General features: G+C 43.1%; 6 protein-coding genes across 14 annotated transcripts; 4 read left to right on the top strand and 2 right to left on the bottom strand.

The window, feature by feature from the left end:
- Positions 1 to 14,006: 14,006 nt before the first annotated feature.
- Positions 14,007 to 16,215, top strand: rasl11b (RAS-like, family 11, member B). Its single transcript, XM_010731004.3, has 4 exons — positions 14,007 to 14,296; positions 14,398 to 14,454; positions 14,564 to 14,640; positions 15,180 to 16,215. Exons 1-4 carry the CDS (start codon positions 14,182 to 14,184, stop codon positions 15,666 to 15,668), a joined length of 738 nt encoding a protein of 245 aa, XP_010729306.1. The 5' UTR covers positions 14,007 to 14,181; the 3' UTR covers positions 15,669 to 16,215.
- A 1,121-nt stretch (positions 16,216 to 17,336) lies between these two features.
- Positions 17,337 to 102,697, bottom strand: scfd2 (sec1 family domain containing 2). Its single transcript, XM_010731006.3, has 9 exons — positions 101,719 to 102,697; positions 101,064 to 101,232; positions 91,989 to 92,116; positions 86,350 to 86,525; positions 63,438 to 63,720; positions 30,636 to 30,781; positions 25,095 to 25,229; positions 21,535 to 21,654; positions 17,337 to 17,798 (listed from the first exon to the last, which is right to left on the bottom strand). The coding sequence occupies exons 1-9, from the start codon at positions 102,530 to 102,532 to the stop codon at positions 17,706 to 17,708; spliced, it is 2,064 nt and encodes a 687-aa protein (XP_010729308.3). The 5' UTR covers positions 102,533 to 102,697; the 3' UTR covers positions 17,337 to 17,705.
- A 384-nt stretch (positions 102,698 to 103,081) lies between these two features.
- fip1l1a (FIP1 like 1a (S. cerevisiae)) lies at positions 103,082 to 125,300 on the top strand. Of its 3 annotated transcripts, none has more exons than XM_019278289.2 (13): positions 103,082 to 103,217; positions 103,370 to 103,431; positions 105,141 to 105,241; positions 105,652 to 105,789; positions 106,234 to 106,349; positions 106,501 to 106,586; positions 108,680 to 108,773; positions 108,856 to 108,952; positions 112,833 to 112,887; positions 115,635 to 115,687; positions 116,249 to 116,441; positions 124,779 to 124,916; positions 125,019 to 125,300. In XM_019278289.2, exons 4-13 carry the CDS (start codon positions 105,675 to 105,677, stop codon positions 125,179 to 125,181), a joined length of 1,110 nt encoding a protein of 369 aa, XP_019133834.2. In that variant the 5' UTR covers positions 103,082 to 103,217; positions 103,370 to 103,431; positions 105,141 to 105,241; positions 105,652 to 105,674; the 3' UTR covers positions 125,182 to 125,300. The 3 variants fall into 3 exon arrangements, with proteins under 3 accessions (XP_019133834.2, XP_019133833.2, XP_027146163.1); XM_019278288.2 differs by having other exon boundaries at positions 125,016 to 125,300; XM_027290362.1 differs by lacking the exons at positions 124,779 to 124,916; positions 125,019 to 125,300 and adding an exon at positions 116,727 to 116,999 and having other exon boundaries at positions 103,083 to 103,217.
- Positions 125,301 to 125,673: 373 nt separating this feature from the next.
- lnx1 (ligand of numb-protein X 1) lies at positions 125,674 to 157,904 on the bottom strand. Of its 4 annotated transcripts, none has more exons than XM_010731009.3 (11): positions 157,599 to 157,904; positions 153,172 to 153,684; positions 136,622 to 136,875; positions 134,563 to 134,718; positions 132,284 to 132,492; positions 131,768 to 132,196; positions 130,701 to 130,835; positions 128,881 to 129,058; positions 127,477 to 127,723; positions 126,589 to 126,747; positions 125,674 to 126,443 (listed from the first exon to the last, which is right to left on the bottom strand). In XM_010731009.3, exons 2-11 carry the CDS (start codon positions 153,624 to 153,626, stop codon positions 126,308 to 126,310), a joined length of 2,358 nt encoding a protein of 785 aa, XP_010729311.1. In that variant the 5' UTR covers positions 153,627 to 153,684; positions 157,599 to 157,904; the 3' UTR covers positions 125,674 to 126,307. The 4 variants fall into 4 exon arrangements, with proteins under 4 accessions (XP_010729311.1, XP_010729312.1, XP_010729313.1 ...); XM_010731010.3 differs by having other exon boundaries at positions 136,628 to 136,875; XM_010731011.3 differs by lacking the exons at positions 153,172 to 153,684; positions 157,599 to 157,904 and adding an exon at positions 147,327 to 147,517 and having other exon boundaries at positions 125,680 to 126,443.
- Positions 157,905 to 226,998: 69,094 nt separating this feature from the next.
- Positions 226,999 to 228,697, top strand: gsx2 (GS homeobox 2). Its single transcript, XM_019277677.2, has 2 exons — positions 226,999 to 227,690; positions 227,913 to 228,697. Exons 1-2 carry the CDS (start codon positions 227,315 to 227,317, stop codon positions 228,251 to 228,253), a joined length of 717 nt encoding a protein of 238 aa, XP_019133222.1. The 5' UTR covers positions 226,999 to 227,314; the 3' UTR covers positions 228,254 to 228,697.
- A 4,875-nt stretch (positions 228,698 to 233,572) lies between these two features.
- pdgfra (platelet-derived growth factor receptor, alpha polypeptide) lies at positions 233,573 to 250,517 on the top strand. Of its 4 annotated transcripts, none has more exons than XM_010731013.3 (29): positions 233,573 to 233,788; positions 236,028 to 236,103; positions 236,181 to 236,471; positions 237,014 to 237,274; positions 237,673 to 237,812; positions 238,718 to 238,880; positions 239,296 to 239,488; positions 239,880 to 239,995; positions 240,074 to 240,370; positions 240,464 to 240,730; positions 240,816 to 240,946; positions 241,038 to 241,206; positions 241,306 to 241,495; positions 241,648 to 241,763; positions 241,879 to 242,005; positions 242,100 to 242,296; positions 242,859 to 242,953; positions 243,220 to 243,352; positions 243,658 to 243,762; positions 244,244 to 244,354; positions 244,752 to 244,908; positions 245,604 to 245,764; positions 246,050 to 246,165; positions 246,738 to 246,860; positions 246,966 to 247,077; positions 247,167 to 247,266; positions 247,422 to 247,527; positions 248,282 to 248,517; positions 248,605 to 250,517. In XM_010731013.3, the coding sequence occupies exons 2-29, from the start codon at positions 236,046 to 236,048 to the stop codon at positions 248,750 to 248,752; spliced, it is 4,419 nt and encodes a 1,472-aa protein (XP_010729315.3). In that variant the 5' UTR covers positions 233,573 to 233,788; positions 236,028 to 236,045; the 3' UTR covers positions 248,753 to 250,517. The 4 variants fall into 4 exon arrangements, with proteins under 4 accessions (XP_010729315.3, XP_027146143.1, XP_027146142.1 ...); XM_027290342.1 differs by lacking the exon at positions 233,573 to 233,788 and adding an exon at positions 235,649 to 235,740; XM_027290341.1 differs by lacking the exon at positions 233,573 to 233,788 and having other exon boundaries at positions 236,007 to 236,103.
- The last annotated feature ends 6,465 nt before the right edge of the window (positions 250,518 to 256,982 follow it).

Genomic DNA, 256,982 nt, shown 5'->3' with positions numbered 1-256,982 from the left:
CCTGTTCAGATTATATTAAGGCTTAAAGTTATGCATAATTAACAGCATGGTCACTTTGATTGACAGGTGGGTGCTATTACAGATGAGTTGTTTGAGCAACCAGGCTTCATTCAGCACACCTCAGGTCCACAGATGTTCCACATCTTTTCCCAATTTAAGAGGCGAAAGAGGCAGGACTGCACACTCTGAGCTTCACAACTCTTTATAAACCTTTGGGTGACATCACGGATTTATTCTATTTTATTAAAGGTGTCAACAGTCAGCACTAATGCACTGCTTAAAACGACTCACAGTTCATTAACTGATTCATCCATCCGTCTGAAAAACAAAAACAAAAAGCAGTTCAGTTTAATAGACACATAAACAATTTAGTCTTTCATTTGCATAAACATGGGTGAGTCACTAGATCAAAACTGATGTAGCAGAGGCAGAAATATTCTGACTTTTGGGCCGAGCTTCAAAAACCCTGAATCCCACACTTCCCATAATGCAGCTTTGTAGCATTTCTCATGAGACCCTCCACATCCTGATAAACATTCATGTCTTTTAAACTCCATGTCAGCAGCTTGTAATACAGATTTTTCCCCATTTTAACTAATCATTTAATTTGCAGGTATTCTGCACTCAAACCACCAATTAGCTGACCATAATTAAGAGAGAGAGAGAGAGGGGGGCGGGCATTAAAAAGATAAGTGTCCTCTCCCTGTAGCTCCCTGCAGGACCTCCGGGCCCTCAGGACGCCGTCATTCACCACTGGCTTTGTTTGTGCTTTCACAACAATCCCCTGGCAATTATCTCCTTAGCATTTACATGTGAACAAAAAGAAAGGAAAACAACAAATAATGATGCCTCTTCGTGACTTCAAAAGGAATGGGAAAAGGAGAGAGGAATAAAAGTATTCGCAGAAAAACAAATAACAGAATAACCGGTCTGAGCCGTTGGAGGATGGGGATGTTTCATTGTTAATCAGACGTTTGGTATGCACTGTGAGTTTATTGAGAGATATGTTGATTGACGTCTTCTCATGGGTTTATTTATGAATACTTTTGACTGACAGGGAAACAATTACATGTGGTGGTAGCTTGTGGGCTCTTGATACAAAACGTTCCCAGACTGACTTTCTATTTCAGTCCAGTCTGTATTAATAGGATTGCGAGGCGCTGAAGATGCCCTTTTCCTGACTCATACTGCTTTTATTGTGATTATAGCTGCTTTCCATCTGCTTACTGGATATGCGGATATGGATAATGTCCTCGCTGAGAAAAAAAAACATTTCATGCACATGCACTGACATCCTGAAACCAAAGCAGGCATGAAAACAGCTCCTGTTCTGATAATCTACTCCTGGGCCTTGTTGACGAGATAAAATCTTTGTTTTCAAGCTGTGCACGAGGCCTCAGATGAACAGAGAAGGTGGGTGCCTCCTTATGTTTGGATGGAGCTGACAGGACTTTTGTATCCAGGTGAACCTCGGAGGACGTCCTCTGCTCGGCTGGGCTGAGATCAAAAGTAGAGCTGAATGGTGGATTGTTCATGTGGGTGCAAGTGTACTCTACAGACAAACGCCCTGACAGTGAAGAATCTTTTGAGCTTGGAAAATGTTTAATGTTGACCATAAACATATAATATTTAAATGTAAAAAACACACAATAGAGGAGATTTTGAGTTTGAGCAGGGTACCTAGAAAAAAACAGAATATACTTTTGGGAACACGTCACAAAAGGAAGAATACCTCAATGCTCATATCTTGAGCAAAACAAACATGTCTTTGTACGGTTTTGCACCAGAACAGCTTCAATACGCATTGGCACTATTTGATGGCGGAGCATCATTCCTCAAAACGTTTTGGTCAAATCAAATCAAATCAAATCAAGTTTATTTGTGTAGCCCTTTACAATAGCCAAACGGTACCCAAAGTGCTTTACAACAAAGCCATAAAACAATACATAACAGATACATAACAAATAAATACAATTAAAAGTGCTGCACTGCTGCAGGGTATTAAAAACCTTCCAGAAATACATAGAAAGGAGCAGACAGCCCTAGTCAGATTTCTGCACAAGACTGACTGAGGCCAACGTAGAGGGCATTGCAGTAGTCCAGTCTGGAACTGATGAAAGCGTGGATTGCCCTCTCGAGATCCTGCCGACTGAGAAAAGACTTCACTTTGGCCAAAAGACGGAGCAGAAAAAAGCTCGTGCTGACAACAAAGCTAATCTGTTTGTCAAATTTGAGCCTTTTGGTGACCCATTTGGGTTCAGTTGTGTTGAAATGTGGTGACTATGAAGGCCGTAGCATGATTTACACCATTTTCATTCAGTGACCTACCTCATGATGGACAGATGAAACAACAACCTTTAATTTGTTATATCTATACTGGTATTACCAACTTTCATGGACTGTGTTTTGAGGACATGAAAAGTTTGAAATTGTGTCAAGATGTTTGAATAACAGGAAGTGTCTCGGTACAATAAATCATAAAAAAGAGAAGAAACGAGAAACAGCGATGACCTTCGATCGGCTACAAAGAGAGGCACTGAATTATGCATCATATCCGTACCGCCAAAGAAAATAATCCTCCAGTTTAGAAGCTGTGATTCATTACAGCTTTGAAAGGCTGAAACATCAAGGTTAGAAGCAAATTATTAAGATTGTTTTGTAGAAGTTTGCAGGCTACAGAAAGCTTTTCTTTTTCTTTTCTGTCGACCTTGGTGTATGTTCGAGGTGTCCGACTGTGACGGCTGCAAATACAAAAGTGAGTCAGAGCCCAAATCTTAAAATGTTTGACATTTTTAATGATTAAACATTCAAATTTGTATCAAGTTGCTTTATTTTGAAGGCACAGTTGAGACATTACTGCACCATTTTATTCCAAACGTCGTTTTCAATGCTGTTTAATGCAAAACATGTAAACTAATAATTACAGCCCTTATATTTTGTGCATTATTTGAAAATATCTTTCATGTGGGCATAGAAATAACATAGCTCATAGATCAACGTGATCTGATAATTTGTCCACGTAATCCACTGTGAGTACTTTTTATTTTATTTTCTGTGAAGTTATTGATCTCTTTTATAAAAAGCAGTGTCTTTTGATAGAAATATAATATTGTATTTTTTAGAACGCATTAAAGCAGATTTGTCGAGTGTAAAACACTTTCAGAAAAAGTCAGTTCATGTCAGAGTCATTACCACAAACCTTCAGCACACAGATGCTCTGAATAATTAAACTTTATTGCACAAACCTCATGTTACAGTTACTATCCTGGTCAAGTTGCCTCATATTGAACTCATGGGCCTTATCAAACACTAAAACCTAATAGAACAAACATCACCAAGGGAGGTGAGAAGAACAACAATAAGAACTTGGCTGGAACAGAGAGAACGACAGGGAAAACAGGACAAGTGAGTTATTGCGCACACAATCGTTGGTGTGCTCATTGGCTGCTGGTACACGCTGTTCCAGACTCATCTGGATACTAGTTTACATGTTCGGTACCCCCGCTTCTCTAAACACGGGAACAGAGCATGCTGGATACTGGCACTCTGTCCTCTGTGGATGCGTAACAGGCTCACGGCTGTATTGACACATTGGCATGCTGGATGACAGTAAACGTGGAAGACAGAACAATACAAGAAAAAACTGGTACAAGAACACACAGAAGCTAATGTGTGTGTTCATTCGAAAAGTAAAAAAGCTCATAAAATACAAAATTCACCGTCCCTTTTTATGTTTTATTGTCTAATAACATCCATCTAATAATAATTAAACCTTGAATTAGCAGGGATACGTCTATCGGCTTTGTGCATTTGGACTTTTCTATAGACAAAAAAAAGAAAATCTTCACATTTCGTAGGTGGATAGATAACCTATCAAAATCAAAATGGTTGATTAATTTGCATACTCTGCTTAAGATGGCATCGTGCATGGCTGCTTTGCCTCTTCCTCGCTCTCCAGCGCTTTGTAAACTAGTGACAACCTCCGTCGCTGTGAAGTGAAGCTGATGCGATAATGCCAAAAAACTGCAGTTCCTCTAACGTCCACTTGAGGCTGGCTCCAGAAGTGAGTCAGTCTCCATAAGTCCCCATGTTCAAATGTCCAACTTCACAGTGGAAATAAACATGTTTACAGCCTGGTACAAAAAACAGTTTTGGTCTCTGTAGATAATTTCACTGTTCATGACAACTGTACTGAGGGTGAATTTATATACAACTCACCTGTTCACATTATATTAAGGCTTAAAGTTATGCAGAATTAACAGTGTGGACGCTTTGATTGACAGGTGGATGATGATGATGATGTTTAGATAAGCTGGGATGTGAAAGAAGCAGGACGCCACACATACACTGTCCATTCTTTATACTGTCATTGTTTGTAAACGTAAATCCTACATACTGTACATTATTCATATGCACATAAATTAACATATTATATTACCTTAAACCAACTCTTTGCACTCACTTGCACCGTTGCACTACCTCGACCACTGTACACACACTTCTGTTTATTTGTGATATATATGTTCATTCAGGCGATGACCTTGTTTGCAACTTCACCTCAAAACCCAAAATGCACCTGCTCTGCTTCTCCACAAACACTTTCAGTCAGCGAGACGACGACGACAACGGCGGCACAATAGCAGGATTGTTCTCGTGACACAAAGCAGGGAGTGGAAGAGTTCACTGCAGCCATCTAATACAGGGAGGACTGGAAACTATATCTGTACGTGTGCATTGAGTGATTGCACAGCATCACATGGGTGACTCATGATGCAATTAAACACACAATGGCACACAAATGGAAAGCATCAGAAATGATGTTGATTCAAGTGCTGTTGTCAGGGTGTCAGTGGATAACGGGGTTAAGGCTATTTAAAGCGCTGACCTAGTTTTAAAAAAAACTTTTCTCTCAATTAACTCAAGTAGGGCAACATCGCGTCACACGCCTGTTTTACTATCATTTTATGGAAGTTATGGGTGTCCAAAGAGCCCCTGTTACTCTTCTTTATTTGGATCATAAAAGGTGAATGAACTCTTGAGATAATATAATGAAAGACAGGATCTTGTGCGACATGTGTTAGCACAACCCTGTCTCTCTAAGTGGCCTAAAATAGGTTGTGTATCAGAAATATGCACCCCCCCTACCACACACATTTATATGTATGCACCCATATATCATATTTTCCCCCCAGATTCCTGTGCTGCCCTTCTTCTCCTGTGGGAGCTAAGCAGCATCTCGTCCTCATCACGGTCAACAACAATAGATCTGTTTGTATAACTGGATGTCTACAGTGAGCTGAGATGGCTGCAGAAAGCACTGGAGCTTGACCTACTTTCCAGCCCTGTGAACCGCATTAATTCATCCTGCCAGGTGCTTGAGAGCCTGGAGGTCTGCTAAGTGAAACCTTTATCTGCCATTACACTGCACACAGGCTTGAGCTTGAGATTTTGATGTATCAGAGTAAAGAGCCATGACACAGTTTTGATTGTCGAGCTTTGTCTCAGCAGAAAAAAGCACATGTAAAGAGTTGATATGAGTACAGAATCCTGATTTGGAACCACTGTGTTACATGATATTTCTCTATAACTCCAAAGCCACAATTCATATTTAGACACATTTGGAGTTATGTGTGTTTCCCATGAGCATGTATGGTGTGTGTGTGTGTGCTCGACTCCCTAATCTGGTCACAGCCGACCTGAAAACAGACTGACTCAATGTTATCTGGTGGCACAGGAACATGTGTCATCTGTGTGTCTGTGTGTTTTGTATGTCTGTGTGTCTGTGTGTGTGCTTTTATTATATTCCATTTAAAAGTCTATATGTGTCACTCAGAACACTACATATACAGAGGGGGTCCTACAGAAGCTGAACTACAGGAGTTAAGCCTAAGGTTAGGCTTTGTGCTTGTCTTGGCTTGTGTAAATTCAGTAACTTAACTATAATGAAATTATAATATAATATTAGTATAAGATAGAATTAAAAGTAAAAGTATACAGTGAGTATACAGTGTGCGTGGGCGCCAAGTGTGTATGTGTGGTCATGTTAGTTGTCTGATATAGAGATGCATTTACATACGTCATGATGTAAATCATGATGTGACCACTTACAGCACTTCACGTTCACCAGTTCACACATTTATGCACTGATGGCTGTCGTACAAGGTGCCAACATCAGGAGCGATACAGCGTCTGAATGTGAAGCATGTGGGTTAAACTTTTACTTCATGAAGAGATGAAATATTATTCCAGATGAAAACATCATTCTTCTTCTTCTTCTTCTTCTTCTTCTTCTTCTTCTTCTTCTACAACAATTTGGACCCTGACTGGTGCCGCCAGCTGTTTATCATGATGTGGCCAAGTTCTAATATCCTGATAACACACCTGGATGGAAATGCACATTCATTCAAATTTTGTTTTTTGTGGCAATTTTGTCAAAAAAAAATTCTGAATTTGAATGGAAACCCAACTATTGTAGTTTGCAGGCAGCCAGCCTTTCATACTGTATATATTTACTGACCATCAACAGCTATTTTAGGAAGGGTCTTTTTTTAACCGGCTAACTCCAAACAGAGCCAGATTATTTCTGAATGTAGACATGGAGTTAATGGGAATTATCCATGTCACCACACCACCCAATTTCAAATTGTAAACCCTGCATTGCATGCAGCATCACTACCCAAGAGTTGGTCCTTAAATCTCAAATATTTCCTCCTACGTCCTTGCTGATGTTTTGAAACTCAGCTGTGAACTTTGAGGTTTAAAATCACAGAGCTGGGAGGAAATTTGGGTATTTTAGGGGCGCTTTAACAAAAATACCTTTAACCTCATACATTTCAGTGAGCACATTCCTTCTCTGAGGTCTGCAGAAACAGACAAACATTTGTTAAACGTACTGATTCTTTCTCTCTCTAAATATATATATATTTGAATGAAATCTTAGAGCACTGAATTTTTCGAGATGTTGAGCTCCTCTCTGACGCAGCTACATAAAAGTATGTGCAAGTCTTTTTTTATTATCAGCTCGAAGTGAAAACATTCATCTGAAAATAATCACCGCGCTCACCTTGAGTTTCTTTTCTGCGTCACAGATGAGACTGTATACATTGAAAATATTTATATCTATCCTTCAGACTGTGCAACATATAAATGCACGTATGAACTAAATAATGTGTATTGAAGTTTATGAGCTTTTATCAGTAACATTACTAACTTGAAGTGTCATTTTTAGTCAGAGGAAATCTGTCTGCCATGAGTGAATTAGGAAGAGACAGCTGTTTCTGCAGCGGTCTAATGAAGGGGGTTCGAGTGGGACGTGATGCTGTGGTACCCCCCCCCTCCTTCGGGGGTATCTGACGCATGCCTTTTTCTTTTTTTCATTGTTCTTGGTGCCAATTTTCAGGGAGAGTACAGTGTGTACCCTTCAAGAACACTGACACGTATCCTCCATTATTGCCTGGAGCAGTTTGGCCCGGTCTGTTTTCTTTCTCTCACACTGTGGCAACCTAATGGCCCAGCTACACCACAACTCCTCTCTACAGCAGACATAATGTGTTTCTGAAAGCCATGCTGGAGGGGAGAAAGGGAAAAAATCCATGTACCATTTATGGTGGATGCTGGAAGGAAGCAGCAGCACCGTTAACTGCTTTAACAGCACTTTAATGTGTATAATTGTGTTGAATATGTGAGCAATGATCCACGTGATCAGGAGTAAACGTCATGCCATCGGCTACGTCTTTCAGCTCATACTGGATACAGGTGAGGTGAAGAAACATGGCGAGGTTTTTCTTTTCTGCTTCAAACTATCGTTGCACTTCCGCTAGCGCACGCATCGATTTAAACATGCGGCATCTGTTCTTTCACACGGCCTCCTCTTCCTGTGAAGCGCCCTCACAAAGGATGGATGCTGCACAGAGGGGCGACCTTGAGACTTCGTCTCCGTCTGAATCAGCCATACCCACATTCGTGTGGAGATGTTTGGATCTTTGTGCAACGTCTGTGCTGCATAATTACTGAGATTACGCCCAAGCATGTGAGTCTGTGTGGGTGTACATGTGCATATGAATGAAGGCTGCTCACTCAGTCATGAGTGTATACTGTCATTGCCCACTGAGTCTGTCTGCATGTGCAAGCACTGAAGGGGTTTGGAGGACGGTTCTCGTAGCTTTAATGGGAAGAGGAAGAGGAATAACTCACGATAGACTATTCTGTAACCTTCGCCATGAACAAACATCATGACCCGAGCACAGATAAAACAAGGTGCAGGTCAATTGCAGGTTATCGAGTGACAGGCTTGGCAGAATAGCATCAGTGATTAAGTGTGAATCACAGGAAAAAGGTGAAGACACTCAATTACTTCCCTGAGTCAGAGCGCTCACCCGAGGAAGAGAAGACGAGAAGTAATTCATCAAAGGATTAATGAGCCCTTTGACGAAGCACTTCAGGTTCTGTCTCATGAAAACACTTTGTAACCTGGACAAATGGAAAATTGCGAGCAGGTATTAACATTTCCCGGCAGGGCACGGTGGAAAGGTTCTGCCAGGATGTGCCGATTTTCACCTTATTTACTTCACATCGACCTTAAACCACCTCTGCGCACTCTCATCTGTCTGTCGTCAGTATGTCAAGAGAAAGCACTTCAGGTCACGGACTAAAACAGACTGTTGACATCCTAGTGTTGTCATGTTTTCCAGTATTTTCTATTGGTTTAGGGCGCCTATTTTATGCGATCAGATCTGTGTTCACAGGTGCCTAATCTACCTGCATTCAGGTCAATTCTTCCTGTGAGAGGTAGTGACAGGATTGAGCCTGTCTGTCAGTTTGCACACAAAACTTTATTTAGTTTTGAACACACTGGACCGACAGCAGAGCTGCCTCTGGGATGACAGACACGTGGATAAAACAACACAGTAATTAAGGTTAATGATATGGACACACGTGACAGAGTTCTGGCTAAAAACATGATCCTAATAAATATTTGGCAGATTATTTTCCATGTGCAGATACTGATCTGTTTACCTTCATGTATTCTACCCCTCAACCTGAATCAGGCTGCACGTGCACAGCAGCATCTTTATCCTTATTCATCACCGGGCTCTTGTTACGGGTCAACGTGTCCCGCTGAGGACTGTGAAGAGACCAGAGAGGGGAACAGCCATACCAGAGCTGGCATAATTAAAGCCAATACATTTTCCCTTTTTGGTGCACACAGAGATTAAAAAAACAAATTGTTCCATACCCGACATATTATTCAACATAGTGTGAGTCTGCTCAAACTTTCTCATACTGCTTGAATAATTTCCAGGATGTGAAGCACTTCTTGGCAATGGCTTCATTTTGACCACTCAGTAACCACATCCACAGATCAGAGCTCCAGCTCTGGCCCAGAATCAGCCCCCAAGGGAGCTGTCTGTCTGTATTAAACCACCATAGAGGCCCTGCTTCTGCGCCTCCAGCATGGGCTCCAGCTCCGTTCAGTCTGGGCAGTAAAGCAGGCTAGACGGGCAGACAGGGCCTAGGGGGGAAAGTCTAAATTACCGACAGAGGCTGAAAACCATAAATCTTAATCGCTGAACCCCGTGTCCCAACACGATCTGTCCAGAGCAGAGTGTCCCCATCCGTTTGTGTGCCTCTGACACACCGATGATGATTTTATCTCGTTACAGCCTGGTTCCCAACATTTTTTTTTATAGAAATTATATTAGAAATAAATGTGTGTGGTTGGTTGCCATGGATGTCTGAACAATCATAATTCCTGAAGCTGAAATGGTTAGTCAGAAATCTGTCTGATTCATCTAATGATAACTTTCTATTCCCAAACACAACACTGCTTCCCGTACCCACCTTTTTTCTTATCGGTGTCCCACAGGGTTCAATCTTGGGCTCATTACTGTTCCACCTATACATGTGCTGATGACACCATTATTGACTGTATGCACTTGGAAGAGGTGTGGATGATGTTGCCACAAACTTAATAACTGTTATGGAGAAGACAGCTGTTAATTATGTCTGCTTTTCCTTAACCCGTGGACATGTTTTTCTCCATCAGACTGGAAGAAAAATCGTTACGCAGATGTTTTTATAAGAAATAAAAAGCTAAAAACTATCTCACTTCAGCAAAGTACCTTTAAAAAAATGGACAAAACATTAAAATTCCAACATTGTAGAAATATATAAGTTGTTTTGCAAGATTTTAATGGTATTTGACAACAGTTTTCTCCCCCTCACATCAAAACATCCTGTTAATCATCCACTTGACGTGGTCAAAAACAAAACAAATATGCGCTGATCGAGCGTATTTTCGCTCACAGGTTTTGCACATGACAAGAAAAACAACAACTTCTAAATCAGTGAAAACAGGATAATCCCAGAGTTTAAAGTCTTACCTTAAATACATGTCTATGGTCACATGCACTCCAGACGAAAACACCCTGATCCTCTGTTTTTTTTGCTGCAACACCCAGTGCTTTTTTTTTTGTCTGTCTGTCTGTCTCTACATACATGCATGCAGCCACACATGTTGGCACACATAAACAGTTTGGGGATTGACACGTGCATGTCAATCCTCAGTAATGAGAGTGGAAACCAATTACCCAATGCTACGCCAGAGATCAGCGGTGGAATGTAAACACGAGAAGGGGAGCATGAATGAGAGACGGAAAATCCAGATTTAGATTATTTTACATTGTGTTTCTTCAGAAATTGGCCATGACTAACTGGCCTAACTTCAGTGTAAAAACTTGTGCAGGCATTCCTCCAGCGGGAGGAGGGTGTGTGTGTGTGTGTGTGTGATAACTATTGTCATTCAGAACCAATGCCACAGCACACACAACACAACCCCCTTAAAACCACCATTGCCATCCCCCCTTCTACTACTGTTGACATGCACAGGTATGCAAATGGTTGAACATGTTGGAGAGGTTTACATTTCAATAAGAAAAAACAACCTCTCTTCCTTTGTGTGGCTCGAGAGCTGCTTGTGCGGGCAGGCCAATACAATTTCCATTGGTCATTGGAGATGCAAATGTGCTTGTGGATATAAACAAATAAGTGAAGGGATCTATGAAAAGACGTGTGAATGGAGCTGCTTTTCACAATTACCCTTGCGTTTGTACACCATACAGTCCCGCAAAAGACTTGATAATGTGGCCTCTGCATTAAATGATTTCTTAAACTGTCATTTAAGTACAGAACTTTTCTGGAACATTTAAAATGTACAAAGTTTGTTTTGTAGCTTTGAAGTAATCTAAGACCAGAACTCTTGTAAAATAATTGCCTCCTAATAATCACCTTCGCCTGCAATGATTAAAGGCAATGAGAATGATAAGCATCTATCAGATACTGATAAACATATGACCGTGGCTCATGAGGTTTGCCCCTGGGGCAGCTCCAAACTGCCCCAGTTTCTCTGATATCCCAAATGACCATCCTTTCGTGGGATCAGGCCCGAGGGCGGCAAGTGTGTTGCTTCTTCTCAAGCTGCACTGTAAAAAAGAAAAGAAAAAAGAGGTGAGGCCACCTCGGGAAATCAGTCCTCACTTATGTGTCAACAAGGACATCCTTCTGAGAACACCTCCTCCTCCTCCTGATTTCACCTGCCCCTTGTCCCCACCGCCAACCCCCAATTAACTCGACATTCCTCTGTTCGCAGTGAATGCCCTGAATTCTCCCTGATAATTGTCCACACCCCGTAAAAAAAGGGGACTTAAAGATTACCCCCCTGCTTTTACCCTCCCTAACCATCTATTGTCACCAATGTGTGGGGTGACACTCTGATCTCCCAAGTCAGGCCTTCTTCTGCTCTGTTGTAGCTGTAATTGTCAGCTTTGACTCAAAGGTATTTTAATTCACCTCCAGCCCTCCCTCAGGGAAAGTGAAGGCAACACCGGCCTGAAGGCACAGACAGACAGATGAGTTAAGTTACTGTATCGCTGCATGACATGCATCATCACCACATGAACGTTTTATTTTTTCTTTTTGGTGTTGCACTTCAGTTTAAAGCCACCACACTCTGCAGCCTTGGCTTCTGGCGTGAGTCACTCCATCATTTCTAAACACCTCCACAGCATCCTCCCATTATCTGTCATCATTAGCCTTCTCGCCTGGTTGCTAGAGGAGGGAACAACCGCAATGCCTTTTATCTTTCTGTGTCACAAATATGCTGCAGTGTGAGCTTAGGTTACCAAATGATGACACCTCACTCACATCATTCATTTGTACTCAAGAATCTCTAAGGGAATGCACCTTAGATGTCACGAAATGCAGGAATGTACAGTATTTACGCACTATTAGTGCAGAAAACAGGCTCGCCCATCCCGGGGTGGAGTTGTCGCCTGTGATGTGGTTAGAGGGATGGTTTTGTGTGTGCATGTGTACACACCTAGTAACCATGTCTGCTCACGAATCCTCGGCACTAATTTCATATTTCAGCGCAGCCGCCTGTCATCGGCGCTCTTATCAAAAATACATACCAGACCATAATCACACAAGGACTGGATGCCAAAATACCTCAGAGCACATGAGCACAAATGAAAGATGAGAGGGGGGGAGAGGGAGGTGTGCTGGGGGGTTGTGACAGTGAAGGCAAAGAAGAAAATGGGACAAAGAGATGATACAGGTTAAATCGATCGCGGAGAGCAGCTGCTGAACTCGTGTATGATGTGAAATATCCACAAATGTTTGATTATGTTGCAGCACTCCCCCTGACAACACATTTCATTTCACAGCACTGTTACAAATCTCGGTGAACTGGATGAGATATGGTGCCACTTCTGGACATTAAGTGCAGGTTGCTTTCACGTGCACAGCATGAATTCTTGCATGAGTTCTTGTAAGGTATGTCTGAGTGTGTGTGTGTGTGTGTGTGTGTGTAGGGGGGGGTTGTATTTGTATAACATCAGCAGACATTAACCCCCTGTGTGGACGATTCACAAGTGTAGAGGCATGTCTGAACAGGTTACCATCTGCAACACAACACTGGGAGGTTGAGCAGAATCCATCCAGCATCTTGTAATTGCAAACCTGTGATGTTGGCTGAGACACAAAACATGCAGAAAGTATTCCGAGGATGTCACGAATGCTCAAATAATGTTGTGGCAAACTATTTGTAGTTTAGTTATAACGAAGCTGTTTTTGTGGGCGGCGGTGACTCACATTGCAGGGACTTGGCTTGGGGGAACTGGTGGATGGTGGTTCAAGTCCAGCTCCAACTACAGTACGGAGCGTGGACTGGTAGCTGGAGAGGTGCCCGGACATTGCTGAGGTGCCCTTGAGCAAGATACAGCTACACGGTTGCACATCACTCCATATTTGCATATCTATAAGTCCTTTACGTGTGTTTGGAGTTGTATTTCAGACTTATATGTGTAAAACCTGACTGAAAAAAGAATTTACCCTACAATTATTAATATTATCATCTGAATAGTAGATAGATTGAATTATGGCCATATTAAAGATAACCTGCACTGACTATTTCTCCAAATAAGAATGCTTATATACTTATATTACTTACTTGCTTTAAACCAAAACACATAGATTGATACTTTGATTTATCTGAGGGAAATTCTTCACAGTTACATGTACAAACACAAAACAGGTACATGATATATACAAGTAGTATAAATAGAATTAAAACACCATCAGGGAAAGAAGAACATATACATGCAGTGTATACAATGTGATTTATTCTTGATAGATAAAGTGTATCCTCTTTATTGAAATAAATAATAGGAATAAAAAGAGGAATGTGTCTGAAAACAAAATGATTTCAACTTTATGGCCAACAGTGTATCATAAAATATGCAAAAGAGAAATATAAATGAACATGTAAACACATTTCTTCAGCATAAAGCCAGTTCTGTCAGGACTCCCGGAGGTCCCACCTGCTGCAGGAGCGTCGCTCGCTCTCTTGTGTGTGGAGCGCGCACATCCACGTGTAGGCGGGGGGCTCACGAGGCAGAGGAGGGCGGCCAATCAGACGCGAGCACCGTTAGAGAGCTATAAAAGGCCGCGTGCGCCTCTCTGCAGCAGCATTCAGTCCGCGCGCTGCTTCCTCCTCCTCTCTCGTGCGCATCTCTCCTGCTGATTTTCACTTGAAGACGCTCGAGGACTCAGAGGATTTACTTCACCTGTTTGAAACTCTGAACCACTTTGGACGGGATTGACAAAGAAGAGGAGACAAATAAAATGCGTCTTATCCACAACATGACGACCATTGCGGAGTATCCAACACCCGAATACTCGGTGCCAAACCGGGTCATTAAAATGGCTGTGATAGGAGGCGGCGGAGTTGGGAAAACCGGTAAGAAAACGAGCACAGTGTTTGCAAATGTATAGTGATTTATTTGTGTTTTTATTCCGTTAATTAAGCGTCTAATTTAGTTTTTATTTTCTTCATTTCAGCGCTCGTGGTGAGATTCCTAACGAGGCGCTTCATTGGAGACTATGAGAGAAACGCCGGTGAGTTACTGACCCGAGTCTGAGGATGACATGAGCTGATCTGACTCCGTTTTTTTTTAATTGTTGAAATGTGGTTTGTTAAAATCCGTTTTGTTTCCTCTCTGTAAAGGTAATCTGTACTCCAGAGAAGTCCAGGTTGATGGAGAGCAAGTGACCATCCAGGTTCAGGACACTCCTGGTGTGGAGGTAAGAGCCAGTTCTTCCTCCTCAGACTTATTTTCTTTGGGCTGACTGTCAGGACAGAGTTCAACACATGAAAATCAGTTGAGGATAATCCAATACAAAAAAATTATAATCTAATTCACTGTCTGGCTGTTAAGATCATCTAAGCCTCTTGACTGGGCTCCAGTCCAAAAGCAAAGATCTGTATGTGTGTGTGTGTGTGTGTGTGTGTGTTTTTCTCCTGAAGTAGAGCCCTTCAGTCTGGCTGTCTAATCTCCCATTTAGGCTAATGGATGTCTGAGGCCAGGGTAAATGATACCCTGATCCAGATCCAGACTCCTCAATCACCCCACACCTCACTGTTCTCGAGGAGTAACCTTATAGCTCTTGTCTGACTCAGTCAGCATTCCAGTCATGACAAAAGATCAGTTGCAGAAAGTCAGGGAATGTTAAATCTGGCCTGAGTTCTGTTTTATTTGTAACTTAAGGACAGAGAATTATATATTTCCCTCTGAGCAAGTGTCTTGTGTTTTAATCAGTCTGCCCTTTTCTTTCCTTCCCAGATGACCGACAATGGCATCAGTCTACCTGATCATGTGACCTGCTCCATCCAGTGGGCCGACGCCGTGGTGCTGGTGTACTCGGTGACAGACCGCCGCAGCTTCGATTTGATCGATCAGCTGCACCAGCTGGTTGTCCGTGCAGGCGGTGCAAATATGCCCCCGGTAATCCTGCTGGCCAATAAGGCGGATCTGCTCCACCTGAGGCGGGTCGACTCGCAGCAGGGCCCCTTGCTGGCGGGAACACTGGGCTGCTCTTTCTATGAAGTATCAGCCAGCGAGGACTACAGCCAGGTGCACACGGCTTTCCACAGGCTGTGCTGCCAGCTAGCCAAGCAGCCGCCTCCGGCCTCCAACAACTCCGCCAGCACTGCCACGGAGAAGAGGCGCTCCACCCTCATCCCCCGGCCAAAGTCTCCCAACATGCAAGACCTGAAGAGGCGCTTCAAGCAAGCGCTGTCGGCGAAAGTCAGGACTGTCACCTCCGTGTGAAGAGGGAGGCTGGAAATTGAAAAAAGTGGTCCAGAGTGGCAAACGCATTGAAGGTGGAAGAAGACAGAAGATTCATGCCTCTACACTGACATCCTGTATCAGTTTGACTGAAACGGCAGGTGTGAAATAAACAGTGGTAGCCGGAGGCGGCTGAATCTTTACAGAGGTCGTGACCTCTGAATGGGCGGGTTTGTGTCCTGTCAGATACCGTGTGCGAGGAGGGGCAGCGAGGAGGTTCATCTGTCGAGGAGTCGACACAGAAGCAGCAGCGCGAGGCTGACTGAACCTCACTCAGACTCTCTGCATATAAAACTGTAAATCAAGCTGTCCTGGCAACAGCAGCTCTGAAGGACTCTGCTGCTTTATTTTTAGCTGCGCTGCCCATTGTGGCGCTTCTTTATTCAGAACTGCCACTACATAGCACCGCTGAGTGCCGGTATTAGTATAGCAGCTACTTGAGCCAGGGCACTGTGCAGCCGTGTGTTTGTTTGTGTACTCTCATACGTGTGTGACAATAAATGCAGTGTATATATATATTTTTTTGCAGCATCCTGAAACATCATTGTGCATGACAGAGTGATTTTAGATGGAGGTGGGGTGGGTGGGAGTTTTAGAGGGGCAGCAGACACTATGTAGCATGTGGAGTTTATTATCACTGATGCACTTTATAAAAAGGAATAATCCAAAGGGCCTATTGTTATTTATTTGTTACAAGTTCACTTTTTGTTCACAATAAAAATGATGTTGAATTTGACACCGACTCTGGTTTTTCATTTATAAGTCTGCACATGTGCAGACGGCACACTTGACTTTTTGAGTCTACAGTATGTGAAGTCCTTGGCTTTATAAGACAGACGTCTCTGCTATTGTGAAGGGGGGTGACTCACATTAAAAAAAAAAAGTCTGAGAGTCTGACTTATGAACAGACCTGGAAAAAAGATATGCTTTAAAACAGACATTATGAAAAGCATTCTCCAGAAGCTTCTCATGTCTTGAAATGTGTCTCTGAAAACTCAGTCCTTGATCCCCAGAAGTTAAAAACCGCCTGAGCCACAGCGCCGGAAGAGTCTGTGTTTTCATTAGGGACTCTTCTGAGAATCTCCCACATGATGAGGAGAAAATTATATGAAGTACTTCTCCAATAAAACCTGATGTGTGTTATTATATTAGTGATCTGTTTACGTACAATCCATAATCTAATTAGTGAACTCTGAATATCCTGTTCCAATCTCACAGAATCAAAACAGGATTTACCGGATTACTGCACTCTCTCTCTCCCTCTCTCTCTTTCTCTTTCTCTCTCTCTGACAAAATGTGGGAGACTTGTATCCACCATCGATTCAGGTGGGTGAAATTACAGAGCTCTAGCTGAGGTGATTCACGCTGGGGGAGAGTAAAGGGAGCGTAGGAGAAGGAGGAAGGTGTAGGCAAGCTCTTTAAGTGTGAGCCAATTATCGACCTTAGCAGACAGCGTGAAACGACTTGTTAATTATTCTGCTCTTATTTGTCACCATATGATGCGGCGAGCGAGGTGTGAACGGCTGCTAACAGAGAGTGTGTATTCACACCTTCTTTGAGTTCACACGCTTGACCCGCTCTTAACACAGCCTGGTCAAAAACGGCTAACAACTGATCCTGATGGACTGTGAAGAAAGCATCACAACGCCGTGTTTTGAAAAGTCGCTGATTTTATTGTATGAGCGTTTGATGTGCTGTTGTGATTTGACACCATTTTTTTTAGGAAAACAAAGCAGCTTTTAACAGATTTCTGTCCGCCACACACAAAAATGTACATTTCCTTTAGCGCCTCCAAAAAAATAAACTCAATACTTGTTTTTTTAATATAATAACGTGGAATTAAATCCACCAGAATACTCTGACATGAACAGGAATGTTGCTTCGTTTGTGTCATCATCTCTGCTTTCAACAGTGAATGTCATTACTCCGTGCTGTGCTCACACCTGATGAGGTGTTGGGACGCTTGCGGCACACGTGTCCTTTCACGTGTGCGTGCATCCGTTTCAACGTGACGACCTCCTAGACGCCGATATCAGGCAGCAGTCTTTGGGTAGTGAAGAGCAGCTCGGGTATATCCGTCGGCCTCAGTAATCTGGTGGACAGAACCAGCACCTGGAGCAGAACACAACAACATGACGCTCATTAGGAATAGGTCACCGTGTGTAAATCGACACTTTTAAATGAAGCAGACATGAATGTCAGGGGGAGTAATGTGCAAATTGGCAGTCACACAGGTACACGAATCAGGTGCCCTGGGAGCTGGTTTATTTTCTTAATTTGGTTTAATCACTTCCATGAAGGAGGTTATGACGTGAGCCCTGGTTGTTTTGGTTGTTTTTCTGGTGGCTTGTTGATTAAAAGATTTATTTTAGGTAGGTGATACTCTGAGGATGAGCTCGTGTGTCAAGAATGAGACAGGAGATCTGTATTTGCCCAATTATGGGAAGTGTTTTGAACCCTTCTCGAACAGAATATGTAATATTTTTGGATTAATCTGTTAAATTCACAGCTTTTTTTGTCATTCAGACCTCAGCGCCAGATTCATAAATGTCCAGTTCTTCAGACATGGACAGAACCCCAATGCTGGCAATATTTAGCACCTTAGAGGAAGTGCTGTCAATAAACAAAGTAAAAGTAACTTTGCTTATTCAGACATGAGACCAAAGTGTAAGGTTTCCATCACATTTACATAAAAAGGTGCATGTCTGAAAAGGGCTTTGTAACCACTGGGAACTCAAGCTGTGTGGTCTTCCTTCTATGTAAAAAAGAAACTTTTTTACATTCACCTATCAAGTCTACAGGGAGGGGAGAAGGTTTGACACTGAACAAAGATTTTAGGTGGAGTATGACCTTTAATTTGAATGAAAATAAAGTGTAGAGTCCTGCGGTGGCCTGAGGAATGAGTGATTGAAGTTGCTGTGGATACACTGTATGGTACAATCCACATCCAGGAGCTAAAAGCAAAAGTGACATGTGAATTGAGATCTATGGGAAAGATGGGAGCTGTAAATAGAGCCTGTGGTCAGACAGCTCATATTTGATGGCCGTGATGCTCGTGCATTAAGAACAGACTGATGATAATGACATAAAGAGGGATGGAAAATGTGTAAAAAAGGTGACGTGGTCAGATGATTCATCCTTCACCAAAGTCTTAAATGTGGCGCACACCAAAAGAATGGCACAGGCTTGAATGGTTGACCCAGTCAGTGAAGGTATCCGGTATCTGTTCTATTGTGCGGGACATTTTTGTTGGCACGATTTTGATCCACTTTGTCGCCTCAGAGGAAAGACTCGATACAAAGTTGTTGTGAGCGATCACCTTTATCCTCCTACGAAACATCTCTGTCCTGATGGGAGTGGTCTCCTCCAGGACGACAATAGGAGAGACGGTTTAGAAAAGTGACGGCACGCTGAAGTGAGTCATGTCCTGTATCTGTGTCACGTGGGTTCAGTCACTGGTCCTAACCCTTCAGGAGAACAGCAGCAGCAACATTGCGGATGATTTAATCATGCCTCCAATGGAGTTTAGAGATTGGTTGAATCAGCGCTAAGGCACACTGAAGCTGTTCTGGCAACATGTGGTGTGGCTCTGGAGGTACAGCGGGTCGTCCACTAATCAGATGATCGGTGGTTTGATCCCCGGTTCCTCCAGTCTGTATGTCGAAGAACCAAACTGCTCCCTGTAAGTCGCTTTGGATAAAAGCTAAATGACTAAATGTCAATTGAAGTACTTGAACTGAGACAATGCCACTGTGCCGAATTTAGCACACTACGTCAGGAAGTACGTCGTGTACACAGTGCACTGTGCACAAACTGAGATGCAGTGTTTTTGTTGGTTTTTCCTTTAAAGGTGTAGTGTGTCAGATTCAGGGGACTCTATTTACAGAATATGTAACATTCTTGTCAACATGCTGCTGGTCCTCTGTAACGGAGACCACCATGACAAACTAAGATCTTTCTAAATGTTTCCAAATGTATAGTTTCTCCTTCATGCTAGCTACACTAGATAGTCCTACACACCGATCCTGTCTGTATATTCCAAGATGTTCTATCAGTATATTTACAGTTGTCCCTCGCTATAACGCGGTTCACTTTTTTTTGTGTAATTTTGCATGTTTTTTTTTTTTTTTACAGTGTATTGTACAGTATGAACGTGCATTGTGTTCGGCACCGTCAGAGAAACTGTGAAATGAGTTACTGGTAATAATTTCTTATGTGTCAAACCTCGTAGACTGATCATTAAGATTAAATTTGTTAAAAATGTTTGGGCTTGAAAACAGGTTTTGATCTTTGGTTTCATTTACTAATACAGTATTGTACTTATTTTTGTTAAATCTGCGAAAGCATGAACTTTGAGAGTTTAAATAAGAGAGAAATGTGAGAAAATGTTAAACTTTGAGAGTTTAAATAAGAGAGAAATGTGAGAAAATGTTAAAAAAAAATTCTGGAAAAATGTCTGAAATGTCTGAAATGTGAGAAAATGTCAAAAAAATGTTTGAGAAAGGTGTATAAAAGTGTGTGGTTAGGGGTTTTACGGCCTTAAAACATGTATAATAATTGTAAAACTTACTTCGTGGATATCGTTTATTGCGGGTTATTTTTAGAACGTATCCCCCACGATAAACGAGGGACCACTGTATTGTCATGCAGCGTGTAGCTGAAGTCCACCTCCCCCCCTTGAGTTTTGCTTTCTAGTTCGAATAAGAGCCCTGCTGCTCTCGTGTTGTATAACAGAGAAGCTTTGTGTCCCTGCAGCAGTGTTGCTTTAACTCTGGGTCAGCACGTAAAATTGGCAAAGGAGCTGTTTTTAGTGGCAGAGTCGGTACGTTTCAGAGTTTAGCCCAAGTGCAAAACATTGCAGCTTATTTTCAGTGTGTAACTGTTCATTACCGTCTGGCCCACAGCCATCAATTACTAACACTTGCTTGTACACAGTATGTTCTGCACATATGTGCTAAGGCTGGAGTGTATGTGCTGAGGTGGGTATGTGTGTGGGCCAGCACGTTATTGTATAAGCTCGTCTTTATTCGCTTTTCCTGATTACAGACGGAAGGCTTTGATCCTCACCAGGCCTTTCATTGCCTCTGGCCTCCTCCTCGAAGCCTTTTATTAAGACTAACCCACATTACCCGGCCTGATCTCCTTTCCTCTTCTCCTTCCTCGCGCTCCCTCTCACACACAGAGGAAAAAAACGCATTCATCTGCATGTTTTGCATGTCAGTGTGGTCTGCATATGTAATCAGCACTTAAAACCACCCAGACACACAGGCGAACAGACACAACATCTCCTGTACTCGATTACTGTGTTAATGCGTGGAAAGATCAGATGGCGCTCTCACCTGTACACCTGATCTGAGCCACCTGCGAATGTAGGTCAGTGTTTATGTTGGTTCACTCAGCCTGAAATCTGAAGGGGGTCAGTTAAACCTGCCCTCAGAGAGTTACCTAAATGTGCCGGCAAGGTGCCTCCTCATCTTTATCTCTGATTACATCATGTTTTAGGACTAAAGAGTATAACAGAGATTTACGTTTGATATATACGTAAAATCTAGTAACTATGAAGGAACTATTTTTGCATTTGCAGCATTATTTTATGCACATTATGACTCTATTTTCTGTCTTTTAGGCGTTGTTTTAGTCATCACCCTGACTACGCCCTGAAGTCTTGTTCATGTGGAGTTTGATCCCAATTTATAGAAAGACCTAAAACATGAAAGCACAGTCACATCATACATGAATAAATTTATTCTTTTATTCCATTACATCAACCTCGCATTGATTTGCATTGAAGGGGTGAGAGACTATGTGCATGCTGAACAAACTCAGCCACGTTCATGCAGAGACTCACCTGGGTCCCTGGTTTGTGTGCGGCGACAACCTCTTTGATGAGACGGAGCTCTGAGGGTGTGACTCCGCCGACCAGGAAGAGGAAGAGCAGAGGGTTGTCGCTGGGGTGCGGGCGGCTCACCTGGAGTTAGGACGGGAAATTGCGATGGGGGGGGGTCAGTGGATTGTGTTTACCGTTACAGGACGGTCTGTGATAAGCAACCTGCTTTGTTCTGAGAACACTTAATCATTGCCTCCTCATATTATTATCTGAGTCTGTCTTTGTCTCCACACTGAGTCACTGCCCAGCCGGACACCTGAGATACTGTGGTGATACCAATGAGAGTGGACAGTATGCAGGTGGACAAACATGTTGACTTAGCTCACTTTTAGAGGCATTACATAGACCTTTAGACTCTTAAATCTTAATTGCGGTCCCAAAAATCAGCCTTTTCCCAATCTAGCACAACACATGCGGACACACAAACAACACGTTCCTCACAGGGTCAGGCATGCTGCTATGGCAAAATCACTACAAAATCACTTAAACATGAATTCTAACAGCAGGGTAAGGTCTGGTGTGTCTGCTGAGTGCGACTGGCTGCCGGTGGAATAATAGCTTTGTGCTATTGGTTGGCGAGCTGCAGTCAGGTCACATCTGCCGCCTGTGAATGCTAACCAGGCAATCAGAGCCGTAGGGGGGCAGAGCCGAGGAGAGAGTGGCTGTACACGTGAAGCACAGGCATGCTTGGGTGGAGCGTGTCGGGGATGATTCGACATGTGTTTTGGCGAAAAGAAATGTGAGAACAAGTGTTTTCTAGTGTGTATTCTGCTGCGTGTTATATTTTCTGTTTCAAGACAGATTCCGTGGCGCTTCATCACAGACACCCGAGCTCCATGTGCGAGTAGATTACCACATGCATGTTTAATGGATCAGAGGACACGCCGCAGCCGAGAGGGTTTTGAACCATGTGTACTACCATGGGATAAACAAGCAGGAAGTGTGAAGAGAGAAGTGTTATTCTATGTTCTGATGATACGATATCACATGCTGCACGCTCCGTTTTCTTGATTGAATTCTCATGACCTGAAAGCTTTAAATTATCAAGCTGCTGGCAGTGAGCTGCTTTTGTCTCAGGAAACATAATGTACGAGTAGCTCTTAACTGGTCCAGCCTCAGGGTGCTAATTTTCTTTTAGACATCAAATCACACTCCACACATAGATCATTGTAAAACACATTCAGGTGACTTCCATTCATCCATTCTGCCTGTGATGAACTGAAGACTTGTCCAGGGTCTATCTCACCTCTCGCCCAATGTCAGTGGGGATCAGCTCCAACCCCTACGACCCTCATAAGAATAAGCGGTTGTGTGAAATGGACGGATTCTGCCTGTCAGCTGGTTAAAACCCAGGAGCTTTTTGCTGTAAAGAGTCAACAACCAAACAACCGCCATCTTGACGGGCCTCCCAGCGCTTTCAGATGATCCAGAACTCAGCGTGCCCGGTTTTGCAATCAACCCAAAAAGTCACATGTTACCCGGCGATCATTGAGCTCCACTGGCTACCTGTAGCCGCCTGCATTAAATTCAAATTGCTAATGCTGACTACAAAGTAGTCTCCACCTATATATTGCCTCATCCAATGAACGGCGCCTGGCTCTGCCACCCGTACACTCTCTTCTCGTCTGTTGTTCCCCGTTGGTGGAACGTCCTACCAGTTTCTACCAGATCAGGGGCGTCCCTCTCTACCTTCAAAAACCTCCTGAAGACCTCCAGCTCTCCAGAGAATACCTCCTCTCCAACACTACTAACAACTGGACATGTTAAATCTATCCCCCTCTTCAACTGTCACTTGATTCTATGCAAGTAGTGCTAACTTTAAAATAAAAGCACTGCTCTACAAATTTATTTATGATTTTCATGTTTGGAACGCGGGCATGTTTCCAGTGTTGCTCAAGTCAGTGAGTTCTTAATTCCTGATGTCGAACGTCTGATCATTTTCCTAAATTTCATCATCACTCCTAAAGTATGAGACTCCAAAGCGCACTCAGTGCCCTGAACTGTCACGTTCCTGTTGAACACGTGAAAAACCTTCACAAGAGAGTTAGTGCAAGAGTTGGAGAGAAAGTGCTGGGTCCTCACTGAGCAACAGTTTTGTATGCATACAGCAAACTGTGCACTATATATCCTGTGAAGCTTCTTGCTGGTGTTCGTCAGATGGAGGAAGTGCGGCTGAAGCCAGACTTCCAGTACAATTGGGACTCTGTCTAAACAAAGACTAAACATAGAACCTCCAGACACAAACTTGTGCATACACCATTTGGTTAAGATGACAGTCTCAGCGACTGCGCATAAACTCTCACTTGGTCGTAATCCAGACTGTGAGGTCCGGCGTGTTTAATGATACAAGCAGCAGAGTATACAGTGGGCTCTGTGGTTAAAAATAGAAGTTTTATTGGAGCGTTTTATTGCATAAAGGGCGTGCACTGCACTCCTATAGAGTTCAGGTTTATAGGTTGAGTCTGTCTGAGTTGGTGATTCGTGGGCCAACTTTCTTAATTTGTATAAAACCAGGCCACGGTTACACAACGAGTCTAATTCCTCCCCCCGGGTAATCATGAGTTTAAGCAGGCCCAGATGTGGGATAATCAGAATGTGGATAGAGATCAGCTCTGCGGTGGATATACATTACCCACAAGCCCAAAACTACATGTCTGGTGAAGAAAAGCATTTGGCCAAAAATATTAACATAACCCCAAAATTCAGCTCTTTGTGTCTCTCTGAGAAAAACAATAACGAAGTCAATGATTTGAAAGAAGCAAATCCAACTGCATTGTTTTAAATGTTGCATTGTTACACTCCCAGTATGCCAAACCTTTGATAGTTCAGATGATCAGTGTATTTGTCTCTAACCCTGCAGACTCAAACTCGCTTCATCTTCACAGTTCCCGATGAAGGAATGGTCTATATATTTAGCAGTATGGTCCGTGTGCATCGAGGGTGCAAAAGCACCTTGTTTTTGGCGTGTGACTCGTCCTCCACCCAAACCTACAGTTTTGGAGCAACCTTTATGAAACATCCATCAAACAAACAAACCACTCCCGTGAGGTCTATCTGTGACAGGTCATATTTTTGTCACTGCTCTATGGGCTCCCACTATTTTTGAGGGGTGTGGGTCATTCATGTAGGGAAGAAAACTGCGCTTTAAAAAATGTGAAATGAAAAGAAGCAGCTGCTGACTCCATGTGGAGACACGTGGCTGTTTGGCCTATAAAGTGTGATTCTTGTGCAAATGCTCCCCCGCATTGTGTTTTTCCTTCAGCTCCTGGCTGTTAAATTAAATTAATAACTAAAATTACGGGTAAATATAAGTCACATAGTGCTGGTTTAATCGGCCTCCTAGGGTAAACACTGCATATGTGCAGAGAGGCTTACTCAGCAAACTGTCAAATCAAGTTCAAGCAAATGGAAGAAGGCACTTTATTGTCCACAGCAAGTAGTCGGCAAAGAAGACGTGACAGCGCTGAGCACATTATGTAAAAACGTGTGTGTTTGTGTGTGAGCGCATGAGAACGCCTGACCTTCATGAACATGCTGAAGCCGGTCTTGAGCAGGTCCGTGAGTCCTCCGGACATGTGCTCGATGTCGGGACACTCAAGTCTGTCGGGGTGGAAAACTTCCTCCAAGATCTGGCGCAGGAAAGGACGATAGGTCGCCTGGAAAACACAAACAGCAAATAACACACTTGAACACAATAGTTGGACAACCAAAAAAAAACGGAAACACCTACACCGACAACACCGTTTCATTTTATATATACAGATGTGTCAAGTGTGGTTATTCTACAGTGAGCAATCTGTATATGAATATGTGTATAAACGGGATTGAAGGGCTGTTGGCATCTGTGTGTTTATCACAGAGAGCTCTTCTCTGAGCCTCTGCATGTTTGTGTGAATGGACGTGGGTGGGAAAGACAGTGGAGTTATAAACAGCCGTGGTCGACCCAAACAGGCCTCTAACTTATGAGTCACTTCAGGGAGAAGAGCACTGCTGCAATGAGGCTGGATGTGGCTAAAAACAGCAACATGATCCGTTATGAATGAGTTGTCAATACCTGAGCTTCTTAACCCACTTTTTTTCTGGAAAGAGATGCTGCTGAAGTTTCAGCCATGCCAGCACTGTGGCTCTAGGTTTTTGGCAATATCTCGTCCGATATGTCCAGTACGTTCGTCCAGACTCAAATATCTCATGAACAATTTCTTTTGTGAAATGTTTTAACTGGACGGATCACGATGAGAGCTGTTAAACACATTAATAAGCCGCGTTTCTGTCTCTGTTCTAAGACGTGCATGTTGTTTTGTATGTTTCTATCTTTGCACGCTGAGCTGAAGCAAACACTGTCCGCTCTTCGTGTGCAAAGTCTTGAATGACAAAGTTTATCTTGTACTTGTTTTTTTATGGCTGATTAGCAAATGTTACTCATTGCACTCATGGTAGCACAGTGACATGGCATTTTAGCCACTGTAGACTCTTGCTTTTCTAGCGACAGATGACAAAAAGACTGTGTTGATGTTTGAGAAAAACATCGCGTGCTGAAGGTCAACCATATTTTATATCTTATTTTTGATTAAGCTGAGTGTCTCTGTGCTGATGAAAAACAGCTCTATGAACATATTGACACGCTCATATGACATAACCTGCTTCTCCATTACAATCAACAGCACCTGGCACACTTTTCCATAGTCATGAGCTGCCCAGCTTTCACAAAAACAATATTTCATCACCTTTTCTGGTTCATTTTGAAAGTTTAAAAAAAGGCATTTTTAAATAAATTGTCGACGTCCTTCTAGGCAGCTGAACTTCTTCATCTTCAGCTATTAAAAAGTGATCCGTGAAATGAAGAAGAAGAAGAAAAAAAGGGGCTTTTTCTGCTCAGCTACATGGGACAGAATGTACCGTTTGCAAACCTCAAAGCTCGTGGATCAAGAATTCAAGGACTTTTTTTTTTTTCCACAGGAGTGAAGTTTGCTGTCTCAGAGAACAATAAAGACCCAGATAAGACTTGGCAGCGCTACATTTGAGTAACTCTGAACAGTCTTAAAATAGACACGCTGAATATCTTTCGTACTGGATAAATTCCCTCATTTTACATGAGGCTAGAGTTACTGACACATTGAGGCCGTATGCCAACATTTTGCGCAAGTTGGGGAACATAACGTTTCCATTGGGACTTTTGAAAGGAATATCTGAGCACTCAGCAAAGCATCCACCTCCCCATCTGTTGATTAAAGCATTAAGTACACACACCTACACACACACGCACACACACACACAATGTTGTCCAAATGTTAATGCATCCAGGTGTTTCAGCCCACAGGCATCCTCTCACCTTAATATGGACTTATCAGCATGTATCATACTAAACTGACACCTGACAGCCTCCCACTCCTCCAGTCCCAGAGGAGCAGCCAGATTAGGTTTGGGGAAGTCCTGCTGTCCAAATCATGGATTATATAAACTAATATTTACCTCTATCAGCACGATTTTTAGTGCATGGGTCAGCTCGCACAAACTGAGCTCGGGGTAAACACATTAATGATTCACCTCCGGCTAAATAACACGCTCGCGCCCACAATTACACAAGCAACAGCATCTCGGGTATAAACAAACCAATCCAACCCACAGTCACGCACACACTCCATTCTCTATCCAAAAGTAGCTAAAAGCAATCCACAGACACCCACATGATAAAAACAATATTAGAATTAGTCATATGATAATGCCGGCCGCTTAAATATTTGTCTGTACACACACACATACACACACACACCCTCACACGGCAGTATCAGTTTCCCCCACAGGATTTCTTGGCGTAGAGGCGGATGAACAAATTAATGTTGCAAAACAACACGGTGACAACATCGAAAACACACACACAGAACACAGAACACAGAACAGAACAGACTGGAATGTCTTTTGGAAATAATTATAATTAAACACGCCAGATAAATTCTCACGTGCGCTCTGTACTCCTTTTTTTCCCCCATTTTTAAAAAGAAAACAGTGCATATCCTGTGCTCTGTCTTTAAAAGGGTACACTGTGTTCTCCTCCACAGTTAATTGAATATGTTATGTCTCGTTTGTTTAATCCGTACAAAAACCAAAGTGTAAAAAATGACAATTTGTGGTTTGACAGGGAGGTTATGGCCCAAATGTTTCCTTGGCAGGTCACAGTGACTTTCTGAAGTCGCCACTGACTGTCTCACAGCAGTAGATATGTCTCTGGTGTACGAATACCCACCAACTTCATTGAATTTCTTATCTTGTATCCGACCTAAATACAGGCATTGGAAGTGCGCACAACTTCAAAAATCTGCATTTCACTTACTTTGCTTAGTTAACTGGGCTCTGGTTCTCAGGTGTAAATCTATTAGTGAGATAGACAAAGACACTGTGAAGGAGGTGATCTATGTCGCTTAGGCACAGTGGAACATTAAGGCACATGGTTGAGATCAACAAACGAATGAAGTTGGCACATTGTGGTGAAAAATACAATTCGGGAGGAGTGCCCATCAGGCATGCCGGGACAAATCCTGCGTCTGTTGGCTGGTGGACTGGTTAGAAAAAGTCCAGACAGGGCCGGGTGTCTGGCTATGAGAACAGTGTTTTGACGACATTTCTCAGTCTAGAACAGAATGAGTAATTACGTCTACCATCTGATAGTTGCGTCATCTTCATTGTCTGGCAAAGACAGACATCAGATGTTGGTTGTTTCATCCTCAGATGTCCACGTTGTTCAGGAGCCTGGAGGTGGATGGCACGCAGAGTCTCTTTGTTCCACTTCCACTCATGGAACCTGAAGAAGCTCCTGTTCACGATGTTCATAACGTATCGCCCATGTGCCACAATCTGTCAGATGTTACAATGGTTTATTAATAGTTACATAAATCCCGTCACGTTGCTTCACACTGACTGTTTCTCTGACGTGCAAGAAATCAAGCGCCACCCCATCCGGTGAGGTTAATAGATACCTTTAGACTCCAGCTATTATCGGCTCCTTCGCTCATTGATGTATTTTTTGACATAAGGGTGCACGAGTGCTGATCTGATGAATCATGATTGGAATGAACAGAGCGTGATTGGAGCCAACAGAGAAACTATGATCTTTTCATTCATATTAATTCAATTTGATGTCGTCAATATAACCCTCATCTTAAATGAGCAGCGACCCATTGACCCGCTGCGACCTTATTCGAGGCTTTGTGAGAAAAAAAACAACAACTCAAATGACCGACGTTAAAAAAAAGAAAAGAGTAAGAGGTTCTGAACCGTGTCCTAGAGGAGGAGAGCTCTGCACTTCAAGAAAACCTTTAATCAGGGTAGGACATCATGACCGGTAACAGGTTCTGGCATCATTGGTGAAGGAGATGCATGGTGAGAGAGGCTGATGGATTTCTCAAGAACAGCCAGTAGCTGGCAGATCTCACGCTGTTCTACTTTTATATTAAATCATTTTCCTAATTCAGCAGGAACGGGAACACACAGTTCTGTCCTAAAAGAGACACTTTGTTGGTAACATTCATGTACCTGAACTGTCACAGACTAAAATATGTATCATATCTTATGTCATTCAGCTGCACTGAGATTTTTTTTCATGGTTAGAGAGAAATACCGCTCACATTTGGCTTTTGCTTCTAAAACTCATCTGGAAAAAAAAAGACTTTGATGTGTGCACACAGCGATTATGATTTTTTTTTTAAGCTGCACAGAATTAAACATTTGCTGCCCTTGTCTTTGTGCTATAAATATGATGGCTTAACTTTTACAAAGATCCGGAATTCCGGACGTCCCTCTCCCGAGCAACGTGCTCCAGCTTCTCCTGGGTGATCTAGAGGTGTTGCCAGGCCAGATGGGCTATGTAGTCCCTCCAGCGGGTTCCTGGTCTGCCCCGGGGTCTCCTACCAGTTGCACGTGCCCGGAACAACGTACCCAGGATGCATCCTAATCAGATGCCTGAACCTCAGATGGCTCTTTTTGATGATGAAGGAGCAGTGACTCTCGACTCCGCGCTTCCTCCGGATGTCCGAGTTCCTGAGTCCAGGTTATGTGCTGGACTATTTCTTGGTTGGGACCAGTTACCCAGCAACCAGTACACTCCTGAGGAACGTACTGGTCCCAATCTTGGAGCTACGCTAAGCAAAGCTGGCTGGTAAATGTAGCTTTATATTTAGAGTACAAATTAATCAATCTTCTCTCTGGACAAAAAAGCAAATAAACATATTCCCAAGAAGGCGAACTCTTTGTTTAAGGATCACTCTAGATGTGGCTAAAATTGATGAAATACTCCAATTCCTCCAATGAGAATCAGGCTTTTCCACTAATAGCGATATGATTGGATGAATGACTTGTGTAAGAAAATTAGAAGCATTAATCAACACTAAGAAAAAGAGAAACGCATAAAAGCTCCTGCACTTGTAAAGCTTTTGTTCATTCATGTCCATGTATTTAAGGAATAATTACGACCTCTGTTGAAAGTCTTGCGTTGACTAACCTTTTTGCTCCTGACCTATAATTCTCTTACAAGTTACCCAATCACCGTGAAGGACAGCGACAGCGAAGCTGCACTGTTGACTATCCGTAAGAAAAGGTAAGAGCGTCTTCATGAGGACAAAGCTTTTGAGAATCACACAGAGGCCTTTCTGAGTTATATAAGCTGCAAGAAACAGGCGGTTTATGAAGAGGCTCTCACAGTGAACTCCTTCTTCTGTGCTGTGTGCATCTGTGACGCAAGCCGGAGAGGCACAAAAGCAACGAAGGCCAGAGGTCCCTCCGCTAATTTCGTGTGCTTGTGTTACTGCCACAGCGAGAGTGGGAAAAAAATAAGTAAATAAAACGTGTGAAAGAAACCAGCTGTCCGTATGAACGATGTTATCTAAACAGTCTGCCTTTCTTAGGTGTGCTGGGGAATGTTGGTGCAGGCTGCGATGCTGGATTGTAGTCGATGTGTGTGACTGTCTTGGCTGAAAACATCAAAGATGTTGGATCAGTTAAGCGAAAGCACCGTGCAACTCAAAGTGTGTGTGTGTATTGATGTCAACGGTCTGTGTTTGTGTGTCTTAGACCTGGTGAACTCCATCGCTGGCGGTATAGACGGAGCGCAGCTGCTTCAGGTGATCTCTGGTGTTGCTAAGACCTCGGAGGGTCTCGAACATCTCCTCCACGGCAGAGTGTGCTCGCTCTGTGGTCAGCTCCTCTGGGTTTGCACAACCTAACAACACACAGATACATGAGAAAGACATTATATATGAATGCCAAGAGTGTGACAGGGTCACTGTCGTGTGACTTTTTCTGCACACGATTCACATAAAATCAGAAACACCCCACGTTTCTCAAAACTGACCTGAGAAAAGAAAGCTAAACGTGCAAGAAAACATTTGCATCTGCGAAAAATTGCCCGTAAGATGTTGATTTTAGCGAGTAATTTTCTCAGCTGGGTGTGCGCTGAAACCAATTATCAAGATAAACGCATGGCAGCAAGAGGACAAGAGCTCCTTTATTCGAGCAGAAAACGCTGCTGTCTAATCAAAAGCTAATGTTCCCTCCTCTCTAAAGAAGTGCGTAGGGAAGCAAAGACCCCGCTGTGAAACAAACCCAAAATGACAGAGCATAAGATAAAAGGAGAAACAAACAGAGAGGCTATGACAAAAAGAGAGTGGGCGGTTGCAGGAAAAAAAAAAGAGCATAAGTGTGTGAAAGTGAAGTAAACAGAGAAAAGAAAGTGAGAGGATGGAGAGAACGTGAAGGAAGACAGAGGATGGTCGCCAAGCAGGCGGTTTACTGTTGGCAAAGTAGGTCGACTGGCACCTGCACTTCCCCCTCGCTCTGCTCAGGAATGTAGCTGCTTTCTGTTAACAAGACGATCGGCTATAAAAGATATAAAAGCAAACCTGAAATCTGTATCAGCAAAGCTAAAACTGAGAGGCTTGTAACAACTAACAAGAACTCTAACATCGACGCCATAAATTTAAAAGCACATTTATGCTTTTACACAGCACTTTGGAATAAGCTGCACTTCAGAAGAATTATTCCATATTTTCAGACTTTCGTGGACTGGAACGTTAAGCTCCCACTTCCTCCAAGTTAAATGCTGTAAACTGGGTGCTGGGATAAGAAGATTAAGTTACAGGAGCCATTTCACGTCTTCTTTCTCTCAGGGTCGTTGACAGACTCTGTGATACAACGCGCATGTAACACCTCTTAACACTGGCCTATTTGTAAAAGAATTGTGCACAACATTGAACTACATTCAATATGTTGCAGCACAATTATCTCCTCTGCTGTTCTTGGAGGGTCACGATTAAACATGATATAGGTCATGCACAAAAACACGCATTAGTATACTAACATCTGCTCAACAGCGCCACACAAAAAGTGCTGCTGAAGTTGAAATGTCTTCAGTTTTTTCAGGTATTTGGTATTAAAGTCTGTGTAAAGTAAGAATAAATATGCGTTCTGAGACGCGTATTTGAGCCATTTTGAAGCGACTGAAACGTGTCAGATGAGTTCAGAAAATGACATGACGAACTTTGAAACACTGAGAGAGATGAATTCATCCCTATCTCTCTGCTCAGGGTGGCCTCAGCGTGTCATCGAGCCACCCTTTAAGGACCGCCCACAAAATCCTGAGACTGAAAACTGATGAAAAACCTCTAACTCTTTCAGTAATATATTGTTCAAAGTCTTTTCACGTGTTTTCAGCAACTAGTTTCCAACATATTTAATGTTCTATCTCAGACTTGCCTTTACATGGACTTAAAGAAATCTGAATTTGGACCTGGCCTGGTGTTATATAAAAAGTCATCACTGTGTTATTACAATTCATCCTGAGGGCAGACATCAATACCAAATTTCATAGCAAACCATTTAATGAAAAGCTAACAAGACATTTAATGAAAAGACAACTTCAGGGTGGCGCTAAAGGAAAAGCCAGCAAAGTCAGCATGATTCATACTCTGGGGACCATGAATGTCTGGTTCAGATGTCAGTCTGAACCAAAGTAGTGGACCAAGCAACATACCAATATGCCATCCCTAGAGTCATGCTGCTACCACAGTGTTATAAAATGTGGTCTAATTGAGGTCAGATGCCTTTAAATAAAATGTTAAATCGAAGTGATAAAATGCAAAATGCAGAAAACTGGGTCATCCCTATCAGTAACACAAGATACTTTATGCTTTTCTCTTAGTAAAAGGTATCTTAAACTGGCAACCACTCCACCTTTGATTAGATTAATAAGGCTCAAAAGGTTTTGCATGACTTCTGCCATCATGGGATCACAACCAAAAACCCAGAAACTCAATCGAAGCTCTTATTCAAGATTATATAACAACATGTGAGCTCACATAATGTACAGCCCTACTTAGCAAATGAAACTCACACTGCATACGTGAGAAATGAGTTGCAGATAAAATGTGCAGGATATGTATGTCCCTTTATGGACACTGATGGACTGGCTTTGCCTGTAACATAGTGTAACTTGATGTTAGAGAAGCTGATGTTACCCTCTTACTGTAAAGACAAGATATAACTTTCACAAGACTGAAAACTGACCTGCAAAAATACTTTCCTTCAGTTTATTTGGTACATTATACACGCTGAGGAATGCACCAATGTCAGCACTGCCGGATAACGTACACTGAACAGCTTGACTATGTCAAGCTTTAATCTCTGTTATTTGTTCCCTTTTTCCTTCCCTTATAGACGATATCAAATTTAGCACGGCGGGTTTTTGTTTTGAGTTGCCGTCTCGAGGAATGTAAAGCGTCTAGCCTGGTGGTTTGCTCTCCTGTGCTGCTGCTGAGGTAAACTCTCAGGGAAAAACAGCAGGGCCATTTGACGGAGCTGAGCGTGAAGACTCAGTCATATGTGGGTCTTATCTTTCCAGACACCCGCAGAGGAGAAAAGCAAAACAAACTACAACTGATGTTTGTCTCTGAGCATTTATACTGTCAGAGAAGACTATGATGCACTAAAAAATGGTGAAACATGCTGCAAATTCACTAGATCTGACTGTGAGCATCTGGTCAAGCCTACTGCTTAGGTCGTGATCATATTCATGTGTTTGTGGTAGGAGTGGGCTGGTAGGTAGGCCGACATGTGTAAATCTGTTCGCTAGCTCGCGTGTCTGCCGTGACAGAGCTGGTTGACTTGCTGCCAAAGCATACAAGTGCTGGCCCAGGGCTAGGTCTGGGGCTGTGGCAGGCTGTTGGATGCTGGCCACCCCCTCCCCAGAGGCAATCTGTGGTTTAGATGTTGATCGTGGCGCTGCAGATCCCGAGTAGAGGCAGAACCAGGTGCTGATCTGGGAACAACCAACTTGGCCGTGAGGTCTGAACACCTGTGTGTGAATTCGTCTCACGCAACGCTTGCCATGCCACCAAACCATAACGGCACCACAGAGCATTTACAACACCACGCACTCTCTGATGTCTCTCACGCATACATGTGAGGTGAATTCCCGTTTGTTCGAATGGAGTGCATAATAAATTCTTATTTAACAGCCTCCTAACTGTCTTTCAGCACAATTTCTATCTTTCTGTCTTTATATGATTACAGCTTTTGTGAAGCTGATGGGAAAATGATGAGTAAGTCCATGTCATCTGAATAACTCATCTACGTCTAAACACATTTACTTCCCGAAACAACTCAGATTACCAGTCAGCAAGAAAATTGACAGACTGACTCACTGCTGAACTGTTAAAATAGATTATGAAGAGAGAGAGAAAATGTAGTTTGGTCTTCATATGGAGACAAATAGGTTAAGAGGTTGGTTGGTTGATTGAGGGTTTTTAGATTAAATCTAACAGAGCCGGAGGTGAGCAATAGTTACTGAAAGCGTAATCCGTGACGCTCGAAGACAGAAGTGATGCATGCAGAGACGATGTTGTCAATTTAAAACCTACATGTCCATCCTTTAAGTGATATCACTGCCAGGTTGGAGATGATTTGCTCTCAGCAGTACAGCCAAAGTGTGGGAATGTAGCAGTGTGATGCTACTCTACAAATTCTGCACAGACCTGACGTCATTATATTAATATAACAAACGTTCCTGGCCTAAGGCAAACGCTGTTCCCTTGTGCAAAATGCAAACATTATGAGGTCCAAAAAATATAAACTCCCGTAAACATCGTCATGTGAAAAAATAGTTTTTAAGGTTGACTTGAAATGTTCCACAATCAGCATTGTTCAGCGAAGATGAGGGCCGTCTCCTCGTAATCAGTGTTTTGCCTTTAAAGGAAAAAGATTGGTGTCATTCTATATTTTTGTTTGTTAACAAAATCATTGAAAAGATCAAAACCGACAACAGGTTAGTCCATCTCTCAATACTTTCCATCTGTGGCCTTCAGCCTCAAGCAAGTTCCTACTGAAAAATCATTAAATCATTAAAAAATGAATCAAAGGTTTGTACTTTCATTTAAAAAAAAAGGATAAATCATTTCCTAAAACAGCCCGGCACTGGAGTTTTTAAGTAAACAGAAGTGACTGTGCCAGATGTTTAGTTACACAGAACCACCTGGGAAGTCACTGTTGGAAACTGTTTGGCACTCTCAAAAAAATACTCTGCCTGTAACAGACGTTGATCGAAGATTCAGCCAGTCAAACTCCAATCAATCAGATCAATGAACCATACAACGTAGTCAAACTCTTAACATCAGCGCTGTTTTAAAAATACGACGCTTTGCTGACCTCGTCAGCAGCTGCCATTGTTATCAATCACTCCTCACACATGTCATCACGCTGACCAATGCTGTGTCCCAATTTGCATACTTACACTTGCTATTTCGAGTACGTAAGTGTTTTCACACTGTCAATTACGGCAGAATTAAGTGTAATCAATGACTGAGTCAAAAAAGGTTATGTGTGCAACGCTGGACACTTCTTGCCCTCAGTGGTCATTGTGAAAATGGTGGCAGAGGAAGCTGCTGGAGCTGAGGCAGTTGCAGTGAACACTGTGAAGTACAAATGTAAGTTGTACACGTGTTTTATATTTTTTTATTTTGGCAGTCAGGTGTTGGCGTAATGCTCCGCATGGTTGCAATTCGATGAAAAAGAAAAAGCTGTAAAACTTTGAGATTTCCGGTAAGCGCACAACGACCATACTCGAATTGGGACTTGAGAAGTACACGGTGTTATGCACAGACGTGTACTAGAGGAAGTATTCAAACTGAGTGCTAGTGTTTGCCTGTAACTCGTGTTTTAGTTGCCAGTAGTTCCTCATAGTATGCAGATTGGTCTAAACCGCAGTGGTTCAGACACAAGGACATAGTTTGAAGCCTGGAAAGATGGATTCTTGCGTGACCTTATGAGTCCAGTTGAGTCACAGTAGCAGGATGTGTATGTCGATACATCAGGCTTTGGCTGCACATAAAATACTTAGTTATCTTCAAGTGGAAAGAATCAAAGAAATGTGGAAGTAAGAAAGCATTTGTCTCCATGACCACCGCCACGCAGTTGTGCTTACAGGAAATATGGCCTCTGCTAAAGAACACAGGGAACATTAAATTAGAAAAACACACAGTCTGTTTCCTCAACAACCCTCAAAAGACTGCAACAACCTCTATAGCCTGACACCACAATCAGAACTAATCGCTCTGTACTTATCAGTGGAATGTAGACAACGAGACTGCTTATAAATATCCCGGCTTATTTTGAAACCTGATCAAATATTCTATTCTGGTCTGAGAAAAGAATGAGAGTGCGAGGGAGAGAGGGAGGACTTTTAACAAATTCAGCATCAGACGAGGTGATCCTGTGTGGAATGCTGGGAAGGACAGTCTCTCTGCTACTGTATCTCAGGATGAAAGAAGACAGAAAGTGTTTGGCCCTCAGAGCTACATGCTTGCCATGCCTCTCTTTCCTTACATGATGCTCGCCTTCACCGTGGAAACCGCGTCATTTCTAGGTCAGCAACAAGTCGCTCCGGTGTGGTGTAATCATGACACCGGGGAAACAATGCAGATTGAGTAATGCTGATTTTAACTACAGAGGGATGACATAACCTGTTATTAAACAGTTTGCATTACATCATTTGTTCTGCTGCAAAAGTTGCATTTATAAACATTACACAGACTACAGCTGAGCTCCAGCAGGAAAATAATGAGTCATTAGTCTGTGTTTATATTCAACAAAACAGAGTGGAAACACAAAAACACACGCCGCATGCCAAATGATATCATTTTGTAGCTCCTCATCGACGCTGGCATAACACACCCAAATCTACCCGAAGTGTGGGCTTTCATATTGCATTGTGGGTAATGTAGGCACTCGGTTTTTGACAAAGAAGAAACATGTGCAATAAAAAGGAAAACAAGCAGCAGCCTCCGTGACTGTGAAGTGAAACAAAAACTGCAGTTCCTTAAACGTCCACTCGAGGCTGGCTACAGAACGAGTCAGTCTCCATAAGTCCCCATGTTTAAATGTCCAACTTCACAGCAGAAATAAACATGTTTACAGCCTGGTACAAAAAACAGTTTTGGTCTATATAGATAATTTCACCTTTCATGACAACTGTGCTGAGGGTGAATTTATACAACTCACCTGTTCAGATTATATTAAGGCTTGAAGTTATGCAGAATTAACAGTGTGGCTGCTTTGACTGACAGGTAAGTGCCGTTACAGGCGGCTTGTTTGAGCAACCAGGTGTGATTCCAGGCCTCAGATCTGCCGATGATCCACGTCTTTGCCAATTTTTAGATTACCCAGGGTGGACAGCCAATATGGCTGCAGCCAGAGCTGCATATGCTGAGCTTCAGAACAGCTCTTCAGAAACCTGTGGGTGATGTAACACATACGCTGTCCGTTCTTTATACTATCAGTGGTTCTGCTGCATCAATTTAAAACTGTCCATGTTGGGGTCTGACGATGTAAAAGGAAGTGCAATGATGAATTGAGCTGTTTTACCTGACTAGTGCTAAGCTTTGATTTGCGCTGACATTGCCAGAAAAAGTAAGAAAAGGCTTTAAAAGGCCACTGAAGAGGACCAACTAGTGCCAAAGGTTCAAGACGCTGCCAGACACTCACTGCAGGCAAATGGCAGCCAACGGTTCGCTCGCTGTGTCAGCACCCTACAAGTCGGGTCCACGGTTGTCTGAATTCCGGTGTTAAGTCTTAATCCTCTTCAGAGAGGCCTGAGAGAAAACACAAGACCTGTTAATCTGGGCTGCTTCATACAGTCTTACACACACACACACACACACACATACATACATACGGAGCCTGTAATAATCACTTTAAACTCCAACCTCCTTTACGAGGCCCCGCCGTAAGCACATCGTGGGGCCAAGTGTGTTTCATCAGCGAATGAAGACAACACAAAATGTAAAGTGAGACACACACGGTAGCCACAGCATGCCGGCATCTTAAGCTTTCCCTCCTACAGGAGCCTGCGTGTTCGCAGTGGATGTCATTAATCACATGCTGAGGAGGGTGCGGTCTCAGCCCCGCCACTTACGATGAAAACCTTTCATGGTTAGAGCAGACCACAGGCAGCATAACTGTGGAGAACAGAGGGATCTGCATGTAAAACACTGTCCCCTGCGTGCTTTCATGTCAGCTGGGCGGTTGATTTAGTGGATGGGCATGTGGGCAGCACAGTGGCTTGGCAACAAGGCCGTCAGATGTTGTCCTGTCTGCAAACAGGCGTGAGAAGATCAAACAGCAGGCGCGTAGGACTCACCCACTGAAGGGGGAAACACCTTGTCGCTGCCAAAGGGAGTTTCTGCCCGTGTGCGTGGGTATTATAAATGACTAACAAGAATGAGGGTACATGTGTACACAGCTATAAGTGGATCAGGGAGATCTGTGTGTGTGTGTGTGTGTGTGTGTGTGTGTGTGTGCATAAAAAAAGTGGCTGAAATCAGAGGGAAGTGATTGGCTCAATTAGAGAGTGGCAGCCGCTAATTTCCCCGTCTGACTTAAGGTCTTTTAAAGCAGATTAGGCGAAAGTCTCAAACAGACACACACACACACACACACACACACACACACACACACACACACACACACACACACTCATTCAAGCTGCACACCAAAGCTAATCAAAGACTGAGCAAATCTTGACACTTTATTGCGACTTATTTGCACCGATGCTGTCGTATACTTTCTAAAATATGGTTTTCATATTAAGGTTACTACTCACTAAGGACCCTCACCCAGAACACACAGACAAAAGTTGATTCATGCATTATTAGCTGCAGATATGAAAACTTTCATCACCATAAAAGAAACTCGTGTGTCCCGATGCTCACCCGGGGCTCGCTCTTTGATATTGTTCCTCATGATTTGTGTTTCACCTCACTGTCGTCTGCTATTAGCCGGACTATCAGACTCGCTGAATTTCACTTTGATCCTCTGTAATTACAGCGCTGCCTGCTTGTGAGTGTGTATTAATGTGTGTGTGTGTGTGAATGGCGGTGTGTATTATAATCACGGCGGTTACAGTGTTTCAAGCGTGGTTTTGAGGTAAATCAGTGAAATCTGGCAAGGCGCAGAGAATGCCAGCGACTCCAGACGAAGACAAAATTACAACTTTGCACGCAATGCAACATGAGTCCCCTCCTTCTCATGGGACGGTGAGGGGGGGGCAGAGGAGAAGAGTGTGTGTGTGTGTATATGTGTGTGTAAGTGTGTAATGTCGGGATGTTAAACAAACCTCTTTTTCACATCAGTTCTACTGTGGCTGTCTGGCTGACTGGTGTGTTAGCGCTTCTGTCTTATACATTTCCCAGTAGTTGCATAACTAAAAACACCAGGTGCTTATCGACATTCATCAGAAGACTGATTGGATGCAATACACAACTCATGCATACAAATGTTGCACTGAAAAAAAAAATGATGCTCTGAATGTTTGTTACCATGGTGATGCTTTGGGGAGGCATTTCTCGTCAGTGCCTTTGTGTGATCGTGCTATCAATGAAAAACGAGTGTCCGTGGCATCAGCTGAGAGTGACAGCATAACAAGGAAGGCCAACGACCTCAATCACGTTGCCTTCATGAAACGTAGATACTACGAGTTCAAGATCAAAACACTCGTCTAGCAGCTATGGAGCAACAATTTTCAGTGTTCTTTAAGCTCTGCTTTAATTCTGTCCAAAAAAAGATGAGAGTGAGACCAAAACCGTTAAGTTGTAGGCTGGAAAACCAAAACAATGAGCTGAAAGACGCTACAAAGGGAAAGGCAAACTGTTTTCATGAGTGTTCAATCACCTAAAAAATAAGAATCGTCCTTTTATATCTACAGACACCGTGAGTCCACCATGTTGCACTGCCATGTTTCTACAGCCCAGAATGGACAAACCAAAACTCTGGCTTCAGATAGGGCCTTTCTACACCCACTAGATGCCACTGAATCCGACACACTGGTCCTTTAAAATACAGTGAATTTGTATCAATGCAACTAAAATGTAATATGCATAATCTAACGGCACAGATTCAGATTCATGTGCTCTTGTGATCTTAGGGTGTCTGAGTTCACAGACTGTCACGAGGCGCTTATCATGCCAGGATTTATGTTTCTTTGCTTGAGAGCATCGTTGACATGACAACCCAATACCTTCACATACATGGGCTAAAAAGTCCGCTTGCACCGAATATACGCTGTAAAAATCCCAGGGACTCTCTCTTTGTGCGTGCGTACGCTTTAAAGTGTGTCAGTATGTGGAAGACGTGTACACACACGCATGTGTGAGCATCTGGCTTGTTTTGCATTACCAGCGGTGGCTTACTCTGCTATGTGAAATAAGAGAGCTTTAATAAACAGTGAACATTCAGGGAGATTTGATTACATTTGAGAAGCCAAAGGTATTTTATCATGCAATTGGTTGGCATTGAAAACGTTATGTAATAAAAAAAAACAACAACCCTAGCATCTCCTTATACCGCAAACCTTACATAAGTATGAAAGAAGTGAATGATGGCATTGAGTGTGATCTTGTCTGCAAGTGAAACCTCAAAAGAAAACTCATTTTTTATTTCAAATAAAGGAGTCAGTTATAAAACAGCCACAAAGCCACAATGTGAGCAGCATTTTAACAAAATAATATACCTATTCCTGTACTCATACGTTGTAAATATACAAATATATTATGATTTATGGTTATGATAAATACCCAGAAACCACAATAAGCTTGTATTCAGGAAAAATCAGCTCTCTCCAGTAGGTCAGGCACTGAACCCAGCTGAACCTGCAGGTTGTTGCTCCCTCAATCATACCTGCATGTATGTGAAAGAATGTCATTAGCACTGTGATGACTGAGTGTGTGTGTGTGTGTGTGTGTGTGTGTGCCAAGCCAGGACAGAGTGTTTTTTTTTTAATTTGGCAAAATATGCCTGCACCAGTGTGCGCACGCATGATTAAGCGACGTGCACACTGCAACACACAAGTGTGAATGTGTGTGTGTGTGTGTGTCCTAACCCGGTAAAGGACAGTTTTCATCACTCCTCAATTCGAGATCATTCCTGAGGCCGGGGCAGCTGCAGACAACAGGCCTGCAGCCACACAGAAACAGTGCTCACATGCTGAGCTGAGCAGCTCCCTCTGCTATACTCAAAGAAAGGTGGGCCATTCAGAGCTTTTGGCAAACTTAAGCAGACACACTCGGTGAGCCAAAGTAAGGTTATTCTGCCCCCTGAAGGACAACAGTGACAGTGCAGGCAGTGAACCTTCTGCAGAGCACTTAGGCTGGACTAGATGGCAGCTTGTTTTGCAGTCAGAATACAGCTGAATGAACAGTGTGGAGTACAGCTGCAGTCCCTTCAGCAGTGTAAACAGTATAAAACTTTATTACAGTGTATCTGTTATAGGCAAACCTTTATTAGGGTAGAGGGAGGGGGGATGCCTGTGAGACCTGTAAATATTTTTTTTAACTGACACAGAGCCCTCTGTTGGTCGAAGGCAGACAAGCACACAGCAAAGGCTCTGTTTAATCAGCCACTGCACAATGTACGTCTAAACTTAACGGACAATTTAATGAGTTTGGTGCTCAGGCTGTGGAGCCACAGCGCCTTCGGTCCTAATTATTGGTAAAAAAGTAAGTAACACTGGACAAAAGTTGTGTGTCCTTGACGTACTGATGACCTTTAAATTTGTGTACAACAACTGCCTGCTGCTCTAACACAGGTGTTTTTAAGTTGTGATGCATATATATCTTTAATACATGCCTTTTTTAATATAAAGCACAAACTATCACAGAAAACAACTGTCAGAGGTCAGAGGTGCTCGACTGTTCTGCTACTGAAAGTTGTCAGGTTGCAGCTGGTCTCTTTTTTAAAAAAAGATCTACCACACGAGCAGAAACACGCTCGACACGATGTTCTCGTTCACACGATCGACAGAAACACAAGCTGCAGTGACATCATCCTGACGATCTGTCACTGCAGGTGAGAGTTACAACACGCAGAGAGTTACGGAGTTCATCTGAAACAATCAGGAACATTTTAACATCACTGCCGATGCATGACGAGACCTCATGGTAGTGAGAGAGAACAAGAGCTACACTTGAAATAGCTTCATGACTCTGAGGCATAGTTATCTGAGGATCTCTTATGTTTAACATGATTTTCACATCAATGCACTTCTTTTTTGAAGATGATTTCTGTAGATGACGTTATTTTTGATAGTGCACATCGGACGTACGCTCCACCAGATGAGCTACCAGGGCATCCTAATGTCAATACACTTGTATTATTTATCCCACATTATGTACAACCCTGATTCCAAGAAAGTTGGGACACCATGTAAACAGAATGCATCAAATTCAGACAAAAAAACAACAATAAAGCTGAACAGTTCAAACATTAAATATCTATTTAACTAAATATCGGTGGAAGGATTTGCAAGTCACTGCATTCTCTTTCAGTTCATTTACAAAGCGCCCCAGCGTTTTTAAAATCGGAGGTTGTGATCAGTTAAAAAAAAGAAAAGATGTTGAGACACCTGCATGGATATCATGCTGTGTGCACCCTACCCTGTGAAGATGGTTGGTTTGTTTTCTTTCAGACGTCATCTTGAGAAGATGATCTTACAAACAGCCAGTAACAGTTTTTTTCTAATCTGTATCAACATGTAGATGAAAAATCTAAATATCGGACTTAACATGGTGGTAACTGATTGAACATTTCAACAGTTTCCAATGCCACTTCAATAACACACGGGGTCAGAAAACCCAAAGAAAAGGGAGGTCAGGAACAAGGTTAAATCTGAGTAAACAAGGACTTCCTCCCCGAGGGTAAAATCTGCACCTGGACTTCTCATTACTGCTGCGCTCTGAGTCTGCTCAGCACCAAAGAGCACATGTGGCCCAGAGGAAACAAGCTTATAGCACTGCTAGTCTCCAACATTGCATCAAACACACACACACACACACACACAGACTTCTGGGAAAATGTGCCGGCCAATAGGGGTTCAATGGACCACCTCCTCGGTTTTCATGAGTAACCATCGTGCCGTTGTCCTTCTGTTGTAGAGCTGAAAGCGTTAACAAAAATACACACCCAGCTGCACACACACACTCACTCAGAGAGGAGATAGCTGGTTATTTGGTGTTTTCCTGATGCTCGCAGAGCTGTCGCACAGCGCTGTTAGTATCAGTGTACTACACGTCCGCTCCATCTATCCACAGGGAGGGACCAGGATTTATTTACGACTCACTGACACTTTGATCCTCTTCAATTTCACAGCTCCAACAGCTTGTTTGCTTCCCCTCTGCTCCGACTCTGTCACATTCGTCTCTCACTATCAGCTCTGATACAAACGAGTTACATTTCTGTGCCAGCATATACTTTTGCTCCATGTCTTCGGTTCGCCTCGCTTTCATGCGCGAGACTAATGCGTGTGTCAGGTTAAAATAACCCACGTTATCATCATTATAACGCCAAAAGACTAATGTTTGGCATATAACGTGCAAAAAAGCAATCAGGCTAGCACTCTTTCCTCATGCGTTTCTCTTGTTTTTCTCCATTCCTGTCTCCCTGAGGTCTTCACCTGGGGCCCTGCGAGGCCCTGTGGAGCTCTGTCATACACTGTGCGGAGCGAGGCATTAATCAAAGGTGGAGTAGAAGGAGGAGGAGGAGGAGGAGAGGGTGGCAGGGTAGTCAAGCTCTCCCATCATGTTTTCACTAATTCCTCCCTAAAGTTTTCAAGATTTGAAACCTCTCTCCTCCCTTGTGCCCCATGAGACTAATGGATGCCCCAGACACATGCACAAACATGCATGAAAACAGAATGAGGACCAAACTCACAATATATCCAAATTCAGGTAAAACCCCCCCCCCCAAAAAACATCCTGCAAAAAAAGGGCAAGTAGTGATCTGCTTGTGAATAAGAGAGTCACTGTTGGAGGAGAGGTCCAGAGGGGAGGACAAGCTCTTATTTTGACAGTCCCTCTGTCCTGGAGAAAATGGCCTCTGTTGTGTTTGTTTTCCAAGGAGAAACATCTGAACATCTGCGCTGTTCCTCGGAGCAACATGCTGGGCTAGAATTACAAGCTGCACCGGTGCACAAGAACGCATAAACACATGTTCACCGTCGGACACATAAAGATGCAGACCGACAGAAAAACACACACAAAAAACATGAAGATCATATTAATGTGAAGATGATGCACTGCAACTCTGATATCTATTCCTCCCCAAGATCAGAGCCTTTAACATCAGACGGTGGCGTGGAAATACCAGACAGAACAACTTCAAAGGCAGCCTGAGGAATGTCGCCTGACGTCGAGACTGCTGTGGCACTCTCACTTCTGTGACTGGCGTATGGCACCCATGAGTTTGTCTCCAGTCTATAACCTATAGCTGGATTTGAGTTCATTGTCTTCTGGCTGTGACTTGTGACTTTGCGTTGCATTACAACGAACTGAATCGAGAAATCCAAGGCTCAAAAACAACTCTTAAGACAATATTGTGTAAGCGCTAACATATTTTACTTGGCAAGAACATCTGGTCTTTGTCACAGGCAATAAAAAAATAAAAGCTTTGGGCTCTTTTTTTTTGGCCATGAGAAGTAGTTTAACGGAGAACAGCGATGATGGTGCTCGAAGAACTCAGAGGCGAAAATGTTCTCAGAGAAATACTTAGGAGGAGATCTGAGCTCATCTGCAGCCTCCTCAGCTCAACACAGTCTCAAGACGATGCAGCTCTCCACATGGTCGCTAGGGTGCACTGTTACACTGTTACACTGTTCACTACATCAGCCCGCCACTCCGAAACACACCGCTGCCACGACTGAGCTGTTTTCTCTGGTCCTCCTGAGGGAGTATAGCTTTTTTTTTTTTTTGGGTCCAACTTCTCCATCTCAGATAATACAGCGAGGTTGTGGCCCAGATGTGAGGCACCAACTCCAAACCTGCTAAAAAAACACAGTCACTTTCCCCCCTCCTCTAATCCGAATGTTTTTTTTTGCCCATTTTTAAACTTCTACTACTACTACTACTTGTCCTGACCGGTTGGCGGTGGTACTCCTCTGCTGTCTTTTGGAAGCCAAACACAAATTGAAAGAACCACAAAAACAGAAGTTAATTGTTGTGTGGAGTTAAGTACGGATATATTTTAACTTTTGTAGGTTCAAAACAACAGCCCACACACACACACACACACACACACACACACAAACATACAGTATGCAAGTAAGCATCATTTACAATAAATCTGCAACATAAGATCCGAATACATTAAACCATCAACGACAAATCATTTAAGTGTTTCACATTAAAGGCCAGATCACGTTTCAGTTGAAGTCTAGAGCGCAGAGACACTGACACAGAATATATACAACCATTGGCTTTAACCTCCTGAGTCTTCTCTTTTATTACACTTAGTGTGTATATTCAGAAAATTCAAACCCACTACTCGAGGGACAATTAACACCGGACCAATACTTGCAGGGTGTGACATGCAGGGTTGTCAAAGTACAGCGTTCTTCTAACCACATTTTTGGGAGGAGCAGCAGAAATTGTGACCTGTAAACTGACAATGATGGTCGAAAATAGAGGCTTTGCAATAGCACATGCAGCGCTAATAGACTACCATACAGGACACACATTGGGATTTGAGGGAGACGCTGAGGTGCAACAGCTGGACCCAACCCTTTGGGATAAACACAAGGTAGAGGGATTCTTAGAAAAAGATAATGCGAAGGATCAAAGCTGAATATAATGGTGCAACTTAGTGGATCTGTCCACATTTTAGCAAAATACTGCTGCTAGTCAACAAAAATTAGTGAATTAAATATGTCAAGTTATCATATCAGTGCACAGATCCATGCCTGATATCTCTCTGTGACAGACATCTGCAGGAGTATTCAGGTGAGAAGAAAATAAAGCTCAGACTATCTTTCTTAGTACAGAAACTTCTTCTGCAGAGGAGCAGGGAGTTCTGATCACTGACAGGATGCGTGATACAGAAAATGAGACTACTGATGAGACCCTGTGACCACAAGTAGAGCCATGGAGAAATGTTTTCACGAGTGAGTACCTGGATAGTCGACGCGCACATCACATTACATCGCTCACGACGATCAGCGGTTGAAAAGAAACGCAGCAGTGACATATGCAGCGAAGACAGAGAGACCGCAAGCAGGCAAACATGGATGTGAACAATGCGGATTTAAATATACAAATCTGCTTTGCAAATGTTTTATGAGGAAGTAAATGCATTCAAGACGTCGGTCAGGCCTTAAGGACACACACAATGTGTTGCGGTTAAAAAACACACGATCGCACTTGATCTTTGTTCACGAGAAATCTCCATGAGGCACCTTTGAGGGAAGACTCTTATATGGTTTCCTGCTGTGAGTTCGATAAGAAGATTAATACCACGCTCACTTCTGTGCGGCCAGCAGCCGCTTAGCTTAGCATGGTGAAACAGAGAGGGAAACAGCGAGACATGTTGCTCTTTATAAAAATTAAATTCAATTAAACAAACATGGTGCTAATTTGTGAGCTCAGCTGTACTGGCAGAGGCTGCCAGTGTTTGTACCGACCCTAACTTACTGCTAGCTGAAGCTCGCTGCAGAGACACGAGAGTTGGTTTCAATCAAATTCTCAGCGAGAAAAAGTAAAAGTTCCTAAAATGTTGAACTGTTTCTTTACTGTGTTTTAGGAAAATGGCAAAATAATCTAATCAAGTCTATTAATTCACACGTGTACCACCGAGAGACATAATTAAAACATTGCTGCAAAAAATATCCTAATACAACATATGGCTGAGCCGGAGGAGCTGTTTGTGTGTTACAGAAAAGTCGACATAATTTTTATGAGAGAAAATGAGCAGCCACCCACGGGAGAGCAGAGACCGGAGAGAGGGAACACGGTTATGTGCTTCTATAGTTTCTGTTTGGCTTATTTTGTTAAATTGAGTTAGTTACATAAATATACTCTATTAGTCCCCATTAACGTCTTTTTGGTGTCATTTTCTAAAGAAATATTTGTGTCATAATTTGGAAGAGAAACAGCCCCTTAACTCACTGGATTCTGAGTGAGTACTCTAAAAACGCGGAGACAAAACTTCAAACTAATCGACCCACTGTGGCCAACTGACAAGGTGTGACCCTACGTATGACTCTGAAGCATGCTGTCTCCTGTTGTACTTGGCTATTCGCTTGACATGCTTTACAATAAATCTGCCATTTCAAACACTCCAATGAAACTATTCCAACGAAAAGCAGAAAGTGTTTGAATGTCCAACCAGACAGACCGTAAAATATCAAACATAGCGGACTCAAAAGGGAAACACGCTGCTTTACTGATGAAACTGTGATCGCGTAGCTTCCAACGCCATCAAAAGCACCACAAGCTTGTGCTTGGATCAGTGGGTGAAAGTGCTTTTAGGAGCCTGATGGCAAATGTTCAATCCCACACACTAAGAAGCATGATAATGTGATAATGTGCATGGCAGCCCCGACTGCCCTGAGTATAGCCCAGCTGTTCCGAGCCCATGCCACCATGCTAACGAAGAGCTGGATGAGAGGCACGGCTCCAGGCCAACCTCACGGCTGGGGTTATCATTAATGAACTATGGAGCGAGGGTGCCGTAATTCACGGCTGAATATCATTTCCACTGCCAATGCCGCTCGAATTCCCCAGATGAAAATCAGCCAGATGCTCTTGGAAACAAACAGTGCAACAAACGACTGTGGATCAAACTCCATCAATCAAGAATAATCTGGGATAAAATGCATTTAATCGTTGCGCTCAGACTCAAAATTTTTAATGCACTGAAATCAAATCTTGATCACTGTAAAGCACCCTTGATAAATGAACACATCGCACAAATTAAACTGTTAATATACTTTGTTGCACGCTCTCATCTCTTTCCTAAATAATGCATAATTCATTTAATTTGTTTTTACACGCACAGCGCCTGGAGTGCTGATCTGGAAACTCACTCGCGGAGGAATATTTCTAAATATCAACACATGGTTTGAGATGATGAAGATGTTTTGAAAAGGATTGTCACGAGCGAGAACGCGAGAGGCTGACTCATATTCAGAGTTACTGAAGAACAGGAGGACTTTTCAAATGTCAGGCCGTCATTTTCAGCCTCTTATAGCCTTGAAGCATGTGGGCATGAAATATCACACATTGATTTCGTAGACTACATTCCATCACAGCCATTTTGTGCCTCCCCGAAAAAAAACAACAACCTCCATTTGAGGGTGCAGGAGAGGGTTTTCTGTAAATGTACACCTCCTGAATGAATAAGCACTTCCTGTTTCAGACAGGGTTGGGGGTTTCGATTGAAATGCCCCATTCTCTCCCCCCCCTCACTCTTTCTTTCCCAACTCTTAAAAAAAAATACCCAAAGAGTCAAGAGCAGGATTTTCAGTTCACTTGCAGACTCTTAAACACACGGCTAAAATCTCACATACTTATCAAATTATAGAAAGGCTCTATTACACAGACTTTATTGGAGCGTACATCAAATTAATAGCCAATTTTACAACTACAACAGAAACACTCGGTTCCCATTAAATCAGCTAATGTAAACAGAGAAATTTAGTTTCATAAGAAGAAGAAGAAGAAGAAAAACATCCACGAGATGAAGAGAGATAGAAGAAAACAATGGAAGAGGAGGACAGGACTGTTTATTTACCATGTGCAAAAAAAAAAAAAAAAAAAAAATGCTTTCAAAGCGTCAAACTTGTGAGGACAGAAAAGCTCCCACAACCGCAGACAAATGTCTGCTCGTACACATGTGCACACAACTTCTCTCTCACACACACACACACACTTATAAACACAACCATTAGACAGGAGGAGGACAGATAGTGGAGAGGGTGGTGCAGCTGATGAAAAGACATGATTAACCTTTGATCTTAACTCGGTATTACGTGTGTGTGTGTGTGTGTGTGTGTGCACGCAGGCAGGTTTTGGAGGGTATGAGCGAGTGTGTGTGAAGAGAGAAGGGAAAAAGAGAGAGTGTGTGTGTGTCCATGTTTGCTGAGTGATAACTGTGCTATGTGCTTGGCTTCCCCCCCATGGGAGACAGAGATAGATAATGTTGACGCTGTTCAGATCCTTTGATAGTGGCTGCAGGGATGGAGCGAGGAGGGAGGAGGAGGAGGAGGTCGGTGTTGGTGGCTGTGTTATGTGTGTGTTTGATGGGCGGGTGACGTGTTGGTTGGGGTGATTGCGTTGCCTCTAGCCTCTGGTGGTCCCTGGGTGCTGCTGGTCTGAATTACATGCTGATGAGGGGACAGGAGAATTTGTGTTTGACCTCTGGAACCAAGCTGACCCGACACCAAGCATGGGAACGCAGTAACCTTGTATGTCTATGTATGCAGAGTGTGTGTGTGTCAACGATCGTGAGGGGAAGCGGAGAAAGTGTGCGATGATGGGAAGGGAAAAAGACAGACAATGTGAGTGTGTATCTGTGGGAACAGGAGAAACGAGAGATTAGTTTCTATACGTGCTGCACAATGAGTTGTGTATTTGTGTGAACAAGTTCATGCATGACTGTTTATTGACTCTGCGAAGCTCGGGCGGATCACGGGGATACACATGCGATTGTGAAAGAGACTTGCGGGTTTTCATTTGATACCTGAAAGCCAAATAAACAAGTGAGGCCTGCCAGATCTGAACCCAGACCAATAAACTTCACCGATATCTGAGATGCTGGGTCTGTTTACCAGCTCATCAGTCAACACACCACAAGAGCATACACATACACACACATGCATGGACACATCTCGAACCTGAACACTCTTTACTATAGGACACTGTTGCATAAGATGGGATTTTTCTTTTTTATTTGCCGTAGAGATACAGAGAGGACGAACTCTGTGAAATCCAGTAAGGAACGACTTGTTTTCAACCACGAAGATGTCTTCAATGGTCACAAGTCTCTGCGAAGGGTAAAAGAGGGGTGGGACGCAACAGAAAACAGAGATTGAAGCCACATGTTGAGGCGCAGCGCACACACACACACACACACACACACACACACACACACACACACACACACACACACACACAGATTGATTGATTAATCTGGAATGTTTTTTCTTTTCCCTCTAAAAGCACAAAGTTCCACAGCAAAGCCAGAGCAGATGACAATGCACTGCTCATACACTGTGGCACGTTTAGGGGATTCATTTTTACCCCCTTTATCTCTTTTTTTTTTCCCCCTGTGCACACTCATCCACTTCACTGTGACTCACACTCATCTACTCACATAGACATAGACATAGACCATTGTGCCGCGGGATGATTCACATCTTCTCCGGGCAGGAGAAGATGTGATGAGAAACAAAAGACCGACTTCTACAAGGGCGCTGCAGTCGCCACACAGAAAGACTCACAAACTTAACAATTGCTTCTTGGAGTCGAAACAACTTTCTGACGTTGCTCTGAAGTGACAGAAACACAGAGCAGGAGGGACGGGTTGTAACAGAGTGTAATCCCACAGCGAGGAGGAGGATGAGGCTGCGGAGGGATGAGAGTTTTTACTGAGAAATCGAGAGGAAAAATGAAAGATCGGCATCGTGAGGATTAAAAAAAAAACAAAAAAACACAGCATTGGAGGTCACAGTTGTGAAAACAAGACAGCAGACGCTGTCTATTGCTATTTCTTTGTCAGAATGAGGTTCCAATTCAAACTGCTCAGAGAAATGTTTGAAGATCTCCCAGAGAAATTCTGGAAAGAGAAAGGGGCCTCACTTCTCATTTCACTTCACCTTTTTAAACATTTTTTTTATAGGAGATCACAAGTCGTGGTTGGCGAAGGGCATCATGGGAACTAAAAACAGGGAAGTAAAAACACCGTGGCATACTTCCACAGAACACACCGTGAGCAGGGACCATTTCCTCAGCCGAACAGAGTTCCAGTGAAAAATGTTCTGTGGTTTTTGTAGAATAATGTGGAACAGCGTTGAGATTTCTGCTGTAACCTGATTTCTTGAACCTGGATAACCAATTTCTGGGAAATCTGACTTGTGGAGCCAGTTTTCTTGGCCATGTATACATGTGACCAGGTTTCTAGTAGGCTTGTGCACAACTTCGGCAGATTAGTTTCATAACATAGACCCAGGTTACAGAAATTCGATTTCCCCTGATTTCTTGGGGTAACCTGGTTATCTTGACTGTGAAAACATGCTGCGCACCACAAACTAAATTCAATTAACCTTCAGTGTGCTGGGGTGGAGGCAGAGGCCTGCAAAGAAAGTATTTGTACTTTGTAGACTTGGAAATAAACAACTTACGTGACAGAAATAGCTGTTATGTGCGGCAAACTGTGAATGAGAGAGGAGTGGACTGTAAGAGAAGTCATTCAGATAGAGAGGAGTGCAGTGAGATAAGGTGGTGAGTCCCACAGACACAGAGGAAGCCTCCTATCACAGGAAGCTCCCGTTGCAAATGTCAGATCCTCCTAATCGTCCCTCAACTTCCTGTTTCAGTCCCCGGCGCTGGACAACATCACACACACGAGCTCGAGCGAACGATACACACACTGCCGAACGGGATCATACATATACTTACCCGTCCAGGCAGGCATCCTACACAAACATCACATCCTGGTAGGGGTTGAGGTCCACATCAAAGTGGATTATAGGGTGGATGAAGCCAGTGCTACAGTGAGCTCTAGCAGACATACCACTTATTATTTCTGACCTCGATATGTTGACGCCACCCATGGTTTAGGGAACGTCTCCAAACTGTCCGCATGTCCTTTTTTTAAAAAAAAAACTTTTGTTCACAAACACACAAATATGTATTTGTACTGTTAAATGGTTGAATCCCAATTTTCCATTGTCCTAATAATGTGAACCTTAATCGAGGAATGCGTCTCATATTCCTGGTCTGAGGCTGGAGAGCGTACCCACAGAAACCTCTACTGAAAAGATGCACTTCTCACAAAAGTAAATGGGTTTAGCGTAACACAAATAACACACTGCACTCCTCATAACACACACACACTCAATGGTACGCGCTGGCCTTATAGAAACACACAAACTTCATAATCCTGTCGTTCAAAACGCACAACGGGCTAATCCGCTCCCACACATCGCAGCGACGGAGGGCTGTCACAGATCAGGTCAGGAACTGCAGCACAGTGCATCCCGAGTGGAAACATTTGGACTACAAAGCTGGCTGGTTCTAGGAATTATTTAGTTCAAGCTCAAGTGAAAGTGTGAGGCAGCTGCTGATCTGTTTGTGTGTGTGTGTGTGTGCTCAGCCTCTTGACTGGTGCAGTGATGCAAGGAGGCCTACCAGAGGGTGGCTGCTCCCACCTGAGAGACAGATGTTAGTGTTACGGTGCATGTGTGTGTGTGTGTGTGTTTGTGAGTGAGTCCATGTGTCTACATGGACAGACTGTAGAGGCGTGTGTGTTCAACAGCACTTATATGTTGTGATAGAATTACTTGAAGAGAATCCATTCATAATTCTACAGTTAATTCTCCATCACAGCGTGTGATCCATTTCCAAGACCTGAATGAGACGTCGCAGGGCTCATGTAGCACTGTCAACACTCTGCGATACATAAGTGGGTGTCCCATTAAAGCACAGAGGTTGTGTACAACAACGTTGTTGCTCAGGAACTTGCAACACTTCCAGCAGCAATATGTGGGGTGAGTCTAAAAAAGGGGGACAGGGAGGCGTGGAGGAGAGAACAGGAAAGGGAGAAAATTAAAACCATACATCCCCATCCTGGAAATAACACATCCCCTACAGTGGATTTTCTTTGGATTTGCTATCGCTACAGTTCGCTACAGCGGGGGAAATTAAAGCAAGGCCAAAAATAGTCAGTGTTTTCAATGTGGAGACTTGAGCTTGTGTGTTCTGGGTCATGGACGATAGAGAAGGAGCTGGTATACTGGGGGAGTATACAATAGAGGCGGGGGGTTTGCTGGCTTGAGGCGACAGTTATAAGGGGAGGTGTGTGTGTGTATATGTGTGTGTTCTAATGTGTTTATTTTCTGGGGGGACTGAGTTTACACTGGCCTCACTGCAGCAATCTTCGCTGCAGACAGTCATTATCACCGTATATACACCCACGCTGTGTGGATGGCGGTGATAACACCCGGGCCCCGACTGCCCCTCTTCGCCATGAAATGTTTCTCACCATCTGCGAGACCGCTGAGAAAGAAAAGTTATGACAAACGGTTCATTCATCCCTCCATCTCTGCCCATCAGAGAGAGCGAGGGAGACGTTTACCTGGACCGAGAGTGGGCTGAGTCGGATGTGATAGTGCTGAGCTCACAGACAGAGTGCAGACGGCGAGCAGCTGTCAGCATCAAAGAGCGGTGGAGTGTGTGAGTGTGTGTGTGTGTGTGTGAGGCCAAGAAGCAGACAGAACTAAGAGAAGATAAGATGAAATGATGGAGAGGCAGCCAGGAAATGTGATGGCGAAATAGGTTCTTTTGATAGTAGGATTTAAAAGATAGCGACCACGGGTGGACAGACGAACAATAACACCTTACATCGAGGGCCGGGTATCGAACCTCCGTAGGCTGCATTTTGTTTAGGAAACATGCTCTTACGGCTGCTTAGCGTTAAAAGGAAATAAATTACTTGCTAAGAAATCGTAGGGAAGCATGTTTACATTCCTCCAAGTAAAGTACTTGAATTATTTATTATTTTTCTTCTCCCTAACAAACAAAAACCATCATAAAAATGCAAATCGACACATTTGTCTCGGAATTGCCTTGATTGTTTTTTAAAGCTGCGGTTTGTGTAATGAAGTGAAAACATCTTTGTAACTGTGATTTAAAGGACGCTTAATGGACAAAGATCTATTGCAAGTTTCAGGCAAACCAGAACATTAAAATTCACAAAAACTGTATTTATGGGGAGCATTTTGACGTACAAGTCTTCAGGCGTGACAATGGCTTTGTAGCTACTATGCACAGTCACATGTTCCCTGGCGGTACTCTTGTTGTGGTTAGGTGGTTTACATTGAAGGGGGTGTAATTATATGCAGATCAGCAGCAGCAGCAGCGTGAATGAAAATGTAACATTCTCTCCCAGAAAAGAGAGATTAAACCTAAAAACTACATTCATTTTGGATTGATTATTACTTACCAGGAATGACACTGGGGTGTAAAGCGATATTGATGTAGCACCCCGACCTCTGGGATCATCATGTAAACCACAACTTTCCCCCCCCATACACAATCATTGTAAAAGGAGTGGCTGAAAAACAGTGAATATCTGTGTCAGAAATCCCCCAAATCAAACTCTTTTTATTATCAGAGCTTCATCCACTCGGTTCAACAACATTTTTAAAGCCTAGAAGAGCTGTACGATTAAATCATATTATCTCATTCGTGGGTGCGTTGAGCCAACAGGAAGACTGACGCTCAGCCAGAGAAAGTCTTGCACATGATCTCAACAGAGCTCGGGGTGGAGAACGATTGTAGTGTGCCCCAAAACACAGAGGTTTTTTTTTGTTTTTGTTTTTCCGGCGTTTGCGCCAAGCAAGGGTGAAAAATGGGGTGCTGTCTTTCAGCAGTATCCATAGAAGACAGATGGAAGGAAGTTACTCCAAAGCAATGACACATGTAATCTCTATAAACAGATATCTGCATATGAATGCAGAATTTGTAGACACGGGACGAAGATTGGAAGCGCTCAGGTTTCCGGTTCTGGAGTAGTATTGACCAATCGTTTCTGAGCAGCTTTGGTTGCATGCAGGATCTTGGATCTCATCGGCTATTGTCTGACAATGATTGAGCTTTTTATTAGCTTTCGTAAAAATGTATCTGCATTCATATGCAGATATCTGTTTATGGAAGTTAGCCGAAATGTGTCTTTCTCATGATCACAGGTATCAAGTTGCAATACCAAGGAGGAAATCTTGGCCCAGAGGAACTCTTGGCCTGGATATTCACTGGCAGCAATGGAACATTGGCTAAATCGTCGATCTAGCTGTGTGCTTGCTCATCGATTCTGAGATCTACTTTTTATTCTACCGAAGCTGGCACTGGATTTATTGCACTTTAAGGTTTATTTGAGGTATTAAACATTGGGTTCAGCTAGAAGTTATTTTTTCTTAGGTCAGAGAAGAAAGAGATGCTCTCCAAAAACAGCAACAGTTTGGACTGCTTGCAGTCACCAAAATCAAATCACAAATCTGAAAACACAGCAACGGAGAAAACAAAAAAAACTGATGGAATATTATGTTTTCATGCCAAAGCAGTTCTTAGTCTGAGTCCGAGTCTCATACTTGGAGTGTTTTTCATACTTAGCTTAACTGAATTTTCTCTAACTGAATTATTCTTTTTATGCATCAAAACCCAAAACTGGGGGTACATGAGGTAGAACTTGCATGAGTCAAGAACCTCCAAGCATGTAAATGTCTCTCGGGGGAAAAACCACAGCTGAGGCAGCGTTTCACCATCGAACACTGGAGCCGTAGAACGTAAACCATTAAGTGATTAAGAAAAAAACATAGCAGGAGATCTCGGCCCAAGCGGCCTCCAGTTTTTAGGCCTGTCTCTGGTCCTTGTGGAGGTCAGCTGAGCAGGAGGAGCAAGGAGATAAGCCTATCTCCTACTGTGTCCATCACACTACAGGAGACGCTAACAGACACAACTGAAAGTGACCAGACACCAGACTGCAAGTAAAGAAAGACTCCTTTCTCTTCATTCCTTACTATCTCCTTCTATCTATTGGCTGGACCAGCAGTCCTCCATGGGGACACTTTGATAACACAGACCATTAGCTCCCTGTGATTTATGACCACCTAAAGACACTGAATGCAGTATGACATGAACTAAACAAAGAGAGGGGTACGGTATGGAAGACAAAAGAACAGAAACCAAAAGAGGGGAAAATAGGAGGGAGGAGGGAAAAATGTGTATTTCTTAGACTCTCTGCTAGATGATGGGGGTGTAAGAGGAGAGGGGCTGTAAAAAACAGTAAAGGAGGAGGAGGTAGGGGAGTAAGGGGGCGTTCCCTGCTGGCTCAGGCCTTGATTAACACCAGGCCTCCTGACAGGAAATGACCCGGCCAGCTCATAGCGCCAGGAGAGCTTCCATCTGGTGTCGAGGCCGTGGAGGAATTCTCCACCCAGGAGAACTCAGAAGAAGAACTTTGGGTTGAATGAACACTATTTCACTTCCAGGAGCTCTAGATTGGTCCCGCTGCTTGTACAGGAAACTAACAGAGAAAGCATCACTCTGTTCCTGTTGTTGTTTGAGGGCGTAGTCGCCCAAAGCAGTGGTCGAGCTGCAGTCTCCATCAAGACGACGTCACTGGACTTTTACTGACAGTAGATACCGCCAACGGTTTACAGCTGGACGTGCATAGGAGGTGGAAATGAGTTAGAGAGTTCCTCGGATGGAGGAAGTTGCACTGGTCGGGGGTGGGAGGAGGCAGAGAGGGAGCTAGGGGACAGCATGGGGAGGAAAGCGGGTAAATTAGGACAGGTCATCTTTCACTGCTGACTGGAATCCTAAACGTAAACAAGTTCTTCCGCACCAACAGATAAAACACAGATATACTGTAAAACCAATGGCTCTGGTAAAAAACAGACGCGTGCAGTCTACCACACTTATTCATGAATGTTGTTTGAGCTAAGACATTTGTTTCTAGGACCATCAGGCTATTGCAAAAGCGCGCACAGAGACCCATACATGCACACACGCCCGCAAAGACCTACTTTAAATTCTTTGTCTCTTAGTCTGCACAGACTTTAAGCAGAAACGTATGTATGCAGATCAAACCGGGGTGCCTTCCCAGAGGAGCCAAGCAGTGTCCCTGCAGAGGACGGAAAGAGGCGATGTTGGAGTGTGTTGGTCGGACTCCTCCACTGACCCCTCCGTCAAAGGGTCACAGACTGACCCCAAGCCTGCACTGGCACGCGTGCAGGGGCCAGGGGCCGCTGTCTCAGCTAGAGTCCCTCCGGAGCCTGCCCGAATGCGTGTGTCTGGTATATATTTCTGCCTTTGCTTCGTTGAGCCGAGTTGTGCGTGTTTATCTATTTGCAAGTCTGTGTGGGAGCGTGATAGTGTCCCTTTTTCATTCTACGAGCCCAATTCCCAGCGGAGATATAAGTGCTTACGAGCCTTTTATGATGTGCATTTCCTGTCATAAATAAGAAGCAGAGGAATTCTCCGCTGAGCGCTAACACACCATAAAACAAACAGAGGTGTAAACTACACTCTGGACCAGATCTGTGAAATCTACCCAACACACCGTTGCTACTATTGACTGCACTATTTCGACAGATGATGGTTCACTTCTGATTAATAATTCTACAGGTATCACTTTTTGTTACTGCAACAGTCTCATGACAAACTTTAGATGCAAATACAACCCCCATAACTGCACACACTCCCCACACATGAACACACAGTTTGTAATTGTGATTACCACATTGAATTATGGGATTTATGGGAGTTTTATGATGTGGGTGAGAAATATGTGCTGTTTTTTGATAAATTACAGTGTAAACCATCAAATATATACAGTATGTTTCATTAATTTCAAGTTAAAGCTTCTGGAGTTGGATGAATGTATGGCTGAGAGTTCACTTAACTCATTAAATTAAGCTTCAGAACACACATGATCAGTATATTAGCAGACTTGCCAACTGGTAATCATTAAAACTGTGTTAATCACGACAATGGTTAAGATCCTGGTCAGTACCTACATCACTTTGTTTTACAGTGTAATGACGGAGAGCACAACATGATGCAACAGTCTACGACTGTTGTTGTGAAACTCCCTGTCCTCCGTGTAACTCTCCATCACACTACGCTCAAACCTCCAAACTACTTCCAGAACAGGATCTCAGTTGTTAAGAGCAAGTGAATCATCAAGCACGACTGATCTTTGTTTGCACAATACAGCTACTTTATCTGGAAGAGATTGCAAAAATAAATAGGCAGTCCTGATTCATCTTAACTAAAACAATGATTTGCATGTAATACTAATGTTGTAGATGTGGGAAAAGTTTGAAGATGAAATTAAGAGGAGGAGCAGAAAATATCCGACATTATTTCAAAAAGGTTAAGTCTGGGGCAACTGGACTGTTAGTAGATCTGTGAAGATGTTTCGCCTCTCATCCAAGAGGGGTTAAATGTCTTCACAGAACAGTCCAGATGCCCCAGATTTAACCTTTTTGAAGAAAGATGACCCGGATGACTGAGAACCTTCACAGAATATCTGACATTAGTCATTTTCTTCTTACTTAGTAGAGAAATAGTCTTTAATCTCCGACCCTATTATGAGCTAAAACAACTTGAAAAGATAAATTATGCTTCAGTTAAAACATTCATCCCTCTGCATTAAACACATCTGTGATGGAGGGTCACAACTGCAAGTGTTTTTAAGAGCTGACAAGCTAGAAAAGGTGATGAATGGTAGCTGTTACGAGGTGCTAATACTCAGACACCTCTCATATTGACTCCTACACATTCTCCCTCTGCCCTCATCAGAAGGCAGTTTTCCAAATGCATTTACCAGTCTATCTATATTGCCGTGTTGCTCTTCGTACTTTAGAGTTGCAGCCGTTTGTTTCCTCCCCGCCTCTGCCCTGTTATCTGCTAACAAAACCGTCTCATGGATCTCAATCAGTACAACCCAGAGGAGAAGAGCGTGGAAAGTGGGACGGATCCGAGGAAGAAAAGAGCCAGTGTGGAGACCCGACCACAGTGCTGACTTGGAAACAGCCTTGGTGGAGCGCGCGTCTGAGGGTCTGATTGTGACTGTGTGTGTGGCCCTGCCTGTTAAGCAGGCCTGTCTGGCCCCGGCAGTGAGGAGCTGATGAGCCTCTGTTAATTAAAGCCTCAGCTTCATATCATCAGCTTATCTGATGAAGTCAACTGGAGAGAACAACGCCACCGGCTGCTTTGTTCACCCCGGGGTCTATGGTTTTCACCTCAGAGGCCTACATGTACTATATATGTGTGTGTCTGTGTGTGTTTGTGTAACAGAGGAGGAAGTAGACAGAAGAAAGACCACCAATTAAAAATAATTGGGACTAATTTCATAAACACAGTGCAACAGGGGAAATAATATTTAATCATGCGCGATCATTAGGCCAACTTATGCTCCACTTCCCCTTACAACCAGCTTCAGAGAGAGGGAAAAAATACAGGGTGGTAAAAAAAAAAAAGAGGGAGAAATGGAAAAGGAAATAAAAAAAAAACAAAGAGAAGAAAAGTTTAAAAAGTAGGCAGACGGAGAGTTGGTGGCCAGAGTTATGGGTGATCCCTTTCATGTCCCTCGACCGGCCCGTGTTGCCTTGCCAACCCAAACAGCGCCGTTGGGGAGGTCCGACTCTCCCACTGCTCCCCTCTTCATTGCCCCGTGTACACCCCACTGACAGGATGAATAACAAACCCAATGTGTGTCTGAGGCAGAGAGAGAGAGCTGGGAGAGGAACATGACATGAAACCACCGCAAGTCTAGTTAAAATTCACGTCTCTGAAAAGTTATTTTGTGACCTTCTTCCCTTCCTCTGTCACTGTTGCCAGTAAATCATTATCATCACCATCTGGGGACTGGGATTTCACATTCTCACTACTGGAGCTATACACCCACACACTGACATAAGTGCAGACAAACTATGATCCATCAGCTAGCTAGATGTCCTAGAGTGAAGAATTAGGAACATTTGGGTTGGCCTGCTCTCCTTCTTGGCCCACTGTACCCCAATGCTGAGAGAAAGGAAGAAAAAAAATGAGAAAGAAGAGGGAGGAGGTTTGATTCTGCACCAAAAAAGAAAAAGATCCACCAAGGCTGACAGGAATCAAATCCATAAAGACGACAGAGGAACCCTCATTTTCACCCTCGTACCAGCATCAATGTTGTTTTTGCCACAAATGAACGAGGGATTAACAGTAACTGCTTAGAGCTATTTCCAACTTGCACACATCACACACACCACCCATGTACACCACAGACTGTCTGTCAGCAGCCTATCAGACTCCAAGTTTCAGGGGAGCCGTGGGCTCCTTATCCAATCACATTGTTTGTTCTACGTTTGCGGCGTTGCCCGTGACCAATCCGGCTCTTCCCACATGTGGTGTTCGCTGTGGAGCGTTTGGTTTAAGAGCTCATTTCCCAGGCTGCAATAAGCGGAACCATTTTCTTGAATAAATACTGTTAAAGCCTTTAATCGATGCCATACCCTTAGACAGAGGCTCTCAATTATTTCTTCAGTCAAGGACCCGTTACAAGATAAAGAATATACCAGGGGATCCTCTCAAGTATGTCCCCCGGAATAATCTGACATTATTAGCATCCCTGGATCCCCCTCTGAGACCACAGTGCAGATACATGTCACTGCACTGAATAGTAGCAATGTTCATTTCACACACAGTGATGAGAAAGTTGCATCGTCTACAAAAACTCGAATGTACACTTTGTAATATTCAGAGAGTCCGTCCTTCCTCTGGTGTGACACTGCGAGATGAAGCACTGCGGTGAGAGCCGTTATTCTAGATTTTTCTTACGGTCAGCAAATCCCATAAAAACAAACAATGAATTAATCTTAATGCCTGCGGAGCCAAAGTGTGATATAGACACTCCATATAGCTCTATTGGTGTCCAAAAACTAGCTGTTTCAGTGAATAATTCAGCTTGTGTATGGATGTGTATATTACTGTATGTTAGGCTTGGAGCTCAGTGTCATAAAAAAAGGTCACAAAATAGTAAGAGACAGACTAATACATCGTTCGTTTGCGTATTTAATGGGATTTGTTGCCAGCAACTAAAACAGAATATTATAAGTTAGTTGTAATTTATGCATTACTAAAATAAAAGCTTTCGCACCATGGATACAACATGCTTACTGTTACTAAGTAACAACTAACACCTACATATGCCCTATGGTAGGTGTAAAATGTCACAGAATTATACTGACTAAAAGAAAAACATCATCAAACTGTAGCCAATTTTAGCAACACAGTAATCCAGCAGAGACCTCATTTATTGACTGATACGTTTATATATGATTTGTTATTATGCCAGCCATGCAGCAACCACCGTGGGTGTGAAGTGATGCCAATGTGCAAGTGCCAAAAACTGCAGTTCCTCAAACGTCCACTCGAGGCTGGCTACAGAACGAGTCAGTCTCCATAAGCCCCTATGTTAAAATGTCCAACTTCACAGCAGAAATAAACATGTTTACAGCCTGGTACAAAAAATTGTTTTCCCATTTCCAGTTCATGACAACTATACTGAGTCTGAATTTTTATATAACTCACCTAAAGTTCTTTGATTTGACATGTGGGTGCCGTTACAGACGGCTTTTGTTTGAGCATCCAGGCGTCATTCAGCCTGCCTCAGGTCCACCCATGATTTATGTCTCTGCCCATTTTTGGATTAGGTTAGGAAGGTAGTGGAGTCAAAACTAGCCGTTGCCAATTTGGCACCAACTTGGGTGACGTAACATACTGTATACAACACCCATGCTTTATACTGTCTATGCGCACAGTAGCCATGATCATTGATTGTTAGTTAACAGGCTCCTCAGTTTAGCTTGCTTCGCTAACTGGACAGGAACAGTTCACACTGTATTCAAAAGATATATTTGTACCACTGGCACCGGTCTCACAACTGTCTGCAAATCATTTCAGCAAATCATCTCTCTTTTTCTTTTATTCTCTGTGAGTGAATAATATGTCATAGTTTGCTTCATTTGAGACTTTCCAGCTGTCCGTTCCATTAAATGACAGCATTGTCAAGATGACCCCCCTGCCATGAGTAAATCCACTGAGCAGATTGCAGGAATGAACTGATTTTGCCGTGAAATTAAAAGTTTTGAACGCTCATGTGATGGATGGATCATGCCACAGACCAAACTGCCTCTTCAAATGTACATGGAAGTTTTATGCCGCACCACAGAAAACTCAAAGTCTACAAGGGCTGACAGGAAACACAGAGTACATGTCTACAGTGTACAGTAAGGTCTGAGGAACACCATTTCCTGAAGATGCTCTTTAATTAAGTTTCCCAGAAGGAGGTAGTTAGAGGGGTCGAGGTTTGTTGCATTAGCTTGTCCCGGGCCCTGTTCTAAACTCACTTGTCCTTCTTATTTCTCTTTGGTTCTGGCTTTCTGGTGCATGTATATTATTCTTGCGTTTCTGCAGCCTGTTTGTGCATGCACTGTAGCCAAGGAACAAAATAGAAGAATTTGTAAAAACATTGTTCTCATGGCGACCAGGTTTCATTCAACGTCTGGTTTCAATTTGAGTCCTTTAATTGGGGAGAATGTCACAATCAGTGTTTCGCTCTGGATACAGAAAGAAAGACGACCTCCCGCCTCATGTTACTCCAGCCAAAGCACTTCATCGACTGCCATAAAAAACTCTTTCGCAGACGCCTGTGCGTGTGCGTACACACCGTCAAAAAGCGTCGGTGCGCGCTCTGTTGAATTCCTCTCAATGGGCAAGTTTTTTTTTTTCTGTCTAAAACACACCTGGCACACTATGACAGGGTAATTTCCAATGAAGTGTTTATAACAGAGAGTCAGGTTTTTAACATGAGCCACATCTCTCGGGCTGCGTCTGCCAAGAGGCCCCTCGATTCCAAGCTGCACTTAGCCAAGTAGAACAGGAAGAGAGAGAGACAGAGTATGAGAGGGAAAAGAGTGAAAAAGAGCAAGAGGGATCAACAATCTTTATTAGTGCTTTACATAGATTTACAAACCCTATATATACTATATGAGCCTATGTGCGATATGAGATGAAAACCCTAAGAGCCGTGCATTATTTCAGGGTGTGTGCTAAGGTACGGAGCCAGCCAAAACTAAAAGTAGCTCTAATTATGAACTATGTGGCAGGGGAGGAGGCCGTGTGTGTGCACAGGCTCAAGGTTAAAGACGCTATTACTCTGGGAGGTACAGCTGGCTGTGGTGTGGAGGTAGACGGTTAATTCATCTTAAGGGCTGGCCTTGATGTGCTCCACCACACAGTTACCAGCTCAGCTAAACCAGGAGAGTTTCTATTGCTGCACAGAAAGAAACCAGTACACACCGATAACTAATTTTACTACATCCGCGTGCCGTTCAGGTAAATCTCATCTGCATTGCAGTTGGAGCTGTACATGTGAAACTGTAATTTCTCTCTCACACTTACCCATGTTAGTCCAGACATTCCCACACTTCACTGTTTGTGTGGCTGCTGGCCAAACTGACCAGACTGTGTGTGTGCATGTGTGTGTGTGTGTGTGTGTGGAGGTGTGTTTGTATGAAAGAGTGTGATGCAAGGCTGGAAGGAGAGAGATGGGGTGTGAAGACTTTGATAGAAATCTTCCCATTAGCAGCACTGGAGGCAGACAGGAAATAAACAATCAGCTGTTCCCACTCTCCGACTCCAATTTCTCTCCTAGACTTAGAACATCAGCAAAATTCGGTGCACTGGGCAAACTCCTGGAAGTAATCGAGAAGTTGCGGTCACATTAATTCTCTCTCTCACCGGTGAGTTTCTGGAGCAAGGGGCTGAGTTCGGGCTCTCGGGTGATGACCAGGGTCAGCGCTCCCATCAGCTCCCTCTCCAGCTTTTCCACCTCGTCCTCGTCGCTGTCATGCGCCTCGTCAGCCAGAGAGTACAGGTAAACCAGCAGGAGAATCAGCTCATCAGGCCCACATTCATCGTCCTTGGACCTCGACCCCGAAGTCGTGCTGTCCTCGCCTCCACGGGGCTTCATCAAGGGCAGCAGCTGCCTCAGCACGGTGGGGAAATCAGAGTCTCCGAGAGCCTGAGAGAAACAGATGTAGACATACATGGAATCCAGTTAGACAGAAGACAGAAATCTTTGTAGCTTCTAGTGACACGTAAAGGTGTAACAGCTTTTTGTGGCTTCAAAATGAGCTGCGCAAAGTCTGACAAATTATCTTAAAATGTCACCAGAGTCACTCCGACTACAAATTTGACAATGGCAAAAATCCTCATCCCTGCTTGAGGCTTCCAGCTCGACAGCAGCTATGTAGGCTGCTAACAGGAGGTAAGACCTGAATCTCTGACAGAACTGTCAGTGGTTGACCTCTATTGTGGGTAATGTAGATGCCATGTTTTGATGAGGAGGAAGAAGAGTGTGTGGAGTAAAAAATATACCTATGGTTCTGCTGCATCAAGCAGTACAATGCTAAATCTATGGAGTATTCTTTTAAAGCCTGTGCAAAGGCAATTCTGAGATTTCCGTCCAGGATTTTGTGGGCGGTCCTAAAAGGGTGGCTCGATGACACGCTGAGGCCACCATGAGCATATCCCCTAGTAGAGAGATAGAAATTAATTCATCTCCCACAGAGTGTTTCAAAGTCAGTCATGTCATTTTCTGAACTCATCTGACACGTTTCAGTGGCTTCCAAACGGCCGCTTGACTGCTCCCACTAGTGGGCGTGGCTTCATTCAACAGACACGCCCCCACAGTCCTGGAGCTGAGAATTCATTTTTACCTGATTTTCACACCTAATTTCATAAACTTGTCGATATTTTTAATCATTCAGATTTGGCTAAGTGGTTAATAACACTTTCATCTTTGGTTTGATGAACTCAGAACACATATTTATTCTTTCTTTACACAGACTTTAAAGGAATACTTTCACATCTTGGGCTATCTTATTGGATTTCTTGCTTAGCGTTAGATGAGAAGATTGTTTCCACTCTCCTGTCTGTACTCTATATATGAAAGTATCACCAGCTTAGTTTAGCATAATGACTGGAAACAGGAGGACACACACTAATAAAACTTTATACCTTTGCTGGTCGACCAAACCGCAAAAACGACATGTTGACTAATTAGCTGTGTCCCCCTGTATTTACATCATTTGATATTACCTAATTATTGGTCTACATTCTTATTAGTTGGCGTCCTTGTGTCTGTTATAAAAATACTGAGTGTTTAAAATTAAGAACACAGTGTGAGTGAGCTCATCGTTCCATTCACTAATTTTTACAGCTCTGTGAGTTGTTGAATTAACACTTTATTTTGTTTCATTCTTTCGTTGGATTGGCATGAGTACTGAACTTTATTTCTCTCTTTCTCTATTACACGCACACACGCACACAAATCCAACATTTGCAGCAATGCTTAAGTGCAGTGACCTGTTTTCGTGAGCCTGTCTGAGCAGGCCTGAATAGTTCCTCGCGATGGTTGCGCTCTAGTCCAACATGGTGTAGATCACTGAACCGTTTACAGAACACTGGCCATTCTCAAAACAAGAGTGATCTCATGGAGCTATAAAAAAAAAAAAAAAAAAAAGGGTGTGGAGCTAATCTCCGTCCGATGAACAGCATGAAAATCGAATGAAAAATAGGGCTGAAAGGGGGAAACAGAGGCAACGGGGTCACGGAGAGGAGGGAGACCGTGGAAAATACAGCAGGGAAGAAAAGGAAAGATACTGAGACAACAAGAGGAATTAGGTTTGGTGGTATAAAGGGAAAGATTGTTGACGGAGGACAGTATGTTTGTGTCGGATAGAGCAACGAATGCCCCTGTGGATATATTTCATTTTAACGAGGGATTCCTCTGTGAAGAGCTTTGTGTTCCTCTCACCAAGACAAACAGACACTGAGAACGAGGGGCTTTGGATCTTGTGGTGGGCCCACTGGGGGGATCCTGTATCTGACCCAGAAGAACTCTCCGCTGAGCCAAATTCAATCAGACCCGGAGATGGTGAGCCAAAGCCGCAGAACTGACTGACTGTCCCTCATGAAGCCGTGGCCTTGAAGACTTGGAAAATGACTGTCACTCGTGGAAAGCGTTCACAACACGAGGTCGACATCAGCGACTCTGTTGATGTCGTTGATTTTTCTTGATCACGTTACAGCCATTGCTGCATGAACAGACACTGCTGATGGTAACATCTGCATCTGTCACATTCTCCCGATGTCTGAGGTATCAGGAGAACACACTCTCTTGTGAGTGTTTCACTCCAACAACTCCTCCTTGCCTCAGGCCCCAGCCAACCACTTGCCCCTCTGGACCGTTCAAACACAATCTCACCACACATTTTTTTTTCTTAACCGTTGTGAAATCGAATACCTCTCCAAGTTGCACTCATGCAAACTGCCAAACAATGTTTGGGATCCTTCCCTTGCTCATTCTGCTGGTGCGCAGCAGCGAGGAGAGGAAAAACAAAAGGACATTAAGGGTTTCTCGTTGAAATGCAAACGACTAAGCACTTTCTCTTTCATCTCTCACATTACAACTCGATCGATCGCCCACACATCTGCACAGGAGGACATTCATATGATCCCCGCGCTTTCTGAGAAGCGTGCGCACTGTCAGCAAGTTACACTTTCATTTTGACCAGAGCTGGCCTGAGAAGTACCTGCTGCCATGTAACTCTGGCGTCAGGAGCTCCCAGTATGGGTCAGTGGAGAGGAGAGGAGCTGAAAGAGGAGCTCTGGAGGGACTCTGGGCCCCCCACATCATTTGTCAAGAAGAACTTCACTCAAACCTGAACTAGTGTTACCTCCTGGGCCTCTAAGCACACCAACAGTATGTGTTATAAGTTGTAGGCATACAGATTTTTTTGGGTCTTATTCTCCAACATGTGGTCCTAACTACTGCTTGACAGGTTGCAGGTTGGTCAGCGTAGCTGCCAGGCAGTAAAAAGGTTGTTGGTTTGATCAAAGTTACTGTTATGCAGTTTTATCTTGCTGCTACCTCGCATACAAAAAGTTTTGATTAAAAGCAGAAACACGCCTGTAATCATTTACAATCATCACGATAACTGCGGTATTTGAATATTCAGAAAAGGCCTGTTTGAATTACCGCTACAATGAGAGCTGAACAATTGTAACTTATTAAAAATGACTACTTTTTTTTTCTAATTCAGTTGCCTGGAACAGTTGTTCCCAATTCTTTTGGCTTGTGACCCCTTCAAATAAAGCAATCATCCAATGTTGAGGCCATAGTGTGGGCATGAGTTATGAGCATTTTAAACAAAGGGTGAATTTCCTTTCCAAAACAGCTTCATTTGAGGGATTTTTAGAGGGATAAAGACATCCAAGATAGTCAACAGCTGTAAGCTTGTATGGTTGTTTACATTTTTTGTCAACAGAACAGTAAATTTTAGTTCTTCTTTTTTGTCTGGAAGAGTGTCTTATGAAACAACAAAAGAATCTGGAAAACCTCTTTTCATATCTCTCTTTCTGTCCCCAAAATGTCTCGTTTTTTGCTTCATGGCACCTTCGCACAAACACTTTCATCTTTGCACCATAGTATACCTCCCTAAACCATGTGTGCAAACTGTTTAGTATGTATATTACGTGCGACAGGAAGTATGCACTGTAACTGTGTCCCTTCAGGAGATCTATAAAAACCCACTGTCAGCTAGATGCCATGGCGCCAGAGAGCAGGAAATGGAGGTCTTTGGTACAGAACCGAGACAGGACTGAGTGAAGTTGAGTGGGAAGACTGACTAAAGCTCTTTCCAGTACCGAAGCTAAACTCAACAATGCCCGACTCACACCGCTGGCACACAGACTCACTGGAAAGGTAGTGTACACCTCTGGGAACAGAATGGAGCAGAATACAGCATGCTTTCCATTGCACTAAGGATAACACAAATCAGAGTATTGCTCTCAGATATTTTGTCTTTTATTTAATTCATTCGTTGAAGTCGCTTTGAAGAACGCGCATTTGCAAAGAACAGAACCACCAGTGTTGACTGGTTAGACTTTGTGCCATCTGGACCACCTTCAGCATTGGCATACTTTTTTGGTTTGCAGGTTATAGAGGGAGAGGAGAAGGGGTAGGAAATAAAAATACTCTCAAAAACAGACTGAAATAATGCTTCTAAATCTGTGTGGCGTTTAGGGTCCGCTGTGCAGATTTAGGGGGCAGTGCTCATGGCCTGAACTACAGAGTTACTGCAGTAATAACAGGAAGCTAACATTATTATTACACAGCATTACTGAATGCACTGGTCCTGCTGCCCCCTGCTCTAATGTGACTATTACACACAATTATGGAATAACAATGGCATTGCTCTGTCAAAACAATGCTAATTTTAGAGCCCGCAATTACTCAAATGAAGCCATTACTTTAAATTGCTTGAGAGTTTCTTATCATGACACAATATTTCCTAAAGAAAAACCGACTTTGAACAAAAAATGCAGAACATAACGCGTCTTTGTTCTCGGAATAGCCTCCGCAGATCGGATGATGCCTAAATTTGCCGCTGGATTATTAGTACATGACTGAAACATTGCTGGCTTCTTGCTCACGCCTTTGCACCAATCATAAGCTCTCTCTTGCATTATGCTCTGGTTTGAATCGACATGCCAGTGATTGACAGATTACTGCTTGGCAATTCTAACCATCCTGGGGTCCATAAAGGCTCAATCTCACCCAATCACAGAGCCGGGCCAAACTCCGCCCTGCGCAACACAGCCTGAACAGGAAACCAGCTCCAGATGCAAACCCTGGAGGAAGGTGAGTGTTTCAGATGCAGCACAGCGCGTTAACCAGAACCAGGCCTCGCTTGCCTCGCTCGCAGCCTGCACAATGAACCTTTTTCTGGGCCTGAGGGCAGGGGGGAGGGGCAGGTATTGGAGGTGGGGGTCCTTGTGGGAGCATGAACAAAGTTGGCTATAGGTCAGTTGTTCTAGTCAACCAAAGACACCCCGGACAGGAGTCACCTTACATGGATCCCTGACAGCTCATCATTACCATAGCAACTAGAAGAAAAAAAACTCATTTGCATTCTTTTTGGAGATGAACACATGTGCTTCATTTGCAAATGTGTAATCACATCCAATTTGCACTCACAAATAACAACACGCAAAGCTGGAAGGGATACAAGCAGACTTCCAAAAAACAAAATACATAAATCTTGAAGTTAGAAGTTACAGCGAGCTTACTATTGATTTGTAGTAGAACAGCTGGAAAACAAACAAGTATGTCCTCACTCTCAGAGAGACTTGCAGGGTTCTGAACATGTAAACAACACCAAAAGTCAGACCAAACAAATGCTCCGACAGACATTTTGCGGAGGAGTGTGCCTTATCTGAGCCCACCAGTGCGCTCGCATGCAGAAGAGTACCTCAGCAGGGACATATGCTCATTGTAACCTGTGGTGATGACAATGATGAATCCGAGAACAGGTTCACCGGAAAATTCTGTTTATTAAAAGACGGAAATTTGCCTCAAGTCGAGCGGGAATGGAAAAGTAAAGTTTATCCCTGGCTCTCTTTTTACAACCATTATTCTGTCTTGTGTGAAAGGTGTGGACAACGGCTCAGGTCTTAACAAGTAGAGCGGAAATGTGACTCTAAACACAAAGAGGAGCAGGTCCGCGCAGAGGATCATACATATACTGAACAGCGGAAGATCACCAGTTAATCAAATCCCTCAACTTTGCGCACCACCAGCTTGAATTTCATCCCTTTATATCCGCATTTCTTGTGGTCTCCTTCGTCTTTTCTGTTGTTGACCAAGTCAAACAGCAGAACTGCATTCGTATCTGTCAATATTTCCACATTATCTGAGACAACTGAGACTTTTCTGAGGCTCAGATACAAGGGGAGAGATTTGAAACGACAACATGTCGGTGGTTACCTGCCCACTCTAATTTCCTGTGGTGCGTTCTCAGCTTTAAAATTATAATGCTTCATGAAATCGAACCTCATTTGAGATGCTATTTATGGCTTGAAATTCGTGATTATGGTCTCTAAATGAACAGAACTCCCTGTGCGCATCCAATGATAGCAGTCAGGTGCTGGTAGGTTGCAGGAACACCTGGGGCCAGGATCAAAATTAACCACCATACTAAAATGACTTTACAGTTATTAATAAGGTTAATTTTTGACCCTTAGTTTTCAAATTAATTGAAATTCTGTAATTACATTATTATATATTATCTTCTTGTTAGTGGCGGTGTCCGCCACTCCCATGCTGGATTGAAATATCCTGAATACATATGAAGGATCCACAGGAAACAATGCGAGCCTGTAATCCAGGGTCACTGTTTCTATTATGTATAATAATGAAACCATAATGTATTATGATCAGCCTCGCTGTTCCCCATGGCTGTTGCTTCACTTTGAAAAGCTGCTGAAACGTGGTTTCTATTGTGAAGCAGTCACAGAAAACGCAATCTAGTTGTCACTGAGGTTAGTGCTGACTGAAATCGTTCAACAAAAAACTGCAGGACGAGAGCTAATTTCGACATTTTCTGACAGTGAATCTGTTTTAAATGTTGCATTGAGTAAGAAGGGTAAGAGGGGGCAGCCGCAGTGAGTTGTTATTGCTCCAACTCCTCTGCAAGGTAACCAGCTTTACTCTGCCCTGCTGTTGTGTACAGCATGTGACTGCAGTCAGTTTAACTGTTCAGGGAGTGTTACCACAGGTAACTGCTGGCATAGCCAAATACATCAGGTCTTCAACTTTCTCCTCTACAGAATGATCATCGTCCAGATGTTCTGATGAATAAGCAAAACGCTGCTTGAATGCAAAAGGAAAACAAACCAGGATTTTCTTTACAACAAATCTATTAATACTCAGTAAACTATGGAATGTACTGAATGGACTCGACAACCTTAACAACAACTTACTCTGTGGTTTGTCCATTAGTCGTTTAACTCTCGCATGTCTCCGCTGACAGAAAACACACATACAAACATAGTTGGAGGAGCCAAGTTGGACGAAAACACAGAGAGAGAGAGAGAGAGAAAAAAAAAGAAATTGTAAAAGATAAGACAATGTCATTGATTGATTGGACGGGTTGTTGTAAAGTCAGAGATAGAATGATGGACGGCGCAGTGGATGGAAAAGCTCTTAAAGGTAAGGTGACCCCTGGTCTGGCTCCATCAGCCTGATGCGTGTTATGTTTGTGGGAACACCGAGACATAAATCTTTGGCTTTAAATGAGGCCTGAATTACCACACAGACTGTGAGGTGAGTCTGTTTTGTTTCTGCCCAGCCAAGCAGCCTGGTTGCAGATCTGCATGCCGGACCGGTGGGTGGGGAAATCAATGGGACTCCTGCACATGGAGACACACAGCTGAAGGTCAGCTCGCTGGAGGTGGGGATGGACGGGCAGCTGCCTCTCTGTCAATACGGGCAAAAGCTCTCAATGGCTTTCACCTTTTATCCTCTTTAAGCCACTGTCTCCACATGCGTCTCTTTCATCTGTATTTTTTTTTTCTCTTCAACTCTGTGTGTCAAAGATTGGCTGGGCTCAAAGCTTGAGGGCTGTAATTTAGAGGAGACGTGGGATCCAATCACAGACACAAACACACAGTCCCCGCACGCCGCCCCTGTCACCGCCAGTCAGCCACATGCTGGTCACTGCGGCTGGACTCTGTCTGCCCGGCACACGACACCCTGCCTTCTTATCACACTGGGGGGAAAAACCTGCGATAGACATCCTGCGTGGCTTTTAATGTGAAATAGCGCATCGAGGCAGTATACTCTGTCTGTTTAGAAACATAAGGGAATTAATGAGGCTTTATTTTTGCCACATAGGCTGCAACAGATTATGGCGTAATTCACCAGATGAGAGTTGCTCTGCAGCCGCAAACCCCAGGGCCATGTTAAACCCCCCGCACTTTTCTCACACTGCGAGAAACTGAATCATACGCATTCATGAGTAGACACACGCACGCGCACACACACACACACACACATCCCCCTAATACTGCCAAGGACAGTACATTACATCCACTACTAATTGACCAAGGAGGCTCCAGCAGGGAGAAAACATCCTGAGGTAAACAGACGGTTTCTAGACGAAGCAGAATGAAACAACCACAATTTATCCGATGGGATTCAAAGCAAAACAACTGGCTTCGACATTTCGCAGTTGCTCGTCCTCATTTTTCCACTGCAGTCATTCAGAAACATGATACGACACGTCACTTTTCTCTCCCTCCTCTTGTATCTTGTTTTTTTTTATTTTTATTTTAATGAAGAAAGTGTAGTGTGAAAGATTAAAGCAGCCCATCTGATTCCAGTTTCAGCCTCACACATGGAGAGGAGGTCGCAGAGGTGGTGGTGGTGGAGGGGGTGGGCTGAATAAGTTTCACCAGAATAAAAAGGAGGCTATTTCAAAATAAGAGTTGGCTGGAAATAAGTTGACTGCAAATTTGTAAAAGTGTAGTGGCAACTTAGTGTGATCCCCCTTTTTCTAATTTTGAGCTTAAATTTAGGTGAACACATTTTTAAGTTCAAATGAGCATGTTTGCATAAGAAGGGGGATAAAGAAGTGCTGCTGCTCCGGGGAGAGGGGGCAGACATCAGGGGGCACTGTTGCACCACGGCGAGCCCAGCAGAAAGGCTTGATCTCATCATGCAAGGATTGAACCGGGTCTGCTTGTTTCTTTTCCCTCCATCCCTCCGTCTCAGAGAAGTCTTCAACAGGCAGGAAATGGACCGGAGTCAAAGCGTTGGATATTTTTAACCTATTAGCTGAGTGTTAGGTGGATCACGGCTCTATTCTTCATCGCTGACCTCAGCTCTGTCCATGCCGTCATTTCTAACCTGACTAGTGCATGCAGAGCTCAGTCATGGGTAGAGAAGTTTGAATAAAACATGGAATTCATCATGAATAACCCGAGAGCTGTGTCACTGACTAGTGCACTGTGATGTGAGTCATTTCTCTGGGGTACAGCTGGGGCGATCTCTGTTTCTTATAAGGAGGACATGTACCGTATGTGCATATAAAAGGGGGGGGCCAGACTTCTTTTACTGAACCCCACATGAACACAGAGGTCACAGGGGGTAACTGTACTAAACCTCAGTGTGTATTCAGAAGCACATGTGTGAGTGTTTGTGTGTTTTATGTAAATACGCTCTACGTCATAATCTGGATCGTCCCGCCAACCTGCGCTTATCTCTATCATAGACACTGACAAACACGCCTACACAACTGCTGCTCTTCCCCAAACATTTATAGAAACACTCATTACAGACACGGGAAATGGAAAACAACTAATCTCCTCCTCCTTTTTTTCCTGCAAACACACACTTGTACACACACCTGGGAGGATGTAGAGATGAATTATGCTCAAAATAAGACTGGAACATTTTAACTAACATTTCATAAACAAACAAAAAGAAAAAAAAAAGATAAGAGAGAGGAAAGATGGGAATATAAAGTTTGGGATGATGAGAAGGAAATGTAGTTAGATTACGTAACACTCCCTGATGGGCGCACGTATGAAGTGACTCAGACCAATGCTGTGTTTACCAGTTAATTATAATCAAGACAATTATTTACTGTCTGTCTAACGGACACACAAAAAGGATTAAGCGTGGATTTGTAGCACACACACACACATATAAATGCACATACACAATGAAGTAAAGGCCTCATTGGTTAACGGCTGTGCCATAAACAGTTGCAGACATATTCTGGCCTCCGTGTTTTACTGGAAACCCTTTCTTCACACAAAAAAGAGAGAGAAAATAGAATTAGGAAATATGGGTAGTCACAGTAAGGGGTAGTTGTGGCACGGGGAGGAACATTTCAAAATAAAAGTTCAGAGGAGATAATAACAATTCTCCATCTCCCAGTTTTATTCATCACAGATGAGATTTGAACCTTTTCAATGGTTTTTTAAAAAGCTTGCAGCAAGATTAAATGTATTATTCTAACACAGTGACTCGTCCCGCAGTGTATCAGAGCAGTGGGCCGTGAAGAAAATGCCCTTTCTGTGAGTAATCTAAGACGTGAGACAGGGTGGCAGTGTGCACACACTGCAGTCCTCTGTCACATACTTACATACTAACGTGCCACTGTTTTAACAGGTTGTATGGAAGCACGCTGGTCCGCAACGAAACACTAAGAACCCAGTCTGACTGGAGCACACACACACACACACACAGGCAACAGGAGGTATACGTGTTATGCTTGTGTTTACTGAAGTGTCATGGGGAGGGCTGGACACAACACACAAGCTAGAATGAAAGAGAGCACAGACGTACAGCGATCCTTCTGCAGACTACATGTCTGCGCACTAACACCCATCGCCCTGCATGAATTCCATCTGTTAATACACTTTGCTCCTTTCATGAAATCTGGGTTGATGCTCAAATGAACTGCCATGCAGAGTGCCTGATTCTGAGATTCAAAGACCAACAGATGTAAACAAGGACAGGACAGAGAGGGGGGTGGAGTTAGGATTTGGGGTCTGGTTGGAGACAGACGGAGTGATGAGTGGATGGCTGATTTCTCTTTATGTGTGTGTGTGTGTGTGTGTGTGTGTGTGAAAACAAAACACAGTCCTGGTCTGCTGACACTGGTTTGACACACAGGCTGAAATAGAACAATACAAATAAAATCACCCAGGGTTTGTACTGCACAAACATTCCCAGAGCGTTAAGCTCACAGCTCAGCTAAAAACACGACCAGGAGGGGCAATGAGACAAACTCAGACCATTGATATGACCCTAACACCCCTGTTTTTTAGTTTTCTATTGACTTTGTCTCAGACTAAATACATAATTCTCTCTATTATTTCCTCCCTTTTTTCCCAGATTTCTTCACCCATTCCCCAGCGTACCCCTCTCTCTTGCTCTCATTGCCTCGCTTGTAAAAAAAAACAACAAAAAACAACAACCCTGCTCTGGCCAAATCACACAGACTCTTAAATTCTCCTGATGTAATACCCAATACTATCATAACTTACATCTTTCACAAAATCAAAACTGCTAGAACTCAAAAGTACGATAACATATCAAATCGAGTAACAGCTCCACTGAGGTTTTTCGCAAAACTTGGGGGGAGGGGGGTTAGAGAGAGCCAGAGTAAACTCAATTTCGCTACCTTATCCCATCCCTGCTACAGTCCTTACCTTATTTACCTTCCCTACTGTAGGTCTCTATCACATCCCAGAATTCCCGGGTCACAAACTGTGTTCCCCTCTCACATTATCCTTCTCAACGGCCGCACTTTCTCGACTGTTTGCATGGATAATGGGCTCCAAGACTGCGCCTAATGTGTGAAGGGAAAATTCTGGGTGTTATATTTTCGGTCAGGAGGTGGTGTCTAAATGTTGCCAGCTGTGATTATTTCCCTGTCACCTTTGGGGTCCATATCCCAGGTGGCTCTTGTATTATAAAGAACACCCCTGGCCTGTCTTCCAAGTTTAGGATGACAGTGTGCCACAGCGTGTACACCACTGTTTCTCTGATAAATAATGGTTGATGTCTGGCAGTAAATCCACAGACGGCCCCCACCACCCTTGCCTTCGTACACCGTGAAAATGTCTCTCTCTTCCTTATCCTCTCCCATCATGTCTGTCCCTTCCTGAACAGATGGTAAACACATCACTAATGCCTTGTCTGTCTGTTTGTCTATCCTGTGATGCAGCGCAGAGCCTCGCTGCGAAACAAGGACTAAACACATCACACTGGCAAAGAGGCGCTGCTTCTCCAAACACCACTAAGACCATGAGAATTACGATGTCACTGTGTGCTTGGTGGACTAAGTGCTCAAGTATCCGAAGTATACCACTTAGCCTAATATTACCCATGTTTTTTTTTAGCTTCACCTGGGCCACTGGTTGATTAGGACTTCATTTTCCCACCATACAACTGACTGTAGCAGTCTCACACTGACAGCAGTGATGGAAAGTAATAAGTACACTTACTCAAGTACTGTATTTAAGTATAATTTTGACGTACTTGTACTTTACTTACATTTAGTCTTTTGTCTGATGCTTTTATCCAAAGCGACTCACAAAAAAAGGGAAATAAACAAGCTACGGCGCTACAAGATGATTTTAGTGCAGCAGTAACATACGCCTGTATAAGTATTTCCATTTCTAAACACCTTATTCTTCCACTCTGCTATATTTTTTAGAGGGAAATATTGCACTTTTTACTCCTTTACATTTATCCGACAGCCATACTTACTAGTTCCTTTACAAATTAAGTACAAAACATAAAGAACTTACAAAATATGATGCATTGTAAAAACTTAAACCAGTATAGAATTTGTACTAAATAATAAGCTGAGTAATTAAATAGTCAATTTCAATTATAATAAAATGAGTCAGCGACTGTTTGGAGAACTTGTTTAGATCACTTTTCATGCTGAACGTTATAATGTTTTATGGTTCAAGCTTCTCAAATGGAAGTAAACTGAATAATTTTTGATGTTTGGGCTGTTGGTTGGACAAAACAAGGCTTTGGGTAATTATGATTGGGATTTCACACCTCATTTATTAAGTTTTACCAACCAAACAATTAAAAAAGAAGAAGATGGGATCAATCCACATCCATCCATTATCTGTAAGCGCTTGTACTCATCATGGCGGGGCTGGGGCCTATCCCAGCTGACTTGGGGCGACAGGCGGGGTACAACCTGGACAAGTCGCCAGTTCATCACAGGGCACACTGAGACAAACATTCACACTCACATTCACACAATTTAACGTCACCAACTAACCTATTCAGTGCATGTCTTTGGACTGTCGGTGGAAGCTGGAGAGAACCCACGAAAAACCCCAGCCGAGGTTTGCTGTGAGGTGACAGTGCTAACCACTGTACCAACTGACGCATGAGTAATAATGATTGAATGATATCATGTATAATAATCTAACGACCACAAGGGCTTACTTTTGATGCTGTGTGGTATTAAAGTCTGTGGTTTACTTTTACTTTTTGGTGAATTAAAAAAAAAAAGAAAAAGATTCTAAACAATGCCACATTTGTGAAACGCTTTCAGTAGTTCGATGGTTGATTGATGTTGTCAGTTTAAAGAAACATTGATGGTTTTGTAATTATTAAAACCGATATGATTTACTGACTTTCAGAGAAGTCCACTGAGAAGGATTTGGCATAATGAGCAAAAGTCTCGACTCTAAAAACTCGGCGTTTGTAACAGTTTGGCCACCTTCGCTGACATTAATTATAGTGGACAAACACATTGCAAACAGCCTTCACTGTAATTTAATGCAGTCTGACATATTCGCGCGCTGCAGCCTTCAAAATGACCAGAGAGCTGAGTCAGCGCCTCTCAACACAAACTGAATATGATGAGCTTCATAAATGTAAGATTTGTTGCAGGCCTTCTGGGCTTCATAACACTCTAGCTTAAGGATCTGGGGCTTATTATAATCAGTTGTGTGCAAAATTGTTTCATGTGCTAATATAGTTGAACAAAACAAAGTTTTTTTTTTGTTTTCTATAAAGAACTGAAAAAATAACAGTCAGCCAAGTGCAGGCTGCAGTAAAGCAAACTTGCAAAAATAAAAAATTTGATTCTGCAGTTTAACCTCTGTATTGTTATGCTTGAGACAGGATGTGGAGCAGCGGTTGGTGCAGTGTGACTGAGGACATCTGAACTTATGATCCTCACAACCAGATGTTCAGTACGCGTTTAATGTGTAATCTGATTCGTTTTGTCTCGTCAACAAACTCCTAATAACCACAATAAGCATCTGAAAATTACTTGAAAGCTTATGAACACAAGCTGAACACAAACATGACCACCAAAGGTGAACACACATTTATGAAATCATACAATTTATTACGCCTCTCAAACGCACAATACAAAGCATGTAAAGGAGCCATAAACCTTGTCGCCGTCGAGGGCGACCTCCCCCGCGCCTGATGTTATGAGAGGAGAAGAGCAGATATCTGTGATGTTTAGACACACGGCGCTCAGAACACAGAAACGTCACAGCTACAAACATGAAAGAGGAGAACACACAGCATCTTAAATAACTCAGAACAGAAGAAAAGAAAACAGTGGGGTGGAGGAGATGGAGCGCTAAAGGAGCAGGAGATGGAGAGGAGGGGGTCGAAGGGGCACATGGCGGGCGTATGAGGAAACCAGTCTCCTCCTTCTTCTTCTCCTTCTCCTCCACCACCACCAGCCCCCTCCATCCCTCCTCGCGCTCATAATTAGCGGTTCGGCGTCGGTGCTCGTTTTGGGTTACTTTCATTCCTTTTCCCATTTCCATGAAAACAACAGAGGGACAAACAGGCCCACATGTGTCTCCGAGTACACCAAGCTTAGAACAATGGAAGAAGAAAAGTGGGGCATGTGAGTTCGCCCTAGATGAAAGCTAGAGCGGGAAAACACAGGAATTAGTGAGGTTTTCCCTCACATGTTTTCAAATCGAGTTTTCCTATTGGATAAAAACGCAGCGTGGAAGGCTGGAACAGCTTAGTTTTGGCTTCAACTGGTACACACCATGAAAGGCAGGCCAGGCAGGCAGTGGAAACTTTTCAACAAAACTCTGGAGACCTATAGACATTCGCTCTTGTACTAGCCCATATGTTTGAGTTATTTCAACGCGTTCTACGTATATATATGTCATGTGTGGCTCATTGAGAGTGCGTCTTTCGGTGTGCTGTATCTTGCAAACATGTGGGCAATCGTTCTCTGTTTGTCATAATTGCACTAAACACATCCAGTTATCTGGCATCTGTTCTGAGGCATTTCTAAATCCATTTACAAATATTTTGTCGATGTGTACATGTTCGCATCGGCCGCTCTGGTTTCGGGTCTCTTTCAGGATGTTTCAAGCATGTGGCTACAGTCATTCACACCGCTGTACCAGATACACCCTTCTGCCCCTAATAAAGAATACGCAGATATAATGAGACACGTTTCAATGAATCAGCCCAAAACCAATCATATTAATAATGAAACATAAAAGGGTTAGACTAGGAGACTTAGGCAATAACGGGAAGAGAATAATGTGGAATGAGAAGATGACAGAAGGACACTTAACTATCTCCAGACCCCAGCAGAGAGCCTCGGGGGCATCTCCCTATCCTCTGCGCCCTGATGTCAATCACGTTAAGAGGAGAGTGAAGTGGTGCGCTCTCCAAAAATCCCTCAACAGATGACTTTCATTTCTAGGTCATACAAGATGATTCCAAGAACAACAAAACGCTATCTTGCCAAACACAGAAAAAAAAGCAGAAGAAGGGAAGCAGTATGCATTTTTTTTTCATCCACATAGCTCCTAACAAATGCAAATACCAGCTCAAGTTGAAAGCTGAGCTCAAAACCAGACACGGCTAATGTTGTCACGACCTATAAACATCGCTCTGGGTGCTGGGATCAAACACTGAGATGCTGCACGGCTTGTCTTAGATTGCTCTGCTGTGAACTTTTCAAAACATTTAATCGAATAACTGCTTTAGAGTCAAAGGTCTTTATAACACCCCGCACGGGTCGTAGGAAAGATTTGAGTTATTATTGCCGACATGACATATCAATTTGACACACGCTGTCGGAGGTTGGCACACTCACTTAACTGCTAATAGAGACCACACTGACCATGTCATAGATACACATATGAAACAAATGGTGCGCTCCACCTGATCGTACACTCAAACCACTTAGATCAGAGCTGCTTAGCTATGTGGTTACACATGGAGCGCTGCCCCGGGGAACTATGGGTAATTAATGACAGAACAAGGGTGGCAAGAATCTGTCTCTGATTGACCTGCTTTGACCCTCAGTGCTTAGTTGCCATAGTGATTGGTCAGCCTCGTTCCCTTTGGGTGACTGGTCGAATCCCTGGGGCGACAAGGTGGTCTGTAGGGTGGGCATGAGTGAACAGAGGGGAGGGGGTAGAGCAGAGAAGGAGGTGTGGACTGGGGTTTCAGATGGGTACAATTACACGTTACAGCAAAGAGGAGTCCTTGTCCCACCTTTGCTCCACGACCTGAGGGTGGGGGTCACTCCTACTTCCCCCACCTTATCCCAGTCATCTCTGTTTACAGAATGCAAGTCTTGGCCCATCCTTGGCAGTAGGGGGCACTACTAATCTACTGTGCCCCAAACCATATAGGTCAGCAGAAAACTGGCCAGGCAAGTTCTGAGAGATTACTGTCCACTGGCTCACAAGGATGCGCATTCATCATCAGCCAACCCAGCATAGAGAAGCTGGACTGTCATTGCTCTGTCGGCGGTGCTAAAAACATGGTAATTCTGCGAGGGCAGCAGAGTTTCTCATCTGTTTAACCCTTAACTGATCAATCACAATGAAATCTTCAATCTGGCTAGAAAATCTGTAATCTGGCTCTAAGGGGTGATTCAGTATCTGAAGAAGACATCCAAAGGTCCTGGAATGTTTCTCCGTCTTCATTTCAGATCAGACATACAGACACAAAGACACGTGCTGTGGGCCGTGACCCTTCCCTGGCCTGTGCTCAGCAGGTAGTGACAAATGACCTGATAGTTAATCCGTCCTGAGGTGGAGCTTTTCTACGGGGAACAGAGAGCCTTGTTTGTGACAACAGGAAGTTTAGACACTGTTACCAGAATAAGCACATTAAAGGATGCACATGCATGAACGCATGCGTGCACACACGGACGCACACACACTTACTTGCAAGCACATCTGGCTATAGTTTTAGATGCAGTTCATCGTGGAAAAAAATCCAAACAATGAGCGGTGACACGTTAAAATGGAGGGGTCGTATGCCAGTCAGAGGAACATAAAGGTATGAGGTGGTTCTTTGGTCAGCTCCGTCTGGGACACTGGGTCATTGTTGGGTCTCTTACAACCCCCGCCATCTTCCCGAATGGTCAGCTTTTTCTACGACCTTCTTTATTAACAATCCAAGGGTGAATGCTGGGCATTGTGGGATTTTCCCCAGTCTGTGGTGTCTTATTGGAGCATGCTCATGAAGTCTGACGCCAAGAGGCCAAGTCAGCAGACCACACTGACCTGATTCACCAGGGATGGAGAGTGTTAGTGGGAGCTCTAAGAGCCCCCCTCTGATCATGTTCCCTAGACCACCTCAACCAAACACTACAAGATGACAATGCAGCTCAGTACAACAGAGTCCTGAACTGTGAAAAGAGTTGTGTGAGTGGTTTGAGTGGCATGGACGATCTCCAACAAAGATCAACCGTTTCGTTCTACAAGTTTGGGCTGAGCAAGTGTGAGAAAAACTTCTGGCCAAGGCTGTGAAAAACATTCAGTTGAAATTCTGCAGAACCCCAACCCCCCCCCCCCCTCTAAAACACACATTTGTGTGGAGAAAAAAATTCAGGCCACATGAAAAATCCTCCTGACGTGAAGGGTTTTGACTCCACAGTTAAAGAGCCGCAGTAAACAATAGAAAACCAGTACAAAAAAATATCCGCAGATGCACACATGCAACGAACGCAAGTCTGGCTAGAGACAGAACAACGCTAGAAGAAAAAGGCCGCTTTAAAATAAAAGAGAAAATGTTTAGTGTGTTAAACCCTTATGAGCCTGTCTTACTCCCTCAGGTTTAACATTCACAGAGCTGTGGCTCTATACTTCGACAGCTATTAACACCAAAGCAATTCCTATAAAGTTTCAGTTCAATGGGCTGAGATATAGATTTGGTATAAAGATGCTTAGTGGAACATTTAAAATGCAGCACATGCAAATTACTATTGAGCTGAGAAGTGGACCCACTGAGGTTTTAATATAAGGCGACCTGATGGAGCCGTCTCGTGTTCCTCGACAGTCTGAGCACAATCACAGCCAGAAGGATGGCGAGGCCGTCGGGGATAAGTAATGCAGAAAGCGGAGAGAAGCCAAGCACCTATCTGTCTGAGAGAAGAGAGGTAATGATAACAGGAAGTGAGATGAGTTGGTCTTGCCCTCTGGCCTACCAGCCCATCACCTCTGTTAAAAAGGTCCCTCTCTATAAACAGGCCTCTCTCTGCCTATTAAACAGATAGTACATTAGGCTTGAGCCGTGCAGAACAGTGTAAACACAGCCGTCTGACGGAGGTGGGGGGCTATTCCTGGGTCTTCCCAGGGAAAGAACTCCATCACTGCTCTTCTCTCCCACTGTAATCCTCTCCAGCTAAACACAGGAAGGAAGAGATAGGTAAATAACTCAATCTTCTGATAAACCCAACTGTGTTCCAGTTTGAGAAGGCTTGTTATGCTTCCAAAAGACGGTGGACATTAGCAGAGCACAGAAATTCATGTTGTACACATGTGTGTATGTCACAGAGATACACAGTAAATATGACATATTTAAAGGGAGGTGTATGATGAAGTGTGGTTTTTGAGGGGAAAATGACGAACAGAAGGCGATAGGCGAGAGCCAAGGAGGCTTTGTCAAGAAACAGACAGGAGTTGATCCTCAACCTCCTGCGGCTCATTCTGTGAGCGGATTTGTGTTGCTCCAGGGTTTTAGGGCTTGAGACAGGATACGCAGAGGCTGGGATGAGAGAGAACGTGTTACTGAAAGTGGATGGATGGGGAGACGGTCAGTCCAGGTCAGTCCAGATGTGAGGCTGTTAAACAGTAGGGAACTGGAGAAGGTCAGTGCTGGACATCTCAGGGCAGTGCCCCGGAGTCATTCACACCCCTTTGTTACAATCTCTGGTAAAACACAGCAAAGCCACCCCCAGTGGGGGCAACAGGGACACAGCAGAGATGGGGAATAAGGGGAATGTCTGGGATGTGGGGACAGGCTCCATACCCCGGGGGAAGGCCAATTACAGGCTTAAAGCCCCCTGTCTGTGGCATGCAGCTCAGATAAAATGAAACTTTCTTGGGACCAATATCAACATTTTTCCTTCTGTCGCCGTAAGAAAAGATAAAATCCAGATGTTACGTATATATAACTGCATGTTAAGTATTCTGGGGATTGGTGTGCATTCTTATGGCTTTACATAACAGGAAGATGACACAGATTTTATTGTCAGGTCACTGACGTACTGCAGACCCGAAGGTTTAAGCTTCTACAGGTCAGTGTATGTCCCGGAGAGGTCAAGGGATAGAGGTGAAGGGTCATGCACACACTGACACTGTACTAGGGGGGGGTTAATGGAGTATGTGAGTCACCAGGCTCCAACCTGGCTATATACTCACAGAAAACAACAGACACGTACACACAAAAAAGGACTAAGGACTCATGTTGAAGAATTACATATGACACAGCCAACATAAACTTCACAGAGTTGGACTTGATTCAAAATGAACCCCGAACCTGTGCCTCTAAGAGACAGATCCAAAAGGAATCCAAAGATAGTCAGACCCCATCTGAGTAGATCTGGAGATAATTAGGCCTGAATCAATATCTGTTCAACCGAAAAAGACCCAAATACAGAGAGAACACCAACACTGGCAGCGGCAGCATGATGTTCCACCTATTAATGAGCAGCTGCAGTTGAAAGCAGTAGCATTAGATGTGATTTTTTTTATGAACTCGACAGTTGTCGCCCTCTGATTTGTGTCAAAAAATACACTTCTCTCCTGTGTGAGAAGAAAAAAAAAACTATTGGCTGATATATTCCTATCACATCACAAAACTTTGATATTATTTATGGCCCTCAAAACTCTAGTAGACAATACAGCCAACCTGATTAGTCACTTGGATACAGCTGTCTCAGATTTGTTGTTGCCTCCTCTTTCATAAGAAACAAGTGGACCTGTGAAGACTCTAATCGTTTATCCTGGTGAACTCTTTTTATATTCCAGTAGATTTCCAGAATAACTCAAACATTTTTTTTTATCTTGTCTGAAGTTAACTAATGAGGGCAAAAGACCAGTTTTCATTGTATATATAATCTTTTTTTCAACTCTGCAGTTGCACTTCTGTAAATTTATGTCACATCACTTTAGCCGGATTTCAGACTAAAACACAAACATACAGCAGAGACAGAGCAGAGATAAGCAGTCTGAGTGACACATGCGTACGAGGACGGGACACGCAGCCCAGTGCAGCTTTCTGTCTGAGCAGCGCTGTGACCAGTAATAACTCTGAGCTTGAATGTTTGCAGAGGCATGCCCTAGTAATCCCAGCAGAGTAAAGCAACAGGCCGGGGTGAGAGAGGTTAGCTCCTCTCTACTGCACTGCTGTCATCACTAACATGTCCAGTGATGTGACAGACTAATCAGTAGTAGGCCACAAAGCAAACTCAATAACAATACTAGCTTTAAAAAGTCTGTTATTGCATTACATTAAAAAAAATGGAGCTTGCAGCTTGTCCCACGTCAGCCCTCTCTGGGAGGGTCGTACAGTAGTAGTGTACATGTTTAGTTTGGTGAGGTAGAGGCTCTGGCTGGGTCGTTGATGGGAAGCTAGTGTGCCTGTGATGTTCTGGGAAGTGGTGAAAGAGTGAGTCTGTTGAGTTTTGCCTTGGCCGCACCACCCCTGTCCAGCAGTGAAACACGTCTAGCATACACATTCTGTAACTGCGGGCTGGAGCCGGACCAAGCCTGCTCAATATGAGCCATTCAGGCCAAAAAACCCAATTACATGCCAGACAGCCAGGGCCCAGGGCCGTAAGGGAGGGGAGGTATAGGTTCAGGGCCTGGGTGGCAGTGCCAGCCAAGAAGATATCTGGCCATCTCACACAAATATAAGCACTATATTGGGGAGGTAATAAATCTAACAGTCTCCGTAAAGGCAGTGTAAATTTAAGTATTGCACTAACCACATTTATATCAAAGTCCAACTAATATGTCAACCTACATAACCACATCTGTGTCCCAATCTTATTAACCTCTCGAGTGCAAGCCCTCGTAGGTATATTGCCTTTCAAGTAAGGACTAGAAAAAGAAAAAGAAAAAGAAACATCTGCAAAAGCAGAGTTTCGTTCTGAAGCAGCATATTTAAGCATTACCTCATGAGCAAAACACCACGCTGCTGCTTAGGAAAAGTCGTCCAGGAGGTCGCAAAGTAGCTATTACACAGTATTTTATATAGAAGAAGTGTGTGCGTAACTGTTGGGAAAGGCATGAACTAGGCTAGGCCCTGAACTCAATGGCCCTTTGCCTCAGAATGGCTGCTGCCCGCACTAAGGCTTCAGTACACAGACGGAAGAGTTGGCCTGAATGAACTCGCACTGTCCACCGGCGATGGAGTGTCCAGCCCTGTCCAGTCGAACCCACAGCAGCCCTCACACACTCAGTCAGAGCAAACACAGCCCGACCACCAGGCAGAGCCGAAAGGCATTTCACCCCGCCATTTTGTAATGTAACTGTTCTCCGTCCACGTCGAGCCAAAGCAAAAAACCTCACATGGAAATTAAATAAACAGAGGGGGGGGGCACAGAGGACACACAACTCATTTCCCTTAATACCTCAATAAAACTGAGGCCCGTTTTGATTGCAAACGCCGACTCTCACATCATGCTCAAGGCTTGATTGTGAGATTTGATTCTTGAAGAATGTAACTTTGAACCTGGGTCTAGTTCTATAAATATATGTACAATCATGATGCTACAAACAACCACAGCCTGTTATTAACAAAGTCCTCATCAGTTTAATGAGGCCCGGCTCCACCTGTGGACACAGTCACCTAAAAGGCTGGTAGTTATGAGACTGAAACTAAAAAAAAAGCGAGAGAGTGGTGAGAAAGTCGTACTTTGAACTATCCAGGTATAGCAGACAACCATGGGGGAGCGGATCAAAGTGAAGTCATGAAGCAAATGGATACTGGAACTATAAGCCCTAAAATCTTCTTCCCTTATTTAATAAAGCAGCGATGGCCCCAGCTGAGGACCAAGGTTTATGAGGTTGTTTTCAAATTCCAATTTGGCATGGGGCACGGCTGCAAGCTTGTTTTATTTTTCCGTGATTTAGTTTAATAAGTTCCTAAATACTCTGCTGTCCTACTGCTTGCTTTACAGCTTCAGGAATATAAAAGAGACTCAATGAAAATAGCAAGGTAAGAGAAGGAGGAAATGGATTTAGCATTAGTAGGCTTCCCAATATGGCAGCGTTCAGCTCGGTTAGAAATCTCCCAAAATGTTAGTTGACTGCTAAAAAGCTGACTTGAACAACGGATTTGTTGCTCTTCTTCCCTCCGTCGCTGTATCTCCATCAGACATGCCCTCTGACCTTTCCGCAGTCAAACACACGTGTGCATCCGCCTCTGTCCGCCCCCTGTAAACTAAACTTCTTCCTCCTCTGGACTAAAAACCCTCTAAACAACATGATGGAAATCTGGCATTTACGCGGTGTTTACTGGATCCAAATGTTTTCCCTACAAACACAACTGACCTTGTTCATGGAGGAGAGGAATCTGCATTTTTTTTTTTTTCCCCCAGTCTCTGTCAGTTTAACACAACATTCTGGCCACCATCTAGCGAACCACAAGCACCCACTTACCTGCTGAGCGTCGGTAATAAAATATTTACCCGAAGGGAAAGATGTGAAAGGATAATCACAGAGTTAATTACAAATTGCAGTGAATGTGCTGTTTTTCTACTCAACTCTGTCAATGAAACATTGTGAGGATGTGATATAAAAAAAGCATGTGTGCAATCTTAAAGTTATTCGACCCACATTCCTCAATATTAGGAAAGAGCATTGCTTGCAACTGAAATATTATTTTGTTGCTAAATGGCTCAAAACTGATGTTCTCTCAGAGCCGCCACCACATTCTGAAAGGACACATTTCACTTTTCATCGCCTGTAACGCATATGGATAATAGGTTAATGTAAGATGAGTATGGACCTGCAGCAGCAGCCTCTCGAAGGCCAGGCAGGCGTCCCAACGGGTCAGGCCGGGGTGGCGGAGCGTCTGGGCCGTAGCCAGGCCCAGCTGGAGCACCCCGCAGTGGCTCTCTAGCGCCCCCCAACTACTCCGGAACAGCTGCATGTAGGAGCACAGCTGCTCGGGGGTCACGCGGCCTGAGAGGAGGAAAGAGGATACTGTTATTATCTGGGGAGAGATTCGGAGCCATCGCAAATTCATCAATTAATATTGGTCATCATATATCATACATCATACAGTACACTCTCCACAACTGTACTCTGACTGGTGGTCTAATGGTCTTCTGTGTGCCATATGTCACAAACAAATAAAAATGTATACGGTTTCATGGGACACACACGCAGACACATAGTTATTCCTCCTGATGGGAAGAGCAGAGCGTGGAAACTGAATAAATAGACAACCTTTTTCCAAGCATAACAACCTTTTTAATAACTATCATGCACTCGGCTTAGGGCAGAGGGGAAGGACTTATACCAAAAACAGACCATAATATTATCTTAATGAGCAAAAAGTCCACAGGCCGGGAGGACGTGTGTGTTTGTGTGTGTGTGTGTGTGTGTGTGTGTGTGGCTGTGCCAGTTAGAACGCAATATTCTTTATAAGCGCAGACTTCAGGTGGAGATTTACTGTCAGAGTTTTCAGTGATCTGTTTACATGAGTCATGAGAGTGTGCATGTCACCCGCACCTCTCCTACATGTCGACATGTAGGAGAGGTGCAGGAACAGTGATAAGAGATCTTGGGAGATCGTCTTGTGTGTGACTAATAAGTGTAAATCAGAGTTTTCTATGAACATTTAGAGGCCGAACACAGAGACTAGACTCGTCACACATTTTAGGACCCTCTGATTCAGCCCACAATCCCCTCCTGCGAAGATTCACTGAGACACAGGAAGGAGCATAAAGGGTGTAAAAGGCTAGAAGGGGGGTGCACAGAGTGGCCTGGAGGTAGGTGGGGCTGTGGCAGGGGCTGGGATAGAGAGGGGGCACACATTAACTCCCCATAAAGCCTACTTCTTCATGTTGATGTTCTGAACCAGCACCAGATGTGGGAGTATTTCCTGTTGGACTACATGGCCAATGTTTTCTTTAGCGGGGCCAAACACATAACTAGAAGAGAAACAGACAGGCAGCATAAAACATGGAGCAGAAAGCTCCATTTAATACAAGATACAATATGGAGTCATAACAAATGTAAAGACAACCCCTTTTTTTTCTGACTTTGTTAAACTGTCAAAATCGATTGGATGGAAATATTTTCAGACGGACGATTGGAAGGAATCACCCAGGGAAGCTAGTCAGAAAAAAAATCATTTCATGGCAGTTGATAAGTAAACCTGACAGCAAAATAGATTTCTGCAAGTCCGCCTGTTGGGACACATACTTTCCACGCTGAACTGAAAGAAGCAGTGTGTTGTGTTGTGTGGCATTTACTGTACGGGCATTACAGAGCAAGTGCGTACAAAAGGGAATTTAATTTATTGCTGAAATTAAGTTCATTTTTTTTGTATAATCTGCAGTCCAGACATATTTAAAATGCTGAAAAGCTCTATTGTGAACATATCCATCCATAAAGTCCTGGCACTATAACCAAGGTTGATGTGCCAACCATAATTCAGCACAGAACCAGGAAATACATCCAAAGTCAGGGCCAAGCAAAATTTTTACCCAAGAATAGGCAACCAAAGGAACCAAAGAATGGTACACTGTAGGCCAAATATAATCACACTTTACAGCTCGGCTAGATCATATGAGACTTAGTGAGAAAATGTAAGACACTGGGACAAAAAAAAAACAGGGGAAAAAAAGTACTTAAGAGAAGAAAGCCGCACAAAAGCCTGTTCTCCATTACACAATCAAACAGTGCTGGCTGAGCCTTAGCTCTTATCTATGCCACTAAACTTCCCTCAAAACAGCTCTGTGATTCCTCAAGCATCTTGTTGCCAGATGCAAAATGAATCGAGATGATCTGTCAGCTGAGCTACGGCTTCAAACTGGGCAGTTTCTGAAAGAATAGCAGCGCTATAAAAGGTTCTTGTTTTCAGCCTCTAATAAATAACACTGCACATGTAAGATGACACTGTACTTGTTCTTCGAATTGACTTTCCCATGTCAGCTTCATCATTAGTTTTTATTGGGCAAATTAACCATTGTAGGCCTATTGTGATTTTCATGTAATTTCATTGCCTTGAAAGATGAACCGCTTGAAAACAGTTCAAACTGCAGTCAAGTTGGTCAGCATGTCTGTTCTATGCCCAAAGGTTTCCAGCACAATACTCCAATTTGTGTTACTCTTTGGATATTACCTAAGATGGTAGAAGAAACCTGAACCTTTTGGTCATTTTAATGTTCGTCTGGCTGAATTTATTGCAGGACCAGCCATAAAACAAATCACATTTTCAGTCTCATGCTATAAACAGTTTGAGTTGCGACCCATTTTAGCCTGATGTGCAGAAGTGGCAATTGAGGCTCGGGCAATGATCAAAGTCCAGAACAATGCAAAAAAAAAAGGGGGGCAACAATGATTTAATCCTGTTCCTGGAAGATGACTTGCATTCTAGGTGCACAGAGTTACTCAGAGGCTAAGTGATGTCTGATGTCAGCTCAGAGCTGAGTGCTTGCCGGCCTCAGCAGCTGGACAGCCTCATAAGTAATTTTACATGAATGGGGGACACAGGAAGGCTGGGAGATTTTTATTTATGCACTCCAAGAGGAGGAAAGTCCTGGATCTTTTATTTGTGGATGCATATTGGGGCCCCCTTTCAAAACTTTACTGTACAGGAATGGTGAGCGCAGGCTAGGGCAGGGCAGCTCCACCGCTACATTCCTTCTTTAATGTTTGCATCATAGAAAAGTTTTTATCTGTGGTTCCTCTTCAGTAAAGAAAAAATATCTGTCAGCAGTTTGCAATTCAAAACGGTACCTTGTCTCCAGTCACTGGACTTAATTTTGTTAATCACAAATAAAATCTGATCTTATTCGGGACATGTTTTTGTATTTATGCTGTTTTTGTTTTGTGTACTCTAACAAGAATGTGCAGCCTTGCTAGTGCCTCCTTAAAGCTGCACTGAAGCAGTGCTGTTTTGAGCGTTTGCATTCTTGGCAATCCATCCAATAGTTGACACATTTCAGCCAAAATCACAAATATGAACCTCAGGGTGGTGCTAGAAGAAAAGTTAGGGGATCACCAAAGTTATTAGGATTCATCCTCTGGGGACCATGACGGGAACACATGCACAAAATTACATGGTGGTCAAATAAATCAAGATATTTCCGTCTGGACTAAAGTAGTGACAAACATACCCAAAGACACAAACATCCCCGAAGCCACGGCGGCAGTATGGTTAAAAATCATACATCACGTTTGTGTATGAGTCGTGTGCTCATGACACAATTTAGAATAACATGACAGCACATAACGTCGGATTAGGGAGCTGTTCTTCTATCTATGCTGTTGTTTTGTTTTATAGTGATGATGCATGATCCAACTAAGACACATTTAATAAGACAGAAGTAAGAAGTAAATATTGCAGTGAAATAAATGGCCGTTCATTGTGACATATGGAGTTTTCATTTCATTTGCTTGCATTACAAAGTTGAGATAACCCCCAAAATATGAATTTCTTTTGTCCTAATAAATTCCAGTTATATTCATTAACTCAATGAAAGCCATAAATCAATTATTAGATGAAGCCTTTTTGCCAATGGATTGCAATATTCATTTAAATTAAGATTTAAAAAAAAGCAGCGATAATACTGTGAATCTGAAACTATAATGATATTACACTCATCACTGCTGGAAATGATGAATGCAATCAATTGTCTGCTCGGGTCTCGCCCCTCTCTGCTGTTAAAAAAAAAAACCCCAAACTGCACTGCAGGAAATAAGGCCCTGTCAACACATCTCATTTACACACTGCAGTATCAGTGCACACAAGATATACACAAATGTGACGCACACATATGCATGCATACATACACACGCGTAGATGGACAGATAAACTCAGGTTTACGGACGATGAAACCGAAGCTGTCTAACTAATTCCCTGCTAAGACCGAAAACACCCAAGATAAACACCGGACTGCACAACCACATACACGTCTACACACACACACACACACACACACACACACACACACACACACACATAGAGCGAGGGAATTTCATCATCCCATTGTGCTATGAGAAACCTGACGGGTCATACTCAGGCTCTGAGAAATGGATTATTTTCTCTGTCTCTCTCTGGATGATCTTATCCTGTTGAGATGAAAAGAAGCCAAGTTGGCCTGATACAGTATTTTATCCACTGATCTGCATAAATCCGACCAGAGTGAGAATGCGTTGGGGTGCGAGTGCAAACATTTTCTTTTACTCTCCTAGCGAGTGAGTGGGCACCGAGGGAGCAAGATAATCATTAATGTGTTTTATGTTACCGGGTTTAACTTTGTCTCATATGAGCAGAGCATGATGGATTGAGAACACTGCTGGTGGTGTTGGTGGGCAGGATGGGAACTATGTGGGGGTGCGTTAGAGAGCTCAGGGGGCTTCGTGGAATCTGGTCCTCTGCCAGCGCGGTATAAAGATTCAGTGTGTGTGGAGTTTGCCCCCTTCTCTCCCCACTTTTCTCTTATTCTGTCTCTCAGGGAAGACATTAAGTCAACAGAATGTCTGTCAGCAAGAGGGAGCAGCTTTAACACTACACCTTCTTCACACTTTTACTTTCGCAGTCTTGTCACTGTCCCTCCCGATCTCTTTGTTCCTCCTGTGTCTGCAGCTTGTTGTTGGTGCATTTGTGTAAATAAATCCACAATGGAGCAGACATCCAAAATTAGAAGGGCTGCTGTTTAGCACAAATGTGTGAAAGGAAACCACTATGTGTACGCAGATGCTTGGCAGAATGCGTGGGGTTGTGTGTGTGTGTGTCTGTGACCTCCAACGTATTACAACCTGCTTGTTACGAGAGACGAGACCTTCTTTACCTCACAGATTATAGGAGCCGAGGGACCACGCTGCCCCTCCCTTTTAACCCCATTCTGCCAGATGCTAACATGCATATTAGCTGTATGTGTGTGTGTGTGTGTGAGAGTTGGGAGGTAGCATAAAGGTGAACGTGCACGAGTACGGCACTGTATAGTTGTGCATGTAATGACTTGATTTTTGCGTGCCTACACATATTTTTATCCCTCACTTCAGCCCCCTTTTGCTTCATTAACAAACAACAAAAGTTTTCAAAAGCAGCGTGTGTGCGAGCTGAGATGTGTGTGTGAGTGTGTGTGTGTGTGTGTGTGTGTGAGTGTGTGTCATAGAGCCAACATGTGGTTCAGATTTCCTCTGTGGCCACATGGGCAAATACACGTGAAGGCAGAGAAGTTGGATCTCAGTAGGAGGCGCTATGGTTCTGTTCCAACACACTAACACACACACACTTCTCTCTAAGAATATCGATCTTTAGTCGTGATGGTTTTATTTCATGTGAAAGCTCATGTTTATTTTTTTTTCCTGGATTTGGTGTGAATTTGTGCATGTGTGTGTGTTTTTTTTATTTTCATGGGAAACCAGATGTGCACTTTGCTCCATCTGTGGCATCTTGTTTCTCACCCATGCTCATCTTGATTGGCAGCTTCTCCTTGCTGGCTGTTTCCACTAGTTGCCGACGGACCTCCATCACCGCCTCTTTGTGTTTACTGGTCAGCATGGCCTCCCACAGTGACTGTGCTGCAGGTGATCTGTTTTACGTAAAAAAACAACCAAGTAGAACAATTAGTTACAAGGAGGGGGGGAAAAAACCCACTGTAGTACTAACAAGCTGCCCCTGCTAGCTCCAGACCATGTAGGAAACACAAAAGCACAACGTGGACGTGATTGAGTGCTCATCTCAACGATAGAGAGCCTGACGGTTGGGGAGTGGTGACTCCCCTGCGGGACCCCTCACAGGAAAAAGCTGAAATTAGTGGAGGGAACATCAGGAATGTTCTCAATCTTCAAACGTCCGTATGCCAACATTCATCTGGACTGAGCAGTGCTGTCCTTACATCAGTAGCAAAACAACAGAGTCTGGAGACTCGTCCTGATACCATCTCGGCCCCTTGTCTCATTATCAGCGAGGTAATAAAACACACTGATCCACATCTCTAATGGGAGACTGAGGACAAGGCATGTGTGTAAGACTATTACCATCTGCCCACAAGCAGTGGAGACAGCTTCGAGTCTTTCAATGAAAGAATGTCACAGGGGGTGTCACAGAGTGACACTTTCTCTTTTGAAACGGGTTCCGATATCTGAATCGAAGCTGCGAAAATGTTTTATATTTCTGTCTCCATTGGTCTCCGCTCAGACGGCCCTGTTAAAAAGGCACTGACACTTCGTGGCTGGAAAAAAGGACATCAACAGTCTACATATCTGTCTGTGCCTCTGACAGTTAAACTGTCACGAGTGGATCTTCTCTGTTCCTCTCAGGAGTGACCAGAAACTGAAGTGAGTCAGAGACAAAGAGGGAAAAAGGGGGCTAAGGATGGAGAGAGGGAGCACGTTGACAAATCCACTCTGTTTTTCTTTTCTTTCTCTTTTTTCTCTCTTCGTACTTTTTTCTTCTCTCGCCTTTTCTCCTTTCTAACTGCTGCCATGTGTTTAATATCAGATGTAATCTGTTCCAGACCTTGGGCTGGGGCTAGATGGGGAGGAGAGGGGCTCACACTGGGACAGCCGCCATCTTCACACTAGAACCAGACACAAAGACCGGCAAAACACGACTCAGCCCAGGGCAAAAGTCTAATGTAGAAACTGATAGGAAAACAATAATAACAATAATAAAATAAATAAAAAATTGGTATTTAATTAAAAACTTCTGCTGAAGTTTCGATTAAGACACGGAGGAGTGTGTTGGAGTTATTGGTCAAGACTTGTGACGTGGTTCGTTTTCTGGAAAACATTCGATTTTTCATAAAAACACCAGCACGGCTACGATTACGCAAACTGTGAAGACCCGCATACTTCTCATGGCTGAAATACCAATACTGTGACTTGACCGTGCCATATGTGAGCAGCCGTGTGTGTGTTTTTGTTGTGTTCATGCATATGTTTGCACACAAACCCGCAATACATCCGCGTGCGTGTGTGTATGTGTGTGTTCTTGGACGACACAAGGCCTCGGTAGAGTGCGGATGAAATATGGTTCTAATTTGGCTCTTTGCCCAAAAGGCCCTGCTCTCCTCCTCCTCCTCCTCCTCCCCCTGCCACCCCCCTGCTGTCGGCCAACTCCCCCTGATGCTTTCCCTCGGCCATTTGGTCAGACGAGCTGGGCTGAGAGGTGGGGGGTTAGGTTTATATTGGCAGGGTGTGAGACAGGCTCCATAACCAGCCAGGAACCTTGTTGAGTAACTACTCTACTATGGAGGAGAGGGAGGGCAGGGGGGCTGGGTACATGGGGTGCGTGTGCTCGGCCATCTGCGAGCGTTAAGTGCAGCGTGGCTCTGTCTGTTTGGAAAGGATGCTCCGGCACAGACTGAAGGGGGCACTCTTGCACTTGACTTGTGTACGCACACAGTGGATGTCCTCTCTGGACTGCTTGGACAGGCTGAGTGGGTGTGTTTGGAGTGTGTGGGTGTTTGTGCCCAGATCTAAATTCCACTAGATGAGTGTAATGAGTGCCGTACCGTTAAAAAGCAGTTAAGCATCAAATACTGTGACTTAAAGAAAGACGCGTGTACGCCGCTAAAGAATTAACCCTTTAAAAGTGATGAAATACCTCTGACCATGTCCAAGTCATTAACGGCAGTGGGGGTGAGGAGGGGGATAGTTTTCCTGGAAGTGTGTGATGCAGCAGAAAAGAATGGCTCTAACTGTTCTGACTCAGGATTTCTTAAATTTACTCCCCATCCTGTGGGCCCCTCATCACTGGGGCGAACCTGCTGCGTGTATGTGCGCACACGTATTTCAGTGTTTATTTCTCTTTACTCTGACTCCCACTCACGTTTACCACACATTTAAGTAAGCATGATATGATTCAGAAGTGAGTTACACATAACTGATGAAATGTCAGGAGGTCAGAAAAGGTCAGTTCACCTAATTTACAAAAAAAAAGAAAAAAAAGAAAAAAGTCTTTCATTATTTCATCTCCCCTGTAGCCTTTATGTCCCTGAAATCTCTGCTGTCGCTGCAACACAACAGGAGGGAAACAAAATCGTGTTTGCGGCGCTCAAAGCGCTGAAAAATAACATTAAACAAACTCGGCAGCAACACCTCTCTCTAGAAGTTCGCCATCACTCTGCGTGATCTACTTCAAATGCTTTCAGCAGCTTTCATGAGGAATAATTCTAGTGATGAAAGACAACGACAATTAAAACAGAATTTTATAGAAGTAACCGCAACTGTCATGTTGTTTATTTAAAGGAAAATTAGTGCCGAATTTCATAAAAGTCATTTTCAAATGTTCCCAGCACCTCAAATGAAATGAAACTGAAGTGGACTGTATTGCAGTGGTGGCAGACATCTCAAATCTCTGCAAATAAAAGCAAAATGTTCTGCATGGCTACATACCACGAGGGAGAAAAGCAAATCTGGTTGCCTTTAACTTAACAGTTCTCCACTTAAGACAGCTGCTGAACTCCATACTACTGATCACAGCTCATAAATTTTGGACTTCTTGGAGTTTTGACAGCGTCTGTACAACAAGTACATCCACAAACTTTAGTACTCTCCGGTGTATATTGATGTAACTATACTTGTGATCAAGAGCATTGAAGCTTCACACTCAGCAGACTGATCTGTTTCCCAGCGCAGATGATTCAGATGATCTGTGTACTTCCCAACAGGTCTTCATGCAACGGATCCAGCCTAATAGAATTGTGCAAGGTCAGCTCCGTTCCTCTGCGAGTTCATTTATGGAGTGTTTTTTTAAATGGGGTAAAACACACTGTCGGTTTCCTGTAAACATCCCTCATGTACATGAGTAGACGAGAAAAAGGGAAAGAGATGGACTAAAACCAGACCCCGGCCTTGAGTGTCTTTGTGTCCTGGCAAGAGGGACAGATGACCCAGCGGATTTATGGACAGGAAAAAAAAAAGAGGGAGAGGAGTTCGGCAGGAAGCACGGAGAGGAGGGGAGATGCTCGCTAAGAATTAAACACACCGCCGCAGAAGAACAAGGAGCTCTCATTAGCCGGTTTCATTCAGTGATGACTCAACGTACTTCTAATAGCTACAAAAGAACAGAAAAACACATTCAATGCGATTCCAATTCATGTTTTTGAATGAAAGGAATCTGTTATTACCAACGACGTTTCCTTTAATGTACACTAGAGGTAGAAGTATATGTTTCATTTATGCAGTAGAACTTTGTATATTTATAGTAACTTCAATCAACGTCTGTAAAAATTCATTCAGAAACTTTCTTCTCTGGGAGCAGGCCAGAGAGGCCTGATGAGGATCCGTACAGGGGGTGATGCAGGAGTCTCTTCTTCCCCTCGTGTCTCTTGGCTAAGTTTACCATTTCAAATGAAAGCCAGCAGCAGGGGCTCTTTGAAGAAGAGGGGCTGGAGGATGTAAAGTGCCATCTTTTGGGGGGTGTTTTATCGTCTTACTGAATAAATTCATGTGCACTCGTTTTCCAAAGAAAAAGTCTGCCCTGTAGTGAAAATCAAATGTTAAACGTAGAAGACGGCATACGAGACGGAATGGGTTTTGTTATCTCAGTCGTGATGGGAACACGGAGTACAAGTTGTTCAGGTGAAAGTAATCTATGTGATTGATGTATTGTGGGTTTCAGGATGAGATGCCTTCTCCTGCTAGGAGAGGGAAAGAGAATTAAGGAGTAGAAGAAACAGAGACACGTCTGAAACGGTCCGGGGGACATGTCAGCTCGCTGATATGGCTAAATCCTCGCATCTCCAAAACATGACTACCAAAAAAATAAATAAAAGAAAATTGACAGATATGAACTGAATTTTACAAACAAACCAAGTTATCAGTGACCTTTAGGGGAGTCTTGATCAAATCAGTGTGATAAAAGATGAAAGCAGCCAAACTGTGTTGCTCGGATATGGCTCAGAGGGAGAATTGGTTCGGTTCTTTTAAGTGGTCCGACAAGGCTTCGAAATATTAAATTGAAACTATTTTAGTTTGATCTTCAGTCTGTGTTGCGGTAATGAAAACTACAAGTCGCAGATTGGTTCTCGCACGGGTACGGCTTCGATTACAATGCAAAGTTTTATTCTAGAGAAGACAAAGCACTTTTCCGTGTCCGTGACTACATCCTGCGCTGCAATTTATATCCCCACATACTCACATTTATCATCAGCTGCAGAGGATCAATGGTGAGAGTGGAACATGAAAGGCTGTTACTACACGAATAATGTTTTTAACAAGGTACAACATAAGGAGTCTGTTTTTTGACTGGAATCAATATCCTGTGTACCAGCTGTCAAACGGACCTTGTAATCCTCTAAACATACTCGGCTTGTATGGAAACTCATGCTAGACTGTGAGCAATGGTGGTGTAGTTTGTTGTTTAGTCTATAAATCACTTAAGAGACAAGTATAAGTATGTAAGTATAGAACAGCAAAACAATCTTTCCCCTGTAGGAACCACTATAGGATGAATGTGGCCAGTCTTCATAGCCCTCCTTTATTCTTGGTGGGGTAAAAACAGGGTTAGCTGCGCTCAGCTGTCTGTCATTTTCTCTCTCGTCTCCACACTCCACTATCTCTGCCATATTTTCTTTTTTGTTTCTTTTCCCATACAGCCCGTGCTCAAATAAGCGTGCATGGCTTTTTTTTTTTTTTATTCATGCTCACATTTCCCAGCTGGGACAGAAATAGGTGTTTTCCCTTCCATCCTGGTGGTACGCATGCAGGAGCTGCTGGGCAGATTTGAGGAGATGGCAGCCTCGCAGTGTTTTCTCATGGCAGGGTGCGGTCGGTTACTCTGCCTGGCTCGAGCTCAGCAGCTCCCGAGGCAGGCCCATAGCACCTTGGCCACCCGTACTCGGGTCTGCCCACATGCACACACTCCCACCACAGGATCAAGGTCGAAGGCGGCCAGATGATGGAGGTGCAAGGGTTCAGTCTGAGACTGAGAGGAAACTTGGTGCCCTGTGCCAGTGGGGTTCATATGTTCTACTCCGGATCACAAGGGCTGTGCAGCCAAGCACAGCAAATTACACAGACTGGGCTGGAAGGTACCTGACCACAAACACACACACACACACACACACACACACAGGCACACTAAACAGCACACCCACTGCCACTTTCACTCAACATCCTTCTATATACAGCAAACTGTGCATCCTGGCTCTATTTAATGGCTGAAAAAGAATGCCATAGTACAAGAATGACAGAGTAACAAAAAACAGAACAGGCAAAGGAAATGTGTGAGTGTGTGTGTGTGTGTGTGTGAGTGAGTGGACACACCCACACAAAGTATACTTTCTCTCTGGCATAACTACTAGAACCACAAAGTGAAAGTCAGGTTGCAGGATAAGGAAAATTCACACCAGGTTATGAAAGACAATACGGCAGTAATTGCAAAGTAAGTGTGGGGTCTTGCCAGGAGAGCTAGAATCAACAACCACCCACAGAATGTTTAAGACACGGTAATCTATAAAAATATCCTGGAATTACCGAGGGAAATATCATACAAAAGGTCCAAATTAGGTCCGCACCTAATATTTAAAGGCTTCAGCCGGTCTACACAACAAAACCAATCAAAACACGCTGTGGTCTGTGCTAAATATAGCTCAACAAATCATAGGTGTATAAACATACAGTAGGAGGGATCTTATTATATAGACAATCAAACCACACAGGGCCAGTAGGGTCTAGTGCTTTGCACAGTTCACATCATGCAAAGAAAACAATCAGTTTTAGAAGCGTGTGCTTTTGCAGACTTCGGAGAGATTAAGGTTTAACAGCAGTACAGGTCTAAAAACATGCATTTTGCAGAGCCCTGTTCTGTACATACTCGACTGAACTCCGCCTATGGTGAGCCGCGCACTTGAAGGCAGTTAAATAAAGTGGGAACTCTAGGCTTCTTTCTTGCTGTGCCTCGGCAGCACTTCAATCTCCTAAACATCTGTGATAAGGCTCAACTGGGCCATCTGCTCAGAGATAGCGCAGGCAATAACACTCCTGCTGATCCTGCTGGCCCCGATCAGACACGTACTCCATACAGGCACAGCCTCCGCTGCATTACTTATCACTGTCAGCCTCACTTCTTCATCTGCCTGTTTGTGTCCCGGCACCTTCTGGAACTTGTATGTGCGCAATATCTGAATCTGTCATCTATTAGAAGTTGATAAAGATGTTCGGCCGCAGCTCACATTTGATGAAAAGATCAGGAGAAAGGATTGCAGACATTGGTGCTCGGGCGTCGTCCTCTGCACAGCCACCTTGGGGTGATCCGTCGTCATTCACTTAACCCTTTCTCATAGAAAGACAAACATGAGAGGGTCAGCTTGTTACTGCAGCATCGAGCATACGATATGAAACATTTAATCACTCTGCTCAGGTTGCACCAAGGTATTTGGAACAACTATAGTGACTACAGTGATGCATTTGTGGGTGTATTGTTGGTATCTGGTTGACGTTTGCCCCAGATCAGAGCCCTGCATCTGAGGGTCGGTGCAACCTGCCCCCTGCTGTGTGCTTGCATTATCTCCTACAGTACAGCCTGTCTAAACAACACTGACAGGGAAAGATCTAAGACTTAGTTCCATTACAACAAAACCTCCCACATAGCTCATTGCATTCAGTCCATGTGTAAGCCCTGTTCATGAATACGGTCAGACATTCTGCATGACAGCTCCAGCCACAAAACTCTTCTTCTCAGTCAAAGCCTTTTCCTCCTGCAACCACATGAAGGGTCAAAGCGGGAGTGGAACACATGATGTAGGACTAATCCCTGCCATGTACAACAGCCCCACCGCAGGCGCCTAACACGTGCATCTGCACAGCCAAAGACAAGAGGCCAAGCAAGCTTCACTGAGCAACTGGCACCCAGTGCTGGTCATGTGCCACTCAGCTCGCTCAGCGGGGGCTGGCTCTAGGCTGGTGACGGTGTGTTTGCACATATGTGTGTTTGGGCAGGTGGGAAAGGTAAAAACGTATAATGTGAGTCTGCCGTAGGTGTCGTTCCAACAGGCGGTTCCATTTTGGATCTGGTGGCACGTTGGTAAAATAACTCTGACACTGAGTGAAATCATAACGGTATTTTTTTCATACTCAGATTCAGGTCAAACCCCATCCACCTATTCTGTGAGCAAGAATTAATTCCATAAGGATATGATAAATATTCCATGGATAGATAGTAACAAAATAAGTACCATACAGGGGCGGTCGGTGGCGTAGTGGGTTAAGCGGCCGCCCCGTGTGTGGAGGCTATAGTCCTTGCTGTAGCTGGCCCCGGTTCGAATCCCGCATCAGATGGCTAATTTACTGCGTGTCACTCCCCCTGCTTCCTGTCTATCTTCAGCTGTACTATCAATAAAGGCATAAAAAGGCCAAAAAAAAAAATCTTGAAAAAAAAAAAAAAGTACCATACTCATCCATAAATCATCATTCTGGACATCATTTTAACCACAACACATACAGCCAGACAACCGTTTCCACTCACATTCACACCTAGAGTCTTCAGTTAACCTATATTTGGGAAGACATTGGAGCGCACACAGAGAACGAGAACACTCAAACCCCACAAAGAAGGACCACATCAGGCTGTCAGGATGAAACACTGGACCTGCTCTGCTTCTGCTCAAGTGATGTACACGTTTTCCACTACACATGAAAATCAGCCACAAGAAGTCACTCGCCAGACAGAATGCTTACCTGTAGCTGATGCAACAGCGCCACATCTGACGAGCTTGTGCTCTCTCTCTGGGTAATGAAACATACACTTTTGAAATAGAAGCTAAAACTTTGGAAGGATTCATGAATATGCTGAAAAACACTGCGTGATTGTGACTGAGATTATAACTGGTGTAGAGAGTAAGGCTGTCTATCAGTTAAGCCCAGAGTAACGTCGTCAGTGTCTTGCGTTGCATGGCCAACAGTCCAAAAGCCCAATAAATGCAATTTACTCTAATGTTAAGCAGCAATTTGTCACATTTCAGAAGTTGGAACCATGAAATATTTGAGCATTTCTGCTTGAATATTAACTTGACTGAATGATTAATTACTTGTCAAAATAGTTGCAGATAAAGTTTCTGTTGATAATATACTGGGTGCAGCAGTAGAGGGACAGAAATCACACATTTCTATGCAGGGAATAAAATCTCTCATCGGTATATGTCATATCACACACACAAATTGGCTTATGTTTGCAAAATATGAGGCTGCAAGACAGATAACCTTAAATTTTGTCCTTTGAGCATCTGTTACATTACAGATTGGGTCTTGGACTTAACACTGGAAAGTATTTTAGTTGAGATCTATAGACAAAGATGCAGCATGTCTAGGTGTAAAACAAATATTTCCCTATTCAGCCCTTGAACATTTGTTGTCAACACAATAACTCCTGATTACTTTCTAAAATGTGTCAAGTGATGCGATGAATGATCAGTAGTAATAAAAGTAATTTCAAGCCAAGTCTCTCGAGTATGTGATAATAACAGCTGTGTGTACGTAGAACACCGAATAACAAGAAAATGCTTTTCAAAACGATATCAGAGATGCACTCACTGGGTCTGTGCGAGACAGCCGGGCACCAGGGTGCTCTTGGAGTGAGGGGTTCGCTGCAGACTCGTGAGCTCCAGCATGTCCACTTGTACGTCCGTCACGTGACCAGGTAAAGGTTCGAGCACAGTCAGAATCTTCTCCACCAGATTGTCGCCATGGTGACCAACGGCTCCTGAGGATAGTAACAATGAAACATCAACATGTGGATAATATAAGGAATATCAGACAGGATGAAACTAATTTCGAGGACTGCTTTCTTCCACAAAATCAGACGCATCGTGTCTCAGGCGGATACAGAAAAACTAGTCCACGCATTTGTTACTTCTAGGCTGGACTATTGTAACTCTTCGTTATCAGGCTGCTCCAATAAGTCTCTTAATGACTTTGCAGCTAATTCAGAATGCTGCTGCACGTTTTCAGACAGGAACCAAGATCAGAGATCACATCTCTACCAGTTTGGCTTCCTTGCATTGGCTACCTGTAGAGTTTAAAATTCTTCTCCTCACTTACAAAGCTCTTCGTGGTCATGGACGGGGGACTTCTCTCCCTCCCTCCCTCTCTAATATTATAAAGACTTTGGTCTAGACCTGCTCTGTATGAAAATAATAATTGTGATGATGATTGATGCCACATGGCCCACAAAGGAGGACGATTTCACCTGTAAGATCCATTGTCCGGTCCACGAAAATGATGGACGCCTTATTGGGAGCTGTCTTTCTTCGGTTTTTGGCTTGAGGGTGATTGGCCAGTTCCCCCGCGATGATGCGGCTCATGGGACCCACAGCGAAACTCTCTTCCCTGGTGCCTGTGGCATCGAACACTGAGTTCAACACCGACGCCAAGGATTTGATTTCAAGCTGCAGTTCAACGGGGAGAGAGTGCACGTCCACATCAGCCAGGCTTCCAAATCTCTTCTTCTCTGGACGTTTGGCGTTGATGAGCTGCAGGTCAGGTGAGAGCAGGGGGAACAGGTGTGCAAACATGGGTGTGAGGAGCAGCTGCTGGGACACGGGGGCAAAGACCACGGGGGCGTGCATGACTTCAGCCGTGTAGTTCATGTTCCCCATCCACTCGCACAGCTTCTCCTCAAACTGCTCGAACACGGGCGTGCCTTCCAGCTCCGCCGTGACATTGTTGGCGAGCAGGTGCACGGAGTGAGCGACGGTGGTGACCACGACGCAGTACTGGAAGTGACTGAGGGATATGACGTCTTTAATGATGTCGACGGTTCTCCCCTTCAGCAAGGTGCTCACCACAAACACCGCTTTCGGTTCATTGGCCCCGCAGGCTTCGAAGCTTGAGAACTCCTTCAGGTTTCTGGCCCCTGCCTCCAACAAGGCGGCGGCACCTCCGCTCCAGTGCAGAGCCTCGGCACACCTGTCATCCATGAAAACAACAGCTTTCTTCACCTTGGACAGCACCTTCTCCCACATCCGGAGCGGGAACTGTGTGAAGTCCTCCGTCGTCAACATGTTGCCGGTTGTCGGTGTCAGCTAAATGCGACCGAACAACGGCAAACACGCACGTGAGAGATGATGAAGCAGCAGAAAAAAAACCAAAACAAACACACGAGTCTCTCAGAGGTGACGTGGCGAAGCGAGCGTCGCGGTATAAAAACGTCACACACACACACACACACACACACACACACACACACACACACACACACACACACACACACACACACACACACAAGCTTGAAGCGTTGTCATGGCAACGAGCACCAACTGTCAGAAGTTGCGGTCGGAGTGTTAATTTAAAGACTTATCGATTAATTTTTCGGGATTTAATATTGTTATGTAGCGATTTCCGACCATAATTCAAAGGTTAAAAAATAATTGCCATTAAATTAAATAAAATTTAAAAAATAAAATTAATAAATGTTGATATCAGCGGTTAAGTTAGCCGTTAATTACAGTTGGTTAACCCAGCGCGAGACGACTTCATTCCATAAATGGTCACTTCCTTTAATCGTTTCCATAGAAACGTATTCAGCTGTCAGGCTGCATTATCCCAAATTTCTGTTTACAGCGTTAGTTCAAGTGTTTGTTTTTAAATCTGAAACGACTTTTTATTTTATTTTTTATATTAAAATGTCCTCACCGGAGTCGGATTCTAAAGCTGAGGCCGAAGATGAGGATGATCTATTATATTTAAGTAAGTTTAAACTGCATATGAATGCATCTGTTCATCTTTCTTTTAAGCTAGAGTATCACAGCTAATGTCACTGTAGCACAACATGCTGAATCCAAAGTGTGAAAATAGGCCTCAAAGTTTGTCTTGTGTGTGTTGTGTGGCTTGTGTTTCAGTGATTTATGACATGAAAACATATGAAAAGGAGCTAAAAGAGACCGTTGAGAGGCCCACAGAGGTGTGTATACTGTTTGTCATACGTGGTTATAGCTTTTACTGGTAATATGAATACCTGTTATTACATGTTATGTTACATGTGTATCACTACATTTATAATAATAATAAGTAAATAATAATAATAATAATAATAATAATACATTTTATTTCATAGGCACCTTTCTGTCACCCAAGGACACCTTACAATAAATAAAAGTAGACAGCAAATAACAGAAACAAACAAAAATAACCATAAAAGTATACCAAATTACAAGAATAAAACATTAAAAACAGGTTAAAATAGGACAATGCAATGGAATCAGATGGAAAAGGCTATTTTAAACATTAGGGTTTTAAGTGATTTGATTACAACCATTATTTTTGCTTACTATTATAACAGTTATGTCACTTTTCACGCTTATTTCTCCAATACCTCTCTGACTATAAACTAAGGTCAAAACACACAGGTTAGACACGCCAGCAGTGACAGTGAGTGTTGAATAAATTCGCAGTGAACTGCATGTTCATTTCCAATTAGAACTGACTGCATTACAGTAATTCACAGTACGATAATGACACTGATCTTTATAGTTGCACAATACGTGTGTGACCGCACCTCTCCTTAAATGTGCAGCCAGTCATGCGGGACATTAAGAGGTATTTTGATGCTCATTAAATCTGCTGCCAGGCAAGCAGTGTTTATTCGTGAGCTGGGAAATGTGGATGTAAGCAATCACACAACTGGAGCACTGACAATATCTGCGGTATGAATTCTCCAGCCTCTTTGCCTCAAAGTAAATGTGGCATAACCTGCCAATTACAGTAAGTTACGGTAACATGCACCAAAGCTTCAACAATAGTGTTGTTTTTGTGTGTGTGTGAGCTTTGTCCTCTTTTGCATTTGTGACTTAAATTGAATGTGTCAGCTATCCAGAGGATTACAGCCTGATGGTTAGAATGACTCACCTTAAAAATCTGAACAAAACTAGAGCAGTCAATAATTTTGTATTTGAAAAGCTAAAATTAAAATTGATCAGTCTTTTCCAACAGAACATAAGCCGTCTCTATAAATAAGGTGTGCCTCTTTTCAGATGGCTTTTATTTATTGTCTTTGTAACTGGCCGTGGAACTGATATTCCTTTTATAATAAAGTAATATCACTCCCTAAAGAATCTGTGAAGGTGGGCACTTAGCCTGTGATTGGTCTCGACAAGAGTAGTTTAAGTGAAGCACTCAACTAAAAATAGCTGCACTACACTCTCCAGCTCTCATTATTATGTACTATATTTTTGTTTCAGCACCTGCCCAATAAACTGCATTTTAAAAATGCAAGTGGATATTATTTTATTGTGTTTCTTTTGTTGTATGAGGCCATTTGTCTGTCCAAGATGATGAAGACAGTGCTGATGACTACAATGATTTCTGAGCATGAGAGTGTAAATGTTTACTATCCATCTTCTGAGAAAATAATGTTGAATTTTTCAGGCATTTATTGTGTTTGTTTGCCTGTTGGGCATAACATGAATGTGCATTATTTGTCAGGAGCCCACTGCTGTCAAAATGTAGCATTGAGATGTTTTCTTTTTTCTTTTTTAGTTTTACATGCGGAGGTGCTGTTTAAACTTAGGTCAGCGCTCAATACAGACAGAAGTATTTCTCAATGTTCAAGTTAATGTCTTCATGATGGTGATAACTGTGTTGATAATGTGCGTACCCCTTGTTTTTTTGCAGTGGTAGGGAGAGACCGAGACCTGAGCCTCTGATAATTGACGCTGAAAGTGATGACTCAGAAGATGAGACGACACAAGCACAAAGACAGAAAGACCAGGAAGGTCTTTACGTTTCATCAGATTTTATATTTGTAATTCGTTAAATAAAAAAACTGATTGTCATTCAGCCTAAAAAATATTGTTAAAAGGGCCAAGGATCATACTTTTAGCCTCTTCATAATACAGCCTAATTTCAATATAGCTCAGCAAGTTGACTGCTCAGACAACCCAGGGAATATTTGACCTTAAAAAAGTGGACGTTTTGCATATTCCTAACATCATCATCATCGGCTTCATTACTGCACTTCAGCTCAGTTTAATTATGTCTTTATGCTAAAAAAAATGTCCCATGGCCTTATTAAAAATGAATAAATAATACTCTTCTACATTAAAGTTCTTGGCTAATACGCCTGTCACGATTGTGAGGTGTCTTGAGCTGTGTTTCCAGCCACCTTGAATCAAATATTTTACAGTTGATAATACGGAGAGACCAGACATGGATACACTGGACAGTATCCAAAGAACCCCAGTGAGGAAGGCGAAGGCGAAGGCGAGGGCAAAGAGAAAGGCAAGGGCAAAGGCGAAAGATAAAAAGCCATGGAGGAAATCTGGTAAGTAGACTTTGAATGGTAAATGGCGCCTTTCTGCTCTTCCAACCACTCAAAGCTCTAAACACTACATTCACATTCACCCATTCCCACACATTCATACACTGATGGCAGAGGCTGCCATGTTAGGTGCCAACTGCTCATCAGAAAATAACTAATCATTCACACACACATACACACACGCGCACACACACACTGATGGCACAGCCTTCAGGAGCAATTTGGGCTTCATTATCTTGCCCAATGGCACTTGAACGTGTAGACTGGAGGGAGCCAAACTGCCAATCGCCTGATTATTGGACGATCTGCTCTACCTCGTCTGCACGTAGATTATTGGCAATTTTCTCCATGGTGTCCTCTGAATGTAAACTAATTCATTGCAACTGGGTAGTCAATAATCATATCGCAATTTGTTAATTGCTGCTGTATCTGTGTGTGTGCTTTCAGGTGCTGACATCACAGATTACTTTAACTATGGTTTTGATGAAGAAAGCTGGGACGCCTACTGTAAGCGACAGTTACAGAGCCGTGCCACTAATACAAAGCTATGGAATAATATCATGGTAAGATGAAGTGATTTAGTCAAAATGAACATAATCTGAAAACATGAATCACAACAGACACTACTGCTCTTGATTCTATTTGAATTATGAATGAGTTTTGAATAGATTTAAGAGCAGTGGAAGAATGTGAAGTTGTTGTTATTCCACTCAGGCCCAGAGGGGGCACACTAGCCATGAAGAAAAGAAGACTCGTTCTGCACCTCCCTTCTCAGGCAGCCAACCCACACTCGCTTCCAGGTTGGTAACATGTCTTCTACCTATTGTCTGTGTGCTCAGTGCTCCACCCCATATCTCACTCCTCCCTACTCTGAGCTCAGAGCCTGCTGGAAAAGTTGGCAGCTGGTTGTTTCTGTTTGTGACACAACAACTATCAGTCTGGTGCCATCTGTTTTCTGTGATCCTAAGTTGGGCTCAGCATATTAGGGTTGTTTTGGCAAGGGATCCAGTGTGTGTGTTGAGGTAAACAGAGACTAATGTTCATCTGTTTAAGGCTGAAGTGAAATATCATAGAAGGTATGCATACACAGACACAGAGTAATATAAAGAGATCTGTCTACATTGATTGATTTAGAGCTTCATGATGAACAATATTTGACAGTTAATATTTCAGACTTTAAGACAGCAGTTTTTTTTTAACATCTCGCCATTACTATGGACCATGAAATTTAATGCAGTAAGTACAGTTTTCATGTACTTATACTGACAGTAACTTAGATATTTACATTTTATGCTACATTATACTTCTACTCTGCTTCCATGCAGAGGAAAATATTGCAGAATAGATATAGAAAGTTAATATTAGCTGTACCAACTGCAACATGACAACCCAAAATGCTGCTCACATGTTGATGCATCAGTAATACTAATCCATATACAATATAAAACTTGGACAGGTCTAATGAGTACTTTTACTTTGGATACTTGGTACATTTTGCTCTTAATACTTCTTACTGTAAGTAAACATATGCGGAACTTGAATGAGTATTTCTGAATTATTGGATTGCTACTTTTATTTAAGAAAAATATCCTAATACTTAATACCAGTATAATGCCAACTACTGTACTGAATTTATTTACATGTACTGGAATAATCACACAGTTTTAGAAAAAAAGAAAAATCAAACGCGTCTGAATTAAAGGGGTCAGTTTTGTGTTAAATCGTTCCGTTCCTGCTTCGCTGTGCGTACAGTCCCCTTCACACTAATGTGAAGCTTTGAGCACCAGAGCTGACTGAAGCCCGTGTTGACTACGCCCATGGAGCTTTACAGCTCATTTATGGTCCCCAGTCATTTATGTATACACTCATGAGGAGCAGATGCTTGTCATGTTAGTAAATAACATCCAGTCCCAGCATGCATTTTGCTTTTATTTATGGGCCAGGTGCTGTATGCCTATAAGAGCTTTTGCTCATACACAGCAGCATCTTTCCCCCAACTCTCTCCCATTCAGTTGAATGGTTGTCAAGGAAGCTGACTGGCAGTACTGGCCGCTTAATTAAAGAATTGTCCTTTGATTATGTTCTCGTCCGACTGCAAGGTTACCCCTCGGGGGAGGTCATGTGGGTCTGGCATCAAACATCTTTGTGTTTCTCAGTGACAGCGCTGGACCAGAGGGGAACCAGGAAGTCATACTGTAGCATGCCAGAGACAAATACACACACTCTATTATGCAGTGGATGATGTGTTCAATGAGGCTTTGATACAGCAGCCGTCTCATTCTCTGAGAGTCTGAAACTGTGATGCTTGCCTAACGAGGGTCTGGCTGTGTTTGCGTGTGATGTATTCGCGCTGGTGTTGCCTACCACGCGATACAGCATTTCAATTTTAAATGATGCCGTATCAGAATGTAAAAAGAATCCGTGTTCTCTCACAGCAGAGCTATTTTTATTTGTTGTGTATTTTATAGCTGAATCAAGCAGAAGAGACATTAAAGACCTCCAAGCACTTTCCTATTGTGTTGCCATCAGATGTAGTTGTTATTCCTTTTTCTGTATGTTTTCCTCGACCGTTGATTAAGTCTTAGTGACAGAAAGAGGTTAGTGTCCCATGTGTCAGTGTGTGTGTGTGCATGCTTGAGGGATATTGGTGGTGGGGGTGGTTTGTTATGGGGGGGTTAGGACTGTAAATTGCTATTTTGTTTTGTGAAGAAGGCGAGATGACCCAGATAAAGAGGTTTAATGTGTTAATGGACCTGCAGGGGGTTGTAGTAGCAGCATGAGGGGTGAGACTGGGACAGGGTAGTATCCTGATTTTAAAAATGTTATTTAAATACACTTATCTTTAACACTCTTTAACACATTTCGCCTGGTTTTGATGTGACCTGATCGACAGAGAGTCAAGTCCTACCTCTGATTTTATTGGAGGACAATCCAGCGGCAGAAAGAAACAGCGTCAGTGTCTCAATGTTGAAGGAAACAATACTCAGGTAATGTGTGTGTGTGTGTGTGTGTGATAATGAGACATAGTCACAATCACTGAAGCTATTAATACACATGTTTACATTGCAGGAGGATACCAAGATGTCCCCAGAGGAGGATCCAATTACTTTTAATGATCTGCCCGCTCCATCCAATGTCAATATGAAGAAGTTTCTCCCTCCACGATGTAAGTCACCCCACCGATGGGAAAAAGCAGCACACTTACTTATATACAGGCTCACTTAATAGATGATTCTAATGCTAAAATTATGAACAAAGGAGTTGTTTTAAGAGGCTGGGGGAGTACAATTAAGTGAAATATGGAGATTTCAGGTGGAAAGGGCCCCATCATTACTCCCTGTGGACTCACATCGCTCATCATGCAGCTGTACAAATGACTAATGGCAATCTGACCACATGTGTGTGTGTGTGTGTTTGTGAAGCTGCAACACGTGTCATAATAAATAATCCTGTGGAGTTGAAGGACAGAGGTGAACACTGGTAAGGGTGTGTACGTGCACAGATGCGTTTGAAAACACTGAATGGATAAATGTCTTCCAGGCAGGTGTCTGCAGGGCCATCCAGGTGCTGTCAGTCTTTATATTTCCTCTTGGTCTTTGTAGTGAATCAGATAGAAATCCAGGAAGACTTCCTGGCCTGAGCACACAGCTGAGCACAAGCCATATCTTCATCTTCAAAGGTTCCAAAATAGATGTGCTGATCTATGCCCCCTTCTTACCCCTCACACAACCCCTGTGAGTCCCATACTGCCTTGGTGCAACCTGTGCCAGAGCTGCTAATACAACCAAAATATCAAACATCCTGCCGACGGCAGCTTTGAACATTCAAATCCAGCTTTGATGTGTATTTGTGTAGCTTTTTATCCAGGCCACTCCCCTTTCTTTAAGGTATAGGCCCGGCCTCCTTTTGTGATGCAAATGTGTAACATGATAAAAATAGCCCTTGGTTTAAAAAAAAAAAAAAAAAAGAAGTGCTGGGCCAGCACAATGTGGCATGAGAAATGTGCTGAACAGACCGACCAGAGGGAAAAGAAGAGGTTGTTTGTTTGTTTTTTTCTTTAATTTTTCATTTGTTTTTTCATTCAGGTCACATTAGATGCCGAGTGTGTTTGATAGGTGCAGATTTTGGAGTGGAGCTGTGTCATTGCAGGGTTGTTCTTGTGTTATCTATCAGTGCAGCACAGTGCACAGCCAAGGTTAGGCTGTCTGCTGCTCTGCTCTGCGGCTAATGCTTTCCACAACCGGTTAGTGGGTCACTACAGTCAGTAGTGTAGCAACACAGCTTGTACGTGAATGTCCTTCCATTTGGCATTGATACATTGACCGAAGATCATAGCCAAGCAGATGTTCAGTTCTTTCTCAACAGACCCTTAGCAGATCAGGGTTATTGAGAACCACTGAGCTCTATAGCTTTATCACTGAAGGGATCTTTTGAAACAAGGAATATCAGCAGTCACATCATTTGTTATGTTGAAAAAGATTTAGAAGACAGTTAACGAGCTATTTTGTGTTTAGGTTTCTTTCCAAAAAACCCCCCAAAATTTAAGTGCAGCAGTTTCTTCTTTGATCGATTAAATCAAAAGTATAATTTTTCAGGTTCAGAGTTGAGAAAGCCAGCCTTTTTTATTTTTTCAGGAAGCATTTGAGCAGCAGCTAATGGCTGTGCTCTTTACAGACAGGAGGGCGATGTCAGGACGCTGTCACGGCAAGAGGAATCGTGCATCTCTCCGTGCAGATAGCATCGAAGGGTGCAGGAGACGGTAGCTTTTACCTAAGCAAAGAAAACTAAGACCTCTGTAGTGCAGAACAGGCCGTGCATGTGGTTCGATGTGAAATCTCAACTCCATCTAAAACCCTCCAGCCTGTGGCTCTGTGAAACATTAGCATGAGAGAGAAAGCCACGCAAGCACAATCGATGGCAATTAGCCCTCAGCCATTAGCTCTCTCATATGCTGCCAAGCATGGAACTCCAGCCCTCATCAAACACTCATTCGAGATCACCACAGGTAGAAGCAATTACTCACTCACGCTAACATTCGTGGCATGTGTGTGTGGACAAGCTGGTGATTACTGCGAGCGCATGTGTGTCTGTGTATGCAGTACGCACTATGCAGCATTTCTTGAGCATAATTGCTGTGGGAAGAAGAAGTTCCAGTTTTAATCACTTATTAACGTATACTTGTATTATTTTCTACACAGTAATGGATTGTATAAACTCTTGGTGTTGTCTCTTGTATTTATTTGTTGTAATGAATCTCTCCAAGGTGTTTGTTTGCTTGCAGCACACTTCATGTCCTTGATGAATCACATCATTGTCATTTGGTTTGTCTTCTTCAAAGGCATTGCCTGAGGTCGGCCCTCAGCACTACACTTCAGGCCTTTCTTTCTCAGTCTGTTGGATGTTCATGTTTGTGTGTGTGTGTGTGTCTTCCCTTGGGCGTCCAGGTGTCTGAGGTATCAAAGCCTTGCTTGGTCAGTCTTCCATAGTGAACAGTTCAGACCCTCTCAACTCTGTGGGACTTGTATATGAAAGGGAAGGAAGATGTTCTACATTTCACGTACCAAACAGGGGAGCCCTGTGCCTTTTTTTTTCATATTCAAGCTTGAGCTTCCAACAGCTCTTATTTTTCTTCCTCCTGTTTCAATCTTTTTGTGTGTGTGTTCTTTATGTCGTTGAATACTGCTCCTAGCCACTCTCACGTTAGGGGTCTTAATGGAAGAAAGAAGGGGATGGTATCCAGATGTGAATGTGTGTTTTTGCCTTGGCTCTTCAAAGGAACCTCTATATGTGTGTGTATGTGTGTGTACTCAGCACAGCCTAAGTGTGTGATTTAGAACTGATTGTGATGCTTGGTCACGTAAAAATTTGAGCATTATAACGAGTGGGGCCATTAAATGTGCACCCAAGCGTTTGACTCGTTCTCTTATTGATGGAGCGAAAGGCAAGGAGGACTTGCCACATTTTGTTACTCTGACATTTTGAGGCTGATCTAATTTCTCTACCTTAGAACAAGTAACACCATAAATCATTAGGTTATGTTTTTGGTAATGGGTGATGTTTTTGAATTCATGGCTTGTGTTCCTGGACTTTGTTCTGCTTATTAATGCTGACACATTGATCTTCCCACTTAATGTGCCTTTAGTAATATTTCCACATCCATCCAACTGAAATATCTGCTCTGTGTTGAACAAGAATCAATCCAATTTTATTTATATTGTGCCAAATCATGACAACTCATAACACTTTCCATGTAAAACAAGTCTAGACTCTTTATAATATTATTTGCTTAACTTTTGCCTTCAGCTCTGTAGTGGCTTTTATCTGTTATGTCTCATGTTAACTGTGTTTTACTCTAATAAATGTCATTTCAAAAGACACAGTTTAGTAGTAGTTTAGAGGTCTTAAGTATTTAACATATGTTTTAAATTTGTGACTAGGCTTTGTTGTTTTAGCAATTTTGCAGATCTTGCCCAAAGTCAGCGTGACCCTGATGAGGACAAGAGGTTGCAGAAAATTGATGGATGGATGGAATTAAAGTGTTTTTTTGATAGTAATTCAGTAATTTGAGCACAAATGACTTGACATAACCAAATATTAAACCCTGACTCTGTACTGCTGTGCCAACACCTGGAATTCTGGTCAAAATTTTCCAACTTGTGAGGCAAACTTATCTTCAGCCGAGGCAGACATCCAGTGAAAAGAGAAGATGAATAATACCAAACTGATGTTGTGTGTTGTTGATGTGTCTCCTCCCTCCCCAGGCTACAGTGGAGTTGGCAGTATAAATGACTCCATTGCATTGGGAATTGGGTATTACAAATTGAGGGGGAACCCTGGGGAAGAAGAAAAAACATTGCCATGAGTCTACACACTGCTTCATTGTGTTTGCATTGTAGTAAAAACAAACACATGTTTAAATTCTACATCAATTCTTTTATCCGTTTTCCATTTTTAGGTCAGGTTTAGTCACGCTATCTGAAATCAAAATTATATGCAAACCTGGAACCTGATTCAATAGTCATGACCTTGTCTTTTCATCCATGCAGCTTACCCATACCGAAAAGGACCCCCTCCTCCCTCTCCCCTTGGTGCTTTGTACAGGTGAGTCTATGCATTTCCCATTATGTATGTATGGCACCACATGCAGTAGGTGCATATATAGTGGCTGCAGTATAGGAACAGGAAGAAATCGCAGGTGGGATGGAGATAGTGTCAGGGAAACAGTACACTGATCTCTATTCAGGGAGGTTTGACTCAGGTGCAGGCACAGGTAAGAAACAAATTCAGCAAAAATGTGGGAAGAAGGGAAGAAAGCCATTAGTCAGAGATTGGACTAGATATCATTAATAAAATGTGCATTAGTGCTGAAAATTTAAAACAAAATAATCGCTGCTGGAAGCAGTTTCCTAATTTCTCAAGCAGACCTGGTGTCTCTTATTTGACACCAAAGGACAAATTTCTACTTTCCATTGGAGCTGGATCAGTTTTATCGCCACGCTGGTGATCATGCTGCTGGACCAATGGCCAAATAAGGTAGAAAGCAAGACAGCAACCTTGTTTGTGCCTGTTTATCAGTATCTAAGGCATTCTCCACTCCCCTCTTCCGATCTATGTTACAGTCTGCAAACTCCCACATTTCAGCTCTAATTTATACTACTTAGATCACAAGTGGGCCATGTTGTACCCTAGGCGCTCCTGCATTTTCTTACAGGACCCTAAACACAGCTTCACTCCAGTTTTGTTTGCAGCATAGCTTGTTTTACTTGGATGTTTTCTACACCCCGTCTGTCTGATTCCATCTCTCCGCTTGCCTGTCTCTCTAGCTTCCTGTCCCTTCATCTTTTCTGTCGTTTCTCAATCCCTCTCTTTCCCTTTCTCCCAATTTGCCGTGTCTACGTGTGCCTGAATTCACTCTGTACTCGGTCCTAAAAGATGTTTTCCCTCACATCTCAGTCCATCTGCCAAATCCTCACATCCTTTAGGGACTCACTGTTCCTATGAACTCTGCCAACCATCTCCCATACGCTTTATGAATCATTTCCTTTTTAACTTTTCTCTAACACACACATGTGTAGTGTCTACGCAGATAGTCCCTGCCTCGCTGTTGGTGCTCAGTCTTACGCTTGGGGATATTAGCAACAGCAGGTATATTTGGCATGATCTGGGCCCTGGCTTCTCATGCTATGTGGAGGGCCAAGGGCCTAAAGGGCTTCCAATGTCCATATTTAGTTTTTGAATAAGAGTTGTGTTAATTTCCAAATGATATGCTGATGATGGTATTTACATGGAGATTAGTAGAGTCATGCTGTTTCTGAGCATTCATGTTTTTCAGTCGTTTACGCTCTTGCATTCAGCCTGAATTATATTTGCTGAATGAAAAGAAAAAGAGTACGATCATCACTGGGGAAAGCACTGATGAGCAAGTCAAACCAGAAGAAACACTAGATGTTAACATGCTGTCTAATCCAAACCCAACACTACTGTACCTGTAGATGGGTTTCACAGAAAAAGCTTCCCAGTAAAAAATAATAAACACGGCTTTTACTGTGGTTAGATGAAGAGCTCCAGACACATCGTCCAAATGTGATGATAACACGTAGGTTAATAAGAAGCTTCTCATATTCTAAAAACGATGCCAAAACACACACTCACTCAACAGTCTAATATTACAGTTCAATGTTGGAAACAAAGACAAACCAGAAACATATTGAAATTCATCTTGAGCTGATTTTAATAACTCTCCTCCAGTTATGTGATTTGACTGTTTTATTGAAAGGTTGCTCGAAATGGTCAACACTGGGTCCTGTATATGGCAATTTCAATTTATTTCACAGTACAATTGTTTCATGAAAAATGGAAGGTAGTAGCAACTAGGGCAATATATATAAGTACTCATATTATTTCATTGATATTTTACTCTCCTGTGATGCACCAACAAGGCCATGCTCCTCTCTTTGGCAGATAATGTACGAAGATGAAATTTCCACCTGTGTTTATGGTGATGAAACGCAGAGGCCACAAAGTGAGAGGTGTAAGCGCTGAGCAGTGCAGAGTGCTTTGATGAACCATTACGCACACAGTTATTATCCCCTTGTTAGGGTCCTGCCAGCAGCCACATGCTCACTCAGCCAGACTCTCCTCCATTCACTCATTCTGTCTCCATTCACAAGCGAGCCTCTCTCCATCTCCACGTCTCTGTTACACTGATATAAAAATTCTAGAGAGAGAAACCTGGACAGGCCATTGCTGACGTAGCAAACGGAATAGTGGATGTGAGTATTATAGGATTTATGACACAGTGTATTTGAACTCACACCTGGTGACAAGCAATTCCATTGGATGAAAATTCATACACACTTTCTTCAGCACACTAGGAAGTTTTCAACTGGAAGCGGGTGTGGGTCGGTGCCACGTTGATGGGGCAGACGATCCAGATAGTATCAGTTACATGCCCTCCATCCGTTCCTCATTGGCTCGCGAGCACACACTGCGCCTTGACAATGAGCCAGTCACTTCAAACACTTGGAAAGCTCAGTCGTGCATTTGGAAAAAGTTCTTTGATCATGTAGCGAACCCATGTGCATCTTTTTCTATTCATTGATTCATTCCGTAAATGTATTTTCTTTTGTTCTTCTGCAGTTTTAGAATGAATTACCTGAAATATTATCTCAGGCTGAATAATTAATAGCAATACATGTCTGGCAGGAATAGATAGTTAGAGATAATCAACAAGGATGTTGAATAATATAATAAAATGTTGAGTTCAGATGTTACCACAAAAAGAAAAAAAAGCTTTGAAACTTTGTTGCAAACTAGGATGTGGAGTCACTTTTTGTTTTTACTTTCAGACTCGATAAAGGCTCTGATGACCTCTCAACTTCAGTGTCTCCATGTTCGTCAGGTACTTACTTCTTCTGTAAAGGCCCAGTGTGTAAAGTGTTTCATAAGAATGACTTCAGCTTATGTTCTGTGATTTTACATGTCGCCTATCAACCAAAACTGAAGATGAGTGTTGCATCTGGGTATTCTGCTTGTACCTGTTCCTTTGAATACTGAGACATCAGGACATCAGGGCAATGAAAATACATTCATTTCAGCCCTGGAGCCTTTAAAACAGATCATTGTATTCTGATTGTTTTCAGCACAGCTTTTTATGTATTTTCTTTTTATTTCCTATAGCAAACACTTTTAGTACCTGTCTTATATATTCTGTTTGAACGTGTAGGTGCTAAAAATGCTCTTTGAAAGAATGTTACTGTTGAAGTATTTGCCTCAGAAGTTACATTGATCATACATAAGTACAGTTTTTGAAGGACATCAACTGAAAATGACTGTAACGGTTTGACAGTTGCTGTTTACTAGTTTATACACTGAGCAAATGAAAACAGATGCATTTAAAAGCTGCTGCTGTTCATGATGCTCTCCAGTCAGCTGCCTGGCATGGCTCTGTTCTTTCTCTTAGGTGTATCATCCGTAATCCCCGGGAACATGACCTCCAGAGTTGGATGGATCGAAGCTGCCACGGCCTGGGAACGCTTCATACGTCAAGAAATGTGTGAACAGGACTGTGACAGATTCAGACAGCGTTGCCTTGGTAAAGACAGCAAAAGAGGCAGCGACAGAGATAGGGAGAGGACTTCCTCTTCGCACAGCAGGTGGGTGTCAGTGACTTGAAGTTATAAATATTCAGTTTATTTAATGCATGTCATTCTCAAGTCTGTTTCCCTTTTGTATATAATGTTGATCAAGCACAAGACAAAGTGTGGCCTCAACCTTCACATGTGCCTCTCTCCACTTTTGGGTGCCTCCGTAGTAGATGAATGCAAATATCTGCTGTGCAGCTGTGGCCTCGTGGATTGGGCAACACATACCGGTTTCTGGTCCAGATATTCGGTTCTGTTTTAGGCTCCTTCAATATGTGTGCTCTCTCTCTCACACAGTCACGTACATATGTGTACAGCAAGCAAGACCTGCTGTAGAGTGACTGACAAAGAAGGAAAGACAAAAACAGAACAAAGAATGAGGAGGAGGAGGAGTAAGAGGAGGAGGGGGAGGAAGAGGAAACAGTCTGTTCGCCAGGTGTGACAGGAGATGAGTGCAGACGATGGTGTTGGCATCAGGGCTGGGTAATAATTCAGCATAAAAATAAAGTAGTATATTCTACAGCAGAGCCTGTGTTACACACTGAATTAAAGGATGGTGAAATATTTGGCTTTTTGTGTCGTCTTGTACTAACTGTATAGTTCCCAGAGTGTCTCTTAACTTGCTTTGTGGCGTAATTTTGTGTGACACTGTAGGGTCAGAGTATGCTCTTAGTGTCCATTGTTTTGGGGGAAGTTGCTTCTGGGATTGTGCTCAGAGTCTGTGAGTGGTTTCTCTCTCATAACCAGCTATGACTGTTGTGAGAAAATGCACACGATTGCAAAAGAGCAAAGACTATTGTGACAGAAATCAAGACTATTGCAAGGCCAGGAAAAAATATTGCCAGCATATGCAAAACTAGTTGGGGTTTTTCTTTTTTTTTTGTGTTCTGGTGCAGTGAGACAGGCCAGAGCGCAGTCTAGATGAGGGAATAACTCGCTGTATTCGCCAGCTACTGCCAGGATATAATTGAGTGTATGCTCCTCTGCGTGGTGCTTGAGCCCTTCCTCCCTGCGCCTCACAGATGATAAGAGCCAATCTGATTTCCCACAAATTTCGCATAGTGCCCTACTACCCTACAGTCTGACAGCCAGAGTGCTGCCGCATGTGTACTCAAACACTCATGCTCACACGCGTGCAAGAGCCAAATCCTGCCCTACATTTTTTCTCTGCACACTCAGTGTTGACCGATAGCCAGATGTCTATTTAATTATTATCAACTCTGGCAGCTGCCAACTGTAATACATGCAGGCACATCTTCCCTCCTTCTCTGATACTCCCTCAGACAACCTCAGGCTCATACTGCATGAAAGGATGAGTGTAAGATTTAGCTATGACATTGAATTCCTCCCTGAAACACTTAAACGTTAGGATTCAGGGACACTTTTGACCGAGGCGCTGACCTGAGATCTGGAGTTGTGACTCAGACAAAGTTTTCAGTCTGTGTCTGTGTGCGTGTGTGTGTGTGTTACTGCAAAAGCTGTAACAATGAATTCCTATGTCAGCAAGCATTTGAACTTTACTGTTAATGAGTCCAAATGACAAACTGGTGTATTTCTGTCCTGCACTCTGTTCTTCTACTTAAAGTCGTGAGCTTTTGCTGAAGCATCTGTGTGCTTTAGATGCCTGGATACGGGTTTTGTATAAAAAGCTCAGTCTTGTGGGTCAAATAAGGGAACTGGGACATGGGGACAGCTGGGAAGCTGTAGGCTAACTGCAGAAGAGAGCAAGTATGTGAATCACATGTGCGTGACAGACACACACCGAGGGAATGCACAGGAGATTTGGGTATTTACACCATAAGATTTGCTCTAATATCACAGTCACAGAGGACTATTCCTGTGGCCCAGAGTCCAATGTGTGCCTCTCACGCCTTCTGGGCTCGCTTGATGTGTTTGCCCTACATTCTGGTCACATGATCAGGCTTCACACTGCGCGTGTCACACACACGCTCATATGTACAGGTTATGTGTTTTCAGTTACATTGATTTATGACTGTGCTCTAAGCTATTTTTAGACTGGAACCGGAGGGATTCATTGTTAGTGTGTGTGTCTGTGTGTGTGTGTGTGTGTGTAGGGAAGAGAAACAGATGGAGCCTTCCATAGCTTTGCTGCTATAGAGCCACCCTTATTGTTCATTTGTGAGGTTAGCGTGAGTGGTACGTTGTGCATTTGTGCTGCTGATGCAGGAGCTGTGCTCGGTAGCCCACATGTCCTGTGCTGAGTCACACGCACAGGCAAAGTGTGGCAGGGCATCAGCTACTGGTTATCAGCTGTGGTTGTGACCGCATGCCTCGGATTTACCACCACCACTAATAGATTCCATGAGCTTAACACTGACATTTTCACCCATGCGTCTATGAAGTGAGTGTTTCTGTGCGTCGCCTTCTCTCTGATACCACTCTAACTTTTCACCAAAGGGTTTAGGCAGAGGAGCTGATTTGACCATTTGGTCAACACCGTGACTGCAAATCACATCTCTAGATGATTAATGTGGCTCTCATCTTTCCAGCTGGTACTGCCCCAGACTCTGTCGTCACTTCTTTCATGTACACATATGCACACACTCGCACAAGACAATGGCAACGCGCTCTCATCTCGTTTTTTTTTGTCTTGGTCCATTTCTTACATGTGGCATCAGTTAACACGTTCAAAGAAAAAGTAAATCTAATTTAAATACCGACTTCGGCTTGTTTGATCATTTGTTGACAGATTGAGCTTGCACGCATAATCCAGTAAATTCGGTGGGTAATAACTGAGTAGAGAAGTCCCAGTGTGATGGGGAAATTAAAATGATTATTGTCCCCCAGCTTAAACTTGCACTAAAAGCTTCATTAGAAAATGCTGTAAGGCTAGCTTCAGTGTTAACAATGGGTCTAGCTGACTTCGAATATGGAACAGGAACTGATAATTGAAAAAAGGCAGCTGTAACTCAACGCATTGAAACCAAATTAGGGCATCGCTAATTCGGAACAGCCAACGCATGGCAATAACATTTTACAGCTTTAAAACAAATTTGCACCTGTCAACAATAATAGCCTCATTCAGTTTGCATCAATGCACAATAGAGTGATTTCCTTTCTCAGCTGAAAACATTTTCAGTTACATTTCAGTTTCACAAGTTTCACAAGTCTTGCCTGTAGATCCCCTCGATTCAACTTTGATGGCAGCCTTGTGATTTGGAGGAAGAGCCCTGTCTGCCTTCCAGGTTTTTGGTTTAGATTTAGGAGGCAGAGCAAAATCCCAAATTGCCTCTTTCCTTTAACTGTAGGCAGAGAGGATACAGTGAAAACCTGTCTTTTGCTTGATTTTCCTCAGCTGCTTTTTGTGCCTGATGCCACGTTTATCCTCGCTTTGGGGTCTTTCTTGGAGCCTGTATATTCTTCCTCCTACATCTGTTTTTATTTTTCCACTACCCAACTTACTTAGCCCTCAATGTGACGTACTTTTTGTCTTTATGACTCAACTTCATGCGTGACGCTCGTATTTTTCCATAGCTGGTCCCAGGAGTCTGTGCCTAATCAATTTAATGAAATTCCTTTTTACTGTGTTGGCATTTCTGTCTTTATTCATGAAACATATAGCATCACTCCCTGGCTTAGCTTTACATAAAGTACATAGCTGCCATACATTTCTCTTCATTTGCTCCTTCCTTTCCTTACCACTAACAGCCAACAATGCCTGCTTGCTTTCTGTGGGTTAAAGCTCTCTTCCCAGGGGCGCTGTGCAGTGGTTATCTCTTACAAAACATGTTTGTTTCTCACAGGCTCGGCTGCAGTTTGCACTTTTCTTTTGTTGGTTTAAATTGACCTAGGGCCCCCAATTTGGTTCGATTTTACACTCACTCTCCTACGGAAATATTGGATTCTAAGTACTATCTTTGTTCTGTCTGGAGCAAAATGACTGTCATTGGTGTGTTTACACAACCATTGTTCCCTCAATATCCTAAATCAATGGTGGTCCATTTGGCCAAATCAAACAATCTGAAGAAAGAAAACAAGTAAAACACTGTATTAGAAGAATATTGAGATTAAAAAAACAAAACAGCAGTAGTTCTTTTATAAACCCTGTGGGTTGTAAAATGTAATACACCATTTTAGTTTCACAAAATTACATTTTTATATGGTCAACCATCCAGTTTGAATGATTTTATCACTTCATTGATTTGTATGCTGACACCACACAAAGTGAGATCAGTGGGTTAGCCATCTTTCAGCTTAGCTCAGCTCAGCTCAGCTCAACCACTGACCAATCAGATCACTGGAAAAGTGTTCAATTATTACATAAACAGCATCCTGACATGGACATAAGATGTCATGACTTTACAGTTAAAGGATGAGCATTAGATGTTTTTATAGATCCGTCAAAATCATTTTGCTGTTTTAAGACAGAGCTTCTTTTCAACTCTTTAAATAGATTATAGCTGCATCTTAATTGCACAAAGTTTTCTGATGGAAAGTGTTTTGAAAGTGTTGATTCATGTTAGATTGTCCATTATCAGACAAGAAAGCGAATATACTTGTTCTATTTTAATAGCTTCTTATTCTGTTCTAGTTATGTGTATTTCATCTATGGTTCTGATTCTGCTGTTTGTAAATAACAACTCTTTCACATGAACATGCTCGTAGCCGAATCACTAAATCGAGAGTCAACTGAACCAGTGGACAACCTCCATCATGATACCGACAGGGGTTAAATTGGGATTTGTTACGTGGGGGGGGATTTGTGGTTTCAGGGTTGCCAAATTCATGTGTGTGTACAAAATCTGATTGATATCTTCTGACAAACTGTAATTAAAATATAACAAAGTGAGACAACCCTCTGCTCTGAACACTGAACTGTTAATCAAAGACATTCTAGATCCTGAGCCTCCAGTGCATAAAACTACAGCTGATGACAGTAAAATCTTTGTGTAAGTGCATTCTCTTGTATAGCTTTGGCTCTGCTGTCTGGTAATTAGTCCAGTCCTCACAATTTTATCCATTTTCAAATATTAAATACTCTTTATACTGTGGTTTGACTGAATACTTACTGAGAGATGTGTACAGTAATTTGCATGGCCCTACGCAAGTTGTGATCAATGGGTCGATGACAGCATGATGATGTGGGGCTTATGTGGCCTGGACATCCCCGGCCCAATTTAATCAGTTAAACAGACCACAAATGTTCAGTGCTCAGTACAGATAGGTAATCCAATGCTAGTCAGACTAAGATGGAATCATTTCATGCTGACCGCTAATTATCAAAACTAGTTATTAGTCACCCTGAGTCATGCAGTAAATAATGATTAATCCTTAGATCAGACGTTATGTTGAGACTTATTTACTGGAACACATTAAACTAACAATCATTCTTGTGTTTTTACCACATTGACCTCATCATGACAAATCAATAATTTACCACAATCCTGTCACTGTCTGAAGATCTAAAAAAATGTGGCGTTTGGAAGATAGAAAAGTACCAATATGTCACCGTCCCCAGTGAGACCAGGAGCAGATGAGGGATCCTGTTTGTGACACTAAAATAAAGTTTTAGCTTTTATTCAAATATGCCGTGTTTGTATTTGGTCTCTTCAGTAAACAGCAGTGTCTTTGCGTACCTCTTAACCTCTGATGAAAATTTAAGAGAAAGACAAACAAGGCGAGAGGCTGAAATTTCTCTAAGTGGGATTGACTGCAGACAAATAATACCATGGGATGTGCCAGAGTTACCAAATAAGGTCACATTAGTAGAATCTGCATATTATTTTTCCTAATATGTAAATATCAAGCATGATTATCATAGAATAAAACTGTACGTGGGAGCAGGAGAAATGAGAGATAGAGGAGAGACGGCCAAGTAAGGCTGCATTAAAGTTGTTTGGGTTGCATTTTTGTCTTAAAAAAAAGACATATTAGACTTATTATATAAACTTTGTGAGGACAAGCACTTGCCTTTACAGTAAAGCTGTCTTATTGCTGACCTCAAAGTACTGGCACCGTCGCATTTCTTTTGGCGACCGAGTTCTCCACCATCACGTAGCTGAAATAACAACATCTCTTTCTCCATGACTCATTAGATGTTATATTCTATCCCTGCACTCGCAGCTGCTGTTTATTTTTGTGGATATTACTTTCAAGTTAATTGTGTCAATCATAAATTGTGTCTAATATCTGCAGTGTGGCTCACTGAATCATCTGGGTTTCGCAGTGAAATGACTGCAGAGATGGAGCGGACAAAATTACACCACATCAGGCTCCGTCTTCTTATGAATGAATGTATGATACTGGCTGCCCTGACAGGCCTGGGCACTGGTAATGAATAAAATCATAAAATGTGAAAACAAATCTTGAGGCTTCTATGCTGCGATTTACGCTTTTTAGCACTGTCTCCTTGGGAACTGTTTGACTGTATTCTTGGTGTTATGTGAGGTGCTGAGTTTCTGTGTTAAAGCTAATGGCTCTGAGCAAAAACAAATGTGGGCCTTGGGTCCTAGAAGCGCTGTCTCCAAATATTGAATATTTTTAGCTATGTACTTCCAGCAACTCTGTCCCTTAAGGCTCTCTTTTTTTCTGCGCAAGTGAATGGTAATAATTACTCCGGGCCACGTGTGAGCTTCTTGCTTTTGCAGTGCAGTATGTGTACTTTTCCTTTTTCAAGCAAGACGTTATTACTTCTTTGGCGTCTGAGAGAAATGCCATCCAGGTGATGATTCTTAAAGGTCAGGTTGATTATTCTAAAAGTGCAAATTGCAGTCTGTCGAGGTGAGGGAGTGTGAGATACAGATTCCTGCTTAAAGTTTTCTCTTTAATCTAGCAGACACTCTACAGAATCATCTGTATTCAGTGTGTTCTATGTAGGCCTTTAACAGCTCTCTTCCATAACTGGAGAACCTCCCACTTATTTCGACCATCCTGTCTGAGTTAGCCTCACTTCTCCCGCAGATGCGTGTGCTGTGTAGTGTAGTCCTGCATGTTGACAAGCAGCATAGGAGAGACTATTAACAGCTCAAATTACCTTTGATAAAACAGGGTTAACAACACTGCTGTAGCTCTTGAAGAGGAAAATGTTCTCTCTGAAAAGTAAGCGCAATTAACATGATGACAGAACATTATCTGGATTATGTTTTTTTTTTTTTTTAAGAAACCAGTTGTCATGGCTACTGTGGATAGTTAGCTCTAATACACTTTATGTAGAAACAGGCAGAGTGGAGCTGACATTGTCATCTTTCCTTTCCTTATATCTTATATATTTTTTTGCCTTATATACAAACTGTGAAAGCGTTTACATGGCTGATTAACTAAAACGTAATAAAGTGAGTGTCTGGTAGTGGAAACGTGTAATTACGTTAGGGTGGATCTCATTCTCGGGAGGAGAGTGTGTTTCAGCCAGGCAGCCTCTGATTACCGGAGACACCCTCTGAAGGTCACGCTGTAATAGACTGCATCCTTCAAAGGTGGCAACAATTGAAATAGGACAATAGGACAGTCGGTCCCTAACATTTTGAAATCATGGCATCTCTTCATAGTGATTTATCACAGTGAACGGCACTCTTAATGTACTTCAAAAGTAAAATCAGCTTACATTTCAGGTTTTTTAAGATGTCTCGTGATCATATTTTTATGATGCATTTGATAGTTTTTTTCTGCAGAGGAGGCATTCCAATGTGGCCCTAAGATTTCAATGTTTGCTCCGTACTTATTACTTACTATTATGCTTGATTACGTAGTATAAAATGTTCTTTTATGTGCTGAAACTTCTTTATAAATGTGCATTAAAGAGGCTAGGAATTAGTCTTGGGGCAGCACTGTAGTCTTTAGCTGAAAATGGATGGTCGCAGTTGTTGGTATCAGTGATCAGTCCCTCCTCTGTGTGTTAAAGATGTGGATGTATTGGAACCAGCATATTCTCTCCACTGTCACTATAGGGCCCTTTGCATGAACATGTTTTGGATTGTGTGTTTTCAGAGCCCATATGTGGGGAGTGCAAAGGAATGATCAGTCTTGTATTCTCACAGGACCGCAGGTCCTTCAATGATTAATATACAGTATATACTTTAGCTTAGAGGATACTGCAGCATGGCTGCTTGGCTTTAATGTAAAGGGCATGCTGTGACACTGGTGTTAGGCTCTTTGTTACTCAAAGTCTTGGCCAAGGGGGGGAAGTTGCAGGCAGGCAGCAGGCACTGTGGTTAAGGTTTTGGTCCCTTGAGTTATGACTTGTCTTTCTCCCAGTGGAGAAGGGAGACAGAGGTCAGCAGTATCATTCCTGTGGGGCATGAACTCTTTATATTATTTCCCAAAGAGAAAAAAATAATCCAGTTTCATCAATAGCAAATGGAGATAAATACAATGCATACATGTATTTTTCAGTAAGGAAGAGCGCACAAGGCATAGGGAGACTGTGGAGAGAGACCACAACCGCCACAGATTCAGTGGAGAAAAAGAAGGACGGCGCCGAGAGAGGAGGCATGGAGACACAGGCGAAGGATGTCAAAAATCATCATGCAGGTCCAACAGACACACACACACACACACACATACTCCTAATGGAAAAAAAAAGAATGCAAGACGACAGCATTGTAATGTGATTGTCATCTATGTCCTCAGCAGCAGCAGCGGTAGAAGCAGCAGTATCAGCGGCATGAGTAGAAGGGGCAGTGGTGAGGGCAGAGACAGTCAGAGTAGACTCAAACACAAAAAGGCCAAAAGAAATAGGAAGGACAAGGACACCGAGATGTTCCGCGACCAAGAGAGGAAATTAAAATCTGACTGACTTTCAGTCCCCAATTTTTCTTTTTAATGAGAAGAGCTGCCCTGTGGCTTCTTCCTGTATCTTTCATCAGAAAATGTGAGTTTAATTAGAATTTCACGAGACAAACTTTTAGACCATTTTATGTGTGTATTGTATACAAAATGTTTATGTTGCATCAGCTTTTAGTGGTGTTTTTCTGTTGAGCTGAAATAAGTACGAGTTTTCCCACACAACTCTTTTTTTAAATGACTTTATTGATCATTTAACCAAATGTACCATCAGATATACTACACAGGCCGAAGCGTGACAGACATATTCACAGTAGACGGGCCCCAGTCCGTCCACTGATACACAGAAACAAAGTCAGTTTTTTTTTCTCTTAAAAGTAAGAAAATTAGTAAGGCCTCCACAATGTCACCTAATTAAATATTATTTTTTAACATGTTATGAACACACTGATCCTTTTTCTTTTTTTAATATATATATATATATCTATATATTTCTTTTTTATTGCCAGTGGTTTGATAATTTAGCCATAGCTTCTGAAATAAAAGAAAAGAACCTCAACACAGACTACTACTTGACAATGTGTCCTCAGGTCAACAGATGAAGATGACAACCACTGTCAGTACAAACAGAATGGAGCCTATATTTAAAGGCCATACCACAAACAAACAAAAGAAACGTATTACAAGTGCTTGGATCAGTACTTTTTTTAGACACCCAACATTTACAGTAAAGAAATGTGAGTCCAACTTAACACATACCCTAATATATAACTACTGGAATTGGCAACGTGTTGTGTCTCCACTCGATCCACCCACCCCACTCACTGGGTGCAGTGCCAGAGAATGACCGTGTCCTCTAAACCGATAACGTCCGTCATCATAGTTAGAAGTGGCTCAGTCCTGGATCCTCCAAGTTCAGCGTTCTTGTAGGGGCAAGTTAACCTCTGGTAACAATCCAGTCTCATGTTTGTCCTTCTCTAAACTCCTGGCAAAGTCTCAGTTGTCCATCAGAAGTGAGATATCCATACAGCTACAGCACTATTCTAAGCTTCTTCCACACAGCAAGCTTAGGGTGGTCAGCCAGTCTAAAGCTCTGCCTTCCACATTCCTTAGTCAGTGCCACTGAAGCTGGAGCACTTCTACAGCAGGCTGCCCGGCCACGAGACGATGGTCAGGGTGATTCTGCCCCGAAGCTCCTTTAGAAGGCGCACCAACGCTGTGTGGGTCATCCCCCATGTGCTCTTCCCATTCACCTCGAGCAAGATGTCCCCACACCTACGCAGAACAAGAAGTTAATCGACGGATATAAACCGCAACAAAAAAAAAAGGAAAGGACAAGATTTTGCATGCGCAGCTGGTCTAAAACATTTTCTCATTTTCTTCTTCAGGCAGTAATAAGTGATATACATAGGCTGAATACCTTATCCTGCCATCGTTGTAGGCTGGCGTCCCCTCCACGATGGAGCGGATAAAAAAGGATTGATTGCAGTTGACCTCTTCCTGACCTCCCACGATACTGAAGCCCAGGCTGCCCGAAGTGCTCCGCCGCAGGACGATGTCTTTGCAGCAGTAGAGATGCCTGCATGAGCCAAGAGAGGGATTAAAAACACTAATCTCTCAACTGCATCTTTAATTTATACATACACATGTATATTTATATATATACACTCTATATCCATTCAATGCGTGCAGTAGATAGATAGCTGAAAGCAGCCCCGCTCAGAAGACAAAGGCCTGGCTTGCTCTTTGAATGAAGATGGGATGTGAAACAATGAGAATAGCTGGACTCCTATATCAGTCACATTAAGATAGCCCAGAGCTGAGTGAACATTATATTCAAATCCTTTTAGATGCACCGCTGGTCCAGACTACATTCCCATGGAGACTCAGTGCTGCATTTTGAGTCTTTATCAATTCACTCTTTGAAGGAAAAACACATTTTTATTTAACTTGAAGCAGCAGCAGCAGTTGTTTGTTGCTGTGACATTGCACCACTGTCTTCCTGACAACACATTATAGTAAGATAAATTCATATGTTGCAATCCGAGGGAAAGTTTTTCATTCTCAAAAGTCTGACTGATATAATAGTGGTGGATATGTAAGCTAAAAAGTTAGTTTGAAAGTATAATGAGCACTCTCTCTCTCTCTCTCTTTCTCTATCTCCAGCTGGCTCTGTCAGAATTTCAGCTGGCACCAGCTGGCATAGGTCACCAGGACCAGTGTGTATGTGCGTGTGGGGTGTAAATTATACTGGACTCAGAAAAAGAAAGGAGTGGAGAAAGTAGGGACATGTATATGGAGTGCTCACCTGGGTAGCTGCAGCCATGACACCCACACTGGGGAGTAATCGTCATTGGGCAACGGGCTCTTGGTGCTGTCTGTGGGTGAGGGTGTGAGACAGGGCGGCAATGCGCACTCTTGCAGGCTTTCCTCCGGAGGACGCATCTCCAAGACCTTGAGCACCACGGGAGAGGAGGTGTTCTTCAGGTTGGCTACGGCTTCACCTCGCGTCACCCCCGTCAAGTCCACGCCGTTCACGTTTAGCAGGATGTCACCTGTGAGGGGAGGAAGAGGACAGCACGGCTCATCCTCTGCTCACGGTCGCTGCTCTGCATTGCTTTTTCAAAAAGGACCTCACAGGACAGGGACTCATCATCTGTCTGTTTAATATTCAACAACCTTCCCTGCTACAACACAAAGGGATGGAAATCAGGCGCCACCTGTGCTTTAAAAAGCCTTGCAGTGATGAAAGTGGTGCAAAGAAAAACAGACGGCACGGTCCAGCTTGCTAGTAAGCAACTGAAAGGACACGTTTGCCCCCGCGCGAATATGCAAATGCAAATGAATAGTTTAATACACAACACACAAACATGTTTCATAACCGCGCAAACAAGGACAGCTGCTGCTGCTGCTACGTCCCATATGAATATAGTAATGTGCACTTTGAACCATGCACAAGACAAACAGACTGAATTTACTTTAGTTTTTATGAAGTCTCTATGCTACTGTTATTATCCGTTGCAGCATTTCTCTCATTCCTCTCATAAGCAGAGCCTCAGGCAGGCGGTATTGAGTTTAATGACAGGCTTAATATGTTCATGTTGTAAGATGGATATGCTGGAATCAGCATCCGGGCTGAAATCTGTCTCTCCCCTGCCTTCAGCTGCATCATAGGCTATAGACTGCTGCTGTTACATCCATTTATTTGTGTGCCGCTCCGTGTTTTGCTCTATTTCAGAGCTGACTGACTTCATATAATGAAATAATGAAGTACTCCACAAATGCTCCTCTGGAACGCAATAAGTCCTTAGTACTGCTGTGCTAATGTTTGTTTGTGTTTTTGTTTAAGTGTGTTAGAGCCAATTTGCAGAGCAGTGAACCACGACAGCGGCAGCGCTGAGTTTTTCTGCTGTATGAATGAACTTCATAATGAAACACGAGTCTTAAGTGTTCATCAATCACTCTGTCTGTTATATACAGAGTATTCATCATCAAAGCCAAAGCCATGACAGTCTGCCTGCCATAAGCGTGAGACAAACCTCACGGAATAAATACTCACTCCACTAAATGAGTAATTATTTGCACAAAAGCGCCGAACATAATATTCCTTTGCAATAAAACATGTGAGTAATAGTCGGATAATTAGAAGACTGAGTGTGCAGGTAAGTAATGGGAAGAGACATCCAGGGATTCATTAGCGGTTCTTTATTACCTTTGCGGATGGAGCCCTCCTGTCCCACCACTCCGTCCGAGTCCACGTTTGTGACATAAATGGGCAGGTCCCACCCTCGGCTGGACATGCCGCCCGCCACCGTCATACCCAGAGAGTCGTACGGCTCCTTACTCAGACTAACTGTCTTCTCGTAGCATGCAGGCTTCTGACAAGAGTCCTTCAGACAGAAGACAGACAGAGAGAGGTTACAGCAGAGGGTAAATTAATAATAGAGAAGCAACAGTGCTGTTTTTTTTGCCCCAATACCATGTACTTATTTATGTTACATCATAATTGACGTTGTCACGGAGGCGTCTTTCTTTGTGTATTCACATTCTCCTAAACATAATAACTCAAGACCAAACATGATATGAACTTAATTGTTACACCAAGGGCACCTTCCATACACTACATAATCTAATTGGATTCTGGAGCTGCACATTTGCATATTAATAAGGACTGTTTTCTTCCCTGGGACTTGCGATAGCCCCTTAATGGTAGGAGAAGTCATATAAACACTGCCCATGCTGTGCAATGGGAACAAGAGTCCAATGCTATAGTTGCTAATTAATGAATGACCTCATTAGTATAACTGGTAATGTATAATGTATGCTGGTTATTAAGATCGGGTGCCTATTCACTGTGTCCGCGTTGGAATGCGGAGGAACTGATTTATTCTTCGACGTCGTGATGTGCGATTTGGTCGGGTGATCGAGGCTGCGTGTGGGATAACGCGCATGAGGTTTTATTTATGGCGAGCGTGTTTGTGTGTCAGATGGGAGAGGGCGAGGAAGAGCGGAGTAGTAATGAATAACACGCAGACACATTGAGGTTGATGGGACGGAGCTCGCGCTGCTTCGCTAATGTGCTGCATTCACACATTTCTGCTGCGCTCACGAGAGATCACTTGCGGTCACATGACTGACCCCAGGACGAGGCACTGACTATAGCCGTGTAAACACTGTGCACACTTGCTGCCTCCCAACACAGAATATACAGAATATTTAAAGGAATAGACAGGTCATAGGTCCCAATTGAACACATTGCCCAAGAATTAATGATACATTTGTGTGTTCGTGGGTTGTGTACTGGATTGTTTTTCCCTACAGTGACTTTTAATTGTTATTTGGTAAGGTTTAGAGGTGCTGGTAGGATTGTGTCCCCTTAGGACAGAGCCTGCTAGCTCTGTCTCTTTATGCTGAGCTAAACTAACTGGCTGCCGGCTGTAGCATCATATTTACTGTCTGAGAGAGACGTGAGAGAGGTATCAATCTGCTCTAATATTCAGCCAGAAAGACGTGAATGAGTGTGTTTTCCAAAACATCAAAATATTTCTCTCCTGATATTTAGCCCAAATATATGATGTTTGAAAGGAGGGATGTTTTTTTAAAGGAAAGTGATTTACAGAAGCTCTTAAACCAAATTTTAAATCATACATTTTCAGCTTGAGAAAGTGATTCGAAAGAAATTTATCCCGCAAGGTGTAGCTGGTAAATGGATCATTATGAGAACAAGAAAGTTTTTACCAGGTTCAGTAAAGAACTGGGTTTAATCTTTCAGGGAAGCAAAGCAGAAGATACTTTAAATACGTTTTCCGTGCGGTGAAAAAAAAAGATGTGGATGCGAGAGGAAGACTGCCTGCTGCACTGCTTGAATGACACGCTCAGCTTTGATGGGAAAATAACACCTCCATGGATCATTTGCACCTTAAAGGGAATATTTATCATGGGAAGGGGGAGACGGGGGAACAAAGCTCCTTTCTGTGTTATTCGTACTGTTCTTATCTCGTGCGCGTGCGTGCATGTGCGCGTGCTGCTCACCAGTAGTGTTTGTTCTATATCGACAGGGGAATATGGTGGGGGACCGTCCATGCCCCACGGAGCTTCTTGTAAGATGTCTGGGGTAGGCAGGCAGATCTGACGAGACACTATGAAATGGACACCCTCCTCGCTTGCCTGTGGAACATCGAGAGACAAAGTTTAGACGAGAGCTGCAAAAGATGCTAAAGCAACACACATTGCTTCAAGAAAGATTGATAAAACTGATTGTTGCTTTATCTTCAATGCATAAACATGAGAGCGCTATCAGTCTTTTTATCTGACTCTAATTTTATTCATGATGCTCACTGCAATGGAATATTACAATACAGTGAGCTTCATGAACCCAATTTCATATTTTGCTGGCATCTATTAGTAATCTATTCCTCTCTCTGTGATTCAGACTCTTATTGAAATGCCACTCCAGCTACATTCATTTGCAAATTCACATGCAAGTGGTCCAACAGTCACACAGACTGGCCGGCTGCCCCACCCCATCCTCCACTCTGTTTCCTCTGCTCTCTGCAGCATAGAGCTGACTCCTGAATTAGCCAGTCCAGCCCATTATCGCCTTAATTGGGCTAATTTAATTTCTTCCCTGCCAGTTCTTAATCTCTGACAGAAACTCGCCCGCTCTGAGAGGCCATGTTGGCTCCACAGAGACCCCAGAAGAGCCAGTCAGACTGCTCAGACAGGAACTTCGGGCCCAGAGACCCTGCACAGACAGCCACAAACACACTGCAATTAACCGGGATTAACCACAAGCACACCATCGTTGACTGGCATCAACCAGGAACCAGAGGCAGCCGCATGGCCCGGTCCATCAGGGAACACCACAATTAAACACTATTAACTGCAGTGAGTGCAGACACAACAGCACAGCGCAACACAATTACCCTGAATCACCACAATTATCTTTAATACTTCGGGGACCCGGGGTAAGAACAGAACACAGTTGTTTATGGTCTATAACAAGACGTGGGCTCATTTGTCAGTCACATCTATGGGCTTTCTATAAAATGCTTAGACCTGCTGTCACAGTTCGTTTAAGTAACGACCTGTTGACTGACCTGGATAAGCAGAGCAGCGTGTTCCGGTGCTCCGTAACGTAGATCGTGCCCATTAATGGCCAGCACGCGGTCGCCAACACACAACTGTCCGTCGCGCGCTGCCAGGCCACCTTCCAGCAGGTGAAAGATATAAACTCCGTGCTCCTCCGGCCGCCTCACTAGCTTAATGCCCAGCTGTTCATCTGGAGTGGTTTTATTCAGGACGACATGGATGCTATCGTCCCTCAGGGGATGGTGGGGTAGGCCGTGAGACGGGTGGCCCCCGGCGACGTCGTGCCCGTGCCCGTGGCCGTGCAGGTGGCTGTGCGAATGCGAGCGGTAGCGATGGCGCTGTTCTCTGAGCACGGTTAGCCGGAGGAGTTGGCAAGGCTGTTTGAGGGTTGCCACGGCGTAGCAGTGGGGTACGTTGCTGATGTCAATGCCATTTACCTGACAGGGCAACAGAGATGCAGTTTTCAACTGGGACTTGGGATTGAGTTGTACTGATTTGTGAAACGAATTCTTGACTTGTGTTACCTTCAGGATCATGTCCCCAGGTAGCAAGCGTCCATCTCGTGCAATCACACCCTCTCTGTAGATATCCTGGATGAGGATGCGAACCAAGGGAGTCTCATTGCCGCCGACGATGCTGATGGCCAGCGGTTCCGAGGGATCCACCCGTGTGATCTTAATGCTGGTAAGTTCACCGTCGGGGATCAGGTGATGCAGCTGAGGAAGAGCCAGCACTGAGAGAGAGAGAGAGAGAGGGTGCAGAGAAAAAAAAAGGGCTGAGGTTAGCTCTGTCTTTTACTGTGCAACGACGAGAAGAAGAAGAAGAAAAAAAATAATCTGACAAGCCGCCAAATAAAACGAGAGGAAGTGGGAGAACGAGACACACATCGAGGGAGAAAGAGTGGAAGGCTGTGGTGGTGAGGTTCAGCAGTGGAACCAGCTGTCTCTACTCCCTCAGGTTACTAAAACAAACTTGTACAAGCCAAGAGGGAAAATTGACTTGGCTGATCATCCCGCTCGATGTTTGTATCATTAGTCACATACATCTGTAGCAAGTATGCTTGGGAAAACCCTCGATTTCAAATTTCCACAAACTTGGGCGGGGAAGCGAGTACAGTTAGAATACGGGCAAAAAATATTCACATATTTCAACCATTGCGCAGTGAAAATGTTCATCATATATCATACAGACTTTCTAAGGAATCTGTCCAAGCTTTGCACAAAGAACGACTCCTCGTTTTGCTTTTTTTTCACCTCAAGAGTACAAAACTATTATACAGAATTCTGACATAACAATAAATGCAGGACTTTACTTGCCAGATTTTAAGATTTATATGCCTATGAACCTCATTTAACTTTTTTTTTTCTCATTCAGTTGTGCAAGCTCTCTTCCCCTCATGCCCAGTTCTGAATTACACTTAGCAGCCAGATGACACATCCTGGACCGGACCATGTGGAGGTGGGTGGGGATATTTCGTGACCATTTTGGCCAACAGCCTTGGCCAATAAATGACAGACAAGATGCATTCCTCATCTATTTCTTTTTCTTTTCTTTGGTTATGATTATGAAAATCTCTCTCTTTCTCTCTCCTGATCCCTCACTGGGCTGTCTCTCCCTCTGTGCTCCGTATTCTCAGTCGTTTTCGTTCTCCTCACGCTGCACTTTCTCCATTCCAAAGTCAATATTTTGTCGTTATCGCAGCAGATTGCTTCCAGGGTGGAGACCACATTAACACAGAGACCTGCGGCTATTATGTAACCCTTCTTTCTTTCCATCACTCGCCGTTTCAACCTCTTCCTTCATCCTGTCATTTCCCTTGTTTTTTCATCCATTCCTCCATCCATGGGGACATTCCTATGTCTTTATTTCTTTCCTTATCTCCATTACCTTTTCCTCAATCCTCTCTTCCCTCCATTTGTTCTGTATGGATCTGTCTCTACTTAGTCTTCCATCCTCTCCGTCTATCTTTGTCTCTCCAGCGGCAAGCAATGAATATTTAATCTATTCTCTCAGCCTCCTCTGTGATGGCCTCAGAGAATAATCTAGTCCCTGATCATTCGTCATCCTTCTTTCTTACGCAATACCACATTCGTTCTCCTCTCCCCATCATGCTGCAGTTCTGCTTCAACATTATGCTCCCTTATGGTTGACCATATTTCCTCCACTTAACTATCATGACGTTGGAGCCGTGGATATCACAATAAAAATATCTCTAGAGCACAGTTTCTTTGCAACATAAACATCTCGTGGATCTACCATGCCGAGAGCACTGCTCTCCCCGGGGACTACTCCATCAAACCAGTGCAAATCTGTTGACCCTGGCTGTGTTGCAGGGAGAAGAACAGGAGGAGGGGCATGTAGGCTTAGTGGAGAAGGAGATGAGGAGATGAAGAAGGACAAGAAGGTGGAGAAAGGAGGGGGAGACGTCAGCAGCTTCGTCTCCAGCGACCTCCACGATCCCACTCCTGTCCAAAGTGCCTCGGGCTACCACTCTCCCTCCTGATACGATACGATGCACCAGTGGACTTATGCAATCTGCAGCTGAATTATTAAAGAAACATATGCTAGTGTTACACTGTGGGCTCCCAACCGTGTCACCCTCCTCGTACAGCTGAGGGAACATCGCAAACACACACACATTTGGAAACGAGCACACAAGTTGAGCCTCCTCTCTCTGGAACCCTCTTCAGGGAATCATGAAGTGCAAATGCAGCAGTGACATCACAAGCGAGACACAACACAAAATGCACAATACAAGCACAAAAACACATACACGACAAGATATGCACACCCTGATCCGTACCTTCCTGCGGCACGCTGGAATTCCTGGCATTGTCTCTCTCCTCAGACGTCTCATTGCTCACCGCGTTGCCACTTTTGGTCCGCCGCAGGACACTGAACGCCCGGTTCAACCTCCTGAAGGAACGACTCCTCACTGAAGAACGGTCAAAGTTTCTGACTGCAGAGGAGACAGGAGAGAAAGAGAGGCACAACTAAAAATTACATCACCCTCAACATGCCCGGACATGTCTGAATCTGCCTCCTTGCAGCCAATCAAATGCCTCCTTGTGGCTTAGTGACTGTTTGAGATCAGTGTTGGCGTGTTGCCACAGGGACTGGTGAGAAGATGAAATACCAGGAGGTCCAGTTTGTACTAACGGTGAGTTTCGAGGCTTACCAGATGACACAACAATGCACAGTTCTTTACAATACTGTGTAATGAGATTTTACAACTGTTTGCTCAGTGCATTGTTTGATGAAATCGCCAAGTATCCTTTAGAGATTTTGATCTCTAGAAGCGGCATAGAGTAATGTTTGTGGGTTTCTGTCGTGCACAGAAACAAGGAGGAGGTGCAATTGCAATGGGTTTCACTTTCCTGCTGCCAGTTTCAGGTTTTCCTGATTATGATTCTGATATCTAAAGTCAGTATATCTGCAGATAACAAGCGCCGATATCAGACTGAAACGCATTAAAACCAGTTTAAGTCTTCAGCCAATGGCGATACCATAGCCGATACCCAAACTACTTAATGAGGTCAGTATCTGCACTGATACAAATGTTTTTATGAAGAAGTAAATGCATGTTTTAGACCTTCAGGTCATACACAGGGCGAAGTTTGGTGGTTGAAACACTGGATGACTTTCTCTGCAAGAAAAGTGCACAGTGCACCATTAAGGCAAAAGCTGAACCAGGCAACCTTGTCTTTGTTTCTGGAGTCCTCTGCACTGGGACACCCGCTGTGTCACTGCAGTGGTCTCACTAAAAAGGAATAAAGAGACTTTTTTTTTTTTTTTTTTGCCTCTGCTCCATCTTTTTCTTCAGAGGTTTGTTAAGCTACTTCCTACAAGTTCAAATATGATAGAGGAGCCACTTTCAACTAGTGGTTAGTTACATTGTAGCGTAACTACAGCAGTGATGTAACCCACAGTGGACCCCAGAGGCCACATCTAAAAAGAGATCCTGCCGGAGAGAGCGGCGTCTTGGTACTTTGCTTTTCATAGAAAAAGACAGGCTGCAGGAGGCTGCAGGGGAGAGGCAGCAGGCCCAGCCCGGCTGCACCGAGCACAGGGCGGCGAGCCTCTGCAGCGCCCCTCCCCTCTGCGGGCTCGGGGAGATGCGAGGGCTCCTGACAGCCACATTATTCTTTAAAAGCGCCAGCCGCTTCCTGAGCTGACAGCTTGTTCAGCAGTAGTGGCGCTCGCGGTGGTGGGAGCTCAGCCGGCCGGGGCCCTAAAGTGCTGGTGCAGCGTCATTTGGTGTCCCCACTGCCTGACTGTGTACACTCGCGTTAGAGGGTGGAGGGGAACACTCGTGACTGCTTCCTGGTTTCACAGGTGGGAGAAACGGAGTGAGAGGTGTGTTCACGTCATTGGGCATTAACACACACTTGCATCAGCTATATTTAACCTAGCTCTCCTTCCATTTCTCCTTGAATGCATAATGTACCTGCCCGCTCAGTGACTTTCTCTCTCTCTGTTTTTCGGCTGTTTTCCACAAAGAGAGATTTTATGGATTGGTTGGGGAAAAAAACAAGGCAGTGCAGCTAATTGGCTAATAGGATTTCTATCAGAGACCATTAAGGAGAACAAAGACTGTATTCGAAGGTTGAGCGAGTGCCTTGATCATACGTTTTAAGTCTGCAGGTGTAAATGTATTTGAACGTAGATCACTGGCATCTGGTTTTGACTTGGAGACTATGTAACTGTGACTAGAAAGCTCTCTACTCTCTATTGATTTTCAGTCTGTCATCCTGGCAAACACTCCCTCGAGCTCCCTCTCCCTCGTCAGCTAACTTCGGGGTAACGTCATGCAGGACCGAACATGACCGCACACAAACACAAACTTCCATTCGCCCACTCACACTCACTCTTCTTGCTGCTGCTGCGGGCAGCCAGGCTGGTCGTGCTGCCCGACTGACTGTTGTCCTCCATGCTGGGGTCGAAGGCGGGGTTAACCAGACCGGGCTCGTCTGACAGGAGGGCCACGGCGGCGGAGGTGGGGCCGTCATTCGGCAGCGTGGCGATGGTGAGTTCGGACGTGCTGTCGGTGCATTCGCCCTCCTGCGAGCGTCGCTTCCTGTCTGCTGAGAGCCCATAGTGAGAGGCTCCTTTACACCTGCACACGGGGAGTCAAAAGGTCAGTCTCGAACTCGGATTACACAGCACGGTACGGCACGGTGCAATCAATACTGGACATGCTGATGAAATGATGATCTGACAAGGGAGTGTTCTGTAATGAGATGAAGCAATAAACAGCATCGCTTATCACAGTGGAGTGAAAAGTTAAATTCATGTTAACATCTCACACAGAAAGGTCACATTCCCAAGACTGTGACTAGACTAATGTGAGATCTTAGCATCTCCCACAGCCTGAGGCTTTCTGCCCGCTGACCTCTATCTTCTGCTTTGGGACTGCTTTACAAAAAGACTGCTTATCTGACCTCCACACTCAAACAGCCACCTCTCTGGGATACAGTACCAGTCAGCCTGCACAATAAGCCACAACAACAACACGTATTGTGTGCAGAATATATTTCCCGGTGTTCTCGATAACAATTTATGCAACACCTCTCTCTGAGATTGTACCAGAAATGTCATATTTGCTCTCTCGTCTTTGTGACAGTATGCGTAATCACATGTAGGGTGGGTGGTTTTCTCTTTTCGAGCATCCCTGACAGATGACTGAATACAAATGTAAGAAAACATCCATTAGCGAGGAGAGATGGTGGGTAAGTGACACAACATTTGAATATAAAACAGAAATGTGTCTTGTGTTGTTTTTCCTCAGAAAAAAACTAATTCCTAAGTTCCAGATGTCTCCTCCCTGTCAACAACAACACAACCACACAACAACACTCTCTCAGACGCACATACACACTCACGTTCATATTATGCCACACTCCATAAACAGACATTATTACATATGACATTATTAGATTGGAAATGTTTGCGTGTGAATTAAAGATATATCCCTACAGAGTATGATGTTGTGTTGTTGGAGAATTTCCCTCCATCTGTGAGCCATGAAGGCTTTGAGCTGACGCTTCATCAGAGGCAGGAATAACACAGGCTTGTCTCTCTCCGGCTGTCTCTGCGGAGCCATCAGCACAAACATTAACTGGATTTTAATGAGCTGGATCAAACCCAGGCTCCACTTCAACGGTAGCTCAGAAAAAGAAGAGGAGCGGCATCTTTTCTCCTGTGCTGGTTACACACACACACACATAGGATATTAAGCCAAAAAAAAAAGGAGGGCAAGGTAAAATGGTGGCCATCATTGCAGAGTCACAAAAGAAACAAGATTACATGCTGGTGAGCCATTTGAGCCCGGGGAGAACATTGCACCCCTCGGGGCGCCACATCACTAGAAGCAGCATTTTGTCTCAATAACCGAGCTGTCAGAGTGGGTCATGCACTCTGTCCATATTTCACAGGGAAAATCATTTCATCCTGAAGTGGGTTCTATATCTTACTTGTAGCCACAAGACTCACAGTTAGGTACAGCATTACACAAAGCTGAAGTACCTATTGATCCCACTTCTCTGTGTGACATAACGCTGTGATACACTGCATGCGTGCGCACATGTGTGTGTATGCCTGTATACCTGCGCGTGGGTCTCAGTGCCGTCGTGAGTTATTCTTGTTCATTCGGTTAGTAAATTGAACGCTATCAAGCATGTCCGTGCAGCAACATACCACTTAACTGAGTGAAGTGGTTGAATAGAGCAATATTTCAATCAACAGCAGAGGAGAGGGCAGTGCTGCAGTCCTGAGGGGGCAGACGGCTTCCTCGTGTCACTCTCTATCAATTAGAAGAATTAAAGCTGCAAGGAGCTGGAAAACACTACCTGTGCTCACATAACTGTTTTGCAGATAAGAACAGTAGCTGCCAAAACAAATCCCTGTGTAGCCAACATGGACAGTATGAAGAATGGACGGTGTGTCCATGTTGTTACCCGTTTCTGAAGAGTGTGGCGGCTCTGCTATCTTGGCAGTCCTGCTGGCTAATCTAAAACTTGGCAAAGACGTGGATCGTTGGTGGATCTGACGCAGGCTGAATGACACCTGGGTGCTCAGACAAGCCATCTGTAACAGCACACACCTGTTAATCAAAGAGGCCACACTCTTATTCTGCAGAACTTTAAGCTTTATATAATTTTAACAGATGAGTTCTACAAAAATTCACCCTCAGTACAGTTGTCATGGACGAGGAAATTATCTATAGAGACCAAAACTGTTTTTTGTACCAGGCTGTAAACATGTTTATTTCTGCTGTGAAGTTGGACATTTGAACATGGGGACTTATGGAGACTGACTCGTTTTGGAGCCAGCCTCAAGTGGACGTTTGAGGAACTGCAGTTTTTGGCACTTCTGCATTGGCTTCACTTTACAGTCACTGAGGGTGCCGCTTGGTGGCCAAGTATTAAAAGGCAAATTACAAACCATGTAGATTCAGAAACAAAGAGCAATGATCAATCAGGAAAAGATTCTAACTGAGCTGCCTTAGCCTGTATTGACTATTGGATGAATTGCCATAAAATATGCTAAACATATTTCCCATAGTTCCTAAGAATAGAGGACTCCCTACTACATATATTGTATAAAACTGTGTTGATATTGATATTAAACGGCAGCTTAGGGTGACTATATTGCTACATAGCTCATATGACTGGATGATTCATGGGTATTCAGTGTAATTTATTATTATTATGGTACAATTAAGCTGATTTATTTAATATGTTAGATTCATATTAATGTGGATTTTAATAAAAAGTTACATTTGGGTTGAAACACACAAACAAAACGATGAATCAGGAATGATGAATGAATTTGGCCGACCCCCTACTGACTGACCACTTTATGTTTAGTGGCAATTAGCACCGATGTTAGCACGCCAATGGGCTAAAACTAAGATGCAGAACATGGTAATTACACATCCTGAACATTAGCGTCGCCATAGTGACGTCAGCACTGAACTCAAACCACCGCTGTAGCTGGAGTACAGCTGTAGCCTCTTAACCCTGTGAATGTTTCACCACACTACAACTTACAGATAGGAAAGAAAACAAACTAAGAAAAACATTCCGGCTTTAATTGTCTCTGCTGTTACACAACTTACAACTGCTGCGACCGTTCCTGTGAAACAGCGTCCTCGTTAACTTTAATTTCTCCCGGCTGGTGTCAATATCGTCTTCTATATATAGATTCGCTGCCTAACGAAGTCTTACTGTTGCAGCACTGACTACATGTGCTTTACTGAACATTCGCTTCCTCTTTTGCACACACACTCACACACACACACCTTTGATTGGCCCGCTTGTATAGGAGTTCAGGTTCAAGCTGACTTTATGGAATTGAAGCCTTGGACAACATTCCCCTGTTTCAGCACACGGGTTGTGGAAAATGGAAAAACCACAGTCAGTCAGTGGAGATGGGGCAAATACCGTTGAATACAGGTTCATTCAGTTACATAAATCTTACAGACCACCCAAAATTTTTTAGCGAAACGTCCGTCCAAGTATTAATGAATGCACACTGCACACAAAATCTGAGGGAGGACGATCTTAAGTGGTTCATTTCTAGAACATGCACTGCGATTGTAGAGCTCAGACACAGAGGATTAAAAACCAAAGGGAAATATATTTAGAGCTGTCGCAGGGAACAACAGATACAAGCTGTAGCCTCTGATGAGCCCCAGAAATGTAGAGGCCATCAGCACAGCGCCTCCGAGACAGCAGCACACAGCCATTGTTTAGTGTGCGACTGGTTTATTAAAGGCTTTGTCTCCCCTTAATTAAAATCTCCTTCCTCCGGGGCTTAAGAGTTGCCTTAAAAGCGTAGCCACATCTCAGCTGCTTAGAGTTTGAACGTTAAAGGCCACGGTGTGTACGGTCTGAGGTTAAAGGCAGGGACACATGACAGAAACCCCTTGTATCTCTCACCAGGGTGGTCTTGAAGTTTCAGAGCCAAGGTAAGCGAGCCAATTAAGTCTGCACACCGGTGAGGCATCGAGGGAGGTATGCTTACAAAGACATCCATGTCCGCGCGCTTTCCCTTCTTTTCTTTCTCTTGTAAACAAACATCCTTTTTGTGCCTAATGATGGAACTTTGAGTGCTCGTGAGACACTACCCCTTTTCCGTATAGAGCATCATTTTTCAGGGGGAGTGATCGCTGGGCTTAGAGGATGCTCATTAGCGTTGCAGTATCCGTGTCTCGGTCAGCACAGCCTCAGTTATCACATCATCTCTTAAACCCCGGGATCTGTGGCAAGATAAGGAGTGAAGACACCAAAACATTCTCAGCACTCGCTTATCCTCCACCTCCTACTTCCCCTTTTCTTCCTCCACTCTCCCCATCACATGAACAGTTACCAACGATGCTTTCAGCGACGCGGTGGTCGTGCCGAAGCTCCCTGCCTGTGACACAAACAGCCCTCGTTCTTGTTATGCGAAATAAACACCGGCTCACAACTCATCAAAGCCTGTGAGATTCTCCAATCCTCTTTAGGGGTGTGTGGATTATCCTTCCTAACCCAAATACTCTCTCTGCTCCCCGACTGACACGGACAATAGTGTCGGGCCACACTCCACATACAGCCCTAAATTACCTCCGCCGAGGTGACAATTTGAGGTCAGAGAGTCGGATGCAGAAACCGGGATGAGTCTCGGTGCACATTTTCACACGCTGCAGGCATGTAATCATGCAAATGGTTTGAAGTCTTACTCATTGTTTAATCATAAACTCTACATCTGCGGGAGTGCAGCCAGCTGACCTGCGTGTGACCCACAACTTTAACTAACTCTGCTCGAGTTGAGCTCTTCCTCTTCCCCCTGCTCCCTTGTTAATCTGAAAGCAGCGGGAGGCAGATTCTCCTGACGGGCGCCGACTCCGCCAGCCAACTTTCTGACACTCTTGAAAATACACCAGCGACACCTGACATGCAAAAACCCCCCGAGAGGAAAGCAAAGAATCTCTAGTTGCACCGTGAGCCTGGAGGTAGCCTGCAGGTTTCTCTCACTGAAGAATGTGTGGAATACAACAATCACTGTGCATGTGTGATATGTGAGAGGTTTTCTTGCAGGAAAGAGAATGTGAGAGAATCTTAAAAGTGACAGTGTGTGTGTGTGTGTGAGTTTATTTTTGGAGCACTAATGAATATGGGAAGACACATAGGCTGTTCACGCAATATTCAGCTACTTCTTAGCACCACTGGTGTATCAGTTTATAGCACAGAAACATAATCGAGCTTAAAGAGAACATTCATTTTCTTTAATCAACTGCCTGCAGACAAAGAATAAACAAAACATACCCCCCCAAAAAAAATCAAAAGCCAGGGAGGCATGCCGCCCCCATCACCACCAAAAATTTCCATTTTTCCGCTTTCTTATAAAAGCAAACAGTGCAAGAAAACAATCTTTAAAATCCATAAATGTTTTATGGATTTATGCTTTGCTCAACATCCACACTGCAGCTGATTCAGGGACAGCACTCCTGAGAGAATACTGTCTGACCATAACAGCTGTTGACTAAGACTCATCAAGGAGTAATTCGCTTTAGACCAGACTGAGAAGGAAAAAATAAAAAAAATTCAAAATACAGTGACTTGGGGATGCACCTGTAACACACACACACACACACACACACACACACACACACACACACAAAGTAGCCAAAGTGGCGACTAGTTGAATTTATGCAGACCCGGGCTTGAATTAAACATTTTTCCTTGATTAGATTAATATATCAATTAGTCCTTTATCACACACTCAGGCCAAATGCCAAACACATAAAGTAAAGTTTGATCGGTGGGGGATAGACAGAGTGATAGAGAGATATATAGAGAGAGAAAGAGAGGAGAGAGAGAGACATAAAGACAGACAGAGTAATCCAGTTAATGACGAACTAGAGGAGTGTTAATCAGAGGATGCGCTGGTGTGTTGATTGGATCCGCCTGCTGTGAGGGGTAATCCCATCTGCTCTGCGGGGAGGGGGTGAGGGGAACAGTCACTGCTGACTTTTTGGTAAGCTCGTTTCCAAAGACAGATCTGCTAAATCTGTAAGTAGGAGGTGAGGTTTTTAAAGCTTGGGTGTGACTTCTCACAGCCCGTGAAGATGAATGCATACAAAAATCCGAAAAAGTGAACGCGCACAACAGCCCACACAGCAAATAAATCCTGCCTTTGCGTTTCAACTTTCCCTTGTGAAGGAGCAGCCCGGCAGGTTCGGCATGCTTATTCCGTCTGGGTGTTTTACAGTCGCAAAGGCCTCCGACAGCCAGTGTCATGCCGGTTGAGTCAGCCTGTTAGTAGCGTCCCAAAACTCTTGAGTCATACATTTTTCAGCCAGTCAATATGCGCGATCATCAGTAGTGCCCTGACCTCATTATCAGGGTGGAAGGACATTTATGAAGCATTCATCGTGTCGGTATCTGTTTCCAACCAAGAGGTCACTCTGTTTGTCAGAACTGATTTGTTCTCCATCCGCTGGCTGAGCCGGATCTCAGCTTACTAATACACCTCACATATGTGCTGCTAAAATACACACATGTATACATTTCTCTCTCCAAAGAGCATTTAACTCCGACTGTATTCCCTCCACACTACAGTACATGATCATAGAGAATCCCCACTAGGCTGCTGTCCCACATCGCTCTTGGCACCCTTTAGCCTATATTTCTCGCTCTATGCCACACCAGCCCTTGGCAGTGTCCTGTTTTCTCTACCTCCACGTGCCATGGTACAACTTCCTGAAACACGGCCAGCACTGATCGGCCCAACCCAAAGCCCTGGCACTCTGCGGGGGGGTACAGTTCACGTGAGAGATTACATCCACACTGCTCTTCTCTCTGCTGTCAGTTCGCACTCTCCTGTAACCCCCCTCCCCGCCCTACAGATTAACCGGTCACAGACAGGAGACTGTAGGAAATATTCCATGCAACACGTCACACCTCAAAGACCCGAAAGACCAGACTTTGAGCCAGCCAGAGGCAAAGGTTAACACAGTCACTACATCTTCAGTGATGTGGCTGAAGAAAGTAGGACACTTGATGTAAATGATTCAGCACAGATATGAAAGTGCACTGCATTGCGGAAACAAATATCATATATTTAGGTGCTTTCTTATAGAAAAAAAAAACACAGCACACCTCTCTGCATGCTGACACTAATACCTGTTCACCTTGCTGCTGTGCTGTATTTCTGCTCCAAGACACACATCTGACAGGAAGTCTCTGCTAAAGTAAACAGGATGACCTGCTACTCACCGTTCTCTTCATGAATAAATGAACACATCCATAATTCATGTGTTTTTTTTTCTGTTTTCTTCTGACTGTGTATTTACACGTGCACTGCGCACGCTTCAATTATACATGGTCAGATGTAATGTGCTGTTTGCTGTGTGTACTTTCATGCACCTTTCTTTTACGTGATATATAAGATTCATGCATTTGTTTGTTTGTGAACAACTTCAGCGTGTCCTCTACATGTGTCCTTGCCCCATGTTTCCTTTCATATCTGATTGCAGCTTGTAGGCTTTGTCTACCCATGCATATAAAAGCTCCCACGATGGCTTCGTATTGTAAATCTAAAAATAATTAAGCTGATTTAATGTTATCTCCTTTTCAGAGTGCTGTGCAAGTTGTTCAGGAGGGTAGGAAACGAGCTGTTAGTATGATTTTTATCGATCAACCAACCTCCCACCGGCCTTTTGCTGTATATCTGGTCTACTAGATACAATGAGACAGGGAGAGCTGCCTCACTACAGATCAGGGATTAATATTTAATCCAAACAAAAGTCTAATTAGCCAAGCTCTCCTCACACTCCAAGCAGCCACGGAGCCAAAGAGTGCACACAGCGTTGCCTTTGACTCGAGATGGACCTTGTATAAACAAATAACTGAGTCAGACGGCAGGCCCGGGTGGCTAATCCTGTTAGAAAGCGTCCATGCCGAAGATGTCCGGAACACTGGGAAGTGTGCGCAGCTCTCGGTGATCAAACACCTCCTAGATGAGGGCTGAAAGGACGGAAGCTAAGCTAATCATAGTGTTTAAGACGTCTCAGCGCAGGCCCAGAAATGAACATAGATTAATCATTAATGCTCTACGGCACTGCACTGTGATTATCAGGGGAAGCCATGTGGGCTGGGGTGGGAGGAAGGTCTAATGGTGTGTGTGTGTGTGTGTGTGTGTGTGTGTGTGTGTGTGTGTGGAAGTAAAAAATCACAATCTAGGTGCTCCCCAGTGTGTGTCAGTGCTGTTTTTATCACAATCTAGGTGCTCCCCAGTGTGTGTCAGTGCTGTTTTTTTATTGGCTGGTGCTGACTGAGTCAAACGGCAGTAACCATATTAAGCATTTCATCACAATGAAACATTTACTCCCCCTCCCCCTGCATTGTTAGCTCCATCTACACCCTGCGTATAGCCCCAATATAATCTGTATACAAGCCTGTGTATGCACGTTTATGTGCGAGTAAGACAGATTGCAGCCACTCTCCGTTTTTGCCCCCACGCGATGTAAACTCACTCCGGTGATCGCGCAAATTGAAAGAAATCAGAAGCGATGGAGGGGAGGGCGGAGGGGATGGACAGGGTGGAGGAAAGAACAGAGGCCGGCTGAGACGGTGGTCACAAAGGTGGGGTGTGTGTGTGTGTGTGTGTGTGTGTGTGTGTGTGGAGGGGGGGGAGCTGCAGGCTGCTCCTGTCAACAGTATGGATAAAGACAAATGGTGTGCCACTGCTCTCTAGCCAGGCAGAAAAACACCACGTCCGCGTTTGTCTGCTCCTGCTTTCTCTCCCTGTCATGTCATAATCAGCAAAATCCTCCCTGTCACAAGCACAGAAACACACACACACACACACACACACACACACACACACACACACACACACACTCTGACTGACTGGCTGTATATACCTCAGAGCGAAAATCTGATTATTATATTTACAAACAACCCCTCGCTCATGTGACCCACATACCATCACCATGGCAGCCGTATGTATGGCCAGATGGAAGGCAGGCACAGGGAGTGACCTTACACCCTCCCGTCTCCTCTCCTCTCCACTGCACTTCCCTGATCCACTCATCCTCTTCATTCCCATTCTTATCGCGTCCTTCTCCTCCTCCTATTCTCTTCTGCACATAATCAAATGTAAGGATTTCAATCCAACACATTTGCCTACACTCTCCCTTCTCTCTCTCCTCTCCTCTTTGGCATCCACTGCTTCCCAATATGGGCTCGTGGCGTCTGCAGGAGCTAAAGCCCCGCTCAGTGGAGAGAGCATACAATGAAATAAGGGGATTTGCGGGGAGCTTCATTGTTCCACGTATTCGCGCAGCATAATTGGACATTTCCGTCAGCGGTAGAGTCCAGCTTTGGGATCAGAGAGCCCTCGGCTTCACACGGAGATGCCGAATATAGTGAACATTAACTCCCACACAAAGAGAGTCTGAGGGGCCAACACAGAGCAGAGCGTGACGTAGAGCGTAGTGTCATATTTTGCCTGCTGTGTTGTCGACTTCTGCTGGAAGGATCAGTCACTATACGATGACAACTCAATTATTCATTTCAGTCAACTTCCAAGCAGAAAAAGCCAGAGTCCAAGCTTCTAAAATTCATCATCGTATTTGGGTTTTGGACTGTCAGTCAGACAAGACAGGCGATATAAAGATGTTGCTGTGAGCTCTGTCAGATTATGATGGGTATTCCTCACGATTTTCGACATCCTTTTAAACTAAACGATTAATATTAATTACCAAAAATAGCTGAGAGATCAGTCAATAATGAAAGCGATCTGTCGTCGCAGCCCTGATGTTGACACACATGATAAGAGGTTTCAGTGGTGTCGAAATTCAATAACAGTAGCCGGCGTGCTGCCATCTGTGTGTTTATGGTGATGAAATATTAATTCAAAGGAAAGGTTGCACCGACAAGTGTTATGTGTTGTGTTTATGCACTGACCTGTTGGGTCTGTTTATTTTAAACACAGTAAGGATTACGTGTAAATATATTCTGTACATAAAAAACAGATGCAACACGAGAGTAGCCAGCTATGAATTTTTAATGCTGAGGTGAAGGTCTGATCCACAAACACAAACACACTGTAGTTACAACCATCCATATGCTCACAGCGCATGCTGACATTTTGCTCAAATCAATAAGGTGGTCAGAGACACAATCACACATGTCAGTGAAGAGAGAGAGAGAGAGAGAGAGAGATACACCATGCTGCAGTGCCGTAGCATCTAAACTGTCCTGGACAGCACAAAGCCGCAGGTACTGCTGGCTCTACTGCAACCAGTGACCAGAGTAATGCAAAAACAACTCTTATGATTTCCACACAGGAGAAGCAGCAGTGAACTCTCAGAGAGGTAAACATCAGAAGTTGCGCACGGACGCTCTTGCACAAACGCGCAAACTGACAAAAGTGCACAACAACACATGAACGGCTCGCCATGGACCGTTGGGATGGATGGAGAGGGGAGAGATGGGGTGATGCTGGTGAAAGGATGCAGAAGAGGGGGAGGCGGAGGCGGGGAGGGAGGTGAGGCTGAGTGTCATGAGTACTCACAGCTCAGAATAGAGGATGTGCAGGTTGCCCAAATTGTCTGTGTAGTTGGCCGGGCTGAGCCAGGGCAGGACCAGCAGCAACAGAGCCTTCATGGTCAACGCTCGGCTCTTTCTCCTCTCTTTCCCCCTTCCTTCTCTCCTCTCTGCACTGAAGCTCTCTCCTCTTCTAGTCCCCCCTCTTCCCCCTCCGCCTCCTCCTCCTCCTCCTCCACCACCACCTCCAATTCTCCGAACCTGGCCGTGCTGACCCCCCCACCCCCCTTCCTCGCCTGCCTTCCTTCTCCAGAGGCGCTCTCTCTCTCAGATCAGGATGAATCCTCCACTTCCTACCTTATCAGCCCTCTTTCCTTTCACCCCTCTCTCTTTCTACCTCTGTTGTCTGTTGTCTGTGTGAGCTTGGCAGTTTCTTTCCTCCTCGCCTCAGGCTGACTGCCTGGTCATCTCAGCTGCAGAGGCAAACGGGCCAGTTGCCAGAGGTTGAAGACGGAGCGGAGGAGGAGGAGGAGGAAGAAGAAGCAGCAGCAGCAGCAGCAGCAGAAGCAGGTGCAGTGGAGAAGTCCGGTTCAGGAGGAAGAGGAGAAAGTGCAAGAAGAAGAGGAAGGAGACCCATGCAAAGGTGGCACATTTGGAAGACAATTTGAGATGTGCAGCCCATTAATCTGCTCTGGGCACTGGCGAGTTGTAAGAGGATTTGCTCTCGTATGCGTGTGTGTGCATGTCCGTCTCCCCTCGGTGTGTGTGTGCGTGTGCGCGCGAGTGTATGTCAGAGAGAACAGCGCAGGCTGTGACTTATACTGCAGCAGAAACCACTGAGGGGGGGAGATGGAGCAGACCAAACAAAGACAGGATGGAGGGGGGGGTGAGGTACCTGGTGCTGCTCTGATTGGCTCCTTCCCTCTTCACACACACGTACACACACACACACACGCACGCAAACATTCACACATCCACACGCACGCACAACCTCTGCATTCACCTCCCCCCACCTTCCCGCCTGCACATATGTTGGTCCATGAAGGGGAGGATAGAGATGAAGGAGTCAGTGTGTTGCCTCCGAACCTTCACCCCTCCTCTCCAAACGGTGGACTGCTCCCTGTGCAGCAGATTGGTCTGATCGCTCAAAAGAATCTGCCTACATGTGTGGAGAGGGAAAAAAAAAAAAGAAAAGAAAAAGGCAGAGCATGACCAAAACACACCGGCAAATCAATATTCTCTGCAGTGATGGGAGCTTGTTATTCTGAGTGACGTGAAAGAGAAAGACGGGAGTGGAAAAATAAGGAAGATAACTGCTGCCCAGGTGCACATCTCATTCATGCATTTGAGAATATACAACGAGAGAGTGGAGGATACAGGCAGGAAATACACAACAACAAAGGTTAACCCTGTCTGTCATCACTATCTGCTCTGATAGGATGTGCAGGGATCTTGGGAGGCACTCAGAGCTGTGGGAGAGGTGCGTGTTGATGGACTGTGTTACGTGTTGCTGGAAGTGAGATACATTCAAAGGCAGCTTGAGTATTTCTTTCCTCTATCGGCCCTTTCTGTTTCTTTCATCTCTCCTTTTCTCTCACGCCGTCTCCTTTCTCTTGTAAACAAAAAGCAAAAGGGAGAGACGGCGGACGATGAGAAATGGATGGAAACTCTTTTTCAGTGTTATTTATTTGGCGATTTAATTACAGTGTTATTTAAGTACAGTCATGGCAGTTTTATTCATCATTATTCTGCTTTATACTGACATTTATCTTCATCTTTTCCATTCCCTTCCCTCCAATTTTTCCTTGTTTTCCATCTTCCTACCTCTTTTCCCCCCACTCTTGACCGATTTTCATAATGCTGAGCTGTCGGCTACCCTCGAGAAAGACACTTAACTGGTGTAAATACCCTGTCTGAATGAATATTTCATGGATGGAGGTAGTGTGGTTACAGGCTGAATTTGTTCGTGTGTGTGCGTCTGTTTGGGTCTGTGTGTGTGTGTGTGTGTGTGTGTGTGTTAATGCATGCATGCGTGCATACTGAGGCACAAGTTATCCTGCGGTATTTGAACGGTACGCACAGCAACAAGACCACAGGGCACGCAGGAAATGGAAATGTAATTGGATTGTGACAGGATGCAGTTTGTGAACAGAAACCAGTCTGCCCCACAGGAGTCGTTTCATACACTAGCACATTAACTCGCTCTCGCAAAAAACGCCATCATAACATGCACATGCACATACACATACACTCCCCCCCATTATTCCTTTTCATTGCCCACTCGCCGCAGCCAATTTCTCTTACTGATGTGAAGTCGAAGTGGGTATTTTCAAACTTACAGTATATTTTGGCCTCACAAAGACAACCTAGGCTTTATCAGTATAAATCAAGGGACCATCTGTACGTTCATGTGATATTGAGTAAAGAAGAGGAAGCTACTTATGCTTTGGAAATGACCAGATGGCAAAAAATAATATATATAATGGTTACGCAGCATCTGTGAGAGTTAGTGGTACGCTACAAGTGTCTGTTCTGACGCAGTAACAACCTGTAGCACCTTGAATCATCAATGGGAAATAAGTTCTGACGGTACAACGGCAACAAACGCAGAAGACATAAGAGGAGCCACTTCAGAAACTCACTCCCGAGGGAAAACAGTGACATGAAATCCACCTTTCGTCTGTTTCATCATGAGCCTCTGAGATAATGCGGCTCAGCCTTCTACTACAGAGAGACGGACGTTGGCTAAAAACTTTTAAAAGTCTGACACCCTCTCACATCGTTAGACAGTGAGTCGAAGACTTGCAAGGTCACTATTTACAAGATTCATATTTAGAAAAGCAGCTTTTGCCTACAGCTGTCTTTTCGAGAGCTGTAGTGATTTCTGTCCAGTTTTTCCCCTTCTCCAAAAACTCTGCCAACTACTCCTAAAAAGAGGAGTAGCTGGCAGAGTCCAAGAAAACCTAGACTTCTTGTTCTTTGCATCCCCAAAGTGCCCTCCATGTTTAATACTGCGTAGCCAGTATAGCCTGCATCCCGATGATGCTCAAGATCTATTGGTTGTCGACACTGTTTGCATGATTGAACGTCACTGCCGAGACTAAAAACCTCTTATGATATGAAACACGTTTGATTTAATCAGAAAGTCACGATGAGAAAAAGACCAACTTGAGACATCTCAGTCCAAGTTTTAGGACCACCTCACACCAAATGATTGAGATGATGGGAACGCGCTGCAACTCGAACTAAACTTTTAGGATTTTATAACTAAATTGGAAATTTGTCTGTAACAGTGAAATTGTTTAAAACTTGGTGTAAGGTCAGCATGAGTTGAAGGATAAGTGGCATTGTCTGCATATTTAGCTACTTACTGCCACAGACGGTACTGAACAATCTGAAAAGGTCTGTGGTACTTCAGATGTTTGATATGTTTTGTTAAGAACCAAGTGAGTTCTTTTGGATTTGTCCTTTTTTTTTTGGCAGGCTGTTAAAAGTGAAATATTGCTGACAAGTAAAATCCCTTTTTGATTTCAGTTTATGTTCGACAAACTCTTCTTTAAGCCACAAATTTAGTTTACATTGATGGTTGGCGCAGCCACCAACAGCGCAACCTATTCTGCAACTTTGCAGGCCAACATTTTAGCTAATTTAGTTTGTTATTGCTATGTGAGGCCACTTCCCAAGGTTGTCCTGACACCCTTTGGTAGTAGAAAGAAGAGGTATGATCATATTTTTTTATGCTGCTTATAGCTGGCTTTAGCTATAAGATGGCCTTATGTCTTTCTCTCTCTCACAGTCTCTTTCTGTATGTCTCTTCCACAGTCACATACTAAAAATTAATGGCACACTAAATATACAGAATAAAATTATAGAAACAGGAATTCTCATTTCTTTCTCAAATATTCACACAAGCTGTTAAGAATCCCTCTGTGGATTTTGTACTTGAAAATAAGTAGGCTGCATTTTCCCAAACAAAGAGGAAGGGAAAAAAAACAAACACAGTCATGCCCGAGGGACACAATCAGCAAAATATACACATGAAACTAAATTCACTTGGTTAATACAAAAGATATGTGAGTGTGTGAGTGGGAGATAAAAACATGTTTTAAGCATCGCTGGCAGTAAATGCACATGTAGCTACATGTAACCGTAACTAACTACAAAAACAAGAAAATACCTGAGTGGGTGGGGGAGGCACTTTCTGCCTGAATTCTGTGCAAGCCCTGACAGCATTAACAAGCCATACCATGGATCAAATTATTAAGATTTTACTCCTGATTGCACTGGTTGTGTGCAGAATGAACAATTTCTCTAACCAAAGGCCAATAAAGGTCATGAATGATTAGATGAGTATGAAATCAGCTCTGACCAGATGGCGTGGCTGTCTCAGTCATTACGACTCCTGACCCTCTGCCAGATTCTGGGGTATGGCCAGAGACAGTGTATTCTGCCGTCATAGACAAGGTACAAGATACCTAAATAAAGATATTGTCAGGGAAGAATGCAACCTCCTCACACCGCAGCCTTTGTTTCTGTGTAACGCCACACTACATTCTCCTTTGCTCCAGACAGACGAGAATCATGATTACTATGGTCGCTGGAGTACTCTGTCATTTGAACATAAACACGTGTTATTTCTTGTCACTGATGTTGTGGTTCTTGTTGGGAGGACAGTCTCTAGTCACCAGATCTGAGGCCAGTTGAAAACCAATGGAACCAACAACCCAACCAACCAACCAACCATCCAACCAACCAACCAACCAACCAACCAACCAACCAACCAACCAACCAACAACCCAACCAACCAACCAACCAACCAACCATCCAACCAACAACCCAACCAACCAACCATCCAACCAACCAAACCAACCAACCAACCAACCATAATTGCCAAATGAGGGATTATCTGGCTCATGGTGGCCAAATAACATTTGTTGGGTTTCCCTGAAGTTTTCTCACCTTTCTGCACATGTTGAAACTCAACAAACACTATAATAACCACCTTTCTTAAACAAAAACTGTTCAGCAAAAGACATTTAATCCACTGTAACCCCAATCACTGCCCCACAGGAAAGTGAACAGAACAGAAATGTTGATATGGGTCTTTGGATAAAACGTTTTCATGTGTAAAGTCGTCCCTCTGGACGTGGACTCTCACCTTCACAGATAACACCTTCTAACTATGGGAGAGCTGCTGAATCCTTCTGGGAGTCGGCCTCAGCGCTCCACACCTCATTATGACATTCACACCAGACGGAGCAAAAGACTGGGAAACAATGGAGCAATGTGGAGAAAAAGATAGAGGGAGGAGGATGGAGTAGAAAGAGAGGTGTGAAAAGAGAAGAAGAAACAGAGGAAATTGGTTGTATGTGGAGGCGGTGGATAGTAGGATGCGGGAAATGAGACAGAAAGGGCAGAAAAAAGGACATTTTGAGGATTTATAGAGTTTTATACAACTTGAGAAAGAGCAAATGAATGGGAAACACGCTGCTGCTTGTCTGTGATGTATGGCAAGTTACACTAATTATCCCAGAGGCCTTTGGGTTAGGGAAGTGTTAATGAGCATCAATGAAAACATATCCAGACTGCGAGAAACCAAAGTACTCTCTTTTAATGACATAACCAGAGGAGCTGGGCCTGTTTAGATGAAAGCTTTAGAACTCTCCTTTTTGAAAATGGAGCTGCGGGTTAAGGACGATGGGCAGAGGAGGGTGGGAAACTTAGAGTGTGTGTTTACTGCAGGTCATTGAAGTTTTTAAAGTACAGTGCTACTGATAGCACTGATTATGTCTTTGATATAAAAAACAGAGTAATGGGCTCACAAATGCTTCAAGATACAAACTTGCTTTTAGGCTGTGCTTCTTCCGTCCTACCTGATCTTGATGTGGTCTTCCAGTTCACCACGGGGCACAGTTTCAGTGCAATGGTCAGTAAAGGGGCAAGCCACAGTCAGCTTGTCCAGCAGCTTGTGCACCAGCAGGCTGGGCTTCCTGCAGCTCTGCAGCATGAGGGGCGTGCGGCACACGGGGCAGAAGTCGCTCTCCAGAAGGAAGCTGGTGAGGCACTCTCGGCAGTAGGTGTGTCCGCATGGCGTATCCAGGGGCCTGATGAGTGGCTGCAGACAGATGTGACAGACCAGGTCGTCGTCCACCTCGTCCATGTAATCGTACTCGTGGTTCTCCTCCAGCTGGTGAACGTGGCCACATGACGCACACAGGTCGGGAGGTGGAGACAACAGCCCATAGTCAGAGGGGGAAAGAGGTGGAGCCGATGCTTCAGCCATCGCTGTGGCACCTTCAGGGTGTGCACTCTCGTCCTGCATGCTCATTTGAAGGGCAGGCCCCAGGATGGCTGTTTAATCCGCTGAGGTCATTAGCAGCAGAGGCCTGTGGGAAACAATGTTGTACAAGGTTCCTTTAGTCAAGTAAATGTACAAACACAACAGCGTCCATTGCAAGCAAAATCTAGAAAGTATCAACGCAAAAGCACTGGTTGTGCAGTAAAATATCTCCTTTATTATTATATATGACATTATTAATTGTCACAAACAAAGTTCTGATCTAATTTTTGGACATTTGACATTTTATTTGTGGAATATTGGATCATTTTTTTCACCTCTTTGGTCTTGAAATGAAACAATATGAAAAATGTAAGAGGAAAATATTTCTTTAGTAGAGCAGCAAACAACTGGTAACTTCACAAGCAGCCCCAAATAGACAGAGAGTGTTTATTGTAAGAGAGAATAAGCCAAAAAGATTGGGTGAATGAGTGTGAAATATAAATATATATATACATATATAAAACACTAAAAACTGCAATATTTATAAATAAAAAGTAGCTTCAAATGGAAATACTAAAGTCATGTTATCATGTCAAGTAAAGTAAGTATGTGTGTGTGTTCCCAGAGCAGTGAATTGCCTCCTTCTCATGAACAACAGCACCACATGTGTGATGGTGTGTGTGTGTGTGTGTGCGGCACTCCCACCAACAAACCGTCCTTCTCTCAGTTTGTTTCTATTCCTTCGCTGGCGCAGAAAAGTGAAAGCGAACTACTAAGATTTCATCTCTGAGTTGCAGGGACATCGATACCGCTCATCTCAGCAGTGAGTGCACAGAGAGATAGAAGCAGATAACCGCATGACAAACGCACATCACCGCTACACCGGTTTTCATTGTGCTCCACGTTGTGAGCTTGCCAGCGTACACGTCATACCCAAAACAGGCAGGCTCCTCGAGCACATGGACACTAGCAGATGGGCTCAGTCAGACACACGTCACCTTGGCAACAGCCATCTTGTTGGCGCTCCACTAGCTTTATTTCTGGACCCACTGTTGGGTCTTGGCTGTTTAATGAGACACAAGATCTTGTTAAAAAAAAAAAAATACCAACAACAACAACAACAACAGGAACAGAACTTGTGTTTGGAGTCTACAAAATGGTGCTAGATCTATTTTTGTTGGACACTTTCCCACGCTCTTGTGCTAAACAGTTTGATGTGCGACTTAATATTCTAATGTGGGCAAGTAAGATGTATAAGTACATAGAAATCTGTAGGGTAACCACCAAGTTGTCAAAACAAACAGGCCTCTTCAATTCCTCTTTACATAAGCAGTATGAAGATAGCGCGGGGCAAGTTATGACAGCCATAAAAGCTCAGTGTCTTTGGTGTGTCTAGGAGCTAATAAGAAGAGGCTGAGCAGTCTTAACAAAGATGAACTTTCCCACTGAGAGCTTGCGGTAACATGGCTGATTCATCACACACTGAGGCACCTGCTGTGTCTGAGGCCTGGCCTGATCTATGGAGCAGAACACTTTCATTACAGCACGGGGAAAAACGAAGAGGCGGAGAAGGATGAGGAGAAATAACTGAAGAAAAAAGAAAAGTAATTCGAAGGTGGTTTGATATTTCCTCCATCTCCTGATCTGAACAGGATAACATAATCTCCTTCAAGTCTGTCCTCTTTGCTCTTTTTGGGAAACTTTAAAAAAGAACTACAGACAGACAATCAGAATATACTGAATGGGTCAGAATGGACTCCCGTTTAGTCTGAAACAAAAAATGATTGACATCTTCTGATATTCACAGCCTTGACTGAAACCCGTTAGCCATCTTAATCCGTGTTTGGAATGAAGATAACCCAGTAACAACGCTTTTTCCTGCACACAGATATGTGCAACTACATGCAGAGACACGCATTTAGACACACACACACAGATGCCTCTACACACCCACTTATACAGCCGGGCACACCTGTGCCTGAGGAGCATCGTCGCTCTCTCTCTCTCTGATCCCTGAACTGTTGGTATGTTGGCCTTTGCTCTAGAGAGTACATACATTAACAAAGAGCTGAAAGGCTGAACCATAACTGCATAATCACGTTTCATTACTATAATAACTACACCTCCAAGCAAGCACGCTGCATTCATCCCACGTTTTCTACTTCCCTTTTGATCAAAAGTGAAAGAAAAATCAATGTTTAGACTGTGAATTCAACTCCAAGGTTAAAAGCGTTTTCGTTTGAACTGAAGCCATGTCAAGCTTCGGCTCAATAGGCTGTCCGTTTTCAACGATTGAGAGCTGGGAGAGTTTGTTTGTTTAAGATAGCTTCTACCTCCTCCCTCACACATTGCACAGTTTATGCAAATAGAGCTGTTGATTCACTCTCGGGTTACTCTCCTGTGATCTGAAATGACTTGACGAGTTAATAATGATACAAGTCCTCGCAGAGTCAGCGCCTTTTTCCTTAACGATTGAGTGTGAAAAACAACCCAATGACAAGGTAACTGTGTCCGCGTCAGCACTCTGGCTTTCCACTCCAAAGTAGCATGTCGCTACGTACATATCCACCCTCTTGTATGCAGTTCTGGACAAATCAGATCATATCTGTACCGATCAAACATTCACACCCTGGGGCACAGGCACAGTCAGCCAAATCAGACAAAGCTAGTGCTTGCATATACCACTCTGGATGCAACACGTCATTCTTTAGTTTGTTGAACAATGCAGGTTTAATTTTTAAGTGCTACAATGCTTTTTGTAGTTGGAGCAGGGGTGGTCACACATTGTCAAGACCACAAACCGCTCCGTGATTCATGTCGAACAGAAACTCAATCACGGAGCCCACTCTCATCAAAACAATTACAGCACAGAGTGGGAGTGATGAACAACAAATTGCTCATAAACATGCCAGCTCATTAGATCATGAAAAAAATCCCAATAGCGTGCTGATACTAGATCGACACCGCAGCTCCGAGGAACCCGATAAACAGGGAGCACAAATGAACATGAGGCATCATGGAGTTACAGGCGCACAGTCTGCTGTGTTCAGACATGCCCCCGAATCACACAGAAAATTCCACTAAGTCATTATTTTTTTTTGTACTTTCTGCAGACATCTGCTCCATAACCACAAGTTTGGAAAACAATGGAAAAACTGGAACATCAAGCTTTATTTCTACAGTATATAACTGGAAACAAATAAATAACTCAAACTTCTTTGCAGTGTACAGATACTGTAAGCAGGACTTGTCACGATACACACCCAAGTCATGAGTCATTTAGTCATATCGCTGCTACTATCTACTGAAGGAATCTCCCTACTTGATGACGGTAATGGTGGACATGTGACATAAACAAAAATATGGAAACATTATTATCTTTGTTTCATTTAAATTTAGAAATCACAGATAATATTACATAACATGATATTTTAGCAGCTCTCAAATCCGGCACATCTCTATCTATTTCGAATGAAACATATGAGATGTGGAGCAACAGAGCAATGTAATTCCTGCCCTTTCAACAACCTCTACATAAAGCTCTTGTGTGTGTGTGTGTGTGTGTGTGTGTGTGTGTGTGTGTGTGTTTGTGTATGCCGGTCGCCCCCTGAGCTCCACAGTGCATCTGAGCCAGATCTGACACCTCAGTCTGGGAGAACAGCTGCAGGCAGATGTGAAGCTTTGCAAAGTGTCTCTAATATCAGAAAGGCTGGATCAGCACAGACTGTACTGAACACCAACTGAGACGGTAAGATTGGCAGTAACACACACAGGTATCAGTAAATCTGCTCACAGTATAATTATAGGCACTGTATCGTCTACGGGCATGCAAAGTGAAGGTGAAAACACGCTCACGCTGGGATTCAGTGCAAATTAATTTCATGTGAGTAACACAAACCTGTAACAGGCCTGGGAACAGTGTCTTCTAAACTAGTGACACAGCTATTAAAGCTTTTTATGACAACACACAACCACACTTCTAAAAAAATAAACAGCTCTGTGTGGGGAAAGTGTACTTACATGACTCCAAGAGCGACGTTCACTTTCAGCAATGCAGTTCACCTGAACAGGTAAAGCCTCGCACAGGGTGTAACATTAAACCATTCAGAGAGGAGGTGGAGGGGAGGGCAAAGGAGAGTTAAATGACTCAGTAAAGAGGACTTTGTCCCAGTCACGGAGCCGGACGATTGGCTGCCAGTCCTCAAGTGGAGAAATCTTATCCGACTGCCGGTCTTGAGGGAATTCTGTAACCCAAAGTGAGGAATACTGTTCCTGTGTGAGCTCAGAACCTGCTCACCTCTAGCAGGCCAAGGTGATCAGGAAGTGGTAGAGCAGGGGGGCGGAGCCAAAGAAGAAAAAAAAAGGTAAACAAGAGTACTGCCCAAACCTGCTCTGGGAGTAGTTGGAGAAGTTGGAATTTCCTATAAAGTGGAGTGGACATGGGAAACAGACGAATGGAGGGTTATGAAAAGCAGTCGAGACATTCTTCAAAAATTGCACCAGTTCCACTAAAAAACATTTATTTATTTTTTTTTTGGTAATGAAATAAAAATATTGAAAAGGGCACCAACAGCTTGAGCTACAAGTTTTGACAGGACCTCTTCTATAAAATTGAATAACCCACAAAACATTTTATGTGCCCACATGATTTATTTTTCTGCGGACAATTTGCGTAAACAGAAGGGCTGCGCTGTGCTCTTTAAACAGGAAGCCCATAATCTGAGTAAATGACAGCATGTCTCAGGCTTAGGTAATGCTACCATGTACTGCAAATATTTCAAGCCCGTGTACAATACAGACACTTATAATACTTGATGCTTGTATGGGGCCTTCTTTTTTTTGTTGTGGGTTTGTCATCTCTAGGACAATAGCTGCTTTTGTTAAGCCATGCGTGTGACTCCGGCTTTGTGCAAAAACAGTTGTTATCCTCGTTTTCAGATGTGGTTTTCCTCACGGCTTTTCCTACCTCACGCTGCTCTTTAAAGCCGGAGACTGCGAGCCACAGGTGCTCCAGACAAACACGACTGCAGACACAAAATGACGGCTCTTCATGAGTCACTCCTTGACGCAAGCGGAGCTGAATCATTAGTTATCCTGAAATGTGGAGACATATCATGATTAACTATTATGTACACTACCTTTCTTGCTTTTTGTCATCATCAGTAATTGTGTCATGTTGCACAGAGTGGCGTATGAGTTACTCTGACTCAAGTAATACATGAGTTGTGGGTTCACTGCTTCCTAAATGCATGTGTAAGTGTTTGATACAATATTATACAATATATTGTGAGTCTGTCAGGTCAACCACTTTGACCAGACTGAAATATCCCAACAACTTCTGGACGTTTGCCAAGAAATCTTGCACCATCACCGGGTCAAAAATGTCAATTTGTTCCCATTAATCTCACCTGTACTTTGTGCTGGCGCGCTCACACGCTAAACTAAGATGGTGATTAGACATACTACGTAAATAAGACATCAGCATGTTGGGATTGTCATTGAGAGCATGCTGACATTAGCATTTAGCTCCTGGCACCACCGTGCCTCTGTACAGCCTCACAGAGCTCTGCAAAGCATTGCTGTAGACTCCCATTAAAAAAAAAACCCAAACATCTATCAGATTAGTAAAAACATTTTCAACTTCCTCCATTTTCACACATTTCAGCACATTTTACACTTTTAAAAAAGTGGAAAGACAAGCAACTCCTCCCATGGAGAAAAAAAACATCATGAAATTCAAGGAGATCGCTCTGGACAGAGGAGCACGAGCTTTTTGCTGAGGTGGGGGATGAAAATTACTCAGCTACGTGATAAAGTTACTGACTGTAGACACTGAATGTTAAAATGATCCCATCTCCCATAGAGAAATATATTCAGCCTGAATTTTATTTGATCCACATGAAGAGAAGTTGCATTTTAAAAAATGGGTAAAAACCTGTCAGGGATGGCAAATCATTTTATTTGCACGTGATTTACATTCATCACATGTTCATAACACATGCAGGTTTATAAGAATTGTTGAAAGATCTTTCCACAGTGGACCCTCTTCCATGCTTCTAGCTCATAACTAAAAACTGTTTCTTATTAGGGCGTTTCATGTTTTCCTTGTAGTTTCTTCTTCATGCTTGGAGCAGGAGGGTGAGACACACTCATGTTTTCATGTGTCTGATTTCTCTGTAAATCATATTTCAGTTTCAGTTCACACATGACTCACAACGCTTTTCCGACAAGTGTGTCATTTACGGGAAGACAAACTGTTGATTGTCTTTGCGATACTTGGTATCACCTTTAAAGGTATTTGTCATATTTCTTCTTCACGCCCACTGAACAATCAGGCCGAGTAGAGTCTCTTCACTGGATGAGTGATGGTCGATGAACAAGAAACTGTGGAGCAGTTTGTGGTGACCTTTACAGCTGTCATATCTCTCCTACTTCCTTTCCGCATGACCACTCCTCTCTCCTTCTTCCTCTTCTCTTCTCTTCTCTAGATGTGCCAATTGAGAGGAAATGCCCATGCACTACTTCTCTGGCTAAATAATGCAATGTGTTTTTTTTACAATGATTCGAAAGATTTTGAGTTTCTTGAACTCTTAAGTTCTCTTTGAAGTGCTGAGTTGAACCTGCATCCTGTTTCATTTCTGCTGAGTCCTCAGCTCCCTGCTGCTGGAGTTTATCTAAACACTGTGGTGCAGGTGAAACCAATCTCCCCCTGTCTCTCTAGGACACTTTCTCGCCATTCTCTTGTTTCTCTCTCGCTCTTCCTCTGACACACTTTCCTCTATGTCCCCAGCAGTGATTTGAATTCAGATGGATGATGAGAATGTAAAAGAACCGGCTGATACAAAGACGGGGGAATATTTCTCCCTTTTAACTCAAATTTTCAAGCGCCCTTCATCAGTTTCTCTTTGTATCCATTCTCATGTGGCACTGAAAGGTCGATTGTCTCTCTTCCTTCCACACAGCATCCATATTTCATGGTACCAATGCAAATGCTCTTCGTAGCATGAATATAGAAGAGGGAAACAGGAGACAGAAGGTCATCAAATAGAAGCTATCGAGCCATGGAGACGGCCGCTTTCTTGCCCTAATGCGGTCATTCAACACATACTGTGTTTGGGTGCAGGTGTGAGTCTATGCAGATGGATGTGCTTTGGTGTTGTGAGTGTACACTTTGGGGGTCAATCCAAGAGAAATGCAAGGTTTGTCAAACACAAAAGAACTACATGCTCAGCTTTCAGCCTTCGTCTGTTTAAAAAGGGCAATCATTTAGCTTCAGCTGACCCTCGCCAACGGTACTTAGATAAAACACTACCTTGAGACCTTTCTACACTCAGTAATCATATTGAACTATAGAGTATAAATGTAGCTACTGCATTTAGAATATATTTATACTCCTCTACCTACATTAGGTTGTGATACTTGACTGCACTCTACTGCAGATTTGTTGACATGATTACGTGGTTCGTAGTCAGTCTGAATTTACATCAAAAACAAGAGGCCGCAAGGATTTTTTGCGATTCAGAATTAAAGGATTAATGTTACATTAATGTTTAATGCTACATTAAAGGAGCCTCCCGTTCCAAGCATGGCCGCTTAACGCACAAAAAAAAAAAAAAAAACGCCTGATCTAGAGCCAGTGTTTAAATGTGCAACTTCAGTTTCTGCCATATTCTGTAAATAGAGCAACCTAAATTTTTAACAAATTGGACTTTTTAAAGGGAAATTGCAGTATCTGACAACCTGGGAGATATCTCATGTTTTTGTACACTATAACAATTTATTCACCCCTTTAAAAAAGAGATTTGGGAAAGCAGACTGCAAAATGACAAGCAATGATCAAGGTGAGTCTTTCTGAAAAAGAACAACACAAAACATTTCTCTGTGACAGAAGCATATTTCAACCAGTTCTGTGCAGACTGCATAGCAAAGCATTCACTTCTTAGTCATCTTACAGTTTGTTTGGTTTATTAGTGCGAGGGTGTGGCTCATTTCTTAACATTGTTCCATCTACCACTTTAGTCCAAAGCAAACAGAAATATTTTTGTACAGACAGTCATCAATCAAATCAGACTTTATCTGTATGGCACTTTTCATACAAACATAAGATGTAATGCAAACACAATAACTACCCACAAACAAACAGAGGGAACAACTACCAAGGATAGGATTGCAAAATGGTGCCCAGAGGATAAATCCTAATGATGACTCACTTCACTTTTCGATCATACAGTAGCCTCGGCTGTACTTCATGCTTAGACTGATTAGCTCACCTACAAACTAAGATACCTGCATCACGTGTAGCATGCTCAGACATTTAGTCAGAGCACATCTTTGCCTACAAGCCTCACTAGCATGGCTGAATCTTACTGTTTACTTAAGGCCTGACTGAAACATGATTTCCATCCAGGACAACAAATACCAGACTTTCTCTTTCCCAGACTTCTACAGGGACTATTTTTAGGTTTGGTTTGTTATTGAGTTTTATCCCAACCGGGTGAGTAGTAGGAAAACAAAAATAATGCTTTTAGACTTGAGCCCCTGAGTAATTATTCAACAACCTGAATGAAAAACACTCAGCACTTCATTCTCTTTGCGCTGCAGGCAAATGACGCACATTCATACATGGCTCAAAAAAGAAACAGACACGCCACTTCTCCATCTATCCTGTTTACCCTCAGAATCACGCTTTCCTCTCTCTTTCTATTGAACGTTCTTTTCATTTTATCCAATCTCAGGAATAAAAGTGATGCCATTTCCCCTTAGCCAGGTGTCGCTACCTTTTTATCCCCCCCCTCATGAATACATTTTCTGACAAACACTTTCAGTTTTCTCCCGGTAATCTCCAGCTACCTAATTCGAGGCGGCATCCGAAATACATGAGCGCTGCTGTCTCACATTGTTTCCCTTGTTCTTTCACTCACTACGGTAATAAAATGTGGCTTTCCATCACTCCCAGAGCCACATATACAAACCTGTGCGCTTCAAACGCACAAGCAAACGCCACATGTCAGTTAGAAGCTCATCCATTACTGTCTGCCTTGACACCACTGGCCCACTGCCACCTACCCGAAGCCCACTCGTGTCTAACACACTTCAGCTGCAATCAGAAAGGCAGGAGTTTTTGCAGGACTGTAAGTGCAAGTGTTGCACTCTTTTATCACTGCCTGTCTGATTTGCACAAAAAGGCAGGCTTGGTGATAAAGTAGGGCAGTCGATTTTTAATTTTCCCAGCTCTGACACAATAATATGAGGAAATAATGACGTATTCAATAAGTCATTAGTCTAGTGTCAAAAGGCGCTGTGCTCTTGACATAGGGAAAAGCGCATTGTACAGGTGCAGAACATACACGACTGTGTGCTGGTGCAGATCTGACAGTTGCTCTATAAGCAGTAATCAGTGGTGTGAACATCATCATTCAAAGCGCACGGGGTGGATAGTGTTATTTGTTATGCTATTTGTCAAATGTCACGGTGACACCGAGCCAGATTGTAAGAAAAAAAAGGGAGACATTTGTACATGCGGGACAAGAGGGACAGATGCTGAGCAGACTACAGAATGAGGAGCGAGTGAGAGACAAATGAAAGAGGGCACACACAGAGAGAGATATGAAGCGAGTGGTGTGTCTGGCTCAGTTTTCAGTGTTGAATCGGTGGTCTGAGTCTCAGGGGAGAAGCAGAGCGTTGCTGTTCCAAGCAGGTAACGCCAGCCAGCAAATGAAGATGAATTCACTTAATCTCTCTGCTGCCAAAACTACACCCTAACATTGAGACACACACTCGCACGCAGACACCTAAAAGGCCCTCACACACACACACACACACACACACTCTAACCATCACTCTAATACAGGTTTCGCTGCTGAAATGTTTACATTTCACATTTATTTCAATATTTCTGCCACTGAGTGAATCACATTTTGTCACTGCTTATAAAAGCCTGAACGTGTGTGTGTGTGTGTGTGTGTGTGTGTACTGAAGTGTGTGTCGAAGGAAAACTAGAGCAGGGCCACAGATGCTTGACAGCGGGACAGTCTCATTATCCTGGTCCAGTGTGAGAGGCTAACAGCGACCCCTGCCAACCCCGTATGTCACTCAGAAGTTGCCTTTGGTAACAACGGATTAGCCTGATTGGCTGCGGCTGCTGCTGCGACAGGAGAAGGCTGATTAAAATGTCTTATAGTGTGAGGAATAACATGGAGGACGTGTGCAATTGGGCAACGCTGTGTAACCTTTCTATAGATATATGTCTCTGTAACTCCCACGCTGCGCCCCATACGTCTGTTTCTTCGCTCTGTAACTTTGTACTTTGTAGAAGTACGTAACAGTCGAGGGCACTAAGTCGTACATCACCAACTGTTTCACTGTTTTTTCACTGTCTGGGCATTTTGGACCTCCAGGAAGAGGAGCTTGTCGGCCATTGAGTTGTGAGCTCTGCCGGTGTTGTGCCAGAACAGGAGCTGGGCAAGCAGGCAATGTAAACCAAGCTCTGCAGCCCTTATGGACATAATGACAGAAGCAAAAAGACTGAAGAGGATGTTGATGGAGGAAGCTAAGAAAGAGAGAGGAGACGGCATCATACAAGAGTAAATCTACTTTTAGTGGGGCGGTCGGTAGCATAGTGGGTTAAGCCGCCGCCCCGGGTGTAGAGGCTACAGTCCTCGCTGCAGCTGGCCCCGGTTCGAATTCTGCATCTGACGGCCATTTACTGTGTGTCATTCCCCCTCTCTCTGCTTCCTGTCTATCTTCAGCTGTCCTATTATAAAAAGGCCCAAAGAAAAAATCGACTTTTAGTCGTCGTTGCGAGCTAACGGATGCCGAGGTGGTTGGACTAGTAAGTAACATTAGATTGCTGCTATGTCTGCACCTGCTTGATGTTTGGCTGTTAGCAAAGTTTCCATATTTCCCACAGTGGTGTTCCACATCTAACTAAATCACAATAAAAATACCAAGTTCTACACAGTCGACACAAAAGGTTTAAATTGTATCTAGAAGCAACAACGTGCTAATGACTGAGCATATGTGGATGAACAGTTCAGTACCGTCTTTGATCTTCCCAGGGTTTTTAACAACGGCAGATAAACTGCACAGATCAGTCCCTTTATTTGTTGAATCCCCCCGTAACCCGTGCTCAAATCCATGTCCCTGATGAGTCCTCAATCTCCCAGCAGGACCTATGAGCTGTGAAAACACACTCAGTCCACTGAGAATAGATGGCAAGCGGTGAGCCTCCACAGTCTAATTTTCCATGACATTTGCATCAGGATATGTGTGGAGAGTGCTTCCCCGTATCACCTTAACGTCGCTTCCTATCAGCAAAGGTTCACCTGAAAAATGTCATTTCATCCCCTCCAATTCCCATCCTGTCCATCTTTCATAATGTTAGTAATGGTTATGTAAAAGTCGGGTCATGTCGTAGCATACAGTAAAAAGAGGCCTGTTAGAGCGCGTTGGTCTTGCTCCAATCATTTATTTCGGAGTGATTAAATTGGGCTTATGATGCAACAGTCCAGATGACCAGGACTTACAAGAATGTGAACAGACGGAGTCATTCATCACAGCCGTAATCCTCTCATCCTTTTATTAGACAGTCATTCCACTCTGCTGCCATGAAACCCTCAATCCACATGCGTGAACGCTGAACATGGAAACAACACACAGTCAGGGATGATGCAAGATGATGCAGAAATGGTACGAAAGCGGTGAAGATGCTCGCCCGAGAGCTTGTTTCTGTTTAGTGTTTCTGAAAGCGGACATCATTTTGGGGAAGGAACGTTGAGCGCTGAATGAATTAAGCTTTATAAATATTCACAAACCTCTCCTCCTTCCCGCTCTACCCTACTGCGATCGCTTAGCTTGCACGTCCAAGAAGCCTTAGATCTTTGCAGGCGCTCACTTCCAAAGGGGCTCTAAAAACTTATTAGTACAGTGAAAACTCAACATGTTTATTTGTCGAGAAAAAACAATATTCATTTATTCAGAATTAGACGCGAAACCTCGCGGAGAACATGCTGCGCCAAATCACATTAAATTGAAATCGCAAATTATGAGATCGATGTAATTGTTCTGACATCCATTTGTGATGGTCATTATTTCTATCTGCCCGTCTGTTGCCATGGAAATAGGTTTTTATAATTTCATACAGCTCGACACAATCTCCGTGCTTGAAACCTGCTGCAGGTTTTGTTTTGTTTGTCTGTGAAGCCTCTTGCTTCAACATTTCTGTGTTCTATTGATTCTCACTGTATACTGCTTGTCTCTTTGTGTTGCTGTAGTGGAGTCTGATGTGCTGCTCTGGCCATTGTCCTTACTGCTCCAGTCACAGCAGCTGCTCTGCTTTTAAGCCGGCCACCAGTGGGAAACTCAGTCTTTGATGTGAAGCATGTTGATGGCTCTCATTCAGCCCCAGACCTGAGCTTTATGGCTTCACATTGACCCGGACAACAACCATGTCAAAGAAATGCTGCAGCGAGAAAGAAATCATACCTGTGTGTAGGACGGCGTGTACACTGCAGCATCTATACCTCTATTACTACACCACAGCTGCCTTTAATAGTGCCATTACTTCTCCTATGAACTGCCATCAGTATGAGGAGTAATGGGCAGCCCCCCTAAGGAGCGGTTGGGGGGGATCAGTGCCTTGCTCAAGGAGGTGAACTGGCACCTCTCCAGCTACCAGAACACCATCCATATTTTTGTTCCATGTGGGACTTGAACCGGCCACCCTCCGGTTCCCAAGTCCCTATGGACTGAACTACTGCCGCCCAAGGTTGGGGGGTCTGGTGAATATGCTCATTCATCAAACGCTTATTTGCTTTCTTGCTGCAAGTTATCTGAGAATAATGGCACCAATCCAGCAATTATGTGTCACTGCTTAGCTTGGTTAAATAAACTGGGTTAAGGGCTAAGCCAGGTGACAAAATCCACCTTCTGAAACTCTGAAACTCTGAAACTTTCTTGGGGCTGGACAGGTAGCGGACAAGCTGTGACCTGAAGTGAAGCCAAAAACTACAGTTCCTCAAACGTTTGGTCTCTGTAGCTAATTTCCCCGTTCATGACAACTGTACTCTGTGTCTCTGGTTTTGTCACTACAAGCAACTCCATGTGTAAATATTGATTATAGCAGCTTTAATACGTATTATTTTATGGTTGTAGTTGTTTGGGATGGGGCTAGACTTGTAGCCTACTTAAGTATTTGAGTAATTAGTTACTTTCCTCTTATGCATTTTTGAGGTTGTAGTTTGTAGACTGGATTGCATTCACTGGAGGACATTTGCTTTACGTGCCATGCTATGATACTATGAAACTGTGAAGGTCCTCGTGATATTGTATCAAGCCTCGAGCACACACAGGCTCATCACATTAGACCCATCTGAAGATCATTTATAAACTACAATAAATTATATCCAGAGTCCATGTGAAAATCTTGCCCTCTTTTCTTTCAGGGTACAATGTGAGGCTTTTCCAACAATGTGTCTTTGTCTTCTTGTGTGTCCCATACAGTGTGTGCACTGTTACCAATATCTGCAAGACACACACACACACACACACACACAGTGGATACAGTTTTCATAACCTAAGGGTGACATAAGATATTCAAGCCCAAGCTTCTGAGAAAGGCTTAGCAGAAACAGGGTCAGAGGCAGATAAAAAAAATAACAGTATTTGAATCTGAACTTATCACGATGCGTGGGGAGACCGAGGAGGAGCGCTGCTGTGTTAAAGCAAAAGGAGAGCTTTCACATCTCGAAGCGTAAAGAGAAAGCCGACATTGCTAATAAAGCGAGGCGGAGGTGATGGCAGCAGGAGACTGAAGGCTTTTAAGCTAAATGACTGGTTCATGGAAGAGAAGAAGGAGATGGTCAGATGGACGTGAGGAAATCAGAGCCAGAGATTAATGGTGTAAAATGGGACTCTTACACCAGCAGGAGAAGGCCAGGAGTGACACTTAGATCACACTTGGAGCTTTGCCTGTCTCTCTCTCTCTGTCTCCTCCCTCTCCGGTGCTCTTTCCAACACCAGCTCCTTTCATCCCTCCCTCCTTCCCTCCTTCCCTCCCTCCCTCGACCTCCCCTGCGGCTGTCCTGTGACGTTGAGCAGACGTGGAGGTTAGCATCATTGAGAGGATGGAGAGGGGGAAAGACGCAAAAGGGGGGCTTTTGGTGGGGAGGGGGCTTGGACATAAATAGACTCTGACCTATCATGAACACACCCTGGCAGTTACCGAACATTAACACGCGGGCAGATGGAATTTAATAAACATAAAATCAAGGCAATCTCATTTCTGTGTATTTTGTAGGAGGATTAAAATAAAAATGCCAACAACTGTAAGCCTAACAGAGTATGATGTCCCCGGGGATTCAGGGAACTAATGTCCTCCCCTCAGATGACTATAATCTCTTGCCTGTCTCTGTCTCTCTCTCTCTTTGACAAGCAGAGGTGTAATCAAACATCTGAGGTTTGCAGAGCACGGCTGTACTCTGCTTTATCTGCGCTGTGACAGAGGAAGATCGGTACAGAATAAAACCATTTAGCCGCTGGCAGACGAGACAAAAAAGGACACACATACACTCATATGGACCGAAGAGACTGCACGCTTTTTGTATGTTTTAAACCACCCCCGTGGTGAAATTTAAAGTGGTTTATTAATGTCGGAGGAGGTGAAAGAATGAATAACAAAAGGGTCCTTGGACTGCTGGTAATCCCATTTAGGTGGCTCCTAATCCTGTGGTATAGATGGACTGAGCTGGGTTAGACTGTACCAGAGGCTAACGACGAAGTGCATTGACTGCGGCGAAGGCCTATTTTTAAACCGAAATTGTTACATAATTAAGAGCAGATCGATAAGTCAATTGAAGGAGAAAGAGGAACAGTGACATAGCTCACATATAAACACGTTAACAACCCCCGAGGGAGCTGTGTGCATGTACTCTTTTCATCACCATAAAGACACTTTCACCCTCTCTCTCTCTCTCACACACACAGATATACGCACATGAAAACAAACTCCCTGCTTATTAGTATTATGCAGTGAGCAGCCAGAAATGAAGGGTAGTGTTAATTTGCTTGCCGGCTGCTCATAGCAACACAAGAAGGAGCGGTGAAGTGGCTTCAGACCAATAAAAGGGGAGCAGTGAACTGGTGAGGCAGGAAATTATGTACAGATTGAATTCGCTTCAATCTCTTTTGTCATTTTTATTAGAAGGAGAAAAAAAAAACATCTGTGTTTAGTCGTTATGCACATTATGCTAAATTATTCAAATGTAATGCGTTTGTAGCGTGTAGTACTCCGTCTCACTCATTTGAGAATGAAGTGTTATTGACAGCATTGTTGCAGTAAAACTGTGATAGCAAAATCATTATGTAAGAGCGGCTGTGGCGGTAACACACATCACAGACAGCCGTAACACAGCATGCGGTTAGTTAGAGGTGCACAGCCTCATGTCTTTCTATTGATCCGAGCTGCACTGCTGTAAGCAAAGCTCCGTTGAGTTTTCTGGTGCTTTATGCATGCAGTAAAAATGGATTTGAGTTCCTGTGAGCCTAATAATACAGCCTGAATGTCACTGCATCGATATCTGTTTAGCTAATAACTGCATGGCCTTTACCGTATTTACCTCAAGTGGAAAAGTTGAATTTTTTTTGTTTAAAACTTAGATTAGCACAAAGACTTGACTCGTCCAAGAGGTGACAAAACCTGCAGCATGACCTTGCATGGCCTGGAGTCTCCACTAGGTTGCTTGGCAACTGCCCAGAGCGAATTAGTATTCCCGCACACGATCTCACATAAAATGACAAATTGCTTCTTTTACACTTTTGTACGAGTTTTAAACAAATGAAATATGAAGTGTTAATTGGTTTCCAGTCTTTGTGCTAAGCTCAGCTCACAGGCTGCTGTAGCCATAATGAACAGACAGAAAATGGGAATGTTAACGATCTCCTCTAACTCTCCACCGGAAAATAAGTAAGAGCTAATTCAAGCGACTTCATTTTGCCATACTGACGTGATTTCAGGTGAATGGTGTCTCTGTCATTCCCACTCTCCGCCCTGAACCTCTGTTCTCACACTATGTAACTTTGTGCCCCGGGTACGATCACCCGCGAGAATTACGTAATGCTTTAAAGTCACACACCGCAGACTTTTTCACTGATTTTGGTGAAACTGGATCATATTTTATAGAGAAAATGTTTTCTGGTTCTCAGACAGATGACGTTGGTTTATTGCTTTTTTATTATAAAGACACGGTGTAGAAAAACGTTGGCGTATGAGACGTCCAGTCCTCCAGTTACGCTTCTTACCATCTCCTGTCTTTCTCTGCTCAGACTGTTCTCCCAGGTCCAGCATGCTACTGTTTTAAAAAGGGAGAGCTAACTAGATACAGGTGTGCCAATCACTCTCACCTCTCCCCTGCAGGTGATGCACCACGCCTCCTTCACAAGGAGGTTTTCAGCTGAGGGGAATTGGGGAATGCAATGGACATAATGGCAGAGGAGAAGCAAATGAGAGAGTGACCGAGCAAGAAGCCGTTGGTTAGAGCTTCGTTAAATAAAATGCTGAAACTGGGGCGATAAATCACAAAAATAGCACTTGCTCTGCAAGTACGAAATGTTTTCATTTTATCTAGAAGGAGCAATGCCCCGATGACTGAGCACATGTGGATGAACCTCGCAATTCAATATTTTATTGCACTTTGAAACTGGGGGAACCGAACCGCAAAAAATACCAATTTCTATACAATGTTGCTTTAAGCATGCATTTCCATATTCATACATGCAATGGCATACATGCTGAGCTCACATGTGGTGTTTAGACTGTGTAGAAATATTAGCTGCATAGTCTTCAAACCTCAGTAAAGACAGAGCTGTGTGGTTGATGCTGGCCATATATATTTAATATCTAAAACAAATAGACATGTTAGATAACCCAGCTGGGTTTCTTTGGAGTATGTAGTCAGTTTGAGTTACAAAATGCACTTTTGTTTGTTTGAAGCAGCCGTATCAGTCAGATGCTTGCAATAGCTTCACGGAGCTCGGACAGAGTGATAGTGTTACTGCTGCTCGAGTCATCAGGATGCAACTTCAGCCAGCGCGCAGTATTTAGCTCTAATGAGCCTCTGACTTTGAGGAACATCAATGAGGCGCCTCATTCATAATAAAGAGCTTCAGTCCCGCAGGCAGCAGCTAAATGAAGTGGGACAGAATGCAGGCAAACAGTTTAGCCTGCTCCCTCAGCTCTTCGAGCGTCGGCTGTGATAATTAACCACACGGCTAAAAATCAGAGAGGTATGATCATGCTGCAGGTAGCTTAGTGGATTACACATGAGCTGACAGTGTTTGAACATCAGATTAGGTTAGGAGATGACAATCTTGTCCATCTGCAACTATGACCGGCCTGTGAGTCAAAGTGGGACAGAGAGAGTTCAGTTAAAAGAAAAACAACCTTCCCTTCCTGTTGTGCTTGTGAGTAAGAAACAGCTGATTACATCTCGCCCTCACGCCGAGGATTCAACCCTCCAGGCCCAGCAAATAATAATTTAAAAGAAGACTTGTGGGAGACGAAGTCAGGATTAATCAGACATGCAGCAATTAAAAAATATATATACATATTACACAACAGACAAGTTATATACAATGCCCCACGGATCCCAAAATAAATTCAGTGTCGCACACACTCTCTCCAAATCCCCTGCGAAATGATCAATGGATCAGCTCTGCAATTCTAATACCCAGAACAAAGCACACAGGGGGATTAGCAGTGTTTATCATCATTATCCTAACAGTCCTCATCCAAATGAAATGAATTCCAAGAACTCGTTTCTGCCTCCCAGTGTTTGAACGTGGGCACACGGGACCGAAGCGGCCATCACCGAGGCCTCAGAAGCAGCCGTGATGGATGGCATACAAACAGGTCAGTGCTGACGCTGATTGATCAGCGCCTGAGGCCAACGATCCGAGTCACAGCCAATCTGACAGAGATGAGGGGAACAGCCAGAGAGGTGCGTGGCAGAGCATTCATCACACATGTAACAGTCAGATGGAAATGTAATGCCGTGTTTATTCCTCCCTCCTTCATGTCTATTCTGGTTCTGTGTTTGTGTTCTGGTTGTGTAACACAATCACAGCCAGAACTGAAAATGAGGTTTCAATTGCAGGAAATCATCCAGATTAGAAGGTCAAATTAGATAATTGAATAAATGCACGATAACAAAAAAGCTGTCTCGATGACTCTGCTTACAGTCTTCCTAAGCAGACCTCTGCTAGCCTTCTTTTTAAAGTATACCTCATTGCAAAGACGTTACTTACCTCTTTTGTATGCTGGCCTGTTAAGGAGATATTTTACAGCATCCATGACTGGCCAGTGCAGATTGTTTTGCTCCAGGGCTGCATAGCTGCTGAATAAACCACCACCAATATGTTACTATATCACAGTCACAGAGTTGCAGAAACAAGCACATGCTGCCTCCATGAATGTGACTTGGTGACTGTATCCAAACGTGCATCATGTCGGCGGCCTTGACTTCTGTTGACAGCAGTTTAAAGGAAAGGATCTACAGTAATGTTAGTTTATGTGGGATTAATGTTAATATCAAGGACACATCCTCAAAAGTTCTACTCTTTAAGATTTTCATGAAATCATAACCCAGTTGTGTTGTTGCTGGATCCCCGTGCTGCATAGTTTACTAGTTTATTTTAAAACAGAAGTTGAATATGCAAGGGCAGGTGGAGATCCAGGTGAGAGGAGGAACCCGGTGGCTGGTGACTACGTGGCAAGGACCAGAATGGAAACAAAGACAAGACAGAGCTGAGTGTGGCAGGTAGAAGACAGGGCGATGTTCAGGAGTGCAGGCAGAGCAAAAATTAGCAACAAGCTGACAAAAAAGTTCAGAAAAATTCTCTGAGTTTGGCCGAAGCGTGTGTTACCGAGGCGGTTACTAAAGTATCTGGCAGGATCAGGTTGATTAGATAATGAGCAATAGGTGGTGAAGTGATCACACACGTAGAAACTGAAAAGTAAGAGAAAACAGGGAGAGAAGACAAAAGACAGACAGACAAGGAAAGGGAGAAACTGGTAACTAGGAGGCAGACATCCTCATCATAACAGAAACAGAGCTGGATCAGGTTACTGCTGAACTGAACCAAACATTTCTTACATGCACCGCTTATATCGTGAAGCAATCATAGAAAATGCAGAAGATTCGTGACCGAGGTTAGCGCTGACCGCGTTCCTTCATCTGGAATGTATCTGCACAACAAGACAGCAATCGACTTTCAACATTTTTTTTGACAGTTCCTAACGCCGCCAGGTGTAATGTAACAAGGAGGAACAGTCAGCGAGCTGTTACAGCAGACAAGCAGCTGCAGTTGACAGACTGCACACCTCCAACTTCTCAGCAACTTAACAAACTTTACTGTGCCCTGCTGTCGTGTAGATGCCGTGTGCAGCATGAAATCAGATGATTTCAGTGAGTGTTAATGGACTTCTGTTACATCTTTTTGAGTTTGGCTGTAAGCTGTAAGCAAACTGAGTGTTTACTGCCCTCAGAATTCTAAGATTTGGAGCTTAAAGTTTAATTTCAGGAGCTGGACCACATCTCAACCACCCGTCAGGGGGGGTCCATCATGCGGATTCCCTACCGAAGCTTCCCCACACCGCAGCATCAGACCAAAGAATTGGATTTAGTGCATGCGATCTACAGACATTATATACTGCACATAATACTATAACTTAAAAAGTTGTGTTGTGTAACTGTACGTGTTCGGAACATTGCATAAGCAATCAAGACTTTCTTCACTTTCTCTACTCTTTTTATTCTCGCCCACACAAGCTTTTAAAGGACCTGAAAGTCTCTGCCTACCATGACCACACCGTGGCATTTATGGAAGTAGGATAAAATTGCTCCATTAACAGTTCTAGAAATGGCAGCCCTGCTGTGGTTACTGTTATTATGTCAAATGCTCTCGCAATTTAATGTTCAAAGGTTCTTTTTATGGGAACGTCTTGATGTGAGTAACTCATGAATCATAAATCTGAACAAGTTGTTCATTTAACTGCATTATTTCAGTGATTTACAGAATTAGTTTTAGCACAAAGAAACTAGAGAGACAGTGACTCTAACACAGAACGAAAGGTTATTAAGGTTTAAATTACAATTAATACAATATAGATCCCACCAAAAGTTAGTTAGTAATCAGATGTGAATTTATCTAAGAATATCCACAACATGAGCTACAAGACACCTAAAGTTAAGTTGGCTCTATAGCTGACAAGATGTAATGCTCGCATTAAAGAAAATCAAACTCAGAGACGGATGAAAGTTGAGGTTCAGCATCAGATTTTACTCTAGGTGGAATCAACGTTATCGTTCTGTGAGCATGGAAGCTAAGAGATGGGTATTTTGAGGATGAGGGTGGTGTAAGAAGAAATGTGAAGTAATGTGCGATTTAATATCATATGTAGTGTTATGTGTGAAGATGTGAAAGTGGTCCATTTATTTGAATAACATCTGAGTTTTCATCGATCTTTAACACTGTTCTCATGTTAGTTTTTGCATGCTCACATAATGGCAAAATACAGTTGAGGCTGATTTAAAAAGTCAAAGGTAGTATGATTAATCATCTGGACATCGTGAATGCGTGTACCAAACCTTATTGGTACAATCCACCAATGCAGTCAGTGCACCCATTAGATGTTGAGCTATTTTAGTCTTGGCCAATGTGCCGTGCCAAGCTTATTTTTACCAAAATAGCACAAAATAATGGCCAATCAGTGAACCTGGGCCCAGAGCAGCTGTCAGTTTTGTCCCTATGTGCCTTATAACTCAGATGACTCCAGAAATCTCAATCAACTCACTTACTATTATCATAATTACTGATGTTACCTTCAGAAAAAATGCACGCAGTCACCCAGGTGCTGTGACCCAGTACACTACTGTTCTGGTCTTGTAAACATCCTCTGTCAGGATGATCTAGAACATTGGGGACATAACTGTTTTCAAAATCCCTGTCCAGAGGCTGAGAGATTCAGGTCATGCCTGCAGACAGAACAAGGAGGTCTGAATCTGAAACACACTGGCACCAAAGAACAGAAAGAGACACACACACAGGTTGTGCTCTCCTGAAATAAACCAGTCAAGTCATCCTCACTGCAAAAAAACCTGCAAGCATCTTTTATTCCAGCACTGATTTCCACACAAATTACATATCTTCCTCACACCGTACACCTTGTGATGCCTCACACGCGTGACATGTGCACACGTGAGCTCCTCCTACTTCCTCTGCTTGACTGCACCAGCGATCTGTTATCGTATAATTATCATGACGTTTAAGCTGAAGCACAAAAGGCCTCTCTCTGCTTTAGCGTAATAAATATCAGTTAAACGTATTACTGTAATAACTCTATGCATGGATGAGACAGCCTCCATGTATTTTTCTTCACTCTCTCTGTCTCCATCTCTTCGTCCTCCAACGCAAACACAGCAACAATGTTTGATTCACTTGATTAACCCTGAGTGGAGGACACTGTGCCTTCACAGGGGGGGTGGTTCAAATAAATATAGACTTATACGAAGACAATGCACATTCACAGTCAGGTCTCTGTGGCCACTTAGGCCTGAAATAGCACGAGCTAGGCAGCAGTGGGAGATTTATGGAGTCCAGAGTCTTCCCTTTCCTCCGGGCTGGGAGCACAGAGTGAGTCCCAGATGAAGGGCTCGTCACTGGGATGACGCTCGCTCAGGCCCGAGGGAGAATTAAACATCAACAGTAATACCGGACAACAGTGGTTTCTTCAGGCTGTAGGCAGTTATTATCACTTATACATATATATGTGTTTCTGTATATGTAAATCCTCATCCAGCCAGACACTCACTAGGATCTGTGGTGCAGAGGGGGATGTGCACACTTGTCCCTAAAGCTGTGTTTTGCCAAACAAAGTGTGTGCCACTTTGCTATCTTTTTGAAAATCAAGTTCGTGCTGCCCCACAGTATGAATAATTCTATTTCTATTTATTCGTCTGGCTTTTATCTCAGTTAGACACATGAATCACCCTGGGCTTGTGTCCCCAAGCGAGCGTGTTTTTATCTTGCCATTATCCGTACTTTTCCTAAATTTCTTCTTCTCTCATCCGCGTTCTCGTTCTCTTTTTTTCCTCCCAGTCATATCCACCCCCCCTTAAGTCAGAGCACCGCTGGTAGCAGTAGGTATTTCGGGGACCGTCTCTCTCTTTCTCTCTCTCTCCCCCCCCTTCCTTCTTCAAATGTCATCCTGTCATGTTGTCACGTGGCATTTGAAGCGAGTCCTCCAGGGGCCAGGATGTTTGAAGTATTGATTGGAGTGCCCTCGTCCCCTGAGTGGCATTACGTAACAGAGATGCAAAAATCCACAAAGTCACTGAGAGGGAGGGACAGAGAGAGCATAAAGAGATAGAGGAAAAGCTCTGAGGGAAGGAGAAACTGTAAAGGAGCACAGAAGAGATGAACGGACGAGAATGAGGGGAAAGAAATGAAATGAGGAGGGGTAAAGAAATGTCAACTGTGGACGGGAGGAAGGCAATATCTGAATCCGTGTCTCATCCATCAGAAAATGGTAGAAAGCTGTACAACTGCAAACGAGTGTCATAGATCAAGCAGCTGAAAATAGGGCGCTGAAGGAAGGTCTTTACTCCATCATTATTGTTGTGCGTTATCATGGGATCATGTTGTGCTGCACGGAGGAGAAGGAGACGAGGAAAAGGAAAGTGTGCTGAGGCACTCAGAGGAATAAAAAAGCTTTTTATTTACCACGAGTGCAACAGAGTACGAGAGAAAGAATCAATAATTTGACGGCTGAGAGTTTATTGTTTCAAACAGTGAGTGGTGACGACTGCACAATGCAAGCTCCTCCAAACTTACGCACCTATAGGAAGCTGCTCGCGAGAGTATAAAGACAGATATTATGAAATATATATATCAAGGACAAATAGTTTTTGTGTTAAATAGGTGATGTAAGTATTTTATTCATGCTCATGGCTACAGTGGATATAGCAGCATTACTGTTGATGTACAACTCTATCATCCATGGTTATCAGACTAGTGATTGGTGTGGAGAAAATCTAATTTTCAGTTAAAACCTGCAAAGATTTGATCTGGTTTCCATCCAATGCATCCAGTTTTACAATTCTTGCTTTCTACGATATCTGGAGTTAATGTTAGGCAAGGTTAAGGTATAGTTAGGTAACTAACACACTTGGTTAATAGAAAGATTGTTAGTGAAGTCAATTATGATGCACAAAGCAGAATCAAATTAAAAACAAAAACAAGATGAATGATCATACATCAGCCCAAGATGTTTTTCACGATTAAACCTATTTCTAAAGCACAAATATGCACATCTATCTCCTCTTTTACCTTTTTTAAGCTTTATTTTGATAGAGACAGCTGAAGAGTGACAGGAAATGTGGGGAGAGAAAGAGACGGGGAATGACATGCGGGAAAGAGCCACAGGTCGGATTCGAACGCTGGTCTTCCGCAGCAAGGACTGGGCCTGAGCTAAACACCACCACATTTCACTGAACCTTTTAAGGATGCAAACATGATGGTGTGCAACAGACACAAACACTTATGAAACGTTTTATTTAGGAGCATGAGGAGAGACAAAAAAAACACCCGTACCATGGTGAAATGATCCAGGATGTGGGAAGGAGATTGAGGATGCTGATGTCCACCCCCTCACACATAAACAGACATAAACAGGAAGGATGGTCCTTGTTACACAAGGTCTTCGTTTGACACGCAGGACTCCCCACCATGATATACGACTCTTCTTCAAAGGTGTCAGAGATGAACGTCGCTGCGAGGACAGACTCAATATGTGACCTCTGATCCAAGTCAGACCCTTGAACTGCAGATTATTCTCCTGGTGCTTCAGGACTGGCGTACATGTGTGTGAATGTGTGAGAGTTCTTGTGAATATGTGCTGATGTTCACTGAACACTTTCAAATTTCTACCACAGGCCTCTTTAGCATAAACATACTTTTTTTCTTGAAGAAGAAGCTGAATATAAAATCATTCAGTGCTCGATTGCTCATTCTTTATCTTTTTCCACTCATGAATCATTCAGATTTGTCTTATTATACAAAAGTTTTAGTTTTGTCCTGTTAACAATTTGTTACCGGAGCAATGCATATTTGTGTTTTTGAAGATTTGCGCCTCTATCATCACTTTTTTCCCCCAATATCAGGACATGTTGTCCTGCCTTTGAATAAAAGACATATGTATATTCTCAGTATTGACCAACATTTTTGGTCTCTGGCAAAGTTTTTATCAGTATTGACCAACATTTTTGGTCTCTGGCAAAGTTTTTATGAAAGCAAACTTTGTTTTTGATACTATTCATGGCATTAATTCTGCAGTACGCATTCATATTCAGTCATTTAATTCAATTTAATTTAAAGTTTTGCCTTTTTTTATTTTGGCAGTGGCGGAGTCCGCCATTCCCCTGCTGGATGCAGATTGTTTACCCCCGCTTGAGGAGTTTACAGGGAAATGCACACTCTCTGTGCTGAGTCAAACGGGGCATACTGCTTTAGTTTGGAAGAATTCAACTACAGAATAATGTAGCTTTTGTCGTGAAGCAGCCATAGGAAACATGTCTGTCACAAACCGCAACCATTCATCGAAAGTGTGTCGACAGAACAAGACGTTAAACTGTACAACCCGACTGTGCGCCCGGCGAGTAGTATTGACACTTAATTGGCCGTCAGATGAGAGAAAAAATCTAATTTACTTGAGTCAGTCAGTTGTATTTTTTCTCTCTCTCTCTGCACTTTGCTTCATCCAAAGACTTTTCTTTTTTTTTTTTTTGCTCAGCACGATATTTCAGTTCTGGCTCCTCTTACAGTGAGTCTTTGATTGTTTCTGCTACACTGCGGGTTGGGAAAAAAAAGAAACATCTCTGTTCTGTCTGCTTGTCTCTCTGTCTAGTTTTATGCCTGCTCTTTTCCCCATGCTTTTATCTTAACAATGTCTTGTTGGCCTGCTGTCTCTCCTCCAAACACAGTACAGACCTTTTTCATAATTAACTCCAGTGACTTTCTCCAAAACTGAACCACTCCTCTGCCAGCCAGGAGACGAGGACCGAGGGTAGCTTTGATTTCATGAGCCAGTCCTCTGAAAGGCATTTGTAAGTTGAAGTCGAAACATAATGTGCAGTACACAGAGAGCAAAGCTAAGATCACTGTAGCTAAAAAGTATCTCAGTGAGCTCCTGCAAACCGATGGCTGCACGACAGAAAGCCGTCAATGAGAGTTTGTTAAAAGGCCCCTGTGAAAGCCTTTTCACTGGCAGTAAAACCGATTCATCTGCTTTCTCTGTTTGACTGTGTGACTTTCTCTCTGGAGGAAGAACAAAAGGACTGCTTCCATTTATAGGGCTTTTAGAGCAGCCTACTGCCTAATTTTACCTCTGAAAATATCAGCAATTACCTAGACGCCCTTCATGATGAAAGGTGGACTCCTCTGAGTTTTTGGGGGGCATTGTTTTTTCCGCAAAGTTGCAATCAAGCGGTCCTGTGACGACTGCAGCCACTGGTGTGGGTGTTGTCGGTGACGGATTTTTAAAAGGGCAGCCACACACACACACACATACATGCCCCGTTGCTTTCTCTTCATGAAAGTGTTATTAATGAACCATAGCACCATCTCTATCATGTGAGACATTTCTGGGCCCAGGAGCAGCTGTTCCTCTACCTGGCTGCAGCTGTAAAATCATAGACTCGATCTGCATTAAGTCTGCCTAATAATGTAATAATCACCGGGTATTACCCCGGATTAAACTTCTCCCTTTGAACTCCTCTTCATCATCTCTGTATCAACGTATCTTTAAGCAACCTCCTGCTGATTCCAGAGATAGGACATATTAGCCAGCTCGTGCATCGCTCATCTATCACAGAACACTTACGTAACTCCCCCCGCCCCGTATGTACAATATATATGCGTGCATGCTTGTGACAGAAGGGGGATGAAAGGTGTCAGGGCTGACGCCGAGGGACGTTCTCATGAGTGTAAAGACTCACTTTGAAGATTAAGATTTGAGATATCATCGCGGTGCCATGCACATAGAGCGGGGGCCGCTGCAGTGCGGCTCCGCGGGAGGAACAGCTGAATAATTAGAACACATAGAGACAAACATGACTGTTTGTTCATAAATGAATATTAACAAGTTTTGCCCTGGTTAAAGTCCAAAATCAACATTAAAAATAATGCAGAGGCTGTATGCAGTCTCTGCTTGTTGCTAAGCAATACCCACCTGACACCTGCAGACCGAAGCTTTCAATCCACCCGTCCATCATTCGGCCCAAACAAAAGTCTCAAAGCTGCTTATTTAAAAAGGAGTAACGTGAAGCATTGAGACTCATCCGTACGTGCACATAAACACGCCAGTGTGAGGTCAGCTGGTTGACTCCGTATGGGTGCTGACTCGCCTGACCTCCCGGCTCATGGGCTACCATCCATCACAGTCCATCCTGCCCAAGGTGAGTGTTTGTGATCAGTCGGCCCGCAGCGCCGCTGAGACAGCCAACCGTAGAGAGCCTCAGCAGTGAGGTCAGGGGTCAGAGGTCACGCCTGTTCCCACAGTAGCAGAGGGGGTTTGTCTCTGTTCACTGTCACCTCATCAACATACTCGTGGCGTTTGACCCCCCGTGAACGACTGAGATTGTGTAAACCTTGTTTCAGTAAAAACAAATCTAAGCAGATTAGTTTGAATTTGAGAGTGTGGCAGCTCTGTAAACCTACATGACTTACTGAAGTCACCCAAAGTGCAAATTATTTTTAGTTTGAGGATGACACTGTTTCAGTCTCTGACACCATTGAATCTAATAAGTCACTGTAATGCCTGAGTGGCTAATTAGTTGCCTAATTGTCTGAATTATCAAAACTTTGTGTAACTGGGCTTTTCTGCTGTTCTGAGTGTAGACCAAAGAAGACACTGTCAATGCTCCTGGTCCAGTTCTAAGTCTAGACCAGCACCTGGGAATTGTGATGTGAGAATGATAGACTCTGACACATGTTTGCAGTAAGTTGGGACCCCAGTAAATGTTTTAAATACTCCAGAGTAGAGAAAGCTGCTGCTGTCGACTAGGGGGAGAGCAGCAGTCACTGTCTCGTGGGAGAGTCTGGGGGGCTAAGCAATAGAAAGTGTCAGAGCCAATGTTGAAGGAAACCAATCTAAAAGACAGAGGTGTAAAAGAGGATGGGACCTGCTGTAAAAGCGGTTTTTACCTTTCTTTTCTTTCTGAGCTCGTCTTCACAGTTTAGCAAAAAAAGAGAGTCAATCTTTTGGTAAAAAATCACTGTTTATTCAATATGTTTTAATAATAATTTTAACAAACCCAATTTCCCATAAGTCTAAATGTGTGTTCGTACAGACTGTTGAGCGAATTTTAGGGGTGGCATCATTGCACGCAAAGTCAACCGAAAGACAAGAAAGTTATTGCGAATTCACCTGAGCACATTGATGCAAATTTGCACCTATCGCAGGGCTGGTGAGTTCATCTAGAGGCTGAGCTAAACACAGAGAGGCAATGCAAGACAAATAAATACAAAGGGTGCAGCGGTGAGACATTTAGCTTTGATTATTGAACACAAATTCGTGTTGGGTGTATGCATGCTGTAAAAACAAGTTAAAGCTAATATGGATGAAACTAAGTTACCCATCCTAGTTTTCTAAACGTTGCTCTGTTGAAATCATAATTTAAAAGTTTTGAACTTATATTGCAATACATGGCAATTTATCAGGTGTGACTTCAAAAAGACCAATGAAAGAAATGCTAACTGGAGATTGCATTGACTCACAGTAGCCAGTGAAGCCCGGGGATGACTTCAGGAGCTCACTATAGCATCTGAATTATAATTCTCCCTTTTAAAAGGAGCAGTCAACATTGGAGAAACGTTTGAAACCTGCGCTGTATGATAAATGAACAGCTCATTTACTTCAGTCCTATCACAGCACCACCAAGTCATTTCTCTTAGGAAATTGTTCCTTTTTGAATTAAATGCTATTCTTGTCTTCAGTAATGAGTCTTCACACATCTTTATAGTATTACAGTGATGTATTGCATTGCATCAATGTGACCATGAAATCCCATTTCACATTATCAGGCTGTTGTGTCAATTTCTTTGTTTGCACAAAATGATTTTTTAATAGTATTTGGGACTTTTTTTTTTGGAGGGGTCCGTACATGCAGTAAGCTGGATTGTGGATCAGAAAGAAAACAACGGCTAAACTGGACATGGGCAGATAAGAACATTGGCTCCAGGGACGACGCTGCCTCATCCACGACCCAGACGCTATTTCAATGCGGACAGCTCATCAAGATGAGTGACAAGTGTTGGAGCAGAACTCAAACTACCTCAGTCTGGAAGGGCACTGCTAACAATACACTCCCTGCCTCAAGAGCAGAAGTTTCCTTTTGTTCATTTAAGTATTTCTTTGAGGTGCATATTTCTTTTTTCCCCCTTCTTCGTCCTGATCTCCTGCTTTCGCCCTCTCTTCCACATACAAACTCTCCCTCTGCGTACAAACTCTAGGTGCAGCTAAGGGGAGAGAATCTATCTTTCCCATCAGCTGAGAGAACTCCAGGAGTGTTATTACTTTGAGCCAAGCCATTAAGCCTTTACCCCAGAGCGATCGATGGCGGATGCTGGAGGGGTTGTTTATCTTTTGTCTTCTTATCAGAGCGGCAAGGAGAGGTGGGTGCAGAGAGAGAGAGACGGGGAGAGAGGGGTGAGGGAGAGAGATACAGGAAGAAAGGAACCGGACTGACAGGAAACAGGGGGGGAAAAAAGGGAAGGGGAGAACACCTTGTTCTAGTAGAAGCGACAACTTTTACTTAGAATTCAACACACAGTCTCTGCCTTTTGATTTGCCAGAATTCATGTGAGCAGCTTGACACTTCTGATGTCGGATTAGACAAGGTTATGTGAAAGGCTCGCAGCCTACAGGGGGATGAGTCAGTATGATAATCAGATGATCTAAAAGCTCTGCTTCGTATCATTAAGTTTGCCAACATAACAGGTCAGCCACATTAATGCAACACTCAAAGTGTACCTGTGTGTTTTTGATTTAATATTTCATCTGAACCTGAATCTGTCATTACGGCAGCTCTCTGGTGTCTGAGTCATGTCAGCTGGCTCAAATGCAATAAGAGTGACAGCTAGAAGGTGACTTACGAAAAGGTGGAGACACACACACACACATGCAAGCATACACACAGTAGAGAGTGCTTTTCTAAACTCGGAGACGTGTGAGAAATCCTGATGAAAGCAGCGCGAGTCGCCACTAACGAGGAAGATGGACCGAGCGTGAAGCAGAACGATGAAAAACAGCTGTTACCCTCCTTCTCTTTCTTCCTCCATCTCAGTCCGTCTCTCGTCTCCGTCTCATAAACACACTCGGACACACACATACACAATCTTTTCTCCCCCCCCTTTCATCAACACTTACTTCAAAGCCCTCTTGTTAGAAAATGTGTTAATTTCTCCTCATAAATAAAATAAAAACACATCTTCGGGATTATGAGCTGTGGTTTTCCTTTACTTTCTAAATCCATTTATTCATCTACCTCTATCCCCCTTAGTGCCGGCTCTCAATTAATGCTCTTATTCATCCTCTATTCCTTTGCGTCCTTTGCCTTATTTTTAACTCGGCGCTAACTTCATTATGATTACCCAGATGATTCTTCATACAGGTATGAGCAGAGATGAATTTCAAAGGAGATTGTGTATGTGAGAAGTGTGTTTTACTCTGTGTTTGTTTATCTGACACAGTAAATCCTCATCTTACAGGACGGATGCAGATGGCACAGTCATATAAACTTTAAATAAATTAATCATACAGAATCAGAATCCTTCTTTTGTTATTATTATGAATTCTTAATGCATCCAGTAAAACAATGTATGTGCAGATACATCAGACTTGGTGACTGGATGTTGTGTTTACAGAGTTGAGAATGTACATTTTGGTTTGTGGGAGGTGTGACTCACGTTCTGTTTACGTGACATGAACAGGGCCGGTGTGTGTCTGTTGAAAGGGCCCATTGATAGGCCCGAAGCCTGGGCATTTCCTGCCGAGCGGCTGCTGACAGCACTAACGGCGCTCAGGGGAGCCGCCTGTCAGCAGCTTCCACTCTCCATAAACCAGCAGCTTCAAGTATCAACAGCTTTCCGAGGTGAACAGAGGTCAGTGTGAAGGTGAGGAGGGACCAGTGTCCTTCCACCGGAGCATGGATTTTCTCAAGTATTTTTCCACTCTGTAGTCTGAGCACAGGTCTGGAAAGTCAGGTGTCTAGCTCTCCACAGTACTTCCAGGTTTTGATATCAGGACATGTTGAGTGCTATGTCACGGCGCCTTACGGCAAGAAAAAGAAAGGAGCTGCATGCTTTGTGTTATGTGATTGTATTGGACTCCTGCCAGCCAATCAGAAATGAATAAGTATTAAAAGTACCAATTAGACTATGAATGAAGTGGGAATTATTATATAGGCCATTTTAAGTATGGTCAAAATGTTTAGGAGTATAGAGAGTAAGCAGAATGAATGGATCATCCCTTAACTGTGGTTAATTGTGCATAATTAATGTGCCACTTCAATCACTGTTAATTAGTCTGTTTGTGTCTTAAACTGGCTAAAAAATTAGAAGCAAGCTCAATTTTTAGCCAATCAAATACATGCAAGAACTCATTCCTTGTGGATTTGTAACATTTCTACAGTTTACCTTCCAACTGCCAAGATGAAAGATAAATTAATTACCGCCTCAGAGTATTATAAATCTTTAAATGCAGTGGCTTTGTAAAGAAATTCATGAATCTGTTACTCAAACAGGGTTGTATCTCATGTCTCATGTCTCATTTTCAAGCACCATGTTTCCAGCTACACAGTCTGAAAGCCGGGTTACTCTTCATTATGTGTCACTTTGTCATGTCAAGGTCCAGTCTGAATGATGACTCATTATTTCCATTGAGATGATCGATCAGTAGTACCATGATGATGTGATGAACTAAACCTGCTCCCGGACAACAAATGTTACCATGGTGATTGACACCCTGTTGAAATGGGCCATTTTTGTAACCCAAGGATAGCCACAGATCGCTGGTTTTGTCATACCGCCACCTGAAGAAACAAACATGCATTATACATAACTTTAAGCCTTAATATAATTTAAACAGGTGAGTTATATGAAGATTCAGCCTCAGTACAGTTGTCATGAACGGGGAAATTATCTATAGAGACCAAAACAGTTTTTTGTACCAGGCTGTAAACATGTTTATTTCTGCTGTGAAGTTGGACATTTGAACATGGGGACTTATGGAGACTGACTCATTCTGGAGCCAGCCTCAAGTGGACGTTTGAGGAACTGCAGTTTTTAGCACTTCCACATTGGCTTTACTTTTCACAACTGCAGGGGTTGACTGGGACACTTGAATACAACAGATCCATCATACCTGTGCTTCTCCTGCTACGAAAGGTCAAAAATGTCTGCAGTGAACAGTTTATTGTCGTTTGCACAAAGGCTTATGGGACACTAACAGCTTCAAAAGATTCACAGTGTGTGTGTCTTCAGCAAGGCTCCATTCATTCTCCTCTGAAGACTCAGACCCTGTATTGTGACGCTTCTGTGTGTTTCCTATTATTTCTCAGACTCAGTCATGCCATACCTGCCCAGTAGGCATTGTCAGAAGTTCCCTGCCTCTGTTAAATCACCTGACTGCTCTTGTGATCAGCCACCTGCCTGCACAGCTGCTGCTGCTCATTTGCTCATTAGCTCCCCAGGATATATAGAGGGCGGTTAGCATTGAGGTTTGCCAGATTGTTTATGTTGCGTGGCTGCTGTAGGGTTTGAGCCGTACCTGTTGCCTGTTCTGACTACCTGTTGCCAGTGATGTCCGTTTGGATTTCTGAGTTCTTTGCCATAATCCTGTCACACCTCCCTTACCGACTGTAAGCCTTACATTTTGCAGAGTAAATAACATTTTGATCACGTCTAAGTCTAAGTTCACACAGAACTAATACACACAGGGTCCACTGCTTATTGAGGTTCTCCTCTAGAGCCTAATAAAATCACACCAGTGGAAGAAAACCTTGTTAAGGGGCCTCCGGTTGGATCCATTTGCCAGGATGGTGGATTGCTAAATAAAATAGAGCTCTTTTCGCTGTCCTCAAGTACAGAAAACCAAAAAAGCGGTGACAGGATGTCGGCGCTACTTTGGACACCACCACTGAAAATATTTAAAACAAAGAATCAATACATCTTTGAAAGCAACAATGAGATGTAAAGGACTGTATGTACAGTAACAGTTCCCAGCTTGTTACACCCTCATTCCTTAACTTCTTGTTCCCTCACACCTACATATGTGTGTGTATATATATAGTACACACTGTACTGGTACACTGTTAGTACAACTAATTACACTGTAATTTGGGAATAATTACGCTGTGCATCGCGAGCTGTATTGTAAAGTGTTACCACATTTTTTTCTCTAAAGCGGTTGGTGTGTACTGACTCCAGTATCTTCAAGAGAGGGGAAAGAAAATGCAGAGGAGTGGAGGAGTAGCTGGCAGTGTGTCGAGAGAGCTGATTAGGTTTTCAAAAGCTTCAGTATTCTAACTAGAAACTAAAACAGACATATAGAGGCCCACAGAGAGAGAGTGGGAGTGATGTGAAACAAAGTGCAATAAAGGTCTCAAACCTGCAATGAAGAGTGGAGAGTGGAGTCATGGTGGAGGGAGGGGAGGTCAGTGTGCAGCTGAGGCTCTTCCACATAATAACCTGTATGACTGCTGTTATGATCTCTGAGTGTTTAGATGATTGAATCCAGTTTAAATAGAGCTTTCACACACACTTTGAACTAAATATAGTGTACACACACTCAAGAGTGAGCTAGGTGCATGCACTTACGTATCAAAGTAACTTTGTTTTTAATTTTTACTATTTTATTTAAAATTTTCTGATTCCTATACTTACTTCTTGGCTTGCAGCATATTTTCTATATTACAGTATTACTGTTTAAATGTCAGTATATTGTCAAATTGGGCTGTTCAAGTTTTATTTTATCACACTGAAAAATATAAAGCAGTTTTTCTTATCACCACTTCTTAACACCAGATTAGTTATCCAAAGACTTTGATGATTCTCATCGCCACGATGGTTTCATCATAATCAGTTGGACTGACACAGGCTGTTGCTGATGCCGTGAGCTTGAGTGACCTCTCTGCGAAAGAATGATGGGAAAGTGAATAAAGTTTCAAACTTTCTGCAAGTTGAAGCATTCCCCGTGGCACTCGGGCACTTTATCGAGCAAAGTGATGACAAGAACATTGGACGTCAGCGGTGCTTTGTTCATCATTTGCGCAGAGGCACACAGGTAATGTACTTTAACTATCCCGATTTTTGGAGGGAAGAGATGATGCAACCTGATGCAATGGCAATGTGCAACACAGAAGTAAGATTTTTACGTCAGGACTGAAGGAGAAGATTTAAAGATTGTGCCTGTCAGTGAATAGTAACTGAGGTTATATTGCTTTTGCGATGAGTGACAAAAAAGAAAATACATATTTATGAGAGAAGGAATACTTTGACATTTGGCGAGCTTATTAATTTTCTCGCTGGGAGTTAGCTGAAAGGATTGATACCGCTCTCATGTCTTTATGGTAAATATGCAGCTCTGAGCAACAGCCAATAGCTTAATATAAAGATTGGAAACTCCTGCAACAGTTGAATTTATTGTTTTTATACTTCAGTTTTTGTACGATTTGTATGATTTGAAGCCAATGCAGAAGCTGCAGTTCCTCAAATGTCCACTTGAGTCAGTCTCCATAAGTCCCCATGTTCAAATGTTCAACTTCACAGCAGAAATAAACATGTTTACAGCCTGGTACAAAAAACAGTTTTGGTCTCTATAGCTAATTTCCCTGTTCATGACAACTGTACTGAGGGTGAATTTTTATAGAACTCACCTGTTCAGATTATATTAAAGCTTAAAGTTAGGCAGAATTAAAAGTGCCTTGATTTACAGGTGAGTGTTTTTACAGGTGGCTTGTTTGAGCAACCAGGCTTCATTCGCCCCGCCTCATGCCAATGTCTTTGCCAGTTTTTGTATTAGACGGGAGGCGGCAGTGTTCCACAACTACGTCACAGAGACTACATCCATATTTTATTCTGTGTATGGATATAACATGGTTGATTGGTTAGCTTAAGATGTCCCCCCTGACTCTAATTTAATGTTTCATGTGTCACTCATGTCAGGGGATGAACCATTCCCCGTGTCTTGTTTCAGCAGGACTGTAGTTAGTCCACAGTTTGCATGGTATTGCCACAGCCTGCCACCTTTTAGTTGCTCTTTCAGGAGCAGCTGTGCCCCGAGTGCCACATAACCCAGAGTTCACCCTGCCTGGCCACTGACACACTCCCGCTGGCTGTCCAACCTGTCACTCGCCATGACCCTCATCACCATACACACACAGAAACACATAAACACTTCAAACACTTACACAGATGGTCTCTCTGAGGACCACATGCGTACTTGTATAAACTCAGCCAGTCACACACATATTCACACTTTCTCTGACTTATAATTCACGTTGGATGATGCTCTTTGGTCACACCGGTGTTTACCCGACCATTCAGCATCTGCGCTTATTTTCACGGTATTAAATGGCAGCGAGGGCGGCTACGAATGCTTCCTGGCTTAATCATTCAGAATGTGCAGGTGAATACATTGAAGCGATTAGACTTAATATGGGGTTGTGCTCTGCATCACTCGGCTGTCCGATAATGGGAGACCTGCATTCAGAGCATCCTCATCTCCTAAAAGGATCAAGATTTTGATCCGTCATGGTACCTCTGCCTGCTCATTTGCTCATTATTCCATGCAGGGTGATGCAGGGTGGAGGATGTTTGTGGGTGTGTGAGTCTGTGTGAGTGTGCTCTGTGTTTTCTGCAATGTTGTTAATAAGCTAATTACTACAACCCATAGACCTGCGAGATGTTTTAACCCGTTAACCTGTAATGTTGTGATTATTTTAATCCATTGTAGTGCATTTTTACCAATATAGACTGATGTTGCATTCATTGGGGTTAGTTACTGTAATTACTAGTTGTAATTGCAACTGAGAAAAGTCCCTGAAATCATTGTTATTCTGGTTTATATACCTTTTATATATAGGTTCCATAAATTACCACTCTTTGTCCTAGAAAGGTGTTATGTTTTATTTTATTTTTTAAGATTATTTTTTTGGCCTTTTTATGCCTTTAATGATAGGACAGCTGAAGACAGACAGGAAGCAGAGAGAGGGGGAATGACAAATGGCTGTGACTGTAGCCTCCACACACGGGGCGGCCGCTTAACCCACTACCCACTGGATATAAACGTTGCCGAATTTAAAAGTTTGTTAACTGTTAAGACCCCAAAGATACACACAGTGCATAGTGAGGACTAACGCTGAATATTTGCAATTAATTACTTCTTGTTGTTTCCGAGAAAACTCTCCATCCTTAGGTAACTTAAACCTAATGCTAACCATACTGCATCATCTATATTTCAGAAATAAATCAGCTTTACTGATACTACGATTTAAAAACCTTCCAATTTCGCCCCAAAATGACTCTCCAGTGACACACTCACATGTAACAGTGTATGCATATGTTCCAACACACTCCTGTTTGTTGTGGACTAGTCTTGTCCGTAGTGCTGGTGGGCTTTAGATAAGAATGTCAGTAATCTCAGCTCTTCTTATCATGCTGGTACAGTAACATGACCCTAATCCTACAGCACACTGCAGTTAATACACTCTTTATAAAATATAAATATAGGTTTATCTGTGAACCATCAAGTTCTCTTATCACATAATATTTGTCCTATGAGGACTTCAGTGTCCTGTCTTTTTTTTGTTGTTGTTGTGCAGAACCTGTGTTGTCACTGTGTCATCCTCTGCCTCCGGGCATTGCTATAGGCATGGCAGTCTTATCTGACATTTTGTCATCCCGTCAGTTGTTCCTGCTACCTTCGCCCGATTCACTCACTCGTGTTACAAGGAAATAAGTAGAGCTCTGAACATTTCTGAGATCAGAAGACAGTTTGAAGCTCTGCACTGTGGGTCAGGCTCTCGGCTCTCCCTTCATCCTGTGAATGTATACATCTGAGATGCTGAAAGGATTCCTGGCAGCGAGTTAACACCTATTTTGCATTTGAAAGATGACCTGCCGTCTGGTCAGTTATAGATTCTGCTCTATTCTGCTCCCTCCTTCTCAGTTTTGTTCCTTCTCCACTCGCTCTCTCCAGCCTTTCTTTCCTCTCAGATGTGTGCTTCAAAGTGCGTCACAGCTCCGGCTGTTTATTCCCAGCCTTCCTCCAGGCGTCTCTCCTCCTGAGCATCACTTTCATTTGCCACAGCGGCTCTGATAGCCTGTCAACTCTGACACACACATGTCCTGTATGTGCACAGTAGTAGACATGCAAAAAGGGCTGTGTCAATACATCAGCACATGCACTCACCTTCTACTGTATATATATATAGTATACTCCTGTACTAGCAATGCACACACATGCAGACTGTGCAAGATAAGGGAGGAGGGGTGTGACAGAGAAAAACTGAACACACAAAAAAAAATGTGCTCACATCTGCAGATGCACTTATCCCAGCTTTAAAGCAGCCTTTGCAATTTGCTTGTTCTGTTCGGCAGTGTGCCCCGGGCACAGCTGAATACATTAATTACATATACACCGCTATAGATCCACTGTCTAACCCCACTGATTACCTTCACCTACTACATGTCAGACCTAATTGCAAGTGTTAACCTTAAAGTTGCTCTCATAAATGAAATTGACAACCTGTCAAAATCGATTAACTTGTGGTAATAGGCTGGATTGTGTAATTTCCTTTTATACCTTAGCACACCTTCCACATTGCATCGACAGCGCGCACACAATCCATTTAACAATTAATAATTTTGACTTTTTCCCCAAGTTAAGCCGAGCAGGAAAGCTGAGACAGCAGAGTGTAAAAGTCCTCAGCTTAAAGTTTCTCTCTTCCCTGAATGATGTTTTGTGACCAGCAGCTCTCGATGTCTGAATATAGCATCAGTAATCTCGGGATGCTGCATTGCATAATAAGATCCAGAGATGTAATCACGTTCGTGGTTTAATAATTGATGATCAAATGTTACACAACACGCAGAAAGTCTCATGTGGCGAGTTCATATAGAGTCACACACATGTCGAGGCTTTAATAGTTTAGATGTGTTCAAACTTTCACACTTATTTCTTCGCTTAATGAGGAAAAGAATCAGTATTGTATAACATGCGACTAGTACAGGGAGGCTCATGTTGCTCCCACAAGTAGATCCAGTGTATGAGAAAGAATCTGGATTGATGGAGCTCCATGTTCTGCAGCACATCCTTGCTCTCGGCAACATATGAATAATATAAAATATTATGCATCAACATGGTTCAAAATGCAGATCAATTTCAGCGTAACTCGGAGGGAAATCACTTCAATCAATGGAGAGGAGAAAGAGAGAGAGCACAGCTCTGGCATTCTCATAATTTGTCACAAAAATTGTCTCTCTCTCTCTCTCACTGGCTCACTCTTTATCCGACCCGCTATGTCACTCTGACACTGGGCTCAGACAGGCGATGGAGATATTGAGGCTTGTTGGTATAAAAAGGCTCAGTGTTAAAAAATGTAAAAACAGGAAGGAACCCCTCAGGGCTGAAGACAGACATGAACATCTTACTCAAAGTCTTGGCCAAAGCTGACAGAATAGTAGGACACCCGATATGATGTACAGCGCATGACAAAAAGACTAACTAGTGACATGAAATATGGGAGTCTGGGCGGCATACCAGACGTTACTGCTGCAGCTTCATATGGACAAACGACTGATGGCATGCGTCTGATTAAACTCCTTATAAAATACATATTTTATAGACACCGTAAGGAGATTAATAACGGAGACTTCAATGAAGAATACTACCATCACTTAAAGTCGAAGTCCTTTTACGGCTTCACATTTCTGACTATTATGGTGTATTCCATAAGTAATTAGATTTGTGGACATTAACTTATTTTTTGTCATTTTTAAGGCACAAAATTTATGGTGGTAAACCAAGCTTGAAATTAACTGCTGTTCTGCTCACAAAAACCCCTCTAAATAAAAAGACATGATAGAGATGATAGTTTGTGAGGCAACATATTTTTGGAGGAATTATATTCTGGCAGAACTTTCTTTTTTTTTTTCCTGAGGGTGTCAGGTAACTGACAATAGCCAGACTGATATAAAGAGCAGACTGATGTGAAAATACTCAAACCCAGAGAAAGAAAATATTGGTATGAGAGACATTTTGACACGACCAAATTCACAACTACATTGCCGCTGTGACAGATTATCCATCTTTTCAAGCCATTTTCAAGGTGGTGGAATTTGATTTTCATAATGTACCAAAAAAAAAACGGCTGCTTCTTTTGGACGGAAAATGAGTTTTAATATCTCCAGTTATGCTTGTGGCAAGTGCAGGACAAGTCTGTCTCGTGTTTTTATAAAGGCATGTCTTAAGGAGAATTTAATTTCAGTCCTTCAGAGTTAAGTGACAAGTCTAAAGAAATGAATTGCAAATCAAGAACAAGTTGTTCAGATCACTGAATGCTGACAATCAACATGACAAAGTATTATTTAAACATGTTCCTCTTAGAGACGTTTCATGATTTATTCAAATGGTGATTAATTGCTCATTGAAAAGTAACTATGGTACTTAACAAAAAAAAAGCAATTAGTTTCATTGTTCATTACTTTTGTGACTCAGCACGGCTAACTCTGTTAAAGGTGCCTTTGAAAAGCTCTGATGAAAGTAAAAATATAAAACTTAACATTGTGATTTCACAAGCAGGACTGCTACATTTTGAACGTGTGTACTGACTATTTACTTCAGTTTGATGTTAGCCCTGGTGTCCAAACGTGAATGTAGACTCACCAGTAACTAATCCAGCACTAACTTTGGACTTTCACATTTCTCCTGTTTTCCCAAGACCTCCAGACTAAGATCGGTCTGTCAACTAAACACGAGATAGCAGCAGCGTTAACCTACATCCAGGCGGGAGCTCTGCTTTTAAAAAACACAGTCTGGTGATACGGCATGGGTGCTAACACGGGGGGTTGAACCGGGCTTAAGTTTTGTTGCAACACACCATAATGTCTTCCGGCAAGGCTCCACTCATTCCTGGTGGATTACTTTGTAATCGGCGTAAACAGCATATTTCATGCATGATAACTTCGGCATCGGAGAGGCCTTTAATCTCACTGGACTTCCTGGAGCATATATTTCTTTGTCTTACCAGTAACACAAACCCACAACACACAGAGGTCTCACAGAGGTTTATTTCTGGTCAAAATTCAGCCTCACTGAGATTAGTACTTAATGTAGTGACTTTGAATTCCTTGCACTAGTTGTTACAGAAGAAAACAATCACACTGTACGCTTTACAAAGTAATGTGCTGTCAATGTCAGGTCAAAATAAGACTTTTATTTTTGTGTGTGGCGTCTCAAGTCCTTATTTTTCTTCTCAAGTCTGGCACAAACTTTAGTATCCACTGATGCACACACAAAATAATCCAACACCCCTAATGACAGAAAGCAGAAACATCTACCCACACATTCAGCTCTACCTCAAACTGTAATGCATCTCTGAGCGCTGTCGTCAAAACACTCTGTGTTAACAGCGAGACCTGCGCAATGGGCCAAGAGGTAGACCGAGCCCGCGGCGTCTGTCTCATCCGGGCGGTGTCGTCTTTGGAGACAGAGAGGAGCACGCTCAGTCAGCCGTGGCCTGAAAACAGACTCTGAGGTTGTGATGTGCCGAGAGTGTTGTACTGTTACAGCGACCGGCCGAACCCTGAGGTTCCCATCTATCTCACTTCTTACATCTACAAGAGATATACAACAGTGTTTTAACTGAAAAAAAAAAAAGATATCAGACTTCTGTTTAATACTCATGCAGGCTTACTTTATTAGTCAGATGAGTGCACAAATCCACTGATGAAGAATAACCTTGGTGATAACCCCAGGATTGATGATTAGTCATCTCTCTGTTATTGGAAACACATCTAAGGGAACATTGATATTAATGGGCAACCATCCTAGTTAGCTACTAATGCATATCACATGGACCATACTGCAGCGCATGCTTCCTGCGCTAATGGCTCACAGGACTCTTTTATCTCAGCTGTGGCCCTGATCCAGATGATGTAACAGCTCAAATGAAATATCATCACGGGAGAATGCCAAGCATCGAAAAAACAAGGAGCGTCATCCCCAAAACAAAGCTTAAATATTCATATCAGTGATGCTACTTACGTAAGCCTGAGCACCAGTGGGAAGGAGGCTGACACGTGTGCAGAGAGCAGGAGACATTTGATTCTGACAAGAGCTGTTATATATTCTCTTGTGGTATGAATGTCTGAGTCATAAGGATGTGTGTGTGAGTGCCAAATCGCTCCAATTCATCCTTCTACTTCACTTTCTGACTTTCCCATGGTTATTATTACAGCGTATTTTTTAAGGGGGGAGACAGCAAATGACAATTTCATTCAACAATCTCAAAGAAATTCAGGTTCATAAATTTAGGAATTAGACAAGGGCTAGCAGATATACAGTGCAGAGATAACGATAGCACAGGAAAGGTGAGTGCAGAGTACGTATCTCAGGAAACAGTAAATCTTTCTCATGACAGAAAAGGTTACCCAGAATCTGCAGATGTCTCAAATATTTACATAAGGTGCGCGTAGACATTCAATCTCTCTTTGCTCCGCGCTTCCTCTCATTCTCGCGCTGTGAAATAGTTTACGTCCTTCCTCTGAGGTGAAACACTGGGGAAACATTCTAAACAGTTTTATTAGATGTATCAGGGAACCTAAATATTTGTGTAAGGGGATGGGCGAGAGGCCGATTTATCTTTCTAGGAAGAAACCTGTGGAGGGCACAAAAATGAAATTCACTATACCAACATTTTTACTGTTACTCTTTCTTTACTGATATCCTCTGCTATTTAAAACACTTGTAATAACATATTTTTAGCCATGTTAGTGACATGGCTCTGTGGATGGTAATGTGGGTTTGTCCACCCTGCCCGTCCAGACTGAAATATCTCAACAACTATTAAATGCTGTGGATTTTTTTTTACAGGCATTCATGGTTCCCAGAGGATGAATCTCAAATAAAAGTTGACATTCATAGGCAACATTCATTTCTGTAGTAAAATGTCTCAACAACTATTCGATGGATTGCAACAACTTGGGTAGTTTGTCCAATACTTTGGTTGATCGCCAATTGCCTGCAGAACTACAGATATTCCCACCAGCTCACCAGCCCAGTTAATGGCAGTAATGTGCTTAAAAGCTTTCTTTCTTGCGGCAGCTGTGGCTCAGGCATATTGAAGTGTCCTTGGGCAAGATACTGAACCCCGAATTGCTCCCAAAGGCTATGCCATCAGTGTGTGAATGACTGAGCTCCTATCTGATCAGCAGTTGGCCTTCCATGTATGTGTATGAATGGGTGAATTTAATGTATGTATATGTAAATGTGCATTGTATGCAAGTCCATTTTCCATTTACCAGTCTTTTAGGACAGACAATAATGAACAGACGGTTTCAGTTTACACGTTGGATTCAGCGTAAAACCAATAACTTGATTTAATTGGTTTAAAGCAATGTTGTGTAACTTTTCTACCATTAAAATAAAAGGAAGATGAGGTTTTCAGGCCTGTGGCATAAGTGGATGCTGACGACGAGCTAGTGTCGTGCCAGAACCGGAGCTCAGCAGTGTCTATGGACATAATGATAGAGGAGAAGAAACCAAAGACAACAGTGACAGAGGAAGCGAAGAAAAAACAAAGAGAGAGTGACTGAGCATGAAGCCGCCAGACAAGAGTAAATCTGGGACTGACTTTTAGTTGTTGGCGAGAGCTTGGTGAGAGAAAAGGGCACTGTGGCAGCTGTGCTGTGGCACACAAGTTGGCACTGGACTACCTCCTGCTAACAACAAAATGATGCAGAAAATCTGTCTTGCCTTCCTTCAGTGTTTTAAATACCTCTATAGTGATCTTATTTAATCAGCCACTGATTATTCTATCATCACTGTTTAACATACTACCTCCTACACGAAGCAAATCAAAGGAAATTGGGAATCTAAAGGTAACAGCAGTCTGCGTTTACCAGCTCAGCTGTAGTAATGGATACACTGCCATCTGCACCTCGGGGATAATTTGATTTGCCCTGACATGGTAAATTATCTTGGTACAGCCTGTCCATTTTATTTGCTAATTCAATTCAGTGTCACTTAACACCCAGAGCCCTGCCTTCGACAGGGCCCCAGAGGCACAGGGAACCTGCTTTACTGTAGTGTGTGTGAAGGCCAGTGGTGGCCGGCCTCTGAACTTTACAAACACTCTGACCAATGTGACTTTGACACGCGGGAAAACAAAATCTGCCACAACGGCAAAAATACATGCTGACTTCATCTGTGGTGTTAAAGGCCGTTGAACTTGGTTGGCCACAGTTCCCAACCTCACACATAAACACACAAATTCACATGTAGATGAACATGTGCGCACATGCATATACTCACAACTTCTTGTGATATAGTTTATGATACTTGCTGGGTTAAAGGAATGAAGCTTCTTTCACTGCCTCACCCTCGTTTTTCAGTGGTGTTATGAAACTTGACAGACAGCAGGATGACAAAAGATTTCTATATACCATTCAACTCCTCTGTGAGTATACATATTCCCAAGGAAGTGATCTAAGATAACTCTCCATTTATATTTTCCATGGGGTTGATTAAAATAAAGATGTTCTCTCACTGGCTGCTGACCATGTTTTTCCCACCACAAATTATACTTCATGAACTGACTTTGTCATTTTTGGTTCCTCTGCATGAATATGTAGAGAAACAGTTCTGCTTAGAAACATTATTTTCTCTCCAAACATCCATGCTGAGAAATTTCTTTTACAGTTTATATATTTTGATCTAAGAATCTGAACCAAGTGACTAAGATTCTCCGACCAAAAGTTCCTTAATCAAGTATCGTGTTCTCTTTTCCTTCTCACCAAATTTTTGTGTTATGTGTCTTATTGTTGATGTTTTCAAACCCAAAGCCCACTCCTCTGAGCTTTCCAGTAGACTAATATTTGTCTTTCCACCTCCTCCCTCTCTCCGAACATCTGGACTGGAGCTTTGCAGGAACACAAACTTCCCTGGCGAGCCTTCGTATCTTTTGATGATTGCATACATAACCATCGATAGTTTACCGTGACCATAAACATTCCCCTCAGGCCACCAACACATGGCCGCTCAGCTGACTGGTGATTTTCGTCAACTACAATATTTAGCAGAGGGAAATGGGGCACTCTTGCTGTTGTGGTGCGGCATGTATTTATAGCGGACATTTCACAAGTCAAACAATATGACAAAGATCATTAACAAGGCAACAACAGTGGTCAGGCATGGTAATTATCATGAATTTGCAGTTTGGGCTGGAAGAATCAGAGAAACATTTGCAGGGTTGGGTGCAATTTCAGCCGAGAAAGGTTTGATTGCATGCAATTGCCAGTTATCAGGTAAATCAACGATTAAAAGGTTTGCTTTGCTGTTGGAAGCCTCATCCCTTGATTTTTCAAAGGACAGTCTGCAGGAGGTTGCTCCTTGGGAATAATCAAATTGGTGTGGGGAATTAATTGCACACCTGAGCTTTATTTTGTAGCATCTTTTTTCCTGCTCTACTGCTCCTGTAGCTGAGTTAGTTATAAGAAAGATGAAGAGGGAGAGCAGAAAAGAGTGTGAGTTGGTTGTGAACGTGCTTGTACTGTCAATCCGCATGTACGCCCTTGCGTACCTGTCTGAATGTCTGTACCGCTGTGTGTTTCTACATGTGTGCGAAGTCAAGCAGCCTGAAGTTCGGTCCAATTTTCTCCATGTGATGGAAGTCATTTCAGCTCTGGCTCGCTGCTCTGATTGAAGTCTTTTAGTCACAATGGGCTGGTGACTTCGTCTGAGGCAGGGTCAGCGGAAGCCAACTCAGTAATCAGGTGGGATTCGGGAGGAAAGATGTGTTCAATCAGGCACATTCCAGATACACTCTGCAGGTCATGAGACTCTGAATTTCATGAGCAGCTCCATATATGATTGCTAGTGTCAATCACAGACACCATGCACACATGGAGTACAGGTATAAATCACTGCATAGTACACAAAAAAACATCACATAGGAAATTAGTGGGGTCAACAAATCTTTTATTATTAACCTAATGTGAATTAAAATCACAGTTATGTTAATTGAACTTAAAATTTCTAGTTTAATTTATTTTATTATTAGCAGACTTTCCATCAGGCATTATCTGAGAGTTAAACCTCTCCAGAGACCTAAAGAAAACACATCTAAAGGAAGCTTGTTGTGTGTCTAACATGTTAACCATGATGACGGTGAAGCTCGATGAGACATTATTGAACTTTTATGTAAAAGTGTCTCCAACAGTAGTGGCTTTATACTCTAAGAATAAACAAGAGTGACATAATAGTTATTGATTCAATTTAAAATCTCAAGTTTATTGAACTTGTTTCTTCAAGTTCAGCGAACTTAATTAAATTGGTTTTACATTTTTCGCGACTCAAAAACCACTTTGAACCAATTATTCAACCTAAATTTGAAATTTATAAGCTTGAACTGTTTTATGAATAAAAAATTACAGTCACAAAGGGAGAGAGAGAGAGAGAGAGAGACTGTGCCTTCCCAGAGTGATGCTGCAGGAAATAGCTGTGTGTTTCTGTAGATGGCAGTGTAGCACAGATTTACTGCAGTCTCTCTCTCTCTGTGCTCCTACATTTTCAAGCCCCTGATAATCAGGATAAATCCTTTTAATGGAACAATTCCACATATTCCCGAAATAGTAGCGCTCCATCTTATCGCCACCGTATTTATCTCACTTTCACGTAAATGCACAAATGCAGAACGCTCACACAAATACATCACCCGATTTGATTTCCGTCCTTGCAAACTGAATTCTTCTCTTCGGGTTAAGAGCTTAGGTATAAATATAGAAGAAATACGGAAGCATTTGTGACGTATGGTGTTTTAGAAAACGCTTGATGGAAACTGCAGATTTCTCCTCATCCTGCTACACAGGGCTGTCAGGAAAACAAGCCAGCTCTTTGAGCAAGAATAAACCCAAGTCCTGCATTCATTTGCATTCATGTTTCCAGTAAATATATTCCTCTGTATTCCACAGACAGAGACATCACTGTGAGGAAGTATGAAGTATGCTCAAGAGTGGCCACAAGCAAAGAGAAGGGTGCAGGAAAGGGATGAAACAGAATAAAGGACCAGATTAGAACAGAATTGGCAACGGAAATAGTAAATTTAGCAGATATGTTATTGATAAGAGAGAGAGGAGGTTGGATGTGAGGAATGCTGCCGGGAAGGGCTTTGACACATATCGTACTGTTGCAAAGGGAGAGGAGGAAAGAGAGAAATGACTTTATGTTGAAAGAAGGAGACGGATGTGACCCGGCAGTTAGTCACGTCCCCTGTGGGGGTCTGAGGGGCCAGCAGCGTCTCTCGCTTGCTCTTTCCTCCTCGTCCTCTCCTCTCTCTGTCAGGCCTCTTGCACTCTTGTCCTCTGCTCTCCTTCAACATCTGGAGTCTGTTTAGCATCATCAACGCCAGAGCCCCCCGCCATGACACCTCTCTTAAAAATGCCTAGGATCAGGACTTTTTCAGTTCCAACGACAGGGTCTGTTTGAAAGTGTTTTCTTGCAGCGTGTAGCATCTAAAACTCTCCTCTCGTGTGGTTTCACACTAAGTCTCCATTTGTCCTCGTTGTATTTATTATAAATCAGCCCTAACCTCAAACTCCTAAATCACTTCTGACTAAATGCTTTGACATTTTAACAAGAAGAAAATCTATTGCTTTAATGAAAAACACTTCCAGTTAGGTACAGCTCACTGTCGGATGCTCTGTGATGCTTTTTGGTCAATTAACTACAAGATTTCATTGTTTACAGATGCAGCGATATTAAAGCTAAACTACAGCATGTTGTCTCTAGTCTGGTTGACAACATTGTAAGTGAGTCATGTTTAATTAGGAGGTTTTTTATATAAGCCACAGCTTTTTTGTAGGTATGCATGTGTCTGTGTGAGAGTGTGTGTGTGTGTGTGTGTGTGTGTGTGTGTGTGTGTGTGTGTGTGTGTGTTTGTGTGTGTGTGTGTGTGTGTGTGTTAGGTGTTTACATGGAGCTGTCGCTGTTCCGCCCGTGGCCAAAGGATTAGGGGTTAGCAAACACCCCTGTGAAAGTGGTTGACATCAGGGCCGCGATGACGGATTTTCACGCTGGTCAGTCAGCAGATGAGCACACACCATTCATTTTCTGTTGTCAGAGAGGTGACCTCTGTGGTCATCCCCTATATGCCGGATCGTGGTAAAAAACACTGAGGTCTCGGGGTCTGGAGGAGTCTGTGTTCTGGCCAACAGCTCAAGGCAGAGATGCTGTAAAAACAGGGGCGTGGGGTGGCTGGGAGGGGATACAGAATGGGTTGTAGCTTTTGGGTTTGGGGGCCGCTGACAACTGTAAAATGTATTATTGAATTCAGATGAGGCATACGTGTGCCATGTGTACCAAAATGCCTGATGTGTTATGCTTCGAGTTGAGATTTCATGTCAGCTTATGCAATTTAAAATATGGGTGTGCAGTCTACTAAGTACCTCTTTGGTGAGCATGAAAAATGTGTGTGTGTATCTGTGTGTGTGTGTCTGTGTGTAGAAACTGAGGCTTGGCTGTGGGGGTCCACATGGGAGAGGGCGGGAGATCCTGGGCACCAGGCCTTTAACAGTAAAACATTTCAGAGGCTGTCCGTCACAAACCTAATGACTTCAGCAGACAGCGCCTGGATTTTGGCTTTTCCCCACCGCCGACACCAACAGCCATAAAACACTGCATGTTTGGAATGCAGAACATGGATCTTGTGGACGAGAACAGCAACACAGACGATCACACGAGACACAAAAACACCGCGGCTCAACCAACAAGGTGCTCAAAGCTGTTTCAAAAGTTTGAAGTGCTGCTATTTCGAGCAGCGGACTGTGACAGTTGTTTGCGCGCACTCAGAATACAGACTCATGTTCATGAATACACATTACATTTGTTTAGTCATGATGCAGAGTGATGTGCATCCAGCTCCAGACGGTCAGGATGCTGAATGATTCATAGAGGTCTTTAAATGATGGTGTTTACAGGAGGTCATACCAACAGACCAGTCCTCCTGACCTTTAACCCCTAACCCACGGAGGCTAAAGGACGGGTTAGTTTACAAAAAATGAGGAGACAGAGAACAACTTGTGGGCTGAGCATCAGTAACACTTCATTGAGCTGAGATGTTAGTAGATGAGAGTGGATTAAGGTGGCAAGAAAAGGCTAAAGAAAGGCAAATAGCAAGATAAAGACACGAGAAACAGATATATAATGGAGAAAGGATGAGAAAACAGGAAGTTACAAGGTTCACAGAGGCAGAAAATACATTGCCGTGGATAATGTTAGACCCCCAACACATCAAGTCAAATTCCCCAGCATGTGTCCATTAAAGTTCCTTATCTTGGCCCGCCTCCTTCACATAGGGTAGGAGGTGGAGTTAGGTTACTAAGCTGACCCCCCACATGGAGCCAGCATACAGCAGAGACTGTGTTTACAGCGAGAAATGTTACACGTTAATCCCCAAATCTTCCCCTGCAGGACACGGCGGCTAGAAGGAGCTCTGCAATTATGCAACTCGAAGCTGACTTTTATAATTTGATAATCTCGACAGAGCATGTTATCTGAAACTCTCTCGCTTCTGTACCAGGAGAAAAAGAAAAAGGCATGAAGAAGTCATTACACACTCGAGATGAGTTTTTTCTCGAGAGTGATGGTTTTAATCTCGCCGCAGGCCCGAACGACAGGTCAGGCTGATCGAAGGAATGACAGAGATTATACTGAGTGCCGCAGAGGTCGCCGTCATTTGTAGCTGGTCCCCATCCGCTGTAATAGGTCAGATCCCCAGGAGCCACCACAGGCACACAGCCCAACGCTGTCTCCATGGAAACCAGACGGCAGCGGAGGTGGATTAGGCGGGATGAGCTGACACGTCTGAAATGAATACGATGGTTATATGAAAGTGGACTGTCACTGGTATGGGAAAATGGCTGTCAGGGGGGCCAGGTGAGAAGAAGTCTTATTAGGAGTGAGCGTGCGTTTGTTCCTGCATGTGTGTCTTTAGGATTTATGATTACCGTGTAATAACTCAAGTTTTGAAAGTAAACTATCTCAATTTCATGTCAAAATTGTGACACATTTTAAATAGGTCGTACCACACACTCACTACACACAAACTTGGCAATGGACTCTGAACACTCTGGTGTAATAGAGACTACAGATAGTTTTATGTATTCCATGATCTTTTCACATTTTAATTAACGTGTGACATTCACAAGCAACTCCCAGATCACTCAAACCTCTCGTGACGCCATATAATGGAAATTAAATGTTACATTTTGATCATTTCATTTAATTTGCTAGTATTAAACTCATTCATAAACACCCAATAAAATGAACAGACACAGTTGTACCTTCCAGGGTTTTGGGCTCAGCAACGAAGGGTGTGTCTACATGGTGACCTTTAGTCAATCCTGCTGTGGATCTTTCTCTGGATGGAGAATAATACACCATGGCTGTGACCCACAGGTCTTATTTCACACAAAAAAATATTCAAAAAGAAGCAAATCAAGTGGACATCTTCCATTGTTCTTCCCCAGACAGTCTTTCCCTGCTGAGCTGGGGTGGACAGATAGTAACATGAGTGAGTGTTAGAGGACTACTTGATTTGGACAGCCGAAGCTTCAGTTTCACATAAACTTTTGAAAATAGAGAGAGGACTCTGGACTTTGTCATCTACTGCCTGTATTGAAAATCCATTAGGAATGGATCTTAAATTAAAAAGCTATTTTAATGTTCATATATCTGCTCAAATATATATGTATAAAAATGTAAATAAGGTAATATTTAAGGTGATGAAGAGTAGGATTTAATGACGAACTACCACTGGTGCAAGAATACAAATACCTAGGTGTCATTCTGGATTTGACTCTGTCTTTTAGGAGCCACATCAAAAAAATATCAAACACAATTAAATTTAACCTGAGTAACTTTAGACAGATAAGGCCATCTCTGAATGGTAGTGCCGCTTTAATGTTCCTTCACTCAATGATATTTTCACACATAGATTACTGTATAACAAGTTGGTCTTTTTCTGGAGCCACTGCACTCAAACCAATTGAATCCTTATATTAAAAAAGCAGTTAAAATCTTAGACAAAAAGCTATTCTCTTATCACTACTGTAGCATTCTCCCAAAGTATAAATTACTAAGTTTTGAAAATTTTAAGAAATCTAAAATAGCTTTTCTGATGTTTAAAGTCCTTCATGGACTGGCACCACCGCCATTAAATGATAATAATAAACTGAGGGTAGTCAGCCACTCCACTACTCGAGTCACCCAAGCCTCTGCCAGAGGTGACTGTGAGGTTCCTCTTCCATGAACCACATTTGGCCAAAATGTCCTATCATATAGAGGTAGTATACTGTGGAACAGCCTACCCACCTCAATTTGAGAGAGTCCCAGTATATTAACATTCAAGGGACATTTGAAGGTGTGGCTTTGATCTAATCAGATTTGTGATTATAACTCACTGTAATCAGTATACGATCACATCGTGGGGTTTTGTGAAACTTTTATTACTTACAATTTTTTATACAATTCGGGGTTAATGTGCAATGTCCCTGTTTGTAGTAATGTGTCTCTGTTGTAAGCCTTTTTTTTTTCTCCCGTCTCGTCTCTCGTGTTTTCTTTTGCTGAGTTTTTTCTGTCCTCCTTTTCCTCTTTTTTAACATCAACCTGCCAAGGGACTACGGTTGGAAATTAGCCTGTGGCTATAAACCGGCATATTTACATGTAAATGTTTATTAATTTTGCACTGTCCCTTTTAAATAAATAAATAAATAAATAAAAATAAATAAATAAAAATAATAGTTATGTATAATTCATACTTCCATTCATGCTTAACAGTGCTTCTAGGAAGTTTGCCAGTTGCCACCAAAACAGCATTAACGAAGAAAAAGCTTTAACTTGCTTTACTCTGAAGGCCTTCTTTTCTTTTTTTTGTTTTTTTAAACTTAAGGCAACATAGTGACATCCTCAGTGAGATCCTGAATCTGATACCCTTCCTCCCTCTTGCCTAGCGGACACGTCGAATGTTTTGTTTCCATAAGTACTTACTGAAAAATGTTTGTTTTGCCTACAAAAACCTCACTAATAAAACCGAGCGTGTGAGAACGCAATGCGGCGCTGACATGCAGATCAGGATGACAGTGTCACAATGGCTGTTTTCTTAGTGGGAGACTCGCTGAATGAAGAGAGAGAGGTACAACCTCCACCTCCTCCCCCAAGGTTAAAAAAAGACATCACATTGTCATCGGACTGGTAAATGAAATTCTATTGGTTCCCTCTGAGAAACAATTTATCGATTCACCGACCACACTCCTCAATGAGTCAACAAAAGCACTGCAGCTTAAGTCTCTCAGCTATAAACAACCATGCAAAAACTCCATCATAACAAAGAAAATCACAAACATCACCGAAGGCCAAATACAATCATTGCCAGTCATTTCAGGCCATGGGTGACAGTTGGGGGGTACATCATATTGTTTTATAGATACTACAAAGTGAAGGAGAAGCATATTTGGGTGCTTCCACATGACAGAGATAGAGGGCAGTGTTTGTCCTTTCAAGTAGAGTTGGTCTCAGAGGAAGCAGATAAGCTTCCTGTGGATGAACGGGGATCACTGAGATGGTCAATGAATCAGTTTTATAGCATCAGATAAAGATAATAAACATTTAAAATATTCCCACAAGTGCATTGACTTTAATATGGCCCAAAAAAGGAGCATTCAAACTTTATTAAATCCTACAACAACACACATTTAATACCACCCAAGCCTGTATTCATCTCCTCTGTGTGCTGCACAGTGCTGGGTGGAGTATCTAACTATTATCTTATTGCAGTTTGCATCTCTACAGTACTTTGTTGACTCTAAGAATGATTACTTACCGTAATTGGCACTCTTATACTTTTGTCCCCTTTGAAGAGACGCGCTGAGAGCGTCTTAAGAATAGTCTCGAGTGCATCTGTCTCTCTTGAGGAGTTAAGAGTGGTGTGGTTTTTGTGAGCCGCTTCATTTATCCTGAGAGTGCGCGTCTCCAGCGAAGCTCTCTGCTTGTGCTTCAACCCATCAAGAACAATGCCCAACTCTGGACTTTGATCTGAAACTAACATAGGAAAAAAATCAACGGTTTGACCAAAAGAAAGGATTTTTCCACTTTAAATGTTGGTTAGACTGTCACTGCTGTCGTGTTCTGGTCCGGATCAGATGTGGCTTTAATTTGGATAAATCTGCTGCTTTGTTATTTATGTTGGACCTTTGTTCAAAAGTATCACAGATCAATGACATAATGTTTTGTTTTGTTGTTTATTTGCAAGCACATGATGAGCTATGTACTGCTGTTCTGAAGGTTTAAACTCATCTCCCGGGTTCGGTAAAGCGTAGGTAACCGGGCTCAGGGTTGGGTCAGGCAAATGCACGATGGGTTTCACCTAAAAATGACCTCAACTGACGACCAAATCCTCTGACTGCTTCCCAGCGAACGGATTAGCAGTCAAATCCCCCTCTGTGTGCCGCCTTGCCTCTTTCTCAGACAAATGTGTGAGCAATGTCTCTGAGTGTATAAAGTCAGTGTGTGTGTGTGTGTGTTCCTACTAGAGGTGGGTAAGATTACTGCTCATGTCTTGATTGGATAGAGTTTGCTAGAGTCTTTTGACGTGTCAGCCGGACGTTAAGAAGAACTCCACCGAGTGATTGATGAAGGTACTGGAACACACACACATGCACATACACACACACACTTTGACTCCCTGCAGAGAGGCACAGTAGTAGACAGGACGCGAGCCAGGCCTGTGTTGTCGGATGGTGCAGACTAAACAGTAAACAGACACCTCACTGGGCAGAGTCAGAGTTTACATAATTGGCCTATGTGAAACGGCCTAAGACTGGAGCAAAACAAACAAAATCTCACATCTGTTCCGCATGCGATATGATGACAATCCGTCATATTCAAAGAGCATATTCCACTTTGAAATGCGTTCCCATTGTTATTTATAAACATGCGAGCTGTTTGGACTGTGGCTGTAATTACAGAGAAATGTGTCACACTGGAGTAATGTCAGAAAACTGAACGGCACATCGACACAATCTATAAGCTCTGAGTGTAGATCATATTTAATTGTGCTCGGTGTATCTGTGTGATTCTTGTGTGTGATGTCTGTCAGTGGAGTCTTTGTGGTGTTGGCTGTATAATAGGGCCCTCTCTATGGGCCCTGGCTCGCTGCCAGCAACCCCAAATGCCTCTTACTGGCTGTTGGTTTAGCCGTTGATCCCTGGAAGTGGCGGTGGAGCATCGTGGACGTATTGGTGCTCATATAAATCACAGGATATGGTTTTACTGCGGTTGTTTTTTTTTTTCCATCTTTACAATGGGCTAAGGCTCTCTAACAAAGCTGAGAGACTTTTTACCCATGCTCAAAATAGTCTTCTGTCTTCAGATAGGCCTGTAAGGCAGCAGACCACAACACAGATCCGCATCTTTAATGTTTCTCTCACGTCTTTAATGTTTGTTAGTTTCAGCGGAGTATATAACAGTACCCCCCTAAACAAAGTCCCCTCCAGTATCCCTCTTATCCATTCATGCACTAACCTCCTACACTCAGTCACAGACAGACAGGCGGGCACAGGCACAGAGGAGCTGAGATTATAGCTGTTGGGGCTCGATGCTCTCTAATCAGAAGCAGAAGTGAAGATGTTAGCTGCAGCCAAGGAAAGCTTATGTGACATTTGCTGGTACGCAGAACATGGAAAATGTTTTGTGTTTATAGATTGCTTCCTTTTTGTTGGAGAATTTATGTTTTTCACAGGGTGTGCTGTTTTTTTTTTCAAGGTCGACATGTTTTATTGCTAAAACCACACTGGTAGTCAGAGGATTTTTCGAATGTCCATTGAAGGAGTTAACACCAGAGTTGTGTTCGACCCCTGACCATTGACTCATTATAACAGTAAACGTCCTGCGTGTTACGCATTCATTTATTCGTTTCTCATAACCGCTTGTCCTTATCAGAGGGGCTGGAGTCGATCCCAGCTGACATTGGACGGGACACGGAAAGGACGCCAGTTCATCACAGGGCTGACACACAGAGAAAGACAACAATTCACACTCACATTCACACTTATGGACCCATTTCTAGTCTCTAGTTAAACCTCCATGTCTTTGGGCTGTGGGTGCCAGAAAACCCACGCAGAAAGGGAGAACATGGACAACTCCCCACAGAAAGGGAGAAAGGTCCCAGCTCCAGCTGAGGGATTCAAACCCAGAATCTTCTTGCTTCTTGCTGTGAGTACACACACAGTAGATACAGCTTTCAAGGGATCACCAGTTATTACAAATCTTTCCAATACTTGTTGACGCAAAATATAAACCTCATGGGGTCACCAAATTTGTTGAGATAATCAAATCAGGACCAAATTGGTGAAGAATCCATAGAGTCATGACACGTGGGATGCTAAAAAGTGCTTAAAAGGTCATTCAAAAATAGTGCCATCATTACATAATTTGCCCATTAGAGTCATTTCTCTCCCTGACGCACAGGTTGGGTTTGACCTCTGACTCTAAATTAACTTTAAATGTCTTGCTTCAATGTGTCTTTGTCAAAGCTATGACTAATACCCAGTGTGAGACATCCCTGATAAAAATAAGTATATTTCTATATATATATTTTAGAGAAACTTCCGAACCTATTGTCTGCAGCCTGAGGCACATGAGCTCAATCTTCAATTTCCATACTTGGGAAAATAAATAATTAAAAAAAAAACTTCAACAATGAAAAATGGTGGCAGAGGTTCACGGATAAAATGGGAGATATCATCCCATCTCCTCTTGTTGGGCCCGCAGGCTTATCCCCGCTTGTAGAGCTGTTTTTCGCTGTGTGAGGGCGGCAGATACACCACCCACAGCCCCACCCTCGCTGTAATGAAAAGTGTTATGAATGTATGTGTCTTAATTCTCTTCTACTAATGTCTGTGGGTGGCAAAATTAGGGTGGGCTGTGCTGGGGCCACTTAAATAGAAAACCGTGTCCAGTTTAACCGAGCTGCTCTAAGCCGATTTTTTAAGGTCACATTGGCACCAATGGGGGATTAGTTTGGTTCAGATCAATGTCTGATTGGGATCTTTCTCTCTGCCATTGCCTCCCTCTGTCCTGGGAGAATGCAGCCAAAGTCTTGCGATTTGTACTTGGGGAGAAGAAAGGCTCTCCCCTCCCATGGAGGACAAAGACACACATTAGCTCAGTTTTGCTGTTTTTTCTCCTCCAGCAGTAAAGCTCCCGGCCAAAAGGATCAAACGTATGAAGACATGACCAGTGATGGCACCCCGCTGCAGCTGTTGTAGCTACTGTTGCGCTGGATATATGTGTGTGTGTGCGCGTGTCCGATATGTGTGCACTTTCTCGTGTGTGTTAACTAGAGGAAAAGAAGAAAAACAGGTGGCCTCAGCAGCCAGTGCATGCATGTGTTGTGAATGTATGACTGTAAACATTTTTGGCCTTGTGAATTTTGTCTCTGTGAGGAATTACCCCTGAACAAGTGGCGTCCACGTTACTGAAATGTTTGTCATGTTTCCCACAGGACTTAACGATAACCTTTGCTTCAGTCAACACCCACTCATCTACCCATGACACCTGCACTGATTTACACAGTCAGTGATGTTAAACTAGACACCAGCTGATTTATGAGTTATTTAAAATACTTGTGATGAAATGTCACTTTATTATTACAACTTGTTGAATACCAGGAAAACATTTTATTATGCAGGTCATCATCGATTAGAAGTGATCCCAAAATTGCATTTATTATGCGTTTGCTGTATTTTTTGATTTGGCCTGGACCATAACTGTCATTTAAAGTCCATTTAAAGAGACGAAGCAGTTCAATGGACCACCAACCTCTGCAAAGTTTGGAAAGGAAAAAGAGAGAACATGCTATAAGTTCTAACATCACACTGCTATTTAGTTTCACCTTCTTTTACAGGTGAATCGTCAGATAAAGATTGAACTGATCTTCTGATTTGTGAGGAAATGCCACATTAGTTAGATCATTTGTTGACTGGACAAGATTTTATACTTCAGGTCTTCATGGATTAGAAGCGATCACAAAATTCCCATATGATTCCATCAACATCAGTGGGTAAAGCACAGTTTTCATGATGTATTTTGCTTGCTGTTTTTTGTTATTTGGCCTTGGACCATAATTGGCAATTTTAAAAGGAAACCAAATTGCACCAACTGAATACAATGGGGATAAATAATAAAGTATCCAAATGAACTCAAAAATTATCTAGGAGGTGAAGGACAGGCAGACAAAAGATCTTTATATGTGAAATATTATTACTGTTTTTATGATTTTGAAGGGATTACATGAATACAATAAAAAATATATATGAGAAGCTTTCTTGAGCTTTTACTAACAATGTTTTGATCCAACAAAGCTCTTCTGTGGGAAAATACTTGGATGTGCCCAAGGCTACTGAAGCCTATGGTGAGATTACATCACAGCGAGAAATGTTGAAATTCATAACATCACATCTGATGCATAGTTGTGAGAGCTTCTCTGAAATTTCACTAAACCCATATTGGCTCAGACAAAAGGTTACAGTTCATCGGCGGGAACGGATCATGGCGAGATAATTGCTGGTGTACATGCAGAGCGAAATGTTTCTTTGTTCATCTATATCTCTCGTTACAGCTCAGCATATCATTATCCAATCAAAGAGGAGACCAACTAAACAAACAGGGCAGACCATAATTGACAATGGAGCTGCATGGTAATCTGTAATTCCGTCCGTTATCCCACCAAAACCAGCGTCGTTATTCAAATAAAAGAGCGAATCAGAAATGTGTCAGGTGATTTGTCTCTTTCTTTTCTTTGTACACACATTATGTGATTTATGCTGACACAACCGGCCAGGCATAAATAAACGGGTTTACACAGAGAGGTTCCCAGCAAAGACTGAAAATAAACACAGAAGGAAGCGCAAGCATCAAAGAACGTCAACATAAAGATTGTTGTTTTTCTTTTGGAACCTGAATAAATTTTACATTTCCACTCTGAAACTATTGAAATGAATTTTACTCTTCTTTACTCTCAAACGACGGCTAAATCAGGATCATCATTTTCACTTGAAAAACACAGAGAGTGCACATTGTTCATGCACATTTTAATTATTATCTGCTGACACAACAGTCTCAAGTGACTTCCTACAAGTGTACTACAAGAATCTTGAGTCTACTTGGACCGCTGCTACAGAATAGACTCTCCTCCCCTTTAGTTAAAGGCCATTGAGAGCCTCGGCAGCTGGGAGTGTTTGTCTCCTTGTAGTACACTGGTGAGGTTTAGTTAAATTAGGGTCGCAGGTCAGAGGTCAACCCTGGCTATAGTGTAGAATAGGTTTAATTGACACAGACCCAACCAGCTTGTAACATTAGGCTTGTACGACAAGACTAACAATACAAGACGTACAGTAAAGAGTATGTATCTAACCAACTACTTTACTTTATTCAAACATTGTTTGCTGATATAAGTGTTTGTTCCACTTCACTTACAAACTGAATCAAAACTTGCTTTGTTTGGCCATTTTTGGGTGAAGAGCAAAGCTGCAAACACAACACTGACATATTCTCAGACTGATATGGCAAGAGTCAACATGAAAAGTACAAAGTTGTTATGCCTCAAACTGCACAAATCACAAAAGCAGTTTCATAATTCCTGGAAGGTGCAAGGTGGTGAATGTCTACAGAATCTGGTGAGATAATACATGTTATAAATGTCCTTAAAATAAGAAGCACAGTGATGTTCAAAAGTGTAAGACTAGTCAAAAAAAATGTGCATTTGTTTTGATTGTAATACTATTTTATCATTATAATACTGTTAGCTTAACAATTTGAGGGAAAAGTTGAATCTTTGATGTCATATTTTTCAAGTCCTAGTCAAGTGTAAAGTCTTTGAGCATTCCCTATTCATTCAACTTAGTGTCACTTCATATTTTTACCCTGGTCATCCTGCTCTAGGCTCCACAGTTTGAGAACCACTGGAACAGACCAAGTATTGTAGATGAACTAACCTGTTTTTCATTAACAGAGTACAACTGTACTGTATAATTTCACTACAGTCTCCAAATGGAGTCTCCTACTAATTCTAAGTTAACACGGTCTTAGCCAGCAAGATGTGGACAATTAAGTTACCTGATCATTTTTATGGTCATGTGAACAAGTGTAGCAAGCAAACAAACACTTACTCATCTTTTCATTCAGTGAACGTCAGTGTAATCAAATTAACCTCCCTTAGCTTCAAAGCTAGTAGAAAGTTACCATTAAACAGCTGATGATGAGATCAACATGTTCGCCAACTGTCTAAGTGACTCACCGATCCGGGTGCATTTGATGTGGCTGATCCAGCATCCTTTATTTTGATAGCTTAGTTATCAGTGGTTGCCTGCACCAGATGTGTATAATTACACAAGATGATAAAATAATGAATGACATTCAGCTCGCCAGTTTCAAATCTCTTGAGTCTCAAGTCAAGTCTCGTGTCACTGTGGATGCAACTTACATGCTGCGCAAGTTCATGTCGCAGAGTTGAGTCTCCATCTCTGGCACATCTCCACAAGCTTGTGTAAAACCTGATGACCCATATTGTCCCAGCAGGATTTGACAATGTTCCAAAGAGCTTCTTGTGAAGAAGAGCGCACAGATCATTAGTCAGGACACACTGGTCTTCTTTTGTCTTCAAGTAGTTCTTGCAAAGCATTGAGTTGGGTCATCATGCTGCTGTAGTATGATTTGGGGATCAGTATCTTTCTCAAGGACACTTCAACAGGAGTTGTAGGGAGACAGGAATCGAACCAACAACCCTCCAATTACTAGACGACCTGCTATCTCTCAGGAAACTAAGCTTGATGAACTCATTTGTTGACGGCGCGGTGGCCGATTGCACTTTGGACACAAATGTTTGTCGTTCATTCTACTGGTCGATGTTTTTGGACACTCAGTTCTCACTGAGTTAATATAGCCTCATTAGCATTAACACTACCACTAGGTGCTTTGCACTGGATTTCCACGTGTCCTGTTAGCAAGTCAAGGCTGAACGGCTCAGACAGATGTGTGCTAAAAGCGTCGCATACAAATGAAGTGTGTTCGGACTGGTTTCCAGCTGGTTTCGTTTTAAAAAACACTGGACTGCAATACTGCATTTCCATAATTAAGCAAGCATGACACTGGTTTTCCACCCCTGTGCAGTGCGTCCATCCCTGGATTGTTTGTACTGCAAATGAGAAACACTCTTTATTTACACATTCCAGCAGAGCAACACTAGCTTTCATTTGGAGTTGTGTTTGTGTTCACCTGGCAAACAGAAGTTCAACATTCACATTCCTTTGAGATGTTTGGTCTCCGGTATGAAATCCTTTTAGCTAAAATGCTGCACAGTGTTTACTAACACACCATCTTCATGATGCATCAGACCTGTGTGGTGGTTTATCATTTCAGTTTTCCAGACGCACATAAACTCTGTTGCAACAAACTAGACAGCTGAAATAGTCGGTTATCGTGCAGATTTGTGTCACTTCCTTTTTGAAATAAACAATAGACACAGCAGCCTTCCACAATGGTAGTCAACGGAGAAAGTCCATGAGGATAAATGGCATATAATTTGGGTTAAGTGTTGTAGTTTCCGCTGGTAACTCTGTGTTTGCTTCTGTAATGTTGCACCGAGCCCCGCTAAAGAAGGCACAACAAATAATATGCACAGCTGCTAGAGGTCTGCTGGAGGCAAATCTCTGATTGTCTAATTATGTTGAGCGCAGATGTAGATGAAATGGTCTGAGAGGTCATTATGAGGGGATACTTCTCACACAGCTGCAGGGGAGGGGACAGATGTGTTTGTGCTTCTGTGGGTGAAAGTGAGAGAAAGTTACAGAGAGGAAGAGATGAGTAAGCAAACGATATGGTTTAATAGAGCCACAACAGTCAGTGACTGAAGCCTCGAGAATAAGTGCCACACAACAAGTTCTACAAACTTAATAGAAAAATACATGCCCTGTCATTGTCTTGCAAAATTACCCATAGGAGCAATTTGGCATCCCTATTGCCAGGAAGACATTGTTTGTCAGCATATAATCATTAAAAATTTTAATATTTTAGTGTTTCTGATCTGACACCTGAACAGATTTTGTTTTATTAAAGTCTCCATGAAGTCTAAACTGATTTTTAAGTGTTTTTATCACATATATCAAGCACTATGTGTCACCTATACACCGGTATCTGGCCCAACAATGACAAAAAAATGGATTTTGGGGTATTCTTAATGCTATTTTAGAGTTTGTCATTTCCTTATTAATGATAAAAAGCTGTTGATGACTCATCCTGCACTCGGAGACGTGTACTAATTTTGCATCCAATGAAATGCTTTCTTGCTTATGATGCTGCCGGAGCAGAGTGATCCCCGTTTGCTACAGTCTGTGAGTGATTCATGCAGTTATGGCCAGGCCTCGCTGTACAGAAGCACAACTTTAAAACTTTTTTTCACTGATTTTGGTAAAAATGTGTGTGGTAATGGTGAAAAGAACCCAACGTCAACCGAACCACAGTCCCTGGTATCGGGGCAAGATGCTACTTCACCCAAGCCATTCTGGGCAGGAACATGGCCAATGCATAACAGCAATGAGCAGAGAGTCAAATGTCTTTTTTAATGAAAAGAGATTTAATCTTTGGTTTTCTCGCTGCACCACAAACCTACTGAACTGTGACCCCACCAAACCACAACTTGTATCGAACCATGAATTAATGCAAACTGTTCTGCACCTCATTTGCGATGCAGCTCTGCCGGACACATTTTCTCACTGGGGGGAAAAATATGTTTGTTTTACTCATGGGTTAGATTTGGGGTTTGAAAAGGAAAGATTGACAGTGCACCTGTGGGCTGCCAATGAAGGAGTGATCCTGAAAAAGAGAGTGGGAAGAAGAGGGGGAGTGGCTGCCCGAGAGGTTCCTCGGCTCTGCAAACCACTTCAGTTCTCACTTGAGTGCCTCTCTTTGGGCCTTAACCCACACAGACCCCCACCTAACCGCTTCAGATTGAAATTCCTCCACTTTGCAAGACCCTGTGCTCCCCTCCTCCCCCAGCGCTCGGCACACACCAAGGGGCATTCAAAACGCATTAACACCAAATCAATGGGAAACAGTGAAAAAAGCAAAAAAGAAAAAGAAAGAGAAAAATCTCCTTAGCAACATAATCTAGACGGCCTGACGAGAGGAGAAGTGAAAAGAAAAGAAAAAGAGAGGGGTGGTGGTGCCGTTTAGGGAGGGAGGAAGAATTGGACACAAAGGCTGGGCACACAGACAGCAACAAAATTGAAAATTAACACAGAAGAAACAGTTCCTTTTTTCATGGGAGCACAATCAGCTACATTAAACCCGAGCCAGGCCCCTCCTCCTCGCCTGGCCTTCCCTCGCTTGTGTACGGAGGCTCCTACAGGACTTTGCCATCTTTCAGAGAACTGTGGAAGTTTGAAACCAGAGACAAATGTTTGCAACACACATGGTTACCATTAAAGATGTTTAAAATTTAAATTTCTCCTTTAAAGGAAGGGGTTAAATTTTTCTTTTATGATAACATTTCCATGTTTTGATCCACATAGAAACCTGTTTCCATATCTGTAATTATCTCCTAACGTGAATGTGAATGTGTCTCCTGAGTCCGCCTGAAAACTGTGTGTGTGTTTGCAGACCTTATCTGCATGTCCACAAACACTTGTTGGGGATTTAAGGTCTCTCGTCTAGCCTTTAGACAAACACTCAGTCTGGCTTAATGAACTCAGGCTCGACGTCTGTGGCAGGACAATGCAAAAGTCCCTCAGAGAGGCGGCCGGTCTCTGTGTGCACTGAGAGAAGAGAGAGCGGCTGATGAATTCTTAATTATCTCATTCTGACTGAACTGAAACAACGACACGAACATAAAAGACAAAAAAAAATAAAAGGTGTCAATATGAAAAAAAAAGTATTTTCTGCTCACGCTACGAGGAAACACACACACACACACACACACTGTTAACGTTCACCTGCCAGAATTATGACGTGTTCATTTGTGTATATTGGAGGGCAATTAGCATGGAGCAGGAACTGCGGCCACCAGCAGCCCTGTAAATGACCTCTGACCTCCACTACATGATCAGCCCATTGAGAGGAGGGCCTGCTTTAATTAGGAGGTCATTAAGAGCCAACCTCAACACACCATGGGACCACATAAAGCCAGCACTCACTCCCACCTGCGATCACAAAATCTGCACCGCAGCTTTCATTCAAGCACAGCCGACGACTCCAAACTGTGTATGTCTTGTATATATTCAAAGTTGTTTTATGGATGCAACTACCTAAAATTGATCAGTTTGTGGTTTGTTAAAAGAAAAACGTGCAAGTCTTTTTTTCTCAGGCTACGAATAAAAATGTTATATTTGAGGAGTCTGGGTAAAAATCTAGACAAAAAAGCAGCTACACATACATTTTTCACTTTGGGCATTACATCATATGTGATTGGCTGAAAGGTTAAAAAGAACCTTCATGCTTTGTATGATGAAATATGGAGGAAATGAAAATAAAAAAAAAACTATGAAAGGCGGGTGATCATCAGAGAGTCTAAAGAGGTGAAACAAAAAAGTCAGATAGAGTATAAAGGTGAGAGAAAATAGATGACAAGAGAAAGAGTGATTCCAGAGCCCTTTTATTCAAGCCTCTGATTTCACACTCGCACAAAGAGCTTTGGGGACGTTTCATCCTTTTCACATTTCTTCTGCGTTTAGTCAGTGTTATTCTGCAGTGCAGTGTCTCCTATATGGGAGAGGGAGCAATGCCCGGAGAGGAGTCAGCTCCATTCACAGCTTTATAAATCACCTCAGCATGCGCAGACCGTGGCCAATCGGCCAATTACACCCCCCTGACACACCGGGGCTGATAAAGAAGGCCCCGGACAATGGGATCACAGGCCAGATAAACGACCCTTTAATGAAGTCGCCCACAAAACAGGCCAAAACCGCGCGCCCCACTTACGTATTCCATCATGCCGTTGCCCTCACATTTCCTCTTGCTCAGCCGCCACGGCAGGCACAGCTGGGGAGAGGGAGACACAGAGAAAGAGAGGCAGAGTGAGAGAAAAAGGAGAGAAAAATGACTCTGTGCTCTGACACTGGCTAAGCCCCCCACCCAAGGCCCCTTTCAGACTTTTGGCCGAACAAAAGCATCTGTTGCCATACTGTGCCGCTCAAACCCCCCCACCACCACCTTCCCTTAACACACACACATACTCAACCCGGGTGAGGAGCCTCGCAGCAAAAAAAAAAAAAGGCAGCACTGGGCCGTATGCAGCTGAGGCTGCTCACCTTGTGGCACAACCTATTGTGCGCCCCATTCCAGGAGCTTCTCCATCCATCTTTGTGTCTCAGGGACAAATAGAGAAAGAGAGAGTGAAAGAGAGAAAGAGAGAGAGAGAGAGTGAGAGAGTAGGAGAAACTTTGTATGACAGAGTGAGAGAGAGGGGCACAAGACTGCAGCTGCAGGATGAATAGGAGAGGGAATGAAGGGATGAGGTGGGAGTGAGAGAGCGAGCGAGAGAGAGAGAGAGAGAGAAGGGGGCAGCTGCAGGGTGGTCCCACCCCTCCGTCCCTCCACCTCTAGAGTGTTGTTTGGCTTCTCTTAGGATTCAGAACACAAACAACTTCATGCTACGCGCTACAAGAGCAGACTGTTCCTGTAACACCGTGGAAAGAGCAGACAGGGGTGAAAGAATGTGCACAGAGAGGAGCAGCGGTGTCGACGTTTCACATGTAAACCACCAGGACGGGAGAAGGAGAGACTGTCGGTTATTAAAACCCCTGAACATCCAGCTTCCCTCCTTTATTTCCCCTTAGGAAAATGACGGCATCACACTTTGACAGAGTCCTTGAAGACTTTGTATCCACCACATGAAATATTTTACATGTCTTGTGCACCCTTAAATTCAGCATATTGTTTTGTGCCTTTAGAAAGTTTAAGATTTCCGCTAGAATTTAAAATGAAGCTCTGTGTGTTTGAACAATGTTTGGCTGCGTGGTATGAGTTTGTATTTACTGATCCAGCAGAAACAGACAGATCAATAAAGGTGAGCTGGAGACGTGCAAACAGAAAATAATGCAGGATAAGGCATTAATAATTAAGATAAAGAAAATATCACTACAAAGATTTAATCATTTATTTTATAACTGTGCCAGGATATAATGTTTTACAGTAGAAAAAAAAATCATAAGTTGTAGTATTTAATTTGTTAAATATAAGCAGCTCTATAGTTTCACTGCATGATGCTTAATTAGGACCAGTAATAACTGCAGTGAGTTCTGGCTTCTGATTGGTTAAAATGTGCTTGTTCTTTTAATATAGATGACACTGTGGAGACTGTAGAGCTCTACTCTTTCTTTCAGTACATGTTTAAAACATAAAACTCACATGCAAAATCACATGCTGGATGTTTAAATGTGTATTTAGAATTTGTAGGCAAAGGACAATATTTTGGTATCGGAAGTGTTTTGATGTGTATCGATCAGTCACATCTGAGCAGGCTTTGGCTGCATGCAGGTAAACAGTTCGTGTAGAGTGCACTGTCCGAAATAAAAAATCTCATAATCCATCTGCTATAGTCTGATGTGATGATTTAGCTTTTTACAAATGTGTCTGCATTCATGTGCAGATATCTATTTATAGAGATTAGCCAACCTGCGTCGTCTTTGTCATTCTCACGTCACAAACTGCTCATCGCACTGCAGGGGAAGCTTTGGCCCAAATATCAGTTATCTGTTATCTGGATATCTGCTGGCTGCGGCCACCGAGCCCAGAGGCTGAATCATCATCAGACCTAATGGGTTCTATAAGATTGCCGTGGAATATTTATCTCCAATGAATATTTTCAAGGAATAAATGGAGCCCAAAAATGTTGCTGTTGAAATTGTTTTTAATTTAACTTTGTAATCATTTTTGGAGGATGTAGTTTGTCGTGCTGTTGAACTGTATTCCACAGAGAGGTGTTTCTGTTGTTTAGAATTTGATATAAATGGGCTGGCAGTATAATGTAATACAATATCAACGGCATTACAGCCACTTGATACCTCTAACTGTGGCAAAAAAAACAAAAAAACATGAACATTATGACCTTCATGAAGGTAGAATTGCCTTTTTTAGCACATTATTTTGGATTTATAGAAGTTCAGACTTTGTAAGGGAGGACATAATCCATAGCTGTGTACATCTTTAAAAAAAATTTAACTGTTCAGATTAAATGAGACTTTTTTTGTTGATAAAAAAAAATGTATTGTTCAAAAGCCCAACATAAAGCTCTTTAACTTATTTCATGAAAGGTTGGAGATACAGAACGTTATGGTAAACAAAACAATGAAGAAATATTCCATGTTAGTTTCTTTAGCAACTTACAGTTTAAATCGTTAATTTGAAGTTTGAAAAGAGTAGAAGCCACTGAAACGGAGAGTTACGGCCGTTTGGTGGAGGAATACGCTGATTACCACAGCTGCAGGTGCAGAAAGAGTGTCACCAAGTTCAAATCCCTCCACCCGTCCCTCCACCCGTCCCTCCCCTCGCCCTCAGCAGTCACCTCCCTGGAGGAGAGTCACAGTGTCCAGCCTCCATCATCAAACTCAGCAGGCCAAAGCTCCAGCCTCCTCACCCCCTGCCCACTTCTTCGTACTTTGTATATGTAACCTTGCTCCTGAAGAAAACTTATTATGGATTAAACAAAAATACTCCTTCACCGAGATTTACTTCTTTGTGATAAAGTACCTCTAAAATCCTCTCCGTTATTGTCATGAGGCTTTTTGAAGAAGATCCTCCACCGACGTCTGTGTGTGTTTTTCTGATTTATATGCAGATCAGGTCTCATCCAAAGATGCTCCTACAGTACCTTCACTGCAGAGATATCTTTTCTCCATCCACACAAACATCCCTCACTCACACTTAAAACAAATTTACTCTCTTGGGCATTGTCATGCTTCAGAATGAGACTTTTAAGAGTGTGTTTAGCATTCAGGTTTAGTCATTCATTCCCCCTGTCTCCGCCAAGAAATCTTTGTTTGGCCGCTCCTCTTCAAACCTTGGAGTGTCAGGAGGGGCGGGGGGATCGATTTGATTCTAATCGGACCATGAAAAGAACATGATCTAACTACTTTCAGACCGGAGTATATTTAGGCCCACTCCTCTTTACACTCTCCCTCTCTCCGTCCCCCCCCTCGCCCTCCTCACTTTAGTGCAGGCACAATGAAGCTGGCCAATTTAAAAAGCTTTGAATGTCTTGTCAATGACTTTGTGAATACAAGAGAGAGAGATTTGGAGAGGAGGAGAGGGAGCGAGGGAGTGAGGAAAGCAGGGAAACGGAGGAAAAAAAGGCCAGGGAGCAGACATAAAAATTCCAAGAGTTGTTTAAGCGTGGGTGGGTTCATTTGCATGACAGCGCCATGTGAATAAGCCTGACCTCTTGGACCGCCCCAGTGCTAGGCCGAGCTGCAGCCTGACGTGCAGGCTTTGACCCAGCTCATTGACTCTGAATGGATACTCTGTCAAAGGGAGGGACCTTGCAGCTCTCAGCCGGACAGGCATCTGCAGACCTCCTGTTTGACACCCAGCTACTTCGATTTCCATCCCTACTGCTATCACAGAGAGCCGTGCACGCACACACACACTCACACACACACACACAAACATTTACTGAACCCAACAGGCCGATCTCCAAAACTCTCATCACCGACCACCAGGCCTGCAGGAAGAATCGCACACAGCGAGAAGATGGAGTAAACATTGGTAGAAACATAAAATATTCAATGAGACCTTTCTTCACGCTCTTCAGAACAAACGCACACACATGCACACGCGCACACACAAGACACGACAGGTGCAGCAAAGCCCTTGCACGTGCAGGCCCATCAACACGCTTCACTTGATAGCTCTATGATTTACTGCAACAGGCAGGTGAGAGGACATAGAGTGGACCAGGGGGGTGGCTCAACGATGTAGTCTGCATACAAATCTTAGTAGCTGCCCCGAGCTCCCCCTCAACCCCATACAAAGTTGTGACTCTGTGCAAACACAAAGCTCAGCCAGCTTACAAACACACTCTCCATTTATCTGGTCTGGCACAGAGCTGGGACGATGCAGACAGGAGCTCCTGGCCCTGACCTCCACCGTCTAGATACGTTGAAAGGGAAGCCCGCTGCACTTGGAAATGCAAACAGCATGAAGCAAAAACACTTGTTAAATTTCTATGAATTAACCAACTCTCAAAGACAAAAACAACAGTATCCTGCGATGAATGGCTGGTAATGAAAAGGCTGGAGCAGAGACTTATTTTACAAAAATCTACATATGAGTGCAAACATACAAAACACTCACCTCCAAATCACAAATATGTTTCTCACAGCGTTCAGATCATCCAGCCAAATATCTTATGTTCACTTTTTTTAAAGTTTGTTTCATCACCTAAAACATATATTTCATGTCAATCATACAGCTGTTTATAACCACACTATATACAGTAAATCACTGAGGTCATGAACGGTGATGAAGGGCTTTTAATTACTTCAGAACTTTAAAATAATTTTTACTGATGCGTGGCAACTTTCTGCTTCTTTGTGTTTTTATTATAAAATACTACGATGTCAGGCTGAGATTATAAACAGTTACTGTGTGCTCAATATTCATCTCTAGTAATATGTAATCATTTTTTAGTGGTAAAAATACAGTCCAGCTATATGAGTAAAGACACCACACAGGTTAAACACAGTGGTGGGAGAAGTACTGAGCATTTTTACTTAAGTAGTGGTGTAGTATAAGTAATAAGTAGGTACTCGTGGTCCCTTTTTATAGTGTTCTATTTATCATACATGGGCTGTTATTAAAATATCCTTACAGATACATCCATGTGTTTTTAATGTTTTTCAAAGTGGAGTTTTTAACTACTTTGAATTTTATAGTTAGGTCGTTTTATCAACAGCAATGCATAATTTTTTTATAATAACAAACTATAGCTGACAAATTAGAGTCAAATTACAGTGTTTTCCTCTGAAATGTAGTGAAGAAGAAGTCAGAGTACTGTAGCATAAAATGAAGGTACCTCGTACAAATTAAAGTTCTGGAGTGAATATACTTCATTACACTCCACTACCAGTAAAATATCTATAAGGCTCCCTGCTGTAGTTTGTATGTTTTATTTTTATTTTAGAGATTTTCTAAAATTCCTTTGTGAAAAATAAATATAAATCTTTTTTACAGCGTCATAAAATTCACAGGTGTTACTAATAACATTAACGATGGCTCTGCTGTAAGTCATGGCAGCGTGACAGTGATTAATATTTACACCTGTGCTTTTCTTACTGTGACTATGCCAAACTGACTCAGCAAAAAAAAAAAAAAAGTCTTAAATTATATTTTGTGCATGATTACATCACATTGACAAAAATGCTGACTTGGTTTTCAAGATTTTGATTAAATTAAATTAAATTGGATTGATTTATTGATTGATTATGTTTCTATTATTCTAGAAAAAAATGAACTACCAAATTAGACAAGTCTCAACTAACAGTGACATTTATTTATTTGGGACTGTATCGACAGTAAGTATTAATAAATATAGAACACAACAAACAAACAAATAAAAAAAGAAAAATGATCTAAAAACAACTCCAATCTACACTGAGCAATCTGTTTTCAGACTGTGTGAGCCATCATCACTTTTTTATTATTTTTTATTAATTATTTATGTATTTATTTTATTTAATGGATGTCATTTTCTTTCTTTCTTTCTTTCTTTCTTTCTTTCTTTCTTTCTTTCTTTCTTTCTTTCTTTCTTTCTTTCTTTTTTAAAGAAATGAAAGTCACTTTCACTTTCCATCCCTGAAACCTAAACAGGGGGAGCATTTGTTTAGATTTAACTAATATGACTAATATTCCACTTCCTAATTCATTTGGCAGTACTACTGTAACTTATCAAACAGTTTTAGAATTGTGAAAATTAAAAAATGTCTTGAAGTGGTATTTTCCACATTTTCACATTTAAACTGAATCACATGAACGGTGTAAAAATCTTCACACAAAACAAACCAGACCTCGGGGTTGTGTTCCTGTGGAGGGCGTCTCTGTGCTGCTGCTACGCCTGCTGACTCACTGAGCTGGAGGTTGGATGCAGCTGCCCACCAAACTCCAGCCAGTTCATGTGATGCCCCAAACTACCCACCGCACAATTAGCTGCCTGTTGTATAATAAGCTCTGCTGGGCTTACAGCACTTTATGAGTTTCTCCGTTATTAAACCTTGTGATGTCCTTTATAGACGCCTGCTGTAGAAAACAGTTGCGTTTACTTTGAAATGCTTGCATCCCGTTTAATCTTTACTTAAACTGGATCGTCAACATTCCTGAATATTTCTTCCTGCGGGTTTCAAAAAGCTTTGTTTCAGCTCTGAGAATTACACAAAAACACTGACGGTAAATGACTGTCTGCGGCTGCCAATTAACATACATAAATCTGATAATCCTCTCATAAAAACAACCACATGCCCTCGCGGGAAGGAACACATTCATGAGAAATACAAGGAGGATTTCAATTACATTGGCTTGTGTTTTAGGAGAACAGTGGAACGAATATAAATGCACGCTGAAACGCCAACAGCTGTAACGATGATGAAAACAAAAGCAAAAAATCAGCTCAACGCCTTCTTCATTGTCCAAATGAGCTGAATAAGGCAGAGTCTCGAGTGCGGCTGGATCCTGACAGCTCACTCTCTACCTCCCTTTAAACTTCTGAACATCTTCCAATAAATCACATTAGAGGAACACCACATCCACGATAATGGATGGAGAAATGTGGGCATCGTCTCATTTAAGGAACGTGTAGGCTTTCCTATTGGACTTCAAACTGAGGATGAAGTTTAGAGCGACACGCTGCCTGAGAGACACTAACAGGCAACAATGAAAATCAACATAATGGCAAACTCTACCCAACGTGACACTTTTCCAAATCAATATTAAATCCGAATGCATCAGAAATATTATTTACTTCAAAATAAGGTCCCTGCAGAAGCAGCGTTGCAGTACAGCACAGAGGATGCTACTCGGTTCCTGGATTTGTTTCCTACTTGCTGATTGGATTAAAAGATGTAATTCAGGGGAAGTTATCCCAACAGAAAAAGTTCAAACATCCAATCCAAGGTGATTGACACGTAGAAGGTGCCGGTAACATGCGGATGAAACATTTTGGTTTGTTTGCTTCTTCACAGTCTGATAAACAGAGGACAGAGGGATTGCGGCCCATGTCTATTCACGTCCCCGGTTGGTGACAAAAGACACGGCCCGGACACACATTCCAGTCTGCTTCCGCTCCAGCACACAAGCTCAATCCCAGGGATTTCCCTTTTCAAAAGGGAGAAAAAAGGGCTACAATATCACCTCCTTTAGACTAAGGGAGAGACTGGTCGGGGTAACCCGGGTGGAGGGACTCCTGTCATTCACTCTTTGAAACATTTCCTGATTTAGGTTTCACGGGAAGTCAGGGTCTCTGTTGTGAGCAGAGGAGGGGTGAGAACCTTTCAGGTTTGGTTTAGGGTGTTCAGGGAGGGAGGTGATTGGTTTCCATCCCTAAGTACAGCTGTTTTTAATCAGTGATTAAAATTTGACTGAAGACATTTTGCCAGTGGTGTAGCACGAGCACATTTTTACACAAAGCCTAAAAAAATCACCACTCTGAACCCAAACAGCTCCGGTAAAAGGCCAATCATTAACGAAGATAAAACAGCATCTTGATCTTGGAGCACAATAACGAGCTCGTGCGGCTGATAACTCGTGCACTACAGTGTGACCAACAATGAAATAGCTTCCTATTACAAAAAAGACGGAATCTCAGGACTATTTGACAACTCAAGCAAGAAAAGATTGAAATAAGGGCTGCTCTGTGCTTGTCTCTGTAATGGCATTTGCTTAGTCTTTTGGAAACAACAGAGGAGGCCGAGGGACAAATCAGGCCTCGAACAATAAGCTTTAATAAAGACATTTCTCTGGGAGCTTAACCGTGATCGGCGTCACTATCAGTCGGTGTTTATCTCATTTTCGAGGCTCGTTAATTGTGCGCGGCATAAAGCGCGGACACATACAAATGCTGCGTTTGAGTGAGGACATCCAGACGCACTCGTTGGCACAGGGGCACACTTCAGTCTGGAGTGTCTGGTCTGAGCAGCTCTGTGAGACTGAGAAGCGTCTCTCTAATTAGAGGGGAGCCTGGTGCAGGACATCTCTATAGGCCATCAACAGGACCCTCGCTGGCTTTGTTCAACAGCCTCTTCTTACACTGAGCCTGTCACTTTACTTTTCTATAGGACTGAGGTCTGTGCTCCCTAACAGTGCTTTCTGTTCCCAATCACAGAAACAGAGCTGCGACACAACAGCCCCGTACTAAAAAAGAGAAGTTGTTTCCTGATACATTTTTGCACTAAACTTTAAAAACGTCCGTTATTGATCTCGACCAGTGAATTGAAAAAGCTCATAAACTCCTGGTGCGAGACATTAAGAGGGACTGCTTCTCTTTGTCTATCGGGCTAAGTTGTCACGGCGTTTTAAAATGTAATTATTTCCAATTCATTTTTGCATAGAAACCTAATTATTCACCGAGATATAAATTAGATTCCACATTCATGGAGACCATGAACCCCTCTAAACTCCTGCAGGATGCCATTCACAGGCAAGCCTCTTTCTCTCCCCGCTCCCCTTTTCTCTGCAAACCATGAGATGGAGAGTAGCCACTGCAGCTGCTATTCACATCAACCAGATAATTGTTAATGAAAAGTCATTGCGTGGCATTATGTTGTCCACAGGATCATTGTTCATTTTCCCCCATCGCCATTGAGATCTATATGGAGGACCAGAGTGTTTCCTTTGAGTTTTGGTATTCAGGATCTGTTGCCTGGTAACTAATAAAGGGGCAAATCATCCACTGTATTGGCCAAGATGGGCCGCAGACTGGCCCTGCACAACAATGCAAGGTTTGTAAAAAGGCGTTGATACAAGTTAATGACGCTTGTTCAACAAAACATTAATGGACTTCTTCACGGTATAATATGGCATGGGATGCGATGTGAATGAGAGGGGGGAACTTTAGCACTGCACTTTAACAAGTTTCTGTGTTTTTTACTACTGGGAGGAGCTGGATACACACACACACACACACACACACACACACACACACACACACACACACACACACACACACACACACACACACACCTTTTCCCCCTCTTCTTTGATGCACTTGCAGGGACTCTCATACTCATACTAGAAATGTTGTTTACCACTGAGGAGCATCAACTCAGACTAAGCAAACCTCCGAAGAGAGTTTTCTGTTTAAATTTAATCTTCATGTCCTTGAATAGGCCGGTGATTAATTGCCCATCAGCGTGATTTGAAGAGGGGGTGAATGGTTGGAGGGTAACCGCTGCACTATAAAGTAAAAAGGCGCACAACACTGAAGAGAAAGAAGTGAGAGGTGGGGCCCTGGGAGCTTTGCACATTTCTCAAATTCTTCTTCTTCTTCTTTTTAATCTAACAGTGAGTGATATTGCACCAGGCCCCATTTGTTGCACTGGCTTCTTAACTGAAGCAGACAAAAAAACTGCAGCCCTGCCACCCCGAGCAGAATAAAGGGAATCAAAGGATTTTTCCCTTAAATGGACTAATTTTCTCCTTGAATTATGAAAGTAATGGCTAGGTAACAGCCTGTGCTCAGTACCCGACGGCTTAATGCTTCCTAAATCCTTCCACGTGGCTCCACTAGTCCTGGCAATTAGGCCTCATTATAGCCTCATAAAGGATCTCATTTGTGGGATTACTTAATAGACAATGAAATTTTATCGTGCAGAATTATGGAAAAATAATATTAGAGCTCGCATGGTGTGATGAGGGCGCGCGCCACGCATCATTCCGCTTGGTTTGCTCTCTCTCTCTCTCTCTCTCTCTCCATCCTCTCTCACTCTCTCTCTCCATCCTCCCTCTCTCTTGTTTCAGACTGTTATCTGTGCCACAACAACTCTGCGCGTCTTCCTTGTCAAACGCTGGATTCACTTTGTTATAGCAATTACCGTCCGTGTGACAGACATGTTTGCTTTCATCATTACCGTGGTTGGATTTTAAAGACTTTCTAATTCTTTCAAAGAATGCGCACAGATCACTTCAGCTGCATCAGCTGCCTGTAAATCTCACCTTTAAAGAAAAAAAGAGAGGTGCAAAACAAACAAAACGTGACCACCTTGTGTTTCTTGGGTTGGATATGGACCCACTGACGGTTCGCCTCTGTCTGAAGGTCCGAGGCGTTACTTGGCAGATGAAAGCAGAAGCTAAACCTACCGGTCGGTGACCCGCCTGGGGATCAAACTCGCTAATTATTGTCACAAGATGAGGGATTAACGCATTTCTGAAATAGCTGCCTGTTTACCCGCGCACAGGCCGGCCATTATAAACACTTTCTAATTGAGTCCTAATCGCCATCAAATAACCGCAGTCCAGACTCGCCATCAGTTCATAATATTTTAATTGCTGGAAGTGAAACCTGGACCAACCGGATTCAAAGTATGATCAGGGCTGCAGAGAAATGGACGCGTGCAAAAGTCTTTAAATCACATTTGGGGAAAAAATAAATAAAGATGAAACAATAAAGAAAGTAAAGTAGATCTGGATGAAGTCCATGATATAGATTTATTTCAAAGATTGAATTTTAATTGATTAAATTGAGAAAATAAGAATAAGTTATAATCTCTTATGTCTGCACCTGTTCTCAGCTGCTTCCTGGTCATCTGGTGTATATTTTATTTTCTAAGTGTCACTTGGTGATCAGAGTTTATAAAAATAAAATAAAAATAATCCTATTTCAATCTGATCTGTCCCTAAATGAACACTATAAATCCATATTAGAAACCAGAAATGCAAATTTCTGCAGCATGTTTGTGAAAATGTATTTTCAAAGTTTATTTTTATTTGTTTCATCTTTAAAAATTATGTAACAAGTTATTCAATAGTTGGAGTCTGATTAAGAAAATCTTGTGTGGCACTTGTACTTCACGAAAATTATATAAATGTCTGTTTTTTTTATTAGGTGTTCAAGACTTTTCTAAATTCGGGGATAGAAAGAGTAAATCTGCAAGTTGTGATTGGAGGCCCACTGAGACATCACGTGGTTTGGGTCGTTGACAGTATAAACCCTTGGAGACGGGTGCGCACGTGGGTGACGCTGCAGGGCCAACCCTCTTCGGGGTCCCTTTTGTTGAACCATCAAACATAAGCACCTTTGGAGATCCCGAGGGGTTCAGATGAGAAACAGCTATCATCTTGTTACACGGAGCGACCACTTATCAGCAGCACAGCCATGTCGAGGTCTTTTTACGTCGATTCTTTGATAATCAAGGATACGGTGCGACCTGGACCGGTTGAGCATCCAGGACAAGACTTCCTTATTCCCATCAGCATGCACTCTCCGAGCGTAATGACGGTCACCGCTCCGGTGTGTCCGTCCAGGAAAAACGGGACTTTCTGTGTTTGCCCGCTGTGCGTCACGTCCCACATCCACTCTTCCCGCAGCGGCATCCCCATGCTGAAGAGTCAGTTTCCAGGAGCGGAGGCGCAGTACTGTCAGAGAATAGCGCATCAGCAGTCTCCGGCTCTGGCGCACCCGGGACATACACCTGTCTGCACGCCCACCTTCAGCGTCACAGATCCCAGGAGATACCACTGTCTCTCTATTGGTAAGCCACCTGTTTGCTACAGTCTCAACTATGTTCGGCACTTGTTTGATAGTCTTCCTACACTTCATGATGCACTTCCAGGTTATTAAATGAATAACTCTCGGCTTTTACGCACAAAGATTTACGCGCGACGTTTTGTGCCAAATGCAACTTTGATTCAGTTTAGACTTCTGTACCAAAAAAGTCTGACTTACGAATGTTTTGTTTTTTTTCCTCCAACAGGCGCCTCTGAGAACAGCCACATACAGAACGGCAAGAGGATGCGCACGGCTTTCACAAGCACGCAACTCCTGGAACTTGAAAGGGAGTTTTCCACGAACATGTATCTGTCGAGACTCAGAAGGATCGAAATCGCCACGTATTTGAACCTGTCAGAGAAACAGGTGAAAATCTGGTTTCAGAACCGCAGAGTGAAGCACAAGAAGGAGGGCAAAGCCACCCAGAGGAGCGCGCACAGCGGTTGCAAGTGCACAACCGGTCACACAGACTATTCAAGGTCAGAGGACGAGGAGTCTCTATCTCCGGCCTCTGCTGAAGAGGAGAAAGAGGTGTCACCCATCTGAGAGAGACGCGACTCCCTTAATTCCAACTGCTGGCACTTCCTCTGTCCTGCTCCAGTTATGGGTTAAGGCATCACAGCAACCTCTGGGCCAAAACATTTTTTTATTTTTTTTAAATCTCCTGCATGAAAATCTGAGAAGAAGTGTTGAAAATGTTTATCCTACTTTTAAAGTGAAGTATGTGAATACACGTTTTAACACTGCCCTGAAATATTGTGCAACTTTGACCTCCTGTGTGCCGTAACAGAGTGACGTATCTTCACCTCACCTCACACACCCAGGGCATGTTAACTGTCCCCAAGTCAGTGTGTTCAATTACCGATATCCCATCACTGTCAGCGAGGCTGTGTGTCGATGAAAGCCTTTAGAAATAGCTTCTAAGCCTAACCTGTGTGGAACAATTTGTAAACTATGTATATCTGTATTTATTGTAATAAACATGACGAGTTGACCTAAGAAGTTGTCAGTGTGTTGGCCTACTGTGGTGGAAGATGATAGAAAAATCAGGAACAAAGATTCTTCTTTTTATTATTATTATTGATAAGAATTTCAAAATATATTTTTGCATCATTGCAATTTGAAAAATGAGCAACATAATTTATTTTATTTTATTTAATATTCAATTTCAAAATGCTTAAAATATACTACATTGATTATAATTATATTATTAAAGAATTAAATGATTATATTGAGATAATAATTACCAGCAAGTTTGATCATAGTTGCAGTGACATAAAAAAATAAAAAAATAATTATCTCCTGTTTAATTTTTATGCACAATAGAACTTTCTCATTCAGATACATTACACAGATGCACATATGAGTGGACGGAATATTTGAAAGACCTTTTAATATACTGAAATCCAGTAAAACACAAACACTGACTCCACATTTGAAAGAATAACAAAAACACAAACAGTCTCAGCTAAAAATTGAAATCTCACAGAGGGACCTTTGTGTTGGATTTCACTGCAGGTGTTCATATTTTTCTGGTCACCTTCAACTGCAGCTATTAAAACATATCCTATATATTGACAGCTATTATTATAAAGCTGTCATTACCGTGTTGTGCGCTTTTTTTTGTATTTAAAAACATTATATAGCGGAGATCCATTTACATGATATAAGCCATTTAATTCAAAATGGATGGAGTGAGCTATATGAAAGTGTAGCTGTAATTTCTCCTTAGATCTGACCACAAAAGGGTACCCGATAACGCCCCTGGGGAGCAGCCAATAGTCCATTAATGTTCGCTTTTCAAAAGATTTTGGTTGTCCAAAGCGAGTTTAATTGCGTTTTCGGTCCCACGTTGGTTGATTATGCTGCTATTGCTTGAAACCCCAGAACAAGGATATATAGAAGTGGGCAAAGGCTTTGACAGGTTAGATTGTCCTGCCTTGGGACTCGCATTTAGCCGGAGACCCCCGACGGCTGTGTGCTCAGAGATCTTTGAGAGACAGCTACAGGGTTCCTCCGAGCGACAGAGAACGATTTAGTCACTGTTTCATTAGGCACTATTTGAACCTTTCAACTTATGGTGAATTAAAGGGGGCACGCTCAAATGGAAAGACTGAGGGGGGATTACGTGGGAGGGGCCACTGGAAATTAGCTGACGCCTAATTTAACTCGTTTCTGTCAGAGTTTGGGATACATTCCTAATTGAGAGGGGAAGCAGGTGAAGTTTTGGTCCCACGCAGACCCATTCAGAGCGGGAATAAATGGTCCCCTTTCACATCTCACTGATGATCATATATTATTGGGGGGAAAGCCACCTAATGAATATATATTGAAGTTCCTATTAATCGAATTAGAGTTCCCTTGCAGGTGTGAAAGACCAATGCAGCATTTAAAGCGTTTAACAATGGAATAACCCACAGTTTGGAGAAAGACTCCCCCCTTTTCAGCCCCACAGGACGTGACCTCAGACTGTATAAGGCCGCTATAGAGAGGGGGCCGAAGCTCATTTTGAGAGTCGATGTATTTGTCCAGTTCAGACGGATCTCTCTCTCCAAACTGTCACAGCTCCTGATCACACCGCTTTATCAAACAAAATATAAAATAACGCGAGGCAGAGCGTGCGGAATGTAAATGTGAGATGAAAGGAGCCCATACCTACTAATGCACAGACAAACGAGAGCACTCCAAAAGACGTCAGGCCTCGGCCACCATTGAAAGTGTGGCAATTACGCATGACAAAAGACAATTAATAAGAGCGCTTTTCAGCCGGCTGCAGCTGCTGTCTCATGCGGAGAGATAGAGGCGAGAAGAAGCTGAAGTGCCGGTGTGGAAAAGAGAGAGATCTTTAGAGAGATATCCACTTTACTAATGAATCAGCCGTGCAATATTTTATCCCGCAGAAATGTGCTCTGTATTACCCATCTAAAACCCATCACAGGGTGAAGAGCCCTGGGAAGAGATCTTCAATCATCGCTGCTGCGGAATCAGCTCTCTGCGAGGCTTGTTTGTGCCCCACATTTTCACAAACTTCTAAATGTGAATCTTAAACGAGGATGATGGTTTGTTGTTGTGTCAAGCACCGGGGACCAGACTAAAATGGGGAAAGTTCTAATATTTAGGCTGTTGGAGCTGACATTTTGGTGAATAATTGGAGAGCTAATTTGCAAAACATCCCGTCATGGCGCTCAAGAGCCAATCTGTCTGGGAGATGGGGTGATTAGTTAATCATGATGATGACCTTGTAAAAGTAAAAGTCAAGTGGGTAAATCCATCTTTGCATAAACAAGGTCAGGTACTCCCACACACACACACAGAGAGAGAGAGAGAGAGAGAGAGAGAGAGAGAGAGAGAGAGAGAGACTGTAGAGAGTTAAATTTTGCTTTCTAAGCTCAGCCAAGAAATGTGATCTTTGGCATTAGAATAACTTGAGCTGTTATTTTATGTCTGTTTAGCACTCAGCTGAAAAGTGAATTTTTAGGCTGGACCACTGAATACTGAGTGAAAATAAAATGAATACGCGCCAGGGCACAGCTCATCCTGTTATTAATTAATTTAATAATTGGATAAGTAAGATTTACCTCGTTAATTAAAACTCACCATCCTGATGCGCATGACCTCTCCACGTGGCCTTTGGGTGACTCTCCAGTCCACTTCAGGGAGGTCCACGTTCTTGAAAAATAAAAACGAAAGGACAGATGGACTGATGATAAATGTATAGATAGACAGACTGACAGGTGAATGGGTGGACAGAGTCGGGACTTTGGCTGAGGGACAAACGCTGCCGACCCTGTTAAAGACACACTTCAGCACGCTGGACAGCTCCTTCAGGGACCTCCGCCCCAAGGCCACAGACAGACAGACAGACAGACAGACAGACAGACAGACAGACAGACAGACAGACAGACAGACAGACAGACAGACAGACAGACAGAACTTGTATGTGTCTACAAGACGAGCTGTTGTATGTCCAACACGTGTACTTAGGTCTGTTATATTCCAGGTACTCTTAATCATAAAGTCAGACGTTGGAAAAATCGTTGACATGACACATTAACAACCTTTAGACAGCATTAGAGAACATTATATTAAAACAGGCTGAACACCAAACGTTTATTTTATTTGTATTATTTAAAAAGTTGACAGAGAAACGTAAACTGACGTTTTTTAGACGCTGTGTCACGTCAGGTTGTTGTTATTCTCGGGTGTACGGCCTTGTTTAGACAAAGGGCGGAAACGTGTCGAAGTGATGTGCAATGGATGTATGTTGGATTTTATTTAAAGCTCATCATAATTCATATTTGATTAGTCCACCTTTAACGTAGATGATTACATTAGTCACTCATGTTTGACACATTGTTTTTCCAAAGCCCTCTGGTGGACAGATGGAGGCAGTACAGGGCGAGTGACCTCAGAGAAGACGAGTCCCAGTTTGAGCGATGATGTACAGACATGCTGAACGTGATCCATCCAGTTTACAGAGTCCGACCAGCATACAGCACCAACATGTGATGGCAGAGTGGGGAATTATTAATATTATTATTATTTTATTTTTCTTTTCTTTTTTTTAAGTGCCTCCTCATGTTGTCAGTTGTCATGACTCAGCAAATTTTGGAGACAGACCTGACTGGAGACTTGTTTGTAACTTATGTCCAAGAGTAGCCCTGGAGGTAGTTCTTAGTTTTCGTGTTTTGTCTTTAATCATTTTGTATTTATTTAAATAAAAGAATAAAACATATATATTCAAGCAAATGCTGGCCTCTGGACTTTACCTGTAAGTCTCTGTATAAATGAGATGAAGTGTCAGAAGAAAAAGCCCACAGAAGTGAGAACCTCAAACCGGTTTGAGTTTGGCTTTACTAAGTCGAGATCCTTTGTTTGGAGAACAAGGACACTGTTCTTTTCGGCAACATGTGGAAGTAATTGCGCCAAGCGGCTGTAAGCTGGAAGGGGGTGAAGGGAAGGAGAGGAGGGGAGAGGGGGGAAAAGGGGGTTGATCGTCGAGCCCCCGGGGCCCTGCTCCATGCAGAGACACCGGTCTGATGCCCCCTCTTCTTCTTCTGTGTGCCCAGAGATAGGTGATTCATAGGGGCCCATTATTCTTATGTTGCCCGTCAGGAGAGCCCGAGGGTACCAACAAAAAAAAAATAAACGGCAGAGCTTCAGGACTCGGTAAACAGCTGACGCATGTGTGCCAGTTAAGAGGCGCCCCCATTAGTCAGATTTCTGTGGAACAGAAAAGAAAAACTACTCTGATGGTGTGATGGTGGAGTTTCTTTGTATCCTTTCAAAACATACACAAGTGTGTGTGTGTGTGTGTGTGTGTGTGTGTGTGTGTGTGCGTAAAGAGGAAAAGATGCTCTGTGATATGACGGTGTTGGAGCGCCCTCTATGAGTTACGCGCTCCATTGCGCTCCAACTTTCTGACTTTTCTTGCACAAAAACCGTGTCCATTCACTGAGCTGCCGTGCATCATGCAAAGAGCAGTAATAAGTGCACATGTGTGTTGCATTGTTTTAACACCTGGTGAGAGGAAATGCCAACAATTTGTGCGACAACAATGAAAGACAGAAACAGCAACAGATGCAACAGAAGTTACTCAAAAACACATGGGACCTACTTCTGTCCTCCAAAAGGTTCTTTTAACCCCATGGAAATGTCACCCTCCTCTCATTGCAGCGGGAATATTCGTCTGCAACCCCCTAAAAAAAGAGACTCTTACTTTGAAAAGAGGTCCAGCGCTTGAAGGGAGGAGAGGAGAGAGAGAGAGAAAAAGAGAGAGGGAGAGAGGGGAGGGGTGGGGGTTGGTGTCATTTCCTGAGAGTTATTTACTTTGAGCCAGATGATTTTTTCGGAGGGGGCGGAGGGCGGACTGTAACATTGAATCAGTTACAGGTCGCTTAGCTGGAGCGCAGTTGTGAGGACGGTCGCGGATGCGGACAGAGGGTCGCACATATGCTCTCACAGCGCAGGATCTCTGAGGATTACAGCCGCTGCAAAGGACCCTTACTGCGCCTTTTGGAGCGACCAATTCACTGTGGATATACGTACACCAAAGGAATATAAAGAGGGGATTACTAAAAGGTAATTGAAAGGTTGTTGGAAACCAAAAAGAAAATGATTGAAACACATTTTTTTGTGTGTTTTAAAAAAGTTTTTTTAATCGAATAAGTCGTGGGGATCTGAAACTAATTCTGAAGGGTCATTAGGAGTTTAATTGCACACTTAATTAGTTTATCCAATTATGAGAGCATCTAGAAAAGTTTCTAGAAAAGTTTTATTCTCTATTAAGAGATGCTACCCTGCAAAAGTTGCACTCAACTTCTGCATTAGACAATGCATTCGACTTTTTTTTTTTTTTAAGATGAAGTTTCTGTTCCCTGTGCACCATATGGTCTCACCGCTGGACGCCGAGCAGGGGAGATGTCGCTGCTGACTCTGCTGGATAAAAAGTGCTCGGTTTCGGCCTCACAGCTGGAGGTGTCACCTCCGAAGACTGAAGGCACCATTGTGGGATGGCCGTCTGGCATTAAATGGGAAACACATTTTTTTTGGAAATTGTACATCACTTTGTTTTCTCGTCTGGTCGTGGAATGTGAGGAATTAAAAAAATGGGGAGAAAGAAAAAGAAAAGAAGAAGAAGAAAAAAAAACGGCACCGGGAATGAGTCCGTGTGTGTGAGGCTTCAAGAGCTGCGGCAGCTGAGTGGATTCAAAAAAGAGGGGGGAGAGAAGAGTGCTGGAGCCACGACGCATTCTTCATTAACCTCCTACCTTGCTGTATCACCAAGGGATTTTGCACAGGAATACTGCTCCAATATTTAGACCAAAAGATTGAGGACTTAAAAAAAAAGTGCACTCATGCACAATTGTCCTATTTAAATCCTCTTTCCAAACCAATTTCCACGGAAATCACTTTTTTTTTGGACTCAGAACTGAACTGAGCCACATCTCCATCCGTGGGAGGCAGCAAGAAGATACAAGCTTTATCAGCTGTTGCTCAAAGACGCGTTTGCTATGTGCACATTTGGTCGCAAAGCAGGACATGATGAGAGCAGCCCGGGCTCACACTTCTTTAGATTTACGCGCAGTGGCCGCAGGATCCCCGCCAAGCCGAGGCCAAAAAAACAAAAAAACAAAAAAAAATCCCTTATTGAAATTGTTGGGATCAAGGCGTGTGCACAAACACGTCAAAACGGATTAGACATGTTGTCAGTCCAATCCCACTCGAATATGTACTTTTGTGTGGACTGGGCCCACTAATTATAGATCTAAACAAACCCGGGTTACCCATGGATAATTTAGCCCGTTTCGGGTGAGCCAGAGCGCACAGCCACAGGAAGGTTTGCAAGGACCAGAAAGTTGCATTGTTTAGGGAAGATACAGAAGAAATCCACAGAGAGAACGATTAAAAAACCTTAGGGTGTGAAATTTAAGACTATTTTAAGTTAAAGAGGTTCTGAAGGAGATATAATTTGGATGATAGGAGAGTTATGATTTATGGAAATTCAAATGTTTTCTTTGACTTGAGCGTCTCTCAAACTGTGTGGCCCCCCTGATGAAAACCCTGATCCAGCATGAGACAGACACTTAGACAGACAGACACTTAGACAGACAGACCAGGGGAATGTCCGCTGCAGAGCTCCGTGACAAAACTAAACCTGACCAGGATTCCTGATGAGTTGTGAGGAGTCAAGCTTGCGCACGTCTTAATTAAGCGTCCTTTGGACATTTTGTTTGTTTGAAACAAACAAAGAAAAAAGTTTTTTTTAAAAGGAAATATCATTTTTAATGAAAGCAACGAAAAGTGGACATTTTCTTCAAATCAAACTAAGAGAAAAAAACTTCAGAAAAAAACCGAGTGGGCAAACTGGAGACGACCAAAGCCAGGGGAGAGTTATTAGTGCGCACAAAAGCTGGACTGTGTCGCCCTCTACTGACTGTCTTCATGTTCACACGGAGCCCTGTCTGGTCCCCCCCATCCTGCGGATTCTTCTAGCGCACTGGGATTAACAGTCTTACCGTCTCAACCCTCAAGTTACGAAATATAATTCGTGTAATCCTGTCATAAATCTCAGGAGTGATGTGGGAACCGCAAAGTTCTCCAGATCCCTGTAGAAGTCTTTGTGGGCTTGTTGTAGGAAAAAAAAAAACATGTCAGTCTGTGTAACTGGGTTTGACTGATATTTAGAAGTCAGTAGAGAATCGATGTGTTGATTAAATCGTTATCAAAGTGGATGCAACTGCAGAGACAGTGCTATCATATCTAATCATGTGTTTGCTTTTACTTGTTGACTAAATAACTCACCTTTCTGTCTTCACAGGTCAGAACATCCATAGTCATGGATGAGCTGAAGACGTATGTCGTCTTTGGAGTTCTCTTGGTGGCGCTGGTTTCGGGTAAATATACATTTTTACGCACAATATTTTTGTTTTTCCGACTATTTCCTCTGATGTTTTCCAAACATATCTTTCAGTTACCTCCGGGCTGTCGCCACCAACCATCGTGTCCAACGAAGAGGAGTTCATCCTCAAGCCTAACTCCATGTTCAACATAAGCTGTACCGGTAAAAGGAACGTGATCTGGGCTGACCCCCTGCCCAAAAACACCTTAGTTTACACAGGATACTACACGGCGACGCTTTTCATCTCCAACGCGACTGTGGAGAACACCGGCTACTACATGTGCGTCTATGACAGCCAGGAAGGTGAACTGCAGGACGACCCGGATGACGACAACGAGGCGGGAATATATGTGTTTGTCCCAGGTGAATACGGTTTGTCACGTGGTGTCAACACTCATGGACATTTAGAGAGGCCATGCGTAAAACTAGAGAACTGAGTCATACACAGCTTCATCCAAAGTTCTCTAACATTAGTCACCGGTCATACCAGACCAAGAGAGCCCTGCTTAAATTGAGCAAAGGTGTGTTGAGTTATGGGGCCTCACAGCAAGAAGGTTGTTGGTTTTAAACCCCAGCTGTGAGGACTGTGTCTGCATGGGTTCTCTCCGGTTACTCCAGCTTCCACCCACAGTCCAAAGACTTGCATGTTAACAGGTTAACTGGTGACCCGTAGGTGTGAATGCGAGTCCTGTGATGAACTGGCAACTTGTTCAGGATGTATCCAATGTACCAATGAAGCCAAGCGGTTATGGAAAATGGAGTTACTATTTGACTTTAAAGGAATGTAGAGTAAATATATACATCATAATTATAAAATGAAGTGTGAACTATAAGTACATTTGATCTCAATAATGCCAAATCCCATCACACAGTCTGATCTAATTCCTTTCTTTGCTCGCTCCTAGATGCCCAGGCTCCATTTGTCCCTGAGACACCCGATAACCTGATAGTCCCCATGGAACCAAGCGGAGTCCCCATCTCCTGCCGTGTGTCGAACCCCAACTCTCACGTCATCCTGAGGAGTGTTTCCAGTGGAGAGGAGATGTCTGCCCTCTACGACAACAAGATGGGCTTCTTTGGAAACCTCTCGCCCGGGCAGTACCAGTGTGAAACCACTCTGAACGGCCAGACGTTCACAAGTCTCGTTTACACCGTGGAGACGGAGGGTGAGTTAAGACGGATATGCAGTGTTGAAAAGATTTCATAGATTTGGTTATGTCTTCACCTCATGTGATAAATAATGATCTTAGAATGACTAAGAGTTTAGAAAAAAAACATGCAAAACGTGCACAGCTGGAAACACTCCACATGTCTGTTTACCATGAGAGGGCTGCAGGGTGATCTCACTGCATGAGAGCCATGATATTATGTCATTATCACAGGGGGGAGATGACTTAACATGGCTGTTTTCACTCTGTGTGTGTGTTTGTTTGTGAGTGAGTCAGTAATGACGACCTACTGAGCCACCACTCTGTGATAAATGAGCTCATGGTAATCAAGTTGTCACTATGTTGGGACCCGTGTGATGACAGTGCTCATATCTGCTCTCTGGTGGTCCCTCTAGACCTCTCTGAGATTGAGGATTTTGACGTGGAAGTAAGAGCCAGCGAGGAGACGGTGAGAGCCGGGCAGCCTTTTAACATCACCTGTGTCACTCCAACCGGTCTGGGCTTCCTGCAGCAGTGGCTCCATCCTAAAAAACAGGCAAGATGCAACCCTTTCCCTTTCTGTGAAATTTTAAATGAGTCTTCGTCTATATGGCTTCAAAGTTAATCAGCTTCAGCTTTTCGGGCCTTCTTTTCTTATTTTCTTCATCCTCATGTCACAGTTCCATGTTGTTTCCTACCCAGCAGCACTGAGCCTTAAATTAGCAAATAATGGTTTTGGACCTAAACCTAGCAGCGGTGGAAGTGGAATATAACTCTGAGGACGGCCCTTAGTGGTTACAAAGTATGTGTTAGGAAAGCAGCAGACTGAATGTTGTGTCTTCATTATGAGAATGTCAGCCAAACAGCTCTCGGTGCAGTTAACCCCATGTAAAAGACGCTGACGGGAAAGTTAAAGTTAAGGACAAATGGCTCGAGGCGAGTAGGCAGTTCAAAAGAAGGAAAGAGAAAAGGATAGTAAATTCTTTGACCCCTGGGACTTTGAGACGTGTAGGACAGATGCTGTCTGCACATGACAGCCAACTAAACTTTTAATGCTTTTGAAGGCTCTGAAAGAGCTCCATGTGCAATTTATGTCTGTTTATATTTATTTTCAGATTTTTTAATCTATACAGCACGTTGTCTCTTTTTCTGCATGGGATTCCTCTAAGTCCTTTTCCAGAGATGGCGAGGGTAGGAACTCAGCAGTTTTGACTCCTGGTTTTGGTCTCAGTTGCAATTACAGGCTTTTAAAAAGACTCTGTGATCCTGATTTATCTCCTGTGGCCCAGCAAGTGTTTTAAACATTAGCCTTCAGCAGTCCGACACAGCGGCTCTTATACATTGTACCTGTAAATTGGAAAAACACTGAGTTAAAACATTCAAATATCTTATTACAAATATTTTATCTTTTTATTCCGGTGAGTAGGATCTCAACCCCTTGTTATTCTTCTCTTCCTATAGGCTGTGGGTGCAGTTCAGCTGAAACAGACTTTCCCAGACTGGGTCATCTACACCCTGAGTATCCCACATGCCACCTCTCAGGACAGCGGCACGTACGAGTGCTCCGTAACGCACGAGTTCAGCAGAGAAGTCAGAGTCAGCAGTGTGTCGGTCACCGTCTTCGGTAGGTCTTCTGGAAACCTTTTTAATGAGTTCTTGGCAGAACTGCAACAATGTGAATACACGCTCACACCGCTGATTTATACCCACTTAATCCAAATTTATTATTCTCATCATCATTCAGCTAAAAATGTCATGGTTTCACATATGTGCACAAGGTGCTTCGAGCGGTGTGTTGAAGTCATTTTCTACCATCCGACTGTAAAACTTCACCTCTGCTTTCAACATCAGCTACTGTGTTTTATGGGATGGCTTCAGCAGATGTGTGTCAGGCCTTCACTTCACCTCAAGCCCTCAGTGTCAATCTGCGCCTCGCTCTAATGTCCGTCTGTTTTTACTCGCCTGATCCATTTCTTTAACTGTTTTCATCCATAGTGACCTGCGTATTCTTTTCTTCTTCTCTTCTTCCTCCACTTCAGAAGAGAGTTCCTTTGTGGCGCTGGACCACAGTGGGATTTTAGCTACGGAGTCGGTCAACCTTTTAGAGGAGACAGAGTTTACCATCCTCATTAATGCCTACCCGCCCCCCAAAGTGATGTGGCTGAAAGACGGCAAAGCCATACCAGAGAGCTACTTCGTCCTCACAAAAACCAGCCACCTCGAAGGGAATCGGTGAGAATAAAGACTGAATTCAAATGGAATAGTTTGACATTTCGTACGCTGCTTTGCTCTGTTGCGAAGAGTTAGATGAGGTGATCGATACCAATCTCATGTCTGTACAGTAAATATGAAGCTGGAGCCAGGAGATGGTTAACTTAGCATAAAGACTTAAAGCATCAATAACATCAGTAAGCTTTAGAGGTGCTTGTAGGTGTATGTGTGTTCCCCCCGTTTCCAGTCTTTATGCTGAGCATCTGCTGGCTCCAGCTTCATATTTACTGTACAGGTGTGAAAGGTGTGGCATCGATTCTCTCATGTCACTGTCTTCTAAAACAGACAAACATAGAGACCAAACTGTCAACTGTTTCTTTAAGTAACAAAAAATATTCTGTCTTCATCGCAGGTATCAAAGCATTCTGACGTTACGAGAGGCTCTGGTGAAAGACAACGGGGAGTATACCATCACAGCCACCAGCGGCTCTCGCACTGCTCAGTTCTCCTTCAACCTCCAAGTGAAAGGTATCTATAGATAGATAGATAGATAGATAGATAGATAGATAGATAGATGACTGAACGCCGTACGTCTCTTTCTTTCAGCCCCCACCGCAATGATGTTCCCACCATCCTCAGCCCCTCAGCTGCTGCCAAATGTGGAGGAGATGGTGGTGCCCCTCCACACTTCTTTCACCTTGACCTGTCGGGGAGAGGCAAAACTAGCCTGGGAGACGCCGTTTGAAATGCCGGAGAAAACACAGGAGGACAACAGCGGCCTGTTTGTCACCACCATCACTGTGGACAATGCCACTGCAATGCACACTGGCTACTACATATGCTTCTACAGTAGAAATACCACTGATGACACAGAAGACAGCAGCATCTACATCTATGTGCCAGGTATGGCGTGCACAGCAGCTTTGTGCTTTTGTGTTTTTTATTTTTTGACTTCGTTATCGGGTCTGAGAAACTTCTTTTCTTTTCCAAACTCAGATCCAGATGCTCCCTTTGTGCCATCGCCGGTGCCTTTTGGCAACCACGTCCTGTCCGACCACGAGGAGATGGAGATCCAGTGTCGAGTGTCTGATCCCAGTGCTAACGTGACCCTGGTTAACGTTGACACCCAGCAGCCTGTGCCGAGTGTCTATGACAGCAAGAGGGGCGCTTTGGGAGTATTCACCGCTGGAACCTACGTCTGTAAGGCTCTCATAAACGGAGAGGAACACTACAGCGGGGAATACATCGTCCACGGCTGGACAGGTGTGTGTTTGTGAACATGGTGATCAGCCAGCCCTATGATTTCTTTGATGGACTTTTTTTGACCTTCTCGATTGTTGTATCTCAGGCGACGCTGCGCTGCACGTCGAGCTGACGGCCAAGCGGACCGCTCTGCTGGTGGGAGACACCATCACAGTCACCTGTCTGGCTCGTGGATCTGAGATTCTGGAAGACCACTGGAAATACCCTGGCAAAGTGGTGAGGGCGCAAGTCATCTGGTCTGATCAATGCAGCACAAAATATGATTAGTATCTGTACCTGATTTCTTTTCCTTTCTTTTGTTTGACAGGCTAATCGGGCTGTCAAAACAGTGCATGAGAACAAGAGGGACCAGGAGATCCTTTACACCCTGACGATCCCACAAGCCTCAACCAAGGACAGCGGCATCTACTCTTGCTCCATCACTGATATTATCAGTAATGAGAGCCAGACAAAGCAACTAGCTATTCAAGTTTTTGGTACGTAAGCTTAATATATGTTTATTTCATGAATTCTTCTCTTCCCTGAAGTGACGAATGATCGCTGACTCTCTGCCGACCTCTCCTCTTCTCCAACAGGAAGTGAGTTTTTGACCATCTGGCCCAAGTTCGGAGAATATGAATCAGCTGAACTGGATGAGGTGCGGGAGTTCAAGGCCGAAATCAGCTCCTTCCCCAGCGCTCATGTTACTTGGCTCAAAGACGGCATCCCACTCAGCGACGTGACAGCGGAGATCTCCACCAGCCTCCGGCAAGTCAGCGAGACCAGGTGAGGCTCCCATAACAGGTCAACTAATGACAGCTGGGCTAATGACAAGCTCAGAGTTAACATTAGCCGGGCCTGTCATTAGGTTTTAGTGCGATTTTAAACGTCTATGACCGTGCGCTTATTGCAGTTTCTTCTTTTGTTACTCTGCGCAGCTACATGAGTGTTCTTACGCTGATCCGAGCCAAGGAGGAGGACAGCGGGAACTACACCATGCGAGTGGAGAATGGAGACCAAAGACGCAATGTTGGATTGATGCTGGAAGTCAAAGGTCAGCGAGAGGAATACCCCGAGCCGCTCATTACTTTTATTTCCCTTTAGCCTCAGTTACAGTCTGTTTCTTTTTCTCACATATTTACACACACTTTGCTATGCTTATGTTACAGTGCCTGCAGTCATTGTGGACCTGATGGACATCCACCATGGCTCGGCAACAGGCCAGTCTGTGGTTTGCATTACAAGAGGGCAGCCCACTCCTGTGGTGGAGTGGTTCGTCTGCAAGAACATCAAACAGTGAGTTCAGTTCTTCTTTGGTACAACATGTATGTTAACAGGAATGCTTCCAGACTTCTCAGTCTATACATCCTCTTCTTTTATTCCCAATAAGTTGTGCCAATGACTCGTCCTCCTGGGTGCCTCTCCCCGCCAACTCCACGGAGATCTCAATGGACTCACACTTTGACGAAGAAAATAACCTGGAGAGCCAAGTCATGTTTGGTCATCTGGAAAACACACTGGCAGTGCGCTGCCTGGCCAGGAATGAAATGGCCGCTGTCAGCAGGGAGGTCAAGCTGGTGTCTAATGGTAAGAACACACACACACACACACTCACACACATTTCATCCATGTTTGTTTCCTCCCAGCTTTTAAATGGACATTTGATGTTGTTGTTTCCACCTTGCGTCCTCTGAAGTTGCTTCCATCTCTGACACTCGGGGTGTGACAGGCTTTGTAAGTGACTGTGTTCAGGGCTGAGATAGCGCTGTCTGTGTCGCAGCAGCTGTCAGGTGATGAGTTTGTGGCGAGACAGCTGATAGGAGGCTGTGCCAGGAAGGGGCTCTCATTCTGACAGGACGGCAAGAGATCACTAGGCCATTTGCTCCTTCCAGAGGAGCTCTACACCCCCATCCTCACCCCTTAAACCAGCGCCTGGACCCCTCCCCCATCACCCACTTCCCTGTTATCTTCCCAGCATACCTTTTGGTCTTAGTAATCTGGACACCCTGCAGATTCTCGCTTCTCGTAGGCCCCGGCAGAAGACATAAAGATTGCATTTCATTTTGCATTGCAACAGACACATGTTGACACATGTGATCGATGTGCTCTCCATCTAACATGTGTGACCCCTGGTTCTCCTCCTGAACAGGCCCTCACCCAGAGCTGACTGTAGCTGCTGCTGTGTTGGTGCTGCTGGTCATTGTCATCATCTCACTCATTGTCTTGGTTGTTATCTGGAAACAGGTATTGCTGCCATCATTCTACATTCATTCTCACACATTCATGTTTATGTATTTGGAAAACATTTCCTGATTCATGCTGCAAAGTTTTAAAATTAATATTTGTGGTTTACCGTCATTATTTCAGGACCTAACGCAGTGACATATTCTGAATTTCAATTATCCATGAGTGTGGTCAAAGTACCCCAAAAGCTAATTAATGAAATGAGCAATTCCCAGGCTCGACTTGACAAAAATAATTAATTAGCTCGTCTGTGTTTTGTCTTCCAGAAACCACGGTATGAGATCCGCTGGAGGGTCATAGAGTCTGTGAGCCCAGACGGCCATGAGTACATCTACGTGGATCCGATGCAGCTTCCCTACGACTCCAGATGGGAGTTCCCCCGCGACAGGCTGGTGCTCGGTGAGTCGACTGTCATTTTCAAATGTGCTAAAGCTGTAGATTTGTGCCAGCGGCTCTGCAGCCTCCCTGCAGGGATGTCCCAGTCAAGTTGTCTCACTCTGACTCTTTGAAGTGAGGCTGTTATAAGATAATCTGGCTTGGGCAGTAGGGGTTTGGTGGCTGGGGTTTGATTTGACTCAGTGATCAAGGAGACAGTCAGACACTGAAGGAGTCACAGATGAGAAAGCAGAGACATCCAGAGCGCGTGCCTGTGTTTGTGCAGGTTCTTTGTTGATGGTTAATCCTATGTTGTTGCTTTTTCTCAGGTCGTATCCTCGGCTCTGGAGCCTTTGGGAAAGTGGTAGAGGGCACCGCCTATGGACTCAGCCGCTCCCAACCTGTCATGAAGGTGGCAGTGAAGATGCTCAAACGTGAGTGTGACAGATTACAATTAAATTACAACAACAAGACATTACATCTGCGTCTCTCCCAGACATCTGATAAGTTTCTTTACACACAGTGAAGCTCATTAGTTATAGGGACTAACGATGGGGGGTGTGGAGGGAGAGATGTGAGACAGAGATACTGTTTGAGGTGAAAGAAGCAGGTGCATGCAAGGATTTTAAAAGCAACAGGTAGATAGTTATTGCAGTTTGGCCTTCTGATTTGGACAAAAAGCCATAACACAATGCAATAAGTGGCATGTAAGTGTAGCAACACCTCACATGATGACTCATTTTATTCAACCTGTGCTGAACTTTGTCCGTGTGAGGGCAAACAAGTGTTTAAAAAAAAACAAAAAACAAGATGGAGCTGATTATATATGAAATATCATGAGATCGGTGTGGGCGGCTGAACGCTTGCTTGGTTGGCCTGTATCAAAGGTGTGATGGTCATGGTTGCTTCTTTCAGCCACGGCACGTTCCAGTGAAAAACAAGCCCTGATGTCAGAACTGAAGATCATGACTCATCTTGGACCTCATCTCAACATAGTTAACCTCCTGGGAGCGTGCACCAAGTCAGGTGAGATATAAGAGATATAAAGAGCCGCGCATTCACAGGCACACACTATATAATAACAGTTTGGCCTTAACCATTGTTACCTCTCCCTTGCAATTTAGTCACCACTTTACAAAGACACGCACACAGTAACTCCCATGTTCATGCTGCCAAAACACGCACGCACACACACAGACTCACTCAGATTTGGCAGTTGTACACATTCACAGCTCTAACGGTCAAAAAAGATTGACAGCCCTGCCTCTGCTCTCGGTGGGTGTGGTATTTTAACAGGCTTTTTATGGGAAAATGGAGGCTTGCTTGCCCTCTTGACTGTGCTTTTAGCCTTTACGAGCCCCTGATAAGATTAGCCTGCAGACTGACGCCGACGCATGACTTTATCTGCTGTGCTGTTTCTCAGGCCCTATCTACATTATTACGGAGTACTGCTTCTACGGGGACCTGGTCAACTACCTGCACAAGAACAGGGAGAACTTCCTCAGCCTGAATCCAGAGAAGAATAATAAGAAAGAGCTGGACATCTTTGGAATCAACCCTGCAGACGAGAGCAGCAGGAGGTAACAAATACATGTTTTCTGACCTTCACGTGCATTTCTTTTTTTTATCCTGTGTTATTCTTGTGAATGCATTTGGGGAAATGTTCAAGGAAAGGAAAAAAACACACACGTTTAAATACACTTCAGTTCACTCTCTCCTTTTTGCCACTCCCAAATATTGCAGCCATTGTTACAACAATTTGCACAATTGTTTCACTCACATTCTCTCCTGCTGCCTAATCGGTAACTCTATCGCCATTTTCTCCATGGTTGTCTGGCGTCTTCGCCTAATCAAATCGCAGTCTGAAGTGGTCTCAGCTTTCAACCTAATTTCATTGTATTGGAGGTACCTGTTAATTCTGTCCGCCCAGCCGTCCGTGGTGAAACAGCAGCCCTCTCTCTCTCTCTCTCTCCCTTTCCCTCTGAGACTCATTTGCGTTGATGGATGACTCACTGTGACCACACCTCGAATTTGACCATAACATGATTTAATCTTGGCTACCATGTTAGCCTCAACCACATCTTCCTCTAACCCCAGCCAGACGGACTGAGAGGATTTAAGGACACACAACAGTGGACTGAATAAGATAAAAAAAAAAAAAACACATAATATTTGATCACCATAAGTGTTTTTATATGGCTCAATATCCCCACGACCTGTCCTCACCTCATCACTAACAGCATTACTCCTTTGTGCCTCTCATGTCTTCGTGCAGCTATGTCATCTTGTCCTTCGAGAGCAAAGGAGACTACATGGATATGAAGCAGGCTGACAACACTCAGTATGTGCCCATGCTGGAGATGAGCAACACCTCTAAGTACTCAGACATCCAGGGGTCTAACTATGACCACCCACCCTCTCAGAAAGGATCAAACGGTACAGTTTCTTCCCTCTGTGCTTCCTTTTTTTGCTTGCTTAGCTACAGCGCTGTGTTTGAGTCAGTGCTGGTTGAGGGGTCCACCCTTGTCAGAATTTAGGTCTGGCACAGCCCTGTAATTACATGGAGAGGATAATTGTAGCACAAGCATAATAATGCCCAGTTTCTCCCTACCATTAGTAAAAGCCAGGTCGGAGCAGCCAGTACTATATTTACAATACATGATGAACATATACTCGTGGACTGCCTCATGATGTTTTCTGTGTGTGTCCTTTCTAAACCAGAGGGCGAGATGGACGACCTGCTGTCGGACGACATGAACGAGGGCCTCACCACCACCGACCTGCTCAGTTTTACCTACCAGGTGGCCAAAGGCATGGAGTTCCTGGCTTCCAAGAATGTAAGTGTAGTCCATAAAGGGACAATGGATGAATGAATGTCTATATCTTTTGTCCACAGACGTATTTGTAGGGCTGAGGTTTGCATACCGTATAGATCCTGCAGCCCTCACATTCCCCTGCTTCCCACTGGCTGTGGATTTTGCACCGTGTGTCCCATATGATGACAGCTGTGTCGGCCAAAGGGGACTGAGGAAATCAGCAGTTGTGTGATAAGCAGTCCCGTGAAGGCTGCTGAGCCCACTCAGGAGACAGGCCAACGGGCTGAATATAGTAGCAGCACAGGCAGGGCTAGAATTACCAGGCAGGGACACGCTGCAGCCAGAGGCTACTCATTCAGCTTCATAGTTATTATCCCTAAATATCCAGTGGTCACAGCCATTCCTCCAACTGGCATGTTTACACAAAGACCATGCTTTATAAAGCAGTACGGAACTGCATTATAAATGAACTCGGCTGAAATGAAACATACAGAAATAGTTGAAGAAATGTGTTGGTTTGGGAACGGATGGAACTTGGAGTTGAAAATAATTGCGTATGATGCTAATCATCTTTGCCTGCGCTGTTTTTGCAGTGTGTGCATCGGGATCTCGCCGCCAGGAACGTCCTCCTCTCTCAGGGCAAGATAGTGAAGATCTGTGACTTCGGACTGGCCCGAGACATCATGCACGACAACAACTACGTCTCCAAAGGAAGTGTAAGTCTTCGTTCATCCACGACTTATCACTTTAAGCCTTATTCTTCTTCTCCATAATCCTTTTTCGCACGTGTGATTGAACATTTCCTCTTTGTCGTCACGCAGACTTTCCTGCCAGTAAAGTGGATGGCACCGGAGAGTATTTTTGACAACCTGTACACCACTCTTAGTGATGTTTGGTCCTACGGCATCCTGCTCTGGGAGATATTCTCCTTAGGTGAGCCCCTGCAAACATCTGTTAGAGCAAAGAATCCTGTGAGGATGCTTTAGGTTGATAAACTCATAAGAATCTGTTCCCATCTGAAGGTGGCACCCCGTACCCCGGGATGGTCGTGGATTCGAGCTTCTACAACAAGATCAAGAGCGGATACAGGATGTCCAAACCGGAGCACGCGCCACATGACGTGTACGTGAGACGTTACTGTGCACGGCGTTGACCGATGAGGCTCAGAACTGTGATATACAGCGGCTGACATGAATCATAGCCAAAAATTGCAAGGTGCAGGACAGGTAGTACTGATCTCCATGGTAACAACGCCTGCTGTTGTTTTGTTCTTTTAGGTATGAGATGATGATGAAGTGCTGGAACAGCGAACCGGAGAAGAGGCCTTCTTTCCTGGGTCTGAGTGACACCGTTGCTTCTTTGCTGCCCTCCAGCTACAAGAGAGTAAGTCTCCTGGTGACCTCTCACATCCGTAGACCTCTTCGGGGTTCTCAACACCTGTTTTCTACCCCGTGGTTGGACCAGTACATTCTGTTCCTCTCTTTCTTCTCGTTGTATTTTTAGATCATCAAAATGCCCCCCTCACATGCAACAACCTGTACTTTTTTTTTTTCCTCAAGCAAAGTAAAGGTTGAGAATAATTTAAATACACTCTTAAAGTAGTAGGCTGTTCATTTAAAACCCTTTCTGCTTCCTCTGAGAGTGCGTTCGAAGTGTTTTCTGCGGCCTGTCTGTGTTTCTGTAAAATAGAAACAAGTGATTAGGGTGCAAATGCAGCAGCTGGATGTCAGAGCGGCTGGCCTCAGTCTGGGTAATGACGCAGCCTCAGTTCTCGCCTCCACCACCCAACCTTAATTACCCCATTAAACTCCACGCCACACATGGCACATCAAAACAGCGTCACCTCGGCCTCCTTCACAGAGTTTTAAATGGCTGGGGGCAGAGGAGGAACTGACTCTTGTTTTAGCACCTTTGGGTCTCGTGTGATTTTCAGTTTGGGTCTCGCCATCCAGTTGGCAACACAACCAGTGATCACACTCATGCCACAGCTCTCCTGCAGCTTTGCAGAGCCGTATTAATTCTGCGCTCACACTTTGTACACTGTATCGTGTCAGCGTGATTTCTGTGTGGCGAACACACGTCGCATCTCCCGCGTTCCCGCCATCTAACAGCCGTTTTATCCGTGTATCTCGCGCAGCATTACGAGAGGGTGAACCACGAGTTCCTGAAGAGCGACCACCCAGCCGTGACTCGAGTGTGCATGGAAAACAACGACGCCTACATCGGCATCACCTACAAGAACCAGGGCAAGCTGAAGGACAGGGAAAGTGGCTTCGACGAGCAGCGGCTGAGCTCTGACAGCGGTTACATCATCCCCCTCCCTGACCTGGACCCCATATCTGATGATGAATATGGAAAGAGGAACAGACACGGGTGAGTGGAACAGAACATTTACTACTCTATACTGTCTGTGTCGCTCTGCAGATGGCGCTGACCTGTGTTGTTCATGTCCCCCCGCAGCTCTCAGACATCGGAGGAGAGCGCCATCGAGACGGGCTCCAGCAGCTCCACTTTTGCTAAGCGGGAAGGTGAGACTCTGGAGGACATCACGCTGCTGGACGAGATGTGTCTGGACTGTAGTGACCTGGTGGAAGACAGCTTTCTGTGACAACTACCGAGCCTGTAGAGCAGAAGCAGCAAAGAAAAGAAAAAAAAGGGGTGCAAGGACACGGGAAACTGGAGAAAGACTTCAACCAAAGACTCTGCTGTATACCCTCTAGCCACTCCATCCCTCCTCCCTCACCGCCCCTTCATGAGAGGACAGAACAAAACCACTTCGCTGTCTGGATGAGTCTGCGGTGACAGCACGGTACGCCCTTCACTTCTCCCTGGACACTGCCCCACGTCGGGCTGGAGGAGTGAGCGAGCATGAATGAAAAATGTGACGTCAAGGACTCAGAGAACCACCGAGCCTGCGTGTCGGACCTATCGAGATAAAAACAGATAAACGAGATTTGTCTTTAAAATTTGCAGAGCTTTATTCTATCGGGCATTCTTTTAACAGCAATATAAGCAAGGAAGGGACGAACTCAACATGTCAGTCAGCAACTCTAAACGAACACCACAGGATATCATTCATATGATATATATATATTTAACCACTACAGATGCACTAAAATAAATGAGTCCAATACTAGCAACAGCATTGGCAGGTAGACTCACTTCACACTCACCTGCTGCAAGAGAAGCACCTGATGCTGGCGCAATCAGAAGCACAAAATCTGGACTATGTGCATTTTTTGTGTGTGTGTTTATGACCATATTATGTTTTCAGTGGTTAAATACGTGCAGTATTTCAAATTTATTTTTTTACTTCATCATTATGTAAACATGTATTATTTGTGAATACCGAGTAGATATTGACCATAGCTGTTTGAATGGTTATTGAGTTGCATGCATCTTTGCAATGTCTCACCTTTTTTTCTTTTTTTTTTGCCCAAATACAACATAATGTTCTCAAAGGTCCGCCCCTTAAAGACTTCAGTCATATCTGTCAGATGAAAAAAACGAAGTGATTGTATTGTAAATAGCTCCAGAGTTGTTTTATAAGAGAGAGAGAGAGAGTTATTTGGATAACAGTATTTTATGTAAGCACATAATAAGCTTCTGCAGCCCCCGATGAGGCCAATGCTTTCAAAGAATCCATCACAACGAAGGAAATGTAACTCATTTTCCTCAATAGGAATGACACAAAAACATATATAGTCTTTGACAATAGAAATATTCACATTTTGTCGTGTTCACGTTTAATGGATAAGATGGATAACGGTAAATTTAACCGCTACAATAAAACGAGAAATACAAAATAAAAGGGATGAAAGAGAAACTCAGCAAACACGACACTCTGTCCAAAGAAGTTCAGTGTTTTTATAAGCAGGTTTTGTCCTCCAGTCTCATATTTTATCTACTGTCCTGAAGTCTATTAGCAGGTTCTAGTTATACGAAGACACTAGATGGACTAGAGATTCATGTCGATCTGATGTTATACATCAGTTATGTGTAAACTCTTTGTAATCCAGCTGTGCCACTGCCACCTGCCTCTCTCTGTTAACTGTGATATAATCTGCAATCAGCTGCTGCACTTTCCTTTTTTCTCCATTTTGGTTTGGATATCGCAGAAGAGTTAGCCAGGCTGAGCTCGAAGAAAAAGAAAAAAAAAAACAATAAAGAAACGTCTTGCTTTGGCTTTAGATGTTGACGTGTGGATGTGAATGTTTGTTTGTGCCGCAGGTGAGTGATGTGTTGTACGGTACAGTTATCTGTAATTATAGGTAATCACACCCAATATGATGATTTATTACTATGTTTCATTATTTTACATCATGTACATTCAGATGATTTATATTTCAATAAATGATTTATAATGTAAAAAAGTCTCTTGAAGTGTTGTATTGTGCAATTTTTGTCCACAAAGATATTAGATGATGGATGGACATAGATTTAGACATTTTTATTGTGTGATGATGTACAGTAGGAGGGAAGAAGGAAGACGGGTCGAGGGATTGAGGGATGAGAAATCGGGGTCGTGGATGGATGGAGGAGTTCAGAGATGGACTAGTGTCGGCCTGTGGTGGGAAGACAGGAGGGATTTGACACTGAGAGCAGTCGTCTTTGAGTGGTTTCTGGATTTGATGAAACAATAGAGAAGGAAAAAGAGTTCTGGGAGGAAGGGATGTGAAAACTGAGTCAAATGAAACAGACAAGGTGTGCTGAAATACTTTAGGTGTGGAAATGGGATGAGTTCAAGTTATGGTCGTTGTTCCTGAACCAAGTTATAAAACTAAATGTTGTTATATGTCACATTTTTATTGTTATAGCTGGTCATGTCGAGCCAGTTTTAGCCACATTATATACAATATAAATCACTGAAGCTTAGTGAGGGAAAAAACATTTTAAGGACCACTCGAAAATGAGACAGACCGTTTTAAGGGGTTTTGTAAGTTGCTCACAAGCTACAATGTTTGAAAATCATCATTTTTTTAAATGCAAAATAATTCTTTTATGTGTAAAATCAATAACCGGAAAGTAACTACAGCTGCGGATGCAGTGTAGTGTAGTGAAAATGTACTGAAGCAGAAGTATAAAGGAACATAAAATGGAAATATTCAAGTAAAGTACAAGTAGACCTACTTTAAAATATGTAAATGTATTTAGTTATTTTCTATCAAAACTACAGACAAACATATTACATGCATAAACAAGAGACTCTTAACAAGAGAATATTAAATATCAGTATTCTTGAACTACAGTATAAAGTAGAGTGAGTTGTTCCACTATTACAGATGCAATCTGAAAGGCAACCACTGGAGGGCATTATTCTCACTACTGACGCTGTCAACAATGAAGTCATAAAAGATGCTGCCCAGTTGGTTTGTGGCTGGAGATCATCTTCAATCATCTGAAAACACACCACGCCTCGAAGCTCAGCTGTCAGAGGTGACATGTCATTGCCATCTTGCTCCACCAGAGGGAGGTAGATTCTAGTTAATGCTCAGAACCTTCTGCGTGGTAGTGATGGGAATTCAGGCTCTTTTTAGTGAGCCGGATCATTTGGCTCAGCTCACCAAGAAGAGCCGGCTCTTTCGGCTCCCAAGTGGATCTTCATTTTACCACTTATACCATATACAATACAGGCAAATTTAGCGCTGTTTTTACTTGTGATTTGTATTCGAATGCATATATCTCTTGAATTTCAATAATTTGCTGTAGCCAACTGCATTTACAATTGTAAAAACCCTTGTAACTCCCTGAAACCACCCAATGAATGCACTAACCTGCTTGAAGAACCACTCTGCTACACAAAGCAGATAGAAACACCTATAAAAACCTTGTCAACATTTTATTTTTTTATATTTATATAAACACACACACACAGTACTGAAAAAAAGAGAAATTCAATAACAGCATTAAAGTAAATGCGCTTTGTTATTGCCGACCACTGACATCCGGACAAATAAAACCAAAATGTTTTTGGTATAGTGTAAAAAATAATATAAATTTGCACCACACTCCTCTCTCGTCCTCACTCCTCTCTCTCCTTCAGTGGACGGCTCGCGGACGGACGGGAGCCAGCTCCTATCGTTCACTTAAAAGAGCCGGCTCTTTGAACCGGCTCATTCATGACCGACACATCACTACTGCGTGGGCAGTAAAGAAGGAGAGTGAACCTGATGTGCAGGTGCACCTGATGGTGGGAGCCTGCAGAGGTGTCTGTCCTAACAGATGTGTGGCTTGAGTAAGGGACAGCTTCATGTTCCATCCATCACCACAGCTGTATACATCTGCAATTCACCTCAAACTTCTCACGAGAGCCTTCCCAAGGCTTTGGTCTATTGGCTGATATTTGTTGACCTGCGGTTCAACTGCAACTTTAACCGTAGTCGTGAAGTAATATTTACCTACATCATGTTAAGCAAATATTCTCCTACAACTCCTATAATCCTATTTTATAACTTCACCCACATCTGCACAGTTATATAACTTTAACAGCCACTCTCACTTTATCTGTCTCTCTAATTCAATCTTGTTTGACTGGTTTTCTTTTTTTAAATTCTGTTTGTTTAAAGTGTTGAAGCCTTAAGGTAGGCTGGAGTCAGTGCAGAGGAGGGTTAATCAGCTCCAGACAGCGAATTGCAACCCCGGGGGAGCTTGCAAAGGACTGGAAGGACAAGTGGTGATCAACAGTGAGGTGCTCGAGGCTATTGGTAAACATATCAGTATGCAAAGAAGCAACAGTTACTTGTTGTGGCATGAATGTATATAATGAACTGCTTGAGTGACAACTGAGAGAGTCTTTAAAATATCTTAATAATGATAAATACGTGCACCTGGATCATTCAAAAAAAAGAAAGAAATGAACTGTCTGTCAGAGTCAGATATTAACTGTAGTCTGTCAGCAGCCGCTTGCAGCCGTAGGATACACGTACATATGTCACATCCATTTTTTTTTTGTATTATTTTTATTTTTTCACAACCGTGCACAGACCACTTCCAACGGGGCTTTGTTCCTGAGGAAACTGAAGTCCCTTGTGGTGGTGCAGGGTTGGAGGAAAGCTCCCATCATAAAGACAACAAACGTGCCATTGACTGAACAGTTCCTAACTTAACGAACAACATGCATGCAAAACGCTGTGGTAAACACGGAGCAATAAAATAACTACACGTTTGGCTTGAACTGCAGCATTTATGAGAATTTATAACCGGCAACCAGTGAAAGAAAAGCAAATGTAATTCTTTCAGACTCCGGAATAAAACACGAAAGTCCATTCAAAGAGATTTATACAGGAAATGACTGAGAGTCTAGGGCCACAGTGCGAGGCCGTGCTTTGGACTAACGTCAGCACGCTAACATGCTTTTAACCATAATGCTAACATGGTGGTGCTAAGAAGGTGTGATGTTTATAGTGCTCATAAATCATATTAGGGTGCTAACTAACACAAAACACAACATGCAGCTGAGAGCTGATTTAAATGAAGCTTTTAAAAAGAGATATGACACATGACAAGGGGCCCCGGCTACACGCTGCTTTCTTGTCAGGGCTCATAATTTTTGTTGTGTTTTTTTTTTAAATATAAATTTTATGTGTGAAGTCTAAATCTGAAACATAACTACAGCTGTCAGATGTAATGTAGTATAGTGCAAATGCCCTGGAGTACAATGATAAATAACATAAAATGTTAGTAAAGTACAGGTAGACCTACTTTAAAAAAGTAAACGTTGATGTTTAATGGGTTACCGTGTTCATAATTACACGCTGTGCCTCAATTCGGATACTTCGTTTGGGTGGTAACGGTGAGGGTGAAAAGTTTCTACAGTCACAGTATGAACTGCATTTCAACATTTTCAGCAGCGTGTAACATGCAGCCGGACAAACTGAACCGGTGATGGCTTGTAGCAAATGTTATGCTGCTGTCCAACACTTATTATAGACATTTCACTCCAACCTACAGATGTAAATCTCGCTGTGGCGTCAAGTGACGATCAAAGTCGTTAGCGTTCATCATCGTGAACAAAATCATGTGGTCGAACAAGTGTAGTAGCTGTTGTACCACAATGCAATAAGGAAGGGAAACTTGAACGATGATACATTGATTAATTGATTCTTAGTCATGAATCTCAACACGGACAATTACCGACTTGATGCTCCATTGCATTTACATGGTTTACACACTCCACTGACTTCTTTGAATATGAAATAACCAAGCCTACCCGCACCTTTTTCTGTGTGTGCTCAAAAACTGCCTTCAGGCATTACCAAAACTGAGCTGCAACAAAAAATAAACTATGACTCAGAACATCAGCTCACCTACACCTCTGAGACGTTTTGCATCTGAGTATAATACTCCTAGTAAAAGTATGCAACTTAAGTGGCTCTTACAGTTAAGAAAACTTTACCTGCTGGTGGCACTAGACTGGGATTCAGCCTCTGGGGAACATGAACGTTTGCACAAAACTGAATAGTGGACCAAAGAGTTGAACTGACAGATTGACTGGCAGACCCTGCTACATTCATACACACACACAATTCGGACAAAGCAAATTAACAACCTATCCTAACAAATGTACTGATGTGAAAAAGACAACAATCTTGCTGAGGGTCACATTGTTTTCCTCATTTCTCAGGCTGCTCAGCACAGTTAGTGCCCTGCAGCGTTTTGGTCAAAAAAGGGTCCTGGAGTACAAAAAACCCCCAACTATTTGGCAAGGTAGCACGTGTTTTAAACCTCGCCACAAGAACAATTCATTTCTTTGAGCCACTAAAGGTTGGCTGAATAGCACATACGTTGTAAACAAGGCACAAGCCAGTAATGTGGTGCATGTACGAAATGCTTTGGGAACCAAACTGACGCTAGATTTGATTTAAAATGACAAATAAAGATCTCTCTTTTGACAATATGGAAAGACTCGGTCTTCTCTCGCCAGATCATAAGTCATCAAAGAGATACAGGCAAATTTGATTGTGCTCTGTTTTACTTTGTAAGAGTGAGAGGGAATCTGATTTTGATATATTCGGCTGCACGAGTGAGTGTGAGACAATTAGATTAGCAATCTCTTTGGTTTGTTTGATATGTAACATCAGTCTCCTTCGTGAAACTTGACGCCTCGTTGCTCTCCGTCTCCGTCTCCATCCTCAGCTCCTCTGGGAGAGCAGGTCCAGGAGCAGTCCAAAGGGTTTAGACGGATCTGCTGTAAAAATGGATTTGTCTCTTGGCCGCAGTGCGTCCACAAGGTCTGGTGTCCCGTTTCAGGCTTTTTCTCTGAGGGCTCTGCGTGCGCTTCCCAGGCTTTTTTGTTTAACAAGGAGGGCATCATGTCCAGATTAAAACATCATCTCTGTAAGAGATACTGCCATTGATTTGACAGAATGGATGGAAAATAAACAGCAGTCATATTACATAAACAGTCCTTTCAGCCTAACCTCATGCACACACACACATTTGATATATACATGCTGTAAGAAGATCAAGAACCCATTGATCTCTAATTTATAGCTGTAATGACATAGGCCTTGTTTTGGGGGGGGGTTGCTTCGAGGGAGGAAAACATGCTAACGCATGACTGTGAAGAGAGTTTGCTTTCAGGAATCATATGAGGCCCCTCAGGGCTGAACAGCAGTACAGGACTCCAAATAGCACTTTTAAGACATCTTTTTAATATTTATTCTTTTATGTTACCAGGCCAACTTTTGTTTCACATCGTGTTCCTGCATCAGTCGGTGATAGGAGGATAGGAGGTTTATTTTGGCATAGTTAGACAAGTTTTATACGGTTCTTTCCTCAATAATCAAATTCAAGTTCAAGAAAGAGCTAAAAAAAGGTATTAAAACTGATAATGCAAACTTTGACTTTGATGCTTCCTCAGATGATTAATGATCATAGAGACAGTCTTTGATTAGGTCAGTAACTGGTGATGCTGCCTGTTGTGTCTAAAATGTGTTTTGTTTTTTTTCCATTTTATAAATGACAGAGAATTACTTTGGGTTTATCTTATTTCACTGCTTTAAGTTGAATAACTAATAACTCAAAATGCCGACAACATCAATATTCTAGATTGTTTTTCAGCATTTTAACCATATAATCGCACCATAAACAGCTTTAAGCAACGTTCAAATCAGTTTAGCTGAACCGCACGTTAATCACCGTCTACATTGCTGTGGAATTTTCACAAAATGGTAATTATCCATGAAAGGGAAGCTAATGTGAAATGATGAAAAGGTTTGACAAGAACCACTTGGCCTTGAACTATAAGTGGTGATTGTTCAGGATACCAGACACCGGCCTATTCGGTTCCACTGTTGCCTACACCACCAGAGTCACATAGTATATTTAAACATTAATGGACCCAGTGTACCTCACATTACAGTATTTCCTCAGTTCTGAATGACCACGCTCTTTTTCTTCGTCTTCTTCTTGTTTTGTTTGAACACATTTGCTCCATCTGAAGCTGTGTAGAGAGAAATAACCTCTGTTCGACCTTTGGCTTTTTTTGCCCCAAGGCCAAATGTCTTGACTGTTACTGACTGACTGCTTCTAAACTTCTCATGGCATCTGCATCAATCTCTTGAACCCTTTCTGTCCTCTTAAAAAAATTACACAAGCATCTTGGAGATTCTGCACAGAGTGATGATTGTTTTCCTGTTATCTCATGTTTTTTCACTGGAAACACTGCGCCTTCTGTTAGTTTCTAGGGGGTTGACCTGAACACAACAATGTTTACTCAAAGCAATTGTGTGTCAATTTTGTTTTTTAACTTGTTTGGATGTTTTTGTATCTTACAGTGTCTTCTGCAAGCGTGTCCGTGTATTTGCTTTGTGTGTCTGCCTGTCTGTGGCGATGCA

The sequence above is a fragment of the Larimichthys crocea genome, chromosome XVII (assembly GCF_000972845.2).
Source record: "Larimichthys crocea isolate SSNF chromosome XVII, L_crocea_2.0, whole genome shotgun sequence".
Lineage (NCBI taxonomy): Eukaryota > Metazoa > Chordata > Actinopteri > Sciaenidae > Larimichthys > Larimichthys crocea.
This window is presented reverse-complemented; position numbering and strand designations above follow the sequence as displayed.

Excerpts from the sequence above, each read along its gene's own strand:
- lnx1 (XM_010731009.3), bottom strand. The coding sequence starts at position 153,626 with ATGAGCATGCAGGACGAGAGTGCACACCCTGAAGGTGCCACAGCGATG. Across the intron at positions 132,493-134,562 it reads TTCCAGCGTGCCGCAGGAAG|TGCTGGCTCTTCCTCAGCTG; the intron begins GTACGGATCAGG and ends TCTCTCTCTCAG. Across the intron at positions 127,724-128,880 it reads GGAGGGCTCCATCCGCAAAG|GTGACATCCTGCTAAACGTG; the intron begins GTAATAAAGAAC and ends CTCCCCTCACAG.
- rasl11b (XM_010731004.3), top strand. The coding sequence starts at position 14,182 with ATGCGTCTTATCCACAACATGACGACCATTGCGGAGTATCCAACACCC. Across the intron at positions 14,297-14,397 it reads CGGCGGAGTTGGGAAAACCG|CGCTCGTGGTGAGATTCCTA; the intron begins GTAAGAAAACGA and ends TCTTCATTTCAG. Across the intron at positions 14,641-15,179 it reads AGGACACTCCTGGTGTGGAG|ATGACCGACAATGGCATCAG; the intron begins GTAAGAGCCAGT and ends TTTCCTTCCCAG.
- pdgfra (XM_010731013.3), top strand. The coding sequence starts at position 236,046 with ATGGATGAGCTGAAGACGTATGTCGTCTTTGGAGTTCTCTTGGTGGCG. Across the intron at positions 241,496-241,647 it reads CGGCAAGTCAGCGAGACCAG|CTACATGAGTGTTCTTACGC; the intron begins GTGAGGCTCCCA and ends TACTCTGCGCAG. Across the intron at positions 246,861-246,965 it reads ACTACGTCTCCAAAGGAAGT|ACTTTCCTGCCAGTAAAGTG; the intron begins GTAAGTCTTCGT and ends GTCGTCACGCAG.
- gsx2 (XM_019277677.2), top strand. The coding sequence starts at position 227,315 with ATGTCGAGGTCTTTTTACGTCGATTCTTTGATAATCAAGGATACGGTG. Across the intron at positions 227,691-227,912 it reads ATACCACTGTCTCTCTATTG|GCGCCTCTGAGAACAGCCAC; the intron begins GTAAGCCACCTG and ends TTCCTCCAACAG.
- scfd2 (XM_010731006.3), bottom strand. The coding sequence starts at position 102,532 with ATGTTGACGACGGAGGACTTCACACAGTTCCCGCTCCGGATGTGGGAG. Across the intron at positions 101,233-101,718 it reads CCGGACAATGGATCTTACAG|GAGCCGTTGGTCACCATGGC; the intron begins GTGAAATCGTCC and ends TACTATCCTCAG. Across the intron at positions 30,782-63,437 it reads CTTGCTCCAGAAACTCACCG|GTTGTGCAAACCCAGAGGAG; the intron begins GTGAGAGAGAGA and ends GTGTGTTGTTAG.
- fip1l1a (XM_019278288.2), top strand. The coding sequence starts at position 105,675 with ATGGATACACTGGACAGTATCCAAAGAACCCCAGTGAGGAAGGCGAAG. Across the intron at positions 115,688-116,248 it reads AGTGTCTCCATGTTCGTCAG|GTGTATCATCCGTAATCCCC; the intron begins GTACTTACTTCT and ends TCTTTCTCTTAG. Across the intron at positions 124,917-125,015 it reads TGTCAAAAATCATCATGCAG|CAGCAGCAGCGGTAGAAGCA; the intron begins GTCCAACAGACA and ends CTATGTCCTCAG.